Here is a 245506-nt window from a genome sequence, read left to right as displayed (position 1 = left end):
ATAATTTTTATTACAGTGGAGTGATTTTTAAAGACGGTCTCCTCCTAAAGGTACAGAAAATTCTGCTCCTTGATGTTGAGTCTTTTTCACATTTTGGTTCTAAAAGCAGAAAAAAGCGTCAGCATTTAATTTGTGTGTGTCTGATTAAACTAGAGGATGCTTAAACTGCCCTAATGCAATCCCTTTTTGATGATTTTTGGATTATAAAGTTTCTGCAGACATTCAAATCAAGCGCTCCTCATCAAAAACCAGAAACCTTTCCTATATTTTCAGACCTAATCTGAGTGCAGACTGTTGTGTTAAGGCTTTGTTTATTTCACTGTGTGTTTTGTTCATTTGTTGATTACCTTTTTCAAGCGCGTAAGGGACGAATGAGGGAGGGGAATGGGCTGGGGCGGGTGGGGCCTGGGTCAAAGGGACATTCTGTGTAGATAGAAACAACATTCAGCATTTTGTTTTTGTTTTATTTTCTTCTGAGATTTCTCGGTCTGTCACTGTTCTCTGGGTTTGAAATGACTGCAAATATACAGTATTATAATGAACTGCAATGTCTTGTGGTGTTTTACAAAAACTGATATAGATTAAATGACTTCTGCTGTGTACTATGTAATTAAGAAAATAAGCTCATATAATTACTAATTGAACTACAGGGGAAAAATTTATTAAGCAAGCAGGATCTGACTAACTGGATGCTGCAAGTCCTCCCTCATGGAGAACAAAATGACTTCCTGGATGACGAGAGGAAAAGATAAGGGATTCATATATTGCAATTTGTCATTTAAATATTTGATAATATTATTTCTAAATGATAGCATATTTGATGCAACTCTCTGTAACTTTCAGCCACTATGAAGCACTCGATCTGTGACTTCCAGGTTTAGTGCTCCTGAAAGTATCTTGTAGCACTGCACAGTTTAGAATTAAATGGTCTACTTTGGCAGGGCTGGCCCGAGGTATAAGTGTGCTGTGCTACTGGTTAGTTAGACTCCACAAGAATAATTAATGATTTGATTTTTTTTGTTTGTCTTTTTTTTTTTTTTTTTACATGCATGTATATGACTATATAAATATAGTAACAAACTAGAAAAGCACTCGACAGTGCAAAAAACAATCCACTGGACTTTGTTTCCAATTTTGAAAACGCTTCCCATCCAGGAAGATTTTTCAATTTAAAATGTCAGGAATAGCATTGTGTTCGAGGTGTTATACAGTAGCCCTTCAAAACCTTGATGGACCTGGATGACTGAGAATCTTCACCAGATTTTTAGGAGAGTTTGTGTGTTTGTCTGTCTCTCTGTGTACAGGATAACTTGAAAAGTTAAGGACGGATTTTAATGACTTTTTTTTATTTTAGGTGATCCTCATGCCAAAGACAATCCATAAACTTTTGGTGATGATCCAGATCATAATCTGGATACAGGAATTATTTTAAAGATTCTCTGACATTGTGAGATATTTGGCGGAACAAACAGTTCCCTATGAAACCAGATGGTGGCAGCAGGGAGTATTGACAGCCTCAGCATTGGACTAAAAAAGTCTGGAGGGATTTTAGTGAAGAGAAAAAATTCAAGAAAAGGGAATGTTGTTGGTTTGTTAACAAGATCAATTGACAATGTATGAACGCATTTTATAGACATTTTCTACCAGAGGTGCACCTCATGCCAAAAAATGAATTAAAATATAGTAATGATCCAGATTATGTGCGAGGTTTAGCTACAAGTGCCAAGTTACACTTTGGGGCAAAATTTGCTGTTTGGCGGAGGTCTGCACTCTCCGAGTGGTTTTGTAGCTACTATTGAAATGGGTAACTTTGGTTATCAAGGTGCATTGAAAGCAAGGGGGATGGGGTTTCATGGGGCTACTGTATAAACCATGCCCAACTAAACTAAAAATAAACTGCATAGTATTTGACTTGAAAATGAAAATTAAAACTGAATAATTATTACAAATAGAAGACGGTAAGCGGCACAGCCAGAGCTACAATGATTGCATAGGAGGTTTGTGAATGATCTGATCATCAGACTGCTAATTGCAGCAATAGATATTATTGGCAGCAACAGAAGGCACCAAATCAAATTTTGCTGATGGCCTCATGGCAGCTTGGGCTGGCCCTGTGTTTTGGAATCTGATAGCAGACCACTTTGGAGCAGCAGATTTAGACGTCATGGAATTAGTTGAAAAGGCAAGGCCACATTTTTGCCTCTACATTAAATCCTACATCAAAGAACCAAAAATATGCTTGATCAGGTTAGAGTTTTTCAGAAGAACAGCCTGTATGGAATATAGATACCACATACTATCAACTCATCATTTAATATAAATAAAAGAAAATGTAATGCATCTCAATTTAAGCTAATACATGGGTCAAATGTTTTACAGTGTTGCTTTAAGAAAGGTTTGGTTTTGGTTATTTATTAAGGAAGGGATTGGAGACTAGTTTTCTCATCAATGAGGTCAACTTGAATGCCAACCAAAAACATTTCATCGGAGCAGATGGTAGTGAAGTTGCTGCTTGGCCTTTGATTGTAAGAAGAGACCGTGGCTCAATTTGAGTTCATCAGAGTGCATCTGTTGGCATCTGTTTCTAATTCTTGCTTGTTTCTCTTTTGTGGATTCAGCAGTAGGTGGGTAAGTTAGGAAGTCTTAAATCCTGGTCCAATTTTGCTCTTCCAGGTGTCATTGTGCGGCAGAAAAGCATATGGATGATGCTACTTGAAAAAGAACAACAAAAAAATGCTGGTAACAAAATGTTGCGAGAGGCTGAAGCTCTCCATTATAAAAAAAAACAAAATATATGAAAATCCGGACATTTCAAGTGTCACAAAAAGTACACGTGAGGAAATAATGTATTTTTTGACTTCCAGAAGGTGGGCTGTGCTCCTATGTGACATCATGCAAAGGATTGTGGGATTCCTTACAGCTCCTTAGCGCTAGCAACGGCCCTCACAAGCTGCCCGTTCTAAAATAAATCCTGATAGGAAGCATACAGGTTCATCCAACCTTCTTCCATATTGCTAGCACATTTGGACAGCACTCATCATGATGAACGCTGAAGAACTAAAGCTATAACTAATCACACATTTCAGATCCATCTTTCGCTATCCAATCCGCACCGTACCATTAGTTCGTTTGCGCAACCAGACATACATCTGCATCATCCTTCATTGTGCTGTATATAAAAAAAAAATAAAATGATAGGTGAACTAAAAAAAATTATGTTTAAAAGCTCAAATATTTATTTTCTGGGGAAATAAATGTTATATTTTCTGTTATATCATCTCAGATCTGTCCCAGAATTGGGATCCTGCCGTACCTACAGCGGACTTATATTTGATATAAATGTAGTAATTTTAAGTTTCATGTTAGTCTTGCATTGCACTTTTATGGTACTATATGTAGTGCATACTCTAAAGAAAGCTCAACTAAATTCAGAAAAACACTTTGTAATCAAAGTTGGCCGGACTGCTCTGAGCATATCCTATGATGACGCCAGTCAAGCAATTATGGGAGAATGTGAAAAGATCTAGTTTTCTCAGAAAAGACACTAAATTATTTTTATAAAATGTAGTTTAGCATTCTTTGATAATTAAAGGATAAGTATACATACTTTATTTACCGTAATTGCATTTTTTTATGGAGACCTGGATGAATATATGCTTGCAGGTATGAAATGAGCTAATCGTATAGTTAATGCTTCCTGTACAGATCAGCCTCCCTTGATTATTTCTTTATAACAGCTGTTTAAACTACTTACTTCCTTCCTGCCTCCTAGTGGCAGCAGCCATTCGTTGCAGCTTGGTAGTGGGAAACAAGATGATCCCTTTGGAAAACTGCCTGTACTTCTGTTAGAATTTGCATATAGACATTTTTTAACCACTCCAAAGGAAATACCAATGGCTAAAAAAAAAATACTAACTCTAGGACATCACCCTACCATCAGATGTTTTTTCTTTTTAACAAACTAAATATGTTTCTGATCCATCCACTCATTCCTCACCAAAAAGCTTCCATCTGGAGATGCCCTTCAATGAACACATGATGTTGCTTTATTGTTTAACACAGTCTGTAACCAAACACATCATCGCTGTCTCCTTCTAACCTGTTATTTTTCCAGGACGTAACTCTATCTGTCAGGGAGGTTAAGGCATTTATACTGTGATATTCCAGATCTCCACCTACTGATGATGGGTATTATAGTAAAGTATTTGGAGGACGCTCTCATACACTGAGAAGCCTGACAGTAAGCGCACACACACGTGGTCTATGTTCCATTTAGACTGTATATTTACTCTGCATTAGGAGCTTAATGAGGTGAGGCCTTTCCCTCTTTCCCTTACTTTCTCTTTAATGGATCTCTACCTCTTTCTCTCTCTCCATATTTGTCTTTCATTCACTCTCTCATGTCCCGCTCCTCTCTCTCCTCCTCTGTTTTCCTTTCCCCTCTTTTACAATCATCCCCACTGTCACTCTTTTGACCTTTGCTTTTCATTTTTCCATCCAGAGTTTTCATCTTCTGTCTCTTTCTGTCTCTCCATCTCTCTCCGTTTACCAAATAGCTGATGTCACTTTTTCCATTTCCCACTAATGGAAGCAGAAACACTGAGCGATGGACGACAGAGAGGAACAGCCACAGATGAAGAAGGATAGATATGAAGAGAAGGAGGCAACAAGGAAGGATGAAAAGGTGACGGTGCGGGAAAGGAGATTGAGGAATCCAATGGTCAACACATGATTAGGTACAACAAAAGGGAATAAGAAGACAGGAAGAGAAATATAATTTTAAAGTAATGTTTTACATGGAGTGAGTGTGCAGGAAGCATACTAGTGCATCTATGCTTTAACCTTTACCTATGGGGAGGAGAAAGAGATCCCAAATACAAGCGACTGACATAAGCTTCTTCCGGAGAGTGGCTTGACTTATACTCATACCTTTACTTCTCAACTTTGAAAAGAGTGAGCTGAGGTGGCAAAGAGCATCTTATCAGGAGAATCCTCAGGTGCTTTCCTTTTGAGGTTTGTTAGGTAAGCCCCAATGGGAAGAAGACCCAGAACTAGAGGAACTACATAAAATTTCTGTCCCAGGAACGCTTTGGTTCCTCTCCCACATGGAGTCTGGGGACATCATTGGAGAGAAGGATGTGAGGAGTTCCTCTTGGATGTGTGAGAAAGTAGTCGAAGAGGGATGTACTATTCCATGAGCAAGGATGCATTTTTGTTTGCAGGGATGTTCAAGTATAACTGAACTTAAGAGAGGAGAGACTGGCTGCTTTGACAGGAGATTGGGGAAAAAAAAGATTTACCCCGAGGAATTATGGGGCTTCTGATATCATGGTTTAAATAGCAAAGGAGAGTTAGCAACTGTTGCTAGGAACACCTGCCGGAGGAAAGGAATGAGAGAAGCAGGTTGACCAATACATCTCCCATGGGATGAAGGGATAAAAAGATGGAGGGATGAAGAGATGGAGGGGTCAAAAGGTTTGAGGAGCATGTAAAGACGAGGACGCAATTTGTAAGTTAAAAACAAGCAGCAGGATCCAGATTAAATAAGATTCTGATCCAAGGGGTGATACTACCTGGCTCCCGCTAGAGGGAGCTGTAGCAGGGACTGAGGGTTTTGAGGCTGTTGGTGGAATGACGCCACTGTTGGATGAGGGAAACCATGCTGAGGAGGAATCGTGAGGGACATCTATGGTTACTGGTGTTTGGCAGGCAGGGCCAGGCTGAAGAACAGCATAGAAGCATTGCTCATGGCAAGACAGGAGCCCTAATCACCAGAGCAATAGAGGCCCAGATCTACAGTACCAAACCAGGCAAGGTTCCAGGTGAAGGCTCTACAAAGAGACTTCAGAAACAATCCACCATATCACAGCAGGATGGAACATACTGACAGGAAAGGAATACATGGAACGTCATAATCCACGTGGCTGGTGTATTGTGCAGAATACGAACTGGAGACTCACAGTTCAAGATGGGAGCCACCTCCCAAGGCTGTGGAGAACGATAGAGTTCAGACCCTGTGGGACTTTCAGATACAAACAGACTAAATGATGTGGCCAACCAGCCGGATATTGAGATCACTGATGAGCAGCAGAGGAAAGCCATGGTGATTTATGTGGTCATCCAAGATGATGGAAATATCAGGGTTAAAAAAAATGAGAAATTAGAAATATCGCAAGGGGTCGGGGAATAACTAGAGAGAGCCTGGAAGGTGAAGGCAATGGTTGAGCCCTTGGTCATTTGAGCACTGGGGGCAGTAACCCCCAAACTGGGAAAATGGCTCCAACAGATACCTGGAGAAACATCAGTGATCTCATGACAGAAATGCACAGTTCTAGGGACAATTGTGATACTGAGAGGAACCCTCACGCTCCCAGCCCTCTGGTAGAGAACCTAAGCAGGAGATAAAGAAACAATGTTGAAAATACATGCAGCCAACCAGAAATGCTGTTATTCGATTGCTAACTACCTTTCCTTATAATAATAATGTCACTCTTGCGATTACATCTTTCATACTTGTACAACACAAAAAAATACAGCTTCTCTGTTTATTAAGAAACAGAGAGGAGACATGTTGTGACCTAAGTTAATGTGAGCATAATTTCATTAATATTTTGTGTATAAGTTTATGGACTTTAACATTAGTCTGTGATATGTTATGTAGTGGCCAACAGAGAACAACGTTTACATGTGGAATATATCATAGAGTCTTTTATAAAGGTGGGAAGCCTGCTGTTCAGATTCACCGCATCATCCACATCCACCCAATCCAACTATGTCTTTCAAATTTCCAACAGCAAACACCAGAAAGGATAAGATGCCTTTCTAAACTTTCTGCGAAATTATATGTAAATGCCAAATTTTGAGTAGTCAGTGATTCAAGATATCTGAAATACAAACTCCATCTAGAAAAAAAAAATATTGAAGATATCTCTAATTCTTCTTGGGATATCTTAAAAGGAATTTTGACAAGTCAGAAATACAATTCTAAATATCTATAACAGGGATTTGCATATCCGTTATTTGCTTTCAAGATATCTGCAATTAATTCCAACAATCAAATCCTGCTTTAAGATAACTTAAAATACATTAAAGATATCTTGAATAACAAGGTAATTTGAGATATCCTTAATTTGATTTATGACTATTAAGAACAAAAAGCAAAATATCTCAAATTTATTTTACGACTAGTCATAATTCAGTTGTTGATATCTGAAATATGCCTTTAAGATAGGCAGTAATGTTTTGCAGATATCTTAAACTGGAGATCCCAATCAAATGAATGGATACATTTAATGTCATATAGACTAGTCAAAATTTAATTAGAGATATCTAAAATTATAATTTTGACTAGTCTAAATATATAAATGCAGATATCTTAAATAACTAGCATTTCTAATCAAAAACGGATTCAAGATGTCATGAATGTAAGTCTGGTAAAGCTGATTTTATGATAAATCGGCCTGCCATACTAGTAGTAGACGTAGTGGACTTTTGAGGACTCATTACAGACTAAACGGGTAAGTAGAGTATAAATAGAGTAATAGATAATTGGGGGAGTGGTTTGTGTGTGGCAATGATTTATTTTTTATGAATGAATGAATTAAAGTGTGATTTAAAACAAAATGGATGCATGTAAGAAGAAAAAGAGACATATTCAGACTGAACAGCCAAGCTGTAATGGACACACACACACACCCACACTCATTCCTCCATCATTAGTCTTCATTAGAGTCTTTATGAGGAAAATTAGGAAGGGAGTTTCTTCCCAAACTGAACCCTGGGGTCCAACCTGCCAGCCACAGTGTGTGTAATTGTAGTTAATCTCTACATGAGCCTCCAAGAGGAATAGATTTTGGAAACGTGCGTCTGTTGGACAGAAGCTAAAGATTAACTCTGTCCTTCACCAAATTTGTGAGTGTTTCATATAGGGAGGCTGTATGACAGGCAACTATGAAAAATATGAACAAAAGGAAACCAGAAGACGATTTTAAAATGCTCGATATAAACGACAACAATCAAAACAAAAGAATAAATAGGTTTGAAACTGCATAGGTTTAATATATTCCACATTAACACATTATTGTATTTGTTACAGCTTGAGTTTTGAATGTGGTTCACTAAACGAAAAAGACAATTTTTTTTCATAATAAGCAATTTACAGTATATATATATAGGGAGAGATTATACTTATGCTTATAAATCTAAAAGAACTGATATTTATACTGAGCCATGAGCATGACAAAGAAAATCAATAAATTAATCATTTCTTAACAGGTTCATAAAGAAAATGTATTACGTTTTTAAAGCTAATCCTAGTCTTTGGATCATAGATGTAAGATTTAGTCATTTCTTAATGTTAGGTACAAGGCCATACTAAAACAAATTAGCAGTCACATTTAAACAGGTTTCTGCTTCTATCCAGACCAAATATTGATCCATAATTAACAGAATAATCATGACTATTTTTCATTAACATTTGTGAAGAAAAAGTCATCTCAATGGTAACATGTTTAACAATTTTATAAGGTAAAGTGAACTTTCAAGTTTTATAAACATAGATTACATTTTAAGTAATAAATACATATCATATATTAAGTGTTCTTTATGAATAATGTAAACATTTATGTTCCTGGATGGAGTCTTCCCATATTAAACATGCTAAAAATCTATCCTAAGGTTAAAAGAGAAAAAAAAGGAAAGGAAAGGAAAAAAGGAATGACTGCTACTAATCCTGAAAAATGGTAATAAAACCATCAGCCCAACTAAAATGAAGCTAGATAAATCACTAATTTTATACCAACTGTTTTTATTCCCACAGCATGAGTGTGTGTGTGTGTGTGTGTGTGTGTGTGTGTGTGTGTGTGTGTGTGTGTGTGTGTATCTGCCTACTGGAGTGGTTTAAATAAATAAACACCACCCTACTGCTCTTTTCTCTACGTCTCTCAGCACTCATTTGCTCCGTCCCCCTCTCTTTCAATTTCTCCCACACATATTCACAATCGTATTCATTCAGACTAAAATTTGCACGCGTGTATCCCTTCATCTCTCCCTTTCACACACACAATATACACTTGTCAGTGGACGACATCAGTCGTTTATTCTTGCTGGAGCGAGGGATTTGTTTTTGTTCTTCCTGTCATTCGCCCATTTGACTTGATGGATGGAGGGTGGTGACGCAAAACACCTGCCACTTACACACACACACACTTAAAAGTTCCCAAATGTTCTTTGTAGGATGTTCACAAATACTGTATATCAAAATATACTTTGATTAATGATGCACAAAGGCACAAAGATACAAATTATGAAGCAAATCTAAATCAAGTTAACTTCTAACCTAAGTTGTCCTCTCCTGTGTATCTAAACCATCAGCACTCAGACTGATACATACAGTCATGGTTGACTTTTAGTCTGACCTGAAATGTAAACAACAGTTTGTCTCTATCGAGTAAAAATGGACAGCAAAAGCAGGGAGTAGAAGAGAGGGGGGGGGTTCATCCATTACTGCAAAAATCTTTACATTTAAACGGAGGAAATGAAAGAACAGAGGACCTAAACATCCACTAACAGCTCAGCCTGGTTCAGGCTGGAGAGAATCCTTCTGGAGATGCAAAGAGAACAGCGGAGAGCAAATTCTACTTATTATCACTATGAAATTAGTAAAGTTTCTATGGAGTCGGTAGCGAATTATTTCTTGAAGAAACTAAGTAGTGTAGAAAATATATATTTCCAGGTTCTGTTTCCTAACCTATTGTCTCCAAGATGCAAGTGTGGGAGCTTTAAAAGGTTCCTAAAGAGCCACTATACACAGATAAATCCAACACATTGGCTGTAAATACTGTATCTCACTTGGGCTTGATTCTGGAGAAAAATAACTGAGGTCATGCTTAATCGTCTGAAGTCCTCTCTTTAAAATAAAAGTAAGTCTACAATTGTCTTTTAATTCAAGGCCTCCGATTCAAGAAGAATAACAGAGATGTTTGATGTCCAGTGGGAATTTTCCACACTCAGTGAGGATCAGAAGTGTCCTTTCAACTGCTAGTGTTCAGTTAGTCCACCGGGTCACATGAAGTTCATAGCCAACTCAGCCATCCGGCAGAAAACATTATAGCACTTCATGCTTCCCTCTAGTGATGAGTTTTATTCAGATGCTGATTTCATTTTTCAACAGAACCTGGTGCCTGCTGACAGGAGGACAACAGATCCGACAATCCAGATCAACCACAACCTGTTTTCACAGCAACCTGGTCTCACTTTTACCACAGAAGAACCACAGGCTTATTGCTTTTTTTTTTATTACTGCTGAAAGTCATGCAGAAGGAAGTCCATCTAAACAGAAATGAATAATCAGAAGAATATTTATGTTTAAACTGTTCTGTATATTTTATACTATCTGATATTCTACACTTCAGAGACACTGAATTTTTGGTTTTTATTACCTTTATGACATAAGTATTAAAATTACAGCAACCACAGTCCAGACATATTTTACTGATGAGGAATTGATCAGTATAACATGTGAGTTATAATATGAAGTCATTATCAATGTCAAAGTACTCCATCCATCCATCCATCCATCCATCCATCCAATCATCCATCCATCCATCCATCCATCCATCCATCCATCCATCCATCCATCCATCCATCCAATCATCCATCCATCCATCCATCCATCCATCTAATCATCCATCCATCCATCCATCCATCCATCCAATCATCCAACCATCCATCTTTTCATCAATCCATCCATCCATCCATCCATCCATCCATCCATCCATCCATCCATCCATCCATCCATCCATCTAATCATCCATCCATCCATCCATCCATCCATCCATCCATCCATCCATCCATCCATCCATCCAATCATCCATCAATCCATCCATCCATCCATCCATCCATCTAATCATCCATCCATCCATCCATCCATCCATCCATCCATCCATCCATCCATCCAATCATCCAACCATCCATCTTTTCATCAATCCATCCATCCATCCATCCATCCATCCATCCATGCATTCATCTAATCATCCATCCATCCATCCATCCATCCATCCATCCATCCATCCATCCATCCATCCATCTTTTTTGTGGTTTCATATTTTTTATCTTGAACTCAGTACAATTTTCTTCTCCGTACATTAATTTGGAGGTTTTATATTTCCACCTTTTTGTTGTTTTAAAATTTCCCATGAAACTCAATTAATATCTTGTACAATTGATCAAACAAAACAGAATAATCTAAAGCCAAATGAAAACTAGACTGATAATTTCAGATGTAAAATGTTTTGAAAGGATTGTGACACATAAACAGACATTGCTGTAACCATGGACAAAAGAACACAAATGTGTTGAGCAAAAACATTGGAACAACTATTTCTGTCAGCTGCGATCCTGGGGGTGGAAGTGTGTGTGGCCCATATGGCACCATGGGAATAAAAACAGAAAGCCACACACACACGCTCCAACTTTGGACAAAACTGGACACAAATTGATACCAAATTAGAAACATGTCTTTCTCCAAACGGACTCAGGAGCTTGGCAGGCAGAGCGAACACTTTGACCAGAGGGAGACACAGAGAGAGACAGAACGTGAGAACAGAGGACGAGGAATTAAAATAACTATAAGAATGGAATGAGGGCGATTGAGGTGAAAATTGATCCGGAGGGAGCTGGTCTGTATTTGCGTGTTGTTTTAGCTGGATGGCCTTGGACAGCCTAACAGAGATAGCAGCTGGTCATCTCAGAGCTTAGATTTGGTGTGAGTTTTGGTTGGAGCGCAGCAATGTGAAAAACAGATGGAGAGCGAAGGAGGTCGGGACGACAGCACAGACATTCTTCTGTCGTCCATCCACTTCTTTAGAAGAGAAAAAAACGACTTCAGCCTAACCGAGGATTCAGATTGGCAATCTCTTTTCATTTATTCACTTCTCTTTTATCTGCATGCATGCTTTCACATGAGTTAAAAAAAAGAAAAAGTAAATTGCAGCTTTGGCTGAGTTGTATTCGTTCAACAATCGTGCCAAGAAAAGAAAAAAACACTTTGAGTTAAGTTAAAAGAGAGAAGATTTGTCAGAAAGTTAAAGCCGATTGACTTTGGACAAAAACTTTCAGCTAAAAGCAATTTATCGCATTATTTTGGGATAATCTCATCAATTAGTTATACTTGGACACAAGTCAAATGACCTAATTCAGCTTCAACAATCTGCTTAAAATGGACTGCTACCAAACATGGACATACAGTTAGGATGTTGTTTTTCCAATCAGAGTAAATCACCTCACAGTTTAAATAGCATGTAAGACTTTTTGTAAATATATTACAAGAAAAAAAGTCAATTCAGTGAAAAAGTAGCAAAGGTGGGCGCCATGTGAAACTGTTTGAGGTGATTTTATTTCAACTCTGGCACTGGATGAAACAAAAAGGTGCAAGAGGCTCCTGAAAGAAAAAAATATTTCTGTACAATATATTCTTAGGCATTCTGGTATATTAAGTGGAGCTTTGAATGAAAAAATATCCTCTGCCTTTAACAAGTATCCTCTTTTGTGTATAGAGGCAAAGGTGTTTTGATTTTTAGCAAAGAGATTAGCTTCTTACAGGTGCAGGTTAGACTTTGCCCAAATACAGCCCTGGCATAGTCATGGAGGTGTCAGGATGGGTAAAGGTTTGTAGAGGACCCAAATGCAGAAACAGAGGCAGAGATTGTTTCTTGCAGATTTTAATGATAAGCTTAGTGGTGACAGAAGCATAGGTCCAGAAATGACTCACGAGGGAACACAGGAACCAGAACAGGGGGGTAATACAGAACTTCAGGAGGAGACCTGGGGAGCAGGAACCTTTGGGGCCACCGTCCCAGTAATAGGAACTCACAAAGAGGCAACTCTGCTTGAGACTCACCAAGAGGTGGAGCAGCTTGAAACCCACAATGTGGTGGCACTGAGGACTTACCAAGAGACGATGCTGAGGACTCACCAAGAGACACAGCAGGTGCCCACTGAGGTGCCTTGGAGATGAGAAACTCCAACACAGGGTTCTTGGAGATGGAATGCCGATGGAGGGGGCTTGGAAACAAGGAGTGCCCACAGAGGGCCCTTGGAAATGGGCAGTGCCCACAAAGGGGCCTTGAAGAAGAATGTCCACAGAGCTCTGAGGCAGGGAACGGTCCAACATGGAGTACTGGTGTCATAGGATAGAAAACAGCTTGCTCAGAGATCTCTTGTTGGCACAGAACAGGCTCACAAAGCTCTTCACCAAATGAGTCTGACTCTGGAGAGGGAGCACAAAGAGGATCTGACTCAGAAATGGGACAACTAAGAGGGATTGGCCCACTAAAGAGCTCTGGCTTGAGAACCTGGTATGTGAGATGAAATAGCTGGAACTGACTAAGGTAGAGGATCAATGGGTTCTGGAGCCTAGGGCTTTCTGGAAGCTTACTGTATGGAGGTGGCAGGAAAGGAAATAGATCCTACTTTCTCCTTAAAAAAATCCAAAAAATTATGATGCCTCTGGTTTCAGGGGCTTTTATAAGACTGTTTGGGATTGACTGGAGCAAATAAAATGTTTAACAGTCCTGAGATGCGGTGATAATTGGTACCGTATTTTCAAGACCATAAGGCGCACCGGACTAAAAGGCGCACTCTCAGTTATGTGTGCCATTTCTGTATTTAACACACACATAAGGCGCACCGGACTATAGGGCGCGTTTTTTATATACAGGTACATGTCCTCTCAGGTGGATTTTCTCACTTAAAAACATATTAAAACTACTTTATTCCCACTGATCACAGCAAATAAAGCTGCAAGGTGTATTTATTACAAAGTATTATTAAAACCTGGGAACCTGCCGTGAGAGACACATTGCTGATGACACAGGGCTGTGATTACTCCTCTGATAGTTTATTGACGCATAAATTAACTTAAAAAATAGGCAGGATAATAATCTGGATGAACTGACTGCAATGATTAAATTTTCAGGTGGACTTTCTCACTTAAAAAGATTTAAATTATTTAGATGAAAAAACACCTGCTGAGGTGAGTCCGGATGCGCTGCGGCCCAGAGGCGGCTGTTGAATTAAGTTTTCAGGTAGAAAAATAGAGCTGGAGCAAAACTGAGTATGATTGTGCTTTATTTATGTATTTATTACAAAGTATTAATCAAACCCCTCAAAGTCCTCATCCTCTGTTTCTGAATTAAACAGCTGCGCTAATCCGACATGCCAGTTTCCCCTTCTTCTTCGTTTATTGACGCATAAATTAACTTAAAACATAGGCAGGATAATAATCTGGATGAACTGACTGCAATGATTAAATTTTCCGGTGGGCTTTCTCACTTAAAAAGATTTAGATTATTTAGATGAAAAAACACCTGCTGATGTGAGCCCGGATGCGCTGCGGCCCAGAGGCTGCTGTTGAATTAAGTTTTTTAGGTAGAAAAATAGAGCGGGAGCAAAACTGAGTATGATTGTGCTTTATTCAAGTATTTATTACAGAGTATTAATCAAACCCATCAAAGTCATCATCCTCTGTTTCTGAATTAAACAGCTGCGCTAAATCCGACATGCCGGTTTCCCCTTCTTCTTCGCTGTCAGAGTCACTTTCCGTGCCGGTCGGCTCCTTGGAAATGATGCCGGCTTTTGCAAAAGCTCGAACAACAGTCCCAGCAGATACGTTAGTCCAAGCATCTACAATCCATCTGCAAACGGTGGCGTAACTTGCCCGCCGCTGCCTTCCACATTTAGTGAAACTGTGGTCTCCGTCTGTCATCCATCGCTCCCACGCCGCTCGCAGCCTTACTTTGAACGGGCGCTTCACACCGATGTCGAGCGGTTGAAGTTCCTTTGTCAGACCTCCCGGAATAACAGCAAGCACAGCGTTCATTTCTTTGACCTTTTTTTTCACATCGGCTGTGAGATGGGCACGCATGGAATCACAAATTAACAGAGATGGAGATGCGTGGAAAAAACCACCTGGTCTCCTTACATACACCTCCCTCAGCCAAGCTTTCATCATCCCCTCGTCCATCCAGCCTTTTTCATTCGCCTTAAACCCATCAAAGTCATCATCCTCTGTTATCCTCAGCATTCCTCTGAATAAAACAGCTGCGCTAAATCAGACATGCCAGTTTCCCCTTCTGCGCTGTCAGAGTCACTTTCCGTGCAGCGCAGCTCCTCAGAAATAATGCCGGCTTTTGCAAAAGCTTGAACAACAGAGCCAGCAGACACGGTCCATCTACAATCCATCCGCAAACGGTGGCGTAACTTGCCCGGCGCTGCCTTCCATTTATCATGAAACTGTGGTCTCAGTCTGTCATCCATCGCTCCCACGCCGCTCGCAGCCTTACTTTGAACGGGCGCGTCACACCGATGTCGAGCGGTGGAAGTTCCTTTGTCAGACCCCCGGGATAACGGCGAGCACAGCGTTCATTTGATTCATCTTTTTTTCACATCGGCTGTGAAATGGGCACGCAGCGATGGTGATGCGTGGAAAAAAGCACCTGGTCTCCTCACATACACCTGCCTTTCATCATCTCCTCATTCATCCAGCCTTTTCATTTGCGTTAATATCATCAGAGCGCTGTGTCTCACTGTCAGCTCCCAGATCAGCTTCTCTGATTGGTTGATGCGGCGCGTCCAGCAGCAAAACTTCAATTTTTCCATCTGAGCAGCAGCAGCGCGTTGGCGGTGCGTCAGATGCTTAAACGCTCCCGACGTGCTGCACCAAAATGCGCTGCAGGACCTTTTACTGCACCTATATGCGCGTCAACCATTGACTTTGCATGTAAACTCGCTGCTTCTGTTGCACCTGCTGGGTCCGGTTCACACCGATGTCGAGCGGTTGAACAGCGAGCACAGGGTTAATTTGTTTCCCCATGTTTTTCACATCAGCTGTGAGACGGGCACGCATGGAGTTACATATTAACAGCGATGGTGAGGGGTGGAAAAAAAACACCTGGTCTCCTTACATTCAGCCTCTCTTTCATCATCTCCTCAATGAGGTGGTCTCAAAAGTCGCAGTTACAACACACATAGGGCGCACCGCACCATAGGGCGCACCGCACATTTTGAGGGGAAAAAAAGACGTTTAAGTGCGCCTTATAGTCGTGAAAATACGGTAGTCATGCAGGTCATGGACTCATGACACAGACTGTGAGAACAGGAGAATCTGACCTGACTTGGCGGAGGAGCAATGGTAACCTCAGGTTAATTCATCAGGGAGAAAGTAGTGGTGTCAGGCTGACCCATCGGGGAAGAAGTGTCAGTGTCTGACTGACTCGTAAAGGAGGAAATTGTGGCTTCAGGCTGACCCGTCAGGGAGGCTGTGCCGTTCTTCTCGCAGCGGCTGTGCTTGCACTCAGAGGATACAGACGGCAACATAGAATGAGCAGCAATGGAAACAGCTGGGACCGAGGTGAGACAAGATGAGCAGAAGGATAGGTTGGTTGTGGTCTGGCTGATGGAGATTTATTGAAGAGTTGTGCGGTGGCGACTTGACAGTTCCACTCCAATTCTTCAAATAGCCCAGCCAGCTGACCTGCACATTCCTTGTACACCTGCCCAGGTATGTTATCATATTTTCTTGGGTTGACTCTCCTCAGAGTTTTTCTCACTTCAGCTTTGTTAAGGTTGAGTGCCTCATCTCCCTGGTGTGGAATGACTTTTATTGCTGGAGCGCTGTTTAGTGCCTCAAACCTTTCAAAGAAGTTGTTTAGTTCATTTAGGAAGTCAGCATTAGCTGCATCTACCGGGGGGGTGATTGCCCGTATGCCTTGCCGCATCCACCTGGTATTGCTGGCATCATGGAAGACATCCTGGATGTTCTGACTGTGGTTCTGCTTTGCTGTTCTGATGGCACGGGTTAAGTTGGCAGGCGTTGTCCTCAGTGCCTCTCTATCACCAGACTTGAAAGCTATTTCCTGTGCTTTTAGAATTTCAGAACCCATCCAGTCATCCAGGGTCACTGGGTGTTTGGGTGGTGATGTTCTTTGTGATGCTTATGTCCTCAATGCTATGCAATCTATAGTTTTTTGTTGTGTTGTTCCTGCAGCTTTGGACATGTTCCAGTCAGAGCTTTCAAAACAGTCCTTGAGTTTCTCCATGGCCACCTCAGTCCACACTCTGACCTACTTCTCCATTGGTTTTCCACTAATTAGCTGGGGCCTGTATGCAGGAATTAGCATGACAGAAAGGCGATCTGATGACCCTAGGTGGGGACAGGAGCTGCTCTGAATGCATCTTTAATGTTAGAGTATGCTAAATCCAAAGTGTTTTAATCCCGAGTTACAAAGTCCACAGGGAGAACAGTCTTCAAGTTAGCCTGGTTAAAACCCCCAGCAATGATGAAAGAAGAAAAGATTTTTATGCTGATTTTTTTGGCAGCATTTTGGAGAATGCTTCTGGCCTTTCTACATTTATGCAACTGATTGACAACAGTTACATTGTTTGAGAACAGACATAACTCAGAATTATTAAGAAAATAATATCACTTGTCTGTGCCCGATCCTTTCCGGAAATGGGATCCTACGGGACATCTGGGAGCTTACTTTTTCCCCTTTAGAATTATTCAAAATATAGTGTTTCGAATTTTATTTTTTCCTTTCGTTTTAAATATACGTTATATGCCTAATCTAAAAAAAAAAGAAACGACTAAAATGCAGATACAAATGCAGTAATCATATTATGCCGGCAAGCTTGTCAGACAAGCAGTTTGACAAAGAGAATGTAAAATGCATCCAACTGGCTCAGAAAATTAATTTAATATTTTTTTGAATATGCAGTTATGCAGTCTTTGGTGAGTGAAGGATAGAAGTAAGTACCGTGATTACATTATTCATGGCGACTTGAAAGAACATGTTCTTGCAAATGCGCGAATGAACTAATTGAACGAAACATTCTTCTGGTACAGATCGGGTAGTGACACGACCAAGCAGAGCACAGCAAAAGGAAATACTTCAATTTGATTGGTCATCATGATTGGAGTACTGCAATTTCGGCAAAGCAGATGTACTCCTCCAATCCTAAACAGCGCCACCTGACAGATAAGAATCCGCCTCCTTATGCTACGTTCAGACGGCACGCGCTAGAGACAGCAGAAGCAGCTAGTTTACATGCAAAGCTATTGGTTGACGTGCATCAAGGTGCAGCAAAAGGTCCCACAGTGCTTTTTGAGTAGCAGGAGCAGTGCATCTGAGAAGCTGAAGCAGAGCCTCTCATGAGCTTCTTAGCAGCTAACTCGCGTGACGTGCTGCAAAAGCAGCAGATGCTGGAGTTGGACAAATTTAACTTTTGCTGCATGACACCCCACATCAGCCAATCAGAGAAGCTAATCTGAGAGCTGGTAAGGAGACAGACACAGTGCTGAGGCAGAGCGCTATGATCACTCCTCTGAAACGGTTTACTAACTCCTAAATTAACTTAAAATGTCAAAACCTGATGGAAAAATAAGTTCGCTATTATTATTCTGGTGCCTGCAGTTTGGATTAAATAAGTGAAAAACACCTTCCAGCCAATGTGAACAGTAGTGGAAAACAGTGAAGAGGCGACCGGGCCAGAGGCTACCATTAAAGGGGATTTTCAAGGACAGCACCACTGGCGTACTGGTGGCGAAAAAATATTTGAAGGCTGGATCGTAATCTTGATAAAGTGACTGCAAGGATTAAGTTTTTAAGTGGACTTTCTCACTAAAAAAGATATTAAAAACTACTTTTTACCCACTGATCACAGGATATAGCAAAGTTGCTGTGCCATTGAGCACAGCAGCAGCAGAAGCATCAGACGCATTTGAACATACTTTACTCAGAAGCGTCAAAGATACTCTTGATGCGCGTCGGACCTTAATGTGTACAAGCATCAAAATCGAAGCAGCAGAAGCTTATTTGTTGCTTCCAGCTCTTGCGGTCTGAACGTAGCATTATTGGTATACAGTATGAAACATGAAATAAAAAGAGTTTAAAATGAAAAACGGTGTTAAAAAACATAGGTTACTAAATGCATTAAGTAGCTTTGCAAAAAAAACGTGTCAGAATATAATACTCGACAATGAAATAAATAAATAATATATAATTGATAAATCGTTGAATGAATAGAAAATCTTGAAATATAATAAAATAAAAACAAAACATATTTTGCCATATATATTTTAATGGGGATATTTATTTATTTAATGGAATATTTATTGACACTTTTAGCACTATTTATTTATTTGATTAATTTTGAATGAAATATCTCTCCGTACTTATTAAGCCATAATGGTCTATTGTCTCAAAAAGTCAGAGAAAAACGGAACTATAATGATAAACGATGACAGATATTATTGATTTATAAATCATATTAAAGCTATTATTGTTAAGCAAATATATTAGAAGATGCACAGACAAAAATTTACAAAAAAGAGTAGTGGCAGCCTAGTGGTTAGGGCATAGGGCTTTAAATCCTGAGGTTGTGAGTTCAATCTCCCACAGACTGCCACTCTGGCTCCCTGAGCAAGACCCTTAACCCCATGCTATATATAAAATCAGCTAATATATATATTCTAGAAATGGTGTAGAACCCTCTAAAATTGTTCATCAGTTTTATTAATGTGAAGAACAGCAAACCCTATTTTTTATGATCACATCCTGAATATACTGCATATTACTTTATTGTTTTTAGATTTCCATTAATCTTTTAAATGTAGTTAATTTTAATTCTTCTGAGCAATATGAAAGGGAAATGGGAACAGCCCACAAAACCATTACAGGTACCCCTCAAATGTTTGCGAATATAGAATTTCCGTGAAAACTTCACACATAATCATTTCATTAATGTTGTTTTAGCTGAAGGGGAACAGACAACCCAGTTTTACTAAAATAGTCAGGACCAATTACATCATAAACAAATTATATCATAATGCAAAAACACCAACAAAAAACCCCAACTGCGTTCACATTTAATAAACCAACCTTTTAACAAGAGACAATGAACTGTTAAATCTTTTAGAAAATGGGAGAGAATAGATATGAAGTGAGTTGTGATATACAGTCCTCAGGTCTGTTGTGTGATCATTTCACAGCCTAAATGTCCAAAGGTCAGCTGTTAATAATGGCAGCCCTTGAGGAGTGGCCGTATGCAAATTTGTGTGTGCAAGGGGTAGACAACGAGTGTGAAGGCTTGCATGTCACACCTTTCTGCTCTAAATGCCATGTAGTCTGCCGTTAGTGTCACTGTTGTTCCGTCCCCACAAGGCTGGAACATCAGGGAGCGTTTGGAGATTCGATTAGACACCGGGCAGTTTCACGAGCAGCAGTCCATGCATCAAGAGGCCCATGCTGTGTTCAACATTCCTCTGCTCTGCTTTCCAGCGAAATGTAACTGGCCAAAACAAAACCAACTGTTACAAAATTTCATCCTATCATTGTTACACACTAACCTCACCTAAACGGGAATGTTTTAACCCAATAACTTCCAACAACTGTTGTGAAACATTTTGAAGAAGTAAAATCTGAGATTGTAGAAACTTTTTCCCTTTATGTGTCTTTGCGCAGATTTTAAACTTTAACACAAAAAAATTAAGAGGAATACAAATTATTGTAATATCAATGTCAGAGTAAATCTATATTTGATTTTAGTGCTTTTAAAATCACATCTGACATCGACACCAGTCAAGATGACAAAGCAGATGCATAAATATATATATATATATATATATATATATATATATATATATATATATATATATATATATATATATATATATATATATATATATATATATATATGTGTGTGTGTGTATAAAAATCAAATAACCTGGGCCCAATACAAACCCCTGTGGAACTCCATAATTTGAAACTATTATCTCAGAAGGTGAGTGATTTTTTTTTTTAAACAGCACAACTATTAGTACAGAATTCAAAGAAAATTTAAAAAGCAACAACTGTTCTGTAAATTACAAAGCAGATTAAATAAGAGACAACTAGACTTTGCCCCAGTTTTTCTAAAAACATTTTGACACCTGCCCAAGAGTCACTTTTCTCATAGAGCCATGAAACTGAGTCCAGTGTCCTCCAATTTAAGCTTATTTGCACAGGCATGGTGTGCCTGAAAATGTTATATTATCAGATGTCATATTGCTAAGCTATAATAGGGGCAACAATGGTGTTGGATGAAGGAGTTGGCCCTTCAATCGGGGGGTTGTTTAGCTTTCAGTGCCGTTGTGTCCTTAGGCAAGACAACTCACCTGTATTGCCCGCTGATGGTGGTCAGAGGGCCCAGTGGCACCAGTGTACGGCAGCCTCGCTTCTATCAGTGAGCCCCAGGGCAGCTGTGGCTATAATGTAGCTTGCCATCATCAGTGTGTGCGTGAATGACTAAATGTAGTGTAAAGTGCTTTAGTCAAGTCCTCTGACTTGAAAAAGCACTAAAGTACAGGCCATTTCCTATTTACCATAATATTTGAGAAATTTAACATAGTTCTAAAATTAGTCAAATCTCAAAGCTATACCACAGATCCCACCAATACATTATTTCTTACATTTTTTTTATTAAATGTATAAGTCTATATAAAGTCTGCTGTGATCAATATTTATAATGTTTCTCAAATAATTTAAAAATATCAACAAAAATAACCAAATCAATAAAAAAAATGCATGACCTTGATTCATACCGAGGCTTTAAATCTGGCTCAGAATGTCCATGAGGCAAAGTATGAACATGAAGAAATTCCGTTTTTAACTGGGCGACGTGAACTTTGAGCTAGTTCTTGTGAAGCGTGAACAGTGACCACATTAAAACACAAACAACTCCCTACTGAGTGGTGGCATTGTTGTGCTGTGACCAAGTGGATGCCGACACGCAACTAACCAGTTTAACACGGGACCTAGATGCTTTTTAATTGAGAAAAAAATATAAATACTTGAATCAGCTTTGTTACCAATGCTGGTTTCGTTCCGTTCCTTGGCACAACCTTTGTTATATTGAACAATGCTGAAGAGAGTGATAATATTCTCCTGCTTCAGTGGAAAATTTCCCTTTGTTGATTGCTTAATTGATGTACAATTTACTCTTTACTTTATTCTTTTAGATGTGCAAGGTGCAACTAATCAGTTTAACATGGGATTTAGATGCCTCTTTATTGAGAAAAATATAAATATGAGTAAAAATCAAAAAGGAAGAGGTGTTGGGCTCTAATTCTGTACATTAGTTCCCCTCCAACATATTGTTGCATCACCAGAAGCCTGTCTCTAAAGCCAGGCTGGGAATCACAATGCATAAACACCATAGCATTATAGTTTAATGAGGACAGCTGCTTTGCTTCAGCTATTTAGAAAGACGCCATGAGAACAGCTATGTTGCACTTACTGATAATATTCCTGGTGAAAATATAAGCACACAACAGAGTATGTCACACAGTAATCGCAAATTGCCACACTTACAGACACATAAAAGGAGAAGAAATGAAGCGGCTGAACATTTATTTATCTTTGTTGAAACTACAGATACCAAATAAATAGATATTTGACCCAATTTTAGAGCAACATGAGGTCGTCTCGCCCCAATGTTTTGTTTCCCGTTAAAGGGCAACAACTGCAGCATAAATACAGAACGAATGAGTAAATGCGAACTGTGCTGCAGCTCCGCTCCACCTGATGTATTTTTGGCTGTGGTTGTGTCCCAGTTGTGTAAAACTTTGTGGTGTTGGGAAGCAGGTGAAGGGTGTCTGGTGACAGAATGCCTGGTGTGTAGCCTATTTTCCGGGTTTTGACCTTCCTGGAGTACACAGCGGTGATGGGAACGAAGATGAATTGGAGTGCTGAAGCTGTCCACTCTGAGGAAGGAAAAAGGGCTACAGTATTGGATCGATGTTGTGTGTCTTATTTCCTCTTTAAACGTGCTGTTTTTACACAACTCTCAAGTTTAACTTTGTCACCTTTCTTATTGGTTTTTCTATACAGGTGATAATGGGGGTCAGCCTCAGGTTTGTACAAAAACAGATTTTCTGTGGCTCGACCTGCAAAACATTGAAAAACTCCAAACTGCTGCCAAACAAATAAAAGAAAGTAAATCAGAGTAAGCACTATGAGACCAAAACTCAAAAAGTAAATGATGAAACCTTGAATCATGTTTGTCCTAATGGCTATTGGGGTCAGCTTGAGTTTGAAAGGTGAGACAACCTGAGATGTATCTCATCTTTCTCCTTTGCTTCATGTCATTCCTCTTCATTTCCATTCCCTCCATCACTTCCATGCTCCTTTGCTTGAATTAGCTTTGTTACCAATGCTTGTTTCTTTCTGTTCCTTGGCACGACCTTTATTTTATAGAGAACAATGCTTAAGAGAGGGATATTTCCTGCTTCAGCTTTTAAGTGTTAATGTGAACATGGAAAAATGGTCTGCAGTAAGAGCTGAGCTGGAGTCGAGACATGTCCATTTAAAAATAAAGTAGCAAAAGTGCAGAAATCAGAGTCTATTTGAACATGCATAAATTTTACTTTAATTACTTTTGGTAAAGTAAAGTTAGTTGATTGAATATAACTCAAAAACAAAGGAGAGATTTAGAAAAAAAGACCTGGAAAAATTACATAATTTGGAGCTTTCAAGCGTCTCCAGATTTTCAGCACAGAGCACCTAAGAAAACTTCTAACTATGCAGATAGATCCGTGTGTAAAAGGTGGCAAGCGAGCAACAGCTCCTTCTGAGGACAGTTCCCAAAAGTAAACATCTAAAGATCCTGTGATTTAACTCAAAAATATCACTGTTATCAAGAGATTGTGGGAAAAAAGAGGCTGTATGTGGCTGTGTTTTCTACTTCCTCATGTAAGTGTGGTGTTGTCAGCTTGAAGGTTGTCCTGAATAAGCACTAGAAGGAGCAGCAAGCATGCATTTAATCAATCACACATCAAAGTTTTTTGAAAAGAAAAAAAAACTGTTCTTGGCCATATATGGAGAGGGCTGGTTCAGGGCCCCCCTCTCCAGGAAAATTGACCTGGTTGTCCCTCACTCCTGTTTTCGGTCATTATTATATACAACAGTAGATTATTTTTTTTTTTTTACAATAGAGAGTCTAAAATATCTAATTTCCCTTTGGTATTAATGCTTATTTTTCAATTGAACTACAATTTATAGATTCTGTGGTATTTTTTTAGATGTGCAAGGTGCAATTTTTTGCATCACTGGAAAGTAAAGTATAGTATAGTGGAGGATCTTTGCGAATTTTTGAAAAGGCCCTCCCTCTCCACTTAAAAAAATAAATAAATTCACACGAACAATCCTGTACCCGCTCCTGAGAGGGAACGCCTATTGGACGTGTGCGAGAGTGTGTACAAGCCCATTTCTCCTCCTGCACCCTCTGTTTAAAAGTTGCTGTTTGCATCACTTATACAAGCTTACTTTCCAAAAGAGTATTTGCAATTTTTCCTCAGTGTCAGACTCAGCAAAAACATATCACCAGAATGATTGACAATCAGGAGGACCACTTTTTTTGATGATCCACAAGGAAAAAGAAAATCAACCACTATACCGTTAAATAGCCCAATGCCATCCTTATTAGGGCTATAGCGTAAAGCTGCGACCCAGCTGTCCATAACAAAGCCACTATTCCAACTCTCACTCATTCCTCTGTATACACGACTCCCATTTTCTCCCTCGGTCCCTGAACGCCACTAGAGTCCTCTGAATGGCAGAATTTTCTTAGATAATTTTTTCATGCGGGTTCCCCCTGAATGTATTACTTTGATCATCTGTATCAATGTTTTTTTTTTTACAAAAAGTATTAGAAAATGTTAATATCATCTTACCAACACTTTAGAACGTAAATTGTTAAGGTAAAATTTTAAATTGGTCCATTGAACAAATCAGTTATGTTATCTACTGTTAGTGCAGATAAGAAATATATTTAGTATTACACTGCAAAAACTCAAGAAATAAAAATTAAATTAACTGTACTTGCCCTTAATTTGAGGTAAATAAAATCTGCTAAAGTAAATACATTTATTTTTACACTGAACATGAGATAACTTGAGGTTATTTGAGGTTATTTCTTCTTCTAAATAATAATCTTATTTAATCATCTAATTATCTCACCCACGTACCTAAATCATGGAAAAATAAACAAGTATCATGAGATAGATCCAATTAATTATATTTCATATTAGCCGTGTAAAATTTCAGTACAGGGGTTATAACAGGAGCCAGGACCAGTTCTACAGGGGCAATGGCCCCTGTTACCCCTGTCTAGAACTGCCCCTGCTTTTTTCAACTCAAAGTAGCTCCCTCCACCCTGGTATTCTGTTCAAGTCAACAACAAAACCTTTTTATCTTTTATTTGTCAACAAGTGAAAACTGAATTAATGATAATGTAAATGTATTTCAGCATTTTAACCCATAGACTTGGAGAGCAGTGGGCTGCCATTGTGTGGCGCTCGGGAAGCAGTCTGGGGTTAAGGGTTTTGCTCAGGAAGACTGTGGGGATCAAACTGGGTACTTGCAGTCCTCTTAGAACACAAATACATTGCTCTAACCCACTAAGCCAACACTCCCCCAATTAGAGACAAATCCGTTTCGTCAGTCTACACTGCAAAAAAGATCTTGAAATAAGCAAAAAAAAAAATCTTAAATTAAGTGTATTTACCCTTAATTTGGTATACAAGATGATCTGCCAATAAAATTTGTATTTTTACTCATAAAATAAGATAATTAGATAATATGCAATTGAAATAAGACAATGCAATTGTTTTTTTCTTATTTTAAATGTAAATTGTCTTGTTCCATTGGCAAAGTGTCTCACTTACCTCCTCAATTCAAGACAAAATGCACTTATTTCAAGAAAAAAAGTACTTAAGATTTACATTTTATGCAGTGTAATTATTGAAGTACACTATTACTTCTATTTTTAAACATCTTCAAAGTAAAAAAAAAATGGAAATACCATTTGCTCTATAATTAATAGACACTTGCATTAACATGACTATATTAACATGATATGTTTTTTGTGCTCTTCTAAACACATACATTGTCAGATATGTGGTGCAGAACTTTCCACTCCTTGGAAATATCTTAAATATTACAGCAGGTTTGAGTGGATCAACTATAAAACATATCAAGGAATAATAGATGTAGACAAGCTTTACTTGTCTCAGAACAAACATCCACTGTGCTTGTAGTAGATGTGTATGTAGTATATAATTAAGTAATCATGGGATACCTGCCCGATGTAAGAGAACATTTTGAAGGACATACTGTACGGTACCCACACACAAACACAAACACAAACACACACCCAGCCTGGACAGAGGATGCTAGATGAAGATGGAAATGAAATAATCAATATTTCCATTTAAATGTTTTCTTTGCTCTAGGTCGGATCAGACTAAAAAAAACCATACCAGCTTCAACAGCTCTAACAATGTTTACAGGGCTGCAGCAAGGATACATTTGGCCAAAAAATGGCAGTTGGCTTATAAATGTTATAAATGTCTTTACTTCTGCTACAAGTAAATTTCTTAATGGTGAAACAATAAGGATTTTTTTTCCTCTTATATTTTAAGCATTACAGAGATAAATAGTCTGAATGCAAGAAAATTAATGATCAACTAATAATCTTTGCAATCTGAGCAGTTCTTCTTGAGGTGCATTTTGCATAGTGGCATTTCGAGAATAAAACATGTGCTATGTAATGTATTTTGAAGCCCAAATCTGCAGTGCATCCTGATTCCCTGAAACAGCCTGACATTGAAACATCAACCCCTCTTTCAACCAAAAACTACTGTCAAAATCTGAGACAAAACTTCAACAAATCACAAATATTTTCATGAAAGTATCTATATTTCTTCCTCATAATGTTAAAGCATAAAACTAAAATGCGTCAATGTTTCCCAGATCTTTTCCACTTTGGGATCCAAACCCCCAAAGACACGGAGCATATGAAGATAGTGAGAAATCTCCATTGGTGATATAAATGTGTGCGTTCACGTGTCTGCTCTCTTTACATTCCATTTTCCACCGTCCACAGTGTCCAAATAAACCGTCAACCCTGAAATGGCTGATAAAGTGTGTATTCATGTGTGTGAGTCACAATATTTGCACTGTGTTATTGCAGCTCTGAGGCCACAGCATCTTCTATAAACATCCAGCTGTGAATTATTTAATAAATAAACACATTCAGGACCACACAAACACACATTTCAGATAACATGCTATTCCATCTAAAAGGTGGATTTATAACAATACACATTGAAGTGAAGTGATAACAGGAGATATCTCAATACAACCACAAAACGCATGCATATACACACGCACACTGAGACACACAAAATAAAAAAGTGGATTTCAGTGTTGAAAGGGGCTGGGAAAGCTGATGAACTGGATTAACTTTAGAAACACACCCTCCTACACTTGCACACCATTTCATTTTGTCTCTGGTTAAGTGGATTTGGCTCCTGGTCAAGTGTAAAGCAAGACAGAAGAAATCATTACAACAGATGAATGGATGACACCTATAGGTCAAATCAGGTACTGCATGAGTCAATAAGCTCATAAATCTTGGTGCGTCACCATAGGCAACCCCTCATCCTTCATGACAGTCACACCAGATCATAGAAGGGAGCATAACTGGAAAATCCTTCTTATGTCCTAAATGTAAGGATTTCATATCGGAACATGCTTTTTAGGCTGCAGCTCAATTTGAGATGCAAGCTAAACTGCTTGCATGGGAAATAATTTTTAAACTAACAAGAGTATGCCTTTCAAAGCACAACTACATCATATTACAGAACATTTAAATTAGTTATCACATTATATGTTTTTGCTATATTGTTTTTGTCATTGAATTTTTTGGGAACATAGTATATGTGATCTTCCATTGCTAATAATTGAGACATTTAGACATGTCTTTATTTATTTCGTTCGTTCATGTCATGATACAAAAACAAAATCTGTGATTTTTCCATGTCAGATTCACCACCGGTAAGTGAAAATGGGGATGAGCATGTAGGATGGCTTTACGTAAACATATCACCAGAATGATCAACATATTCTCATTATCAGTTCGCATGAAATCGTACGAAAAGTTATGTTTTCCTCGAAAAAACAGATCAGTGCGCATGCGCAGCCAGACAGACGAAAAAAGCAGATCCGCGGACGGACGGAAAACTGGGACGGACAGTGCAATAATTACTTCTTCAGGTCTCTTTGCTTGCTGTTTTGTATCTTAGGGTTAATTGTATGTTAAATTCTATGTTATTTAATGGTGCGTAAGAAGCGCATGCGAAAGGATATCTTGTCTCGAGGCAAGACGTAAAAATACGACGAAAAAAACGTCAAAAACGTACGAAATTACTGTGCATAACTTTTCGTACGATTTCATACGAACTGATAATGAGAATACACTGGAATGATTGACAATTAGGAGGATTACTTATTTTGATGATCCACACAGAAAAAGAACATCCTCCAATATATGTATTGGAGGATGTAAAGTATAGTTTTGTTTTAGAATGGCCTAGTCAAAGCCCAGACTCAAATTTGATTGAACAGTTCTGTTATGAACGTCAACAGGTCGCATAAACTCAACTCGACAATGTGGCTTAAGTAACAGTTTTGCAAATAGACTGTGAAAAATTACTAGGTACAAAAAACTGTTGCCTCCAGAGTCAATTAGTGAAATGGGTTTGAGTATTTTCCCCATATAAAAATAGAGAGGTTTTAGCTAAAGGTGAAATGTTATATGAATGCTAAAATCAAGCGCCTTTGCTACAGATTGGTTGGTTTTTTTTAAAAGAATTTTTTCCCCTTAATTACAAAATCAATCAATAGAAACAGGCTTTTTCTCTGCAACTGGAATTAAAAAGAGACAAAACAAAAGAATGAGAGACCATTAAGATAACACATATTTTCTAAAATGTTAACATTACAGTTTATATGTATCTTTTAATTATAACATTTGTCTGCTGATCTACTGAAAATATTTTATTTACTTTGATATTTTAACCTATATTATTATTTCAAAGGTGCAATCATTAACTTTCTCAGTAGGAACTTGACTCCCTCTAGTGGCTAAAAGTGGAAACTAGAACTCAACATGAAAAGACAACACAGTCAATCAATTTTAAAACAAAGTTATTATCCTAAACGTTATTAAATGTCTTTAACCACAGGAAAATAGGCAACAAACAGTTTATTTCACCCAATGATGTGTTTGCACACTTTCAATAAGCTCAAGGTCAAATACATGAACACAAGGATCTGACTTCAGAGTACAAATGTCGTAAAAATACAAATACATTAGGAAAATAAAATTCAAAAGTTGTACAAACTTCCACTGAGGTCAAGCCCACACAATTAGCAGCTGTTGTCCAGCAGAGGCCTAACAAACGCTGCATTTAAAGGAAACGCTTCCGGTACCAAAAGTTTCAGTTTCCAGGAATTAGCTGATAAGAGGAGAGAGAGAATATGAACCTAACGCCGCCTCACTTTGACAGGAAAACTGTGCAGCAAAATAGGAAAACAATTTACAAGGTTACCGTACATAAAGTTTGCTTTTTAGACCTCATAGTTTACAGAAAAATCATAGATTCAAGGTATTTAAGAATTGTTTGAGAGCGCCCTTTCTTTCAGATATTCAGTTTAAAGTCAGAATATATTAGAAATGTATCATTTGTTATATAGTACTATTAAGTACTATTACACCGCATTTGACTTTTACTCATCTTTCCCTCAGGATTATTCCAGCAAGGCCAAGATGCAGAGATCTAGTCATCTGCTTGTCACCACAAGGTCACATTAATTTGGAGCCTTTAACAGCATAATCAAATTCACATTTCTATGCTTTTATATGTTGATAAAGATACATTTTCTATATTATTTTAGTCAAAAGTTTGAATTAATTTATTAAAAAAAACAAATATGAACAGTGCCAAACGACCCGATGACGTCCAAGAAGACTGAACCCATCAGAAAGTCTTAAAACAACAGTAACAATCAGGCCTAAATGACTTTAAAATGCTGTAACAGCCAGTTGTCTCTTAGCCATTTTCACTGAGCCGCAGATCGTCTAAAACAGGCAGGTTTAGGAAGGTGAGCTGATCCAAGTCCAGAGGGAAATCCAGGGGCTCACAGTTCAGTCTTCTGCCCAGAAAGAGGCACCTGCTGCTGGATCTCCTCGTCTGACGTCATCCCTTCGTCCGTCTTCTCCACCGGAGCTTTGCTCTTTTTCTTCTTCTTCACTTTCTTCTCCTTCTTTTTCTTTTTAGCTTCCTTCTCTCCATCTGAGCTTCCGTCGGCCTTCTCTCCTCCTCCTTTCTTGCCTCCCTTCTTCTTTTTCTTCTTCTTCTTGTCCTCTGCAATAGCAGCCTGGTCTCCTTTCTTCCTTGGACTCCAGTCCTCACTCAGGCAGGCTGGATGAACACAAGGAAGTAGGTGGAGGTGCAAAAAGGGAGAAAATTAGAAACAAACGTGTTTAGTATGGGAGGACGGAAGAGGGAAATGAAAGCAAGTCATTTGAAAATTATTTTTTAAATGGGCTTAACCCTTTCTGGGGCATACAATGAAAGACTAACTAAATTTCAAGCAACGAGTACACTGCAAAAAAAACCCTGGAATCTAAGTAAGTCAGTTTTTCTTAAAATAAGTTCATTTTTTCTTGAACTGAGCAGGTAAAATACTTTGCAAATGGAATAAGAAAATTTACATTTAAAATAAAGAAAAGAAATGCAGTCCCCTATTTGAAGTGCATAATATTACATAATCTGATTTCAAGGATAAAAATGCTCCTTCAACTGGGAGATTTTCTTATACCTACTCAAATTAAGGGTAAATACACTTATTTTAAGACATTTTCACAAATAGATAATTTTTGTAGTGCTTTATTGGAATCCAGGACAAGGCCTTATTACCTTTGTAACGTTAAACAAATATGCATATTTTGATGGCATAAATAAATGACAATGTAACAACAAGAAAAGCCAACTTGCCCGTATAAATTAAGAAAAACAACAAAAATGCTTCTATAAGAAATTTATGAAACACACTGAGAGTGAAAGAAATGGCACTCCATTTGTAAGAGGTATGCAAGTGATCAAAAATGGTAACTTGCCCTATAAAGGGTTAATTTTGAAGATTCTTAACACAATTTTTAGACAAACATCTCATCATACTGATTCATGTAATCTAACAGAAACCAAACCAACCCGCAACAATTTTTTTCCACCTTCTTCACTGCAAAAATGATCGAAAAATTAGTCAAACTTAGAAGGTAAATAAGATAATCTGCCAAAGGAATGAGCATTTTTACCCTTAAAATAAGATAATTACATATTATGCAGTGAAATAAGAGGCTGCAGCAGTGTTTTTCTTAGTTTAAAAGCAAATTGTCTTATTGCATTGGAAAACTCTCACTTACCTGCTCAATTCAAGAAAAAAAAAAAATAGCTTCTTTTACTTATTTAGATATCAATTTTTTGCAGTTTGCAGAGCTTTGCTTCAAGCATACAGCTGATAAAGATACTAAATGGAGCAGCTTTTTCTTTTTCTTATTCTCTACTCCAGCCATACCTTCTTTCTTAGCTTTCTTTCCATCTCTCTTCCATGTTGGAGGGAGCGTCCATATCTCCCCTTAATATGCAAACTATCAGTGACCCAGTGAGGCGCTGCTCTGATATCCATATATTCCACCATATATTAGCTGTGGCAGGGAGGCTGCATCACCGCAGCAATGCTGTTTTATTGATCATCGGCCGGTTTCGGGTCGACAGACCAGCCATTTGACTTCAAAGGCTGCTCTCTGTCTGCTTGCAGGGCGGTGGCGCATATGTTCACCTGCCTACAGGCGCTAAGGGGGAGTCCATGACAGAGCCTGAAAGGTCGCAGGGTTCAGCTTTCACAGCGCTTTTTTCACATATGTGTTAGATAAGATATTTCCAATACAGTATCTGCAGCCGTTGAAATTGAATTCAGCATATCTGACTTATTCCGGTGTCAATTTGAAAACTTTCAGCGTAACTAGCGATTGTGCTGAAAGTCGCTGAGGGAGGGAGCACAGATGTCAGTCAGTGAACTGATGCTAGGGCTGCAACTGAGCATCATCTCGCTAATCGATACATTATTTTTTTCAATCAATAGTCTGATAAAAAAAACTTCCCTTAAAAAAGATTTTCTACAGAATTTAAACAAGGTGAAGCAACTTGAGGAGTTTGGATAGAGCATATTCATTATTAAAATGCTTTTTTAGCGCCACACATCCTGTTCTCCTTGAAGGGGTGATCTTCCTCCTTCTGTTGAAGGCTCCTGCACCCTGAGTGCGTAAAGGAGCGCCATCGCAGATCCTTCCAGGCCCAAAGATCTTAACAACCCCACTGTTTCCAAGTGTTCTTATACATCAGTGGTTTTATTTAGAAAGTTTTGCTCAATTTCTTTCAGTTCTTACCTGCTATGTCAGTATTTTCTACATCAATGCTGCTGTCTGTAGTGTTTTTTTTTCTCCATTTCCTGTTAAATCGGCGGCTCTTTTTCTCTGCACCTCTAAAATAATTTTACTTAATCTGAGACTCAAAATTGTTTAGATTATTATTCTAAATCGATGCTGTTATCTGCAGTTTGTTCTGTAAATTGGCTTTTCACTGCCTCTTGAATATGTTTTATCCAATTATGATTTGTTTTTCCTTAATAACAACAAAGGGCTTTTTCTCTTTTGCTCTACAGTAAATTTTCAACTTCTTCCTCTTGCTAATGTATATGCTGCTATGTTCTTCTGTACTTTGACACTGACAAATCTGAATTCCCCCTCTGTTAAACAATAAAGGCTAAATCCCAATTCCAATATATACTATACATCATTTTCCAAATTTAATTTTATCTCCTTTGAAATCGAAAATAAAAAGACCCTTCATGTAAGCAATGAAGCCAAAAACAACAAGCTGTTCCTGTAGCAGCAGATACAACAGTGTGGTTATCTGGGTCATCGCTGCATAAGACCAGGAAAATTACTGCTGAGTCTTTGGGTGATTCTCAGAAAGGTTAACAGAGAAAAGTCTCCGTTTTACTGCAGGAGATTATTTCTCTGGAATGAATGAACCTGTTTTTGTTGCCTTGGTCAGAGAACATAAATCAAACATTTGCTCCAGAGAACCACGGCCTTTGGGGTCCTTAAATTCAGCCCAAGCTTCATTTTGTGTTATTGATGTTTTTCTATCTTGACTTTTATGTAATGAGCTTTACATGTTTTGCCAAAAAACAAAAAAGAAAAAAACAAAAAGAAATCATGAAACAAACCTTAGCAGGTTAGTTGCAACAGCTCATATCCAGCGTCATTCTATGCCATATTTTATGGCACTCTTCCTTTGAGGTGTGAGTTTGTTTACCTTTGTCCCCTCCTTTGAGAACATGTTTCTCGCACAGGTAAGTGGTCAGGTCTTCCTCCTGGTTTCCTTTGTACCAATCTTCAATCACTTCCTCGTACTGCTCCACCATCACATCACACTGAAAAACACACAAAGGAAATCCAGCAGCGGTCAGACGTCTACATGCACTCAATCTGGAGATAAAAGTCGTTCATTTTTTTGCTTTTGATTGTTTATTTAAAACATAACTTTGCAGGTGCATTCATTTAGACATGATCTGGGTGCATTTCCTAAATAAGGGTTAGCAGCCATCCAGAGAAAGTCCTGGGTAAATTTCTGCATACTCTGGCTTTTTCATTTCAGAAGAGTAAAACTCTGACAGAAAATTCCTCAGTTAAACAACCCTGTTCAGTAGCAGGAGGATTTCCTGCGTTTTAGCAGAGATCTGAAGAAGTGTTAAGGCCAATTTATGCTTCTGACGCATAGCCTCTGCAACCGTCACATCTGTCTCTGTGCGCCTGAAAAAAAATCCTGACTAAGCGTCGGACGGTCGCAAACCTGTGCAGACCTCAAGCAGAAGTGCACAAACAAAAAGCAGTGATTGGTCCTTGGTATCCCTTTCCAGCAGTCTGTGTGGTCGTCCTTCTCGATTCGGTGCCGGTGCGAGCCATTTTTAAAACCAGAGGAACAACTACAACGGACAACTACGACGAAAGGTGGAAGTGCAACCACTTGTACGATGCCTCAGACAAGTTATATAAAGATGCCAAGGTCTCTGCCAAAACGAAGTTGTCACGAGTTCTCCAATAGGCTCCCCCTTGTGCTTTGGCGGGAAATTGCTGTGAGTCCCTAGAAATTCCAGACCAACGTTGCAGAAGCATACCAGGAAAACTAGTTCGCGGCCAGAATCAAGCAACATTTGAGTTGTGCGGTTGCAGAAGTCTAATCTGCCCTTTAGAAATAGTGTGTCCTTTTCTGAAGGTTCTGCTAAGTTTGGAGCTCAAATACTGAGAGGACATCCCCATGAGGAATGGGTGAGTAGAGCGCAGTTTTGATTCATCTATTCAGAAGGAATATAGCCTGTTAAAATCTATTTAACAGAAAGTTATTTTCATGATTTTCTCTAATTTCAGGGTAAAAAAAGACTCATACATGCATTCAATGGAAAAAAAAATGCGAACTTTTTTTGTGTCTTTTAGCTTGACTATTTGAACCATTTTTAACAAAAACTAAAAGCATACCTGTTTTTTGAGGTCGGCAACTTCTGCAGACGTCTCGTTCCACAGCTCGTAGGGAATATCCATCACCACCTTCACCCCTTTATTCACCAGGCCATGAAGAGTGGAGAAAGTCTCTGACATTCCCTGCACACAAACATCACAGCAACATCAGCTTTATAATGATCATGATGGGATCTGACCAAAGCATCCAAAAGAAAGAAGGAAAACAAAATGCTGCTTTGGGGTCATTTTTAGCCAAACAAACAATATACCTGAACAAAGCTAAGTGCTTAGATTTTCCGTCATACAGGATTACTTGAAAATCAGAAGTCTGAAAAGATCTTCCTTCCTCAGGTGAAACATCTCAGAGAAACTAACATTTTTCTGATGCCAATGGAAATATAAACTGTGGTTGCATAGCAAAGGATGCAAAGACAGACAGAGAGACAGACCTTGGCGAAGCGGTTGCTGCCGGTCCTTTCTTTGTGCAGGTTGTACTCCAGCAGACGCTGACACACATTTTCTACAACCTCGATGAATCGGAGATCTCTGGATTAAAAGAAAAGAAAAAACACTGAGATGGGTTGTCCTTCTACGGCGTTCCTACCTTCACTAAACCATATCCAGTTAGTTAAACTGAGAGCATAGAGATCGCCATGGAGGACCTCATCCTTCTTTTCATAATACACTAAACCTCCCTCACGGGTTTGCCATCAACCTGAGCTGCTAAAATATTCCAATCCATTTCAATCATTCTTTGAAAAATACTGGAATTATGCAAGATTTAAGATGTTAGTATACATTTGGGTTCAAATTAAACATTGTTTACCTCTTGTGGCGCATCATGTGTTTTAGTCTGTTAATGGATCAAACCATTTTTCCATTTAAAGTTTTATTTTTGTGTGTTTTTCTTTCCCTGCATTAACATTTTCTGCAGAGTTCATGCAGACACTGATTATTTAAGGGCCAATATTACAGACTTCTTCTTCTCTGCCTCTTTTCTGGTATTTTTATAATAAAAATGATAAAATGACAATAAATGTTACAAAAGCCTCAATTTAAATAAAGAAGTTAAACCTTTATTAAATAAATAAAGTAAAAATCAACACCAGGGGGACAAAGGCGTTAGCAAAATCTTGCATGGTTGCTGAAGGCTAATGAATCAGTCAAAAAAAATAATCATTAAATAAAAATCACAGATATCGACTGACGTCTCGGCCTATTTCTAGTCCCAATGTGACCTGAAATCCCCCTGTTAACCCTTTTATTTCTTTTCCTTTTTTTCTTAATTGCTCGTATTCTGCTTTTATTTTTCTTCTGTTTTATTGTCTTAATTCATATAAAGCACCTTGAATTGTGCATGTACTTAACTGTGCTATACAAATAAACTAACCTCGCCTCCATGGACTGCAATCTGAGGTCCTCTCCTTTATCAAGGTTTCCTATGACGCCACCTGAATACCATCAGCTGTCATTAAGGAATAAACGCTAATGTAAAGGAACAACTTAATAAACTAGGATAAGCTTTTTGATGAGGCTCAGTTTAATATTAAAGCACCTTTTTAAGGATACTAACCTTAAAGCAGATATTAATTATACTTTTCGCTTAATCCATGTTTCTGTGTCAAAAACAATTGCTTCAATAATTCTGATGCAATAGTTTCATCTCATTAGCTGTGAGCAGAAAATCCAAATATTTAGCAGAAATAAAGGTAAAAAAGGTGTTTAAATAGCTAAATAATGTTTCACTGAGTGAATTGAGTTAGAGAAACCAATGAACTTTTAAAGAATTTATTCAATGAAATGAAAATAAATATGTGATGCTTGCCATTTTTTATTAACTTCATTGAACAAATATATATAAAAAAATCTTAGAGTACAGATGCAGATAAAGATTGTTTCTGAAGGGAAACTAAAGTACAAAACGCTGTGGATTAACTCTAACTTAAAGCTTCAGATAAAGTACTTCCTGTGCCTTTAAAAACACACAGAGGAGTGTTATCGCTCTGACAGCAGCGCAGCTCGTTTCTATATCAGGTTCTTCCACAGGAACTGAACCTGACCAAGTTCCCCTCCCCTGGTGCCTCAGCTGAATGACAGAAACATCTAGAAAGAAGGTCTCATTTCTGCTTTTTAACTTGAGCCGCTTCATGGAGGACAGAGAGCTGGAAGAAACTCACGACTTGACGTATTTAACAGGCGGCGCCCCTTTCCCATCTATGAAGTTGTAGTTGCTTTCAATCACTGCTTTGGTCTTTCCCGTCTCTTCGAAAGCCGACTTCATCTCGATGCTGACAAACTTACAGACTGGAGGAGAAGAGAAAACAAAAAAACAAAAAAAAAACAATAGATCATATATCTGTCTACAGCACAAACTGCAGCTTAGCTATTATCTATAGACAGTGGAAGTTAGCATGTTTCATCTAATCCTTATATCTTTATCAACAAATAAAAAGATTCAAATTTGTGTTTCATTTCTTTGACAAATGTATTTCTATTAAAATAATGTATCGAATGAATCAAGTGCTTATAAAGTAAAACAAGGTGAATATTTAAAGCAGGAAATCAGTAAATATAATAAATAATTTCAAAGATTGTTCTTTTCAATTGCACATCTATTTTATTGAAATTATCAAAACTGAATAAAAACAGAAATCCATCCCAGTGAAAAAAACAAGAAAAAAAGAATCAGAATATTTATTTTTTTTATCATCAGATTATCTTTAAAAATCTTCAGATAAAATCTTACATTACAATCTAAACAATTTATAGAAAGAAAATATGATTTTTTTATTTTTAGACTTTCAATTTTATGCAAGACACATACGATTTGGTCAGAAAAAAATTGACTGGTAAGGACCTCAGAACAAATACTGAATGTTTTTTATACAAATGTAGCATTTTTTCCAAAACAAATGATAAAAGCTTTGTTCCTTTCTCCAACAATGAGTTTATTAAATCTTTCATTTCCATGACATATTTGCCAATAACAAAATTACCTTAAAGTATCTATAAGAGCATCCATTACTCTGGGGTTCTGTTATGGTGCCTTTAGTTCAGTCTATTTTACAGTCATTGTTTTGTTTATCTTTGGAATCTGCTGATAAGCGAAAATGCAAACGCCTTTACATTTTTTTTTAAAAATATAGGACGAAGTGACGAAAAAAAACAGCACAGGGACATGGAGTTTGATTATGCTGCTTTTTTGCTGCCCTTAAAAAGTAAACCTCAGTCTGTTACCGATGATGAACAGCAGCAGGCCAAAGGATCCAGCTTAAAAAGATGGAAGCAACTCATTTTACCTTCACATCTGTTGGGAAGATGGACCCACTCATCATCCCCGTCAGTTTTAGCTGCTCCAACCGAAGAAATTAGGAACAAAACCGAGCAGTACACAACCAGCATTATGGCGTCTGGTGTCTTCGACTTTATATCTTTACATAAAGTTCGTTTTAAATCAATCATCAAAATGAGACAAAGAAATCCATTACAGCTCAGTTTTTACATCCATCGGCGGATCACGATTACAGGTGTCTGCAAACACTTCCGGTGAGGGCGTCACTTAAAGGACGCTGTCACGATTTGGACCAATCAGGGACGAAGAAGTGGCAGAAGCTTAACCAATGGGAGACAAAGAATACTCACGGAAAATGTGTATCACAGGAGGTATTACTCCGCGATATTTTCTTCACATAAAATTAATGACAATTTAAAAGCGGAAAGAATTAAAAAATGCTCTTAACAAACCAAAATATAATGTACACCTAAATGCAAATAATACAAAAGAGTTGAACTGAATAAAAGTGAGATAGATTTTTTTATAGAAATTTGAAGTTGCAAGAATATTATTTGAAACTTAAGTTCTTTTTACAGTGTAATTTAATGTGTTACACACGACTATTCTGTAGCTAAAAGTTTTGATGTGTATTATTATTTAATAGAATATTTATAATTGGAAACTGCCAACTTGTCTCATACAATGTGTATAGAAATATATAAATATTAAATACTATCATTTCATGACAATGAAAATAACGCACGTGCCACTTTAATATAAATGCATGTTTTACTATCTAGCTCCATATGTTGACAATAAATGTTATTATTAAACACGAATTACTTTAAATGCCTTTGATAAACACTATGCTGACAGAGTGATACATCTAGTTTATATTCTGTCATATTATATGTCTTGCGACTTATAGATTTCTCCAGCAGGGGGAGCTGTTTACAAGTCTAAAGCGTTTCAGATGGTATTTATTAATCATGTCTGATAAAAACAGTCTTGCTTGTGCAATGTTTTAACTTTATTAATAATAATATTTAGTAAAAATAATAATGTGATTCTGTTTATTGTCATTGGTGCAAATAGTCTACATTTTCAGACCATCTGATTGATTTTAAGCCTAAATTCTTTCAGACTTTAACAGACAGAGAAACTTTAGTACAGTAGAAGAAAATAAAGTCTGATTAACTGAAGTATTACTAATGAATACTAAACAGATGTAATGACCCGGAGTATCTTGCTAAACCACAAAGGTGCCCTCTTACACCTTAATTAAAAAGGTTGGAAAGGAAATAAAAGTGACATTTAGTGATGAGACTTCAGCATCCCAAAGCGAGGTTGTAGAATGTAAATGGGCAGCTAGATGAGGGATTTATCTGTTGTAATGAAAGCACTTTTCCGGTCTGCTGTAGAGAAGGAGGAGCTGACCTATAAGAAGAAGCTTTCAGCTTATTGGCCTGTCTGTGTTCCAGTCCTCCCTATGGTTAGTGATGAGATATGAGGGCTGAGCTCATGGTTGAGACGCCGCTTCCTAGAAGTCTGCTGAGTTCCTGTAGGCAACTTTTTTTCCTCAGATAGCACAGGATGGCCTTTAACTGCTTCACCGATGGTCTTCAGATCTAATAGCTTGTCTTTAAAAGCCAGCCTTCTATAAAGACCCTGCTGAACTGTTCCTGAAATGTGGAAACATGGAATTAACTTAATATTCTCTGTTTTTATTAAAAAGAAAACAGAAATTACAAGCTAATTTCATTAATCATTCTTGGTTTGAGCTCCCTTTCACGTTTCCCTTTCAACTTTTTCCTTTATCTTCTGAAATCTAGAATCATCTTCCTTATTTTGTTCACATTCAGGATCAGATGATCGTTTCCACATCATGCAACAAAGCAGTCCACCTGCTCTCTGTGATCAGCTTCCTTTCCATCTCGGATGCACCAAACGACTGGAGGTCAGAGGTGTACAGAGTTAAAAGGAATGATGAGAGTACCGTGCCCTGTGGTGCTCCTGTGCTGCTGACCTCCCGGTTAGACGCTTGACCCTTCAGACTCATAAACTGGGAAAAAAAAGCAGTGTATATTTGTGTATGTATTTATTCAGCTGGAATATGATGTGCTCCTGTGTGCTTGAATGTATTTGTTTGAACCAGGGTGTGAGTGAAAGAGATTTTCACAGCATGATAAGAGCGTTTCTCAGCGGTTCAATAATAGTGCAGTTTCTCTGAGAGGTGCTTCAGTGTACTGCTGCCTGCCAAAAGGACAGTCAGCTCCTCGCTGCACAGAGCACACTCGCTCGCGCACACACTCGTACAGATCAGTGCGTGTCTCATAGCAGGACTTGACTATTGAGTTGGTGGAGGGGAGGTTGATGTGAGGAGAGAAAGAAAGATGAAAGCTGGTTTTTATACAGCCATGCAGCCCACACAACAGGCAAACCGGGGCTTTGTTGGAGAAACTCTCATCTCACTGCTCCTTTTCAGCTGTTCCTTGGAAAAAAAATATAATAACGCAGATTACATGGCAGCTTGTTGAAAAGCTTTGTCGCTCTCCTCTTAAAAAGAGGCCGCCTTTATCACTGTGAACCAATAAATGCTTAGATGCAGGAAGACAAACACTGAATATGAACCACAAACGCGATCCTAAAGGGACATTAGAGGCTTTGTATGTGAACAAAGCATTTTTTTTTTTCAAACATACTGAAAATCTGTCCGATGTGAGCTCATCTGCTTGAAATGCTGCAGGTTTTTAGATGTTTCTAAGAATATTTGTATAAAGTTCTGTTTTCCCATTCAGTATTCTGTTTAATCATACCTAAAGACTTTTTTCTTTCATACTTTTTGGTCCCTCACATCATAGTAGAGGAATCTGCCCCTCTGAAGCCGGGAATATCTGCTGTCACCAGGCAGCACACATTTCAGAATCATGTATGGTCAGGTATGTGTGAAGAAATATGTTATTTCTTTACAGATTAGAAGGATAAGCAGCACCCACTGAGTTGAAAGTATAATCTCCTTAATATGGGTCTGATGTCCTCCCTGCATCACCAATGATCAGAAGTCTAAACGTTAATACAGCACCTCCGTTTCTCTTTATTGAAGTCCCCCTCTTGCACATATACTGTACTGCTGTGTTTTTAGATCCTAACCTGTGCATGGCCCAGTTAAGACCAAGCTACCTGCACCACCATCTTCGGTCATAAAGATGAGTTCATGTTCAACCAAATGCTAACAAGGAGGGGGAAAAAATGCCTCAGTTTCGCCGATTGAAACGATCCATTCCACTATTTTGCGCCAGTGTTTCCCTGTTTTGCATTTTTATTAAAACTTACAGTAATACTTGCACCTTTAACTGTTTACGGTTTTACTGTTCACTGTGCAATTTCAGATTGCTATTCATAATTTTGTCCAGTTTGTGTTTATCTCTTAATAAACAGGTAAGTTTGTTGTTACCAAGCATTGTGTTTTATTCAATCTCACCTAATTTAGCTGGCTAGATGTTATCAAGAGTACTAAAACCCTTTTCAACATGAGTCTTACAACTAAGGCTAAATACTTTAACTTAAACTTAAATACATGCTCGGATAGGCTGGTATCGGCCAGTATCGGTATCGGATCGGAAGTCCAAAAACAATATTGGTATCGGATCTGAAGTGCAAAAACCTGGATCGGGACATCTCTAATCCAGAGCGTAAATTAAAACCATTATCGTTACGTACAATGTGTTAGCGACGATGGAGACCAAAAAGAGGTACTTAAGCATATTCCAGAAAAGAAAAAGCAGTAGAGCTGCTGGACGAATGGAAAAACTTCCCAAAATAAACATGTTCTTTCAAAGAAAGACGGCGTGGGGGATGGGGTGTTTTACTTCATATTGGGCCCACCCAGATAATGTTGCTTACGGGCCTATTGTTGCGTCATTATGCCATTGTCTATGAGAAATGCCTGTTGAGATTTGAGCCTCTGTCTATTGATGCGAGAAAGTAGAGCCCTGATTGGATAACCAGCAAAAATACATCACTTTCAGTGAGGCTAAACCCTTTTAGGGGGTCTGTGGAGCAGGGCCGGGTCGTGAAGCTAGCTGCTCCATTCCGATTGGCAGACACAAGGATTTTTTCACAACCTCATGAATCAAGAAGGAACCTTGACCATGCAGTCAGAACAGTCGTCTTGTGCTGAACTCTTGCCGTTGTTTCTGGAGTTTATCATTTCAGAGCTCTTCACAAAAGCTTCATTGTTTAACTGTTGTAATGTATTTTATCTGCTTCAACATTTGTAAATGCACAACATGACGCTTGGATTTAATTAACACCCTGATTCAGAGAGCAGCAGCAGCCGTCACTATACACTGAAAGAAAAAAAACAAGTAAAAATGATGTTGCTAACAAAAATAAAGGTTGGAACTGTAACTTATATACAGTTGTATGTTTACATTATCACTGCTTCTTACCTTTGTCATGGCTGCACATTAAAAAATAAAAATGTCTTGAGAGCTGTAGGCTACTGAATTACATTTCTTTTTGTATACACTCTGTGTGTATAAAATGATAATAAACTCTGTCTGAGTCTAAGTCACTGTACTGCTTTATCTCCAAACTCACATTATGGAGCCATGGTTTCAAAATGCAAACTAAAAGCATTTTGGTAACAGAAAAGTAAATCTAAAAGCATATTGGAATTATTTCTGGCTAAAGTTAATTTTATTTATGCAGATTGAATCTTTATCTTTTCTATTTTGATTGCCAAAAATCAGACTGCGTTGCTTAATTTAAATTAAGCAACGCTTTAAATTAGCTTTTTTTTTTTTATAATATTAGTTTTATCAGGTCATACAGAAATAAAAACTTGAAGGATATCAATGTACAAAACAAGTCCCATGAATTGAGGTTAATTTTATTTAATTAGCCTCTAATTTTTTTGTTTTTTACTGATTTAAATTTCACAAGAAAGTAATCTATCTAGAGTTAAATATAGCGTTTCAAATAGGTATATGTAGCCACAGTTTAAACTGAAATCAAAACCGCATTATGTTCAAAAATGTATCTAGATGATAAGAGCTGCTTTGACCTTTATGGTTTAAAACTTTGCTTTTCTTAAAGTAATAAAGAAGAAAATGAAACCCCATAAATAATCTAATACAAGAGAAAGTTTTCTAAGGATGCCTTTATTAAAGAGTCAACAACGTGCGCTAGCCGTCCAGTTCTAGAAAAATAACACAGTCATACATTCATCCATGTGGAAATCCATAAAAACAAAGAGAAACAAGGACAGTTTTTTTTTTTTATTCTTAAAGCTAAAAATCCCTTTAGGAGGTGAGAGGGGAACCTGAATGATGCCGTGTAAAGTGTTTAATGCGTATACTGTGTGTGTGGATCTGTGTGATGAATAGACATGCCAAAGTATTTTTTTTTTGTAAAAAAATTACATATATAAAAAAAAGGATAAATGCAAATCCAAATCATAACGTTCAAGCCTTTGTAAAATGGCTCCTGAAAAATTGAGCAAAGGGGTAAAGTATCTCTGAAGTAAAGAATTGATATTCAGGAGGATCCCTGTTAGAGTTATTTGAGATTCTTGCTGAAAAAAATAATTTAAAGAAATAACAGATAGAAAATGTTAAAATGCATGTTCAAAATGCTGAACTGAAAACTAACAACAAAAACAAAAATGTTGGAAAGAGAATAGATAAGCAAAGTAAATGAATGGATGAATGAATGGAATAACTAAATGTTTTAATGTTTCTAATCAAAACAACTTACAGAAAAAGCTGTTCTTTATTTTTTTTTGTTTCCAAATTAATTTCCTTTGACTCATAATATGGAATGACGTGCTCTGAGATGTAGACCACTCCCCTTTCTTTCTGCTCTCCAAGCTGTGATATCTTTTACAACACACCTAAGATGAGTGGTTCTGCATGAAAGGACTTTGTAATATATAATGTGGAGTTTCTAGTCAAGTTTTGATTGCAGGATATTTATTTGAGAGGGTCTAAAGTAAATAATGGGTGAAACCTCTCTGGTTCTTTTCCTAAGTCACAAACTGAGCCTTGACCTTCTACTGGCTTTTACCATTTCATAGCTGCATGTTTTATCAATGCAGAACGATTAACTTAGCTAGGGCATGACCAACAAATCATGATTTATGCATTATTCAAAACCTTGCAAACCTGCTATAAGAGCACAAAATCTCAGGTGAAAAAACTTTACATACACTAAAATAATGGAATGTTGATGACATAGGTGTAAAATTAGCTAACTCACATCTTGTTAATCTAAAAATTGTGACCGACTGCATCCGAAAAGTCACAATTAAGCATTGTCTGTCTGTGTTCTAGCTGACATACAATTATAAATAACAGTCTTAAGGATAAAAGAACAGAGAAATACGTCTCTTCCCTGACTTTCTTCTCAATCATCAAGGAAAAAAATCTAACAACTAATTTGACTGATCAGAAATTAGTGTCTGTAGTTACTGCAAAGCTGAAAGCTTCACCAGGACTTCCCAGAACCTTTGCACTTGCATCTTTTTTCCCTTTAAAAAAAATTTATTGTTGCGATACATTCTCCATCTGATCATGGTGTCACTGTAACCCTGTTGATGCAGACTGAATCCTTGCCTGGGACTGAATTGGAAGAACGTTGAGTAATTAGCCTGTGATCGTCATTGTGATGTTACAATATTAAGATTTTACAGAAAGTTACGTTGTACTTAATTTGAAAAGTCTTGTTTGGCAATAGCAACAGGAATAGAATCCGATTCTACATGTCTGGTTTTGCAAATTTTATTTTACAGTTTTATTCACTTATGCTCGATTTTGCTAATCTGATTCTCTTAAATGAATTCTACTATTATGTCTTTTGTATGGTTTGCGACATGTATGTATTCAAATTATCGATCTCTTAACAGTTTATGCTTTGCTTTGCAGCACAGTTTGATAGATCTTCTTAATATAGCAGTAAATGGTGAAATAAGCTCATTCAGACTTCGAAAAGACATCCTGCGATGAGTCTAAGCAACGTCTTCATTTTGTTGAAATGTAAAAAAAAATAAAAAGCCATAATTTTCAGATTGTTTAAACAAGAAGAATCTGAAATTTTCAACAACTATTTCTTGACAAAATCAAGACTATAACAGACCGATCAGAATTAGCCAAAAACAAAACAAAAAAAAAACTTCTAAATGAAGTCTGCTGTTTGGGGGCGACATCTTACTTTATTGTTTTTTCCACTCATTATTTTCCAGGGAAAATTGGTGAGGATTTTGTTTAAAAAAAAAAAAAGTCCAAAAATAGCTTTCCGAATTAATAATGGATCTAACAAACCTGGCTTCTTTCAGAGACCGACAATCCTGTCTTTACTATTAACAAAAACTTTACAAGCAATCTCCTCTCTAGTGGAAGCAGAGTAAGGGTCTTTGTCTTTAAAGCAGTTCCTGTATTAATGTCTGGTAGTGCTACAGGGTATTCCTCCATGAAAAGCTCTTCTTTGGAAAACATACACTGATGAGAGGAGTTACTGTAATATCAACTGTTAATGAAAGCAATAAAATAAGTGGTGCTGAAGTTACAGCCAAACCACATCCCAGTGTACAGGTTGTTGTCCATACCGGAGCATAAATCTAGTGTGGGATTCCTGTTCCAGAGATCACCGAGTTATTAAAGCCCTATGAAGCCCTATGCAGCTGCCATGATTTACAGTTCAATCTGCAGCTGATCAGCAAGAGGAGCCAAGTATGATTCTAAATAATTCCTCAGTTGAACTATCTTTTTTTATTTGCTACGTCCAAATTTTATCTGAGTGTTTAGACCCTGAGTATTTAACCGTGGTGCTTTTCATGCACATTTCTTCAATAGTTCCCGACCTCCTCTGTTTTATTCCCCTGAAGCATCACAGCTACTCTAAACATCTCAGCTAAAATAAATTTAACTGGAATCCTAAAAGATGTCACAAAACAATGCAGGGTGCAGACAAACGTATCCTAGATGTGCACAGATAGAATCTAAATCACTATGAGTTAGGACTTCTACAGAATCTAATCATGGACTCTGAGTGGATCGATGAGCCTGTGGCACCCTGTAAAGACCCATGTGGGATCACAAAGACATTGGGTTTACTGATTTCTCATGGGGATTGATTAACCCCAGCACATACTCACATTACATTTACCATATATTTAAAACAAAGACTTCAGGAACAGTTTTTTTTTACTTTTTAGCTGAGGGATATCTTAAAAATTGCTCCTTACATAAATTTCTCCAACGTCCTATAAGAATTATTGGTTCCCATCACAGTGATTGATTAAGGCTGATTGAAAAATGAACCTGATGCAGCACAGTCCTGATCAGAGGGCAGCAAAATTAAGAGAATCCACATGTTTTTGTTTATTTTTCCATATATTTGACCAGTCCTGTATCAAATGCTCCACATCATAGATATGCTGCAATTGATGCTGTAAAGCTCTTCAATGCTTCACACAGGAGCCCAATATCCTGCTATCACAATAATAACTTTAAACGCTGCAATAACGGATATAAAATATGTAAAAACTTCTCAAAATTAGCATATTTACCTTTAATTTGAGAGGGTTAATAAGATAATCTGCTGATCGAAAGAATGTGCTCTTAGAATGTGATAATTAGATTTTATCCACTTGAAATAAGATAGCGGCAGTATTTTATCTTATTTTAAACACAATTTTCTTAATCTGTTGTCTTATTATTCTGCCCAATTCAAGGAAAAATAGACTTATATAAAAAAAATAGACTAATTTTGCTCTTGGAATATGATAATTAGATTTTATCCACTTGAAATAAGATAGCTGCATTATTTTATCCTATTTTAAACACATTTATCTTAATCTGTTGTCTTATTCTGTCCAATTCAAGGAAAAATAGACTTAAAAAAAAAAAGAAAAAAAAAAAGAAAGTTATTTTCATTTTCTTACGTGTAGATGTAATTTCACTGTGATATTCTTAAAAAACTGGAAGCCTATTGTGTCATAAAACCCCTTTAAAGACCATCAATCCTTTACGTGAAGTAAAGCTCTGCAGCACTCTTAATGAGCAGATTTGCTATTCAAAAACAAAGATATTTGTTCTCTCTCTCCAGGACAAAAGACAGGAATTATGTGGGGGGGTTTTTATCAGAGGGCCCTGGCTTGAAAGTTCTTAAACTTTGTCCACAAACTATCAACTCCTTGTATGGTGGATCACAACTATTGTTTGACAAATCAGAAATGTAAAGTTTTGCATTACTGTGCAAATAAAAGCTGCAGTAGGACTTCCCAGGAATACTGCACTCGAGTTTATGAATAAACGTCATCTTCATTATTTGTGTTTGCAACTTAATATATTTCATTGTCATCTTAGCAGTGGCCTGCCACTGTGCCGTGCCTGGGAAGCATTTTGAGGGCTAGTAGGGACCAAAAGGGGCAATATGGGCAACTTAAACCCCCAAGGGAAACAGTCCTCCCTGCTCTAAACACAAGGCCACAACTCAGCCAGAAGTATGCAATGTTTGAGCCTGAATGACTTCTGTTCTTGCCTGCTTGAGTAAACAAACACATTTCTCTGTTCCTGTGAGGTGAATTAAACATCTTCTGATGCATGTCGTTTTTTTCCATTGTTAATTGCAGGTAGTGCTTTTGATTCCTTTTCACTTTTGTTTTGGTTCATCGGGCAAGAGCCACAAAAAAAAAGGGAAAAAAAAGAAAATGATGGTATGCCTATAAACTTTGTTTCAAATACTTTAAATGTTGCTGAATTTTGGTTCATCATCCATTTAAAAACTCCTGTTGATTAAAAATATGGTAGTCTACTATTTACATTACTTATCTAGGTAAATAAAAGCGAACCAACTAGCTAGATAATGTTAATCCATGAACAAGCATTTTATTTTATTACTACTTCAATAAACTGATAAATTTCTATAAACAGTAGCATGTTACTGTCTTTTTTAATTATTGCCATGCTTAACATAGAGGGATACATTGAATAATCCTCCTAGCATAAATGCTTCTGTTTTTAAAATAGTTTTAAACACTGAGGACACAAATCTGGTGGAGAAAAGTGACACCGTGCAAAAACAAAACTTCTTTTATGAGTCATATATTTAACAAGTAGTTTGCAAAATACAGACAACCCTGTTTAGGTTTTAAAACAGATCTTTAATCTCCCCAAACTTAGTTTTTTGGGATCCACCTGTATTTATTGACCAATTGGCTGTGACTTGATTCAAAAATATATGTGGGGAGTCATCAATAGCAAAAGTTGGTGTTACAGAGGAGACATTTTTCTTTTTTTTTAATGTTGCTGGGATTTAAAAACCCAAATGACTTGATGACGAATGACTTATGTTTAAAACTAAGGACTCAAATGTTCAGCTGCTGCCTAAAAGCAGCAGGATGCGCTTTGGTTTCTGTTATCGCACAGTGGAGCTCTGCGCTTCTGACCGTGACATTATGGGATGCTGAGCGGATAATGGGGTCTCCATGGTTGCAAATGTGACATTCTTGGACATTGATTCATTGACATGTTAAAGCTTTTTGACGCCAGGACCGCCGCCAGCAAGGTCACAAGGTCCGCCAGAGGGAAAGAAGTAAATGCAAGGACAAAGAAGACAAAAATAATGGATGCAAAACCTGAATGAAAAAAGAGATGATGTCACTCTGTTGTAGAGGGAGGACTCCTGAGGATGAAACAAAGGGCACAATATTTGACCAGGAGCTATTCATCACACTTGTTGTATGTGTGTGTGTGTGCGTGTGTGCATGTTGTAGGTTAATGTGTTTTTATCTGATCAAACATGCATAATTTCTCTACTTCATTGCCGACAGCAGTATATTATCCAGAGTAAAAGTTAACAGCCTCTGCTCATGCCAACCATTTGAAGTCGAGGCCTTAATGACTTCAAGATAAGAAGAAAGATGATGAAATTCTGATAAAATTTGCCTTTGAAACAGAATTCCCAGACAGACTTAAAGGCTAACTTCCTGTTCCCATTCATGTCCATCCAATCCATTTAGTTAGTGATTCCTTTCTGTTTCCTCTTTTTTTTAATTAAATTTTACTCATTTTTAAAACAAAACCATCCAAGGTGTTTTCTAAATATCTTTTATCTCCTTTCCTCTTCACTTAAAATACATTTGCCGTTTACCAAGTTAAAGTGTACTTATTAAGGAAGAGCTGAACGAGAAGCCCGGGTACTGCTGGCAGCTTAAACAGAAGCAAAGACAGAAACCGGAAAAGTCCTTATAATTATTATTATTATCAGCAGTCTCTTATTATTATATTCTTAATTATTATTACTAGTATAAGTGGTGTTAAGATAAAATAAAGTTCCTTGGCCCTTGTTGATGCAGAGAGAGAGGTTGCATACTACAACAGTCGAGCACTGCTTCCATGCTGCCCTTCATCCCAGAGATCCAGTTGGACTTAAATCCATCAGTCCAGAGGTAAAGGGGGGATCAGTATTGCACTTACAGTAAAAGTATTCTTCTGAATATTCCTTTGCAGGTGAATTGAAGGTTCCAGCCGCATTCAAAAACATTTATATCCAAATTTATTCCATTAGGGATTCCATGTTTGGTTCCTGGGAAAGAGGCTTTTGAGTTGAAGAAAAAAAAAAAGCAGTTTCCTCTCCAGAATGTTGCAGGAGCTCTTTGTAAAACCAGCATTTGTTTGAAATTTCCAGAGTAATGAAGGACTTGTTGTAGCTTTGATAAATAAAATCCTTTGTTTTCATTGGAAAATGTCAATGGGAACAGTTTGTCCTGACTCAGTAAAAACATTTTTCAGTTTTTAATTTACCCCAAATTAAATCTGCATTTGTCATCTTATAATTAAAAGAGCCACCTGTACTGACAAAATACATCAACCTACAGTATATGGTGTAATCAAGCTTTTTATCCTTCTTAGACAAAGGTCATGAGACAGTTATATATACTCCATCAATGCCACGTTGACTTGAGTTATTGAAATATTGGGTCATAAAAAGTTCCTAAGTCCCATTGATTTTTAATTTTTCAAACAGACCAGTGCTCTGTCCTGTCATTTGGACCGTGACCTGGATCCATGTTTGTATAATAAGTAATTATTATACGTAATAATTAGTACAATTTAGCTGTTCTTGTTAGTGTTTCATCACTCCTTTCTCTTTCTCATTGTAGTTTCAGTTTAAATAGATAACAGGAGGTATTTTAGGCTTCTCTAACTCTAGCTTAAATGAGATGTGACAGTTTTATTTTGTAGTAGATAGCTACCTCAGCAGAATGAGCGAGTTAGGCTTTGTCTGGATGACCATCAATCACCTATTTGTCCAGGAACCACAAAGCGTTGCTAAAACAGAAATGCATTTGGATCTCTACTGAATAAACAATTGAAAATAAGATTTTCTATCATGGATTATTAAAAAATATAGTAAACTATATCCTGTAAAATAGTTATAACATAATATCTGAAAAGACATTATATCCTTATCAAAATGTAGAACTATAAAATAATATTTATTTGTATTGAAATATTACCTAATTTCCTAGACAATATTATTCTGCTAATCTGTTAACTACTTTCATATTTAGTTTGTGATGATTTAGTAGAAGATTTTATATTGGAGTCATTAATGTACTTACACTGTCAAAGTGTCCTCTGCTGCATTGACGGTGGAAGTACATGCACAGAGCTTTCCAGACTTTCCAGCTTTTGACTCAAAAAATGGTACCAGAGCCGACCCATGACCCAAACTACTGGTTAAGTTTAATTCATCCATTTTTGATTTTGCTAGAGGACAAAAACTTAATATTGAATTTATGGTAGGTTAAATAGCTCCCATTTACTGATGTTGAATTGACATCCACCAATGTAAAATAGCTACCAATCGATTTCTTAGCAGCTGGCAAACAAAGAGGCAATTTCATTTCTCAACAAGCAAATAAGGTAGGTAGAGAGATGGATACTTACTTAGATGACAATCTGAATCATTTGGTTAGTATTAGATAAGTTCAGCTAGTGGTTTGTTAGGAATAATTTTAATTCAGTAGCTCCAAACGAATCTCTTCAAATAAAAAAAGTATTTTAAACTGTATTCTACCAAAGTAAGGGACAATTTGAAGTTTAAATCTTGCAATAAAGATTTTGTTAGTTAGTGACGAGAGGTATGACTTTAGTTTATAAGCTCAATTTATGAAACCCTCAAAGCTAATCAAAAACCTGCTATTTATTGACCAATTTTAATTGCAATGGCTTAGTAAATCACAAATCAATATTACATCACTAATCTACATATATAGTTGAAAATATGCTAACCTAAATTAGATACTATAATTTTGCAACTTTAGCTGGCTATTCTATGTTGGATTTTTACTAACTTTGGTCACAGATCCATTGGTCTGAAGCAGGTCATTCTCAAACATCTAGTTGATCAGAGCCCTTAGATAGTTAAATCAACAACATTGGACAAAAGCATTTCCCATGTCACCTGAAAAATCCCTACTTTGCATCAAACTGAATCCATAAACATCTGCTATATTGGATCCTTCTTTCAATCACAGCTGGGAAGGTTAAAGCTCACATAAATCCAGAATTAATCATGCAGAGATCCAAAAACTCCATAGGGTCCATGCTCCTCTCTCTCTGTATCGTGCCATCTTTGTATGTATTCAGCAAATAGCCAAACAAAAAAACAGTTTCAGCAATTTCCTATAGCTGCGTGGTGACAGAGTCCTCTATGACATCACAGCTGTCCTCTAAGACATCGTTGCACGGCCCTACCCACCCTCCCATCATCATCATCCCCCCTCCACCTCCTCGATCAATGCCACCTTCTCCTGCTCCTTCTATGCCTTCCACCTGGAAAACGTCCTCACTGGAGTCCAGGAGTCTTGAGCTGGACTCAGAAATGTTGGAAGCACAGTGCAGGGATTGGCAAGGGCATGGGGGCGGTAGGGGCAGCGTTAGAAGGGAGTCCCGCCCATTGGTTCTGAGCGGTGAGTATGATGTAGTGTCCGCTGAGCGACCCACCTCATTCAGGTGAGAATCGCTTCTTGTAACATCGCTGAGTCCAAAGTCGGAGTGAGTGTGGCTCCCGAGGGGACGGAGAAGACCATCAGAAATTGTGTATGAAGGCGGAGACTGGAGAGGGAGTGGTGTTGGTGGAGCTTTGCGTTTGGAACGGGAAAACAAGTATGAGAGGCGCTTAAAAGAGTCTGTCTTTGCACTCGGACCTGAGAGGCGCTGCAGGTGGCTTCTTGTGCGAGCAAGTGATGACGTTAACGTTGAGGAAAAGGACGAAGACGGCGAGGGGAGAGCATTGGTGGAGGTCTGTGGCATCATAGCTGTCTTTAGCCCATTGCTCTTTGGTTTCCCATCTTCTTCCTCCTCTTCTCCCCATCCCACTTTGTCCTCTAGACTCCCCTCCTCTTCTTTGTCTATCTGTGTCAACCCTGAAATGGAGCGCACCAGCGCAGACACACCAAGCGTCGGTGCTGGCCTCCCGTCGTCCTCCACTGGGTTGGAGAAGGTGACACTCTTAGTCTTCTGGAGTCCAACTCCTGCTGCGGTACAGTCACCTGGCTCACTATCATCCTCTGATACCATCGCACCATCGTCTCTTGTCGTCTCACTGGAGGAAGAGTAATGCCGCCGGGGAGGACGTCGGTTGCCGAGGAGATCCAACACTTCATAGCGGAAACTGGAGATATCCTGCTTCAATTCCTGCAAAGAGAGTGCAAAATTTGTTAGATCACAAAAGTTGATGATACATTGTTTAAAATGTTAAACACTATTTTTTTTTTTATGAGCCAATTTAAAGCTTGTAATGAAAGAAAAAACAGGGAAGAAGAAGGTCAGGAGGCTAAGTGTTAGGAGCTGATCATAGCCTAAAGGAGGGATTAATAAACCACATGTACATCAGCACAGGATGAAGAGGAGAAAAAGTGCTTCAGCAATAAAAAGAGAAAAAACTCAATCTCCTAGAGTACAAAGCTATGTTTAGGTATTATAAATATCATTGCACAAAAACAGACAACGTTGTGATAATATATTAAAGAACAATGAAAATAAATATATCTATAAATATATGAATCACTAATTTGAAACAAACCTTTAAAGTATTGGTTTGATATATGTTGATGTGAGAATTTTCTATTGCAATGACTCGATTCTTCTCTAGATTTGCTGTTGATGAATGAGTTTGTGCCATGTGATGATGGCCTTGTGTTTTAATCTACAAAGCGTTTTTACACAGAGCAGATCAGGGCTGAATGTTTTGCTGCAAAGAGCCTGGTTCCTGTGTCTGCAAAACAAGCCCATATCATAACGCTCCACCACTGCCTTTGGTAGGCAATATTTTTGCTGCTTCGCTTGCTTCCTCAAAACATCAGAAGGATTTCAGTCCAGTTGTGTTCTGTCTTTTAAAAATTTTCAGGCTTTGTGCTTTCTTCTGGTTTTAAATTACAGAGATGACTTTAACCAGCCTTTTTTTTATTTTGGGTCTTCGTGCTGTCATTACTGTATAATTTGTGTCACATAGGAAACTGAGGATTTCAGTTTAGACATTCATATAGAAAAGACGATCTAGTTTCAGTTTAACTTAGAGTCTTCGAAGGTTTAGTTTATATTTACAGAAATGCAACAAACATTTCATACATGCTCTTTAGGAATATAACAGCCCACAAAACCCATTTCAGTACATATTTGGGTTTTCAAAGTACTAAACGTGCTGAGTATGCCCTGATCTAGACATTGGATTGTTGTTGTTTTTTTTGTTGGGGGGGCTCAGCAATAATTAGGATATGTAAAAAAAATACTTATTTTCAATTTAGTGTGATGTAAAACTTAAAAAAAGCTGAAAGCATAGACCTACATTGAAGGTATAGAACTACATTAAAGACATGCAGAACCCTGTACCCACTCCCGAGAGGGAACTACTACTAAATGCATGCGAGAGCGTGCACGAGCGCATTTCTCCTCGTGCACGCTCAATTCAAAAGTTGATGTTTGCATCACTCAAACAAGCTTACTATCCAAAAGAAGATTTGCAATTTTTCCACTATGTCAGACTCAGCACTGTTAAGTGAAAATTGGGACGAGCAGGTAGGATGGCCTTAGTAAACATATCACCAGAATGATTGACAATTAGGAGGACCACGACCACTTATTTTGATCATCCACCCAGGAAAAAAATAACATTCTTCACTATAGCTTTAAGTGGAAATTAGGTTTGGGCTTCTTCAAATAACAAAACAGGAATCTAAGGAGGCATAGCACATGCCTGAATAGATAGAATTAAAATATTAAGCAATAAAAACTTGAGAATGGTCAATATTGATGTATAGAATATATAGATAACATTGTGCCCATATTTTGCAATTAAATGTTCAATTTTGGATTTTTTTTTACATTTTAACAAACAGTGTCCAAGCTTATCCTAAATGTATAAACAGGAAGCTATAAAAAAGCTTTGGTTTGGTTCACTTTTCTTTCTGCACTGCACCGACATAGGTAACCTTAATGTTCCTAAATAGTAGCGCTCATTCATAGCTAGGAGTTATCTATGTTTTATTTTGGCATCATGTTCTAAAGTTGTACAACAGAATGATGTATTTAGCACTTTATTCTGCACACTCTGATTAGATATAAAAGAATGCTGTGATTATTCGATACACTTGCTCATCAAACCAAGAAGGCTTTACATGAGGATACCCCTAATACTCTCAATGTTTAATTTATGTCTCGCTATTTTCTTTAGAAAAACTGATACTTATAGTCGTTAAAACACTACACATGTAAAATATCAGGTAGCAGCTACTTCATAGTTCAAGAGTTACGGATTAACATTGTCTTACATTGTTTAATTTCTCTGAGAACATCTTATTTACACAGTAAGACACACAAACTCTATAGTCTCAGTCTGTTTTGGACCAACAGACCTGTGTGTGCTTGAACATGTAGGTAACACACTCCAGGAGAGAAAAGAAACTCAGTTCAATGTACACGTGATGTTGCATTTGTGCTGAAAAGCCCAAAGCAACTTTCTACTTCAAAACAGCTCAGGGCTGGCTTCCAACTGCATCATGGGAAATCTACTGAGGAGGTAGAAATGCTCCAAAAAGAGTCTCAACAGAAGATTTTTGACAGGAAAAATCTTTAAAAAAACATGGACATCTAGCTTTTACAGAAAGTCCTATCGTAAATTTTCAAATAAAAGGAGGCCTTGTCATTTATGTTATTTCAATAAAACGTCCACTGTTTATTGATTAATTTTCTCCGCAGCAGCATTTAATGCTAACATTCGTTTCCTCAGACTCACCTTAAAGTTTTCCTCTGTCAGCCCCTCATCTGTTTTGGCGCTCCGTATCATGGCCGCCACATATCTCTTCACCAGGTTTCGAATCACTTCCTGTTGACAAAAGTTTGATAGATTACTACAATAAACTGTGCTTTTAGTTTTATGCATATACAATACAATGGTACCAAACACACATCCACACCTTAAATTTACTTCTATCTTCCTAATTTGACTCACATTGTTCTCTAACAAAGCACTGTGACTTCTAGAGACATTTTGGTTGTGATATAAATTGATGGATGGATGAATGGTTGGATGGATGGATGGATGGATGGATGGATGGATGGATGGATGGATGGATGGATGGATGGATGGATGGACATTTTCTAACTTTTGGGACAATGTCGTCTGATAAAGAGTACATTTATATACATGCTTAAGCTAGAATGATTTGGCATTTAAATATGACTTCCTCACAACTTTAAAGATGATGAAAATGAATAAATGATTGTTTGAAGTTAACAGTCTATCACTGTCTCAGTTATATGCAAAAAGACATTCAACAGCTCATCTATTTAAGGTTCTTGATATTTAAAATGTCATCAACACTAAATACCAGAACACTTCTTTAACTGCTCTTGTCTCATTAACTAATCAGCCAGAGATGTGGGTCAGTCTCATTGATTTACCAACCATAGAATAAAAACAAAAACTCACAAGCATTTGGTGCTGAGTGGGTGGTAATTCAAAACCTGATACACACACTAACACACAGGCAACGGCCCACAGTCAACACTTGTGAGTGCCAAAACAGGACGGTCTGGCATGCTGTCACTCAGCACCTCTGCCAAAAGCATACCACACACTCTGCTAATGTGCAGCACACATTCCCACAACAAGCCTTTTAAAAGCATGGGTGGATATCAAAGGAACAATCAGCAGTGCCAAATACAAAGTACTGGCTCCTCATTACAGACACTCCTGCTTCGGAAGATTTGTTGCACAGTTACTTGACAAAAAATGCCTAAAACTGAACATAGAAATGACAGATTCAGCTGCCAGAAATAACACACAGTGTTCTCTTATCAACACAAGAGCTCAACTCTGCAAAATCTGCTCCCTCTGAGCTGATTAAACATTGAAGCTAATCAATTATCTCATGCTGGTGCAACTTTTAATATTCCTAAAAATTTGAAGAAAAAGCTGTGGCAAAATTTTGGAATTTTACAGAATAATGTCGTTTGTGTGAATTAACAAAATATTTTAAGAATAAATATAAACTGCATGAGTTTAAGTAGATGGATGGATGATTATATTCCAGGTATTTAGTTGGGGAAGCAACAGAGAAAGAACATCCATTGGAGCCCTCTAGCGGTATGGTTAAGAAATTATCCAGTTGTTATCAACTCTACTTTGTCCTGTGCCCAGATCATCGTGTTCATAATGATCATGTTATTGCAAGAATGTTTTCCTTGGATTTCTGTCCTATCCTGCATTACAATAAAGGTTTACTCTATATGATAAATTTTTTCACTAAGTGGGAAAAAATACAAAATACATGACTTCTTTAAAAGGGCTTGAACATAAAGGGAATGAAAAAAAAAAAACAATCCAAATGGTTAAACCCCCAACATCTACCAATCTGTGTGCAGGAAGTGAAAAAAAACACATAAATAAAAACCCAATTGTATTTGGAGCTTATTAAACAATATACTTTTTGAATGGAATTCAGCTGCACTAAACAACTTTTGATTCGAGCACAAAATTAACGCTTTTTTAAGATATAGGATGGGTTATATCCGCAAAAGTCGATTTTAACTCCCTCATTCTGTATTCATGAGCACATTTGAACAGAAACACTAGTGCACACGTACAGCGAAGTGAGAAGCAAGATGAGGTCATAAGAACCAGACTTTTTTGTTAGAGTTCTGTTAGAGTGCTGCTACTTTGCAAACAATTTTTGCTAACATTTGTTAAATGTTTAATGATTTAATCTGTTTGAAATAAATAACTAGAGTAAAAAAAATGAGTAATATTCCATTAAAAGGGACAATCTTAATGATTTGGTGCATAAAGTATACCTGAAGCTAAAGACATGATATTAAATTAAACAGTGTCACGTTTTTCTTCCATCAACCCACTTCTTACCAGCTGACTGGTTTACAATGCTTTCATTTTAAGTGCAATCCCAACATGTGGTCACCTGAAGAGTAATTAATTTAGTGTCAGTCTTCTCTTTCTCCCCAAACAAAAGGCAATTACCTCAGTTGGAGAAGCCTAATCCTGTTAAGTAATTGTGTTTACTTTCACTTAGACCGTAAAACAGAGATTATGGTCCTTCAAAATGTGTTTATCGCTAAAAAAACAGTAAAAAAAATAGTTTCTGCACCACTGAGGCAAAGAAAGTAAAGTGAAGGAAGCTGTGGTGAAGACAAATGAAAATGATCCCCTTTGTTTCATTTCTAAAGCTCCTGAAAACAGACCTGACTACAGTGTCAGAGTGAATCAAAATGCTGCTAAAGTCTGATAATGTCTGCATGACTCTGATTTTTTTTTTGCTTTCAAGGTGTCAGTATTAATAGACACTTTAATGCTTGAGGATACAAATCGTCTTGTTAAAGCTATAGTTCTGTGTCTGTCTGGTTTAGTCGTAGCAAGTTAGACTCTAGGCTTCAGTAGAAAAGCAAAACAAGCCACAAGGCAGCATCTGACTTACTATTAAAAATTAGTACTCAGTGGCGGGCTTTGAGGGCCTTCAAGGCCTGCTGGCCTAAACGCAATCAGACTAACCTACATTAAAAAAACCTAAACTTTAATTTTCTTCTTTACAGCTGTTTTCATTTATTCCAAACAATCCATTCTCTTAATTTTGTAGCGCTCGTCTTGGCTGGGCTGCTTCTATTAGATTTATGTGGTTGCTACATGTTTTGTCCAATCCGATTTTAGCCTCTGTGCGTTGCTATGTCAATGAAATCTACCAGGGCCTTCAGATTCAGCAGTGCAGGCTGATCTCACCTTAACAATATTCGTGAGGAACGTTTTCTTCCACTCATACCTTTACATTTTCTGTCTTCTGATTGGTCAGTTGGAGCTAATAGGTTACAGCCAAGTTAAGCGATTCACATTTGTTAAAGGTTTTTCTGGGCAGAATGGCTGATACTAAATGGAGATAGTAAGACTTTCTGCACAAAGACAGAAAGATGGATTTTGTTTATAAAAAAATCAGCATTTCTGGTGAGTGACATATTTTATTTCCATGCTTTTTGTGTATATTATCTCGTAATTAGATGCATATTGAATCTGAACGGCTACTGATGATATAAATGTTGCAGAGTTTCACAGGATAAGAAATAGATTAAATTGAGAGGTTGGTCCGTATGCACCGCCTGCCACTACATTGTGATTAAGAATTATTCCAGGAAATGTATTTTGATACTTACTGAATTATGGTTAAATCTTCCTAAAAGCTAAAAATATCTTTCATGTATCTTACGCTATACAGCTACAGTATATTTATAAAAAAACATTTTTTAGGACAAATTGTTTTGAAAGCTAGTGTGTATATTGTTCAAAAGTAAATAGCTTTAAAGCCTGAACCTGCTGACTGTTTTTAATTAATAAATTATATTTTTTTAATTTAATTAATTTTGAGATTTGCTTATGCTGAGCTGGCATAAGCAAATCTCAAAATTAGTAGTTTTAAACACCAGAGACTGGCGGTCCACGAACAAGAGCCTCTGTTGCAAATTGTTCCAAAGACACTGTAAGGTGCTCGCTGCTCTTTAAAGGGTTATGGGTAAAATGAAGGTAAAATGAAGAAAAAAATGATATATGATGATATATATATATATATATATATACAAAATCATAAAAAAAATCCAGTGGGAATTACCTAATACGTCATAACATTGTCGATTGAGTGGCTGATTTGATAACATCAGTTACAATTGGAAGGGGTGCTATGACAGAGGTAGTCAAGGCAGTTTTAATGTGCTGAAGAAGGTTTCATCATATATCTATTAATCTGCTGATGGATGGATGGATGGATAAATGCATGGATGAATAGATGGATGGATGAAAAGACGGATGGATGGATGGGGTAGTTTAATATTCTTGCATTAACCTTTTAAGTGTTGCTTTATTGATAAAGATTTCTATCAATGGATTAATAAAACTGATTCTGTTTGTCTAATAAACACTCAATAGTTAATGCATTCATATTTTTTCTTTATTAATAAAATAATTAAACAGGCATCTTCCACATTTGTACGCCAATACAAACAAAGTACCGTGCACCGTGGTATGTGAGATTGCAATGATGACAAATTAATTCTGGAATTAAATGACTGAAGCATATGTGAATATTTACACTTTATAAAATTAGACGTGAAAGAGGCTGTACACTGAGGAGCATATTATTAGTTTCCAAACTGAAGTGCAGGTACTGACCTGGTAATGCTGGTTTTGTATCAGACTGTCAGCATGACGCTCCTGTGAAGAAATGAGAGGAATATGTTAAAACAGAAATAACACACTGCATCTACATTTATCATCACATCTGCTCCTTCTCTCATAGTTTTCTTTTTTCTCATTTATTACTCCCCACCTCTCTTTCACTGTTCTCTCCATCTCCTCTGTTCCCATTATTCATCTCAGGAAGGCTGATATTTCACACAGAGGTCACTACAAAATGAAATGCATTCACACGCCTCTCCTAGTGCACCAAACTAACACAAAGTGAAGGGGTGACGGATTGCTGTTGGTTAAAAGGGAACACACTTCTGCAGCCAAGAGCGACCACATTATAAGGGTGCTGAGTAATGGACTTTTAGTTAATCATTTCTCACCATTAAACATTGATAAAATCATTTTGTAGAACAAATGGACACCATCTGCTATAGATTGACTGCAGCAAAAGGTCTCATCTGGGATCTGAATATATTTGTTTTATTACATCTTTCCTACCAATTGAAATGATGGATCTAAATCAATGAGGAGTAGAGGAAAGACAGTAGGGCACAACACTGGGTCTATACATTATAAACACAATACAGAAATAGATGAAAAACATAAAAAGGAAAATCAGAATATCAGAAACATCAAAATCTAATATCATCAATAATACATTCAATACATTTTAATGTATGTTTGGTGTCCAGTTAAACAGCTAAGTCCATCCCAGGTTATAACATCTAGCCAGACTGCTGTCCCCCGACCAACCGGGATGTGTTTTCAAATTCAACTCACACACCACCATGACCCAAGTCATACATGGACAAGAAACTCCAGCAAGACGAGTGTCACCATCCAAAGTGGAACCAATATACCTCAAGAAGAGACTGATTAAGACCAAGATATAACCCCTTTCTCTAAAATGGACACTTTTAGGGTTAACTATAACCTGCAACTTCCTTGTTATCTGTTATTTATGCCTGGGTCTCTTCATTTACTTCACCCTCCAGTAGGGCTGGGTATTTTCGCCAAAATCCTGAATCGATTCGATTTTGATTCATACGGTTCTAAATCGATTAATTTCGATTCGATCTGTTTTTATAATAATGGAAGTGGTTCAACGGTGTTTCAAAATACTCATGTATTTAGTTTTTTCCTGTCACATTAAACACAAAGTGCAAACTTGTAATCAGACAGTTTAAACATGAGATGTGAACAAAACTGTCTCAAAAGTGCAAAGTGAAAAAGTGAAGCCTCACTCAAGCAAGCAGACGTGACACAGCAGACATGCATGAGCTGCATTATCTCCACTGCGCAAACCATATTTGCAGAGTTGTCTGCATCAACTACAGGGTGTTTTCTGGTCAGCCCCCATTTGTAAATGTCTTCAGTCAACCTATTGGTTATATTTGCAGCTGTCTGGCTTGAAGTCATCTTGAATGCATCTTTCCTGCTCATTTGAATGTGAACGTCATGTGCTTCAATATAAAATGAATCAATCTCATTCCCTAGACATCGATTTTGCAAAAATGTAAAGGAATTGATTAAATCGATTTTTTTACCCAGCCCTACCCTCCAGTACAAAAATATGATTGTGAGGCAGAGCAAAGGAAGTATCCCCTCATTGTCCCAATGTGAGGAAACGTTTTACTCTTGGGTTTAAGCCATCCTATAGAAAAATGATTACAAAAATTCAGGGTCTTTAGATGCACTAGAAAATAAGCAAAAAAAGATATTCATGTTAAAGTGCTTAAAGATATACAAGCATAATTTAGAAATTGCCAACATGGTGCTTTGATTGTCTATGTGATATAATATGTTCAATTACATCTGTGGTTAATTACTGGATGTCAAAATATATGTTTATAAAACCAATTGTTTGGTTAGTTAGTTTACTCTGGAACTGTTTTGTGAGTCAGAAGCTGAAAGGTTTGGAAATCTTTGCGTTAGAGAGTGCGCTGGGGTAAGGGACCCAGAAGAAAATGCCCCGTCTCCTAAAACGAAGCCGCATTCCCCCAGTTAATGGATAGTAAAATACACTGGGGTCAGTTAAATTTCAATTCCCTTTAGGAATAACTGTGTGCATCAGCCTGATTGTCTGCTCTTTGTGTTTCTTTTGACCTGTAATCGGTTGGCGACCTGTCCAAGGTGTTCCCTTTCTCAAGACTGGTAACAATAGGCCTCCTGCCTCCATGTGACCCAGCAGGAATAAGCGAGTATAGATAACAAATGGATGGGAAAAAAATGGCTCAGGGAGACATAAATAGATCAGTTTCTATGTTTGTAAAATCCAAATATAGTATATTAGAACATCATTCTTCTCCTTCCATGGATCAGTAAGACAAATACTATGGATAGCAAAAGGAAATATGGACAGAAAAGGAAATTATTTAGCCTTCGAGATGTCATTATATGATAGAAGCACATATGATTGCTGCCAGTCAAATTAGGATTACATTGTACTGAAAAAGGTCTGCAGAAAGAGAATGATGTAAACAAATGTGGTGAAGGGCTGTAGTTCTCCATTATAAAACCCCAAAACTTCTAAAGGTTTGTACTTTTGCACGTGTCACAGAGAGAAAACCTGAAGGAATAATGTGTTTTTGTCGAAATCCGCGAGATAGGCTCATCCTATGCATTCCGTCACGCAAAGGATTGAGAAAGCCATTTAGCAGCAAATAGGGATATTGAAGGGCTAGCATGTCATCAATGACACACTTCTACTTTGGCTCAAGAGAAACCCATTCATTGTATTCAGATTCAGCAAAGGTGTGGCTAACAAACCAAGCACAGATTCTAACTGTAATATGTAATGTATCTAAATGTAATATGTTGTAAATATGTATGAACTTCCTTTGGTTTGGCTGCTACCTTGGCCAGGTCTCTCTTGAAAAAGAGATTCTGAATCTCAATGGGACTTCCTGGTTAAATAAAGGTAAAAAAAACAAAAATAAAACAAAAAAACAAATAGTAAAATATGGTGATAAAATTGTGTTGTTTTGCTACTAGACGTTATGTATAGCAAAATATCTTCTTTTTCAACTGAAATCCCCCCTTTTATTATTGAATATAGAACACTAGTTTCCTCTAGAAAGACTGGTTGTATAACTTTTTCAAAGAGGAGAAAAAATAAAAAATCAGATAAGCTACAGTACAAATAACACAAATCTAAACTGAGGTATAAAAAACTGTACTTCTCTATCATTAATAGAAGTTACCCGACTTTAACTTTATGATGTTGTTGTTGTTTTTGTCATAAATATTAATTCTAATTTCTTGATATTCAGTGTTTCACACTCATCTGTCTGCCTTTCTTCTTGCTGTCTGATGTCAAAATACTGACACATTTCTGTCTGTATCCGTTCTCCCCATATCTGCCTCTAAATAATGCCTTTCCTTACAGATTAATCTTAGCTTTCTCTTGCTGTTCTGTTGCAAACTCTCTGATCATGCACATAAACAAAAAACCCTCTCCTGCGATCAGATCTCTGCAGAGCTGTGTGCCTCTGTGAACCTACGTGGGCTGGTTGGCTTATATAACTAAGCTGACTTCAGTTGAGGTGAACACGCCAGCTGCAGTCAATGCGTGTGTGTGACGGCGTGAAAAAGCCTTATCAGTTTGCGCTGATGGCTCTCGATGTCTGTCCAAATGACTGGACTGTTACATGTGTTTATCAGTACATGTTTATCCGCTGATGTTCCTTCTGGACTCCCAGACACACAGCTGATGCCTGCTGTGTACAGGGTGAGATAGTATTTCTGTAAATGTCTGTGTCTAAGCTAACTAGAGCTATGGTTTTCCACTATCTCACCGTCAGCAGAGATCAATAGTCAAGCTAATTGCAAAGTAGAGCAAACAATTATTTTAAGAGAAGCTAAACACTGTATTGTTGTCTGTATTCAATTAAGACTAAAGATATAGCCTCTTATGTTACGATTTTTATATAATAATTTTATTTCCACTCTTAATGGGTCCTGTTGCATCTGAATGTCATGGTGAATGATGACACTCGGGGCAGTCCGACCTAACCAGCCATTTCTGTCCTGAGGCTGCACAGTTGTTTAATGACGGCAACTTTTAATACATTTCCTGTCAACCAGTAAACTCAATCCGTCTCTCTCTTTGTTTGGCAATTTATTATTTCCTCGTTTTCAATGTAGCAGCCATCGAGGCTGTTCTGCAAACCACAATTTCTTTCTCACTTTTTTTATTCATTGCCAGTGTAAATCATAATAATCTCTTTCCAATCAGATAAATCATCACAGTCAGAGTAATTAAAATGAAAAAAGAGCCACAACAGCAGCTTAGTCTGGAAAATAAGAGCCTAATTAATGAAGCCACTGCACACAGGCAGAAATATTGCTTTTATAGCTTAATAGAGCTAACAAAAGAGGAAGTGTCCCTTTTCAATTGGTTTAAATTGGATGTTCTTTGATTTAAATTTTTGGATATTCTTTTTTTTCGCACTCTATTTTAAATAAAATCAAGAACTCAGCTCTCATCTGTGAAGTTTTCCATGTATTTTTTTCTTCAGGTTCAAATAATTTAGCATAGAGCTGTAAGTTTATCATCATCTAGCAATTTGTGTTGCTTTCTAATATTTTCTTCACCTCAACTTTTCTCATTAAATAACTGTCACCGCTGATACAGCGCGCTGAATATAGAATGATTTATGATTTGGAGTTGTTTGTTAGGAGATGTGACCTCCTTGGATTAGACTCACTTTTTCATAATAGCCTCAGCAGTAGCTCATAATTCATGCATTAAGGGTTTATGAGCTCTGCTGCTGAATAACAAGACACAGCTCTAATAGAAAATTATTTTCTTTTTTTTACTTTTTCTATTTAGTAAAATATCTTAATCTTTACATGTTTCCTTTATTGAGATAACAATACTGTAGATGAAGGAGTGCAAAGGCTTTAAAGCACTTTACCTTCTTACTGTCTTGTGAATATTCATGGTGCATTGTATCTATGCTGCTCATAAAGTAGCTGGATGGTGAAACCAAACTAACAGAGTATTTCAACACTTAAAAATTGTATTATATTATGAAATTAATATGTTAATATTCTTTAAACTTTACTTTTATGCTTTATTATTTGCTATGGCACATCGTTGTGCCTGCAATTAACCCTCCCCCTCCACTATATATTAGGTGTATAGGCACATTATAGAAACGGAAAGCTGTCAATTAAACACAATCAAAGACAAATATTCAAAATGGCTCTTCCCAGTCAAATGCCAGCCCATATCCCTGCAACTCCCAGCACCCTCTTCAACTTACACCTCCTTTTCCTGGGCGTGCATATTTCTTTAATCTGACTCCATCCTTTCACTGAATTACAAGGTCTGACTAAGAGAAGACGCTTCTCTTTAGATCTTAATGTCCACAAATCATGACAGAAAGAATATTTCAATACAAACATTAATGTTTAAAAAGGAATTGTAGGGGACCAGCCAAGGACCCTTCAAGGCAAGTGGGGAAATTTTGAATGGCTACTACTGTATCAGTTACTATTACAAGGAGTTGATCCAGCATTCCTAATGCAAAGGCTTCCTGATCATATGAAAACATTATGAAAACAGAATAACTATGATTGCAATTCAGAACTTCTCCATATACAAACCTTAGTTGACTTTTAGATGTGCTTTAGGTTTTTTTCTCCTGTCAGAAAAGCTAATGGTTTACAAACTTCAGCTTTCTCTTTTTTACCCGACTGCATCGCATTTCCCCAGATTCCTCTGCATTGCTATAAGCATAATGATCTGTTTACTCTATATACGATGTAACAAAAAAAATTATTCTGAAAGAAACAAAAAAAAATAGATATAAAAAAAAAATGGATTCCTCAATTAAACCAGCCAAAGAAAAGTAATCCACAGTAACTTAAGGGAGCTAAGAAAAAGATTCTAATCTAAACATGGACAACAGCGGAGTTTAAAATAATCCACTAATCCTCCCCTCAGACCTCGAGGATGTGATGGTAATTTGTAATTCGCTGTTACTCACTGTGAACTCTCGCAGGTTCTCGCATTTGTGTGAGAGTTCCCCGGGCGGCTGGCCTCTCCTGCACAGCTTGTTGTGGAGCCACATTAGCAGGTACCAGAAGGACTTAGGGCTGGGAATGATGTTGAAGGGAGGAGGCAGCGTGCCGCCCTCGTCAAAGTAACTCATCCACAGCTTGGTGCGGGCAAACTTCCACTCAATGTCGGCGTGGTCCTGGAGGAGAGGAAGAAAGCTCTTAGATCTGGGAGAGCTCAAATTATTTTCTGTTTCTTTTCAGGATACAGAGAACCAGACATGGAATGAATGATTAAGGATTTAGAAAGATCCTATGGAGTAAAACTGTTTTCCTTAGTTTATAATACTTGTATTAAGAAATGATACCGAAAAAGACTTTAAACAGTACAATTTGTTGGACACTGTTAAAATCGAAATTTACAGATATCTTTCAGAGGTTCTGAAAATGTTGAAATGTAAAAGATTTTTCCTCTATTAACAGAAAATCAGCTTATAAAATATGGGGCACCACAGGAACTTCAGGTTAAGGCCTTTCTCAATTGTTGACAGGAGGCGCACAAACATGAAATAAGACATTTTCCTATTTAGAAAAGCTACAAATATTCGCTGTAAATAGAATTTTTTGTTTTATTTCTAACTCACAGCGATGAGTTGGTAGGAGTTGTTCATCATGGCGATGAGCATGTTTAACAGAACCACCAGTGAGATGACGTTGTATGTCCCGAACATCGTCGCCCCGACGAATTCTGTGAACTCATGGCGAGCTTTCACGTTGGTGACGTACAGGTTGAGCAGACCAAATATGGACCAGAAGAGGGACTGGAGAGTCTCAAACAACCTGGAGGTACACACAATTATTGTACAACTGTGAATGTGTTTATCTTTACATAAAAAGGAGTAATTTTCAACTTTAAACATTTATACGTATTGATAAGAGAGGAAATAAAGCTTGAAAAATGTTGTTTTTACATATTACATTCTCCTGTCCAAATAGTTAAAACATTAACTTCCCTACTTACTCATTTTTACAATATTCTAAAAACACTGCAGAGATCACAAACATTGTGCATATTACTTTTTTGTTTTTTAAACAGCCCAAGTTTTCTTCACCGTACACAATACTATTCAGAATGACAATAAGACTGTTCCGCTGGTGCAGCCCTCAGTCTGTTTCATAGGATCATGTTCTGCTAGACATACTAGGAAAAATTCTTCTGCTGGATTTTTTTCAACAGATGATAAAACAAGAAGCAAATCATTTCCCGACACCAAAAGTTTACAGCCACATTGGGGACAGCACCCCCTGCACATAAAGCGGCTGCTTTACTTGCTGAAAAGTACAGCACTGCAAAGTGCACTCTAAAACACATAATTCAGTTTAATAAAATATTTCAAGTAAGTCAAACTAAATTCTTATCAACTGGTTGTTTATACTCACTTAAAGAAGCATTGTGAACTATTGCATAAAAAAATGCATAATAACTCTACATATTTGGAAAAAAGTAAAGTATTTTTGGGTGGTGGAGTTTTGTGCTAATCATTGTAACCTTATTGGGTGACTTTTTAGCAATCGGTTGGCCAGACAACACTATGTGTGAGGTTGCTGCTATAAATAATGGGATTTATTGAAGTGAATATCTGCAATCATCTTTTTGTTTAGTTGTAAAATAAAAAAGATAATGGTATATATTTTATATTGAATGACATAAGAGCATAATATTTCAGCTTGAGATACCTGAAGGATATTTCGGGATACAAACAGGAAGCTTCCCAATAAAATGATGGTTTACTTATTTTTCAACTGTACCAAACTTGGTTATATTAATTTCATTAAAATAAGCTCATACAACAAAGTCTTGAGCACGCTACAGAGGTTTATCTTGAGTAAACAAAACATAAAACTTAAAAAAAATTGAAGGCGATGGATTTCCAAGATTCTTGCAGTTAACAGATTTAAGAGTGTGGGGCCACACAGGTTATTTTTTAATAACCAGTGACACGCTGAAAATGAGAAGGAGGAAAAGGTTCGTGATGTGCAAAAGGGGAAACATAAAAAAAAAAATTAGGAACATTTTTATAACACTTCATGAAGTACGGAAAGTCAACGTCACTTAACTGTGAAATATACAGTTATATGAATAAATAAAAGACTTTAAAAAAGTTTTTCTTAAACTTTTATGGAGCCTTCCTGATGACAGATCAGGTCCAAGTATTGAAGTATACATATATGTATTGTTTTTATTAAATGACAAATGGCCTGTACTAATAAAGCCTTTTTCTAGTCAGAAGACTTGACCAGAGCTCATTTACTGTCTTAAAGCTGTACAAAACGAAACTTCATTTTGTATACACTATACGTATAAAAAATGACAATAGAAGTTCTCTTAGTCTCTCTAAGGCAAAGTGCTTTACACTTCATTCATTCATTCAGTCATTCACCCACACATTCACACTGATGATGGCAGCTACGTTGTGGCCAAAGCTGCTCCGTGGCTCAATGACAGAACCCTAACACTCATTAACCTTAACCTCAACACCCTGGTCCACCCAGAACTAAAACCAAACACGGGGAAGCAACATTTAGTTCCTATGCGCCATTCATCTGGAAGAAACTTCCAGAACACTGAAAAGTTGCTGATAGCCTGAGTTCTTTTAAGCAAAAACCAATTTGTTTAGAGCTAGCTTTGACTTTCAACTGTTAACTGAGGTATTATTAGTTTAAGTTTGTGCTCTAATTGTTTTATTTTGTTTTACTACCTGCCATACCATACCATACCAGCTTTATTTATAAAGCACTTTAAAACAACCACAGTTGATACAAAGTGCTGTACAGTTTAAGAACACAACATAATAAAAATAATTTAAAAACAGTTTAAAAGCAAAAAAACATACAATTTAAAACTAGATCCCACTGGTGTTGAAAGCCAAGTAAAATAGATGGGTTTTAAGACGAGCTTTAAAAATGGGCAAAGAAGGGGCCTCTCTGACCTGCAAAGGTAAGTTATTCCATAATTTGGGGCCCATAACAGAGAAAGCCCTGTCCCCTCTGAGCTTCCTTTTTGTTCTCGGTTCCTCCAAGAGCAGCTGATTTGCTGACCTGAGAGACCGATGGGGTACGTAGGGATGAAGAAGCTCGGAGAGGTAAGCTGGGGCAAGATTATGCACTGATTTAAAAACAAACATAAGAATTTTAAAATGAATCCTAAAATATACAGGCAGCCAGTGAAGTGAGGCCAGGACGGGGTCACATGCTCTCTCTTTCGAGTACCTGTCAAAAGTCGTGCAGCAGCATTTTGTACTAGCTGCAGACGTGAGAGCAGCGACTGACTGACACCCAGATAAAGTGCATTACAGTAGTCCAATCGAGTTGAAACAAAAGCGTGGATCAGTGTTTCAAAATGCTGCCTGGAAAGAAAAGATTTCACTGACGCCAATCGCCTTAAATGATAAAAGCTGGACTTAACCACGGCTCTAATTTGGCTGTCCAATTTAAAATCACTGTCCACCTTAAAACCAAGATCAGTAATAACAGGTTTAAAATATACCTGCAAAGGTCCCAGGTCAACAGAGGAGCACTCACAAGAGCCACTGGGTCCAAACACCATCACGTCTGTTTTGTTTTCATTAAAGTTTAAAAAGTTCAAGGCCAACCAAGCTTTAATATCTCCTAGACATGCCAGGAGATGTTTGATTGAATGTGCATCCTGCTGCTCCTAGTTTATATCTTTATCTGAAGTTTATATCTTTACTTCCTTTTAGTCTGCTTTTAGTTCTCTTCCATTTTATGGTTTTATTGTTTTTCAGGTAAAGCACTTTAAATTGTCTTTGTACTGAATTGTGTTATATAAATAAACGTGCCTTGCCTTGAAGTGCTGCTCTGAAATGCGGAGTCAGAAAATGTCTGACTGTAAATAATTAGAATAAGTTCTGCTGCAGATCATGTAATTCTTTCACTTGGTTTCTTTCAATTCTTTCACTTTGTTTGAAAGATTTTTCCTTATTTAGTTGTTACTACTTTTAATACACTGAGCTGGTCCACCTTGTATGCATCAACGTTTTTCTTTATTTTATCAATCCTTTTTCATGTCCCTGTATCTATTATCCACCTTTAACCAGTGTTTGTTGTCACCCAAGGAACATTGAACTTCAGTTTAAAAGGCTTGAACTTTTTGTTTTTGTTTTCAAAATGTCATGATCTGGCCTGTTTGCTCTCCCTTAATTAGTCATTCCTTTCACCTGTCGTTTTTCCCTCCCTGCCTCAATTATAATTTATTCCTCTCACCTGTTTCCTCTGGTTTATATTCAGTTCAGCCTGAGCATTCAGTGCCAGATCATTACTTGTCTTTCTGTTAGTCTGTCTGCAGTTTTATTTTATGGTTCATGTCCTGGATCCTAGCTGCCAGTGGAAAGAGGTTTTAGTGTTTGTCTCGTCTCCTGATCGTCCACTGTTCCTCCCCCGCGGAGTCCTCTGGGTTTTGGCTCTATATGTGGGGAGGTTCAGTTTTTATCCAGTAAGCCTGGCTACAGGGAGGAGACCAGTTTAAAGTCCTGCTTCAAGTTCCGATTCTACGTCCTGTCTCGGCTACCTTCTTCCACTGAGCCTGTCTGCACCTGATCCTGTCTGCTCCTGTGCATGACCACCTGGTCATGCTTCTGGTCCCAGTCAGACTCTGAACCCTCCTGGAAGCCTGTGGATACCTGGAAGTCTGATCCTGCCACCTGTTTCTGTTCCTGCCAAATCTGGATCCTGTCTGAGATTGGGCGGTGCCCCGCCCCCCCGCCTGGAGTGTCCGCGAGCCACAGCACCGCTTTTGTTTTTTTTTATTTAATAAACGTTTGAACTTTCCTACTGACTGTCTCTCCTGAAATACTGGGTCCATCTGTCCTCGGTTCTTGACACAAAATTGATAATGAAAGAATCTGAACATTCTTGACAATCTTGAATCTTGTTGTAAATATTTAATGTGTAATACTTCCTTCCCCGTTAAACCAATGCCTTAAGGGGACCACGCTTAGAGAAAGATGGACGACTCAAGAGGACATTTTGGATGTGCTTTTATTAAATTTTTACAAAGTAGAACATTTTCTAATCTTAACTTTGTGTGGCAGTTCAATATTTCACTCCTGGCTTCAGGTCTGTTCATTTTTCCTCCTGCCACTGCCTGCAATGTGAAATCTCCCTTTCCATCTTTCAGGATCATTTTATCTCCCCTCCTCGCTTCTCTCTGTCCTCTGTTTGCCTTCCCGTGTCTATTTTTTGCAACCGTCACCGTTACAGCAGTGGTTGTTAAATTTTTGATGAAGCAACAATTGGCAGCGCTCGACACTACATCAAGAGAGCGACACAGACGGGCGGTCTGAAGGCTTCTATATTTATACTACATAAAAAATTCAGGGATGCAGTGTTTATTTTCTTTTTATTCAGGTGTGTGGTAGGACTGTTGTGTTAGAGGAACGTTTGATCAATCGGTGAACAGACTGTTTTTCCTTGTGAAACATTATTTGAGCGATGGTGCAACAGTGTGTGAGGAGGTAAAATTTGTCTCAGCGAGTGGTAGCATAAGTCAGAGTGGGGAGAGAATCAGTGCTGTGCAAGTGAGGAAAGAAACGAGGGGAGAAGGAGAATTAAGTCAACGCCGAATGAAGCAGCAGAGCGTGATATTGTGCCGGTTATGAAACGAGGATGATGGGAAGACACAACACGAAGGAGAAAAGAATGAACAATAAAGAAGAACAACGGATAAAACTCTTTTCTACTTTTTTCTGTTATTTATTTTAAATACCCTGTTTCAACCCCTTGGTTACCTTTAATGGACACCCTAATATTTATAGTGCCTGCTTCTTTATTGGCCCCCTGTTACAGACTTATACATACCTTTAATAAACTCTGTGTTTATTGCAGCAGCATAATCTCACACTGAAAATTTTACTAGAATCAAGCCCTTATTCAGTATGATGAACAATAACGTTGAGAAATAATAATAAACAGAGAGAAGAATGCTTTAGTGTTCCTCTCCTGTATTATCCAGATCAGAAGTGGGCATTTCCAGTACTAAAGTGTCTGGTTTTCTAAATCTTTTATGGCTGTGTTCGATTTCTGTGGCTATGTCCTCCGAAAGACCCAGCCTACCTGGACTGAGTCCTTCGAGGGCCGTGATAATAAGGAGGCCGGAATAGTTTGGCTATAGATTCAAACAGGTCCAGCGTCCTCGGGCTCTCAATGCCCCTCACTCAGGCTGTGTCTGAATGTCTGTCCTAACCCCTAAATCCCTCAATCACTATATAGAGCAGGGACTATATAGTGGACTTTATAGTGAATTCAGTTAACTGACCCCTTCGGACCGATGATCACTAATTTTCGCTCCCTGTTGGTTATGTAACTCCATTACAGTGCCTGCAACATCTTTTCTGTTTATCGTTGCTCACACTTCCTGATAGTCGGTCACTGTCACAACAAATGCTATGATACTTTGCGAGAGGAGCAAAGCAATCTGGGATATATCTGCTCGTCTAGTGGCCATGGATGAGCACTACTTTTCAAGAAAAATTGTGGGAAATTTCGAGTCCACTACTCTTTCATCCACTAGACATTCGGACACTCATTCAAGATGGCGTAAACCACTATATAGTGCCCTATATAGTGATTAAAATAGTTTAACTACCAACTCAGTATACAGCCAGAGTCCTCCTAATTATCTAAATACTTGATTCAGGTGTGTTGGACCAAGGAAGACTCTAAAAGTTGCAGGATACTGGAATTGACCACTCCTGCTCTAGATCATTCAGTTTCCTGGATCATCTCTGATTATCTCTTCAGCTCAGTTCATCCCACAGGATTTCTATATAATTAAACTCTGTGAGCTATGGAATGCAAAAGCGCTTAAAATTAAATAAATGAATAAATTGTGACTGAAATACAACATAAATTAATATTGCATAGACATTGCAACACTGAAATTTTAAAATAACTAAATCGAAATAAAATTCCCAACTCATAATAATGAGACAAATTACATTAAAAATAAAAAAAACAACATTTGATTTACATTTTTTTTCTAAAAACCACAGTTATTTCTGGCAATTATTTTACTCCAGCAGTTTAAATTTAACCTTCCATCTCTCCGGGATCTGTACACCTCCAGGACACTGAGGCATGCAGGGAAGATTGTGGCTGATCCCTCGCACCCAAGCCGCAAACTATTTTAGATACTTCCCGCTGGCAGGAGGCTGCGGTCCATCAGGACCAAAAGCTCGCGCCACAAGAACAGTTTCTTGCCTTCCGCTGCCAGCCTTATCAACAAGGCCCAGAGACCCCCTTGACACTGACACTGCCTCTCTCCCTCCCCTGTTCAGTTCCTACAAGCTACACCAACCTTCGGCGTTAGATTCTGTATACAGTAGTAGCCATTCAAAATTTCCCCACTTTCCTTGATGAGCCATTGGCTGGTCCCCTACAATTCCTTTTTAAACATCAGTCTTTGCACTAAAATATTCTTTCCGTCATGATTTGTTGACATTAAGATCTTCAGAGAGGCATCATCTTTTGGTTAAACCCTGTAATTCTGTGAAAGAGTGGAGTCAGAGTAAAAAAATGCACGCCAGGAGAAGGCCACTACTGTATACTACGCTACTGTATATGTCTATTTTGTCTGCACCATCAACACCACGTCAAATTCCTTGTAAGTGCAAAACTTGGCAATAAACTTGATCTGATTGGCCGATTTAGCACCAGCTACTCTTCCTCCCAGGTACCTGGATACCTGCTGCGTGTAGCAGCAACGTGCTAGGTAGAATTAAACGAGCAGATGTGCATCAAGAATGGATTCATTTCATAGGACACTGTTTTGAGTCTCTATGAACATATTTTTGAAACTAATGGGTAATAAGCTATCTTTGCTGATTTTGCAAAAATATTTACATTTTATTACCCTGTAATTACTTGGGTATTTATTAGTTTACTGAAAGAATCAATGATCCAATTTTGGATATCTGGTTTACTGGATTTTTATTTAAAATCCTCAGGTATTTCAAAGAACTGAATTTCTTTATGTGTATACGTGATTTATTTGCGTTGCATTCAATTCCTGATAATTAATTGTTAATGATGACAATGTTTATCTAAATGTTCATCTTAGTGTTAATTTTCACTCTCTTAAAGGATGTGGCTGATTTGAACTAAGAAAGCAGGGTCTCAAAGTCTATTTTAGGCAGGTTGCTGGATGTGGGAGAGAGGAAAGGAGGGGCTATCACTCTGTAGGCTGCTGCTTTGAGAGAAAACTGGAGGAGAAAAAACTAACTTGTTTTGCTGTTTAGCCAAGTCGTTCCTCTTTTCTGCACTACATCGCTTTGAGTAACAGTGTTCCTTCCAAGCAAACAAAAAAAACAGTTAGCAGCAGCTAAAGGTTGTTATGGAGATTAGGTGACCCCAAGATTGCCCACTTTGTTGCTCTTCCCGAACAGTAAGCTTAGGATGTTTATTTGACCTCCTTTACCTCCATGCTCTCTGTGTGTGTCGGCAAGATAAACAAGGGTTTTCACCCAGCGTAGCGACCACTGGCTAACATAAATCAGCTCCTGTAACACTTCAGGGAAAAAAATCTGAAGGATTAATATTTAAAAGGTTCTAAACATCGTGATCAGCTTTAACAAAACATGCGATTTTTTTAGCCCCCTTTAAAACGTGCACTAAAATTTATAGGTAGACCCTAATGTAACATGACCCTGCTGCAAATATACAATCAGAGTGTATGAGAGGTTTTAATGAGTCTTTACCAAGGGGTGGCAATGATCATGGACAGCAATATAAATGCTTTAGGTCGGTAAAAACGCCCCCTATCTGCTAATGTAATGGTAGATCCTCGTCTTGTCTCTGTACAATGAGAAATTATTTTTTGCGATAGTAAATCTGACTACTGAGGCATAAATGGTAAATGGAAAATTTAAGCATTTTAACACAACTTAATTCCAACTGTTTACTTCCGTAAACCAATTCCAAAATACTTTGACACAACCTTCCACAACCTTTGGACTGATAGTCCAATCCAGTGCTGCAAATAGTAAACACAGGTCACCACATTAAATAAGTATTTGGATAACTGCTTTAAAGTAAAGCTTTTCTCTTTTTTTTGTCTTTTTTAAGTAGAGAAAAGGGTTTAATAAAAAATGCAAAGTCTCAGAATTTTTCTATATTAAAGAAACCTATATAGCCCCATCTTTTCTGTTTCTCCTCTCTCTCTCTTCTCCCTCCCAGCTGTCTCTTCTTTTTCTCTTCTCCTCTGATTCCTCTCATCTCTCACTCCACTAGGCCGAGTCATAAACTGCTCCAGCTGATCCTCAGCAGCTACTCAGTCATTTCACCGTATACCTCTGCTGTTTGTGGGAAGTGAACCGAGAAGGAGACGCAGAGTGTGCGCTTGCATTTCGTTTTTCTGTGTCAGCAAACAAAGTACATTTGTGTGTTTACGCTCAGCAAGCCGTCAATTTGCAGTTAATTTACTCCAGCGTACGGACCTCATCTTTTGCATGAACATATGCGGTTTTATCTGGTTTTACAAAATGAAACCTCTTTTAGACAGCTTCAGTTTGTTGGCTGTTATCTTTTTTGAAAGTCAAGGTGAACAAATGACGTACCACAGCAATAGGGCATAGCAATAGTGGGAAGGAGAGTGAAAATACTAAATGTTTAAACCTGTTTTACAAATAAAAGTCTTATAACTGTGGTGGTTATTTCATTTCAGACATCTTTACTGTGTTATGCTTGCATGAACGGAAGTCCAATAAGATAATAATTTGGATATTTAGTCCACACATGCAATAAATACTCTGTGTGGATAAGCTACTTCTTATGGGCATGTTTGACATGTTACATGCACAACGGGGCCTCAATATATCACACGCATGTGATTGTTCCTGTCCACTTTTCTCCCTTTGAAGACATTGCCCACCAGTCAAAGCACCCCGCCTGTGATTGGTTACTTTTAAGGAGATGCCGCATCTTGATTTGTGACACGTTGTCAAGATAACCAGCGTAAATTGTGGCTGTTTCTAAATATGTGTACCTGTGTGTTCTTATATGCTTGTGAAACCTATAATAGACCGAGTCTAGTATATCTTTAGTGTGGGGACTATAAATCTGATATGATTTTTTTTTTTTTTTATTGTTATTTTTGTACAATTTGCTTAACTATGTATTTTTGTTGTTAAATATAAGAGATTTTGCAGATAGATTTTTTTACACATACATTGTTTAGATTTACTTATATCTTTCTACCCCTTTTATAGAATAGAATAAAACAGAATAGAATAGAATAGAACAGAATACAATAGAAAATCCCTTTATTATCCCACAATCAGGAAAATCTGGTGTTTACAGCAGCAAAAAGATTATAGAAAAGATTACAATAACAGTGAACAAAGACTGTATCTAAAATAATATGCAAGAAAGCATAACAAGCTTTTTCTGAGGATAATATAAGCAAATGATATAGAGTGACATGAAAACTAAAGTTTTGTTTACTATGTTTGCACAGTAAAATAACTTGTTTCCATTGATTAGTGTTGTGTCAATGTGCTCATGAGGTCAGCAGCAGGCAATTGACTTCTTTTGGTTGAAGAAGTAAAATAAACATGTGTTCTATCCTTTAAAGGCTTCAAGTAACATATGTCTGAATTTCATATCCACAACCATCAACGTTAAGCCATTTATTAAGTGTATTTCTTATAAAAATGTTCGCTATGGCTTTGAAATACAAAATCCTGCTAATGTTTTAGGGTAGAAAGAGGCTTCCACTCCTGCAGGTAAGCTGCAGGATACTTCGGCACAAATCAGTATTGCCAATTGGTAAGCTCTAGAGAAGCCTCCCTACATAAATTTGCCTTCAGAAGGATTTTATAAATTAATACAGCGCAAAATGTGTTTTATTTAACATTATAGATCTTAAGCAGGCAAAAAGATCATGGCAACTTTAAAGGTCCTGCAGATCTGCAAAACTCTGGTGGGATAATTGTTGACAGGACAACTATTAGTCGTGCATTCCACAAATTGGACATTTCTGCAAGAAGAAAGTACTTGTTTATATAATCATTTCATTTTGCCTAAAGCAATGTAGCAGGATGCAGATAAATGTGTTAATGACAAATACAGGTTGTGTATCCGTCTTTCCATCCCCCCAAAAATGTATCATATGGGTAAATGTCAGGACATAAGAATTAAAGTTTAAGTCAAGTTCTTTGGAAAGAGGCTTTGTAAATTTTATCACAATTTCTTGCTTCGGACAATGCCGCCATAAAGCTGACATCACTGGCTTCATCTACACATTTTACAACCAGATTGAGAAACTAAAGTGGAAAGAAATGCAATTTCTCACCAATATTTAAATGCCACCATAGGGCAAAGAAACAATGCTTACAGCCAAGGACTGCTATAAGTATTATTTTGTTTGATAAAGAAAAGTGTACACATCATAGAGAAGGAAAGCACTGTGAAAAAGTAAATACATGGGGAGGTGCAGAGCGTAAGAACAGGAGTTTTAGCAGCAACAGTGTGCAGGTGAAGAAACAAGACAGACACATGTGTATAAATGCTGCTAGTGTGAAACGATCTAACACATTAGTGGTGATAAGTGTGTGAAGTACAGATGAGTGAGAGAAGAGGGAAGGAGGGGAGACACCTGAGCAGAAACAGGAAACGATCCTGTGAAAATAACTTTGAGATCATGATAAGTGTGTGTGAATTAGAGAGTGAACGAACAGGGTGGAAAATTTCCAATCACACACACGGACAGAGAAAATAATCCTTGCATTGTAAACTCATGAATAATGATTCAGACTGCACTACCCGTGGGGCTGCAATCACTCCGTTTGCATAATGCGTCATCTCAGCTGTCTCCTCAGCTCTCTGCATGCTCATTTAGCTTCAGCGTGACGCTGATTTCTTTCCCACAGCTTTGAATGCAGTAGCAGCCAATCAGAGCTGATGTACCAGGGATAAATCATTAGAGGAGCCTCAAGATCATTTTTATTTAATGGTGTTAAATCTCTGTCAGGAATTGAATGTAAATCTCAAAGAGTTTTCAAAGAAATAAATGAAAAACATTGTTGACATCTATCTAATCTTAAGCACAATTTACCTTCTAAATAGGAGGTAGGTTAAAACATTCTGATTGTGAAGATGGACTGTATATAGAAACAAAAAAATAAAACTTTGTAAAACTCACTTTTTGATTGATTAGGGTGAGATGCCTCAACTTTCAAGAAGAAATTTTCTGATGATACTTTAAAACACTACTTCTCAGTGTCTGATTGCTGTCAATCATGTACTGCAAATGCACAAACAATGCTTATCAAAGATCCTTCCTGCCGGGAACTGCTAGATTTTATAACCAAAGCTGCTACCATTCATTCGATTTTTCTTCTGATAAATAGTCTGCTTTTTATAATTAAATACACATGCAGATATATTTAGTCACTATACTCTGTCATACATTCCTTTAATCTGAGTATGTCATTCTAATAACTTTTTCTAATGTAAATTTGTTATGATTCTCATTTGTATTTTCCTCCGTGCATGTTTCGATTTCCCTTTTAATTTGCTCCTACTACATCCAAATCTCAAATATGGACAATACATGTTCTTTCTAATCTATTCTAAGGAAACATATCTATAGAGTGCAGGGAATGTAGCCTTGCCTCAGTGTTTTATCAGTTCTGATCATTAGCGTTTACAAGTGAAGTATCATTCAGGTATGTTATACTGTAAATACAAGGGATAGATTAATTTCATTGAAAATGTTGGTATGTGAACTATGTGAACAGTAGCAAATTAAGTCACCCTCACCTTTCAACTCTCCCTCATTATAATTGATTTAAAAATTTTGTTTGTTTAGTATACTTTAAGGCAGGCAGTTGTACACAGGCCTTTTTCTTGATTGTGGCTTTTGCAGCAAACCTATATAGATTTGGACCAATTTCTCTGGCGTTTTCCCATACAGAGAATGTGCGGATTCCTGCAAAACTACAGATGAAAAGTAGAGATTGCAGAGGAGGTCATAAGAAGTGGAAGTAAAGATCTGGGCTTTGTTGCTGTGGAAACATAGGCTATGTTCCCACAGCAATTTTTTTGCCCATATGCGACCTGTATCTGATCTTTTCATGACAATCTCAACAACACAGATCCATTTTTTTCCCAATGCGAACCAGGCCACTTGGCTATGTGGTCCTGAATCCGATACCAATCATATATTTTCAAAAACAACCTATGTCTGAACGGCCAGGTGTCATTCATCCGACCTGTATGTCATTAAAACTAAAAAATGGTCACTATTCTATTCGCAGAAGCAGAAAGAAATGAAAGATTGCAAAACGTGCTCCAGCACTACCATCCATGTTTACTTCCGTAAACACAGATCACGCTCGCTTGTGACTTCATTGCATCCTCTACTGCGCATGCGGGACACTTTAGTTATATGGATGCAGTTTACACAGGAGATCACATACAGGTCACATATATTTAGAAATGTGAACAACACAAAAGAATTGTATTTCACAAAAGAAAACGGAATTAAGCATTAAGCACTGCAGTGCGGACATAGCCATAGATGTCCTGACCCACTGCACCAAGGATTGAACTAAATTCTGTGTGAATAATCCACCAATCCTTCCAGGGTGACCCTTGAGCTTAAAGCCTACCTAAACCAGAGGAAGATAGTTTTTAAATTAACTGAAAGAGACGTGTAGAAAATAGGACCACACAAGCTCTAGTAAAGAATAAAGCCGGATTCATGCCTGACATGTCTTTTTTGACTTTAGCTTCCATGCGCCTCAGAATAGGAGTGAAGATGGAACACCTGGAGGGAGGCAGTGAGAGGACGAAGGAAGGAGTGGGATATGTGTGTTTTTCTGAGTGGGGTGGGGCGCGATTTGTTACATGCCTCTGCTATTGATGATCATGTCATTTACACATGTACAAATGATGTTATGCACAAAAATTGCACTGCTTCAGCACCCTCCTGATATAGCAGCTCCCCTATGCTCCGGCTACACTGCATACCCCCTTTTTGCACCACTGGTCCAAGGCTGCTGAGAACTGGTGTAGATAAGTTCAGTGAGGTCCCCTGACACATGTACAACCTAAGCCTGAGTAAAGGGAACATCCCTGTCCTTTGGAAGACCTGCTGTGTGATTCCAGTTGTTAAAACAATGCATGTAAAGGAACCAATCCTCTATAGACCAGTTGTCTTGATCTCCCACCCAACAAAAGGCAGTGGAGTGGCTCAGTCTCATAGAACCTGTAGCCTCCCTACAGGCCTTACATCGGAGTAGAGATTAAACTGTCATCTACTTGCTGCTGTTGTGTCTTACCCACTTGAAGTCTAACTTGTCCATTGCTTTAACACCATCTTGCCAGCACTCCTGCGCGGAAGTTGCAGGGCACAGAAGTGAACCAAAAACAAGTACCACCACGATACATGCGATTACACAGATGTAAGTGAGTGGTTGCTGTCTAGAGCACTGATGGTACTGTTTTGTCACAACTGTCAATCCTGACACCAGGGGCTTCACCTACAACAGGGATGGCTGCACCATGAAAAAGTTCTCAGACAGCTAAGCCATTGTGGACTGTGTGTCTAAAAAGAAGGAGTTGGAGTCTCCGTCAGTCATCATGGACTATGTGAATTTGTGTGAGGGTAATAACCTGTGCTTGAACACCCTTGGGGCGAAGGGGATGTGATCAATTGACACTAATGGTAACAATAAACTGGACTGGTCCCATAACACTAATTCCCAAGAAATGCGCAGGCTTTTCCTCAGAACTATTTTACGACTGTGTTAGCCTCTGCTGTCTTTAATGCTGTTGTCTGCTGGGTCCCAGGCAGCACAGGATGAGAAATAAGGAATAAGAACAGGCTGGTAAGGAGGGCCAGCCCTGTCCCGGGCTTTCAACTGGACTCTGTGGAGATCGTGTGTGAGGCCAGAATTCATCCATCCATCATGGAGGACAACTCTGACCCACTGCACCAGGCAGTAGAGAAGCCGAGGAGCTCCTCCAGTGGCCAATTAAGACACCCTCGGATATGGAACTAACCACAGGTCCTTCATCGTCACTCCTGTCAGAATGTTCAATTCTATTATATAATAAGTCATGCAATGGACTCTATATTCAACAAATTCCTGCAATGATTGTGACTTTAGAACAAATACGTAGATAACTTTAATCATTGACTTACCAGTGCAAGTCAATAAACAATAGTATTAAATATTTCTTTATTTGATCTCTAATTCAATTTAGTTTATTTATACATTTCAATCTTCTATCAGAAAGCTTATTTATTATATATTCCTGGAATATCTGCACATTTGTGTGTTACAAACAGCTGTTGCTACAGGTCAATTTCTCCTTTGTATGATTGATAAAACGTATCTTTTCTTTTTGTAGTTCAGAAAACTACCATCAGAGAGTTGACAATTTAAAGTTGACAATTTAATCTGTATTCTGCATAAAAACGTCCATCAGCAGCCAGGGCATGGAAGGCATTTCACACTAATCATGTCACAAACAGCACTACTCTTTGAGAATTGGATGCTTTTCATACTGGCTCTAATTACATTTAGACTAAAAGCATCCCTGATGCCTCATTTAAATGTGGGCAAGAAGCCTCATTGACTAGAAATGCTATTTATTAAGGAAGTATGAGGGGCAAATGTTCCTGTGTATACACTTAATAAATGGGGGTGTAAACAGGTTGGAACATAGTTTAGACATGCAAAACTGGCAGAGGGGTCTTCCAGTCTGTGTTGCGTGAAGAGGAAAGTAATGTTTTATGAACCTATATAAAAACCTAATCAAGTTGGAGCAATGTTTTAAATGGATATAGTTCACTAAAAGCAATCAATAGCAGGGTTTCCTAACTCTAGTCCTCAGGGCCCACTCTGGTTTTAGGTGTTTCCCTGCTGCTACACACCTGACCTGAATAAAAAGGTGATTAACCGGCTGTTGCAGCATTTGATGGCTTGTTAAAAAAGGCAATGCAATCATTTGAATCAGGTTTGCTTAAGTAGAGACACATCTAAAAGATGAAATCCAGTGGACCCCAAGTTAACTTGGGAGCAAGATGAATTGTCACAAGATCTGTTGATACAAAAACTCACGAAAAAGAAGCAAATAGATGCATTTGGCCTCGATACAGAAATGTTTCGGACCAATGAAAGCCAGTGATGTGAATTGTGTCAACAGCTCAACCAAAGGCAGAAAGCAAAACAAGCAAAACAAACACGGGTGCGCCAGTTTTAGCTGGAATGTACTCTATCTCTTTTTGGAAAACAAGAAAAAGGAGGTGTTTTTAGCCTTGGTGGATGAGAAAGATGTTTGCACATTCTTCCTGACCGGATTTTGTAAGAGTTTGATTTATCAGTTAACTCTGCTAATTGTTAAGCAAATCAAGCTTCTACTGCTGTTGCTGGTGAAGATTCTAAGTCATCCGGGTCATTGTCATTCCAAAAAAGTTAAAAACCATCCACTGAGCTTTGTTTCCAAATTTGAGGATGTTTTTCATGCTGTGTATGATTGGCTAAAAACTGGACATGCGAGGCAGGTACCCAATCAATTGAAGAATTGCACTGAATGCCCCTCCCTTTTGCGAATCCTTGCAGGAGCCTTCACAGATCTGTGTAGTTCAAATTGAATTCCACATGGTATGAATCTGGATTTTGTACTGAGGACCAGGATAAGGAAACCTTGATCTAGACGTTTTAATCAGTCTTTAAGAACAGCTATTTTTCCCTTTTAGGTTATCAGTTCAATCCAAACAAATCACTTTATAAAGAATCTAGGGATATTAGATTCAGTTCTGTTTCCAGGTTTAGCAGAACAACTACAACATTTATCTTAAGCACTTATAATGACTCCATTTTTTTTTATGAACTTCTTGCATTATTAATAAGGCAGGTACTGGACGGAGGGCGTGATCTGTTGTTCCACTATCCATTCACCTTCAAGGTATTTTACTGCATGTTTTACTGTAATGCAATCGATTAGATCAATACTGCTATAATCCAAAACAAACCTCTTTCCTCATCTGAATTCAGCAGCGGTACTCTGCATCTCTGCTTTTTGACTGAGTTTCATACCTACAATGACTATAATTTAAAATCAACCTCTCGGTCTGCTAAACTTGAAGTGGTTTGTACCTGCAAATCCGTGCAGGTACTAATATAACCTGTCTCAGACATGTCACCTTTACAACAAAAACTAATATTTCTACTCTATTTTCCATTATCTCCAATACAACCATGCTTACAATACATGAAAGTCAAACTGAATGCATTGGCATACTAACAAAGACAGTGTGCTCTGCTTAAACATAAATTCAGCCAGAGTCTACAGTACATTAATCTTTGAATCATTGCAGCCTGATAATTATATCTCCACTAGAAAATAAAACAGTGTTTTTTGAAACCAAAGCCTGGATTATTATGCCACCAGGAGCAAACTTTTTGTATTCTTATAAACTTGGAATAAAGACGCATAAGATAATGTTAAAGGTACATTACTCAATTTGTATTATATATTATTCACTTCTCTTTCCTATACATGTCCTTACAATTGCACCACATGTTAAATGAGCTTTCCTCTATTTACTACCGTTATCTCTACAGGCTTCACTAGTCAGTTTGCATGATAATGAGAACGCTGGTTTCTCTGGGCATGCCTCTGAGTGTGACAGGCTGCACCCTCTTGTTCACCTTGCTAATTTCCTCAGTCTCCTCCACGGCAAGAAAAAGAAGGTGACGGTATGTGAAGATGGATTACAAAAGTCAATGACCCTAATAGACTTTTCTCTATTGTTATTAAGGGTCAAGTTTAAGTCTTCTTAGGGACAGGAACTTTCAGCACAGAGGGAGCTCTTATCTGCTGTGGGAATAGCGCTGTTTTGCTAAAGGTAATATGATCCACTCAAAATAACTTTAATATTTATATCTTTTAGATTACGGTTAACGTTACACCCATAAATCAAATCCTTTTTATCTTGTCCCATATGTGTACACAGCATGGGTGTAATTTCAGCATGTCGTCAGAGAGGGTTAAATGTCTGCAAGAACTCTGGAACTTGCTCTATGTTCTATTAAAGATTTTTTTGGTTCTTTTTTTTATTTTAAAATCAAATACAAAAAAAAACAGGGGCTGCACGGTGGCACAGCTTGTAGCAGTATTGCCTTGCAGCAAGAATGTCCTTAGTTTGATCCTCTGATTTGATCCAGAATGCTACTGCCTGCAACCTTACTTAACTAGGAAAGTGGAGCGCATCACTCCAGTGCTCAAACTTCAAGCCTTTTGTATTCTTCAACCACTGGCGGTTGTGCCAAGGTTTTGTCAAAGATTTAATGAAAAAGCAAGTTTCCTTTAGAGTTGGTTGAATGGTGCTTGTACATTTTCAATTTTACGCTTTCAATTCCCAAAATGCTCTCTCACTATCTGCCTGAAAATATTTCCCTAAAGTTAATAACATCTAACGATCATATAGTTACTTGGTACCTGAGTTGCCTTGATGAGTCACATTACTTTGATTTAGGAGCTACTCTAAGTTGAAGTAAGTTTTTGGTTACCATACTCCTCTCTCTAAACCACATAACTCTTGAAAAGCTTCATGGTTCAGCATCAAAAAGACATTCAGCATCACAAAAAACATAATTTTTTTAACCCGTACATGAAGATAGGTTAAAAACAACTAGCAGATAGTAAAAGAAAAACAACGACAGAAAATCTTCTTTTAAGTCACACATTCAAACCACTACGCTCTGAAGAGCTTATGATGGCAGCCATTCTATTGTTACTGGCATGTTTCATAAATGATTAGCAGCATTGTCAAAATGTGGGAGAATCTGAAGCACTTTTGATGCAGCCCGTGATACGGTTGAATTAGGAGTCCTGTCACATTTACAAAACACTAATTAACAACATTTTAAAAGAATTTGAGCAGCTCTAATGTTTGCTGTCAAACTAAATGATTGTCTCCTTTTTTTCAGATAGAGTGGATGATGCAATCACACGCTACTAATGTGTTCTTTCATAGTATGTTTTTTAGGGTTGTACTCACGTGGAGAATGCGTTGTTTTGCCTTTCGCAGCGGATGCCCTTACAGTTGTTTGGTTCTTCTGATGCCTTTGTCTCATAGTAGAAGTACAGCTGGTTGAGTCCGTTGGCAAATGCCAATAGAACCTGCGTGTACATATACACAAAAAGAGAGGTGTTTATATTAAAAGTTTTTGGTCTTATTCAGAACATCTCAAACGACACGAAATGTCAGTGCTGAGAGATTGTTTCCCTTTATTTTTGCACTGTGTGATGGCACCAAAACTAACCTTGCATCCCTCCAGGCACCTTTTAAACAGAGCTTTGATCTCAAGAATAAAAGCAACAGAAGTTGTGCTGTGTAAAGCTGCAGTGACGTAGTCTGTGAGCCTCGGGCTCGCTATGATTGTTTTTGGAGACCACAGGGAGACAAAGCAATCCACATGTGAACTGTGTTGTAGGTCAGGAGCTCCCTTGAGAAGGAATTAATAAGGCCTAACTATCATGACGCAGGCTTGCAACATCCTCCAGCTGAAAACTCAAGGGCTCGGGATGCACAACCCATGCTTGCTTCCATACTTCTCGAAAGAGAGTACCTGAGCAGCTGTTTTTGCATTTCATTGCTTTATAATTCATAACAGATTTTTATAAATATCAATAGGATAAAATGTCCTAAAAAAGGTTTTAGAGAAATGGAAGTCTATTAGGGCCGATTAAGTGGGTGTAAGGGTGACAACTGAGAAATGAATGGAAATAGGAAAGTTAGCAATGATTAGCAGGAAGTAATAAAAAAAAAAACCTAATGAGTTTTATCTTCCATTTACAGAGCCTTGATGATGCCTCACCAGACAGTAAATGAAGAGAAACTTGAGGATGTCCAGCAGCATCCTCCCCAGAGAGATCTGCAGAGGCCCGAGGTGGGAGTTGGCTGTGAAAAGGGAGATGAGTCTGAGCGAGCTGAAGATGTTGGCGATGGCAAACAGAGCCTCGGCGATCAGCGTCGGGTGCCACATCTCCCACTCCTCCCTTGGACGAGAAGAGTTATACTGGAAGGAGGGATGGAAGGAAAGGAGGAGATGAAAAGAGTGGGAGAAAAAAAAAATATAAAAAACAATCAAGTAAATCTAGATATTATTTTCTAAAGACATCTTTTCTTAATATTTAAAGACCAGAAACAAGTTTGATTATGTTGCAGCAGAATCCTCTTAAACCGGTCTCCCTGCATGCTTTCACATCTTCCCAATCCTTTCTCCATGTTTTTATTCATTATATCCATTAACCATATTTTCCTGTATTCAGTCTTTTTGCAGCTTCTTTTGCTGAATTTGTTTTTCTTTCCTTGTTCGTTCCACTCCTGTGATCTTCCCTTTTTGTCCTGCTGGGTTTTCTCTCGTCTTGTTTCCTCCTAATTCAAAACTCAGCCATTAGTCCTCCACAGGACTGAGGATTTGTTACCTTTTCCTCTATCAACATTAACCATTCTTTCAAGCACACAAGGCTTCACAAATGAAAGCACAAATGTTACCACAGATGCACATTTATTAATTTATGTTCCCTTGTACCTTCTCTCACATGCATCAAGTCAGTGTCTATCATACGCACGCATTGATGGAGCAAAATCTCTCAACCACTCCAGGGAATTTTCAGAGATGATGAATATTTTAAGAAAGAATTAAAAATACAGCAGTAGAATACAGTATCTGGCGGCTGTTTCTTTATGTTCTGGTATGTCAGGGCAGGTGTGTGCGTATTTGTCTGTGTGTTTTAAATCTATCCGAATGCATGTAATTATAATGCATGTGAGACTGTGGGACCTGTGTAGGTGGGCCACCCGCCACCATCAGTGACTCACAGATGTTCCACATGGCCCAGCCGTCTGGTGTTTGTGTCAATGTGTGTGTGTGTTTTATTACATCATTTTACTTTAATTAAAGAAATAGTTCAGCCTTTTTAAGTGGGGCTGACAGGAATAATTATGAAGAGTCAGCTCCTTACCTGCAGTAGACAGCAGTAAGGGTGATCTGAGTTTGGAAATTCAGAAAGAAATCTTATGAAAGAGTCAGAGGAGAGTGTGCTGCTGCAGATGGTTTTTCTCAGTACAGCTACTCTGGACTTTTCATAAGAGATCTGTGATGGACAACAACAACATGGCTTCACGTTGTTTACAGCATTCTAACTTTAAATTATCTAAACTTACGTGTGGTTCAAGCACAGATGCAACCCCATCCTCAAAAAATCAAAGAAATATTCAAAATAACTCAGTGACCTCTAAGACACACTGAAGGCCTTCAAATACTAAATTCCAATTTTTGTGTGAAATCTGACTGTTTTGGTGACCTGTTAGTGATCTCCTGTGTGAACTGCATTTAAACAAGTTAAGTTTCTTGCATGCTCAGTAGAGGATGCAATGACGTTGCTCTGTGTTTCCGGAAGTAAACATGAATGGTAGTGTTAGGACACATCTTACGATTTTTCATTTCTTTTCCATCTGGAACAATCGCATTAACAATCTTTTTAAGAATATTAAAGTGAGGAGGATTTGTCCCCTTGGAAGTAAAGGCTGTAGCGCCCCGGGGGCCTCCTCATCGGTTCTTTTCCTGGGAGCAAGTTATTTACTACTCTTAACTCAAACTGGGTAAAACCATATAAAAAAGGATTATAAAAACAGGAGTAAAAAAGTAACAGAGTTTATCCCAGATCAGGTCGTTACAGGACAGAGAAAAATGCTTAGAGCTTGCACAGCTGTGGTCTCAAAAATCACGTCCGCAAGTGCCCGGCAAAGTTTGAGCCCCGAACAACGTCATCTCCTGCTTCTTATACCTTCTGAGTCTGTGTTGCATCATGTGGATGCTTAGCTGTCCGTATCAGAAACTGACACGCCATCCATGTCTTGAACTCCATGCAGGTTGCCTCTCTGTCTCAGGGTTACAGATACAGCAGCTCTCCTATCAGACCGGCTCCAAGATGTGCCCATATCCTGTGTATCCAGTGACATCCACAATGTGAAGGAAGGCCTTCTGCTCTGTCTAATCTGACTAACAAAATAACAATGCACATGATGTATAAATAATAAAACCTAACAAGAAGAACAAAGATAAAGACTCCTGTCTGAGTTATCGTTGGCCATGGTTGTTGTTTTCCTTTCCGATTCTGCATAGTAAGGTGCTGATTTTGGATCTAAATCGAGTATTAATGATGTACAGGTTGGATGAATGCTTCCTGGCCGTTCACACACAGGTCACATTTTAAAAGATTGGATATGTATGGGATTTAGGACCACATAACCAACTGCTCTGGGTCATGTTTGAAAAAATCAGATCAGAGTTGTTTAGACTTTAAGTTAAAGATCAGACACAGGTAGCATATTGCAAGAAACAAAAATTGATTCATTTCAGGCCGCAGTGTGAGCGTAGCCTCAGACAATGAGGAGTTACAAATATTTAACGCTTTGGCGTGAATACGATGTATTAATTTCCGGGGGAAAAAACACACAATTCATCAGCAGGTCATTACCATCCCTATAGTGAAGCATGATAGTGGCAGCATCATGCTAAGTAAATATATTTCCACCACCTGGAGTGGAGAGGAAAACTCCCATTTAACAGGAAGAAACCTCAAGCAGAACCAGGCTCAGTGTAAGCGGCCATCTTGAATTTTCGCTTTAGCTTCATTTATTTTTATATTTTAGCCCTGCCCTCTTTGTGCGGTTAAAAAGAAGAGTTAAATAACAGACTTAACATAGGTTTACACAAGTCTTAATGACTGCATAAAAACAACTCTGCGTTAAAAAATCAATGTAACAAAAATAATAGTTCTTTAAAATTAAACTGAACAAATAAAAGAACAAAAAATTTAATAACCTTCATTAAAAAGTGTTCTATTGTTCTAGAAAAAGAAATAAGAAGTCACAGGCCTAATTCAGACTTTTAATCAAAAAAAGTTTAGCAGCCTTTACTTTTCCTCTTCATCCACTTTTTTTTTATAGTATTCTCGTGTTGCTCTGTAGCGGATCTTTTGTAGTAATATTTTATGCATAACAAATAAGCAGTCCTGTCTTCTCATTTCATGTTATTTTGGAGTTTTCCATTAACATAAGCTATCAATCACCGGAGAAACAGATAAGCACAGCTTTGGTTCTGAGCAAACAAACCAATTGAAAACATTTGTGTTTGCCAGCTACTGGTTGTTCTATCACTGTTTACACAGTATTGTCACAATGGCTCAGTTTTATTGCACTGCAAGATTGAGACATTAATGACCTTGGGATTTTTATCTCTACCACCATGCAGCAGGATCAAACGTCTTTACCTTAACGTATGCCACTATCTTCAGTGATATGGTAGCCAGGTAGAGGGAGTTCATGGCAAAGTCCATCAGGTTCCACCAGTCATGTATGTACTCTGTGAATCCCCCATCCCACATTTCCTTGATCTCTGCCCAGATGAAGCCTAAAACACACAAGCAGACACACATGCAAACATTGCTGGTTGTTCAGAAAGGTAGATTAATGTGTTTTTCTCTTGGAGGACACAGGCCATTAAGCAGAGAGCTAGCATTTTTGTTCTGTGTGACTGGCTTTAGATTAAGTTAAGCTTTATTCTAAATTATTTAGAAGACCTTTCCTCCAGGGATAAACAGGATTTTAAGGTTGTGATACGACAAGTGCCCTTGGTTAGCTTGGTTTAACCCTAAAGTCTGATATCAATCCCTCTGGCGAGTTTGTGTACATCCGCTGGGCTCTTTGACACGTTGGACCGGTGGGTTTTCCCTGACCCAGTTTTGGTTTGACATGAACATCTAAATGTTTCAGCAGTTATATCTGACCAGAAGCTTCTCACTGGTCTTGCAAGGAAACCCATATTGTGCTGCTAAATATTCATGAGAACTGTAAAATGTTCATCAGATAATATAATCATTTTAAAACACAAGAAATTTGGCCTTTAATAAGTAGTCAAAAAGGGCAAAATGTTTTAATGGGTTAGATTAATCTGCTGGTGTACAAAATGAGCATACACATTTACATGTAATGAGAAACCAAGTGCAATACATCACCAAGAACATGTGTATTTTAGGAACCTGCTGTATAACAGCTCATTCAGGCTCTATCATTTAGAATCATTAAAATGTCATTATTATTTTTGACTTATTCCCAGTTCACACAAAAAGAGTCTAATGTCTCAGATTGGGAGCTTCTGCATATTGAAATCAGACGCTATAAAAATTGGGCACTGGATGCTCTGGATGCTGAATATTTGGCACTCTGGATGCTAAATGCTTTGGTTATTGAGCTGCTCTGTTCTTTTCATTGGGAGAAGGGCTTGGCTTTATTGGTTTTGATGAGTTGAAAAAAGTAGTTTTAACATTTTCAAGCAAGAAAGTACACCTCAAAACAGGATCTGTGCAGTAAATTCTACAGGATTATGATCCTATATTAATATTCTGTTCTTGTTCAAGCAGCAGACCCTCAGTATTCTGGCTGGTGACAGTGCTGGGAGCCCATAATGAAATATGCTTTTTTATCATGCCTGTGTGAATTCTTAGTCATCCGGCTTATGGCAACCAGATCAGGCTAAATTGGAAGGCAACCAGACTTTAGCTCAGTTTTTTAAAGGTGTTTTTAACCCTATCCAGGAAGGTGTTGAGATATCTTCAAAGAAGGTCAGATACCATAGCCTTCCATCTAAAATTCTTCAGAAAACAGTTGCTCAACAAGAGTGTTAGCTGTTACATCATAATTTTTTTTTTTAAAGAGTTTCAGTCATATTTTAAAGCTCATCGTAGCACTGAAACAGCTCTGGTGAAAGTCACTAATGATATTCTCATTGCCTCAGATAATGGACTTGTGTCTGTACTGTCCTATTAGATTCAGTGCTGTATTTGATACAGTTTATCATAATTTTCCTTTAGAAATACTTGAATATTTTGTAGTATTTAATGAACATCACTTAGCTGGTTTAAATCTCATTTATCTGACAGATTTCAGTTTGTTCACATTAATAATAAATTTCCTCATGCTCTGTGGTTACACATGGAGTACCACAGGGATCAGTGCTAAGGCCAAATCTCTTGACTATATATAAATATATATATGCTCCCAATCAGTAGAGTTATTAGACAGCATAGGATTAATTTAAATTCAATTCAATTCAGTTTATTTCTATTGCGCCAATTCACAACACAAGTCATCTCAAGGCACTTTACAGTTCAACCAGATCATACAGTCAAATTGATTCAAAGTTTTCTATCCAAGGAAAACCAGTTGATTGCATCGACTCATTGACTCAAATAATTTCTACCGTTATGCTGATGATACTAAGCTTTATTTTTCCATGAATCCCGATGACACTAAACTTTTGCATAGACTACATGCATGTCTTGACAACATGTGTTTAGGTCCTTGATCTATTTCCATTCTCTTCTCAGTTCTTCTTCGAATTGTTCCCATTTAGTGGATCATTTTCCTTTTGTTACTCTGGCTAAGCCCCTACTTTTGTAATTATTGTCTGTTTTATTATTAAAGTTCTACAATATTCCTCCAAGTGTTTGTCTGCAGACTGCTCCAACCCTTGGCTCACATAACCTGACACTATCAGTTTCAGTTCAATGTTTTCTCTGTATATTCGAAACAATAACTTAATACATCAGCAAAAAATCTTTTTCTTTACACCTTGTGAAGAAAGAGAAGCCTTTTTTTTATTTATAAAGTCCTTTTTCTTAGGTCCATCTTATGAGAAATTATGTTTACAGCAAGAATTTTTTTTATTATTTTGTAAGGTCATCTATCAAAAATAATTTTTGGATTAGACATCAGCCTTTTATTCTTATCATTAATTTTGGATGTATTAAGAAAACATCTCCTTTAGCCTAAAACAGTTTCTTAAAGCAGGATCAAGCGTATGAAATGACGCAGGAGAAAAGATGGTTTCAGATTTTTTTGAATAATTACAATCAGGATTTGGAAATGATTGGCATCAGCTCTATGAGAGAAAGAAGATGAAGATGTAATCATTCATTTTTCACACCTACCCACTTGCACCCACTCACCACCTCCCCCACATACTTGCAGGCGTCCTACCACACACATCCGGGAGCACTTAAACTGCCAGATATATCTGGATGATTAGCAACCAAGTGCAAAAAACTAGCCGAAGATTTTTTTTGATTCATTTGTTTTATTGAGAGGAGACTGTTTGGCTGCTTGTTAGGGTGTGAATCAATCAAATATTGATGCAAATCCATCTGTAAGATCTATTCTTATTACAGCGTCTTTGGGACATTTATTCGAGAGAACGAATAACATCGGCAGATTAATTTACGGTGGACTAAATTCCTTTTTCTTTTTCTTATTGTGTTACTACAAAATGAGGTTATATTTATACAATGATAAGAAGAAAGGTGGTGTTCACTAAGAAGCTTCATAAGACCTTAAAATTTTTTTTTTTTTTTGTGGAAGATAAAAAGTCATCTGATTTTCAACCAAACCAAAAGATTGCATTATACCCATTTATTACTAAAATAAAGCGCGGCTTACCAGCTGACCAATGCACCATGGCTGCTTTGAAGACCTTCAGCACTAATAACTCACATTTTCTGTAGTATAGATACAGTAAACTCTGAGTAATTGTGTTTATGCACTTCCAAGGTATATCTACAACAATAAGGTTGCTAATAGAGCTCCTAGGTTTGGTACTAAATGGTTTTTAAACATATAAACTTTTAGGTAAATTTGAACTAAATGTCAAAGGATTGTAAAGTTTTTCTAATGAGTCCTGGAGAGGACTATTGAATGTCAACACAAGACAGAACTAAAGTTTCAGACTTTATATTAGAAAGCAGTCACAAAACAAAATCTAGTCCTGGTTTATCACCTGAGCAAAAGATTGAAATAAACAACAATGATTTTAGAACTTCTCCAGGTTCTTGAAGGTCTTTCAAATCTTTTAGTCTTTGTAATCTGTCTGTTTAACAGTTGATTTTAGTTAAGTCATTGAACTGGACAATACTGGTACCTTAAAAAAAATTATGGAAACTACACAAGTTTAAGGCAATAACAATTATGATGATAAAATCAAATGTTTAAGGAAAAGGACAAAAACATTTCATTTAGTGTACACATCTCGTTTATGCATAGTTTCTAGAAATCTTTCTTTGGCTCTTTAGTGTTAGAAAGTGCATGCTTTACTAGAGTCTCACAGAATTTGTTGAAAACTTGACTTTCTAAAGCCCCCGTTATAATTAATCTAAACAAATATTTTGAGAGTCAGAATCAGTTATTACATTTTTTCAATGCTAACCTGATTTCAACCGTTTACAGTGAAGTATTTCATATAGAGGAAATTTTTTTATTTTTGCCGCAATCTCATCTTTTTTTTTAGATGACATGTGTTGTGAAACATCAAACTGAATTGAATTTTTTTTGGGTGGGGCGGGCGGGGTTCTGTTTGAGGAAATGTTGCCTGTTTCAAATTGAAAAAATTAAAAATTAAGAAATTAAAAAATGACATGCTTTCCATGGTATCCCACTCTCAATGCCTCATGTCTGAATGACCCTTCAGTTAGGCTGAAGTACTTTATCATATTATAAAGGGGGTTCTGTGAAAGAAAAAGCATTGGGTTCTGAGCTGACATGAGTGAAAAAGCAGCCATAGCCCCAAAATCTCTAAAACGCCTTCAAGTCCACTTTGAAAGATCAGATAGAATTCTGAGGGTCGAGAAAAGACATAAAAGAATAATGAGGGAGAACTTAGGACTTTAACTTTTTATAGCTCAGTAAAATATTCAGAACTTACCAAGCACCCATGGAAGAATCATCCACTCCACAATGGTGGGTGGAGGTCCCTGCATGTGCAGGTTGGTGCGGGCGATATGCTGCGAAGCCAGGAGGAGGAGGAAGAGGAAGGTAAGATAGGATGCTGTGTGGCAGATGAACTTGATGAAGGGCTTCTTAATGAAGCGTCCAACTGCGCTCTTTGGGGCCAACAGGTAGATCTAAGGAGGAAGGGATAGAGTATAAGTTTGTTTTTACAATGTAGAACAAAAATGAGGAGCATGGCAAACAAGAGGGCCCTGCACAAGATAGCGAAGGGAGTTTAGAAGGTCATGTGACAAATCCAGAGCCACAGGAGAAACAGGGCTTAAAATGTATGTAGTTGGGGATTCCTCACAGCCTTATTAGGAACTATTTACACCTACTGCTAGAGTAATGCAAAGAAGCTTTCTACCACAGGCCAAAACATACAGTAGACAATTTATATCTATGGTTGAAGATTAAGAGTAACTGTTCACATTTAGAGAGAATTTTCTTTAACTTTGAAAAACAACAAATACATAAAACCATTAGAGAAAAAAAAACTTTAACACTGTTTCTACAGCTTATTCTTGTACAATTTACAGTTGTTTGGGACTAAAAACAACATGTCTTTGAGTAAGACTAATAAAAATAAGGTAATGTTGTATCTTTTTTGTTGCAGCTGTTTACTTCTAGGCTGAGTTAGAGATGATAAACAACGATATTAAAGAACGAACAAACAAAAAACATGTTTATTCAGCCAGGGTAAACATATGCTTTGGAAAAACTTGGTTTATTTATACTGTGTATTCAACCAACCCCAATTAAATGTCCCAAACTCAGCAAAAACCCTTTTATAAACCCCAAAAGAAATCATGATAAGAAACATTATATAAGGAAATATGTTCATGTTATCTTTTTCCACATTTTTGAAGTAACAGCTCCAAAAAAACAGGATAGTTAAAGTTGGTTAATTGGTGCTGAAATGACCTTTTGTGCCATTCAGAAATTAAATAACTTTGGTTTAGCAAATTTTGCACTTTAATGTTTTTTTGTAGATAAAGCATATATTAAGTGAAAATAATTTAATTGCTTGGATAAACTGTTGTCTAATTGAGGCTCAAAAACATGGAAGTCACTTGCAGTCATGAAAAAGGCTTTAAATGGAAATTAGTGTTAGAGAAACAAAAGCAATCAGCAGCTTGTAAAAGGTGAGGATGTTTACATGGATTATCAGAACACTGATGTGCAGTCACCTGGAGGCAGATTACTGCAATTTAAGCATTTTGCCTTCATTATTTACTTTTATAAATAATACAGCCAGGGAAAAATTTACTCCACTGAAACCAAATGGCATCATCTTTGTAATATCTGATTTATTTCTGAGTAATATAGACAATGTGAAGGGGGAAAAAAAACACCTCAACAGATTTTAATATTTAGTCTAATCTTGTTTACTGACACAAAAAACTAAAAGAGTATTAAAATAGATGGGAAAACAAATAAAAACTGTGACCCACTGACTACAGAACATTGAAATGTAAGAGATTTAGATCCATATAAGGTGCAGCTTTTTCTGACTTCAAGGCCACAGCAGGATAGACTTCTCAAGATAAAAACAGAACTATCGGTCATTAATTCCCTATAAATCTTACCAGTGAGAAAACTGGAAAGAGCAGTCCAATGATGAAGCAGGTCACCAGCTTGACGGCCCAGTGTCGCCTCCTCCAGCCCGGGAAGCCGTCATACCAAAGAGTGGCCAGCAGCTGCTGACAGTTTGGCTGCGCTACAAACTGAAAACAGATAGGGAAGAGATTAGAAAAGGGAGGGAAAGATAAAGCTGAAACTACAGTGACATTTACTGAATTCAAGGTGTATAAATACATTCTATTTATGACACTTTTATGTACATGTTTTTTAGTATTGAACCTAAACATGTTTCTGGCTAAATCTAATTTAAGATGGATTCCACTCACATTACCAGCAGTTAAACCTTTCCACTTTGACCTTTTTTAAGAGTTATTTATTATGGATGTAATATTAGAGAAACACTGTGTAACTTTTAGACACTAGGGGTTCTAGACCTGCATCTCACAGGTTTAGTTTTAATGCCCCTAAAAGCAACTTGCAGTGCTGCATTGTTGCAAAAAGAAACAGTCTATCTCTGTGTTTTGGAATCTAATAGATTGCTTAAAAGCAGCAGATTGAGAAGTTATTGAGTTTTTAGTGAAGACAAGGCTACATTTACCTCTCTAGATAAAATCCTATATCAGAGATCCTAAAAATATGTCTGATCATGATAAAAAAAACAGTTGGCTTGTTAGTTGTCCTGTTTATTTTATTATTTATTATTTATTTATTTTTTTGTGTCCTGTTTTGCCAATATATCTGGTGCGCATATTTCCAGAGGTAAATGATAACCCAACCACTTTACTTTCACAAGCAGACCATTATGACTATTCTGTTGGATACTTGTATATGAAATTTTATTAACAATTATTTAGGGAGTAAAATTGTAAACAACAGAAGAAAAAAGGGAGGCTAGAAAGAAAGAATTTGTTTAAGGGGAGCTCAGACTGCTGTGCTCTGGGTCATATTACTCATTCAGTGACAGATTTTACCCTCTCAAGTAACATAGGTATGTTTTTGAGAACAGCAGTCAGTGTGGAGCATCATTATGCACCAAGAGGTGTATATTCACCTGAAAAAAACTTTTAGCACATCTTAAATGAAGCTGATACTTGGGTCAAAATTTGGGCGGTGCTGCTTTAAGTCAGCCATATGTTTTTATTTTGTTTTTTTTTTAAGGAAAATATCTTTCAACACTGTTTATAAGCAACATGCTGTCTAGAACACAGTTGTTTTTATATATAGGTTTCCTTCCAATTGTTTAACTTAAATTTGAACAAACTTTAGAAAAACAATAATGTGAAGATGGCACCTTTACATCCAGACTATACAAAGTAATTGTAAATGTTCTGTCATGTCAAATAGTATTGCTGATGTCAAAGGCAGTCCGGATATGTAAAGAGAGAAGCTCATTATGGGGATACTGTATCCTGAAAGAAGGAAACAGGACGAAAAGATGATTCCCCCCCCCCCCCCCCCCCCCCCCCCCCCATGCACATTTTTGCAGAAATAAATTCACAACAAAACAGCATTGCGCCATTGACATAACAAACATAACTTTATGATACTGTTGGCAAGAAAACCCTAAATTTGGGAAATTATTGTTTTCAGGTGAGCATTTCAGTCAGGTGGATGGGCTCTCTGCCATTTTGCTCTGAAGCTGCATTATCCTCAGGGCCGTGAAGGGCTAAACGTCCCAGTATATTTCATCTAAAGATACTTTATACCACTATACGTTATTAAAGTGTTTTTGTTTTTTAAATAATGACTTTTTGCATGTTACTCCTTTAAGGAAATGTTTGCAAGTTTACAACTTATTTGGCAAACGTGTTTCCATCTTATGTTTAGCCCATTTTGTAATAGGAGGAAATGATTACAATTTTTTTATTTTCCATTAAGTTTTTCTAACTCTATATTTAAAATTTCGCACACAGAAAACAACAATGGTAGCACTTATTGTTATGGTTGCAAAACTGGACATAGTCGCTAATATGGACACTGGAGAATAGCATCCATGAGAGAGGATATGGAGTGCTATCACCTCAGAGCTTAAACATTTCCAAAAAATCTACCTGAAGAAATATATTTGTATGAATATTTGAATTCTGGTAGGACATCTGATTAATTCACATGCTATGGATACAAAACACTTTACTCCAACAAAGACTTAGCCACACCTGAAACACTGAACTAAGATTGTTTGAATTTACAATAAGTCTTTCTATATGACTTTGACTCGTCCTCCTTTCAAACTACTGTGAATGTTTGTAAAAAATCTGCTGCAATAAAAGAAAATGATTTGCAGGGTTCTTTCATCAAGTAAGTAGCTCCGAGTTTCTGCAAGTTCTTATGAAAAACCTTCTTCACAAATTCGCAGAAAGCCTGTTGTTATGGTCGCTTTCATTTACATCTCATTAGAAATAATCCTTTTGAAGTGTTGGCATTAAATCAGAGCCCTTTTCCCCTGTCAGCTGCCCTTCATGTAACTAAAAACTAGACAAGTTCTTGTAATTTCAATCACCCTCTATGTGTCTCTGCCAGGCTTCCATTTCACTCCTTTATTTCCATGTTAGACTTTTCCATCTTTTTCTCCTAAATACTTCCCTGTTTGTTATATTCTTGGCTGTCCCATGTCTGCTTTTGGTGATTAGTTTGGTCTGGGTAAAAATCCAAAGTCATAAATTAGCTTCACACTCTGAAAGAGCTGCAGAGACAGAAGGTTATCTATCACTTTAAGCTGTGTGTGTGTGTGGATAAGATAATGCTAAAAGTGTGTTTTTCCTCTCAAACAAACATTCTATTAAATAAATGGACTGAATAAACATCAAACTCAGTACTGCACATCCCACCTTCACACAAGGACACACAACTGTTATCAAGCAAACATTTAGCTAAAAGCTTAAGGAGGCAGACTGCCAAAAGATGATCGAGTCAGTGCCTGCAGCTGTCAATCATACCTGATCCTCAGCTACGTTTTGACAGAGGAACATTTGGCGATGGCTGTACATTTCCACACGTCCTTGTTTTCTTATGAACGTTTCCTATGAAATCGGGCCTGTTTCATAAACAGTTGATCCTGACACATTTTTTTCTGGAACATCCTTATCTGGTTCGTGTTAGATGCTGAATCTTTACGGAGACGTCTTAAGCAGCATTTTGTTTTTTGTTGTGCAGAGAGAAAGAGATGTTTGATTATAGACTGGATTATAGACTGGAGACAGATATGTTTTTAGTTGTTTTTAGAAAGCCTAGCAAAGGCTTAAGTATTTTGCCTAAGTAAACTCTCAAGTCTCTAATAATGAGAGAACTCATCATGATTGTATTAGCTGCAGTCTATGCCAAACAAACAAAGAATTTATTTAAATGATTAGCTTGAATCATTGCAGCTTTTATTTTCTAAGTGTCTGAGTAAAAAGCATCACAAACTTCTAATGACCCAGTCAGTGCTGCGGTAAAGCCTTGAGGAAATACTGTATATTATGAAACTCTCCATGGTGAATTTAAGAAGTCGTTCTAAATAAGAATTTACTGAAAGACTAGCTAGATTACTGGTTATTAGAAAGGCTTGATGTTAGTTATTGCTTATGTAGTTTAGAGGGCTATTACTTGTAACGTGGGGTCTGGTGGATAATTTGTTTCTTTTACAAACAAATTAATTGTTTTAAAAGTAGATTGAGGATTTATTGAAGTTATATTTGTCTATAGTAAAATATCTAATCTGAAACATTGTAAACAATTGAGATTATAAAAAACAAGAAATAATTTAGAAGATGCGTCATAGGGTTTTTTTTTTTTGTCCTTTGAATACAATAAAAGATTCATGATTATAGAAAATTGTTCTAAGAGTTTTTTATTGCTTCCAAATAAATTTGAATATTTATTGAACTAAACAAGACATAAGAGTTTGTTATTCTTCCTGGCCATTAAAGTTCATTTTTATTTTTTTTCTAACACTGTGTTTATCTGCATTAACCATTTGAATTTAACCTTCCTGCACTTGAATTTCTCCACTGTCTGAGATAAAGGATGTTTCAATTCTACATTTCTATTCCAATAAACAGCCTTAAAGTTGTTTCTCGCCTTGATCCAAATACTGTGGGACATCTTATTACAGTGATAAATGCAGGTCCTACACTACCATCTTCTTCTGGTTCAGCCCTGCCAAATGTAGTGACTGCTGATGGTGCTTTAAGTGTACCATCAGGGGACATTTCTGTGATCTCTACTCAAAGGAGCAACGCTAGTTCAGACACCTGCAGGTACTTTCTGAATGCACAAGTACTGTATCTCACAACTCCTCAAGCTTGAAGAAATTGACAGAAGATTTAGACCCTGCATGTAAGAAAGGTTGTCAAAAGTAGATATCAATGGATTTCTTATGGCCGATGTCCATATGCTGCCCATCATTTGGACATTTTAGCCAATAATGTTTTTTCTTCTTCTATGCACATTGTAAGAAATAGAAAATGGCGATCAAAACTACAAAAGTTTCATTTAAAATAACAAAGAAAGATCTTTTAAACAATCAAAATAAGACATTAACAATGGACAGCAAATGGAGGTAGTGATAATGCATCCGCCTCACGATGTCGCAAGGCACAGCTGCTAAATGGGCTAAAAAAAACGGTAAAAGTCTCAGTCAATACACATACAAGAAAAATTGCTACTATTGGCCCAAAACTTCTCCCGGATGATGTATAGGTCGACCGATAAAAAATATGCTCTAAGATTAATCAGATGTGTAAAACAGGGAAATGAAAACAAGACAGCTGGTCTTTGAGCACAACACTTTATTAGCAAAAAGCACAACAAACATGATATCTTTATTCCTCTATTGTGCTTGAGTTTCTGCTCTTGCTGAAATAGTTTTACATTTTCTCAGACTTAAAAACACCTACAATATAAAGACCAGTACAGGATATGACCTTAGCACTCAGCGCTTGGTTTTTTTAACCTTTGCTGGGTAATGTGCTCTTTGAGAATGTGTGTGCCAGTGAGAAAATTGGATAATGCATGTATTTAATTATATAGATGACATGATAGAAGCGGAGAAAGAGGATAAACGGGAGGAAGCAGGAGATGGTGTTAGAAGTCAAACCAAGGAGCCTGCTGCAGTTTCCCCACCTCCTTCTAATCGGCTTCTTTGTGATTCCTTTCTCTAATCCTCCTCTTTGTCCTCTTTGACTCTCATCTTGTTTTTGCCTTTTGTCCTTCATATCTCACTTTGCTTTCCTCTATTCTTTCTTTCTTTCTTGACCTATTTTTGGTCTGAATTCAATTTTTTCTCTTTTCTTTTTGATTTTCTTTGTACTTCTCTCTCTTCTTTCATTTTCATCCTCATCTCCTATTTCTCATTCATTCATGTCTTTTTTATATATATATTAAAGATATTGCTCTGTTTTCCCTTCTGGCATCATGGATTTTCTCTCCATTCCTCTTCTTCCCGTCTTCCCTTTCTCCTGTCTGTTTTCCTTATTTTCTCCTCCTCCTGCCTCTCTTGCTCGGCTGCCGCTTCTTTTCTTGTTCCTATGGCAGCAGTATGCTAATAAGGGAGTTGATCTCTCGGCTCCACTTAGCTACAGCAGTCTGCACCTCTCACTCTCTCTTTCCTTTTTCTGTATCAGGAGAGATGTCATAGAATTTCAGCTGGAAAACATCTGAGTCATAGTTTATCAAAACAAGTCCAGGTACACGAAACTACTTCATTGATAAAAGCAATCAGGGAGCCGCAACAAATCTCAAAGGAGTAAATTAACCCAACTGAAGGGAAACAAGTCAACCTCACAGAGGGGTAGAGCTCTGTTTTGGTGCAATGCGAGGCAGTAGAAACCACCAGTCCACCTTAAACCCAACCTACAGATCAGCTGAACTTGCATAACATACCGGAGGGCAGTGGGTGGGGTGTTTATCACAATGGTCAGTAAATATCAGCCAGGAGCTGCAGGATGATCCAAATGAGCAAAAGTCCAGGCAGTTAGATATCAAGTGGTCCTGGGTGAATCAGTGAGTGGGGGGCAATAAAGCTGTTTTCCTATCTGAATCCACTCGAGACTAAAGTTGTTATGGGGGCATCAATATTCAGGTATTCATAACCACAGCACTCTGCTTGCCATGGGTTTTCCTCTACATTCTGCTCATTCATTAAATTCTTTCTGCAGGAAGTTTTCCATGGAAGGTGCTTAAACTTCAGTGTTGAAGCGCAGCCACATAAAATGCACAATAAGAGGGGAGGATATCTAGAACACGGATGGGCAATTTCAGTCCTCATGGGCAATTGCTCTGCAACTTTTATATTTGTTCTTATTCCAACACACATGAATTAAATGGATATATTCCACAGTATGCATTCATTTTTTTTTTAAAGTCCTGCTTATTATCTAATAATGTGTTTGAGGTGTTGGAGCAGGAACACATATAAATGCCCTAAAGGACTGGAGTTGTCCACCCATAGAAGATGAAGGGATAAAGCATATGAATTTGCCTTTAGGCCAATGTTCACAGGTTTGCAGTGACAATTCTGACAGCAGCCAGTGGGTTTCTCATCTCTTATGGTCATCGCAGGGTGAAGAGGAAAGAAATGGTTTCATTCAATACAGACTTGCAACTGCTTTGTCTTGTGTCATTCAAATATTCAAATCAGCAACAGCATGAAAAGTAAATATATAAAGTAGATATGCATTTATACAAAAAAATTGTGATGGAAAAAATAGTTTACATCACAATATTTGGTTCTGTTAGGGATGCACTGTGTCATCCGAAAATGACCTAAAAGTGCATCTTTGGTTTTTGGCCGATATTAAACAGAAACACAATGTTTGAAACTTGTGATCATGCAACAATCAGCATGGGGGGAAAAGGATAGCAAGGAAATAGCACAGCCATCACGCAGAAATGCGTGCGAAGTAAAGCACTGAAGCAAGAGTGCACATCGCTCTCACTGCGTGCTCTGGTCTGTGTCACAAAATGCCATAGAAATCCAAACATCCCCATTAGCACTCTGAATATGAGAAGAACAGGAAACAGAAGAGGAAACCAAACATGCCCACTAAGTCTGTGGCAGACATGTTTGAAAAAGCAAGAAAGTTTCCCAGTGATTGTCCTAAGATAAAAGGCATTAAAAAAAATCTTTCAATGATAAATATATATTTTGGTACTTTTTGTTGTATCATTTATAATTTATTGAAATACCTTCAGTTTCAAAAAATAATATAAGCTTTTTAATAGGATAGCTACACATTGTTGCTAATGTGATTACATTTTGACTCACTTGAACACTGTGTGGATAAGAGAAAAATCAACAAGAAGGTTGAACGTGTTTAAATATGTCCAAAACACTTACGTTTTTACTGAAGACACATTTTTTTAGAGTATAATTTTAAGTGTTAGGGAGGACAGTCTTTTGGAAGATAATTACTTAGTCTACCACAGTTTTTAGATGGGTCTGATGTGTTTTGAGTGTGCGTTCCTGTTGTTCTATTTAAGAAAACTTTTGGTATAGTTTCTTATGTGGACCAAAGCCTGTTACTAATGTGGTAGAGGTTCATTTAATGTTAGTGAGTCAGTTTAGAGGTATGGATTTTCTTTAGGTGACGTTTAAGGTAAATTTCAGGGTTAATCATAAATACAGTAACTGAAATGAATGTAAGTCAATTTAAATTTTTTATATGGGTAGAAAAAAAAATGTGTGTCTGTGTGGGGGTGGGGGGGTCTATTTGAAAATAATCACTTAGTCTACCACAGTCTTTACATTGTTCTAATGTGATTTTTGTGCGTGTGTGTTTTTCTAAGAAATAATGAACAAATAAAAAAAACAACTAAGGCTTTTAGTTTTAGTGCACCACCCTGGCTACCACATTGAAAACTTTCTTTATAGGGTCCTTAATATCTGATTTTACTATCTTTACTTTTTGTACTGAAAGTCCTATAATTCACATTGTACCTCATCAATGTCCCACTTTAGGATTACATTTGAAAGGTCACAGTGTGCAGACATGGAGGCATTTTCAATAAGTCTTATCAGAGAGAAAAATGAAAGTTAAAGCATCTTTATCCAGGCTGCAGTTCTGAAAAGTTTTCAAAGATTAACTCAGCAATAGATACATTGTCATGGCTAAAGGGTGAATAAAGAGATGGTGGGAAAAGGTGCCAAATGGTTGTAATCACAACCAAGTTGAAAAGAAACTTTAATAACACATTCATCAGCTCAATTTATCACACCAATAAGAAACCATAGAGGTAAAAAAAAATATGAGCTGTTAATTCAGAAATTTCACAGATCTGGTCAAACTTTTTATCAGTTTGTTGATATGAAGACAGAGCTAGGCTAAAAGACAATGCTTTCTATTAGGTTTGATTTATATCCTACCCCATATCTATGGTGGGGAGTTTGTAAGTACGGACTAAAATGATCAGACTGAGTATAGAAAAAAATCTCCCTTAACAGGAGGTTAGATAGATTGAGATACTTTGCTATAATAGAAAGAGCTTAGACCAGAGTCGCTAGTAAGAGAAGTATCAGTTGGTTTGGGTGTCCTTAGAGACACCCTCTGGGAAGATGTTCCTAACAGGGTGTTTCAGACTCATTGGAGTCTCCTTTGGAGAGCTGGAGGGAAATCTGGGATCAATGTTATCTAATGATCTCTGTCAACTGTTCTGCTATAACAAACTCTAATAAGCAGAAGTGTATAGATTTCCAGTTTATCCTTTAAAATATTAAAAGATTGCTGTAAAGCATTACCTTTTCGAAAAAGAAACCTGCAGCTACATATCATTATATGGTGGCATTTACATTTAATTGATACATCTTCAGTTTTGACATCTGGGTAAGAGTCTGATGTCTCATATAGTTCCAATGAACACATTATACCAAAAGGTTCATAACATGGAAGATCTGATGTGTTTAACAGATCACTTAAAAAACAAAACAAAGGTCCAATAAGGTTTCACTTTTCCACTCAAAAATCTTAAGGTTATGGAGCTTTTTGGTCAGGAGTTTCCAAAATATATTCAGCGGCTTATTTTGTGTGGTCCCCTGATTACAATTTACAGGGTTGGTGCGTCAGCATATGCGGTTGATTTAGATGGAGATTGTGTTATGTTTAAATAGAAGCAAGTTTTACTCGCAAACTGAAATGTTCCTGAAAGGAGCACTACGCTAAAATGCAATTTGTTTAACAAAAATCATGGATAAAGTAATATTTAGCTTGATTCACATATGTCTGAATAATCCTTAAGAATTCTGCTTTCTGAGCAGCAGCTCCTTTTTGTCCTGTTAAAATGAGCCGCCATCACAGTCTTGCATTTAACCTGTTCCCTCTCCAGGAAGCACCTACCTTAACCACACTGCGCCTGCACTGTAAACAAACAGGCATTCTTTCTGATGGGGTCTGATGTGAGACAGCGTGATGTTTCGAGTTTAAAGTTGAGATGAGGTGGCTGTTAGAAGCTAAACTGCACAGGGACACCAAACTGTGTTTTTGGCCACGAGAGTCTTTGAATTTGTTGTCATAATTTCATCAATATATGTCTATTTATGTATGCCTTGTTGACTTTGAAAGGCTTAAAGCATGATATGCTTTTAAAATAGATTTTGTACAATACAAATAAGCTTGAATACTTTTTTCTGCATTCTCTATAACTTCATAGTTAATATTCACCCATAAATGTCTGGAACATTTACACAAAAGCAAATCTGGCTGGATTTGTGTTATTTGATCATTAGTCTTTCCTTTTATAAGGCAAACCAAAACAGCCATAAAATCCCATCTTTTAGAAATTTGTGGGCTCATTTTCTCAAAATGTATGAAAATGTCAGAAATAGTCCTGTCTCTAATATTAAAAATTAATTTGACTATTATACAAAAATTTATATTTTCTTGAATGTCTAAGGTTTGTTTTGCTGGGATGATGGCCTCCATGGCAATTTCTTTTTCACCCAAAATAATAATCCATCTTATATTTAGTTTAATGATGAGTGGAATGAAAAGATTCACAAAGTGTTCGGTATGTAATAAGAAAATTTATTTTTGTGGCTTAGGAGATATTTTAAGTATGGCCCACATGAAACTTGGTTTGGATATCACTGCCTTAGGTGAATTGTACAGCTTAAGATAAACTACATATGCTTTACTCTCTCAAGAGTTACTTTTTGCTACATGTCACTTTACTACTGAAAACTAGTAAAGCATCCCTTAACCATGATGATAAATTTCCAGTCCATTTTAAATGGATTACCCGGTTCTGTCCTTTCTGATTCCTCTTTCCCTCCCTCTCCCAGCAGGCCAGGAGAGTGGTGCGAAAATGGTACAGGATAAAGTCCTAAACTTAATCTCAGAATGCCTGCAGCACAGAAAACCACATTCTTTCATGCTAATCCAATATCAGTTTTATAACACACACACAGCTTTTACTGCTGGTGGTGATGCACCAGCTGGAGATGGAGAAAGACACTGTCTGAAAAGGGCTTAAAAGCATGTGAACAACAAAAGAAAATCATAAGTGCCCAGTGACAAAAATAAAATGTACCAAACTTTACTTACTTTTTGAACATGTCCTCATGACCAAAATAATAGAAATGATACTTTAGGAGAATACAAGGTTTTTTGTTTATTCAAATCAATACAAATGTTGGAAAAAAGTGCTAAATAAGTATAATTTTGATAGCTGTTAGCTGTTTTTTCTATGCTAACTATTCTGCAAATTAATTATTCTGCAGACATTTGTTACAAAACTGCAAGAGCTAATATGATTTAACTTACTTACCATTACTTTTTGTAAATATAGTCTTTTTTATTCTCTTACAACTTAAAAAAATAACAAAAACCTGAAAGAGCAGCTAATTACTTCTAATCTAAATTATATTCTGATTTTAGCTGAACTTTAAATCACATCAAAGATTAATTTATATAGCACAATGAAGGTAGCCTATAAGGCAAAAGTATCATCAGGATAAAATAAACTTTGAAGAGACTGTGCATATTCGTGAATGTAAATGTTTATATTATATTCTTCTTAAGATGTTACACTACTTCAGTCACTCCAAATTTGTTGAAATAGGTACCGGTGTACTTTTCTTTGTTAGGCTCAGAACAGGTAGACCCAGTAATGTTGGCAGACAAAAAGTTTAGGTGTAACAGTTTATTAAGAGTAGAAACGGACCGGGCGGCATCAGCGTCCACAGTGGGAACCTCTACAGTAGAAGACAACAGGTTAGTGACCTTGTTTAGCTGAAAGTGTTTGCACACAAAGGTGTAGGTCACTAACCTGGTCTTAATGTCCAGTTCTGGTCTAGGAGGTAGATCCCAGCTGGCAAGCTGCCAACACGGTGTGGCTGTTGCTGCTCAGAGTCCCAGATGCAGTGGTATCAAAGGTTGGAGGACAGGCAGGCAGTCAGAACCGTGAAGACGGATGTGAGCAGGATGAGTTCGAGATGTGGTCAGAGCCAGGAGATCAGCGAGCCGGTGAAATGCCGAAGGACAATCAAGGACGGAGTCGGGTCACAGTTCCAGGTCCAATTCATAGAGCAGCTGACTCACTAGAAAAGGGCAGGCAGGCTCAGTAGTAAGGAAACGAATCCAGTCGGTACAAAACAGGCAGAGATCAGGCAGGTAGTCAAGTCAGGCGGAAGCCGAAAGACAGGTCAGGCAATCAGAATCAAAAGGGAAAAAGCAGGGAAAGAAGTCAAGAGGCAGTCATGTCAGGATCAGGAAGTCAGAACTAAGAATGCTGGAATACTGTAAGTCTCAAAAATGGCTCGAAATAATCTGGCACTGATGACTGGTCTGAAGGCTGATTATATAGCGACCAATGCAGGTGGCCCAGATGAGTGAGTAATGAGAACTGGGCCGAGTTAAGCAGGTGTGTATATATATATATATATATATATATATATATATATGTGTATATATATATATATATATATATATATATATATATATATATATATATATATATATATATATATATATATATATATATATATACACTATATTGCCAAAAGTATTTGCTCACCCATCCAAATTATTGGAATCAGGTGTTCCAATCACTTCCATGGCCACAGGTGTATAAATTCAAGCACCTAGGCATGCAGACTGTTTTTACAAACATTTGTGAAAGAATGGGTCGCTCTCAGGAGCTCAGTGAATTCCAGCGTGGAACTGTGATAGGATGCCACCTGTGCAACAAATCCAGTCGTGAAATTTCCTCGCTCCTAAATATTCCACAGTCAACTGTCAGCTGTATTATAAGAAAATGGAAGTGTTTGGGAACGACAGCAACTCAGCCACGAAGTGGTAGGCCACGTAAACTGACGGAGCGGGGTCAGCGGATGCTGACGCGCATAGTGCGAAGAGGTCGCCAACTTTCTGCAGAGTCAATCACTACAGACCTCCAAACTTCATGTGGCCTTCAGATTAGCTCAAGAACAGTGCGCAGAGAGCTTCATGGAATGGGTTTCCATGGTCGAGCAGCTGCATCCAAGCCATACATCACCAAGTGCAATGCAAAGCGTCGGATGCGGTGGTGTAAAGCACGCCGCCACTGGACTCTAGAGCAGTGGAGACGCGTTCTCTGGAGTGACGAATCGCGCTTCTCCATCTGGCAATCTGATGGACGGGTCTGGGTTTGGCGGTTGCCAGGAGAACGGTACTTGTCTGACTGCATTGTGCCAAGTGTAAAGTTTGGTGGAGGGGGGATTATGGTGTGAGGTTGTTTTTCAGGAGCTGGGCTTGGCCCCTTAGTTCCAGTGAAAGGAACTCTGAATGCTTCAGCATCCCAAGACATTTTGGACAATTCCATGCTCCCAACTTTGTGGGAACAGTTTGGAGCTGGCCCCTTCCTCTTCCAACATGACTGTGCACCAGTGCACAAAGCAAGGTCCATAAAGACATGGATGACAGAGTCTGGTGTGGATGAACTTGACTGGCCTGCACAGAGTCCTGACCTCAACCCGATAGAACACCTTTGGGATGAATTAGAGCGGAGACTGAGAGCCAGGCCTTCTCGTCCAACATCAGTGTGCAACCTCACAAATGCGCTTCTGGAAGAATGGTCAAAAATTCCCATAAACACACTCCTAAACCTTGTGGACAGCCTTCCCAGAAGAGTTGAAGCTGTTCTAGCTGCAAAGGGTGGACCGACGTCATATTGAACCCTATGGATTAGGAACGGGATGTCACTTAAGCTCATATGTGAGTCAAGGCAGGTGAGCAAATACTTTTGGCAATATAGTGTATATATATATATATATATATATATATATATATATATATATATATATATATATATATATATATATATATATATATATATATATATATATATATATATATATATATATATATATATATCCCCTAGCCACCACTGGTTGCTCACTATTAGCCATATGTTATGATCCTGGCACTAATGCCTGCTCTGATCACTCATTTTACACACCTGCTTAACTCCCCCCAGTTGGAAGCAGTTAAATACATTTTATTTAATATTACAAGAGTGATGTAAGCGTGATATAAAACACTTTGAAACGCCTTTAGGAGAGAAGCAATTTAAATGTCATAAGTTATGAAGTAGTTTACAAAAGGATATTGAACTACCTATGGAGCATATATATTATTTGAAAGTATGTTTGGCACCCCTTAATTTGAATTCCAATGTCTATTTATCATTTAAGTAATCAGCTGCAGCACTGGTAACACTCTTTAGAGCTTCCAAGCACTTCTTTGTTCAGAAAAAAGAACAAATAAAACACCACTGCAGACACCTAAAATAATAAACCCACACAGGGCCACATGCACCCATTTCCACACAAAGTAACAATAGCCAGAACAAAATATACCATAAAATCAGCCCAGCTGGCAGCCAACCATTTGAATAAATACAATCAATGGACACACTCAGGGAAAGACAAAAACACTTTTGATGCAAAAAATATTCTCATTAAAACATCCTTCCTATTGTATCTCTACTCCTAAACACTGCTGCAGCAAAGGCAAAGAAAAGAAAATTTCCTATTCTAATCATTAATGACTGCAAACAGTTATCTGGCAGATACTCCAGGGAGGGGGCATACACTGGGAAATTAGCCAAGTGGAAAAGTTGGTCTTGTAAAAGGCCCTAAATTCCCATTTATTGAACTGCTCACAGCTGGCCCCATGGAGCTCTGATGACTCACGATAACCCGCTGAAGTGAAGCAGCAGCTCCAAGCAGAGCAAGATGAATGGAGGTTTTACATAATTTGCATTTCCGCTGCTGCAGCAACTCGTTCAGGAAGCTTCTGCAAGTTACATGGCACAGGCAAGCGTTACACAAGGACTGCAGCTGCACTTACGCCCACAAAAGGAAAAAGTCTTTACCTGAGTCAAGTGCTTAAACACCAGCACAAGATTGTTCATCATGGGCACAGTTAAATGTAGCTACCGACAGACAAAGGAACAGAAAGGCCAGAGAAAAAAATGAAAGACGACTCACAAAAAGTTAAGAGCAAAATGTTCCAAAGCAACCACTTAAACACAGAATACCTCCAGGTAATACAACTGCATAAAATATGACTCCTTGATTGTATTTCATCTTCACTAAGCACTTGTAGGTTGAAAACAGTCATCTTCCAGTCAGTTTAACACAAAATCGACTCATTTCTGCAGACAACTGTCTCTTCTTATGACATGAACACACACTCTTTCATTTTGAATGAAGCAACATGGATATGCAAACTGCAGGGAATAGACCCATTTTCTTAATATAACAAGAAAAAAAACACTGCTGTCATCAAAACAGAGAATAAAGGAATGTAAGCACAGTTTCTGGGACTTATGCCAATGCAGTCTGATATGACTCGATCATGGTCTCTCAGTCCATCAAAGATAACACTACTATACAGTACATGCCTAAAGAAAAGCTCTGAATAATAAGGCTCTCACTGACCCTTTGCATGGCTCTTACTTCCAATCAACTCCATTTATTGTTGAGGTCTGAGCATGGGTGTTTTTTAAATATTCAAACTGTTGCCAGCTTTACAAGTTTGCCAAGCGTAGCACATTAGGCAAAGTGACAGCCAGGTAAATAGCTGTAAATGGCTTTAAAATTAAAGGACTTCACATCTGCTCCAACAGAAATCGTGCAACTTTTAGCTAAAGATTGCTCAAGAGAAATAAACAAGTTTAAAATAAGCTAATATCTGATGTTTTTGACAGAGTAACAATGTCAGTAAAAGGGCTTTTCAATGATACCATCTTTATAGAGGTAACAAAGATAAGAAAGAAATTGTATAAATAATTGAATGCAACATTTTTAGCAGCTTCCTTAAATCAAAACAATACCAACATTTGGCTAAATAAGAAGAGTAAAATGTCATATTTTTTATTGCCAACTAGTGTTTTACCGATATAAAGAATTTGCTTTGGTGATAAGGTGCTACACACGGACAAACAAAAACCCAGTTCACATGAGTAACTTTGTAAATATTTCATCTGGTAAAGTGCTTTTACCTTTTAATTGCCATGCTTTAAACGAAGAGGCAGAAAGTCAATAATTAAAAGTTATAACATTAAACTTTATAATTTTGTTTCTTGAATGGTAAATATTTTCTAATAGACCATCCAGCACCTTGTGATCCCTTCCTCCATCATCTGCTGGGGTAAGAGCATCTTAGCAAATTACTTAAAAAATTTCAAAAAGCTAATAAAGAAGTCTGGCACTGTTTAAGGGACTTCTCTAGGACCGCTCGAGATAATTCCACAAAAATGAATTCTTCATAAAGAGAAGACCTTCAGCAGTGAGCATCCTCTTCAGATCGTCTTTAGTCAAATACTTCTCCAGATCTGGTGCGAGACAGCCTGCAAGAGAAGATCCATCCTGCCTAAAGCTACCAACACCAACAACAACTGGTTAAAAACAATGGGAGTTATTGCACAATTCATTTCCCTTTGTGATTAGTCATTCATTTTTGAATAGAATAGAATTCAGACTCCACTACTTAAAGCACAAACCATTAAGACTTAACCTGTAGGCCAGTGTCCCACTAACCATCTCATATCTTTGCAGATCAAACACATCCTGGAAACTAACCTTTTAGATCAATGGTCTGCAACCTTTCATATCCAAAGAGCCATTTTGCAGAGTCCGGTTAGGTATAAGTAATATAAAGCCGCGAAATATTACATGAATTTTTAACAGAACAAAACATATGGTTTTTGTTTAATAAAAAAAAGCATCTTGCAAGAGAGGAAGCGGAGCTAACTCTTCAGTCTCTCCTCCTGTGGAAACCAACTCTTCAACTAATTCAATTAATGGGACAATTTCTGCTGTGATCTACCAAATATACTTGGGAGAGCTGTATAATCTAATTACTCTATGGAATGATGTAATCTGCCATCAATTCAATTCAATTCAGTTTACTTCTATAGCGCCAATTCACAACACATGTCATCTCAAGGCACTTTACAGTTCACCAGTTCATCCAGTCAAATTCTCTCTCTCTCTCTTTCTCTCTCTCTCTCTCTCTCTCTATATATATATATATATATATATATATATATACAGTGGGGCAAAAAAGTATTTAGTCAGCCACCAATAGTGCAAGTTCTCCCACTTAAAAACATGAGAGAGGACGGTAATTTTCATCATAGATATACCTCAACTATGAGAGACAAAATAAGAAAAAAAAAATCCAAAAAATCTCATTGTCTGATTTTTAAAGAATTTATTTGCAAAATATGGTGGAAAATAAGTATTTGGTCAGTTACAAACAAGCAAGATTCCTGGCTCTCACAAACCTGTAACTTCTTCTGTAAGAGGCTCCTCTGTCCTCCACTCGTTACCTTCTTTAATGGCACCTGTTTGAACCCATTATCAGTATAAAAGACACCTGTCCACAACCTCAAACAGTCACACTCTAAACTCCACCATGGCCAAAACTACAGAGGTGTCAAAGGACACCCGAAACAAAATTATAGATCTGCACCAGGCTGGGAAGTCTGAATCTGCAATAGGTAAACAGCTTGGTGTGAAGAAATCAACTGTGGGATCAATTATTAGAAAATGGAAAACATACAAGACCACTGATAATCGTCCTCGATCTGGGGCTCCACGCAAGATCTCACCCCGTTGGGTCAAAATGATCACAAGAACGGTGAGTAAAAATCTCAGAACCACACGGGGGGACCTAGTGAATGACCTGCAGAGAGCTGGGACCAAAGTAACAAAGGCTACCATCAGTAACACACTACGCCGCCAGGGACTCAAATCCTGCAGTGCCAGACGTGTCCCCCTGCTTAAGCCAGTACATGTCAAGGCCCGTCTCAAGTTTGCTAGAGAGCATTTGGATGATCCAGACGATGACTGGGAGAATATCATATGGTCAGATGAAACCAAAATAGAACATTTTGGTAAAAACTCTACCCGTCGTGTTTGGAGGAGAGAGAATGCTGAGTTGCATTCAAAGAACACCATACCTACAGTGAAGCATGGGGGTGGAAACATCATGCTTTGGGGCTGTTTTTCTGCTAAGGGACCAGGACGACTGATCCGTGTGAAGGAAAGAATGAATCGGGCCATGTATCGTCAAATTTTGAGTGAAAACCTCCTTCCATCAGCAAGGGCATTGAAGATGAAACGTGGCTGGGTCTTTCAGCATGACAATGATCCCAAACACACCGCCCGGGTAACGAAGGAGTGGCTTCATAAGAAGCATTTCAAGGTCCTGGAGTGGCCTAGCCAGTCTCCAGATCTCCACCCCATAGAAAATCTTTGGAGGGAGTTGAAAGTCTGTGTTGCCCAGCGATAGCCCCAGAACATCACTGCTCTAGAGGAGATCTGCATGGAGGAATGGGCCAAAATACCAGCAACAGTGTGTGAAAACCTTGTGAAGACTTACAGAAAATGTTTGATCTCTGTCATTGCCAACAAAGGGTATATAACAAAGTATTGAGATGAACTTTTGTAACTGACCAAATACTTATTTTCCACCATATTTTGCAAATAAATTCTTTAAAAATCAGACAATGTGATTTTCTGGATTTTTTTTTCTCATTTTGTCTCTCATAGTTGAGGTATATCTATGATGAAAATTACCGGCCTCTCTCATCTTTTTAAGTGGGAGAACTTGCACTATTGGTGGCTGACTAAATACTTTTTTGCCCCACTGTATATATACACTCACCGGCCACTTTATTAGGTACACCTGTCCAACTGCTCGTTAACACTTAATTTCTAAGCAGCCAATCACATGGCGGCAACTCAGTGCATTTAGGCATGTAGACATGGTCAAGACAATCTCCTGCAGTTCAAAGCGAGCATCAGTATGGGGAAGAAAGGTGATTTGAGTGACTTTGAACGTGTCATGATTGTTGGTGCCAGAAGGGCTGGTCTGAGTATTTCAGAAACTGCTGATCTACTGGGATTTTCACGCACAACCATCTCTAGGGTTTACAGAGAATGGTCCGAAAAAGAAAAAACATCCAGTGAGCGGCAGTTCTGTGGGCGGAAATGCCTTGTTGATGCCAGAGGTCAGAGGAGAATGGCCAGACTGGTTCGAGCTGATAGAAGGGCAACAGTGACTCAAATAACCACCCGTTACAACCAAGGTGGGCGGAAGAGCATCTCTGAACGCACAGTACGTCGAACTTTGAGGCAGATGGGCTACAGCAGCAGAAGACCACACCGGGTGCCACTCCTTTCAGCTAAGAACAGGAAACTGAGGCTACAATTTGCACAAGCTCATCGAAATTGGACAATAGAAGATTGGAAAAACGTTGCCTGGTCTGATGAGTCTCGATTTCTGCTGCGACATTCGGATGGTAGGGTCAGAATTTGGCATCTACAACATGAAAGCATGGATCCATCCTGCCTTGTATCAACGGTTCAGGCTGGTGGTGGTGGTGTCATGGTGTGGGGAATATTTTCTTGGCACTCTTTGGGCCCCTTGGTACCAATTGAGCATCATTGCAACGCCACAGCCTACCTGAGTATTGTTGCTGACCGCGTCCATCCCTTTATGACCACAATGTACCCAACTTCTGATGGCTACTTTCAGCAGGATAATGCGCCATGTCATAAAGCTGGAATCATCTCAGACTGGTTTCTTGAACATGACAATGAGTTCACTGTACTCAAATGGCCTCCACAGTCACCAGATCTCAATCCAATAGAGCATCTTTTGGATGTGGTGGAACGGGAGATTCGCATCATGGATGTGCAGCCGACAAATCTGCGGCAACTGTGTGATGCCATCATGTCAATATGGACCAAACTCCCTGAGGAATGCTTCCAGCACCTTGTTGAATCTATGCCACCAAGAATTGAGGCAGTACTGAAGGCAAATGGGGGTCCAACCCGTTACTAGCATGGGGTACCTAATAAAGTGGCCGGTGAGTGTATATATATATACATACATACATACACACGTTCATATATACACTTATATGTCTATATATATCTATATATATATATATATATATATATATATATATATATATATATATATATATATATATATATATATATATATATATATATATATATATATATATATATGCTAATATTAGACAGTATTTGTCCACTAGCTCTACACTAGAGACTAAACTCTATGCCTGTTCCACTTCAAGAAAAACACCCAAAGCTGGTAAAAACAGATAGCTGGCTCCTGTGAACTGTAATTCTGGAGAAAAATATCCAATTATGTAGAGATCTGGACCTTAGCTGGACCACTCTAAAAGATGAATACGGTTTTTTCAAAACCATTCTATCTCTTCCTGTAGTGTACAATAGCAAATCTTCAAGGGGAATGAATAGATTTGTCTTGTTTCCCTTGTATGTTTTTAGCACCTCATGAACAACACAGATTTTGTTGATAATCTCTCTCCTATTGTATTATCCTCTTTCCATAACTTTTATTCATGTGTTTGGTGCCAGTTCTTTTTCATACACCCACTCCCCCTACTCAACAGAGTTCATTTCACCCAGCAATAGAGCACACTTGCTTGAAGTTTAAATGATTGAAACCTGGCTATGCTGTAAAAAGCCTTTCAGAAATCTATAAAAGAATCAACCTCTCTACTGTGAATGCAATAATCAACAGAAAAATAGAGTAACATTTTGAGAAAATGAAAAAGTAAGACACTCTAACCCAAGGATGTTTTTGAGTGCCTCTCTTGTATTTAAAGTTATATAATTTGCAGAGATTCATATCCATTCTTGCACATGAAGCACATGCAATGTTGATTCCAAATGTTTGGTGACGATGTTTAAATCAAAGTTGGATTTCTGGTTGGAAAACTCTCTGTGCCAGCTTAAAATATCAATATTTTGCTGTAGTGTTAAAGTTTAGAAATAGAAAGCAAGAGCACACGCTATGAGGTTATATGCAGATAAAAGGAGAGAGGAGAAAGCGTGTTGCGTAACTGTATTCAGAAACTGAAGTATAAGGTTAGAAAAAAATCATGCAGCAGCTGTCTGTGTCCCACTTTCTCCTTCTTGGCTGTTGATCAGATTAGTGACACTTCGTGTGGATTTGTGTACACATGTTATCGCAGGGCACATTGACGTCTGAAGAAAAACAATCTGCTTCACATTCATGCATCCCTGTAAAAACAGATTTTATAGATGAGCCAGATGAAACATATAAAGCGTCCAAGCACCGTGGGTTTGGTCACAGTCGCTGGATTACTTTTGTGAGAGTCAGACTGGCTCAGAACAGTTTTACTGATCTAAATTCCTCACTTCAAAGAGCTTTCTGAAGGTTAAAATCTATATTTAGGGGCGAGTGTTGGATTTTTATATGTAATGTTTGAGGAGAACACAGAAGTTCCCCCACACAATATTCAAAAAGAGTTTGTAAACCTCAAAAACGTGATGGATTAACTAAATCAATATATCAATTTGATACAATAGATCACAAATTCAGGTCAATGTACAGTATCATTCAGGTGATGGAGCACATTGCTGAAGCACAAAAAAAGAAAACAGCTTGTGCAGCAATCCCTATTATGCACTGCATTGACTTCCATTTGTTTCGGACAATTGGCTTTGGCTCATTAGGACCATCTGGGGTCCAAACAGTACTGCTGGTCCAAATAAAGCCTGTGTTTTTACTAAAATAGAACCCTAAGAGATAACAACATGCAATGTATTTATTATTAAGACTGGTCTTAAGGTATAATTTAGCAAGACTGCAGGTTACACAGCCCTAAGGACAGAAAAAGACTTTTAAATGATTCAAGCCTCCACACAGACAGAGAAATCACACGTTGGCTGGGGGAAAAAAACAGTGGACCAACATTCATGTTTCGCGTGTAAGGTTAAATAAGAGTTAACTACAAGTGAAAGCTAAGGAAAGGGGCAGAAAATAAACACTTCTGTTTTTGTTTTTTTTGACAGACTTAAATGTTTGACTTAATCAGGATTATTAATAATTTAATATAGGCTGGGTAAAAACAAAAAGCAGCTTTCAAATATTGTATTTTTTAGGACAAACATCCACGAGGTAACCGCCCTCCTAGACCTAAAAAATGTCAACTAGTTTTTGCTGTATCACAACCATCATAAAAAAAAAAAATCTGCAATATATATATTTTTAAATCAACTTTTTTTGATGAAAAAAATGGATTTAATGATCTGAAAATGTTGGCAAGACACAAAAACAGTCTGTAAGGGGGAGATGTTACAATATGTTGTTGTGTTTTCATTCAGTTCTGCTTTAGTTACTTAAAAATCAGTGTTAAAACACTAAAAAATGTAAAACGCATTAAAACTCTCATTTAAAACATGGTTCAAACTTTAATGACTTTTATTTCTAGTTTTAGTGTCCCCCCTCTATCTTATGTCTTTTGCTACTAAAAAAAACTCCATCTATTCCCAGTCTGTGATTAATTTCTTCCCCCAACATCTCTTTTTGATTGCTGTCATTTGTCAAACTGTCAAACTTACTTCAGCTTTTTTCCTGCCCTTGTTTTTCCCAGATTTCTTTTTCACCTTCTTGCCTTCCATCAAGGCAATGCTGACATTTTATATCTTCATATTATTCTATGATTCTGTCAGGTGTTTCTCTAACATCACAAAACAACATACACAATCAGAAAAAACATTGTCCATATAGCTATGTTGGACAAATAACTATAATTTTTTCTTTTCAAAAGGAAAAATAAAAAATAATATACTCACAGGTTTCTTCACGTCTCATTCTTTTCCTGCAGGATTCAGGGTAAGGCATATTTTAAAGACACCTTTCCTAAATTCTGCTTAATTTTTAGACAGTTTTTAAACTTTTTGAATTAAATAATTTGTTATCAACGATTTTCAAGCTATCTAAAGTCTATCATGCTACCCAGAACGCTTAATTACAAGTTGACCCTTCTGTCAAACCTCCCAATTAAGGTCTAATTTACAATGTTTAATTTTAAAGTTTATAACGCCATCAACAAAAACATGAAAAATTAGGGCTTGTTCACAATGGTTGCAAAGAGAAAGCATCTATTGTTTTAAAAGAAGAAAAAAAAACACTAGCATATTATCTGGGATCAATAACTTTTGGGCACATGGAATAATGAGGAAACATTTCCACTATAAATATATGCCAAAATATGCTATTTCCCTGTAGATATAGCGGTGATTGTTGATTAGGGTATCTTTTTCAAGAGTCAACCAGTGGAGATTTCTCATTGAGTACTAGGAAGGCTTAACCTGTTCTGTATATTTGGTAAAATAATTTGACAAATATTTATTGTTAAACTCTATAAATAAAGTCAAACTGCGTTAAATGAGTGCTAAATTGCACTTTATTTCATAAGCATGTTGCACATCGATCAGCTGTTGAGCTACTCTTGCCTTTGCTGCTGGAGCAGCAGGACAATGAAGCACCGAGCAAAGGAAGAAGTGCCCAGATTTGATAACTCCATCCATTACATACAGTTGGGAAGGGACGGGTCATGATGCTGGCTTACAGATGAGGTTTTCCTCATGACACTCATACGAGGGAGGAAAAAGTGGTCATTCAGTGTGAATAGTAGTCTTGTATTGATCTCTCACCGTGGTTTCTGGAGTTTATTATGTTTATTAGAGCGCTTTTACAACAGCTATTATCTCCCGTTGTAGGATTGTGCTTTATGTGTTTCAGCATGTGTTAATGCAAAACATTATGTGAGCCTCCCCTGTTTCAGAGAGCAGAAGCCGCCATAGGAGTCAACTTAGGTTGGATATCTAAGAATTTAACAGAACTGGGATTTAAAGACAAAAATCTTTTCTTTGAACAAACCGTACAATCCACACAGACAAAACGCACCTACATAGAAATAAGAAAAACAGTCCACCAGCATAAACACACTGACAACTATTCTCACTTCTTCATTCCTCTCTTCAACCCTCCCCTGTTCTTCTCCTTTTCACACCTTGCATCCCATTAATCAGAGACGGTCCAGAAGGCATTACAGAAGTGTTGCCAAGGGTATCAACCTCTTTCCTACACCTTTTTGCTAGCCAGCTGGGCCTACTTCATTACTTCCTGTGAGTCAAACAGCCAATTGCAGATTTAATTCGACGTTACTGTAAACCGCTCTCAGCATGATAGGTAAGCCACGCCATATTTAAAGTGTTTAGCTATTGGGTAGAAACCGTAGAGTCGAAGGCCGAACTTTACTTTCTTGCTAAGCAGCTCTTCACCCTTCAAAGCTGAACTTGGACCTTGGCTTTCGTCTTATTTATTTATGTTTATTTCATAGCTGAATCGATCACTGTGAAAATTCCTACTAGGAGGGGATGCAAAGGATGGAAAGGAAGAGAATAGAGGGAATTAAAGCACGGCTAAAGAAAATAGAAATGACTTTTTGAGACCAGGGGACAAGGGTAAATAGGAGGATAAGCAAAGAATGAGGAAATAATTTAGAGAGAAAAGGTAGTCTGGCATGCTCAGCTCTGTGTAGGAGGGTTTGTGTGTATTGAGCAGTATTTATTGATTGCAGAGATAAATGGATAGTTTATTGAAGATGTAATTTGCATCGATCACACAGGAGAATGCTGATAGGGCCTGTACTGCAGCATAACTACACCCAGATCAATAGACCGCCAGACAGACACAGAAGTATCTGAATAGAGAGGACATTTTATCTTAACTTGGAAAAAAAACTTTTAAGGTCTTTTTTTATTTACCAGCTTTGCAGATCCAAAGACAATCATTTTCAAGTCTTACCATAGATGTTAATTTGGAGTTATGTCTGGACTTTGACTAGGCCATTAAAATGATTGTGTATGCTTTAAATCATTCTATCTTTTTTTCTGGCTGCATGCTTTGGGTTGTTATCTTGATTAAAGGATAAACACTGTTTCAGTTTCAATTCTTTGCAGCTTTCCCATCAGCACTAAAAAAAAGAATCTGCACAGCATAATTACACCATCACTACATTTAACTTAGAGAGTAGTGGAAACAATATGACCCTGCCAGTGTCGACCATGCTGGTGTCTCAAAAGACTGAGATAACCAGTGGTTTTAAACAGCAACATGTAGGAACAACTGCTAACTAACATAACCGAGAAACAAAGCGCTGACTCTAATGACAATAACCAGACCACTAACCCTCACTGGGAAACTCTTCGAGCAAAGCCAAAGAAAAAACAATCCAACCCAGACCTAGAAAGAGGCCTGACCGGGTGAACGTCACATCTAGATGATAAAACCTAACTGAGACTTCAGAGAATCATGTCTTCTACTCAAAAGTATCAACAGGTGCAAAAAGCTGTTTCTTCCCAACACAAAAAATAAGGAAGGACCGACTGAGATTACTGAGAGTATGCATTAATACATACAGTACATGCATACAGATTTACTGTTCGTGAGCAAGGTACTTAAATTTTTCTGGGACAGTTTTTTTTTTTTTAGAAATATTTCTTCTAAATAGAAACTTAAAATCAATATTTTGCCATGAGATCCACAAAGCAGAACCACAACTGGAAGATCCAGGATCTCTTCCGTGATGCCAGCAACACCAGGAGGATGTAGCAAAGCATATGGGAGATTACTGACTACAACACACCCTCCCCCCTGGTAGATGCAGCAAACACTGACTTCTTAACTAAACAACTTCCACACCAGGGGGAGGAGGGACTCAACCTTGACATAGCTGAAGTGAGGATGTCAAGTGGGGGTTTGACTCGACCCAAGTGAAGACTGAAGCTGAAGTGGTTTTAAAGATTGAATTAACCAAAAGTTCAACAGAAGCAAAAATCAAAAACAGAAATGCACAAAATCCACAAAAACTGAGAACCAGGAATACCCACAAGAAGGGGGCAAAAACAGAACAGCAGGAGATTATATGGGAGAGAGAATTAAAGAACAGGCAAATTAGGAGACTGGGAGCAGGTTTGAACAGAGGCAAGAAAGGAGCTAGGGAAAAGGAGACTGACACAGGAAGGCAAACAAGAAATAACTAAGAACTCAAATACAATCAAAAACAACTAGAACACAAAAATGGAAAAAAAAACAATGAAAACTTGAACAGAACTAAAACCATGACAGAGGAGAATCAACCCAAGAAAGGCTCCTGATAACATACCTGGGCAGGTGTACAAGAAGTGTCCAGATCAGCTGGCTGGGGTCCTCACAGGCATCTTTAACACCTCACTGGACCAATCCATAGTGCCAGCATGCTTTAAGTCTGACACCATTATTACGGTCCCAAAGAAGCCTCAGGTCAACTCACTCAATGATTACCGGCCTGTTGCACTGACTCCAATCATGATGAAGTGCTTCAAAAGGCTAGTTAAAGAAAACATCATTCAACCAGTTCCAGTTTGCCTACCAAGGCAACCGCTCCACCTAGGATGCCTCCTCTCTACACGTGAGCCTGGCACCCCTGGTGGAGAAGAACACCCTTGTGCGGATGCTGTTCCTGGACTTTAGTTCAGCTTTCAACACCATCATCCCACAGCATCTGATGGGCAAACTGGAAAATCTGGGACTCTGCAATTGGCTGCTAGACTTTCTCACTAACAGACCTCAGTCAGTCCGGGTTGGACAGAACACCTCTGATGTCATCACCCTAAGCACAGGCTCCTGTCAGGGCTGCGTCCTGAGCACTCTGCCGTTCACTCTGATGACACATGACTGCATCCCCAGGTTCACCACCAAACACATGGCGAAGTTTGCAGACAACGTCACCACGGTGGTGGGTCTTATCAATGATGACAACGACATGGACTACAGAGAGGAGGTGGAGCAGCTGGTGGACTGGTGCAAAGATAACAGCCTGATCCTGAACGTGGAGAAGACGAAGAACCATCTTGGACTTCAGGAAGAACCGTCCTAACCACGCTCCACTGCTCATCAACAACTCGGCTGTAGAGGTGGTCAACAGAACCAAATTCCTGGGGGTGCACATCACAGACAACCTCACCTGGACTGTAAACACCACCTCACTGGTCAAAAGGGCCCAGAAGCGCATGTACTTGCTATGGAGGATGAGGAGAGCCCACCTGCCCCCACCCATCCTCACAACCTTCTACAGAGTGGCCAGAGTGCTCTGGCCAGCTGTCTCACTGTGTGGTGTGGAGGCTGCAGTGCCTCAGACTGGAAGAAGGTGAGGAGAGTAGTTAGAACAGAGAGGATCTTCTGGGTTCATCTTCCCTCCATAAAATACATTTCATCCCAGCGCTGCGTCTCCCGAGGCCATAACATCATAAATGAACCCTTACACCCCCACCATGGACTGTTCTACCTGCTGCCCTCTGAGAAGAGACTTTAAAGCATCCGATGCAGGTCCATTAGATACTGAAACAGCTTCTTCCCCACTGCCATCAGACAGCTGAACATTGAAAAAAAAACTCAAAATCATGTACCAGACTCTACATCAAATTGACAACACCAAACCAAAATACTGCAAAATTGCACCATATATATTAATGCTCTGAACTTCCATATTAATGCAATAAATTTTTTGCAACATGTTTTTTCTACCACACTGTTTACATTTGATCACTGCTGCACTTAATGAAATGGAAATGTCATGAGAGCTGTAAAAAACCTATTTTATTTTGTATAAACTCTGTGAATACAAAATGATAATAAAAATAGTCTAAGTCTAACTCTATTTTATATAAAAAAAATTATCCTTCAGTAAACTTTAACTCATTGCTATTTTTAGTTTTGTGCTATTTGAATAACTTGTGTAAGTTACCCTTTTCTTTACTGGTAGGGTATATACAATTTCAAGCACAACTGTAACAGAATTGTTGTCAGCATTAGTGTCTTTTAGCTCAAGCCTTTTCTGCACACCCAGAACTAGAACCCAACATGTTGAAGCAGCATTTAGTTCCCATGATCCGCTTATATGGAACAAACTTCCGGAAGTAAAATTGCTAAAAGCCTAAGTTCTTTTAAGTCAAAGTAAAAATACAAAACACAAGATTTGTTCAGACATGCCTTTGACTGTTAAAGTTAAACTGTTAACTGAGGTGTCATTAGTTTAAGGTTCTAACCAAACTGTTTTATTTGTTTTACTACCTGCTTTTATTATATTTTCATCATTACTTGCTTTCATTTGGCTTTTGTTTCCCTTCTATTTTATTGTTTAATTCATGTAAAGCAGTTTGAATTGTCTGTGTACTGAATTATGTTATATAAATAACTTGCCTTGACTTAAAAAACTCTAAGAGTACTCAGCATTCAACCAATAAACTAGTATCATTCAAACAGAGATAATTTAATTCTACGATTGACCTCAGGAAACAGAGCTGATCTGCTGCTTTCATGCAGCTTCGCCTGCACTTCCATAAAACTTCATCTTAAAGTAATTCAGCATGAGAACTTAAGTAGAAGTTTAATGCAAAGCTGTTCCAACATGATTGATGGCTCCACATTAGAATTCGTGCTGACCATATGCCACACCAGCCTCTCCAGAAGCCCTTGTGTATTGGCTGTGTGTGACTGGGCAGACGTTAGTTGTGAGTCTGTGTCCTTTGTCTCCCTAATTTGTGTTTGTATGCATGTGGATGAGTTGCAGCAGTCTCAAGAGATGGTTGACAAACACCGTCGGTACACTTACATAAGCCTTTCACATGGAACAGCCTTATTCAACCTCGCCACTATCCCATTCTTCATGTTTCAACTTTCAGTCCTTCTACTCATTTCACCTTTACATAAATACTCTCTTTCATCCCCATTTATACCCCTCACTGCTTCTCTTTTGCAGTGCATGGACTCTTTCATTTTGCTCTTCTATATAACTGTCCCTGTTTATACTCCGCTTTTAGCTCAGGGTGATGATGCTACGTCCGTGTGTGTGTGCTTAAATTGTTGGTGTGCAGTCTGTATGGCAGAGGTCAACGTGTTGTATATTAAGTGCTGCAGCAATGTCATATTAACAATGACAGGCTTTCATATAGATGTAGTGACTCTTTGTGCTGATGGTGTGAAACTGAAATATGCACAACCGTTGCTGCTTTTACTGGTTTCACTTATAAATGCGTAAGAATAGCTTATTATATTAATCTTTTGTTCCTAATAGCTGTTTTTATCAGGTGCGGAGATAAATTAACTGGATGGAAGATATTCAGCTGCAAGTACTTCATCCATGTAACTTTGCAGCCAAGGGACACGTGTAGCTCTTGCACAGTCTGGACTACTTATTCCTATACTTTTTACCATGGCCAGATATTCTCACACCCATTACACTTTTTCACAAGTTTTTTTTAGATTTTCTATCCACATTTTACCAGTAAATAATTTAAAGATTTCTAAGAATTTCCCTATATTATCAAATGAAATGAAATAGAATATTAACTATGCTGACCCGTCCTTCTGCCTTGTGGATGCTAGATATCCGCTTCTAAGCCAAGCTGGTGTTGTGCTCTGGTTTGATTAGAGTTTTGAGTCTGTAAAAATGTGTGGTTCCTGTTGATCCTCCTGCCATCTGGGAAATGATCATGATATTCATGGAGAGTTAGATCTGGATAATATTTGGTGTTCTGATTTAGATCCATTTTTGTTATCCCTTTCACTACATGTTCCATCCTTCTGGAAAAGAGAGTGACATTCACCAGACTGTTGAATTTTATGTTAAATTTAAATCCTTAGATACCATTCAGCCCATAAATTGATAGTTTGAGGACAGTTCGCTGTTTGCTTTTACCCCTAATTCATACTGTTCCATGTCCACTGCATCATCTGTACCAAACTGTGATGTGCAGCGATCCACACTGGATGCTGATAGCCAGTCCAACTGTTGGAAAAGAGATTTGGATCTAAAAGATGCTTTACCTGTTTAAAGAAAGGTCATAAACAATGATCTGGTATTTAGAAATGTAATAATTTTTTTTCTCCATCAGCCATCAAAAATAGACTCAATACAGATTTCTGATAAACAATGGAGGAGAGCATTTTGTTATAAATTCCAAACATTCTGAAAAATAATTGTTAGACAAAAAAAAATGTTTTACTTATATATCATAACTATGTTAAAAACTGTTAAAATGTATAATGATACAAAATATTATAACACTATCAATAATACTACAGAACACCATTCTTGAGCTGTCCCTGTTTTTAAATTTCAGTTACTCCTTGATATTTTTCTTAGACAGTATTGGGTTATTTTTTCAATAACCCAATACTAGCTGTACGTAAAGATGGACTTAAAACACTCTCGTGCCAGAGCAAGCTCTGAACTGGTGGCATGATTCTCTAACATGCTTCTTTTTTTCTGTAAATGTTATATATATCCTGCCCAATATTGTAAGACCTAAAAATCTCTTTACATCAAATGATACAATCTTGCCTTGAAGGTCTTCATAAGTGTTTTAGCTGTATATTTTAGCAATACTTCTATAAAACCCCTCACACCCCCACCATGGGCTGTTCTCCCTGCTGCCCTCTGGGAAGAGGCTTTGCAGCAGCTGTTGCAGGACCAGCAGGTTCTGCAACAGCTTTTTCCCCGCTGCCATAAATCAGTTGAACTGTTAAACTCTAAACTGGATAATTTTAATTAATAACTGGATTATTTTGCACTACCAAGGTTGCTGAACTTTTATTATCCTTTTACATAAGACACAACTCATTTTCTACAGCTTTTTGCAACATATTTATTTTGCACTACACTGAACATGCACATATTAATGCACTTTTGCACAAAAGTTTTTAAATTTGTTTATTTTTCTTAGATTGTTTACATTCTGATCACTGCTGCAATTTATATTGGTAAAGGATATTTCCTTTTGTATACACTAAGCATACAACATGACAAAAAGGTTTGTCTAAGTCTAAAACAAGCTTACATTTAAAAGCAACTCTAGTAATTTCTAAAAGAAAATGGCTCAAATAAAGCCTGATCTTTTTTGTATAGCAACCAGTCTGTTAAATTGATAAGGGAATTGAGCAGGTCTGTCCTGAAATGATTTAAGCGCATAAACAATATGTGTCGCCATAAGGAAAATAATGGAAGAAGCTCTTAAAGATCTATAAAGTGTGGACAAATCTACAAAGCATGTCAACTGTTATCACAAAATTAAAGCCATAGTTTGCAAAACAGAAAAAGCTAAATCCTTATGCCATAAACTTGGTTGTTTCTCTAGAATAATATTCAACTAACTAGATATTGTTCCATCTTACATATAAACTCTGACCTCTTGAATTTTAAGTTTTATATAAGATTATAAAAAAATTTGCAATATGGAGCACTGTTCAATCCACTATCTTAAAAAATGGAAGAAAAGATGTCACGACTGAAAAAATATTTGGCAGTAAAAACTTTGCTCAAAAAAGGAACAATTTCAAGTCCTTGGTGCAGTTTGCAGTTATAAATGAAGGGGAACCAAAAAACATGTAGAAAAAGGTTTGTTTCTGTTAAATGAGACCAAAACATAACATTTCAGCATGTAGGCCAACTGCTGGGACCAAAGGAAAGCTAAAATTGTAGCCATCAGTAGCAAAATTGTGCTTTGTCAATAATAAGGAAATATATCATGAGCAATGCACTGATTTAGATAAAACAAATATCCAATGGATAGTTCAGACCTAAATTTCCCATCTCTATTTGTAAAAAAAAGAAAAAAAAAACTTTTTTTTTTCAGTTCAGAGGGAGGTGTCGAGGCTCTAAATGTATATTAACTTTGTTAAGGAACTGTCGTATTTTAACCTTTTCTACAAAGAAAAAAATAATAAAATTAGAAAGCAACAGAGAACAGAGAATACGAAAGTTGATCATGCAGTATAAAAGCTTGATCTCCCATCTCATTTCCCCTAACAGCTGCTCCTCTGCGACTTTTGTTTCAGTAACTTCACAGATTCTAACTTTCTCTCTCAATGTGCAATAACACATGCCAACTACTGTGTAACCTGTGTATTTTTTTTACTTATTTATATGGTCAGTACATCTCTGCAGTGCAGGTGCAATAATCCAAGTCAATTACTGTGTAGTCTAGATTTTTATATCTAAAGGAAACATATTCCAGGACATTACAACTTTTTAATGCTATTTTGTACTATATACACACTTTTCATATTGTCTGTTGTATTTTTATCTTTATCTTTAATGACATCTTGCTTTAACTCTCCCCTTTGTACTCAATATAAGCTACTGGAACCAGAATTTCCCTGAAGGAGTAAACCCAAGGGATAAATTAAATTGAGTCAAAGTCTGTTCATCACCTCTTCTTCCTGTTTCTTCTTCCATCTTATACTTCAACAATTTTTGTACACATATGTCTCTATTTCCTTTAATTGTTAAAAAAAAAGATAAAAAGTATTTTTGAATTCTTTCCCTCACATCATTCATACAGATTATTGCTTGTTAAGGAGGCTTCTGGCTGCAGAATAAACTCAGCTGCTGCATAATGAGTACAAACATACAGCAGATGTTAATCCTTTTTTTTTTTAGAGTACTGGTTCTCGGTACTGTATGAACTAGCACTTCCCAACTTGATACTGTACCTCAAGTGACCTGGACTTGAATTCAGACCCCTTGTAAAAACATTACACACTTTTTTTGTGGAGTCTGACACTAAAGAATGAAATACAGTGTTCCTGCAAAATGCATTTTTCTACAAACAAATTTCCATATATCAGCTCTTCCACTCTCAAACATTTCATGCTAGTTTCATCAGCTGCTCCTGTTTGCACTCTCCATCCTCTCACCCCTTCCTTTATTAACCACTGACAGCACTCTTTCCCCCCACGGCCTCTTCAACTCTTCTCACAGCAGTGTCTTCCACCTTTCCTCTTTACAGCCTTTATCCCAGAATATGTTTTATTTACAGCTTTCAATTGAGGATACAACCAAATGTTTTTAAAAATAAGACTTTCAGGTGTCTGAGAGGTTCTTGGACAAAGACCCACTCAGCCAGATCTACTGCTAATTATACCTCGCAGCAAGGAGCGTTAGATGGAAGCCCACTGCAGAAGAGGCAAACAGCAGGAAGGCTGACTGTTCATCGGCTCCCTTCGACTTTCTGTGAACCGTACGTCACAGAAGCAAGGCTGTGATTAAATTAGCACGTTACCCGACAGTAAAACCTTTTCACTGTAGATTGCATTTAATCTGCTATGGAGTTTCAAGAGAAAACTCTATTAGTTCATATACAAGTTAAAAATCCACATTTTGTTAACTAAAAAAAGGAGACAGATTTTATTATTTCCTCTAAATGTAAATTTATAGATTTCAATGACTATATTTCTTATTTTTATAGATTTAGTTGGTTGAATTTGATCATCTCATTCATCCATCACATTATTCAGGGTATATTAAATAAGCTTTACTTTAAAAACATAGAACACTAGTTGGACTAATAACATCCACCAAATACAGATGGCTTAAATCACACTTGATCCTCTCCTTGGGCTGCCACCTTATCGTGGTGGAGAGGTTTGAGTGTCCCAATGATCCTGGGAGCTATGCTGTCTGGGGCTTTATGCCCCTGGTAGGGTCACCCAAGGCAGACAGGTCCTAGGTGAGGAACCAAACAAAGCGCAGCCCAAAGACCCTTATGATGAGTACAATAATTGGATCCAGCGTTCCCTCGCCCGGACGCGGGTCACCGGGGCCCCACTCTGGAGCCAGGCCTGGAGGGGGGGCACGATGGCGAGCGCCTGGTGGCCGGGCTTTTACCCATGGGGCCCGGCCGGGCTCAGCCCGAAGAGGAAACATGGGTCCCCCCTTACATGGGCCCACCACCCGTGAGAGGGGCCATAGGGGTCGGGTGCAATGTGTGTTGGGTGGCGGCCGGGGGAGGGGACCCTGGCGGTCCGATCCTCGGCTGCAGAAGCTGGCTCTTGGGACGTGGAATGTCACCTCGCTGGTGGGGAAGGAGCCGGAGCTAGTGTGTGAGGCTGAGAGGTTCCGGCTAGAAATAGTCGGTCTCACCTCAACGCATGGTTCTGGTTCTGGAACCAGTCTCCTTGAGAGGGGCTGGACATACTTCCACTCTGGAGTTGCCCACGGTGAGAGGCGCCGGGCAGGAGTGGGCATACTTGTTGCCCCCCATCTCGGCGCCTGTACGTTGGGGTTTACCCCGGTGAACGAGAGGGTAGCCTCCCTCCGCCTACGGGTGGGGGGACGGGTTCTGACTGTTGTCTGTGCTTACGGGCCGAACAACAGTTCAGATTACCCACCCTTCTTGGAGTCCCTAGAGGGGGTACTGGAGGGTGCCCCTCCTGGGGACTCCCTTGTTCTGCTGGGAGACTTCAACGCTCACGTGGGCAATGACAGTGAGACCTGGAGGGGCGCGGTTGGGAGGAATGGCCGCCCTGATCTGAACTCGAGTGGTGTTCTGTTGTTGGACTTCTGTGCTCGTCATGGATTGTCCATAACGAACACCATGTTCAAGCATAAGGGTGTCCATATGTGCATATGGCACCAGGACACCCTAGGCCGCAGTTCGATGATCGACTTTGTCATCGTTTCATCGGACTTGCGGCCGTATGTCTTGGACACTCGGGTGAAGAGAGGTGCTGAGCTTTCCACTGACCACTACCTGGTGGTGAGTTGGCTCCGGTGGTGGGGGAGGATGCCGGTCAGACCTGGCAGGCCCAAACGTGTTGTGAGGGTCTGCTGGGAACGTCTGGCGGAGTCCCCTGTTAGGCGGAGCTTTAACTCCCATCTCCGGCAGAACTTCAAACACATCCCGGGGGAGGTGGGGGACATTGAGTCCGAGTGGACCATGTTCCGTTCCTCCATTGTCGAGGCGGCTTATCTGAGCTGCGGCCGCAAGGTTGTCGGTGCCTGTCGTGGCGGCAACCCTCGAACCCGTTGGTGGACACCTCCGGTGAGGGATGCTGTCAGGTTGAAGAAGGAGGCCTATCGGGCCTTTTTGGCCTGTGGGACTCCGGAATCAGCTGATGGGTACCGGCGGGCGAAGCGGCATGCGGCTCGGATGGTTGCTGAGGCAAAAACTCGGGTGTGGGAGGAGTTTGGAGAGGCCATGGAGAAAGACTTCCGCACGGCTCCGAAGCGATTCTGGTCTGCCATCCGGCGTCTCAGGAGGGGGAAGCGGTGCAGCACCAACACTGTTTATAGTGGGGATGGTGTGCTGCTGACCTCGACTCGGGACGTTGTGGGTCGGTGGGCGGAATACTTCGAAGACCTCCTCAATCCCACCAACATGTCTTCCATTGAGGAAGCTGGGCCTGGGGACTCTGGGCTGGGCTCTCCAATCTCTGTGGGCGAGGTCGCCGAGGTGGTTAAAAAGCTCCTCGGTGGCAGGGCCCCGGGGGTGGATGAGATCCGCCCGGAGTTCCTCAAGGTCCTGGATGTTGTGGGGTTGTGTTGGCTGACACGACTCTTCAACATTGCATGGACATCGGGGGCAGTCCCCCTGGATTGGCAGACTGGGGTGGTGGTCCCCCTATTCAAAAAAGGGGACCGGAGGGTGTGCTCCAATTACAGGGGAGTCACACTCTTAAGCCTCCCCGGCAAGGTCTATTCGGGGGTGCTGGAGAGGAGGGTCCGTCGGATAGTCGAACCTCGGATTCAGGAAGAGCAGTGTGGTTTCCGTCCTGGTCGTGGAACGCTGGACCAGCTCTACAACCTCAGCAGGGTCCTGGAGGGTGCATGGGAGTTCGCCCAACCAGTCTACATGTGCTTTGTGGACTTGGAGAAGGCGTTCGACCGTGTCCCTCGGGGGGCCCTGTGGGGGGTTCTCCGGGAGAACGGGGTGCCGGGCCCTTTGATACGGGCTGTCAGGTCCCTGTATGACCGGTGTCAGAGTCTGGTCCGCATTGCCGGCAGTAAGTCGGGCTCGTTTCCAGTGAGAGTTGGACTCCGCCAGGGCTGCCCTTTGTCACCGATTCTGTTCATTACCTTCATGGACAGAATTTCTAGGCGCAGCCAAGGTGTTGAGGGGATCCGTTTTGGTGGCCTTAGGATTGCGTCTCTGCTTTTTGCAGATGATGTGGTCCTGTTGGCTTCATCAAGTCGTGATCTGCAGCTCTCGCTGGATCGGTTCGCAGCCGAGTGTGAAGCGGCCGGGATGGGGATCAGTGCCTCCAAATCCGAGGCCATGGTCTTGAGCCGGAAAAGGGTAGAGTGCCTTCTCCGGGTCAGGGGGGGTGTCCTGCCCCAAGTGGAGGAGTTTAAGTATCTTGGGATCTTGTTCACGAATGAGGGAAGAAGGGAGCGGGAGATCGACAGGCGGATTGGTGCAGCGTCTGCCGTGAAGCGGGCACTGTACCGGTCCGTCGTGGTGAAGAGAGAGCTGAGTCAAAAAGCGAAGCTCTCGATTTACCGGTCGATCTACGTTCCTACCCTCATCTATGGTCATGAACTCTGGGTCATGACCGAAAGAACGAGATCGCGGATACAAGCGGCCGAAATGGGTTTCCTCCGTAGGGTGGCTGGGCTCTCCCTTAGAGATAGGGTGAGAAGCTCGGTCATCCGGGAGGGACTCGGAGTAGAGCCGCTGCTCCTCCACGTCGAGAGGAGCCAGTTGAGGTGGCTTGGGCATCTGTTTAGGATGCCTCCTGGACGCCTCCCTGGTGAGGTGTTCCGGGCACGTCCCACCGGGGGGAGGCCCCGGGGAAGACCCAGGACACGCTGGAGAGACTATGTTTCTCGGCTGGCCTGGGAACGCCTTGGGGTTCCTCCTGAAGAGCTGGAAGAAGTGGCTGGGGAGAGGGAAGTCTGGGCCTCCCTTCTTAAGCTGCTGCCCCCGCGACCCGACCCCGGATAAGCGGAGGAAGATGGATGGATGGATGGATGTTCTAAGAGGGTGCTGACTAGGGATGGGCAGTTCATCGCTTGTTGTCAAACAAAAGAGTAGAAAGAGTTGCAGCTAGCACACAGATCCATGCATTCTTGGCAAGATAGTTCAGCCCTAATGCTGACTAATGAAAGAAGCCACTGATCCCAATACGACTACTCAGGGGAGTGGCGGCCTAGTGGTTAGGGCATTGCGCTTGGATGCCAAAAGGTTCTGAGTTCAAGCCCACGGACCTCCACTCTGGCTCCCTGAGCAAGACCATTAACCCCATTCGGTTTAATTCTATTCTGACACAATGGAGGTGGAGCTTTGACAGGCCCCAAATGCAGACAAAAGCTTGGGGTGGTTACTTGAATGTTTTAATTACAAAAGTTTAACAGAAGCAAGAATCCAAAAATGCTCAAAGCCAAGAATACTCAAAACAGAAAGGGACAAAGTAATGACGGCAAACCAGCAAAGAGTGACTGAACAGGAGGAGATTATATGGGAGAGAGAAACAAAGATCAGGCTAATTAGCAGATCGGGAGCAGGTGTGAACGGAGGCATGAAGGGAGTTAGGGAAAAGGAGACTGACACATGAGGGCAAACAGGAAATATCTAAGAATTCAAATACAATCAAAAATACCTAGAACACAAGAATCGAAATAAGACCAAGGAAAACTCAAAATAAAACTTGAACAGAACCAAAACCATGACACTATCTTCATTCTGGACTGAAATTTGCTCATGCCTGCACAGACAAGACAGATTCTTCTAGAGAGGACTTTCATGGTCAGACAACACAAGTATAGAGCTGTCTAAAAATGACAAGAGATATGTTTAGAGCACCTGTCAAACCTAAAAATGATAATTGCCTAGCATAGTGGTAATAGTGTCATGCTAAGGGCTGTATTACAGCCATTTGTACTGCAGTTTTGCACAACCTGAATGGAAAAGTATAGTGAGAGCTACATCCAAATCTATTTATTTTATCTCTATCAGCAGAATAAAAAAATTAAAGTGGTTGTTTAAACAGGATGACAACCCAAAGCCCAAAATCTTTATTGGTAACCTACATCTTTATTCAATAAACATATTCTTTAAAATATCTATGTTCAGTTTCCGGTTTTCCTCGACAGAGCTCTATCACCTTCAGTGCTCCTGAGAAAGAAAGCCCTACATTTGATGCTTTCTCTCCAAGTCCATTCGACTATCATCCTATCATGTCATTTCTCTTCTCCTCCCCTCATCCTGTCCTTTCACTTTGGCTTTCATCTGTATGGCAGGATCCTTCTGCTGCAGAGAGCTGGAAGCAGCAGGAAACCAACATGAAGATGGAAGTGCAGAAACAGAGATCGCCTTGGGTTTTGTTTTTAGCTCTGTTTTTTTCACTAACTCCATCCCATCATATCGCCATCTCATCCTTACTCATGTGTTAACCTAATCCATCTACTTCCCCATTTTACTCTCTTTCTGTCCCATTAAATCTGCCTCCATGTTTGTTGGCTTTGTATCCGCTCACACTTGTTCCAGCTCATTATTTCACTCAGTAACATTGTTCCCTCTTCTTAAGCTTCATTGTCATTCCCCTCTTCCTTCCTTCCTTCCTTCCTTCCTTCCTTCCTTCCTTCCTTCCTTCCTTCCTTCCTTCCTTCCTTCCTTCCTTCCTTCCTTCCTTCCTTCCTTCCTTCCTTCCTTCCTTCCTTCCTTCCTTCCTTCCTTCCTTCCTTCCACATTTTTATTATGCTGAACAAAACAATGAGGGAGCAGTGGCTCCTAAAAATCTCCAATGAAAAAAAAAAGAAAGAAAAAGAAAAGAACTGTGAATCTTAGCTTTAAAGACAGTGAAAGGTCCTAATAGGCTGGAATCACCGCTTCTTACATTCCTATTTTTAACATAAAGGGACAATTAAGGAATTAAAACATCAAAACCCTCCATCAGTGCTGCAGACCTCTCAATACACCATTTATCTTTTTTACATATTTTGAAGAACAACTGGAAACTCTGAAACATCAATTTAATCTTGTGCTAGTCAGCAAATAGTGTTGCATGAAACAATGCACACATTGAAGTTATGTTACATGTAAACATAGTGTGCATTCAGCAAGCTTCTGTTGCATTTCACAGTGATGCCTTTTTTATGTGTACCTACATGTAGCAACGAACCCTTAACAGACTCTTTGAGAAATGCTAACGACAGGAACAAATAGGTTACTAAAAGTTACAAACAGATAATATAACCAATTTAAAAAGGGCTGTGAACGGTTCCAATGTTAGTGCAAAAACACTAATTTGATGAACCACAATTAAAGCAGCACTAAATAATTGCCAGGTCCACATCAGTTTCCATCCTTGTTTGTGTTTAAGGAGTAAATGCCTGATGAATTCTCCCTTGTTAGAATCCTGTCCTAATCTGATTCATATTTTCCCTTTATTCCTCTTCTGACTGAAGGGTTCTTTACCGTGTTTGATGGCTTTAAAATGTCATAAACCTATGGAAAAAAAAAAAGAAAACTCTTCTGTTATCACCTGGGAGTTGGGCAGTAAGGCTTGTGGTTACTATATTGAGCTGCCTTAAAGCTATTTGTGAAACCGCGAGAATGAAAACCAAGCTGTAAGGCTGCTATCAGGATACCAGGGCATAGAAAGTGAATAATCTGGTTTCCTGACTGGAGCCAGTCAGGGGAGATAAGATAATTCTCAATCGTCTCATCAACAGTTGGTTTACCATCATAGGAACTTATTGGAGGATGTATTAAGGTAAAAATGTTACCGATACTAAGTTCTGCTTTAATTTTCCACTACTGGCTGTTAGTGGATTAGCATAACAGTGTCAAAGTAGTCTAATTTTATTAAACCATTGTCCCACAAGACTAATAAATATTTTAAAATTGTACTTTGCACTACATTTTTAGAAGTTGAATTGCTTTATATCTTTTTTTCTATAATTTAATGTCTTTTTACAAGATTACGACTAAAACGTTATGCCTAAATCATGTAATATAGACAGCCTACTCATCTCATCTCTCATGGTTTCTTTATTTTTTCCTAGAGAATAAATCAAGAAGGGCTTAGCTGTTACTGGTTAACTGCTCACTTCATAGCCATTAGTTTAATATAACAATATAGTCACTGAATTGACATTTAAATAACATGTTGCTGTTCTGTGGAAGTAAATCAAATGATAAATGTAACATTGTCATGTATTGAACCTATTCAAAAGAAAATTCCATAACAGGCCAAAAAAAAACATCCATAGCCATCAGTGTCACCAATGCTAAGCTTTGAATCTACAAGCAGGCCAATTACACAAAACCATTACCCCTAACTCTGCCTACAACAAAAGACTAACATTAGTATCAAAAAAGCAACTTGCCGAGGCACTAGACATAGCAACACAGCTCTATTTCAGCTAAACAATAGTGTTCCAGCAGTGCTCCACTGCTCTTCAAACACAGCCTTGCTGATGAGTCCCTACCTCCTTTTGGTGATATTTGATGGCAAGTTTCAGCTTGGCCAAGTCGTGGCACTGCCTGGGGTCCAGCTCCTCGCTCTGGTCGTTATCTCTGTGATTCAGGATGGTTTCCAGTTCTCTTGAACTTCTGGCCTGATCCAGAAGGTCCTTGGCAAAACGCTTACATTGCTGAGACAGCTCCTCATATTCCTGACGAAACTCATTCTCTACCTGAAATATGAGACATATATTAAAACAACCGCAATCTGATTGACATATATCAATTTTGTTTTGAAACGGATTGCCATCTGCGAGTTTAGTTGTGCTCATGTAAAAAACCTGACTGGACCGAAAGACTTTGGAGCTTGTAGTGTTGATAATATGCACTGAAAGAAAACACTGTCCTATCATGCTATATCTATTAACACTGGTGCTTTTTGTCCAGTGACATAACTACATTATCTAATTAGTCCCTAAAAACATTAGTTCACATTATTTTATAACAGTTGAATATTAAGGATCGGTAAATGTAGGACACAGATGATTTTGGAAAATGTCAAGAAACTAAAGCCAAATAAATCAACTCTTGGTGGGCTGCATGGCCTATTTCAAGTTCAGTTTTCCTAAATGTTTGGATATCACAATGCTGTGATTTTCTAGACCCAAATACAGTTCCATTGAGGGCTAAACGATTTTGCCAAAAATCTTATTGCAATTATTTCCAGCTGTTATTGAAATGGCAATTTATTTTGAGTTACCTTTGCACAAATCACAAACATGTAATTTTTTTAACTCTGGGTTTTCAGTCCTTTTAATTTCTTTGGAAGCTGGCTTACCTTGAGTTTATTGTTGCTTGACTTCATTGTAACGTTTGTTTGAAAAAGAGATTATTTCTACTTGCATGCATAGATCTGCATGCTAGCTGGAATTTTCTCCTTAAATTTTCAAGTAAGCAAACCTAATTTAGGCATTTTACCGCCAGCTGAAGGACTGATGTAAGAAAATAAATTAGTCACTTCATCTTGTTAAATGTAATGTGACCAAAGGTGAGTGCCTATGCTGTTTTGAAAATTTGAAAATTTTAAAAAATGTAAAAATTGCGATTATATTGCACATGACAGTATTTGCCCAGCCCTAGTTTTAACCCCTCTTGGTTACTGAAAATGCATATGGATGGATGGATATTACGAAACAGTAGGTAGATGCAATAAAATTTTTCAATCCATTATGAACTTCATCCTTACCTTGCTCAATTCTTTTAGTTCCCAGCCCAGTCTAAAGGCAGTGAGGATTGGATCTTCACTGGACAACGCAATGAGAGAGGGTGATGCCAGAGCCTTGTAGATGTTGAGCCGAGACCGTGAATGGCGAAGGCTGTCGACCTACAGGGGAGAAAAAAATGCTAAACTGATTAAACGGTGGTCACTGTGTAATCCACATAAAATTTTATTTGTGAAGTTTTTCTTTATAGGTTTTTTTAATGGTTTAATTGAAACCATTAAAAAAACAGACTTTTTCGGACTTTGAGGCCTCTAAACATTCAGGAACCTGACTCCAACAGGGCCCCGTACTTGGACAGCAAAAAACACTGTAATGATATTCCAAATAAGATATTCACACCAGATTGAACCCCTATTTATATATGCACCGATAATGCCAATAGTCATTTTCAAACAAATTTGGCCCCTCTTCACACAGTACTAAGATTGCGCTGGAACATTAAAAAATCAGCCAGAAATTGGATTTTTTGTTAGTTAGTCCTCTGGTTTGTATAAACAAAATGCATTGAGCTTTAAAGTATCATTGAGCATATATTTTACCAACTGATTTGAGTACACAAAAACCTTAGGTGTGAGATTTCCTCATTACTCTACCATAATAGGGGCGATCTAGGAAATGTGCTACATATATGAGCAAGGTAAAGAACCTATAGCTCGTTGATGAAGAGTACCGTATTTTCACGACTATAAGGCGCACTTAAACGTCTTTTATTCCCCTCAAAATGTGCGGTGCGCCCTTTGGTGCGGTGCGCCCTATGTGTGTTGTAACTGCGACTTTTGAGACCACCTCATTGAGGAGATGATGAAAGAGTGGCTGAATGTAAGGAGACCAGGTGTTTTTTTTCCACTCATCACCATCGCTGCGTGCCCATCTCACAGCCGATGTGAAAAAAAAGGTGAATCAAATGAACGCTGTGCTCGCCGTTATCCCGGGGGTCTGACAAAGGAACTTCAACCGCTCGACATCGGTGTGAAGCGGCCGTTCAAAGTAAGGCTGCGAGCGGCGTGGGAGCGATGGATGACAGACGGAGACCACAGTTTCAGGATAAGTGGAAGGCAGCGCCGGGCAAGTTACGCCACCGTTTGCGGATGGATTGTAGATGCTTGGACTAACGTGTCTGCTGGCTCTGTTCTTCAAGCTTTCGCAAAAGCCGGCATTATTTCTGAGGAGCCGCGCTGCACGGAAAGTGACTCTGACAGCGAAGAAGGGGAAATTGGCATGTCTGATTTAGCGCAGCTGTTTAATTCAGAAACAGAGGATGATGACTTTGATGGGTTTGATTAATACTTTGTAGTAAATACATGAATAAAGCACAAACATACTCAGTTTTGCTCCCGCTCTATTTTTCTACCTGAAAACTTAATTCAACAGCAGCTTCTGGGCAGGGTTCACTGCGGCGGCTGGCAGGTGTTTTTCATCTAAATAATCTAAATCTTGCAGCTATATTTGCTGTGATCAGTGGGAATAAAGTAGTTTTAATATGTTTTTAAGTGAGAAAGTCCACCTGAAAACTTAATAATTGCAGTCAGTTCATCCAGATTATCTATTTCTGTCGGAGGCGCTCAGACCCCCACATACCAGCGGTGCACCGACAGTAGAAATCCCTTCATCAGCAGCCTCTAGGCTGGGCAGCCTCCGGGTTCACGCGGTGGCTGGCAGGTGTTTTTCATCTAAATAATTTAAACTACAGGCACCAGGATACCGATAATAAAAGCGAACATATTCCGTCGGCAGGTTTCGGGATTTTAAGTTAATTTAGGAGTGATCACAGCGCGGTGTCATCTGCGATGTGTCTGTCTCACGGCCAGCTCCCAGGTTTGATTAATACTTTGTAATAAATACATGAAAAAGCACAGTCATACTCAGTTTTGCCCCCGCTGTATTTTTAAATACGCAGTAGAGGTATTTAAAGGTAGTAGAGGACATGTACCTGTATATAAAAAACGCGCCCTATAGTCCGGTGCGCCTTATGTGTGTGTTAAATACAGAAATGGCACACATAACTGAGACTGCGCCTTTTAGTACGGTGCGCCTTATGGTCGTGAAAATACGGTAGTCCTCAGACTCTGATGTAGCTCCATCAAATAAAGGACTCCTACTTTTAGAAGCCACGGTTGCCACATGCAAAAGTTCCTTGAAGCTTTTAGGTATCCACCTGTTATTTTCATTTGGTCCAAACAATTCTCTGGCAGCAGCCAAAAGTATCTCTCCAGATATGAATGAGCATATCCATGAAAATAAAAATATGGGACATCAGGCTCTAGCATATACAGTGAGCTCTGGGCTCCCAGTGTGACAGATTTTATTGCTATATAAAGCACACACACCTTTAAATCGCACATAGGTTGGTTATATGAAGGACGTTGTGAGCTCTACAGGCTGCAGTTCAAATGCAACATAGACTGTACCTGTCAAAGAGCAGCCTTGCAATGTATGTGAGGAAAAGGAGAGAAACACGAGCAGGAGGATTCAAAAACAAGGTAAGATAAGCTCTGAATAGTAAACATACAAAAACAGCAACACAGATTTCAGAGACATTTACTAAAATCAAAGGATGGCTAATGCACTCTGTTCTAAATTCCCATCAACTACAAGCTGCTACTAATATGCTGATCAGTCATGATCCTGTTGTACTTTATAAAGTAAGTCTAAAAGGGTTAGATGTTGGAGGTACAGGGGATTGTGAGAAGATATCGAAGTGTAGACGTGATGGAAGCTGCAAGGAAAAAATCATAAAAAAAATTTCTACTTTTAGGATTAGGCATACTTGCGTTGTGGTGTGGAACAACATAGCGCAGACAACTCTTCAATAATGGGCATAAATCAAACATATCTACGAGAAGCTCACTGCGACACACTGCTGCAGGAGTAAAACCAGCCCTTTATTTCTGCTGAATAGAAGTTTTTCTTCCTACGGTTTCTACATACATGCTCAATTAAAAGCATTACTATAAATTCAACAGAATAATCCAAGCGACTATCAACTGTTAGTAAATAACTGAATTCTGCAATTCACTTACTCAATCTAATGGGTTTCAATGGACAGCTTTCTGAAAAAGACAGTACATTATATGTCCACTGTTTAAAACAATGTTGCATGAAAAATATTTACGCTTTAAATTATTTGAGATCTTCATTTTTTTATAAAGCAGAAGCTGTGCCTGGTAATCAGATCATTGTAATCAGAAAAATTGACAAACCTCTGAGCTGGATACACACTCTACACAGTCACATCTTATCTGGTGCGGCCGTGGGATGGTGACCTGCACAGAATATGTAGAAGAAAACATCAATCCAAAATAACAATGATTTCATAACATAGGTGGGTACCAATTTGCTATAAAATGCATTCATTTTTATGTAATTAAGTAGCTTCTATGTAACAGAATAACTACCTTGCGCTGGACAAGTAGTTTGATGATCTCATAGTTGTTGGTGTGAGCAGCAAGCATGATGGGAGTTATATCAGGGGTGAACTCTGAGAACTGACTGTCCATCATCAGGGAGGGAACCTGAGGTCAAAACAAAACAATTTGGTTAAAAGCTCATCTAAAAACTAACAAGCACCTGTTTTTAAAGCATATAGGGATGGATCGGTTTTTCACCTTCTTACAAGCACGAGGCAATCTGAAGGCTGTTTGGTTTTAATGAATCATATGTAATTTTATGCTTATAACACTTTTCTCTAACAAAAAATCTGAAATTTGTCTATGTTTATCTTTTTTTTTCAAGAGTTAGACTATATGTGACTTGTATGTGAAGTAGAGGATGCAATGACATCACAAGTAGCGAGCGGGCTCTGTGTTTATGGAAGTAAACATGGATTGCAGTGCATCTTTCATTATTTACCAACCTCAGACAGTGCATTAACAACACAATCTTTTCAAGAAGGCTGAAAAAAAAGACTGCTCTCCGCATTATCAGCATTGTTGTTTTTTTCTTCCTGCTTCTGTGTAACAAGATGCAGAATAGTGACCTTTGAAGAGAATGATGTTCAGGTCCAATTAATGCGACCTGGCCGTTCAGACAAAGGCTTCGAAAAGATCAGATACGTATTGGATTCAGGACCACATAGCTAAATAGCATGGGTTGGATGGGGAAAAAATTGATTTGTGTCGTTTAGATTATCATAAAAAGATCCAATTTTTATTTTTTTTTAAGCAGAAACGGCAGGTCTTTTAAAATATATATATATATATTAGTGCTGTCAATTGATTAAATTTTTTTAATCGCGATTAATCGCATCAATGCCTAAGTTAACTCGCGATTAATCGCATTTTAATCGCACATTTTTTTCCTGATTGAAAATCATTTAAATACTCTCGATGACATAAAAAAAATACATACAGGCTAGGTTTGTGCCAATGTTCTTTTTTTAAAATGAAAACAGGTCACAGACACTGATTTATGCCATAGAAACATATGGCAAGAAGATGGGGAGGCATGTAGCAAAAAATAACAAATATGTAAGCAAAAAAAAGGCCCTGAAAACAGGCTGATGTAAAAGACAGTCTTTAAAGTTAATACAGTCTTTTGAACAAAGACAAGCATTTTACCCTACTGCTATAAAATGCAGTAGAGTTAACATTAGATGTTAATTAACCAAGATAATAATGAACAATTTTCAATCAATACATCAAAATCAATAGACCGACATCACTAGATGGAGGTAGTCTATGCTCTAGAAAGTTACTTTTCAGACTCTTAACAAAAATGAGAACACACACACAAGCACCCACCCACACCCACACACACACACACACACACACACACACACACACACACACACACACGATACTGACCTGTGGCGTACACAGACAGCAAGAGTGCCGTAGCAGATTCCATTTCACCTCAGTAATCTGTTTTCTCAGCGTATTTCAGGTTGCTACTAGTTACCAGACACTCAACTTGTTTGTTGGTGGTGGGGCTTAAAGAACAGGCACTAGCGTCACCCAGTGTATGAGCGTCTTTTTCCCTTGAGGAGCTCCGCTCTCGAAGCCTATGAGAAATGCATAGACTGGGGGAAAATAGCCCCGCCTTCTCGCAGGCTGCAGCGGGATGTACTTGGAAAATTGTACCATAAAACCACATAGCGTTAATCTCACGTTAAAAAAATTATCGCCGTTAAAATGGCCTCGCGTTAACGCGTTAATAACGCAATAATTTTGACAGCACTAATATATATATATATATATATATATATATATATATATATCCTTCACTATACTTTTATGATGACAGAAGTCATGAATTGGGGCTATACATACACTATATTGCCAAAAGTATTTGCTCACCTGCCTTGACTCACATATGAGCTTAAGTGACATCCCGTTCCTAATCCATAGGGTTCAATATGACGTCGGTCCACCCTTTGCAGCTAGAACAGCTTCAACTCTTCTGGGAAGGCTGTCCACAAGGTTTAGGAGTGTGTTTATGGGAATTTTTGACCATTCTTCCAGAAGCGCATTTGTGAGGTCGCACACTGATGTTGGACGAGAAGGCCTGGCTCTCAGTCTCCGCTCTAATTCATCCCAAAGGTGTTCTATCGGGTTGAGGTCAGGACTCTGTGCAGGCCAGTCAAGTTCATCCACACCAGACTCTGTCATCCATGTCTTTATGGACCTTGCTTTGTGCACTGGTGCACAGTCATGTTGGAAGAGGAAGGGGCCAGCTCCAAACTGTTCCCACAAAGTTGGGAGCATGGAATTGTCCAAAATGTCTTGGTATGCTGAAGCATTCAGAGTTCCTTTCACTGGAACTAAGGGGCCAAGCCCAGCTCCTGAAAAACAACCCCACACCATAATCCCCCCTCGACCAAACTTTACACTTGGCACAATGCAGTCAGACAAGTACCGTTCTCCTGGCAACCGCCAAACCCAGACCCGTCCATCAGATTGCCAGATGGAGAAGCGCGATTCGTCACTCCAGAGAACGCGTCTCCACTGCTCTAGAGTCCAGTGGCGGCGTGCTTTACACCACCGCATCCGACGCTTTGCATTGCACTTGGTGATGTATGGCTTGGATGCAGCTGCTCGACCATGGAAACCCATTCCATGAAGCTCTCTGCGCACTGTTCTTGAGCTAATCTGAAGGCCACATGAAGTTTGGAGGTCTGTAGTGATTGACTCTGCAGAAAGTTGGCGACCTCTTCGCACTATGCGCGTCAGCATCCGCTGACCCCGCTCCGTCAGTTTACGTGGCCTACCACTTCGTGGCTGAGTTGCTGTCGTTCCCAAACACTTCCATTTTCTTATAATACAGCTGACAGTTGACTGTGGAATATTTAGGAGCGAGGAAATTTCACGACTGGATTTGTTGCACAGGTGGCATCCTATCACAGTTCCACGCTGGAATTCACTGAGCTCCTGAGAGCGACCCATTCTTTCACAAATGTTTGTAAAAACAGTCTGCATGCCTAGGTGCTTGAATTTATACACCTGTGGCCATGGAAGTGATTGGAACACCTGATTCCAATAATTTGGATGGGTGAGCAAATACTTTTGGCAATATAGTGTATAAACTCAAATTAATTAAATTAAATTAGAAGCATTTCAAGTTAACTACATTTTTCTTTTTCTTATCCTGAATCTCTTTACTGGTACCAGACCTTTGTAGAGCAAGATGGTATGCTGAGAAAGTCATGAATCCATTTGATTCAGCTGTGTCAGAGGAGTGAATGCCTTGGCATAGGTAGTGCAAACAGAGCTGCAAATAACCCTAGCTTGGCTCTTTCTAAAACTACAAAGTCCATCTGATGCATTTATGTAAACCATATAAGGAACACACTAAGGATGAGTTCACATCATGACAGAGTTCACATTTTTAGAGTGTCTGAACTTTCTGCTGGCTGCCTTGCAGCATGGATAACAATGCTAAAGACTAGTCGTACATGGAAACCACATGGAAAGAATCCTGGAAGAATGTTTCACAGATAAGAATCAGATCTTGCATTTAGAATATATCATGGATTGTAAACATTGCAAGAGTATTATTATCACAGGATTAGGGCCAACATGAAAGAGCAGCTAACAAGATATATGAAGGGAGAGAAACACTGATTAGTTTTGTTTTCCTCCCCTTTTACCAGCATTAGCACCATTAAACCCCCTTTAAGCATGCGGATGCTATATATCATCTTGACTACATCTTTTTATTTACATTTTCATCTATTTTATGGAACTGTTTAACTTTGTGGCCCTTATTTATTAACATGTCACCACATTATTCAGTGAAGATGAAGCTTTGTTATGAAAGAGAACAGAATAAACAAGTACAGCAATAACAGGGTGTCAGGGATATAAACTAAAGTAACTTATAACTGCAAAGGAGCCATTGAAATAATCTGTTTATTAACACTGCTTTGTGTAATGGCGTTATATTGAAATTTATATTTATATTATTTGCCTTTTTGAGCCAAAACACACAAACAAAAACGTATAATCATAAGTCATTAGCAAACAGCCTCATCTTTGCGTTAGAAACAAGCTTGTTTTGAACTATTTAGTCACATTAGAGACTGTTTAGAGGACGAGATGTTTTGTTTCCAGGTTTTAGGTTATACAGGTGTCTATATTTTCTTAACATATCTTGTGGTCCTTTGCCAGATTATAAAACAGGCCCAATGTTTTCCTCAATGAATGCTGGTAGAGACATTCCCCCCAACAGCTGTTATTGAAGCAAGAAATTGTTCAACAAAGTATTCACACAATATGGTTACTTTGAAATGTGCTCAATACTCTTGTGGTTTTTATAAAATAAAATAAAAAATCTTGCCTTACAGTTTGCCCTCAGTGTTATGTTAAAACCACCTTTTAATTTTATCTTGTCTTGCTGCAACAAAAAAGTGACATTTGTGCAAGTAAATATAAAAAATACAGTGATAAAGTTGTTTGCATATAGAAAACCATATAAGAACTTTTATCTGTTTGTCTTTTATGCATCCTGAGAGTGTCAGATACTTTGAAAGTTCTTCTTGAAGAAGAAGAGAGACAGAGGTGAAAAAGAGAAGAGGACTGAACATGAGTGAAGTGTTTCATCTCAGAGGGAGGATGACGAAGAGGCCTTTTTTCATCTTTTTTCGTCTTCTATAGAGCTTCATCACACCTACTGTTTTCCCCAATTCTTCTTCTCCTTTACTCTTCCTTTTTCTCTCCCTTCCTCCTCCCACACGTTCTACCGTCCCTCTCTCTTTTCCCTGCTGTTTTCCTCAGCATCTTTCTCCTCTTCTAACCCACTGTCACCTCCTTTTTCCATCTGCCGAATCTCATCGTACCTCTCCCTGCCCTCCATCTCTTGATCTTCAGTCTCTGTCCCGCCCACTCTCTCCTGCCAAAACCTTTTACTCATCTGTTTATTCTCTGTCCTACACTCTCCTACCCTCCTCTTCCTGCAGTGAGGAGTGTGAAAGCAGCTGCTACGAAAAGGGCTCTGATTAGAGACAGTGAAAAAATGTCGAGGTAAATTAATGCACAGCGGAAAAAATAAAATTTACTCATTAAAACAGGTAAATAAATGTTGAATGTGTATATTATTAGAATCCGCTAAGAAAACCGATTTATCCATCATTAGACAGTTGATAACTGACACAGATCAGAATGCTGTATATGACTTGTCCTGATCGATTTACAGTCCTACTTGTTACTCCAGTATAAATCCTGTTGAAAAACACTTTTGTAGAAATTAGAGCATCAACTTAAGCTTTTTACTCAAGTAAAAATGTAAAAGTAAAATTTTTAAAACTACTTAAAGTATAAAGGTAAAAGTAATGCCGGGAAATTTTTTAGGACAGGTGTTTTAAACTTTATACTGGCTATCGAACTACTCTACATTTTTCTACAATTCTGGATGATCACTTCCTTATACTTAATTTTCTTAGTAGTAGTTTCAGTGTCAAATTTAACTGTGCATCATCATGAAAAACTCTTTATTTTGGTATGCGACCAACAACAAGATGGTGTAGCACCAACCACAAAGAAACCACAAAGAAATGAATTGTCTGGATGAAAAATAATTTACAAAAAAATTTTTAATACCAACAATCCATAGTGAAAATAAGCTTAAATGAAACAAAACTAATGAATCTACGTTTGAAATGCAAGGAGTAGAAAGTAGTAAAAAAGAATCACTCCAGTAAAGTTTAGATAGTCAAAATTTCTTCTAAAGTAAGGTAATGAAGTATTCATACTTACTTAACACCTCTGGCCCTGGTACATTACAGAAATGCCTACTGTTAAACAATCTACCAGAAAAAATATCACCAAATAAGTTCTACCAGAAGAGTATTTCAGTTTCTAATCATTCACTGAAGCGGGTTGTTATTTCATTTTAAAATGTAGATTAAGATTTGAATAAAGTAATGACATAAGAGCTTGCTCTGGAGTTATATACGTTAAATATTTGCTTAATTTGAAATAAAACTACTTTTTTACTTACTTTAAGTTTAAAATGTGCCATTAAATCCCTGTGATAGCCCCTTGGAGATATGTTTAGGAAGAACTGACTATTTTGTACAAGTTCACAATGTTAACATTTACTGAAAACTTTTTGGAGTGCTGGTGATGTAGCTTCACCAAGCTGAGCAAAGTCAGCCTTATTTAAATGCAATAGAGCAGAGAGAAAAGCTGATAAACTGCAGCTGGAGCTCAAAAAATCAATTAAAAGCAAATCTACCGAGAGGCTGTGCAGCAAATTCTGTTTCTGCTGACCCAGTTGAATAATATTTTGGTTTATGAAGCACGGTTTTAAGCAAATAAAAGTAAGGTGCCGCTGTCAGCAGATAGAGACCAAACCTACCAACAAAATCAATCCAGTGGCAAACTTACACTGGAACTTCATATATATATATATATATATATATATATATATATATATATATATATATATATATATATATTTGTCTGTGTGTGTGTGTGTGTGTCTGTGCATATTTTTAAAATATTCAGACTTTGATGTGAAAGTCAATTTCTCATCGTCATACTTGTCATTCTTCCAGTCCACATCTCCCTTCTTGACCCCATTTCAGTTTCCCTTGCTCCATTTTCATATTTTTATCCATCACTTATAATTTGTTTATTTTTTTTTCTCTGTCATGATGGCAGCCCCGGTAGCTTATCTGATTACTGACTTCATACACCTGCCATTCCCTCCCTGCTCTCTAATTATCATTTATCTTATTCACCTGCTCCCTCTGCTATATATACGGTTTAGCCCAGCTATCGGGGTCAGATCATTATTTTGTGGATTCTTTGTTCATTCGTGTGTTCGTACTTTACTCAGGTATTCTTTGTTCATTTGTTATATGTATTTGTGTCAGTTGTTCATGTTTGTTTTCGAGTTTTATGTAAGTTCCTGGTTCATGTCCTGACTCTTGGAGGCCAGTGGACTGAGAGGGTTTGGTGTTTGTCTCCTGACCGTGTCCCGGCTCTTCTCTGCTGAGCCCTCAGGGTTTTGTTTGGCTTGCGGGGGGAGCGCGGGTTCTGGTCCTTCTCCGTGGAACCCTCAGGGTTTTGGCTCGGAATGCTGGGGAGGTCAGTTTTAATTCCTATAAGCCTTGCTCCAAGGTGGAAATCAGTTTAAAGTTCTGCACTGATTTCGGTACCATGCCTTATCTCTGTTCCTCAACCACTGAGCCTGACTGTCTACATCTCCTTTGCTGAGGTAAAAACAGAAATATTTAAATATTAAAAAGTAAAAATCTGCATGTTATTCATAAAATACATCCTATTGATTCTACGACACCTTGACCTGTTTCTATGTATGAAATTGATAAAAAAAAATACAGTTGGGAAAAAGAAGGTAAAATATCCTTACATTTTTCTGTTTTAAGAAGAGGTTTCCATTCATGGATGTTCCGATACCAGTCCATAAACCCCATTAATGAAAAACTCTCATTAACTCTCACTTCTCTTCTAAAGAGAAAATTCCTTTTTGTTTGTTTTCCTTCCTGCTCTGATGTCTTTTCTTCATCTCGCCTCTTTTCACCTCTTCATTATTACTCCTCTTGCTCTCTAATCTCTCGCTCCTTGATTTCCTGTCTCAGAATGTCTCCCCATCGATTCCCTAAGCAGCTACACTTCAGTTAAACGGAGTATTACGGCGTCTTAGCCATTTTTTTTTTCATAAATATGCAGAAAGAAAAATGCAGCAGGCAGACAAACATTCTCTCTGTCTACAAATCCTATTTCACAGTTTGTCTGTTAAAGAGTGGCTTAAATTTTCCTCGTCTCAGCAAAATGCAGCATGGGGCATTACAATAAATGAATGTACAGCTCATTATCTCCTTCACACACACAGATGTGTTAAAACAGAAAAACAAATGAAGCACATCCACAATGGATAATGTGCAGAATTGTGCCTGGATGTATGGAAGTAAATATGTGCCATCAGAATTTGAATAAAAAATACCTCTGAAATTTGAATGTTGTATATTAGTGCTTACTTTTTCAGTATTAAAATAAATTCAGAATATATTTTTAACCTAAAAAAAATTCAATGTCATTATTTGTACATTTAAAAAAAATTCAGTGTAATTTTTTTTACATGGTTGCAATTTTCAGTTATTAAAAAAATTCACATTCCTATTTCAAAGTGATAAAATTTTCAATATACATATTTTTCACAGTTTAAATTTTCAGTGTTAAAAAATTCAGCATATAAAAAATTCAACTTTTCAAAATTCAAATGCAATATTTTCGTTGTCCTCCAATTCAACTTGCTCAAATTCACTGTCTCAAATTCAGCGTCTAAAAATTCGCTGTAAAAATGGCCAAGGTTACTTCAGGTCACAGACATTAGCAATGGATGTCCGATTCCAACATCCACCTAATCACGTGACACAACCGTCATATTGAAGAAGTACCAGTATCACCCAGGCTGGCGACCATGGAGGCGAACTCAAACCCAGCGGTGAGTTTAATGCTTTCATATTTCTGTAGTATATTTTATTTTGCGCATGAAGTTTGATACATTATCTTAAAGCCTGATTTAAAACACTGGTTTGGGCCGTTGTTAATCTTACACCGTGTAGTGCCGGCATATTACTTCTCGCTACCTCCGAGCACCCCCCTCCCAATTTCCCCCGTTTTATTTCAAAAAGAAATACCACTTTTCCAGGCAGTCTTAGTAAAGTCGTAATTTTTCAGGAGATGCTACCGCTAATGTAGTAAGCTAATATGGCTGCCTTGTGTGCTTCAAAGAGGGGCTGTGAACAGTTCCGACCCCACTCTGATCAGCTACTGTATTGTTAGGTGACTTCATTTATGAATTAATTAAGAAAGTTATTGTCATTACAACATCATTCAAAATACCAGTTACCTACCAAATTGTAGATTTATTTGTGCTTGATATAGTTTCTACAATTTTAATGGGAGAAGAGCACAGTAGGCAACGACTGCCTGTCTCAGTCTCACCTAAGACAACATACAAACAACCCAGAAAGTCACCACCCATCAGTTCTCTTTAAAGATTCTAGACTTGGCGCAAGGGGTATTTCTTTTTTAAATAAAACGGGGGAAATTGGGGGGGGGGGGGGTGCTCGGAGGTAGCGAGAAGTAATATGCCGGCACTACACGGTGTAAGATTAACAACGGCCCAAACCAGTGTTTTAAATCAGGCTTTAAGATAATGTATCAAACTTCATGCGCAAAATAAAATATACTACAGAAATATGAAAGCATTAAACTCACCGCTGGGTTTGAGTTCGCCTCCATGGTCGCCAGCCTGGGTGATACTGGTACTTCTTCAATATGACGGTTGTGTCACGTGATTAGGTGGATGTTGGAATCGGACATCCATTGCTAATATCTGTGATCTGAAGTAACCTTGGCCATTTTTACAGCGAATTTTTAGACGCTGAATTTGAGACAGTGAATTTGAGCAAGTTGAATTGGAGGACAACGAAAATATTGCATTTGAATTTTGAAAAGTTGAATTTTTTATATGCTGAATTTTTTAACACTGAAAATTTAAACTGTGAAAAATATGTATATTGAAAATTTTATCACTTTGAAATAGGAATGTGATTTTTTTTAATAACTGAAAATTGCTACCATGTAAAAAAAATTACACTGATTTTTTTTTTAATGTACAAATAATGACATTGAATTTTTTTTAGGTTAAAAATATATTCTGAATTTATTTTAATACTGAAAAAGTAAGCACTAATATACAACATTCAAATTTCAGAGGTATTTTTTATTCAAATTCTGATGGCACATATTTACTTCCATATGGATGGAACAGATTAAAACAACCGTAAAAAGCTCATCCCTGATGGGGCCGAAACCCACCTGCTTCTCCCCGCTGGGCCTCCTGTGTGATAACAGCAGCTCCACGGCGCCCACTACCTCCTTCCTGATGGCGTACAGCAAGGCGTCACCTGTGTGGATGCCATGGTCCAGCAGGAGCTCCATGATCTCCAGATTCTCGTTCTCGATGGCGATGAGGAGAGCGCTGCGACCCAGCGGATCCAGACAGTTAACGTCCATGTTGTAGTAGACTTCTGCCTCGCGAAGAGCATGTTTGACTCCTGCATAGTCACCTAATTAAAGAGAGAGAATAATAAAAGCCTGAGGACTAGATGGTCCTTTCATAGTTAAGGTTAAGTTATAAGTGACCAATTCTTGGAAAGTGCTTGTGTGAGTTAAGTTAAATGTTACCTTGAAACTAACTGTTCACTTCAGGTGTAGTTTTATAATGAGTAATTTCTGGTTATCATCCCATATTGTAAATATGACAGATTAAAACAAGCTTTCTGCTGAGCTCCTGTTTTCCCAAAAGAGGCAAACACTGAGGTGTAGCATCATGATGAAGGACATCTAGACGAGATGCTGACACCTGTGAACTGCTGCTGGCAGCAGACTGCCTGTCCAGCTGCTTAGCCATCAGCACCATTTCATGGGTGACTGGATGTCTGGGGTGCAGGTGTGGAGGGAACAAACTGACTGGTGTGGTTTCAGATAAACAGATGGCTATAGGAGGTTCTTTCTCTTTTACTTTTCTTTTACTCTGTTCTTCTTACCTTTCTCTACAGCGGTGAGGTAGGCCCGCTCCTCAGCAGACAGCTCCACTTCAGCCCGGACAATCTGAAGCGGGATTCGGTCTCGATACGGCGAATAAATCGCCTAAAGAATTGAGGAAAAAATATAGTTTTTTTAACTTGATAAACAAGATGGCAATAAGGTGTCATGCAGATGTGGAAAAACATGAGATAAAATACATAAAAAAAGAAAGGCTGGTGTTAAACCCTCCTTAAAGATTGATTTTTAGTTGTCCAAACTTTAACCTGATTTAAAGTGGGTTTTTGACGGACAGCCACAAAGGGTCATTACCTTAACAATGTATTATAGACAGCTGTCAAAGGATATCAGCTCAAATGAACTCTGCACAGTTGCATATTGAATTGAAAGGCGGCCCAACAAGGTATTGACTAAAGGGAGATGAAAACAAAATAGATTTGTCAAATCTTTATTATAATTGCAATACAAAAAAAAAAACTTTTCTTGGTCTATCACATTATTGTGATTTAACAATGCCCCAACATCTGTTTTTTGTCTGAAGAACATTTTATTGTGAATTGCACAAATCTTTAATTCAGCAGCACTAGATGCTCCAAAGACATCCATATGCTCTTATAGCTGCAGGGGGTGAACCTTACCTCCCAGGAGAAATACGCCACTGGGGCAAAAGCAGCTGCACATGTGTGCAGTCATGTAATTTTAGTCATTCGGAAAATAATGTTGGAAACCTATACTAACATAAGCATCACATGTAAGCACAAAAATAATTTGAAGGAAGGCTTTTAGTTTGAATTATTTAACATTTTCAGGGCCTGTCAGCATTTTCAAGACAGTTCATTCAATTTGCAAGCAGTTACCCTGCAGCGTATCACTGTTTAAGTATTTAACTCACCTTTTTGTAGTATAGCTGTGTCATTGGATTCATCTGGGCTGTAAGGAAAAAGAGAAGAAAGAAAAATTAAAGTTAATGCAGAAAATCTGTTTCGATGTGGGAAAGGGGCAGTAGCCACTAACTTCTACATTTCTACACATCATTCATGCAAGTTTCTCAATGAATTTGGTTTAATCTAAGAGGGTATGCACATGTGGTGAAACAAGCAGAAGTGATCCAAGTGACATACAGCTGAAGAGGCACCAGCAGAAACCTGGATGCAAAAAAAACATTGAAACAAAGCAGTTGCGAATTAAAACGAGACTTTACCTGATCCAGTACAGGATAAAATAGTGATACATGGTAATATCTGTATGTATGACTTTCTCAAAACCTCACAAGTAAAAAAATTTGCTCTCTATATTTAGTCAAATCATTTCACAGCACACTGAGAACAGATAAATCTCCCCCCACACTGCGATTGCCCCTGGTTACTACATGTAATCCTTATAAACCACAGCCTAAAAGAGGGTGTTTAGCCCCTCATGTTTGCACATTTGTGTGTTTTTGTCTTTGTTTGTTTGAGCCTTTACACACATTAACTTACTGTGCCATAATTACCCCTTATTTGTTTATTTGGTGAAGCAGCGTTCAAGGCAGACGATGCACTTTTACATTCTCCAGCACAGCGCGGCATTCATTTTACATCAGTAGGAGGCAGTCATACTGAATGCTGATGAAGGAAGGAAAACAATGAAGCAATCTGCATGTGTGTGTTGGAGTAAGAGAGAGCTAATTAAAGTTTGCTGTTGTTCTGAATACTAGGCAAGGACAAAGAACGGCTATTATCAAAATAAAAGATAAGCACTGTCTGAGCATGTTTAACATCTGAATGTCATTAGTTACAGTCATCACACAAACTGCAGTCTGCACAGGTTTTTCTTTTCCAGCTGCTCTCTCGTCTGCACCAAAAGCAGAGGACAACTGTTGAAGGATATTAAAGGTGCAGCAATTTGTTTATAAGTTATCAGCCTGGTTCTTAGCCTGTTATATGAGCAGCAATGGCATCTCGGTGCTGTGACACATTTTTATTGCTTCTTACTCCTGCTCATTTTAAAAGCCATTTTCTAGTAGTTATAATCTTTCTTGTGCAGCAAAATGTTTTCCCCATTTCAGACTGCATGGAATTCAGTCCCAACAATACAAACCGGTTACTGATAACTGCAGTCAGCATATAACCAGACTAAAGGTATTTAAATATCCTAAACAACAGGATGTAATAGATGTTCTCTTCAGATGGTGTTCTTTAATATTACTCTTGAATGTCTTGTGGCCGATAGCTTTATCAAGGACTAAGGCTTTCATCTACGACTCGCATTCCCTCTACCTAATCAATGTGCCCATTTTTAGGACATTATCTGTCAGTTGTACAATTATTACAAAACAATATTTTAGAGGAAGCATATTTTTGCTGATTGATTTAGAAAGGTGTTCACAGTGCTGGATATAGTTAAACATGAGGAATTCATATACGGTTTAAAAAAAATGTATGCAGTGTGCTGTTTGATCCAAAATTTGGGATTGTTTTTGATATAATTTATCTTTCCTGAAACCAGATTAGAACAATTTCAGATATGTAGACAGTTTTATATTTATACAGTTTTTACAATTTTGAATTCTGTTGATCATTTCTGCAATACGAAGGACAGTTTATAGGTAAATGCATATTAATTTTACCTAAAATTTGATAGGTTATACTTTCAACTGATTACTCACTGCTCGTTTGCACTGGTAAAAAGATGTTTATTTAAATGGTAAATGGCATGTACTTATATAGCGCCAAGTCAGGAGACTTGACCAAAGCGCTTTACACTACATTCATTCACCCATTCACGCACACACTCACACACTGATGGTGGTAAGCTACATTGTAGCCACAGCTGCCCTGGGGCTCACTGACAGAAGTGGGGCTGCCGTACACTGGCGCCACCGGGCCCTCTGACCACCATCAGTAAACAATGCAGGTGAAGTGTCTTGCCCAAGGACACAACGACACTGAAAGTCGGAGTCGGGGCTTGAACCATCAATCCTTCAATTTCAGGGCAAACTCCTACATCCAACACCACTGTCACCCCACAAGGAAATATATGTTTCTTTTTTTATATGTCTATTTAAATTACATGTTAACATGTCAAGGGTGGATGGATGGATGGATGGATGGATGGATGGATGGATGGATGGATGGATGGATGGATGGATGGATGGATGGATGGATGGATGGATGGATGATGGAACATGTCTTAATTAATAGTAAAGTGGAACTGCAGTAATATGTCTTGTTTGTGTTCATAAACCTGTCAATTAAAGCTAATTGGATTCAAAGGAACTGATCTTCTTTGCCATTGTAGGCATTCCTTGACAGTGGATTATGTTGATGGTCACAGTCTGTTGCAGACTGGAGTTTTTCAGGGAGTATCAACATTAAAGACCATGATGTTAATTTTCAGTTCCAGGTTTCGATATGGTTCACACAGGCAGTTTCACAGGTCCGCATTAGTAGACAGGTTGGGGGGGAGGTAAACGACTCATTCCTCCATCATTTGCTCCTTGATTTCTTTTAAGCCTTTTTTACATGTGGGAGTTTTGCTAGTTTGCTTGGTAGGCACATAAGCTCTGCTGTCAGTCACACCAAGCTAATATTATATGAGGTGTATTTTACCCTATGTCTCCAGCTATGGTTAGGTGGGACATTTTAAGAAATATAAAAGAGGTTCAGGGACCAATTTGCAATTCTCTCAGAAACATTCAGTGTATATTATCACCTTCAGGTTAATATGTTTCACCAAATTATTTCTACAACTTTATTTTGTTTTCAATATGGTTTTTGAGCAACTTCTTTCAACATGTGGATCCATTACTTTAGAAAAAGGTACTCCATGTTTATCAGACCATCCATCCATCCATCCATCTCCTTAATGGTGTCAGGCGGTTTATAGAACACTCGGTCTGGGCCTTGCTCTGAATGGGCTTTAACTGAGCTGAACAGTCCAAACTAAATTTCTTGTAAAATCAATTAGGTAATTTATTGAGTTATCTACAATGCAGACAGTTGCAGTGGGTGCGTACAGTGGCTTTCCAGGTGGTGACCAGACTGCAGGCTCATCATGAAAAGAATCTTACAGAAGAAGACAGAAATGTTAATGTCGCAGATCTGAGTTAACGACTCAGGCCAACACCGAAAATTGAATCTGTTATAGCAGATATGATACAGATCTTCATTTCAACCCGACTGTAATTGCTTTATGTACGAAGCAGCAAGGCTGACTGAGCACAGAGAGTTATTCTTCTGAGGCTCTGGTAATTTAACATAAGATTGTAATAAACCAGTCTAATTCTTTCCTTGGCTGGGTAAATGAACAGCAAATGACCAAAATTAGCTGCTGATTTTTGTAAGGAAATATCTAAAAAAAAACAAAAAAAAAACTGATGATGATAGGAATGATATTGATATTAAATAATATATTCTCATATACTGATTAATAATAATTCATATTTCATCTTTACATTCCAAAGACAATATTATAAACCCAGCATGTGTAAAGATATGACATGCAAGAGTAAAACACCATTTTCTTGGTGGATGCAATACAAGTAATCTGATTACAATTTGTGTACGGCCAAAAACTAAGAATATCTAAAGGATAATAAATTAAATTCAAATTTCTTTCTTCCACCTCTGTTTCAAGATCAGTCTGTGGAAGCAGCAGCTTTATCAGAAATAAATAACCCTGGGTCCATCTCCCAGTAGAACAGATCTTTACTAAGGAATCAAGAAGACATCACTAGATCCAGACTCATTTGACATTGAAAATTTGTCCCTTTTTAATCACACACTGGAAATAAAATTAAATCTAAATAACTATTTTTTCTGAAAATGAGTGCATTTTTTTCCTGAATTGAAGAGGTAAGCGAGACACTTTGCAAATGGAACAAGACAATTTACATTTAAAATAATAAAATATTCATTCCATCGCCAGATCATCTTAACCTATCTAAGAAATGTTTACTTATTTCTTTCTTCTTCTTTCTTTCTTACTTCTTTCTTCTTATTTTTTTGCACTGCAGGCCAAACAGAGCTGAATATAACACATAAATAAAAAGAAAAGTTTATCTTTGAAAAGCTTTGGCATGATTAGGTCATTACTTTTTGAAAACCCACCAGCTTGTCTTAATTTAATTAATTGCGCTAAGAAAATTAGGTTAAAATTTTAAATAGAGATGTCAAAGGCTCTCGTAATTTTGGCAAAACAGATAATCAGGTTTATGATACAAAATTTTTTTCACACAAGTCAGGGGTAGTTTAGAGAGCTTTTTTCTTTTTAAAAATAAACTCTTGCTTTGAAAACTATTTTTTATCAACAAAGGTTTTCTATGTGATCTAGTGTGAACAATCTAAGAAAGAAAAACTACCAAAACAGTAGAAGTCCATCAAAGTTCTGATTCCTTTTCACAGTATTGTTTTCAAGATTGAATTCAGCCACCCTGCAGTGAGAGCTCATTTTAGATGCTTACATCCCCAATCTCATTCTTTATTTGAGTCAAAACCTGCCACTTAAGACAGTGAGTGTGGGTTTTGTTATGTAGCCGGCTGATAAATAAAAAGTGTTTCCTTTCAATAACCCAGACCAAATCAGTTTCTGCCTAACTGCTAATGCTGCCCCAAATTCCATGTCAGTGTCTTGCATGGTTCTGACTCTATCTGTAAAAGCAAAGCATGAATTCCTCAACACGTGGAAGTAAATGATTCCAAACCAAAGGTTGACGTGTATGCATCCAAATTGGAGGTGTTAAGGATCATCCACCTCAACAAAAACATTGTAAGAACAAACCACTGACGTTAGTCACCATTACATTGCCCCGAGCATGTGCTTTGTCTGCATAAAAGAAGATGATTCCCCCGAACATGCAAAACCCTTTTAGAGACTTCAAGGCAATGACAGAAAAAAATACATGTGGTGTTCTTCTACATGTTTTCTTTTTTTGCCTCTAATGGCATTTATTTGGGGGATTTTGTCAAGTAACACTCACAGTCAATACAATTAGATAAAGGGAGAAGACATATGTCAAAATCCGAAGGGCAGCAACTCATGCAATGATCGTTGTGTTGAGGACTCAAGGGCTGGTAATACTCCCGCAGCAGTGTTTCACAGTGAGCTTGTCGCAGGTATGACGCAGATAGTTTTTATTTATGCCCAATTTTGAAGTGTGATCTCCGTTATGTTATTCCACACGACAACGCAAGAGGGACAATCACAAACTAGCTGTGGGTCTAGATATGGTCGAGACAGTGAGGAAGTGGAAAAACACAAAGGGCAAGTTTGTGCGACAACGGAGGGGGCTGATATCCAGGTCGAAAAAGGGTCCCAGCGTTCTCACGCAACTCGGTCTTCTGGCTGGTCCATCTTCAGGAGTCGTTTTTCCACAATGGCGGTCATACAAACAACACAAGCTAGTAAGGTTCCAAACAGGAAATATGCATAGTGTAGAGCGGATCTAGATTTGACCAACGTCTGCCGCACTGTTTGCCGGCACCTAAAATTTTGGAAAGGTGCACCAGAGTGTCTGCGGAAGGGGTGGGGGCATATCTGCGTTCACTGCGACACACACACAGACGACCTGGTTTCTAAGAATAAACCAGCCATAAGGCCTTCATACGTGGGTCACAAGGCCTAACCCCTCCGCCCCCGTCGTACCCTGTCCTTCTCGACTTTCAGCATCATAGACATACAGAATATCTCAGCGAGTACAACAAGCACACCTTAGTTTAAACAGATTTTTCGCAGAAAGAAATACTTCAAGAACCAAATGGAAAAACATCTAAATTTCCAAATTAAACATAACTGGATTCAGCAAAAACAAAGGTCGAGGTTTAGTTTGTTCTGCCATCCACTGCTACCATCTGTCAGCTCGTGGCTGTTCTTCCTAAACATGAACAGACAAACTTATTAGGAAGCTGCAACCTTTGTCATTGTTTTATGATGTGTTCAGGGTACTGTGCAGTGTCACTTATCAGCCATGTGTTTAGGACAAAACAATTAATTGTCTGATCATCTCTTTCGTCTTTCGTACATTGCTCATCAATAACTAGTCACGGAGTACATGACATAACAACTGAGCTGTCGACGGATCCCGCCACATCAGGTGTGGATCTCTGCATTTTCTCCTTCAGTTAACATGGGCCCCAGAGCTGTTTTTCTAACTAGGCCAATCCTTGCCCAGCCTTCTGATGTAAGGCCACAGTCATGCATTGACAGGTATGCAGTTGTCCCATAATCTTTGATGTAGTATCCTGAGTAAGTTAATATGAAGTACTACCCCTACGCCACAAGATTGATTGTATTCCCATGTCACCTATAGGAAAGCTAAAATATGTCTAGAGAGGCAGGAAACTGTTGTTGTATGGTTCTGTGAGAGTGTGTAATAAAGACACCTAAAAGGACATGCTTTGGATGGACATGTGGATTTATTATTATTAGCCACGTTATCACATTCCCATTTTCCAATAATGTGTTAAAAGAGCCAGATGCTATCTTTGATAAGTTTTGGATCTTGTTTTAAAAAACTGAACAAAACTTTCAACCTGATTTGTCTGCTGCTTTCCCTGGTCTTCCTGCCTTATAATCTGAAATGTCCCCTAACGAACCCAGCAGCATATTAGGCTCTTAAAGTTGCCAATTAGATTACTTTAAACACTGCAAAAAAATTGAAATCTAAATAGGTAATATTTTTCTTAAAATAAGTTGAGAAGGTAAGTGCCAATGGAACAAGACAATGTACATTAAAAATGAGAAAACACATATTATCCTATTTCAAGTGCATATTATCTACTTATCTTATTTTAAGAGTAATTCGTCTTATTTAACAGCTCTATTAAGGAGAAATACACTTAATATAAGACATTTTACTTATATCTAGATTGTTTCTGCAGTGAAAAGGAAACAGTTGCACTTTTATTTGGTTCCATCTAAGAAGGGTTATTGTTATAATTTTTCATTCACTTCACAATATTACTTTGTTCCCCGCTAAAGCCCTTTGTTCAAAAGAACTTTTCAAGTTTTATTTATTTCTATTTTTCTGGTCTTTGCACAGTTGTCAAACAGTTTTATATAAATGTCCTAATAATTAAGTTTAATTAGACTCTTTTGCAGTAAAACATTTGATTGAAGCTAAGAAAAAAAACATTTTAGTGCTGTCTAATTGTTCTCATCAGACCCCCAATAATGTCATTCTACAGGCTCACAAGCGCACTGCAGCTCGAGACACTTGTAGCTTTTCATCCTGTCAAGTTCAAGCACAGTTTGCCTGTTTGAAGAAGAGTGACAAATCACAGCCAAGGAAATGCACACCCACCCTAACACACACACACAAGCACATGCCCAGAATCCCAATTTGGACGAAGGGGAACTTCCTTGAATGACCAGCTGTCAGGTTATCTGTGCAGACGGATAGCGCACCGACTCTAGTGCTTGCAAATCAAAGATCTATTCATCAGAGGATCAAGTTTGTAGAAAGAAGAAAGAGAATGTCTCCGCTGTCAGCTCCCCCTTTATCAGTAGCTGACACACAAATTATTGCCTCCAGATACCACCGTTGTCAAGTGCACTAAAAATGACTGACTTGCTCACTGTTAAAGGCAGCTTTCTTTGTGCCTTGGAGTATAAGTGTTAGCAGTGGTTACTCACAGTGTCAGTCGCTCCAAATGTATAAAAAATGCAAATTTTTCATCATGCTTTATGCTCAAAATGCATCTTTTTTACAACAATGGGATTGTTCAGATTATATATATATATATATACACTATATTGCCAAAAGTATTTGCTCACCTGCCTTGACTCACATATGAGCTTAAGTGACATCCCGTTCCTAATCCATAGGGTTCAATATGACGTCGGTCCACCCTTTGCAGCTAGAACAGCTTCAACTCTTCTGGGAAGGCTGTCCACAAGGTTTAGGAGTGTGTTTATGGGAATTTTTGACCATTCTTCCAGAAGCGCATTTGTGAGGTCGCACACTGATGTTGGACGAGAAGGCCTGGCTCTCAGTCTCCGCTCTAATTCATCCCAAAGGTGTTCTATCGGGTTGAGGTCAGGACTCTGTGCAGGCCAGTCAAGTTCATCCACACCAGACTCTGTCATCCATGTCTTTATGGACCTTGCTTTGTGCACTGGTGCACAGTCATGTTGGAAGAGGAAGGGGCCAGCTCCAAACTGTTCCCACAAAGTTGGGAGCATGGAATTGTCCAAAATGTCTTGGTATGCTGAAGCATTCAGAGTTCCTTTCACTGGAACTAAGGGGCCAAGCCCAGCTCCTGAAAAACAACCCCACACCATAATCCCCCCTCGACCAAACTTTACACTTGGCACAATGCAGTCAGACAAGTACCGTTCTCCTGGCAACCGCCAAACCCAGACCCGTCCATCAGATTGCCAGATGGAGAAGCGCGATTCGTCACTCCAGAGAACGCGTCTCCACTGCTCTAGAGTCCAGTGGCGGCGTGCTTTACACCACCGCATCCGACGCTTTGCATTGCACTTGGTGATGTATGGCTTGGATGCAGCTGCTCGACCATGGAAACCCATTCCATGAAGCTCTCTGCGCACTGTTCTTGAGCTAATCTGAAGGCCACATGAAGTTTGGAGGTCTGTAGTGATTGACTCTGCAGAAAGTTGGCGACCTCTTCGCACTATGCGCGTCAGCATCCGCTGACCCCGCTCCGTCAGTTTACGTGGCCTACCTCTTCGTGGCTGAGTTGCTGTCGTTCCCAAACACTTCCATTTTCTTATAATACAGCTGACAGTTGACTGTGGAATATTTAGGAGCGAGGAAATTTCACGACTGGATTTGTTGCACAGGTGGCATCCTATCACAGTTCCACGCTGGAATTCACTGAGCTCCTGAGAGCGACCCATTCTTTCACAAATGTTTGTAAAAACAGTCTGCATGCCTAGGTGCTTGAATTTATACACCTGTGGCCATGGAAGTGATTGGAACACCTGATTCCAATAATTTGGATGGGTGAGCAAATACTTTTGGCAATATAGTGTATATATCACACAGGAAAGAAGCTGAACTCGCTTAACACAAAAACCTTGCGTTTTGTTCTTTGACCTCACATTTCTGCATTTAGTTTATTTGTAACTATTTACCTCAGAGCCAGGATGACATTTGGCTGCAACAAAATGAAGTGAAGTAGATAAAATGCAGTGAAATGGTATAAACAGAGCTGGATTGCTCAGAGAGCCACTTGACCCTACATGTGTTCTCTGTTATTGTTGCAGCCGACTGAGCTCTCCTGAAAAAAAGCTGCTTCAATATATCTGTTAAGCTTCTGGTCTGTTGTGACCTTAGGGATATTTTCAAGTACCTAATGATTGATATGAATGTTTTCTCATCGACTCATTGTCCATCTTGTCTGCCAAGATTTAAAATGTTGTGCAATTTCAGCCTTAGGCCTCATTGAACATAAATATTCAGCTTTATGTTGCTTTTCATAACATTTCATTCTACACAATGAAGGCAATTACCTATAGTTTGTTAAGGCTTAGAATATACCCTGTCAGAAATACGAATACACATTTGTGTGATTCGCATTAGAAATATTTAGTAGCTGGAGAAGAAGACATCAGCAGGATTATAAGATATGTCTGTTTTATTCAGAATTTTTTACTGCAAGCAGCAATAGCTAACATGATGAGATTGTTGTGATCCATAAACAGCTCCTGATCTAAGAGCATCTCCTCATGTGAGATTCACCCTTTAAAACGAAATTACTTTCATCAGAGCTTAAAGCTGCAGTCTGTGACTTATACATATAAGCTTTCTTAAATCTTACTTTAATCCTTGATTACGGGAGTAAAAGTGATAAAGAGTGAACAAGTTCAGGAAACGGATATCAAATCCCAAGAGCAGAAGTAAAAATCCATGCACGGTCTTTGTTAATGGTACGTAGAAGCATCAAACTCCCAGATTTATTAGTTGCTCAGGAGCAATGAACAGAATATTTGTAATTCACCAGAAGAGGTAAAGCTATTTTCACCTGCTTGTCCTTTGGGAGGTTTTTAATATAACATAAAGTTAAGCACAATATTCTACACCCACAGCAGATTCATGTGTAAAGTAATCTTTTAATGTTACAATCATGTTTCTTTCTGCAAAGAATCACAGTTTTTTTTCTAATTATTACTCAGAAGATTGTAAAAATTCTCAACATGCTTCATCAATTTATTTTGTATTGAAAATTAAGTAAAACAAAAATCAATACTGCTTTAACATGGCATTGTATTACCTTTGAAAACCCTTATTTATTTATTATATGAAATAAACGTGTCATACAAAATATACTAGTAGTATGAACAATTCTGAGCTAATAGGTACAGTTCTTGAAAATGTGAAAAAAGTAAAATATTGGCATAAAACAATGCCTCACAGTCAAGAAAATCATCATACAGAGCAACTAGAACCTGATAACGGATGTATTTCATTTCAGAGGGTTCTAAATAAGGGTTAAGGATATCCAGGTTCTAAATTGAGGTCACTAAAGTGGCCAATAAAGTCCTTACAAACTATCCTAGAATCACTGTTTGGGATGTTGTCAGCTGTAAAATGCTTTCTAACAACGCCGACATGCAGGTTTGTTTTGTTCACATGTCCAAAGGTGTGAATGGCTGTAAAACTGCCTGCAGAGACGGATAAAGACTGAAGCCAGGCGTTACAAACATAACACCCAAAGCCTCCTGCTCAGTTTAGTTTTGATTTTCCATGTCGAGCATAGATGATTGAACCCCTTCTATGATAGTGTTAGAGTCCAAATGCACCAGAATATTTTAAAAGGAAAATATTAAGCAGACACTCCAGTACTTTTATTCAGAGACTGAATCAGAACAAGTGAACAGCATGAAAAAACTAAGGCACTGCTTATGACCAGCAATACATATGGGACCTAATTTCTAACAGGCCATAGCTTTAAAATGTTGATACTGATTTAATAACAATGAGAATCCTATCAACTTTCATTTAAAGGTTTCTGAATGCATAAAGAGAAAGATTTTTATTTACTTTGGTAGAGATAGATGGACGGACGGACAGACATATGTTTAATCCAATGCTAGAAGTTAAATCTTCTCATGCTTCTCGTGTCTGAGCTTGGTTTGGTCACAAATATAATCGAATAATAACCAATTATCCATTAATACTTTCAAGATGAGCCAATCAAACCTGATCCCCTTTGCATTCCTTTGCTGAAATAGTGGTTGTGATGTTTTCAACAGAAAGAGAGGCCCCACATTACATTCATCGTAAGGCCCCATTTAACTTTGGGTTGGCCCTGCTTAGGATCCCAGTCCTTGAACCATTGTGCTTCATGCTTCAACCCTTTTTCTACTGTCATACACTTCATTTAAATGAAGGGTTGATTAGCAATTTTCTGAAGTACTTGATGGCCCACTAAGTACCAAATGAGATCATTTAAAGGATATCTGAAAGATGAAGCAATGAAGGTCCCCAGAAAAAGGAATGGGAATGACTTTCCTTAATGATTGTTTAAAAATTACAATTAATTGAACTAAAATTAATTTTGTCAGCTGAGGAAATAGGAAAGTTGAAAGGAGAAGCATCTTCACTTCTATAAAATCTCAATAAAAACCACTGGGGATTATCCTCATACCATCTGGCTGTGTCACAAAGAATAATTCTAAGCTTTTTAGCATCCAACCCTTCAAATGAGAAGAATCAACATTTGCAGATAAATATGGCGAGAGATCATTGATAGTGCAGAACTTTTTTTTTTTTCCAAAGACACAGAAAACATCATCACAAACTGCTAAACATACCATAGTATTTTAACCTAATGTTTAAAAGAAACTAAAAATGTCAACGGCTTTTTCTGCACTAAAACTATCCAAAACATATGCCCATTAATTCAGCAATAGCTAACAGTAATTAGATCTAAACCCAATTGAAAACTGATCACAGAAAATGAGCCAATGCTCTACAGAATGTGCAATTATCTATGTTTTCTTAAATCTTAAAGGTTTATCTTTTTCGGGGTGGATCATCTAAATAAGTGGTCCTCCTAATTGTCATTAATTCTGGTGATTTGTGCACATAAGGCTGTCCTACGTACTTATTCCCATTTTCACTTATAGTCTGACATAGTGGAAAATTTGCAAATCTTCTTTTGGAAAGTAAGCTTGTATGAACATTGCAAACAGCAATTTTTAAACAGATGCACAAGGAGGAAAGGTCTTGTGCATGGTCCTTTTGTTTAATATGTTTAATGGACGTTCCCTCCCGGAAGTGGGTAAAGGGTTGTGCATGTGCACATTTGTTTTTCATTTTTAAGTAGAGGGGGCGGGTCTTTTTAAAAACTCGTAAAAATCTTCCACTGTACCGTTAAGTAATGCTAAGGGGAAAAAATGGCTGTACAAAGTATTAACAGCATTGTGTCCTTCACTGTAGTATACTTCAAAAGTATTATTTTTCAAATATATGCAAATTAATTGGTTTTATTTCTCAGAACATTTAATTGTTAGAATATACTGGTGCTGAATTTATTGAAATCCCTCTTAGACATATTTACCCAGGGTCCTGATAAGGAGGGGGGTGCGGAAAAATAAGAGCAGCAGTGATTTTTTTCTTGCTTCACTGCAGAAAAACGCTCCCGTTCTGCAGAGGGCTCCTTACACCCGAGGAAGATATCAAGATCTGATTCTGCCTGCAGGTTATGTTGTTGATGGTTTGGTAATGCCTAAATTATGTGGATGCAATTCAGGTAAATGGATGTCATTAATTCTGCAGCATGGGACGAGGGATGGCTTGAATGCAAATGAGTTTAGAATCTGCAAAGTGGGGCAGATTTTATGCTGACTACTTTAAAAAGCTCCACAGGCCGTCTTACAGCATTGCAGATAAAGTCTTGCCTTATCTTATTCCATCATTCCCTTTTTCCTCAATGCTTTTCTATTTCTTTATATACCAAAGTTCTTATACCAGCCTGGACAGCTGCTCTCTCATTACTTTCCTCGACTCGATTTCATATCCATATGGTTTCTGCTTCCTGCCATCCATCCTTGGCTCTCCTAGCAACTCTTATGGTTTTTACCCTACAGCCTGAGCACTAGTCACTCTTTGCTGATCTACAGTAATTAAACCTTTTCTTTTACTGTACAACTTGACCCACCTACAGTACGCTTACTCTTTTCACCCCACGCAAAAGTACCACAGAACATTTCCTCTTCTTATCTTTCTTACTCAGATACCCCTTTAAAGCCAGGACATTTCCAAGTTTCACTTTCCACTTAGTTCAGATTTTCTGCTCTAATTTCTGAATGTCATTTCTGTTTCTGGTAGATAAAAAGGCTCCATCCTGACCTCAATTTTCCTTAAAAGTCACGTCTACTATTTCTTCTCTTGTAGCTTCTGATCATGTCTTGTAGTAAAACTAGATGTCCTTGGTTTAAATCCCATTCTGTACCATTAAGCACTTCTTTGATCTAAACCACAAAGTAGATAATTTTGTTTTACAGCACTCTTTCCAGGAGTTAACTGAAGCCTGTTGGCTGTTGGACAAACTTTGTCCTCCTTTAATGAGGATTTGGACACCTTTTGGATTAATTATCCAAAACATAAGAACACTAACTCAAGTAGGAGCTCCTCTTGGAATAAATGGTGGTAATTCCTTCTTTTAATCTAAATATGCATCATATTCAATTACAGTGCCAAAAATCATATGTCCACCTGAACTTTTTTAACCTGCATGGGAGACACTTCTTTGATCAAGTTATCTAACAAACCAAAACTATTTGATTTAGAATATTATTTCTGTTTTCATATTCTTGTGGAAAAGTTTTAAAAGTGAAAAAATTGAGAAATGGAAGCAGAGTTTGCTCCATTTAAGAGGTTTAATCTCCTGAAACGGAAATATCAGGACACATATGTACACGTTTTACATAATATCTACATTTCAGAAACTGGCTATTTTAATTTACTAAAAAAAAATGCTTCCAACACCTCTGGTATGCATCCTTTTCCTTAAAATCTGTGTTTTTACACTTTAACAACCTCTTGGGGCAGAGATTCAATAATTTCACGTTTCTCAACGCTTTTAGTTTAAGTAGGTCATGCAAAGACCTCCCCATCTTCTGCACATCTAACTATGATGTAACATGGTGATATGCAAACCACACTGACTTCACTGCAAGTTGGGAGTCTGCAGAGGGGAGTTTACTCTGACGGCTGCAGGAGACATAGCTACAGTATCAACCTCTCCTGACATTGACAGCTTGGCTCAACCATCTTTGAACCCTAGTCTATCGTCACTGTTTACAATGATGAATATGGCTTTTAAAGATTATTTATGAGAGATCAAATTTCAAGGAAGTGACATTCACTATCACTGTCATTATTATTTTAGAAACCTATGATGAGGACCTTCTTAATTATGAGTGAAAGTTCATCGTGAGGTGGAGCTAGCGATGAAAACCAAAACTTTAAGCAGCAGCATGTTTGCAAAGGATTTATAATCAAATTCTATACAATGCTTATTTAGCTTGGTATAGATACCAAATATAAGCTTTAGCATATATTTGCTTTTTGTTAATTATATATTTCTTCATTATGGAAACATTAAAAGAATTATACAATCGGCAAGCTTCAAATATTGTTAAATTGTGTTACATTTGAGTTATGTTGCATTTATTTGCAGACTTCTTTAACAATCATCTATGGTTCTTTTTTATTTATTTTTTTTATTTTATTTTTTTATCATCTATGATTCTACTGATAAAAGCAAGCTCCATGAAGGGTAAGTTTACTCCTATTATTTTACAATTTTTTATCCCCATGGTATTGAGTATCCAATAGCTTCCTGGGTATTGATATTAGATTCAATATTTTTAAAGCATTACATCACTAAAATCTTTAATGACTATTTTTTTGTTCTCTCTATCGAAAATACTGAATTATTGGTCTTTTAACTTAATAGCAAGTTTTTTGAGGAAATTGAGTGTAGAGGAGGAGAAAATATAACCTGGTCTACACTAATGCAGAATTAAGAACCATAGCAATGCAGGAAAAGACTGAATATTGCAATTAAAGTAAGTAAAGAACAAATACACTTACATTATATTAAAATTTAACACAGAATAAACCCGACACTCTAAAATGAAACAGAAAAAAATAAGATAAAAAAAAAGAAACTCCATGTGACTCTTACATTTAATAAATAAATGCAGGAGGTCAGTGCCAAGTTGAGCCCAATGCTGCATCTATAGAGGGTGCAACAGTCAGGTGTCATTAGATGGTCAGAGCTCAAACCAGGAGCCCTGGAGGTGGGAAAGACTGATATCCGCAGACAACAACATGCTGACACTTGTTTCTCCTCTGAGGTGTTGATGGTAGTTAGCTCTGCCAAGAGGGACAGCGACTTACAGCTCCTTACTCAGAAGAGCTCAGTGATGCTCAGCAGCGTGTCACACAGCCACGAAATAAGAGCCACAACAGAGGACCATTCAGTGGGAACGTTTGCTCTAAATCCAGAGAAAATCCCACCGATGCTGAAAAAAAGGATCACCAGCAGATTTACTCTGAGGTAGAAATAAAGAACGAGACAATGTTTTTAATTCCCTCTGAGATATTGCAGCTGAGGATTTCAGCTCCAGCTCAGACATCTAAAGCTACAAGCAGAAAAACTTGTAACCGACTCTTGATGTAAATCCCCAAGAAAACATACTGGTTATATTTATAGCACAAAGACCAAGCTGACACTTCATGCTCTCTTACCATCATACCTGCAAGTATAGACAAACTAATAGTGGGCCAATAGATCCTGGTAGGTCGTTACTTTGGTTACAGTTATTTTTTTTTTTCTTATGGTCCATTCTGTGCTTTCTTTTTCTTCTCTTTGTCAGTATGAGTCTTTTCCTTTCATTTAGAACTTTCTTTCTGACTTAGATCAGCTCTCTCCTTTAATTAGTCTCCCTCCCCAGTTTCCCTAGCTCTGTTCTAACCAAGCTGCTCCAGCCTAGCCAGCCAAACTGACTCACAGTATGTTGATTCAATACACTGCTTGTCAGTCTGGACAGCTTTAAACTTACCGCACTAATCATAGCATAATGTAGCTGTCCTGTGATCATAGTCAGGATCATGGCTGCAATGTTTTAATATTGCATTTCATCATTACCCTGAGTTAGCTGGATATATATCATAAAAAAAATCAAAAACTGGCTGTTCTAAGGGCTTCTTTTAATAAAAGATATTTTGTGTCACATTCATGGTTATCTGATTGGTTCTAACCAGTTTCTTCTGATTCTGGTGGTCTGCTGACTCATCCCTCCTATGAAATAGGGCTCTATCCAATGTTTTCCAGATTCAAATTTAATGGAGTAAGTCATTTAAGCAGCTGCTGCACATAATCCACTGATTTGACTCACACAAGTACAGTGTTGTTCTCAGCTATTCTCGCTGTATTTCAACATCTTGTTCGTTATAATTCATTGCTGGATCCCTCCATTACTCTGTTTCCCTGCTTGTGCTTCTTATTTAGCTCTTCTTGAGGAATTTCTGGCAGTTCTTCAGTTTTACTATTAGAGTTTCACCATGGTGCTTCATAATCCCTGTTAACATTTCAGTCCAGATCCAAAACTATGAATTCTGCTTAAGGTCTTTAAAGGATTAACAATGCACATTAATACTCTTAGTTTAATCAGTATAAACTCAACCAAACAAGTTCTTGTACACCATTATCTGCAATGACTACTTGAAAAAATTCAAATGATTTCAGAACAAGCATTCCTGTGATAAGTGATTAAAGAACTAGCTGTCGCTGGACTTGTATATGTTTTAAGGAGACCCATCTCTAACTAAGATACTGTTTCAGTATCCTTAAAAAAATATATCAAGTAAAGTAAACACGTAGTACTTCAAATTAATTATTTAATTGAAGCATCAGACAATTCCTGAACTACTTGGAAGCTTTAACATTCAGTTTTTGCAGCAGAAGAATCCAACATGTGGAACAAACTTTGGGCAATACTCAATTACTTTGTGAAAAAAAATCTGAATTAAAAGCGTTTTTGTTTTTGTTTTTTTTGCCTTAGAATATTCATTTTTCAGTGGGATTAAAAGTTCTCAAATAAAAAGTTAATTAGTTTAAGGGGTTTTTATCCATTTATACTTAAAATGCCAGTAAAGTTGTTCACACCTGAGATGTAAAACAAAAACTGTTTTCATATGAATCCACAGTAGCAAAAGGGAGATTGACATAAAATTACCTAAATACTGAAAGCCAAAAGAAGTGCATGAGCTAAAGAACCTGCAGGTAGAGGCAAAAAAACAGAAGCTGCTGTAAAGTAGCTGCATCGGTTGGCAGTAAGTCCCAGAGGAGATTTAACGATACTTACAGCAGCTGGTAAAGATTTGATAGACTTGGCCCTGAGTGCGTTAACCACCAATTGGCTGGACGACTTCCCGCCCAGCTAATTTCTGCTGCTCTGTACAAAACAAACCAAGGTCCAAGTTGACACTAGGGAAAAATACATTCAAAACAGCGCCCTTTACCTAAGTTGAAGAAAGTATTTTGTTGCAGTTTAACTTTAATCAAATCCCTTGATTTTCATGTCAAAATCTGATATAGATTCCATTTGAGGGGCCACATTAAAAAGTCTAAAAACATTTAAAGTTACTCTCTGGACTTTTTTTTTTACTGTACTTTAGATCATTACCAAGGAGCACACTCTTTAAATCCTATCATCCATCTCTATTTTAATGGAATCTGTTTCATGGAAATCAGTTAAAGGTATAAAAGCCAAACAGAGGCAGAAAGCAGAGAATTCTGGCTACTCTATAATGAGACAAAGTGCATTGAGCAGAACTCGAAAAGCTGCTGCTCTTTATTTCATGTAGGTGGTTCTCTCCCTCTCATCACTCATCCTTTTACATTTTTTCCTACTTCTCCAAAATGTTCCAGCCTTTCAGCTCTATCCTTCAAACTCCATCTTTTCTGACTTTGCCCTCGTCTTTCTCTCTATGTTACTGCTATTTATTTACTAATGTAGCCCTCAGGTGGGAGAAGCTCATTCAACCTAAACTAGCATTTGGCAAATAGGCATTTTTAGTTTTTTATTAAAACTAAGCACTTTTTATCAGTTATTAAAGTAAATATCAGGTGCTTCTGTATCTCAAAACATTAAAGCAAAGGACAGCACCACAAACCATTTATCTGGTATATAAAACCAGTAACATAAGGAATATATCTAACATTACTAAATACAATAGTAAGTTTTTTTTTTTTTTGGTAGGGTTACAATCCCTTTTATTACAGATTTAGCAAATTTGTATAAAAGACAACGGCTAGAATAAGATGTAAGAAAAATACTTAATAACGGTGTGGGAGAAATCGATTTGTCGATATATATTGCGAATATCAGTATGTTATAATATTGATTTAAAAAGAAACTCACCAAAACAATGGGGAAGGAATGCACTACCAATGAACCAGTGCTCTGGTAGATGACGCCGTGAGGCCCTTTTGTTGTGCTGCCTGGAGCCATTTCTGTAGTACAGGCATTACTCATGGTGACTAACTCAAACCACAAATAACTGATCGATCAATATCTGATGAACATATAATGTGCAGAAATTGCCTTATTGTTTATGTTCAATTTTGATATTAGCTGTATACTGTAGAACTTTGCAATATATTTTGATATTGCAATATCTTGATAATATTATCATATATATATCATGACTCAAGTATCATGATCCGTATCGTAGCGCAACACCCTTGCCAATACTCACCCCTAATGTCTAATGCATTCTTTAAAATTCAGGAGATATGGGAATAATGTTTCAACATTATCAAAGTGTACATTCCACTTTTCTACATGTAACAAAATTTAACATCCATATGAATATAGAACTAAAAACATCATTTAGCATTTTTTTTAGTCAGTTCTAACCCAAAGAAATCCATAAACAGAACCCCAAATTCCCACACCTTTGTTTCCAACTCACAACTAGCTTCATATTCCAGCACAATATTATCCAAAAGAAACAACAAATGTTTTTTTACAGCAAACAGACACATCTGTACATCTTGAGTTAAATTTCTTTACCTGTATAATTATGCAATGCACTGGAGCTTTAAATTCTTATGCAGCCATGATACAAAAAATGTAAGACAATTATAGTTTCCTTATTTTGCTATGTCTTGTTCCCCTCTCTGTTTGAATCATGTTTTATGCAAAAGGCTTCATTAATCTCAGCACTTTTACTTTCACTCCATCACTCAATGTCCTCTGTCATAGGTTTTCCTCCAGCTTCCTCAAATCAAATTTATTTTAATCATTTTTAACATTCGCCTTTCAGGCTAAAAAAATGACACAATCAAAATGGGAAATACAGATGAAATAATTTAAATTACTTTTACAAAAAGTCGTTGCTTATTTCTTTATATTCTGCATCTACCCAGCCCAGCCTTCATCTAGGGAGGGCGACCATTTGTCCAGTTCAATAAGGCTGCTTGCATCTTTTCCAGAACACAAGCATGCTGGCTTGAACAGACTGCGACACCGTGTTCGAAGTTGACCCTCAACCCCAGAATGGTCCCCTGGTGCAGCACAGGGGCAGCCCATTCCTTCCTAAGCCATAGAAAACATTTCATTTGAATTAACAAAGTAGTAAAGACAAATAAAGATGATAAAGTGATCTTGATCATCAGTTTGTAAGTTTTATAAAGGACTTCTAAGACTTAAATGCATCAAATTTGTCCTTAAACTGGAAAAAAATCGAAATCTAGATAAGTCATTTTTTCTTAAAATAAGTGCATTTGTTCTTGGATTAAGAAGGTAAAACAGACAATTTGTTAATGGATCAAGACAATTTACACTTAAAATAAGAAAACACAATTGCATTGTCTCATTTCAAGTGCATATTATCTATCTTATTTTTTAAGAGTATAAATACTCATTCCATTGGCATACTATCTCATTTACCGTCTCAAATTATGGGTAAATTCACTTAATTTAGGATATTTTTACTTATTTTTAGATCTTTTTCCAGTGTAGATCTCTGAAAGGATATAATTATGATGGAATAATGAAATATAATCTAAATTTAGGCTATTATAGGAAATATACAGAGTTGAATCTTTGCAGAAACACACACTGATTCTGCTCCAACACATTTAGTTTTATTGGCGCTGAACAGATTTAATATAAAGTAATCAGAGGAAATGACAGGAAGAGCTTGTAAATGAGTGAGCTCCAAATTGCAATTTGGAGCCATATTTACCTAATTTGGATTTCCTCCTTGTTTTTTTTGTTTGTTTGAGATTTAAAGGTGCTTCTTTAAACACCAACACGCTGTGGAAAACCTGTGACAAATCCAATTCTTTTTGCCATACTTAATACTGTATCTAAACTGGTGAACTAAAATCTAGTTCACCATGGACAGCTCATCAATCACTTGAGATGCCCAAACCCACCATCAACCAAGTAATAAGATTGCTATTAATCCAACATGCCCAGAAAACAATAACACCTTATACTCATTTAACATCATTACATTGGCTACCATATTGTTTTTAGTCTCTGTCCACAAACTGTGAATTCTAACTTTGCAGATCAGATTCTATTCATATATTTAAATCATCTCTATACAACAACATAAAAAAAAAAATATCTTGGCATTTAGCCAAGTTTGAGACGTTGGTTTTATTCATTTCTATTGTTTTATGGTTTTAACTGTTCTGTTGATTTGACAGTATATATAATTTTTTGAAGCTGCATGTGTTTTTAACTTCTTGTGATTTATTTTTTAGGCTTACATAACTTTAAATCAACAGTTTTTTGTGTTGCTTTTTGTGTCACTACAAAACACATTTATTTTTCCAGACTTGTCAGAGCAGATCAGTGCATTCAATTGCATCATACCACCACTACCAGCATTAAATATAGCTTCTGCAATGGTTAGGTGGAAAAGCTATTTCAGAGAATACGTGAAATGATTGCACAGGTGCATCAAAGAAGACAAGTTATTTCTTCACCAAGCAACAATTTCAGTAGCTAAACCATCAAAGAGCTTGAGGTGAAGCGATCTTAAGACATCAGAAATGGCAGATTGGGGGAGTATGCTGCAGTTTGCTGCTAATAACTCATTCTGTTTGTTCCTTTGGATTCAACACATTAAAGGAATAAAAACAATAGTGATGCGTGTTTTACTGCCAATTTGATAAAGAAAGACTTTTGGCTCTAACGTCTATGAAGGCTTCATTTTTTATTTCTGTTAGAAAAAGCAAATCTACTAATTGGTCCAATGAGGACACTTGTCCTTTATAATCATTAAAATCCTTTAAAAATAGCATCATTCCATAAAACCTTTAATTTCATCAGTTTGACAATGATATAAAAAAATATATATATATACTTCTTATAAGCTATTCTAAGAAATAAAATGAAAAAGTCAGATTAATCTAGATTACCTACAGAATAAAATTGGGCAATTTCACATGTTTAAGGCTATTTAAACACCAAAATGGTCATTATATTCTGTAGTTTCTAGAGAAATTAAATGTATGTTTAAAAGTGAGAATGACAGAATTTTGAATTGATGTGTTGATTAATTAACATTGAAAATATAACTAATAGCTTTAAAGAAAAAATAAAACAAAAGAAAAGCAAAGTTGTCATAATTTCCTACAATTTAAATAAATTTGCAAATCTTCTATAAACCGATTAAAATAACATGTAATATTTAGAATTTTATCAGAATTATGAATCAGTTAGATTTGTGCATTTTGTTTATTGAAAGGAATTGTACAGTAGTTGCCTTTTCAATTTATTTTTTTTTTTTTGCATATCAACTTTGTTAGCATTGACAAATAGCGGAAATGAACAAATATAGAACAGCAGATTTGGTAAAGACAAGGATTCTGGTGACTTAGATTTAAACTAATAAAGTTACATGCATGTTTATAGAAGATACACAAAAGACAGAACAGTGGCTTGAAGGGATTATTTATTATTAATATTTTGTTTCTGCTCAGGTAGTAGATCCTATTTGAATGCACTAACTAGTGACCATTTAAATGCAGGAAACCTTCAGTGTTTTTGTATATTTGAATAATAAAATATTAGCTGCAAGTCTTGTTTAAAATACGAGTCAACTTTTGAGAGCAGATGGCAGTTTCTGTCGCAGCAGCGCATTCAGCCAGCTAACAGTAGAGAGAGTTCTAAGGTCCTTGGTGACAAACAAATCAAAAATAGGTTTAGGAGGAAATATTTCATCCTGAAACTTTTTAAATTCATGTTAAAAGATTCCTCAGCAGCCCTGAATATCTTACAGCTGATTGACTGCCATAAACCTCAACATGTCTCGTTCATGTCCTTAATGTCAAGTTGATTCAACTTTGGTATGGTTATTTTTTTCCAGAATAAAAAACTTAGACATGCCAGTATAATAAACATGGTCAGCATAATCAGTGCAGGCTAACTCAGCCATTGGATTTTTCATTTGCTTGAGCTTTTAGATTAAACTCCCTGCTAAATCTTAGAAAGATGGTCTGATATGAATGAATTAGGAAATTAATTAGTAAATCTGTGTGTCAGTTAATGGGCTGCGTATGGATGTTATTAGGTTAGATTTTATTGAAAGCTCACATAGTTTAATGGTCAGCATATTACCACTTGGCCTCCTCCAAGTTTTCATTATGAATCCATCAAAGTCCAACTTTACATTTTCTGAGTTATTGCCTTTACCAGCCATTTTGACTGACCGTCAGATGCTTCAGCAACTGCCTGATTACATTATCTTCTCCTGTTCCTGTTTTTTTGTAGGGAGAATTTGTTTTTTTAGCCTCCAGTTGCCCTCTGTTCAGCCACAAATCCTGGTGTTTTAATTAACCAGGACCGAGGGTTCAGACCTGAAAATGAACTATCCAGAGAATATGATCGAAACACTTCATTGAGACTGACCTATTAGTATTTGGATTGATACTTGGTAACGGCAAGAACTAAAAGATTGTTACTGGGACTTAGGTTAAAAACATCTGGTATCGGAGCATGTCTGTGGTTCAAATGTGGATCAAATGTTAATAAGAATCCAGCCAAAATAAAATAAGCCACAACCACAGCTACACTGCAAAACAAAACAAAAAAAAACTATAATTATGTATAATGTTTTCAAAATCAGTGTATTTGAGCATTTCGCTGACTAAAATTAGATAATTTCACACTCCTGATCAAACATTTAGAAAATAGTAAAAAATTCACATTTTGCCCTTCTGAGACTAAAGAATTTATTTAAGTAATCCTTTCAAATGGAAAGCAAGGAAAAATTAGTTATGAGGGAAATAAAAGGAAAAGTGTAGACAATTTATAGCAAACAACAATTAAAATGAAATAGGCTGTTTTTCAGCAGAGCAAAAGTTTAAGACATTTTTTTAAAAGAGAAATCCTAGAAGCCATTATGGCAGAAACAATATTTTCCAAAAAGAACCCACTAATGAGTAGCTGCAGCATTTCTGTTAATCACCCTAAAATGCATTCTGGTGATGCTTGATGCCAGTGTTTCCAGGAAGCTAGAGGGAATGTAGTTAAATTGCTTCACAGAGGACCCCCCCTCCCCTGTCTGGAGCTGGTGTCCTGTTTTATAAGCTAATGTTGCCATTCAGCCCTAACTGTTCTTAAGTAGATTTACATCAAGCAAACAGTCCACAAAAGGGAGGCTATTTCTCTAAAAGAAGTCCTTTGTCAGGCAGGTAATATGAACTGTGGTGTTGACCTGTTAAAAGTCATAATCTACTGTATCCACAGACCACGGTTTTAAGTCATAACAGATGCTCCCTGCATCATCTCCACCTAAGCAGGTGCTATTTGCCACACCTGCACAACCCGAGGCTCCATTATTTTATTGAAGAAAAACTGTGAGATGTGAAAAACCCATCTCAGGTTGGATCAGGCTTTTGGCTATGAATATTTCGTAAGGTGTACACCCTGGTGCATCACATTCTTTATGCTTGGCGCGGTGTAGGGGGGTCGTGGGGTATCCTCCCCTGGAAAATGTTGATATTTAGACTCTCTAAATCGCTATTTCCTGCAGTTAGAGATGCAAAGCAGCTGACTGTTTGTCTTTTTTACAACTCTACTTTTATCCTGAATATGGTAAGTACAGGTGCTGGTCATAAAATTAGAATATCATGAAAAAGTAGATTGATTTCAGTAATTCCATTTAAAAAGTGAAACTTGTATATTATATTCATACATTACATACAAACTCATATATTTCAGATGTTTATTTTGTTTAATTTTGATGATTACAAATGACAACAAATGAAAATCTCAAATTCATCATATCAGAAAATTAGAATATTGTGAAAAGGTTCAAAATTGATGGCCCCTGGTGCCACACTCTAATCAGCTAATTAACTCAAACCACCTGCAAAAGCCTTTAAATGGTCTTTCAGTCTAGTTCTATAGGCTACACAATCATGGGGAAGACTGCTGACTTGACAGTTGTCCAAAAGACGACCATCGACACCTTGCACAAGGAGGGCAAGACACAAAAGGTCATCGCTAAAGAGGCTGGCTGTTCACAGAGCTCAGTGTCCAAGCACATTAATAGAGAGGCGAAGGGAAGGAAAAGATGTGGTCGAAAAAAGTGTACAAGCAAGAGAGATAACCGCACCCTGGAGAGGATTGTGAAACAAAACCCATTCAAAAATGTGGGGGAGATTCACAAAGAGTGGACTGCAGCTGGAGTGAGTGCTTCAAGAACCACCACACACAGACGTATGAAAGACATGGGTTTCTGCTGTCGCATTCCTTGTGTCAAGCCACTCTTGAACCACAGACAGCGTCAGAAGCGTCTTGCCTGGGCTAAAGAGAAACAGGACTGGACTGCTGGTGAGTGGTCCAAAGTCATGTTCTCTGATGAAAGTAAATTTTGCATTTCCTTTGGAAATCAAGGTCCCAGAGTCTGGAGGAAAAGAAGAGAGGCACTTCATCCACGTTGCTTGAAGTCCAGTGTAAAGTTTCCACAGTCAGTGATGGTTTGGGGTGCCATGTCATCTGCTGGTGTTGGTCCATTGTGTTTTCTGAGGTCCAGGGTCAACGCAGCCACATACCAGGAAGTTTTAGAGCACTTCATGCTTCCTGCAGCTGACCAACTTTTTGGAGATGCAGATTTCATTTTCCAACAGGACTTGGCACCTGCACACAGTGCCAAAGCTACCAGTACCTGGTTGAAGGACCATGGTGTCCCTGTTCTTAATTGGCCAGCAAACTCTCCTGACCTTAACCCCATAGAAAATCTATGGGGTATTGTGAAGAAGAAGATGCAATACACCAGACCCAACAATTCAGAAGAGCTAAAAGCCACTATTAGAGCAACCTGGGCTATCATAACACCTGAGCAGTGCCACAGACTGATCGACTCCATGCCACGCCGCATTGCTGCAGTAATACAGGCCAAAGGAGGCCCAACTAAATACTGAGTGTTGTACATGCTCATACTTTTCATGTTCATACTTTTCAGTTGGCCAACATTTCTATAAATCCTTTGTTTTTATTGGTCTTCAGTAATATTCAAATTTTCTGATATGATGAATTTGAGATTTTCATTTGTTGTCATTTGTAATCATCAAAATTAAACAAAATAAACATCTGAAATATATGAGTTTGTATGTAATGTATGAATATAATATACAAGTTTCACTTTTTAAATGGAATTACTGAAATCAATCTACTTTTTCATGATATTCTAATTTTATGACCAGCACCTGTATGTGTGCTTGACTAGATGTGGAAATTTAATAAGGAATGAGATCATTTTTAGGTAGAATATAATGTTTCACGGTTAATTAAAACAATCAGAAGATATAATTGATTGATTGATTGACTTTATTGATCTCACAGTGGAGAAATGTACTCATTACATCAGCTCAAATACTCAAAGAAGGAGAATGTTCCAAAGGAAGAAAAAGGTGCATTGGATATATACAGTATATACAGTGCATCCACATATGACAGCTTTTTTTTTCTTTTTAGCTTTCATGCTAGGATCATTATACAGGGTTATTGCACAGGGTGTTTACAAGGGTATTTATATAGATGGATATTTATAATTATATGTATATATATATATATATATATATATATATATATATATATATATATATATATATATATATATATATATATATATATATATATATATATATATATATATATATATATATATATAGTTATTGCACTGGGTGTCAAATACAGAGAAACTGGTTATTGTACAGGACAGGGTATCAGTTAGTAATTGCACATTGTACATTGCACAAGTTATTGCCGTTGTACATGTAGTGTTGCATTGTAGAGTCTGGTAGCAGCAGGGATGAATGACCTGCAGTAGCTCCTTTCACTAAAGGAGCTGCTCAGTTTTTCTACATTCTAATCACTGGGTGGAATGTGTTGTCCATCTTGGATGTAAGCTTGGACAGCACCCTCCTCTCAGCCACTTCCTCCACGGAGTCCATAGTGCAGCCTATGACAGAAGAGGCTTTTCTCACTAGTTTGTTCACTGTCTTTCTGTCGTGCTCTGTACTGCAGCAGCGTGGGCTGATGACACCAGGGAGTCATAGAAGGTTTTAAGCAGGGGCCTGCTCACTCCAAAGGACCTCAGCTTCCTTAGGCTGCTTATACAGGGCGTCAGTGTTACGAGTCCAGTCCAGTTTGTTATTATTATTTAAGCTACATTCATGCCGCAATCTGAGCAGCAAAAAAGCTTCTGCTCCTTCTTTTTTGATGCTTGTCCTCATTAAGATCAGCCACGCCTTAAGAGCATCCTTAACGCTTCTGAAACGCATCCAGTAAAGCGTGTGTTCAATGGCAGAGAGTGGCTTTTCTATAATTGCTGTGATAAGTGGTTAAAACCTTTTAATATATCTTATGCGGAAAGTCCACCTCAAAACATTGTCTGTGCAGTCAGTTCATCAAGATTACGATCCTGCCTTAAAATATTATTTCTCTATCAGAGGAGCGGAGACCCTCACATGCCGGCGATACACTGTCACTGGGAATCTCCGCCAGCAGCGTTTGGCTCTTGGGGGTTTTCCCATATTGTCCATGGCAGTTGTAAGTAGATGTTAGCGTTTTTCAGGTATATGGTAAAAAATTTCAAGCACCAGAATAATAAAAGCGAACATATTTTTCTGTGAGGTTTCAACATATTACGTTAATTTAGGAATTAATAAACAGTTCAGAGTGGAGTGATCATAGCGCTCTGCATCAGCAGTGCTGTTTCTGTCTCCCTGAAAGCTCCCAGTTCAGCTTCTCTGATTGGTTGATGTTGTGCGTTGAGCAGCAAAACTCCAGCATCTGCTGCTTGTGAAATTTTAAACCATTGAGCGTAGTTTCCAGGGGAAAACGGGGCATAAAATTCTTTAAAAAAAAATTTGTAATGGGTATACAACGTATGACCCTACGCATTGATAGTTAAAAGCCTGGGTTGGATCTCTTTCACATACTATTACCATCAAAAGCCTCAGACCTATTCAATATGGTTTACATAAATTGATCATATGGACTTTGTAATTTAAGAAATAGAGAAACTAGGGTTAGTTTCAGCTTCACTAGCATTTGCTATGCGAAGGCATCCCAGCCTCAGTCCTCTGACAAGCTGAATCGAATGGATTCATGACTTCCTCTGCATACCCTCCTGTTCTACAGAGGTCTGGTACTAGTAAAGGGGTCAAGGATAAGGAAGAAAAAAAAAATAGTAAAACCTTTTATGGTTCTGATTTAATTCAATTCAATTTGGTTTATTTATATACCCCCAGTTCACAACACGTCATCTCAAGGGACTTCACAGAGACAATTCAATCAGATCATTATTGCTTTTCCGTTGAAGGAAAACCAGCTGATTGTAGAAACTCAACGACTTTGCAGGATAGTTTCTTCCGGATGAGGGTGAGACAGTAGATATTTGCTTGTGTTTTGTTGATGATATTTTAAGTGCAAACATCTAATTAAATTTGCAGATCATTTTACTTACTGGTACCTACTAGAAAGACAGGAGAACACACTTATTTCAATAAAGGTGTTCTTTTTTTAGATTAATGTTTTGCAGTGTTACAAAAAAATATCAGCTTTAAAGCTCAACATTAGTTTGAAAGCATGAGTTGAATTACAAATTTTACCTTTTATTTAAAATACAGGCCTCCAGGAACTACAGAAGAACAACGGCAGGCATTCCAGCCAATAAAACAATGAAATGTTGGCAGATGATGCAACCCTTTGTTGTGTAACACACTAAATATAGAGCTAAAAGGTATTCAGCATTTGGGAGGAAGAGACCGCCAACTGAGCTGAAAATATCCAAAGCGGACTTTTACCTAAAATCCTGGAGGAGTCTCTGTTCTGGTCTACCTCCTCCCTTATCCTCATATCCCCCTTCTCTTCCCCCTCATCCGTCTCTCAAATACTTCCTGCTCCCGTTTGGTTTCACTAATTTCAGCCTCCTTCACTTCTCCTTCAGTCCTTTCTCTCCTAAACTTGCTTCTGCAGTTTGTGAAATCCCCTCCTCTTTTCACTCCCTTGTGGCTTTCTATAATCTCTTTCTTTCCCTTGAGTCTTCTAGAGGAGCACATTCTCTCCTCCAGGTTTATCCATCTGATTATCCTGCCTTCAACACTCCGGCATTTCGTCTGCACTTCCTCATCTATGTCTCACATGTTTAGTTCCTCCCCATCCATCTTTTCCTTTCATCCTTCACCTCTGCCTCTTCATTTGTTTACATGAAACATCCATCTATTATCTGGTCCATCATTCCTTTCATTCATCATCACTGACAATTACTTCACCCTTAAGCCCTGATCAGAGATCCATCACTGCTTCCATCTCTTTTCTTTACATACATACGTCTTTCCTAAAATCTTTAATCTATTCCTCCTTTCTTTCCTGTCCCTCATTCATTCCTCTCCTCTTAGCCTACAGCAGTGTTCAATGTAATCAGCATTCCTGTCTGCTCCCTTCTCCTGCCTTAAATGTACATGTCACGGTACTCGACCTAAATGCAGCTTGCAGCCATGTCAGCGTTTTAATAAACACCTCAGACTCAACATGTTAACAGCAATGATTAACATTTCATCTCACAGAAGGGAAGCCAGAGTAATGGCTGTTAATCAAGAACCCCCCCCCCCCTCCCTTAGTCCTGCATCTCAGAGGGAAATGCTAGAGGAAAACACAGAAATAAAACTTTAACTTTACTTAATAATGATCACCCTGATGTTACAAAAATACAATGACATCTGAAGTTCAACTTTTTTTTCCTTTATATAGTTTCCGTTGGTGAAAACATTTAATAAGTCTTTAAATAAATCTTTAAAAAAATTGCTACAGTATATGGATCTTTTCATCTGCCTGTCCAGCTTTCTGTCAATGACTGAGGTCAGACAACAGTTTTATCCCCGATGCCCAGAGCTTCACCTCCCTGTTACATTGCACAGCTTATAAAGTGAGGTTTCAAAGTCTTATCAAGCCAGCTGTCAGATAAAATCTCTCCAGTGAATCATGAATCTATCCAGAGGCCTCCTCCCACTAGAACACACTCAAAACACATCTCCAAGAGGGCCTCCTGAAGGCATTTTGATAAAATGGCCAAATCACCTTAAATGGCTCGTTTCAATGTCATAAACCAGAGAGCAGAGGGGTGGCTGAACCAGCCCCTGGGGTGAAGTAAATCCACACTTTATGACCATAAGTGAGTTGAAACATATGTTAGTAGATTAAAAGCTTTGCCTTTTGGTTCAGATCTCCGTCGTAACGACAAATCTAAAAAGAATTCACCTCCCTTCACATACCGATCCATTCCACCTGTTACTCTCTAGCTTCTTCACCTCATATCATTAATGAGACATAGATGAATAATAATCCACCTTTTTACCGTTTTATGCCTGTGTGCGCCAACAATCTTACCACAATAATGTTTTGTCCTGAGCAAAATAAAAACTGACAAACAAAACAAAGAAATTTAATAATCTAAGTATTCAAAAATAAATCAATTGATGCTGCATCTTGTACTATTGATGTTCAGCATTCTTGTTTTTAATGCATTTACTGCATGTATTCAATTATTCATCATAAATAAATTGAAGTGACATTAAATGATTAATATTTTCAAGGATATTATATAAATACTTTTGATTACAATGACTGGAACAAATATACAGTATCTTATATACTTTATGATTGTCCTTCTCTTCCACTCACCGCCTTGTGTTCCTTTTTCCCTTTAATTTATTCACACGTAATTATAGAGTGAGCTATAATTAAATTTGCTGCGCAACATCAGTCTCGTTAATTGTCCTGATCTGCATGTGTGTGAAGGTTTATGTGGATTGGGAGGTGAAGAGCAGGCTGAGGTAGTGGCAGGTGTGTTGCTGAGGTAGCGTGTTTGTGTTTGATGTGTGTTATTCTCTCTTTTAATCAGTGAATCAGTGAATCCCGATCTGCATCATTGGACTTCAAATTAAAGGTGTGTGACAATTACACACCATGGCGATACACGTAGAAATACATTGGGAGGTTTTTTTGTGTGTTTTCCAAAATGGTGATAAATTGTGCTATTATCCCAACTATGCCCAATGCCAGGTGTGTGTTGTTCCTGTACCTAAGGATGTTACAGACGGCACTAAGGATCACCGCAGTAGTTTTAAAATTTCTTTACGTTCACAAGGGTTGTGTTGTGAACAAAAAAAATTACACAACAGAAGAGTAAACCCATACTCCTGCATGCACTAACTCACACACGCATCTCTCGAGGTGCTTCGTCATGACAGACTGAAGCAAAGGGATCGCCATGGAAACAATGCCGGCACTCGACCAGTCAGAAAGCAGCTTGGGCTTTGTTGCTGCAGTAATTTAGAGGTTAAAAACAGAAGCTTTGAGTGTTTGAGATGTCCCATCGTTATCCGATTCAAGGTCAGGCCCTTTTTCGCTATCTACCTTAAAAATGTGTGAGCATGGACTCAAGTTCTCAATAATAAAAGACTCCAACTGAAAAATACAGTCTATAAAAGATCCTTGTGTGGAAGCTATTATGTAATCTTTGCCCAGAAGCATAAAGCGAAACCAGCAGCAACAAAAAAGTCAGAGATTTTCACAACAGACATATAAAAGAAAAATAAGGTTTAGTGAAAAAAAAACAAACATCCTATTATTAAATCCACAAATATTTTGTAAAGCGTGGCTTGATTTTTTTACTTTTTCTTTCTTAATTCAGAAATTTCATACAGACTTATAAATAACACCATGAAACTTTGGTATTTGTCTAATGAAGACAAGCATCATAAGCATATTGGCTTTCTTAAGCCTTACATTTTCTCAAAAATCCATTACATTCAAGCATTGAAACGGTAATTGGATTAGACCAACCAACATGTACAATCCTAATTTCTGGTCAGAACAAGCTCTCAAAGACACAATTTGTTGTTTTTTTTTTGTAAATGATCTATTTTTTTTTGTAAATAGATCATGTACAACATAGGAAATGTGTCTAAGTAATACAATTCCAGTAGCAAGAGTAATTCGCAATGAATTTTTGAGTACAGATCTTGAACCATCTCATCTGGTACATATCAACGATGTGATTGTTTGAAACAAAATGACAAATAAAATCAGAGTGACAAAATCATCGTTTCTTCATGTTTAATCCCACTTAGCAGTATTCTCCTCAAAGGATTAATTCCACTGACTTCAGTTTTAGTTCAGCGTAAAACAGAGGTGCTCAAGTCCAGTCCTCAACAGCTACCATCCTGTAACTCATAGATACACCTTTTCTCTAGCGCACATGAATCTAAAGGCTCAATCAGATCATTTAGCTTAGCATTAGTCATGGTAACGAGCCTCTCATTGTTAAAAATGGGGTGCATCAAAAAGTTGCAGGATTAAAACTCATGAGGACTGGACTTGAGCTCCACTACTCTAGATTACACTGTCTAAATATTGACCTCCTTTTGTCACCTGAAAAACTGCAGAGCCACACAAAACACTTCAAGTCCTTATACAAGGGTTTCATAACATGTCTTTTTGCCATAAAACATAATATAATCATTGTAAGAGGGGGGCATTAAACAGGATAGACAGAAGTTGCAGACTGTTGTAAAAGTCAGACAGAATGTAGAGAGTTCAAATGCAGTTCAAATGTTCCAAAGCAGATGTATTTGTTTGGCTCAATTGTGTAAAAAGAAAAAAAAAAAAGGTTGAGGTGTTAAATGCTATCAATGCTCTCCAAGCTGTTCGATATTCTTGTTTATTTGTCTCTGAAAAGTGCCTTGAGATGACATTTGTTGTGAATTAGCACTATATAGATAAATGGAATTGAATTGAACTGAACATTCTTTTGATAAGCTTACCTTGATCTAAAGCCATTCTGTCAAAATATAGGACCATTTAAAAGCTATTTATTGGTTCCTCCCATTACTCTCGCTCTGTTCCATGCTTGTCTTTTTTCCAGCTGTGTCATCAGTAATTCCTTCACAAAGCTCATTCAATAAAAACCAACAAGACTTCACATATTTTTTATACGTTACACTGAGGCAATGACATTTTATGTCATTAAGTGGGATTTAACTAATTTTTACTCTTAACACCCACCTCATTTTGGGTAATCCTCGCCTATTTTGCATTCCCAAATGGAAAAGCAAGTAACTTAGGAACTGTAAGCCCAAATTACATGTGCAATACATTATATGAACGCTAACACCCTCTAGTTTCCGAATATATAAATTAAGATTGGGTGACTAGAACACAGACCAACCTGCATCAGTTCAATCATGACTCAAAGTTGGCGGTTTTTATTTTTGGAAATTATAGGTCTTTTTTGAACAGCAGTAATAAAGACATTCTTGAGAAAATGCAGGTTTTATTGTATTATATTTGTTCTACATCGTGTCAACCACAAATGCAGAACATTTCAGACCTATAGCTATAACAGTTCCAGAGCTGTGGGGTATGGAACTTTTGCTGTCAGCTTGGAGCTGGGTGCAATGGCTCCACCTGCTGGTAAAAATTTTACCAGTGGAATTTTATGCATTCTGAATTATTACCCCCACTTAAGATCCAGTGGGTCACCAGCGACCCGGTGGGTTCTAAGAGGTTAAAAGCAACATCATAAGAGCACTTTCATAAAAAAGATCTAGAACTAAGTAAAAATTTCTTAAATTAAGTTTATTTACCCTTAATTTCAGTTGGTAAATAACATGATCTGCCAATTAATTTGTATGTTTACTCTTAAAATAAGATAATTAGAAAATATGCACTTGAAATAAGAGACTAAAATTATTTTTCTTATTTTAAATGTAAATTGTCTTGTTCCATTGGCATAGGGGTCTCACTTACCTCCTTAATTTAAGACATAATGCACTTATTTTAAGAATAAATTACTTATTAAGATTGAAATTTTTTGCAGTGAGTAGCAAAGGAACCATGTAATTTAAAAAAGAAAGAGGCAGTCCCAAGCACCAGTTTTTCCCAATTTCTTCTAAAATCAAAATAATAAAAGTTAACAGTTATTGTATACAATACTTATAATAAAAATAAATTTTAGATCAGTTTTAAAATGAGACAATCTCATGTCGGTGAGTCACACCAAGATTGTTCAGGAAACTCAGATCATCAGTTCACATTATCCCTGACAGCTGCTCAGATGCTTGGAGGTCACTATGACATGTGTGTCTGGTCCCTTTTGATCAGAGGACCTCTAAGGCCACTGCAAGATGAAAATAATGCCAAGAAATTATTTCACAGTAGAGGCAGAGCCAAAATCTCTCTCCACTGTAAATGCCTTTTCCTAAAGCAACCAGGAAATTTAATTACTCTATAATGAAACAATCCTAACCTAAGGTTGTTCATTTTATCTTAAAGCTTGTCACTTTACTATCGCTTTGGCAAGGGCTGTCTAACATTATTTGCTGGCTGTTATATTCTTATTAGGAGGAATGTATGTTTTGGCTGCCAATAGATTATTAAGCCTGTTGGATGGGGTCTCGCTGAGGTAGATGCTCAAAACTGAACACAGATGACAACACACAAGGTGCTAAAGGTCTCTGAAAGAGTGGGAAAAATCATACAGGAAGGACAGAAGGTAACACCAGGTTAATCTATTTCATTCATTTAAGCTTTTAAATGTTATGATAGTTCAGTTAAAGTTTCTTTTTGAGTTCAGTGACGCTTTGATTTATGTCATTCTGTTTTCTAGATCATTGGTTTCATTTCCATTTTGTGTCACTCTAGTTGTTTTCTCGTTGTATTTGAGTTCTTATGTATTTCTTGTTTACCCTCTGTTGCCCCCTTGTGTCATTCTCCTTTCCCCTAGCTCCCTTCTAGATCATTCTGTCCACATCTGCTCCCAATCAGTTGATTACTCCAGTATTTGTTCTGTTTGGCATATATACTCCTCCTCTGCAGTTACTTGTTGCTTGATTCTCTTCATTATCTCCCTAACCTACGCTACATTTGTTTTAGTTGCTGTGTTCCTTAATTATAGTTATTTCTGGATTTATGCTTCTGTTGGCACCTCTCCTTAGTAAATCTGCAAGAAACCACCTCAGCATCCGTCTCTGCATTTAGGTCATCTGCAAACCTCAACACAACCAAATATTTACCCGTTAAATGAGGAAATGTTTGTGGCTTTTTGCAAATATAGTATTATAAAGACATGGTCAAATTTTTAATTGCATGAATATCTGTAAAATCTTTCTTTGGTAAATTAACTGTCTATTTGTTAGTGTAGATCAGCAGTCTGATTCAATGCAACAGACATATGACAAATATCAAGCTGTATCTGATATTTTCCTAGACTATATTCAACATTCTAATAAACAGCTAAACATACAGTATTGACACACATAAGTTGCTGTGCATTTCGTTATTAATTAATATTTCTTTCTGGTGCATTTTAATTAACCAAAAGGTTGTATAGCTTGGGATCTTTCATCATGCAATGTGTAACCAGTTAGTGTTTGAGTGGCATAACTTGATCAAAATCAACAAATGTATTCGTCCAACAAATATCATGAGGCATTACCTAAGGCAAATGCTGATAAACATTTGATGAGAAAACCTTTTTCTCCAAAAAAAAGAGAGTTGATGACAACATATCAAGGCACATGACATCAACCAGACTCAGCTCTTTAAATGAGCACCTGGTGGTCAGGTTCCTCCTAGCAAGGTTCCTCCTTCAAACATTATGTCAGGTTCCTCCTAGCAAGACCCAACCCAACTTCTCTGATTTTCGGATAGATTGCATCATTTTCACTGCATGAAAAGTGGGATTTTCGTCAATATGCGGCACTGTAAATTGTCGTGGAACTTCAGGTTAGCGGCAGTTTACGGCAATTTGCAGGCTTCGCCGAAAACTCCCGTAAATTGTCAGAAATTGACGTGGACTTTCTTAGGCAGTGTTCCCCCCATGCCTCCCCCCCATGGAATTCTAGGGGAGGCTTTAACATGTAAATGAACATGCTCTGAGCTATACAAATGCAAATCAGGGTTGCAGGGGGAGTTTTACCCAAGTGACATTTTTCTAAAAGGTAAGAAAATCTCTGATACAAAGAGATTAGGCTCATTATAGCCTCTTACATTTTAGCTGGAATTGATTTATTTAATTAAAGTATAGAGACCAAAACAGATCTTTAGCTGACAGAGCAATACATTTAGAGCAGTAATTATTTTTAAAAAAAATTGCATTTAAGAGAAAAAATAAAATGTTGTCTGTCAATATGCTCAATTCACAATTACTTAAGTGGAAAAGTTTCAAGAAATGAGTCTGAGATGATTCACTTTATAACATGGCGCATTATCCTGTTGGAAGTAGCCATCAGAAGATTGGTACACTGTGGTCATAAGGTCCGGCCAGGTCAAGATCCGCAATTGCAATCGCACCAAACAGGAAAAAGAACATCGACAAATTCCGGTTCATCAAATTAAAATATAGCAGCAACAGATCGGTGACTAGAAATTATAGCACAATTCTTATATATAAAAAAAAAAACTAACACCGTTTATTTAAATGATTGGATCCAAACTATTGGTTATTCACCAACGAGGAAGCAGATTTCTCATCTCCATCAAAATATTTATTTTATACCGAGAGACTTAAACTTTAATCAAATCCATTCAAAAGAAACTTCTTATTACAGGAATGAAAAGAGATGCTGAGTTTGGGAGTAGAGAACAAGTTCATTCAAAAAAAGCAGTTTTGAATTATCCTTATCCCGTTACAAAAATCTACAAAAGTATATATATATATATTTGGGCAGAAACTGAACATATGCTGGATGATGGTGGGATTTTTTTAATATGTCATATTAAATTAAGCGCTCACAGGGTTCATACAGGAATGAGTGACTCTAATTTAATGCTATTTTAATGCTATTAGAAATGATTGTAATGCCATCAACAAGAACCATGAACACAAGTTATTAGTGTACATGAAATATGAAGGAGCTGTAAGCACAGTTCCATGACTCCTGTATGTATGTAAACACACACACACACACACACATATATACGTATATATATATCCTCTAGCTTTTTCTCCGCCTGGAGCTTCCTTTCCGAACATACAGCTTTATGATCAGTTCCACGCAAATTAATAGCGATATAATATATCTGACGAAATTGTTTTTATAAGCATTTTTTATTAAAGAATTATAAATACTTCGATAAACATATTTAAATAATTTTTGTGCCAATTAAGGCCTTGATTAAAAAAAAATAAATAAATGAATGAATTGTAATTATTTTTAATGATCCGCGGAAACCCTGGTTCATCTCGCGCATGCTCTCTACAATCTCCAAGGAACTCAGAGCGGAGCGGTCTGGAGCCACAGTGGAGGATGTATGCTTTGCTTTGTGCAGGCGGTCTGGAGCTGAGTATGTGGGATTTCGGGGTAAAACTCCTCTTGGACACGATGGCGACACTGCAGTCGAAAAAGACGAACTCAAAGAAGAGATGCTAGCGGTAAATATATGTTCGATTACTGCCTGCTAAGCTAAAAGCAGCCTAGCCTTAGCTACGGCTAATAGCAGCCTAGCCTAAAGCTACGGCTAATAGCAGCCTAGCCTAAAGCTACGGCTAATAGTAGCCTTGCAAGAACAAGCTTTATTAAAGTGTATTTTTTGTGATTCACAGGAAGCAGTACGCCGTCTTCACAACTCGGAGACATATTGCAGGCGCTATGAACCGGAGCAAGGGTAAGATTTAAAGAATATGCTTTCATTCTGCGGTAAAATGAAATAGATACGGATGGATACCGATCATAGCTGTACATTTTGATTTCACAGACTAATCTCGCCTCACAATGAGGCGGTGACCTATTTGCTCGGAGTCATATCAGCAAGTCCAGATTTGCACGATGTTGATAAAGACGACATTGTGTGTAAGTGACTTGTTTTAATGTTTTCTCCTTCCTTGTTACTGTGACTTGCGTTTGATTTTTTATTCATACCACTCTCATTTAATTGTTTTCCAGCTGCCTGTAAGACGTATTTTGAGACGGTACGCAGGAGCTTCAGATATACGCAGCCTGAGAACACGTTGCGTGCGGAGGCTGCCAAGCAATCTGCTCGGAGTCGGGCTAGAAGAAAGAGGGTAAGACTTTATTTGGTGACTATTTTTCAGGTGCATTGATAGATGTGTTGTGTCCATACGCAGTGCATCCCATCTGATTCATTGTTTTTTTTTTTTTTTTTTACAGCTGCTGGAATCGAGGCAGAGTGTGCTAGCTGATGAGGACGTGGAACTCTGGAATGGCCGCCGCCATTTCGTAGGCCGGATCACTCTGAACTCTGTGTTAAGCTGCGGCCCCGGTTAGAAGCGATGCCGAAGTACAGGGCCACGCACAGTAGGCGTCTGCACATCGGACCTGCCTCGGAGGGAATGCTGCCAGTTACCTCCAACCCCGAGGAAGCAAACGGACCGTTCACGGACTTGTAATTTTTAGATACGCATGTGTTTGGATACGCGTTGTATATAGTTGTGTGTGTTTTAATAAAGCTCTTTCTTTGCATAAACAGCTTCCTGGCAAATGTTCATTTCCTGTATAAATTCATTCATGTCCTTGATGGTAGCCTAATAATTGTGTAGTAGTGTAGGATAACATAAATACACACCATATGAATGAATAAATATATGAATGAATAAATATATATTCATAAATATATATATATATATATATATATATATATATATATATATATATATATATATATATATATGTAAATTTATATGTAAATATATATATATGCCAACCAATCACGAGCGACTTTACTTGTTTAAAAAGAAGTGGTTCCGTCCAATACTCAGTAAGAAAATTAAAGCCTGGCGTGGCCACGTGTGGTTTTGCTGCCAATCACGAGCGATTTCACTTTTTTGAGAATAGTGGTTTCAGCCAATACTGAGTAGGTTATTCAAGCCAGACCTGGTCAGCCACGCGGGTTTGCTGCATTCATATGCTAATTAGAGCCATTAGTACAGCTGATCGCTCTCCACATACGTCAGAGTCCGTTTCCGACAATTTGTGGCACGACAAACGCGGACAAGCGCGGGTTGCAAATTGTCGGAAACTGACGAAAATCAGGGAGATCTGCGGGAGTTTACGGGGACGAAAATCTCACTTTTCATGCAGTGTTTATTGGGGGACTCAATTCAAGTCAGCAAAACATGGGTCCATTCCTCCCGCTGCCCTAGTGCGGTGTGATCTGGTGTAATGGACCCCAAACTCTGAACCTGAGTGGTTTTTCATTTTTGGACTTTTGTGCAAGTAATAGATTGTCCATAACAAATCATATTTAAGCATAAGGATGTCAATTAGTAAACTATGGCATTCGGAAACCCAATGCCAGGGAGGGGGGGGGTCAATGATCGACTTTGTAGTCCTGTCTTTTGAAATTTGGCCTCCAGACTTTGACGCTCTGGTGAAGAGAGGGGCAGAGTCGTCCACCAATCACCACCTGCTTGTGAGCTGAATATGCTGGAAGAGGAAGCTGGACAGACCCGGCAGGCCCAATTGAGTGATGACAGCAGAGCTGGAGGTAACTTGGGAGAGGGAATTCTGGCAGTCTCCTCTGAGAATGTGTTACCCAGGACCCCAGATAAGCAGAATATGATGACTAAGAGTACAAGTATGAGAACAAAAAAGAGAATCTGATGTAGAACACCTACTGCCCTTTCCTATCTATGTGACCTTGAAACATTATGTCACTGTATTATTTATACCTTTTCTGAAGTTCATTTAACCAGTCTGTATCTCTACACAACATGGCTAAATTTGAATACTGCTATTAATACGTATTAACCTCCAATGTAATAAGGGATATGTGCTAAAAGTGCTTTTTAATTCCTTACAGTCAGACACATGTAGACAAACGAGAAAGCTGATAAAAACAGGACACGGGCTCATTAGTCTCTCCTTTACACAACCTGTGTGTGCTGGAGTGTGCGTATTTGTGTGTCTGTTAGATTAATTAGTCAGGAAGGCAGCAGGCAGACGTAAGTCGAGTTCCTTTGATCTGACACTGTTAAGCACTTCCTAGTGACACGAAAACACACACACACCTTCTCAGCGGAGAGGACAATGATCATCCACATGGTGACATCTGGTCTGGACCCCTGCACCTATGTACAGCATATAAAAATTTCAGGTTCTCTTTTTTAATAAAAGACGGGAAAAGGTTTGCAATTATGAACCAAGTAGCTACAAGCCAAAAGATCCGCTCAGACGTAATAAACCTGTGATGTGAGAATTGATTAAAATATTTACAGTACACCAGGTCACCTTGAAGGACACTCTGTTCCAAGTAGCTTAAGTGAAATAAATGAGGAAGGACAAGAGGACAAAGCCCATGAAAAGGGACTAAACAAAAATAACAGAGAAAGAGGCAGATAAAAAGGCAGTAAATTGATGGTAAAAAATGGAAGATGCTTGCCACAAGGACATGGTGCACTTCCTAACATCTTTTTTTGGGTGCTTTGCAGTTCTTTTGTCTTGAAAAAATATACTGGACTTTTTCTCAGATAAACATTAATCATTTAGTTACATTTAAATTCTACACAGTATCAATAAGGGAAGCCTCCTGTTGAAATTGTCCGCAAAAGGAAGGGACATTCAACTCTTCGAGTTGATTGGGTCCCTGCCTGTTTTTAGCCAATCGCAGGAGCAGTACCAGGTGTGACGTATCACATTCTTGATTTGTTTCTCAGAGTAACTAATAAATCAAACTCTTAACAAATCCAGTCCAAAGTGACAAAAAGAAAAAGAGGGTGTTCCAGCTAAAACTGGCCCAGCCATGTTATGCTTCAACCTTCTAATAACAAAAACAGAAAATGCTTCAAAATATGCGATATTTACACATTTAATTTTAGAAAGAAACTCCCGAAGAAAACAAACAAACAAAAAAAAATCCCGATTAGGCTAAATATTTTTCCAGACAGACAAAGCATAGTCAAGTACAAAATTTGAACGCAATCAAATGTATCTAAGCCTTGAACATGAGCCCATTTGTTATACTTTAGTAGCTTGGTTTCATTAAATTCTTTTACTCTGTTTTCTAATCAGCTGAGATCCCCAAACAGTATTTTCATGGGCAAAAAATATGCAATCCGATCTCTTTTTCCATACTGGGAGCAAAAATAGACAAGGGTCAAAAATAGAATTGTTTTTTGTTAAATATGTATTAGAACAAGTCCTTGATTGTTCAATTGTTAAATCATTCCTAAGTAGCCAGTAGTTCCCAATAATTGTGTTTTACTTCATATATAACCAGCATACACTACAGCATGCACATGTTCTAGTCCAGTCGAGTGGCTACTAAATGTTCTTCCAAAAAGGTTGTTTTTCAAACTTTGAACTGTAGCTTAAGTAACTTTTAATGAAGTACGTTTTGAAATTAAACTCTGGCTCTCTTCCTCTTTTTCCCTCCCCTTTTTTTTCTTATGAGACCTAAAGTAATGTGGCCTACTCTCTCCATTAAGTAGCTATTAGGCCTTTGAAAGTCATTACAGACCCAGCTGGCAGGCAAACGACACAAAACATCAAATCCTTCTTGTAAAAAAAAAACTAGTAAGAAAGGAGAATAGAAAATAAATTAATAGATTCACTGCGTAAAAATTAGCCACATAAACAAAATCAGCTGTTCATTTAATTAGTATAAAGCGTTCTCATAATAACATTAAATGTCCAATCATAATTGTCTAATCAAAAGATGAACATGCCAAGACATTTATTTTCATTTATTTTCTTATGACTTGTTAAAACTACACGGTGATAAATTGAACATGCCAGAAGTGAACATCTACAATGAAAACCAGAAAATGAGACAGTCTCCTATTATATGAGATTTTGAAAGATGATTTTTTTCACTATACAGGGTTTAAGCTAATATAAAGTCGTGGGAGGACAGTAAGAAACTCAGCGGAGGAAATGAGAAACACTTTTCTAACGAGAACTGCTCCCGCCTGAGAAGATTTATCAACATCTTTCCTTTAGTGAAACGGACAGGAAAAAAAAAAGTAAATATTCATGAGTCAGGTAAAACTGCCAGATAACTGTCTGTCACCACAGGAACAGACAATGAGTCACAAAGTCATTTAACTTCCCTCACTGAATTTATTTTCTTCCACTGCCCAGAAACAGTCAAGTATGAAACTCGTGTTTAGAGACAAAGATTTAGTACAAGTTTAATACATTTCAAAACATAATAAATTTCAATGATGTAAAACAAAAGGAAGAGATTTTGAGGATTAAGAAACGACGAGAGGATATGAGAAATAGATCAGAAATGAGAGCCTAATATAAGATTTTCTCTCCAACTCATGGCCACCCCAAGGAGCTATTATTATGGTTAAAAAGTGCTGTTAGAATCGAGGACATAAGTCACAACATGCTTATGAAAAGAACAATAAAGACATGGCAAGAAATCAGCAGTTGGATGAGTTTTCGGCCTAACCGGCAAGTTTGAAAACAGTCTTTAGTGTAGAAGTTACTGAAGAAAGAACCAGCTGTAACATTCATAGTTCACATTTTAAAAAATCAACTAAGTTCAAAAACCTATAAATTAACTATTTCAAGTTCATTTGGTAAATTAAGCCACAATCCTACACAATATACCTAATATTTCATCCTGTTAGGAATCCAGTTTGTGTGGGTTGTTTCTTCTCTCTCCACCACCAGGTGTTGCCCTGTCCTCGTTGAGCCTCCCTGCACACCTGCGGCTCCTTGGATCATCACTGGAGGAGTATTTGAGCAGTGGGCTGTGATTACCTACACGCCAGAGTGTTTGCCAGTTTTAGGTACTCTAGCCAAGCTGAGATTAGCAGAGTCCAACCTAAGCTTTGTTTCTCTGAGTCTTATTTAGTTTTTTGTCTTTGCTCTTCGGCAGGAAGCCTTCCTGAGTAACTGGATACCGGAACCTTCTCCCCCTGGAAGGATTGACTGAGTACACACTGAGCAAGAGAAAACCTCCACATGATCCATTCAAGTCCTCATCGGAAATCCAAGTGACAGTCCGCTCCTTTACTCCTCTGGGTCCAACACTTGTCTACTGTATCTGTCCACCCTCTAAAGAGTTCCCTCTTCTCTGGATTAACCCCCACAAGCTGGATTCAAGGATTGACAAGAGTGCCTTCAAAGAGAGTCCCTCTCCAGTCATATTCAAGCCTCAGTTAAATTTCCTACAGTCCCTGAACTGATCACTGTGATCTCCCCTTCAGACTTTCCAGTTCCGGTTCACCAGTCCACTGAGTTCCAGATCCAACTTCTGTTTTTTCATCTACATTTAAACCTGTTAAACTTTTTCCCTTGGTCTCTGAGTGATTCCCTGCATGTGGGTCAGATCACTTAAACCAGTCATGACGAATCCTTCAAATGTGTGATCATGATATATAGAAGGAAATGGAAAATACTAAATGCAGTCAAGGTATACTGTATGTGCAGTGAAGCCTTTACTGAGCCCAATGACACAGAACTTCAGAAAAATACAGGAATCATCAGGTTCTGCTGAAAAGATATGTACCAAAAATTATGTCCTACATCCCTCATTTAGTAGCAGATATTTCCCAAGATACATTAGCTTGGATGCTTTTACTCAATGTGCCGCTTTAAATTTTAAGATTGCTGATGTATGGTGGGCATAGTTTGCTCAAAAGCGTGAGTTTTTTTTTTTTTTCTGTCTTGAGTCCTCCTTTGTTAGTTCATAAACCTCTGCCAAGTGCTCTGATAAACTGGCATCAGAAATACCAGCAGATGAGTCTGAATCAATCAGAGTGGTACTAGCAGTAGACATGCTGGTCTGTCATGCTGTTTGCCATAATAAGTGATGTTATCCATTGAAAAGTGTCATTTGAAAGCGAACGTGAGCTGTATGTGTCGCTCGTTATTCTCAGAGAGAACTTCATTCACCTTCAGTACTTCAGAACTGGTCTGTTCAGTTCAGCGTTCAACGACTAAACTTGGGGCTGAGCCACTGCCTGACTCAGCCCCAAATTTACTCGTCTTGAAAAGGACAATAGCAATGTGTTTAAAATCAAGTCAGACTTGTCACAGAAGCTATCCGGTGTTCGCTGGCTGGTATTCACGGCGATGTTTTTCTTTTAACAAGAAGCAAGAGGAAGACTTGAAGTTTGACACCAAAGATTCACAGTTTTCTAATGTCAAAGTTTAAATCCCCTTCTGTCATGGAAGATGCTGGATTTACACATATTGACAGCCCTTTTTACAGTTTCCCAAAGTTTTAGTAAAGATAGATAGACTGGTGCTTTGATAATGCAATGCTAACCATGCTTATTACTTATATACAAGTCTAAATAGAGTATAAAAAGATCATTTTGATCACCTTTGTAACAAAGTGAGTGAAAACCCTGATCTTAACATAATTGTCTATGACACATACAGCATGATCATCACCTCTAATGGAAAAGATTAATGGCCGCTCAAACTTTTGGCTCAAAAGAGAAAATTCCAGAAACTTTAGCAAAGCACAATGTTGTTACTGAAATGCAAGAAACTGACCTTAAAACACTAATAAGAGGATTTTTTTATTAATACTAAATAAATACAGTATATCCATGAGGGATAAACTTACCCTTGGATCTCTATTTCATCAACATAGATTTTTGAAAATGTCATGTGCATATACAAAGCAGTGTTATTAAAAATTACAAATGGGCTGTAAAAGATGATATATCTGGTGTAAAATTGTATCTACAACATTATACTGGTGACACAAGACCTGCAGCCTCACGTCTTGTCTGAAAAGCTAAAACCTCTTTTGGGATAGAATTTTTGAGCTAAAATCCCTTTTTGTTTATGACAAACTTCTCTATCTTTAATCATTGGAGAAAAAAAAGCATGTCTTTTGATAGACTGCTAGTAAAGTGATGGAAAATCATTTTAAAACTGGTTCTGATTTGAAAAATTGTCAACTTAATTGCCTCCAAATATTTATTTCTGTCATTCTGGAGCATTTTGGTTTACAGTCAGTGGATTATTTCTATCAACAAATACCACAAAATACTAATGAATACATATTGTTTATGAAGTTTTTGGCCGTCTTCCGACATGAAAACTAATTTTCTAATTCTGCATTAAAATATCTTTAATATGCACTAGAAATAATAACAGAAGAGAGATCTACAGTGCTACGTGCCCTGAGGGTCATCAGTCGATCCTGCCTTTCCCAGACGGCTGAAGCTGTCATGGCAACCAGCGTGGCTGTCCTGACAACAAGTGTGGTGTGTGTCATGCAGCTCACTGCCGTCTGGGGACAATCTGTCTGGGCATGACACTTTCAACACGCAAACATGAGGACAATTACACACCCATTTACACACACACTTTCAGAAATTTCCACACACGCTTCTTCAGTTAATAATGCAGAAAAATCAAATACAGAGTAACAAAAACAAACACTTTTCTTGAGTTGAATTAATTAACATTTGAAAGGACACACACGTTTCCATGTGGCAAAAATAATACACAAGCAGCACTGGCAAATGTCACCTCCCTTGTGTGAGTCTCTCTTTGATCTATTGCATTAGATACACACATGTCGCGGCAGCGATGCATGGCTGTTCTGCAGTTCTTAAGGGTATTGCCTCGTAGATATAACAACACAAAGTCATTAATATCAAAACACAGAGGCGAATTCTCTGTACCCTCACAGGGGCAGTCCAGCTTTCTGTCTGTGCAGGTCACATGATCTAATCAGAGTAAATGTGTGGCAGCAGTGCTCTCAGAGGGCTATCTATCAGTCACACACACCCACCAAAGACAACACGGTACCCTCTTTTGGGACTGAAATGCACGCAGATTCCTTTGCATCATCTGTGTTTACCTATCTACAGTTTCAAGTGTCTAAATATGCATACAGTAGTAATACCAATGGAAATGTTATCATTTTCAGTAAAAAAAATTAGGATTGTTTTTTTTTTTTTTTTGACAACTCATCTGTGATATGGATCCAATATCTGTTCTGCAGCTCTGAAATGCATCTATTGTTTTCCCACTGGGTAGGCAGAACATCTTTTATCTCGGGTACAAATTTCAGTTTCTCATTGTCTGGCATTAAGCCTCATGGGAAAGTGACGCAGATACAAACTGTCAAACCTGTGGCATAAATATACACAAATAGAATAAAATTTAAAGTGTAGAAACAAAATTGAACCATAATCTTTTGGTTATGACAGTTATTGGAAGTTCTATTTTTGTACCTTTTCAATTAATGCTTCGACGATTCACAGTGCCTTGAAAAAGTACTCATGACAGTAGTATGTTTTCACATTTTTTCTGTCAATAACATAGTGATAGTATTATGAAGCTGGAGGAAAGAAAGAAGCTCGTCAGAGGTCACAGGAAGATGTAAGATGTCAACGGAAGGACTACTCTGTTCAAAAAAAAAAAAAACATGTCAGACGCTGCAAAAGATTTAGAATAACAAGATAATATATAATATAAAAATAACAAATTTTTAAACAAACATTTTTTAGGTTTTTTGCAGAGTTTTTTTGTGTTTGTCCATCTGCCTGTGTACAGGATAACTTGAAAAGTTATGGATGGATTTTAATAAATTTTTTTATCAGACGTGTCCCTCATACCAAAGAACAATCTATTAAATTATTGTTATGATCCAGATTATAATCTGGATACAGGGATTTTTAATAAAAGATTCTTTCACAATGTAAAATAGGGATATCTGGCAGAAAGAGCACTTCCCCAAAAAAAACAGATGGTGGCAGCAGGTAGTATTGAAAGCCTCAGCATCGGACTCAAAAAGATGGAATATTTTACTGAGGAAAAAACACAAGAAAAGGCGATGATGTTGGTTTGTTAGCAGGATCAATTGAAAGCTTATCAATGAATGTTATGGAATATTTTCTTGCAATTAAACTGAAATTATTACCAGAACTGATTTATAGCAAATTTCAAATTACAGCTTTCATAAACTGATAACAGAACAGGCTACAGTAATGGATCACAGGAAGAAACTTTTTGCCAGTTTGATTCACCATGAACGCTCATCCCTGGCCCAACTAAAAGACATATCATGGGTAGAAAATTATTTTACTATTTTTAATACTTGCACTCCACCTTACAGCTCTTAGGTTAATATGTGATCTTTCGTTGTCTGGAACACTGTTGAGGTAAATCTAATTTCTTGACATTCAAAAATAGCTGAGGAAGACTTCCCAATCACTGTCAATCAAACAAAAGACCTTGTAGAAAATGTCCAATTCGCACAACCTATGGTGCACATACACTCACCGGCCACTTTATTAGGTACACCTGTCCAACTGCTTGTTAACACCTAATTTCTAAGCAGCCAATCACATGGCGGCAACTCAGTGCATTTAGGCATGTAGACATGGTCAAGACAATCTCCTGCAGTTCAAACCGAGCATCAGTATGGGGAAGAAAGGTGATTTGAGTGACTTTGAACGTGGCATGATTGTTGGTGCCAGAAGGGCTGGTCTGAGTATTTCAGAAACTGCTGATCTACTGGGATTTTCACACACAACCATCTCTAGGGTTTACAGAGAATGGTCAGAAAAAGAAAAAAACATCCAGTGAGCGGCAGTTCTGTGGGCGGAAATGCCTTGTTGATGCCAGAGGTCAGAGGAGAATGGCCAGACTGGTTCGAGCTGATAGAAGGGCAACAGTGACTCAAATAACCACCCGTTACAACCAAGGTGGGCAGAAGAGCATCTCTGAACGCACAGTACACAGTACGTCGAACTGGTGGCAGATGGGCTACAGCAGCAGAAGACCACACCGGGTGCTACTCCTTTCAGCTTAGAACAGGAAACTGAGGCTACAATTTGCACAAGCTCATCGAAATTGGACAATAGAAGATTGGAAAAACGTTGCCTGGTCTGATGAGTCTCGATTTCTGCTGCGACATTCGGATGGTAGGGTCAGAATTTGGCGTCTACAACATGAAAGCATGGATCCATCCTGCCTTGTATCAACGGTTCAGGCTGGTGGTGGTGGTGTCATGGTGTGGGGAATATTTTCTTGGCACTCTTTGGGCCCCTTGGTACCAATTGAGCATCATTGCAACGCCACAGCCTACCTGAGTATTGTTGCTGACCATGTCCATCCCTTTATGACCACAATGTTCCCAACTTCTGATGGCTACTTTCAGCAGGATAATGCGCCATGTCATAGGCTGGAATCATCTCAGACTGGTTTCTTGAACATGACAATGAGTTCACTGTACTCAAATGGCCTCCACAGTCACCAGATCTCAATCATATAGACCATCTTTGGGATGTGGTGGAACGGGAGATTCGCATCATGGATGTGCAGCCGACAAAACTGCGGCAACTGTGTGATGCAATCATGTCAATATGGACCAAACTCCCTGAGGAATGCTTCCAGCACCTTGTTGAATCTATGCCACGAAGAATTGAGGCAGTTCTGAAGGCAAAAGGGGGTCAAACCCGTTACTAGCATGGGGTACCTAATAAAGTGGCCGGTGAGTGTACACACCATGAAGGGTAAATAATTTGATTTGTAAAGAACTGACAACGCACAGAATAAACCCCATGGGGCATTAATGGAAGCATCACCAGTTCATTAGTATATTTAGGCCTCTCCCTCAGAATATAGGATATCACAGGTTTATCAGTGTTTAATGTAGTTTGGATATCATAATTCCACTAGCTGCCCTGTATATATTAAATAGATATTGTTGGGTGATATAACCATGATAGATGCCCTCATATGCCCATGGTTTCACATTCTAAAAACTAGAAATGATAAACTTTATGGTCATTTTAAGATCATATAACACTCAACTCACAATGAAACATGTAGGACACAGGCAGAAATGAACTTATAAAGAAAATAAACATTCATAAAGGAAAGCCTGAAGGAACAACTAGAAAATACTTATCCCCAAATAAGGTTTAAAAAAAGACAAAAAATATTGACCCCCATAAGCTTTAAACATCATAGCACAGTGACACACCGACTCCCTCACTGATGGTGGCCAAAGCTGCCTTGGGGCAATGCAGGTGTAGTGTGTTGCCCAAGGACACAACAACATTGAACACCATCGCTGGGGTTTGAACCGATGCAGGGCAAACTCTTACATTCCAACTTTCAACCACCTGGCAACGTGCAAACTCTTGATGTGGCCTACCTCAAGCCCTGATAATATATTCTAATGGAAAACAGGCTGCACAGTGGGGCAGTTCATACCACTGCTGCCTTGCAGCAAAAAGGTCCTAGGCCCTCGGCCATTCTGCATGGAGTTTAATTTCTCAAAGTGCATGCATGGGTTCTCTCCCTGTACTCTGGCTTCCTCCCGTGGTCCAAAAACATGACTGAAAGGTTAATTGGCAATGTACGTTTTTAAATTTGTGTGAGCATACTTGTGTATTTCTGTGTGGCCCTGCGACAGACTGGCAAACTGTCAAGGTTGTACCTGGCTTTTTGCCCACCAGGACCATGACGGTTGAAATGGGCAAGGATGGATGGATGGATGGATGGATGGATGGATGGATGGATGGATGGATGGATGGATGGATGGATGGATGGAATGTCTTCATTGTCGCTGTTTAACATGGAACAGTTTCTCGGTGTTACCAGAGTGTCAGATGCTTTGGAAACTGCCTGATATAACTCTCATACTTGATTAATAAGGCCATCATACATTGTCTCTGCTGCACATTCTAGACATAGCAGTTCTTTGCTTATCAAAATTTGTATAACACTTGTAACATGCAGATCACATGCAATCAAAACTGGACCATTACATTAGGGTTTCTAAATGGTGCTCGACTGTTTTCAATAATAAGAGAAAAGATGAATGTCATTTAACCACTATGCTAACAATATTTGGGCCTCTAATTTAGCCATTTTTTTGTGTCAGTAGAACTAGTAGATTAATAACTGTGTTGACGTGACTTCTTTATAAAACCTTGAACTAGTCAGTGGGAATCGGGTAAAGGTTAGTGACAATGATTTTAAATGCAGCAAATGATAATTCTTGTGTGCTGCTTCATCCAAAAGTACTTTACTTGATTAAAGTAATTCACCCTTGATTGTGTGTCTGAGGATGTGTGTGTTAAGATCATAAATTAATTGTCCTTCAGCAACTAAACATCTACATCATTGTTGGCTTTAAAACCTCCTTGAGACCACAAATATGCCTTCTTTGTCCTTTATAGCCCAGATAAGTCTTAATGTCCTTGGTGAAACATAAATATGGTGATATCATTATATAAAAGTGATCAGTAGCATACAGAATTTAGCTGTGACGTGATTGTATTTTACCTAGACAACCCACCCCCACCCCCGGCAAGTTAGAAATGTAAAAAAAGAAAAATGCACTAATCCTTTATCATGGCTTACAAACATTCTGACAGTTTTCCATCATTCAGGATAAAAATAAAAATAAAAATATCAAATTCATTGTTTAAATCAAGCATACACAAATTTATGGCATCATTTCAAATTGTACTTAAATTCCTCATTTTTTATTAAAGCAATACTTTCATTCAAAAGATTTTTTCAGGTCAATATACAGCACTTAGTGCATAATGATGCAACCTGTGGTGCATGTACTCTTTGCTAAACCTCTGTAATGTCACTAAATAAGCCATGTGACCCAGAACAAATCTTTACAGCAGTCTGAGCTTACATAAAAGATGACAGCCAACAAAGCTAATAAGCAACAAGAAAAAAAATCAAGCTGAATTAATAGCGCTGTAATTAATTATTTTGCAAAAAAATTTATCTTTCGGTTATTTTTTCGATTAAATCAATTAATAATCAGATAGCCAAAGACTCCTTAAAGAAGGATTTTTGCTAAGAAACAAAACAAAAAAACAAAACAAAAAGAAAGACTTTTCCACTTTAGGGGTTCTGGATACGGCAGACTGGTACACGAAAACAATTTATATCTTAAATGTTTACATTTTTTTTGCAATTGTGGTATAATTGCAGCTAAAAGCGGGTTTCTCTGTCAGCTAGAGGCATGTTTTACTAAATTAGTTGACGATAAATTCAATAATTGATTAATCACGATTAATCCGATTAATTTTTCAGCCCCGATTTATTATTTAATAAACATGATTATCTCCTAACTACCCTTAAAATTATTTTGGTGAAATTTTTTTTTTAGAAGCCTGGATTCCCAATTTGAGAACAATTACTCTTGTGTAAATGCAATTAATTAATGTTAAAACGACAATAAAATAAAACAAAAAATCATTATTTGGCATACATCAAATTGATGTTAAAAGGTTGATGTCAAGTGGATTGATATTTTTTGACTAAATTATGATAACAATTTGAAATCAGTGTTTGATGTTACATTGATGTTTAATTGACATATTTTGCCCATTGGGTAGGCTATATATGCCCGGCTATATAAATGTCTGGTTTCAGCACAGCAGTCCTTTCCTTTGCTTGAGGATGCTACAATTTGAGGTATTCTAAATCAGTGAGGATCTAAGATAAGATAAGATTACTTTATTGTCCTACGATTAGAAATTTGTCTAGGGCACAGTAGTACAGTTACAGCTGTATACATAAATTGACAGATCATAGGACAAAAGACCAATACGACAAGAATAATCAACAAATTAAAAAAGAAGAAAAAAAGAAAAATGCGATATGCATAAGATGTGACATGCTAAAAGGGCGAAACAAGAACCTGTATCCTCCAATAGACATGACGGTCAATGCAATACATTCCATAGCAACCCATATTCTTTGACCTTGATATTCTACCATCACAACAGACAACCACAATCTGATAAGACAATTTTTGCAAGCTCAAATCAATCAGAGAATGGTCCTGCTTCATTACAAGTAAAGGAGAGTTCACTGCACCCTTCAAAAGCAAAAGTCTGCATATCTGCAGAGATAATTGATATGCTGGCTAGTGTTTCTGTAAGTAGTGCAGTTAATGATTGTTATTTAATACAACCTTTGGTATAAACATGTCAGCAAAATTAAATAAAATAATGCTCAGTGAGATAGCAGCAATGGTTATAAGCCATTTAATAGTAATCAGCATTCAACCATGTATTTCTCTTTCAATAAAAATGCAAAGAACATCAAAAAGCATGTAATTAGGTGCAACACATCAGATTTAGAAAGCAGCCTGTTGTTTACTCACACCAGACTTTTATTAAAGACATCCTTTCAGTTTGCTGAGTGGAGCTGAAAACTTAGTGATGATAACATTTTAAAAGCTCATTAAGCTAAACGACTGATTGGTGGCTTTATAATTACAGCTCCCCTTAATTTAAATATTTTTAATCAACTCATTTTCAATTGCTGTGGAAAAACATTTTATATGCAGACAAGAAAGCTCCCGGTTTTACTGCTATTTTAGTATTTATATATAAATTCTCAGTGATAACAATAAACCAAATAGAGCCTGTTATAAAATTGGAATTCACAAGTTCATTTCTATTCATGGAGACCTGAACTAAAAGCAAAACGTTGATCAATTGCTCACTCAAGTAACTTGGAGGAGTCTTTTATGGAATTTTTAATTCTTTCACAATTAGATTACAGCTCTATTAAAATGTAATACCCCATAATAAGTACCTGTCCACTACATATAGCCCTAAGGAGTGCAATAATGACTGTCTGCAACCAGATAGCTTATAACCAGACCTTTCTTGTCACAAAAAATTACTTCTAGTATTCTTTATGCAGGAACATATTAAATAAACCGAGAGATGGTTAAAGAATCACAACAAGAAAAAAAAGAGCAATCTCATCTTTAGTGAAGTGGTTAAATGAGACTTTTCAACAGCTGAAGAATCTCCTTTTTAAAAAGCCTGACTGTCTAGCGTCCTTGAATAACAACCTGTGCCGCCGCCTGCTTATTCACCGTGAACCGAGCCGCATGGGAGCATCAGCTCGATACTCACAACACAATGAGGCACATCAGAGTATCTGAAGAGCTCGCACATCAGGAATTTGACACAGATTCAGCTGTAAATACCACTTTCAGCTAGAAAAAGATATACCTGGCTTTCGCACTGAAAGCATAGAGGAAGGGACATGGATACAAAAGTTTAAACACTAGTAGTTTCATTCTTTTTTTTAACACCTTATACACTTTGTGTCTTACATAATATATAACTAGGTCTTCAAAAGTAATTTAAAACAAACCATCAAGGGCTTGAAAAAAAAATAAATCAGACAATTTTCATTTATTAAAAAAAGACTGTGAAAAAGAGCCCTGCGATAGACTGGCGACCTGTCCGGGCTGTACTCCACCATTCACCCATAGCCAGCTGGAGATACAGTAGGCACCACCACCCCTCGTGACCCCGCTTGGGATAAAGCGTGATGGAAAATGGATGGATGGATGGATGGATGTGCCACAAAGCATGATGCAGCTAGCCTTAGTTTACATATTAATGGACAGAACAATCTGAAAATACTGTGCAAACATATGGAAAGAGTAACAAACAAAGAATTCCTTTGAGAATGGTTGCTACACATAAAGCCTGGTTCTGCTTGAGGTTTTTTTGCTGTTAAAAGTAGGGTTGTCACGATACTAAACTTTTCAACTCGATACCGATACTAAGGAAAATATTCGATACTCGATACCATTTTCGATACCATAAGAATAAAATTTCAACAGAAATATTTTGATTAATAATTAAAATACAATAAATAAATAAATACAATAAACAATAAGAACAACATTTTGAGGTTGTTTGCTGTGCACAGTATTTAGCAAGCTTGATAAAAAATTTACAAAATTAAAATTAAGTTTTCCTTACTTGGCTATGATTTGCACACATAACAATGACACTTGCCAAACCGGTTAAGAAACAAAAATAATTCTCAGCAGGTGCAACTGTTACAAAAAAAGTCTGAAACTGAAAAGTGCCCAGAATTATTCAATCACAGTGTTCAGAAAGTGCATTTTCCTCTATTCTACACTTTAGATGAATGACTGTTTAGGTGCGACTGGTACTCGATACTTTTGAAAATGAGTATTGTATCCGGATACAACATTTCAGTATCAATTCTTTTTTGAGTATCGATACTTTTGACAACCCTAGTTAAAAGGGAGTTGTTCCTCTCCACTTTCACTACATAACCGCATCCTTAGTGTGAGGGATTGCCTTCCAGTCAATGAGTCAATGCAATCAACTGGATTTCCTTAGATAGAAAACTTTGAATCAGTTTGACTGTATGATCTGGTTGAATTATAGAGTGCCTAGAGATGACATGTGTTGTGAATTGGCGTTATATAAACTGAATGGAATTGAACTACACTGTTCAAACCTTCCAGCACTCCATTTTTAGAAAAAGCATATAGGGTAGCATGAAAACTAGATATACTGGATTTCTATTTTAAGATCTTATCACTTCAAAGAAGTTTTTCATTGTAGATCAAGGTTTTTTGATGAAACATCAGTAAATTCTTCTGTCAGCTAAACAAATCAAAGCTAACGTGGAACGAAGCTCGGGTTTTATCTGCCAGGATCCCTGCAGCGCTTATGTTTCCTCTGAAGCTACAGGGAAACCCTCTGAGAACTGGAAAAAAATATATATAAATAATTATTCCAGCTCAATCTCTGTCTGGCCAACAGCGCCTGTTGCTAAACACTTAGATCTTTAATTCCTTTCTGCGTGAGTTGTTTTATTAGATTGTTGCTTTGGCAGGAAGTACAACAGCAGGGTGAAAGTGAGGTTGTTAGCTGTCAGAGACCATAATGGAAGAGGGTAAGCTGTTAAAGCATAAAGTTGAACAACAGAAGTCACCTGATCTGTAGCAACACTCAAACCTGAAAAGCTGCTGCTGTGCAAGAATTTGCCTCTTGTCAATACTCGCGAAAGGTCCTTGCAAATGTTGATAAATAAAATAAAGATATAGGTGCATATGCAATAAAAATTACCCATCTATTTAATCAGAGTAATTGCAGTCAATTGATATGAACATATTTGTATCAGTTGTTAGAAAGGTGAGGATTGAGTAATTTCATTTGAAATTAAAATTTTGAGCTCATTAAAAAATGTAATATCAGGAATCACTGCTCCAAAAACATTTTGAAAAACAAACGTCTCTACCATTAATTTAGAATTTTCTCCTTAATTCTTAAAATAATTGTAATCTCAGAGTAATGTATATCTGAGCAAGAAGAAAAAATACAGTTTTTCATTTATTAGAAGAAAAAAAAACTCTCCAAAAAATCCTGAATCTATAGGTTATTGTCCATGTTGTAAATTATAATAGTGATTATTTACATGTTTTTCAAAGCCACAACCAGGATTAAATGCTGTCAATGCTCTGTTTTTGTTGTTTGCTTTAATTGTTTTTATCTGTGAAGACATGAAGAACATGAAGAAGGCAAGATTGTCTCAAAAAGCAACATATCATGCCCTGATATACAGAAAATCAAACAACAGAAGCTGCAGCAAGTGATTACTACTGGTCTGAACGGGGTTAAAGGTCGATTTCTAGACTCTGGATTCAAAACATTACAGCAGAAGCAATTATCTACAAATAAGGAGAAATGAAAGTGACAAATCTACCCAGCATTGGTAAGAATTGTTATTATTCCTAATCTTTTGGGAAAAGGAATCTGTTTGACCCTTCTAGCTGCATATGTTTCATCAATAATTTAATATACAATATGAGGCAGGACTCAATGAGAAAGTTAACTGCAAAAAGATTATATAAAGATGCTGCTCTGCAGACATATTTTGCTCAAGTCTACTGTTGAAATATTAATGCTGAGAATTACAATAGTGATAATGAAAAGATTGTTATTGCAATGACTGCTGAAATTTTTATATATTGCACACTTTGAAGGGAAGTAATTTTTTTTTCAGTTCAAAAAATCATTACTGAGGAAATTATTTCCTAAAACAAAAAACCTAATTAAACAGTTCGCAAGAGATTTCCTCTTGAAATTGCCACGGAGTGACACGAAACTCTACTTCCTGACTGACTATTGTTTTTGTTCATTTGTCGTCCAAAATTCAACCACTATGTCGACTTACCTGTTGTTTTTTTTACCTATGTCCTTGACTGGACTCCATTGGTATTAAAACTTCAACTGTGCTTTGAAAATATGATAATGAGGGGGGAAAAAATTTAAATATGGAAAAAGAAAAGGTTATTTCAGAGAATAACTACATGATTGTTTTCATTTTGCTTTATTAAGTGAAACCCAAAACCATGTAAATATATCACAAAAAATAACTCAAAGATAAAACTTTCCCTTTATTTGGTTAAAGGTTTAAGAGAAATAGCTCAATGTTATGCATTTATTTATTACAGTTGTTGAGAAATGCGCTTTATTTATAAGGGGACTTCTGCAATCAGGATAAGTATTATCAGAACAGTCGGTTTAATGGCCATTTCTATCAGGGTTAGGATCCTGTGACTCAGCACGTAAAAAGAACAAGGTGACATTAACAAAATATATCCAGTTACTTTGGCTCAGGCCATTAAACCACAGAGTAATTGTCAATGTGGGGAAGGATGAGAAAGATGCTAATAAATCAAGGTCGATTCTAGTAATAGCCCTAAAGTCCCTGCTCAATATCATTACATTGCAAGAAAAACATCCTCTGGGGAATAGAATATAAATGTTAAAGAAATGGTTTGTCAAATTGACCAGCTCAGCAGATAAGGATAGAGGAAAGGCAGAGGAAAATCAGTAGATTTCAATCTTTGCTGTGCTTCAGTTTCACTATTTCTAGATCTTATTTTTTGGTGAGAACAAATTTTTTTCGTTCAGATTTTTACTGCAAGACTCTATATGCACTCACCCAAACCCCACTATACGGATTTAAATGGCTTCAAAGATAAAACCTCACCAGAAACATGAGGACTAGATTTGATCTACCGTTTATTATTCTTAGAATCACTTAATAACTGCAAACGTTTTCCCTAAAACTCCTTTATGAAAACTGCAGCTGAACTTAGCAAGAAGTTGTAAAAAAACAATGCCTGGGAGACTTGGAAAAAAAATGGAAAGAAATACATATGTCTGCATATCTGTTTCTGAGTCCAAAATCTGATCTAAACGAGACAACATGAGGCGCTGAGGGGAGATTAAAAGTAGGAAGCTCAATCTACCCCTGAGCAGCTCTTCCAGTGTAGCTGGAGGGTAAATACTTTGCAGAAAGAGACGGCAGCCATGAGGGGAAGCAGTGCCCCCTCTTATACTCTTCTAACAAAATTTTTTAACTGATTTTTGTGTCTGACCAATCCAACACTTCCTCTCTCCCTGCACATGCCCCCTTACAGCTGTATTTTTCCATTTTCATTTCCAGCCTGTCTAATTTTTGATAAGGGTCGTCTTCCCTGTACCATTATTTCACTTTCATTTTCTCTCGCTTTGGTCTCTTTTCTCAAATAACCCTAGGGAAGATTTTTTTCTTTCTCTTTGCTTGAAATTTCAATGTAGATTTCACATATTCCTTTTAGACTTTTTTATTGTATGTTTTTCTGCTATAAAACTAGTTATAGGGAGAACACTTAAACTGAAATGTTTGTTTAGAGAGACACAGGTATGAAACTGAAAAGATCAGATGTTATCTAAAGATATAACCCTATATCTCAATCACATTTATATATACCATTGGTGTTAAAATACTCATGAGTCTTGAGGAACACCATCCATTCTTCTAAGTCACAGCTGAGAAGCAAAGAGAACAATTTCCGGGACACTCACAGGTATCGTAACAGCGATCATAAAGACTTCCTAGTCTTAGAGGAATTTAATCTGTGCATGAGTTATTTGTCTCATGGTTTTCCTCAGCTGGGATGTGCCTAACACATCTTTATGGCAGAGCCTAATGAGATCTAGCAAAGACAGCCATATCTCATAAACATAGAGTAGAAAAGCAGTTGAAGAGCGCTTCCTCCACTAAGCAGCAAATTTTGCCCCAAGTTGTGACTTACACCTATATCTGGAACACATGATCTGGATATTTACCAAGTTTAAATGAAATGTTTCTTGGCATGAGTCGCACATCTGATAAAAAAAATGTCCATAAAATCTGTTTATGTTTTCAATTCATCCTGCTAAAAAACAAAGTTCACTTTTCTTGTGTTTTTGTCTTCATTAAAATACCTCCAGACTTTTTGAGTGCAACGCTGAGGCTGTCAATATTCACCGCTGCCACCCCCTGGTTTAGTGGGGAACTGCTTGTCCTGCCAAATATCCCACAATGTTAGAGAATCTTTTTAAAAATTCTTGTATCAAGATTATGATCTAGATCATCACCAAAATTGAATGGGATCGTATATTAAAAAATCTGCCTTCAGGTTTCTAGCTTGCAATCTGTGATTTAAAACAACAATTTAGAAAATTTTATTTTTTATTTACTTTTTAATTTACATTTTATTAGATGACCTAAGCATTTCATCTCAAACCAACCAATAAGAATTCCGGCTCTTACAGGCCTGCAAGTTCTTTAAGAAGCCATTTTTTTTCTCCACTTATTAACTCTATTTGCTGCCGCCATTTTAACTGTTCATCTTCACAGAAGACACCTGATCAATCGCTCAGTCAAGCAAACCCCAACCTCTTTATAATGGCAAAACTTAGAGTATTGTGTAAGGACATCATAAATGAAATAGAAGACCTGCACAAGGCTAGGACAGACAACAGGACAATAGCCACTCAGCTTGTTAAGAAGGTAAAGGGGCTTTCAGACAGGAAGCAGTGCGCTGCTTTCTATTTAATGCCAGCGGGACAGCCCTTGCGCTGCAGTTTGCTCAGCAAAGCCCTTTAAAAAATAGTGGATTTCAGGGCGCAGCTATGAGTGCGTTCTTATATTGATTATGTTCTATCCCATAAGCTCCTGTTGGCTAAGAATATTTAAGAAGTTCAAGATGACCGTTAGTCTTCCTCAGTCAGGGTATCCATGAAAGATCTCACCTTGTGCGGCATAAAGAATTATGAGAAGGGTCACAGGTCAGCTCAAAACTAAATTTCAATGACTTAAATAGAGCTGGAACCACGGTCTAAAAAAGACCATAAGCATCAAACGACGCCACTAAGGATTAAGATCCTGCAGGGCAAACAAGCCAACACATGCCCAGGCCATCTGAGCTTTATCAGTGACCATCATTCCAGAGGAGGAACAGAATAAGATCTGATGAAGCAAAAATAGAGGTTTTTGGTCTAAACTCTTCTCAGTATGTTTGGAGGAAGACGACTACAACCCCAAGAACACCATTCTGAATGTGAAGCAAGGAGGTCTGCAAAGGGGATAGGGCCACTGCACAGCATTGAGGGAAGGATGAATGGGGATGTGTGCCAGGAGATCTTAGCCAACGAACTCTGTCTCTCAGTCAGCACTAAAGATTGGTCATGGCTGGGTCTTTCAGTATGACAAGGACTTAAATCACACAGCTGGATCACATAGAAATGGCTCCAAAAGAAGCATCTTAAGCTTTTGTAGTAGCCTAGTCTCTAGAACTGAATCTAATTAAAAATATTTCAAGGGAGCTTGAAGTCTTTATTGCCCAGCGATAGCACCAAAAATTGAAAGATCTGAGAATATGTTTAGCAATAAAATAAAAAAAGAATTACTTAAAAATCTTAAAATAGATTTTTCAGGATTTTTGTCTTACAATTAGGCAATCAGTTGATTTGTTCCCATGATAAGTAGTAAGGACTTCTACACGTTCTGCAAATGGGAAAACCTACAAAATTGGCAGTGTTAAGTTCAAATCAAATCAAAGAAATTTTTCATTCAGGAAGGACTTTTCACCTTTGAAGAACCCTGACTTAGTTGAAAATATGGAACAAAAATATTAACGCTCAAACTGTTCGACAGAATAAAAGTATTTTATTGTCAGTGTTCTCAGACATACTGTCAAATGTTTTTTTTTCTGTCTCTCATTTTCTTTCAGGCAGTTTTTCCAGTTCTTCTGCGCCTGATGACACATCATAATAAAAAGATGGTTTTATTCTACTGTTCCACCGTGCTTCAATGACAAACACAGAGAACATAATCATGACTCATTCCTGATAACATTTCAAGAGAACATCAGCGCTGTCAGAGAAAAACGAAGATAGGTACGCATCTCTCCTCCTGGCATAAAAAAATAAAAAATTAATTCATCCCATTATCTGGACGAGTAATTGCTGTGTTTTGTAATGGGCCTGTTCTCATTGTTTGCCGAATTGTGGAGGACTGCTGTTCCTGCACATTAAAGCTAAAATAAATTGCAAATCATTTCAACAAAGAGGCGCTGATTGTGCTACTGCTGTAGCTGCTTTGTCAGCTGAGGGATGATGGTTGTGTATTTAAACATGTTGGCTGGAGTCAGATGAGGTCTCTGCAGTTACGTAGCTCTCGTGGGAGGATGTGGCAACAATATTTGCAACAGCAACCATTAGCAGCGCGTGAGGACAGTAGCCTAATACAATAGTCGGAAATGTTTTCCTCAGTTCCAGCTCAACCTATTTACGAAGGATCAGATAAACCTCCACCACTCTCCTCATCCTGATCTGCAGCTAAAGAAAATCAGTGATTACTTCCAGGCTTGAATGTGGTGCCTCTTGTGTACAATATTTCTTTTGTCTGCCCAAAATGGATTTCATCAGCATCAGTGCACTTCATTTAAGATGAATCCCTTGATATTTTATTATTTTTCTGTGTGCTAATTATTGCACCACATTTTCAGCAGCCATTATTGCTTCACAAAAACATCAATATTTCTAGCTCCATGCACGTTAATGTTTGTTTTTGTTGGTTTAGATCAGGATAAAGTGATAGTATGTATAGTGTCTAATATTTAAGATAATTAATTGCCTGTCTCTGAGAAAAACTGTTGCGTAAACAGCTTATCTAAAGTGAGGTGGAGATGTAGATGGTAAATAGTGAATAAGGATTGTATTGCTAGTTGTATAGCATACAGGTGATCCAATGAGCTGAACCTGCAGGAACAGCACTGCTGATTTCTTCCATTAATGTTCCTTCTAAGAGGGTAAATTATTTACATCTGTATGCTCAAATGCATTATAAACACTTTAAGAGGGACAAGAACAAATATGATTAACTTTTTTTATTTTAATCACCCTCAATTAATTGCCTAATAAGCACGTGCAAGCCAAGGATTTCCTACTCTACATAATAAGAACATGCATTAGCATTAGGATCCCTTTTATTAAAACCAAGTATTTAATGCTTAGTGTTGATGAGTATCATGTTTGTGGATGACTCAATAACTAGACAATAATAGTATTTATTAATAGTTGCGTCATCATACTGTGTATTCTGTAAAATGTATTTGTTTGAAAACAAAGTACCTTCAGAGTTCATTGAAAAAAACTAAACTTCCATAGAATTAGATTATTTACTTTATATACCTTTACTATATTTGAAGTATAGTGTTAATTTTTGTACAATTATCCCGCATACTTATCCTATGATTGCTATTCTTATAACCGTTTTTTTTTTTTTTTTTTTTTTTTTTTTTTACAGTAGTCCTGCACAGTTATATATCATGTTTGAGAAAAAGCAAATATCCGGTCAAAAAGCTTTTCAATTTCTGCCCTGGCTGACTGAATCACAGAAAGCAAGTATATAATTAAAGCCTTCCTTAATTTGATTTGTTTATAATCAATTCTTTTAAGCAAAACTAATGGAAAACAGCTTGTTGACAAAAATCCACAACAGACGCTGCAGTTTAAAGTGACATATCAGGTTTTCTATTATGTCTAGAAATCAAAAGCAGCGGTAGAAACACAGCAAGAAAACACTCAGATATGCATCCATCAATAAGCACAAGTTTCTAATCCAACTCACACAGTGTGATAAAGATGCACCAAACCAAGCTTGGTTTTACATGTGAATTTACTCTAAAATTAGAAATCCTTGCGGACACGTGCCACAGAGACATGAGGAGAATGTATATGCTCATGCAGTGAGAGAGCTCTTAAAAAGATGAAGCTGCCAATAATCTCACTTGTCAGTCAATTCCCTGTTCAGGTTCACTGGTGATGAAGTGCAAAACAAGAAATCTCCAAGGTGACCCGCTTCATGAGTTGCATCCTCGATAAGTCTTCATCAGTGGTTGTGTTGTTTAGAGCAAACGAGACATTTCCAAGATTCACTTAATTATCCGTTTAGATAATTATGTTGGAATCTTAACTATTGTTCGAGTTATATACAGTCATGGAAAATAAATATCATCTACACTGTAAAACAACTGAATAATTTAATGAGGGGGAGAAAAAAAATCTGAAATGGCCAAGTAGGACTTTTTCCCAGTGAGCAGTAAATTATTTATTCATTCATGCTAATACTTTATTTACCTATTAAGATATTTAATTATAAAATCAGTAAACAAAGTCAAATATGAATCTAGTATTTGCTATTTGTCATTCAATGGCTCCTGAAACTTATATTTTACAAATCCGACAAATTGGTGTTGTTGTTTAGCCAACCTTACCATCCAAAACACATGCACAATTAGTAGTAGTAGTTATCATACATATGTAGTTATCATACATTGTTCAAAATATGGTAAATTAAATTAAAATGCATAATGTATTTTAGCAGCAAATTAATTATATCAAGCTTGTCTGTTGCCTGAAGCTACAAAGTACCTCAGTGCAAAAGTACCTCACAATACATTCAGTCAACACATTCACAATCCCATTCATACTGATGGTGGTATGCTACACTGGAGCCACAGTTGCCCTGAGGCTCACTGATGGAAGCAAGGCTGCTGTACACTGACACCACCGGACCCTCGGACCACCAACAGTAGACAATGTGGGTGAAGTGTCTTTCCGAAGGTCAACAACTTAGACAGACACTTGTCGCTGGTCCTAACCTGGTGTTTAGTTCAGTGACTCCATCTTATGCATTTCAAAATCCACTCAAACAGAACAGAAGGATCTATATAGAAGAGAGGTTTACAAGCAATGTTTGAGACTTCTCAAGTGGTGTTTCTAACTTTTCAGGACCGTTACCAATTTGTCTAAATTGAACTTGAAAGTTTCAAATTTCAAACACAACAGAATAAATATTGTGGCTCTTGTTTAGTTAATTCCTTGCTTAAATATTCAAAAACAACAACTCGTGTCTTTGCCTTCTTCTCTGTTTCCATTCACCTCTAAACCCAAATAAAAGATTCTTCATACTGTAAATTGAAGTCACAGTGGCTAGAAATTCTCAGTCTTTGCTGTAGCTCTATAGTTCTGCACAGGGATGCATGGTAGCAGAGTTTGAAACACTGCTGCCTTGCAGCACGAAGGTCGTGGGTTTTATTTCTGGCCTTGGGTCTTTCTGCACGGAGTTTCCACATTCTTCCCTTTCATGTTGGGGTTCTTTCCAAGGAGTTTCCTCCCAAGGTCCAAAAACAAGCTTAAGGTTTTAGGCCACATTTATGCCAAACTTACAAGAATTAAGATGGATGGATGGATGGATGGATGGATGGATGGATGGATGGATGGATGGATGGATGGATGGATGGATGGATGGATGGATGGATGGATGGATGGATGGATGGATGGATGGATGGATGGATGGATGGATGGATGGATGGATGGATGGATGGATGGACTGGGGGGCGGGTGGACAGATGGACGAAAAGCTATACAGCAAACCCTAACTTGGCTTTATCATTTCTCTTATTAAAGAATAAGAAAGTTCTAACTTCTCATGCATGAAACCCAGGCTGAAATCAGTAGCAATGGTAGAAGACAGTGGTTAATTACAGAGACCTGTATCTCAGGTTTTAGCAGTACAAACCTACCCATAAAAACTATAAAAACATCCATAAAAAAACAATTGTTCATTATTTCCATTTGCGAATGCTCCGTTTATTGTCAGATTGCACCGAAACTGCAGCCGTCTAATTTTCTCCAAAGCATCCCATAGAGCAGTTATTTTTCCTAGAGTAATGAATGCAGCTGGAGGTTAGAGACTGCAGTAGGATTTAGAGCCTTCAACAGGAAAACAGTGGGATTTGATTTTACAGAAAGAACCTCGTGCACATTAAATCACCAGTGAAGCGGACTGCCAGGTAATTTTCTACTATTTTTTTTTTACATTAAAAGCAGTGCCTGTTTCTGCTTAGAGAAACTGAGACTACATGACTCTCATATCATGTTTAAATATTACATAAATGAGAATAAATCAACCTTTTATAAATATATCACTTTCTTTGAATGCTGACTGGTACATTTTGATTAAGCCATTTAAACTCTTTTTAAAGCTGTATTCACATGTATCTGGTCATGTACATAGATGGATGTATTGGGCTGACTATATGTCAAGATAATTTAACTTATTGATACTCATCAAGTCTAGTATTTTGAATATGCATGCTGTTTATGATGCATGGATTACATGTGCATTAAGATGAGGGGCCTTGAAGTTACAGCGTGCTGCTTTATGAGGACAGAGAAAAGTGATTTTCACCAAACCTTTATGAGCATTTTTAGTTACCTAACTACCTTGGTGGCCAAATAATCTGAAGCTGAACTATTGAAAAGACAACACCAACTTCCCTGGAATTAGGCATTCTGTATGCTGAAGTAAGTGATACTTTCAGTGCAGATACAACATCTCTATAATGTAGCATGAAATTACGCAATCGTTGACATTGCTAATGTTGCATTCCATCTCTGTTAATTCTGCAGCATTGAGGAAAATATGAAGCACTTGAAGTAAATTTCCAGCCTCTCTGAGGTGGAATTCTCAAGAGAAACCGTTTTGACAAGCTGGAAAAGATCCATGAAATGATATAGCTGATGCTGGTTATTTTTGCCCTCTACTTACACTTTGAGGTCACTTTTAGGTATCAGTGGTTAAACACAGTTTATAACTCAACATTTCTCATGAAAGAGTTGTAATCTCTGACATCTTAATTGAACTCAGTCAGCCCAAAAGAGGAGCAGTTAAAACAGTGATTACTTTATGATATTCAATTCAATCATACTTTAGACTTTGTGACAAAACTTTGTGTTTCATAGCAATTTCTCTCATGGACTTTATAAAGTCTTTAACCACTAAGAAAACAAGCTAATTTCAAGTGGTTGTAGGGACAGGGGTCCTTGTATTATAGGAGACTTAAGGGAGAGCAAAAATGTGGATGTGAACTTTGTTAATGGCACCCATCAGCAATAAGGCAATGGGGGCTCAGGAGGTAGGGGTTCTTTCTGTAATCGGGTTGCCAGTTTGAGCCTCGGCTCCCTCTGTTTCAATCATTAAGCAAAACACTTCACCCATCTTATCTGGTGTTGTTGGTCAGAGGAAGCGGTAGCATTGGCTGTATGGCAGAATCCCTTCTGTGTGATTTAGATAAGATTTTCACATTTGTGTTTTTTTTTTCTTTTTTTTTTTAAGATGGCATCATGAGTCAATATAGGTGTAGTTTTTTTTTACATAAGAGGTAGATTTCAAGTTCTGAAATATACTTCTTTATACAATAGTCTTAAATCCAAATAAAAAAGACAAAAACTGTGCTTTTCTGTTTAACATTTATATATAGTCTGTCGATTTTTTGTTTAAGAAATACCGTTGACAGCTCCTCTTTACTCAACAGCAACAGAGATGATCTGTGGATTTACGAAGCTTCCCAAAGCAGACGTCCTGCATCCAATAACTCTGCACTTAAGGGATTGAATCAGCGACTATGACGTCAGTCCTTTATGTTCAAAGACATGTCTATTGCAGTGCCTCAGAGGAAACTCACACTTTAACAGGAACTCATCTGAGCAGAGATAACAGAAAGAAAATCCTACTGTTGAAAAAATATGCAACCGTTTCAAAGTAATTGTTTTCATTTTACAGGTTAACCATTTAAAAAAGGTGCCTTTCAAATGGTAAAATTTTTTTTCCCTCTTTTACTTTTTCATTTGCAAAAACAATCTGTGTGCATTTGTAAAATGACTTTCTGGACTAAAGCAGAGAAAGAAAACACGTATGAGACTTTCATGCACTTGCATAGACAGAGAGGGGCTGTCTGTATTTCTTTTTCTAACAATCATGTGTCAAATGTCACATCAACTGATGACTTATGACAAAAACAAAATCTAAGCGTAGTCTTTAGTAATTAAATCTATATTATTTTAGGGTGTATTCAGGCCTTATTATTATTATTCTGACTTCATTCCTCCCCTAAGGCAAGAACTTTCATACAGCTGTAATTATAACTAGAGTATGTAAACTCTAGTTATGACTGAGATCAATTTTTTATGGCGGTCAGAGTCTTTGTGCCCTTCTTACTATTTTTCCCGCCTGTAAAAAGCATGGGCTTTCATGTTGATTTGTCAGTCGCTATCTTGTATTTACATTACTGACTTAATTTAGCAAAAGTTCCCTTTAGTTGTTGCCTTAATATTAAATGATCATGTAAAGTGCCTCATTAATAGCATCAGGTAAGCCAGTGGCTTGCATATCTATTTGAGAGAAGTGAATTTACAGTCGTGTCCTGTTAACTGTTACTTCAACTGACTGACTTGCACTATAACAATATGGGGCTTTAATTTATTCAAAACATATTCTATAATGTTTACATCTACTAACCACATGGACAAGTTAACAAAAATGATTTTTCACTTGCTCTTTAAGGTGTCTGTAAATGCAAAGTCTTCCATCAGTATCACAAGTAGACCAAGCAGTATAGAGATCATTTGTTAAAATGAAGAAACATCGGGCAGATGAGAAGAGGACAGTCAGACAATGAGACCATGAAACGGAGGAGATGAAATGGATGATCAGAGGAGCTAAGAGGGGTACAAAAATGTATTTTTTAGTTGTTAAACATTTTATTTAGATAGCAAAATATATAAAAGTACAGTGAGAAAAGAGGTCAAACAGTGAACAAATTTGGAAGATTGTCTTGGACAGACAAAAGAATAAACACCACAGCCTGGTGCTCTACTTTAGCTATGTGACAAGTAGGGTTGTCACGATACTAAACTTTTCAACTCGATACTGATACTAAGGAAAATATTCGATACTCGATACCAATTTCGATACCACAAGGATAAAATTTCAACAGAAATATTTTGATTAATAATTAAAATACAATAAATAAATACAATAAACAATAAGAACAACATTTTGAGGTTGTTTGCTGTGCACAGTATTTAGCAAGCTTGATAAAAAACTTACAAAATTAAAATGAAGTGTTCCTTACTTGGCTATGCTTTGCACACATAACAATGACACTAACCAAACCGATTAAGAAACAAAAATAATTCTCAGCAGCGGCACCTGTTACAAAAAAAGTCTGAAACTGAAAAGTGCAGAGAATTATTCAATCACACAGTGTTCAGAAAGTGCATTTTCCTCTATTCTGCACTTTAGATGAATGACTGTTTAGGTGCGACTGGTACTCGATACTTTTGAAAATGAGTATTGTATTCGGATACAACATTTCAGTATCGATACTTTTTTGAGTATCGATACTTTTGACAACCCTAGTGACAAGGAACAAGGAGCAAAAGGAAGACATTAAAAAGAAATGTAAAAGCATAATAATCTAGCAAAGAGATAATGCAAGACAACTGCTAAAACTATGTATAATGAGAAAGAGTGAGACTTCAGAAAAATACACAACATTGAGAAATAATGTAAGGGGGACACTATATAAAAATATTAGTTTGTGATTTAGGAAAACGGTAAAAGGGAAAGATGGAGTGCAATAAAAAGTCTGCAGTGGGATGAGTTGCACCACCTGTGTTTCATTCTGCTGCACAAAACAATCACACTCCAAGCACCTCCATCTATCAGGAGAATGACAAAGGGAGTGGAGGAGGTAGATGGGGAGGGAAGGGATGACTGATAAAGAGAAATACTGAACTTTTACTCCTTTTGTTCAGGCCGAAACCATATCACTTTCATGACTGCATGTTTCCATGCAGTGCAGAACCATCTACATTATTGAGTCTGTCTCGCCTTCCTCTTTCCAGTGTCCATAGATTTTACTTTTTTGTTTTCCCCCCCATCAGGCCAGTTTTCTGGCCAAACAAGCATTGGTAGCATTGGCAGTGTGAGCTGGTATCAAATCCTGCTGGATAATAAAACTGGCCTCAGAATAAAGCTTGTTAACAAAAGGAAATATTAATCACTTTAAAATGTCTTGGTAGCAACAGAAAGATAAATCAAAAATTGCAGCGGACCAACACAACTAGATTAACCTGGCATAAGCCAGATGGATCTGTGTAGTTCAATTTGAATTCTATACAGTATCCATCTGGAAGGGCTCTCATGGAAAGTGTTCGCGAAGGGAAGGTTATTCAGTACAATTCCTTGACTGTCTAGTGGTCTGGATTCGGAAATCTCACTCTTGCTGCCCGTGTTCGATTCCCGGTCCGGGAAGCTACCTTTTAGGAAAGTGGTTGCCTTGTGTTAGAGCAGTGCACTTGTGCTCTGAGAAGGTTTCAAGTAACTGGTTCCATCTCACAGCCTGCACTGTGGGTCCCTGAGCAAGACCCTTAACCGCAGATTTCTCCCCAGGTGCAGCACAGTGGTAGCCCACTGCTCCCCAAGGGAATGGGTTAAGATGCAGAAGTGAATTTCTCCATTATGTGATCAATGATGTTCAATTATTATTACTATTACTAGAATTCTTCAAGCTGATTGGTTAAATCCCCAAGTTTCATATGCCTCCCATGTCGGCCTTTTAGCCAATCAGAGCAGCAGTAGCATCTTTCACGTATTACATTCTTGGTTTGTTTCACATCTAGCAGGGTTAACAGATAAATCAAACTTACCAAATCAAGTCAGGAAGAACATGCAAACATCTTTCCCAGTGTCAAATAAAATGTACCTCCTTTTTGGCTATTTTTAAAAAAAGAAACGGGGAATTCCATCTAAAACCAGCGCAGCCATGTTTATTATGCTACAGCCTTCTGCTTTTTGTTGACATCAGACACGTCACTGCATTACATTGGATGAGAACATATGTGTATTCGCGGCTAATGCATCCATGTCTCTGGCAAGATTATTTTTCAGGAGTTTATGAATTCCCAAATCTCGCGTCAACTCATTTTGCTTGAAAGGTAACAAGTAGATGACACAGCACCGCAAATCATCACTGACTGGCTTTCATTTTACTTTAAACAACAAGAACTCTGTCCCTCATCACCATTTTTCAGAAAGAAACTTTGAGTGTCCCTGAGAATAGCAGCCATCTGAAAAGAGGACTATCCGTCGAGCAACAGTCCAGTTCTCTCTCTTTAGCTCAGATGCAACACTTCTGACATTGTGTACAGTTCAGCAGGGACTCAAAGAAAGCTTTAGTTGGAATTGTTCTATAATTCCTTAGTTTAAAAGACTCTTGATTTCCTGACCCCTTTTCTTTTATGATTAACAAAAATATTTCTCTTTTGTCATGAAATTACATCTCTTTAATGTGTACCTGTATGTGTCAGGATCTTCAGGCTGGGGGGCCTTGTTCATAACTAAGCTTACAGAATTTTTGACCCGCGCCACTTATCCCACAAGTGGAAACTGGATGTTAGTGAAAATTGAACTTGTCTAGATAGAACATTTACTCTTCAGCTAAGAGAAAACCAAGGAGGACTCTAAGCAGAGGTTTCTAACAGACTTTCGGTCAGCCTAGCAGCGGGTCAAAGGCAGGACAACTTAACACCCATTTGGACAAATTAAGGAGAATTACAAAATTGAAGCTCAAATGGTGAGATTTTCTGTATAAAATGACCAGAGAGTAGAAACAGTGATTGAAGCAATACATTTCTGTGAGCACAAAAATAACCTGAAATAACTCCCAATTTGACAATCTTTAAAGTACTCCATTGTCTGGATTTTTTTTTTTAAAGCATGCTGTGTTCCTTTAAATTCAAAACAAGCATAGTAAGATTTAGGTTCCCTCTTCCAGAGATGGCCATTGTGGAGTCACCATGTCATCCCCATACCATGTATTTATTCTACTCAACCAATGAAGCAGGTGAGTCTAACTGGCACAATGAAGTAAATTGTGCAGATTGGACTCACTGGTTCACCAGAACAAATACATGGTAAGGAGGCGACTTGGTGACTCCACAATGGCCATCTCTACCCTCTTGTGCTTGTACCAAGAGTGCAGAGAGGGGATTGGTGTTTGGTCCACAGTAGAAGTAAGTCAAACTCAGAATTTAAAAGTTTTATCACAGTTTTTAATGACATTTCAAACAGGCTGGACGAGAGGGTCATTTGTCTGAGTACAAACCAAGATGGCGCAATAACTCTGGAGGAGCTGTAAAGATGAACAGCTCAGGCATGGGCAGACTTGGAAAAAAATAAAAACAAGGCTGAGAACGTTTGCACACAATCAGGGGCAAACAATACATTATACATTATAGGTGAAGTAAAATTGTTCTAAAACTATTGCCTTAAAAGTTATCGGGTCACCACTTCGTTTTATGCAAGAAGACACAAAGGTGCTGCCTGACTAGAATCCAGATCATCAAACAAATCTCTAACCAGAACTATATACTTTTCTAGCCTGAAAGGTTGGGAAATGAAATACAGAGTGTGATAAACAGGAAGGTTTATTCCATCTGGTATGAGACTGTAAGTCAAATTAACCACAATGCCTCACCTCACAACCTCAGGGTCCTTCTCCTCTAAACAGGAAAGGGCTAAGTATTGGTTCCAAATTTTCTCTCTCTTTTGTGAAAACTATACAACTTTCAACCAGTATTACCTTATACAGTATTTAGCCTGCATACACCACCTCATAATGTTTATTTTTGTATCCTACTTAGTTACTGTTGAATTTATTACAATGCTGCTGATATTTCTCACACACCTTTCCCTGGGATCATTACAAAAAAGAGACGTCATCCAGATCCAGATCAGTTTGATGATGCAGAGCTGAATAATAAGTTAAGAGTTTAATGCTCTAATTGTACCTGAAGGTTCCTGCTGACTCCCTATTGCTGCTGTCCACCTCCTCCCTGACAGAAGATGTTATACAATTTTTAGAATTTTGGATTGAATATAAAAAAGAAAAATAGTTTCAAATTAGAGGGGATGTTTTATCGAGCCTCGTTCGATTTTCGATGTGTTTTGGAGTTTTAACCGAGACAAAATAATGATTCTAGTTTTCTACTCTGAATTTTGTAATTTACTCCATTCATGTATTAAGTTCTTGTACACAAATTTCATCATCAGGTAAAGATGTTGGGGAAATTGATGAAAATGCACGATTCTAAGTAAAACGTTGCAGTATCTGAATTTCCAGCTTGATGTTTTGACTGAAAAAATAAACCAAAAAAGATTTTTTTTTTTTTTAAAGAAACCATGACCCAATCACAGTTGTTCCTGTTGTCTATAAATCTGTCCCATGAGGTGTACGCAGTTGGGAGTCTTTCTATTTGTACCAAGAAAACATGAGAAGATTATCATCATATATAAAAGATGAGATACGTTTCTCAACAGGAGAGCAGTCGGTTACACAGCATTGCATCATGGTTGGACCAATTTAACCACAGATCTCTCCTTTAAATCCACATCTCAAGTAAGGAAGAATGGCTTAAGCATTTTAGCTGTGGCTTTTACACTTTTCTGAGGAAACACACAAAACCCAGACAAAGCAAAATAACCAGAAGGAAGATCTGAAGTTATTCATCAGGGCATCTTATATGTTGGTTGTTTACGGGCCATGTGCAGGCTGCCCACAAATTCACTGGGCTCCAGGTGCTCCTATTTCACATTCCTACATTTCAGATTCTCAGTGAAGTCACAGCCATCTGCTGTTAATGTTCAGCAGTGCAGCAGCACAGATTAAGTCAAGCTGCAGGCAGCTGCAGAAGCATCCCTCACAGGACTGACGTCTCCCGTCCAAACCGGTGAAAATAGGCCTGAATGCTGAAAACTAGTCTGAAGCCTTTATGCTTCCCAGCTGACAGTTTTAAATCTATCATCCTGAGACAAGACTCAAATATGATCCATTTACCCCTGCAGTCAAACATCGCTCTTAGTGTGGAATTCTTGCTTCTCGCTGCACATCACGGCACTAAGCCAAAGCTTTCATACAAATCCCTTATTTAAACAAACATTGATGTCAGTGCTTTCTCTCAAAGAGCTTCTTTATCCCACTTTGTGTTTCTTTCATATTTTATGCATTTTTTTAACTTCTTATGTCTTTCCATGCCTTCTGTTCTAACCCTTGCAAAAACTAATAATGTTTACTCCAACTGTATGGCACAAAAAAGCATGGCATGATGACCATCCTACAGCAATTCCTGCACACTGCTGATCAGCTGGCTAGAAAGAAGGTTCTGACAGTTTTATACAAGCAATGCAAATAAAGGTAATTTAAAAATTTGTTGGTGGTCATAAGAAACCCCCACAAAAGTTATAATGGTTAGAGTGACGCCAATATCTAAATTTCAAGAGAGCAAGTTATTTGAATATCTTGGACTTACACTAAAGTCTGATCAAACTTATACAGTTCTAACTCAATATTTCTTTTTTTCAATTGTCAATACTCTCTGGATTTAACCCATCCCCTTAGGGATGCAGTGGGCTGCCCGTGTGTGGCACCCAAGAAGCAGTGTGGTTCTTAAGGGTCTTGCTCAGGGACTATGAGTGGCAGTCTGTGGGAGGAATTCCAAGCTGAGGCTCTGATCGAAGCTGAGGTCCTGATTCCAAGCACAATGCTCTAACCAATAGGCCAATAGGCAACAGCATGAAAAACCCTTCATGCTATTGCCAAAGCAGGCAATAGCATGAAGGGTCTTTCCTAAGGACCCAAATTGGCAGCTTATTCCCCCCAGCTGGAATAAAAACCCAGGTTTCCTGTTTGCAGGATGGGTGACTTACCATTGGAGCTAACCATCCACACAAACTATTTTCACTATCCTACAAATACAATTTCAATAATCAAATTCAAAAAAAGTAAAAACACACATTTTATAAGTTTCAAAACAAGTGACACACTTAGGACTATTTCAAAATTTCTAGCAACGAAAGGTTACAAGCCATTCCTTTAGGTTGGGTAAAACATGGCAGCAGCTGATGTGAGAAAAACGTCTCTAGTAGGCGCCATCATTCTCCGACTACTTCCTGTCTTATTCTTTGTCTTTTTAAAAGGCAGCAAAGCCCAGTTGCTGATCATGTAACTCACATGATGCGAAAAAGGTTTTTGGAATTTTGATATGACCAAAAAAACACCTCAATGAAGCATAAAAACATTTTATAATAAAATGTGTTGGTTTTTTTTTTTTTTTTTTTTTTTTTTTATTTTGTGATTTTTTTTTTCATTTTAACAATCTGTGGAATTTGGTGGTTAATGGAAAAGCAAATAGTTACAGCAAAATCCTCCAATATTGAACTCGAGACAAGTAAGATTTCATGGTCATAAAAATGCTGAAATCCTAGAGCGAAACATCTAGACTAGGGGTAGGCAGTCGATCCTTAAGCGGCACTCTCCTGCAGCTTTTGCATGCATTCTTTCTTCAACACAACTAAAACAAATAAACTGCTAATAGCCAGACCTCTGCTTAACCTACAATACTAACGAGACAATTTGGCCTTTTGTTTCAGGTTAGTTGGAGCAGGAATGATTGTAAAAGCTACAGAACAATGGCACTGGAGGACCTACTTTGCCTAGCCCTGATCTGGGGAAGTTTTAAAACAAGTTTTAGGATTTGGGATTGTAAAAAAACGTTCAAAAACTGGAAACATTTATATTCCAAACTGAATATCTTGAAAAAATCTTGTTAGATTTAAACCGTCAAAACATAAAGCTGCTTTATGCCTTTACACTTGGACGATATTGCACCAAGCTTGCCAGAGATTTAAATAAGTTCCAGTTTCAAAACTTATACCATTTTGTTGTCCAACTGCTTTAAAAGTATGTTCATAAGATGCGAGAAACTGTACTGGTGTTTCCCCTTTGTATAGTGCATTAAGCCAAAATGCAGGCCCTTCTTTTTTTTCCAAAAGTTGAGTATTGGAGAATATGCTCAATTGTCCCCCATTGTTTTAATAGTTATGGCATCATCACTTAATAAAAAACTAATAAAAACAATTTGACTCCATGTTATTGAACAATTACAACGTTATAGCAGTATAAGTAATGGCATAAGCATTTCATCTTAATAGCCATGTGTTGGATATATTTGCTGAATTGTAGTTTGCTACGCAGAAAAAATCTGCTGTATAAGCAAAAACATGTTTACATCTCAATCATAGTGGGCTGTGTATAGCAGGGGTGCTCCAGTCCAGTCCTTAAGAGCTACCATCCTGTAACTTTTAGATGCAATTCTTTCCTAACACACCTGAATCGAAAGACTCAAACCCCTCATTTAGCCCAGCAGAGGTGTGGTAAGGAGCCACTCATTTGATTCAGGTGTGTTCAAAATGGGGCGCATCAAAAAGTTGCTGGATAGTAGCTCTTGACTGGACTTTAGCACCCCTGATGTAGACTGACCAATAAAACAATTCTACCATTTAACAACTATAGATAGATAGATAGATAGATAGATAGATAGATAGATAGATAGATAGATAGATAGATAGATAGATAGATAGATAGATAGATAGATAGATAGATAGATAGATAGATAGATAGATTTCTCTTATAGATTTGCCTCTTTGTAGGTGGCTGATCCTGCAGTCAGGTTCTCCATACATTTAAAGATGATTGTTCCCTCATGGAGATGGACAGACAGAGGAAACATTGTTGCGCTCCAACAATAGGGGGCATAAACACTTTAAAGCTTATCCATTTCTTCCTCCTTCACGTTAGACTCACAAATAAACACTTATACTGTATGACGGACCAAAGAATCGCGCCATCCTCTCTTTTTCCAAACGCACAATGCCTTATGCGCACCGAAAACGCACCAAGGCGCAAAGCACAGTGCGCAAAGCACAGGGCGCAAAGAGACCCACACAAACTCTGCGGCCCTCACACACTAACTGACGCGCGCGCGCGCCCTTCATTTACACCCCCTCTTTTTTCTCCTCAGCATTAGTCAATACATTCAGGATACATAAACCACCCACCAGTCATCCAAAGCGTCTCCTATGCAGCCCCCCCCTCTCTCTCTCTCTTGCTCGCTCTCTGATCCCCCACTGCAACACCGCGCGCAATCAGCGGCGATAGATCCACAGCAGCACTAGCATCACTTAAAAAAAAAACTAATCAGATCGAATACAGAAGATCTGTTAAGAAAATAAATATGTACCATACTTGAGAGATTCATCTGCAAATACAGAAGACAACCTGAATAAAATGATAATGAACAAACAAAAAAACATATCTGCATAACAGCAGATCTGCTAAATAGAATATGTTAGTTAAACCTTTCCCAGACTAAAAAGTAAAATTAACTATAATAAACCTTTTTTATGTAAAAGCACACTACCTCAAAGATAAAACCCCACATTATGGCCGTCGTAGAAATGTGGCACCATGACAGCAGCTGCCGTTAATTGAATCAATCAGGCCGAGGATGCTTACAGGTGTTAATTCTCTCCGAGTGCGGGAGTAACGGTTTTAGACGGAGCTGTTAGTTGTCCTTACCTGATTTGGAGACTCCCTTTTCTCCCTCTGGAAAAAGCAGAAAATTCACCGCGGAGCTCCTCCAAAATTAATGATTACTCCCCTCTCCGCTCGCGCGCCTCACGCGCGGCGCTTCTGCTCTGAATGTGTTTCTCTGCGCGTTTCTTTTTTTTTTCTTTTTTTGCGTTCCCCCTTCTCTCTCTTTTTTCTCTGTCTCTCGCGGGATTTCCACCTCCGTCTTCTTTCTCTCCTCCTCCTTCTTTTCTAACTCCTCAGAATCAGCTCTTCCTTCTGGAGCCTGTCGAATGGATGCGGAGCGGCTCGATGCGCGTCTGCTCGCGGTGCGGATGCTGCGTCTTCTGCGCGCGATCCATTGGGACCTTAGCGGCGTGGGAATTAAACATGAGAATCCACGTTCTGTTTGAATCACAGACACCACAGCTACAGGTGATGGAACAGCAAATATTAGTAAAATAAATAAATAAAACCCAGGGCGCGAGTTGTGCAGAGTGTGATGCCTCTTCACTGGAATAAAACCACGCACAGTCGCTCTCTTACAGCTGACAGAAAGGATGAGACAAACAAAATCACTTGCAACATTTAAGCTTCCAAGAAATTCAGACTAAAATGTTTCCCTTTAACTTGTTCCCATCTCCTGTTTGTTGCATAATCCCGAATGCATTCTGTAGCAGAATACATTGGGTAAATAGAGGTTGCTCACATTAGGCATAAAATATAGAGCAAAAGAGGATGGATAAGGCACAGGCTACAGGAAAACACCATATTATGTTTTGCAATCTCGTTTTAGACACTTATATTTACTCAGCTTATAAAAATATATATTTTTTTACCTTATATTTTTATATGGGGCTAAATATGTTAATTCATTGGCATCATTGCACTAGCCGGAACAGATTTGTTCTGTCATTATTATATCTTAATGTTTTATTTAAGCATGCATAAATTGGAGGAAGCTTGTTATGCTGATCCAGACAGAATAGCTTTATTTTCTTAACCTTTCAATTAGTAAGCATTTTCTAGTTTGCAGTGTCAGTATTTAGAAAGTGTGATCTAAGTTTGCAAGTCCATAGGAATTCATTAAATTTATACTTTTAGGCCAAACTTGAAGTTGGATACTTCCATTGATAGTTGATTTGGATTTAGAGACCCCCTTACCTTTCTGTCTGGTGCTTATGGTGCATTACATTTATATACTGAAATCTAGATTTTGGAATTACAAGTTAGAAATTCATGAAACAGGATGGTACCCAACATCTGCATTCAAGACGAACACAAAAGTAGTTCAACTTTCCTACTTTGACTGTTTAAAGCAGTTATTGGATGCAGCATTGAATTCTCTATACTGTGTTCTTTAAGCCCTTCAGTCAACTAAAGGCAAATGTGTGATGAAATAATGCCTTTAGGATTTTTTCATGAACCTTTTTTTTTAACCTGCAGTTACAGGATCCAAAGGCTTTTGTTAGGTTTTTGTACTTTGCTACAAATGAACCCAAACACAAATGTGTGCGCCATACATTGAATCAGTGCTTTCATATTGCTCAGAATGCAACAGTAACAATACTAAGATATTCATAGCAAATATTCATGGCTCTTTTGTAATGGCTCATAAACATCAGCAACATTAATTAAAAAGAACTGAGAAAAACCTCTGTGCAAGTTATATGAATATGAATAATTGGCAGATTTTATTGTATTTTGCATATCCCAGTAAATCCTTTTCATCTTGAAATCTGCAACTTTCCCTTAATCTGTCTCTGAGCATTCCTGAAAACACAATAACATGAAGATGTCGACTAATATGGTGCCAGAAAAACATTTTCAAATCACCTCTGCATGACTTTAAAACCTCAGCGAGATTTCCAATTGGGATTTCTAGAACCTCTGCAGTCTGATGAATTTCAGACTGTAACTCTGAGTCTTGGTACTGTGAGGAGCTGAGATTATTTGCTTTTTTTTTAACTAGCACAGAACACACCATTTAAACACCTGGTTCTGTCGAACTTATTGCATTACAATACGAAATGCCAAGTATATAGGATACTTACTCTCCATTTAAAAAAACAAAAATCTAAATTGGAAACAATCCACTGGACTTGGTTTCCAAGTTTGAAGACGTTTCACTTCCCATCCAGGAAGCTTTTTCATTTCAAAATGTCAGGAATAGCGTTAATAGAATAGTTCAAGGTTTTATACAGTAGCCCAACAAAGCCTTGTTTTTGTTTTGAAAACATGCAAACTGGAACAGACGAAGGGGTCCACCCATTTGGAATGGGGCTTGTTTGGCTTCTTTTTGTTAGACTGCTTTTAAAAACTTCCTGGATGGGAAGTGAAACGTCTTCAAACTTGGAAACCAAGTCCAGTGGATGTTAAAAATTTTTTTTTTTTTTTTTTTGGAATGACTGAGAACCTTCACCAGCATATTACACTCACTTTTTTGTTTTTGTTTAAAAAGCTCTCTATGTCAGAGGGCTTTTCCGGTGGCATCTTTTTTTCAACCAACCTGTCTACTAAATTTTAACCTGAAATAAATGTAAATAAGTAGCTGTTGGTTAACATTAAATGAGAGCTACTGTGTGTTGTCTCTCCTCCAATCACGTAACTACTGTGTACATAGTAAATAGCCACCACCAATCATGTTATATCTTAAAGTGACAGACCTGGAGCTATGGGCATAGGATCCAATGATGTTACATCAGTAGGCGGGACTCAGGAGCAGCAATAGTGAGAAAAAATCACTGATTGAAAACTCTCTGAACACACACAGCCAGGCATGTCCTAAGGTTACTGGTGCTTAAAGTAAATGAGCCGAACACAAATGTACAAATTATTGGTGGAGACTGGTGGGGACAGGTTTACACCAGTCCTTCAGAAAATTATGACTGTGTTTCTATGACTTAGACATTAGCTAAAAAAGAGAGGTTGGTGCTGTGTCCGGATCAGCTGCTAAAAGAGCCATCCATCCATTTTCCATCTTGCTTATCTTAAGCGGGGTCGCAAGGGGTGCTGGTGCCCATCTCCAGCCGTCTACACCCTGGACAGGTCGCAGATCCATCGCAGGGCAACACAGAGACAAAAAACTATTCACACACACACCTAAGGAGAATTTAGAGAAGCCAATTAACTTAACAGTCATGTTTTTGCCAGCGTACCTGGAGAGAACCCACACATCCTCAGGGAGAACATCGTAACTCCATGCAGAAAGACCACGGGCCGGGAATCGAACCCAGAACCTTCTTGCTGCAAAGCAGCATTGCTACTCACTGTGTAATGGTTTCTGCACTGTTTCTGGCCTGATCACTCAGTCCATACACCTGCTCTGCTCCACCCATCTGCAATCATCTCTGACCGGAGTCACCTATTTCCAGCACTTTAAAAACCCCAACAGATCAGTCCTCTGTGCCTGATTATCTCGAGCCATCCCGCGACAAATAGTCCTGCAACTAAAAGAGAACTAACCGCCAATCTGTTTCTGACCCGATCTGCCTCCCGACTCCGAGCCTGCCTGACCCCTGTTTGATTCTGCCAGCCTGATTACCCTCTCTGCTCTGCCTCTGCTTCCCCGGATCTCTGAGTCGTTCTGATCGGCCTGCCTGCTCCCCTCTCTCTGGATCTCTGACTTGGAAAAGCTCAGCTAAACTGCTTGCCAATCCGTCCTGGATCTAACTGTTAAACCTCCCTCAATCTGCCCGCCGGTCTACCTGCAGCCTGTTTGCCCACACAGATTCAGCCCCGCTTTCAGATTAACCCTTTCAATAAACCAATCAAAACGTCACTAACCTGTCTTGGTTTATTTGGATCCAGTCTCTGTCTCTTTACACACTGACACTGAGCAGCTCCTAAAAGAGCCAGTTTGTCTCAACTCTGAGCTATTATCATTGAACTCTGCCTCCCATCAGCCATCCCTTATTGAAAAAAGGGGGAGTTGTCGTACACACTGCAAAAAATATAAATCTCAATAAGTTATTTTTTCTTAAAATAAGTGTGTTTTTCCTTGATTTGAGGAGATAAGTAAGACACTTTGCCAATGGAACAAGACAATTTCCTTTTAAAATAAGAAAAAAATATTTTATCGTCTTATTTCAAGTAAATATTATCTAACTATCTTATTTTAAGAGTGAAAATACTCATTCCATTGGCAAATCATCTTATTTACCTGCTCAAATTAAGGCTAAATATACTTAATTTAAGCCATTTTTTACTTATTTCTGGATTGTTTTTGCAGTGCAGTGCCAGCACAGCGCAGTTAAGGGAGGTGCTTCCTTTAGGAAAGACTGTTACTTATTTATTCTCCATCTACTTTTTTCACAGGGCAGGGAGGGACTACTGCTACTAGCTTAAAGCTAATTTTCCTTCATATCGGCCCTTTAGGTCAGTTGTTCAGAGGCTATGGGCAAGTTACTGGCCTACATGGAATCCTGGTCTTAACATGTTGACACTTGTAACTGGCTTATTACATTTTTAGACTCATTCGTTGCGGTGTCTGATCTCACAAATTTGATCTTGGAAGAAATTTTAAGTCCCTATGTAAGCAGCCCTAAACCTTGTGGAAGGGCTTTACAGTAAAACTGGGGATGGACCAGCATCATGTTAGAACTGAATTCAAAATAGAAAATCACTTGTGTTTATTTTATTTATTTGTTTTGTGAATCCACACAATCAGTTTACAATATTTGTATTTATTGCTTTATTTGCATTTCTGTCTTCTAATTTTGGACAGCCTATAGAAACTAACACCCCCTGAGAGGAGTATAAAGTAATCCAGATCACAGATGGCATCATACAGAAGGTAATCCATTCAAAGGTAATGGTCATTATGAGCTCCCTTGGCTCCTGCTAACCTGAGACATCCTGTTCTGTTTGCCACATCACAAAATCAAATGACTTTAATCCCTGACATGTAATCTGTTACCATGCACCATCCCTGTCAACAGGGTGGATTTGTTACCATGGATTGCTTTTTGATTTGTTCTTCATTGTCCCTTTCAGTTTCATTAGCAAATCTAAAATCTGATTCATAACAAGCTGGAAAGAAGGGTGTATACATTGTCTTCATCCTAGTTAAAACATACAAAATATTTATGAAATCGTACAGTTATTGTTAAAAGTAAATAAAAATGTTTTGGAAAAAAATAGGATGCCCAGGTTTTTAAGCAGTCCAGATTACAGTGAGAGTAACAGTTGTCTTTCAGTATGGGTGAAAGTTCATATCTGAAAATGTTTGCTGGTATGCCATAATCTTTATGTCAATCAAAGATGAATTTAAATGTTTTTCCTCCTCCAAAAAAACCATTAAACGTTAACCATAAAAAGTGAGATGTTTTAATGATCAGATGAAGCTAAGCTTAACAGTTAGGCCATAATTCAAAGACATAAGTTTAGCATAAATGATGGATGGATGGATGGATGGATGGATGGATGGATGGATGGATGGATGGATGGATGGATGGATGGATGGATGGATGGATGGATGGATGGATGGATGGATGGACTGCCAAAATTTAAATCAAAGTCATTTTTTCTTAAATTAAATGCATTCTTTCTTGATTTTAGCGGGTAAGTTAGGCACTTTGCCAGTGGAATGAGGCAATTTACATTTAAATTAAGAAAAAAAACTGCAGTCTCTTATTACAAGTGTGTAATATCTTGTCTAATTTTAAGGTTAAACATACTCATTCAATTGGCAGATCATCTTATTTACCAAATCAAATTAAAGGTGAATACACTTTTTTTTTAAACTAATTTTAAGATAATTTTTGTGGTGTGGATGGATTGATTATTTGACAAATTTGATAAAGAATAATACAATCTGGATAGTTATAAACAATATCATTTTTTCACCACAAAACCTTAAAAAGTCTGCTGGGGATCTGCTGAAAATAATAATGCTTCCAAGCGAAGATTCGGGGCACTTTTGAAGGGCTTTGGCTGCGGGCTGATACTGCAAGAGGCTGTTAGATTATTGTTTTATCGGTCAATGTCAATTCAACACCAGTTCAATTCAGATAATTTTTGAGTACAAATCCACAAAAACCTTCAAGGCAGTCTTACTGCAAATTTGAGTAAACATTTCTTAAAATAAGTGTATTTACACTTATTTTGAATATGTTAATAAGAAGATCTGTCTATGGAATGAACATTTTTACTCTGCAAACAAGATAGATATGTATGCTCTTGGAATAAGACACTGCAGTTGTTTCTTTTTCTTATTTTTAATGTAAAATGTCTTATTCCACTGGCAAGTTGTCCCACTTAACTGGTTAATTCAAGAAAAAAATGCATTTATTTGAAGAAACATTTATTTACACTGGAAAAAAATCGAAATCTAGTTAAGTAATTTTTTCTTGAAATTAGTGCATTTGTTCTTGGATTAAGGAGGTAAAACAGACATCTTGCCAATGGAAGAGGACAATTTATATTTAAAACAAGAAAACACAATTCCATTGTCTCATTCCAAGTGCAATTTATCTAATCATCTTATTAATTTAATCTTATCTTATTAATTATCTTCATTTATTATTATTTTTTTTACTTATTTTGTCAGTAATAAAAGAGTAGAATGTTTAGTTTAAATTTAGAAATTTTCAGTAACAGCAATCCAGTCATATATAGAGTTTTAAATTCTATTACATGAATCCGTACATAATGGTTAAAAAGTATGCATTGCTAAATACATGGGAACAGATATAGTTCATCGTAACAGAGACACCTGCTGCTTCAGCTGTAGCTTCTGCTATGGTCTGTAAACACAGCGTGTATCTTTGTTGCATTTTGCTCTGCCCGTTCTGTGGGAGTCTGTATCCATGGGACACCTAATTCAATTACCAGAAGATCATGAAGAGAGGACTGAAACAGAGGAAAAGGAGGTAGAGCTGGACATGTAGAAAAGAACATTACAGAAAGGCGTGTGTTGAATGGAAGGAGAGATGTGGTTACAAGGTGGAATGAATGACGTTATATAGAGAGTAGGAGGAAATGGAAAGAGAGGGATGAAAGGTGGGGGAAGAAAAGCTGGAGAGAGGGAGTGTTGTTCATCTGGACAAGTGTGTGACATTTTCCAGAACAGTGCCTTGTTTTAGTAAATGTGTGGTTACAGTATGTGTGTGTATGAGGAATAGATTATTTTAGGTTTATCCAGGATCTACACATTCACACACTTTCTCGACTTCCTATATATAGTGAGGACCATGTGTTTACTATTATTGTCTTCCGCTGATTGTTAGTCATTTTCAACCCTTCCTATATCCTAACCCTTAGACTTAGACTTATACCAACTTTATCTCAGTACGTACAGCTTTCCAACAGTGAATGATCAGCTTAGCAGTGAAATTAACATTTCCATAACCCTGACAGCAACCCTACATACTAGTGCACACCTGACCCTAACCATAACTTAAACTCATTTCACACCTCCAGCAAAAACTTCTACTTCTGTTTAGCAAAAAAAGGAAGTGAGAACTAGCAAAATATCCTAATTTCGATATAAATGGTCCCCAGTTTGATGGTCAAAGTAAAAAAAAATGGTTCTCACTCTGATGGAAAAACAGGAGCTCACACACACACACACACTCAGGCACACAATGAAAGTATTGAGATATACTTCCATATAAGCAGAAGCAAAGATGACAACCTGCATTTTAACAATGAATGAGGTAATAACAGTATGCATTCCAACTCCACATACACTTATCTTTATCTATACCAGCTGTATTATTCCTGTACAGAATATTAAAAGTTTGTGTCATTGAATGCTGATACTAGCAGAGAGCTCTAATTTAATGCAAAATACGAAGCCACTGGTTAAATGTTAAAATGCTCTGACTAAAATTGAAAAAGGGGTTGTAATTTGTTCCACATTACAGTAAAATCTGAAGTGCTTCAAAATGCTCAGTCTGTCACCTTACATTTTAATGTTGTCATACTGAAAAAAAAAACAAAAAACAAACAGAAAAAACACTTCTTGAATTTCAAGTTTGTTGCATTCAAATTGTTTATTTCTATATTTCTCCTTAAAGATCTTAACATTTTGCTCTGAATGGGACATATCTAAAAACTAAGGCATCCTAAACAGATGACAACACACGTTCAACTGACTCCCTTTGATGCAACACAAATATATTCTGAGCTCAGCCCAACACCAGGACAGAAAAGGTCCCATTGTTTCATTCAATCTCATATTCCATCCTGTCAGTAAGTAAGTCATAAACTTATACTACAGATTGATCCATAACTGACCGGTCACCTTAAATTAGGAAGACGGGAGTGATGGCCATGTGGTCCAGAGAGTAGAGTGTTCTGGGGAGATCCTCAGCCCCAAAGTGCTCCTCAGGTGTTGCAAGCTGCTCAGTGCTCCATAAGAGAAGCTCTTAACCCCTAGAACCCTACGGACCCACCGGGGGGTCCAGCTGCTACATGACCTCGTAATTTTAACAAACCCCCAGTATTGATGTAAAAAACACATTTGGCAGAGTTTGATGACATTTATGGATAAATGTGCCAAAATGGCCTCTCCGCCTAAGAAATTTCTTACTAATACCATTCTAAATTAAATATGATTCATCTGATTGAGTCAAAATTTGGTATATTTTTACACAACATTTAGATTTAAAAGTCTGTACTACTTTTTTGTGCTATAAATAATATTTTGGTAGTGTTTTGCAATGTTTATTTCAAAGAAAATTTTGGCGAGGTTCAAAAAATGCAAAATATTTTGTATTTTGTCCCTAATATTTCAGGCAGGGTCAAAGCTACAATGGTGCTGACACCAGAAAACCATTCTATGACATCTTACCTTTACAGACGTACCAAAAGTTTCTTCTTAAATCTAATAGCTGTGAGGCTATAAATGATTTACTTTTGTGTGTTTTTGGAGGCAGAAATTTATATATATCCCCTTAGGGTGTAAGAGGTTAACCCTTTATAGGGCACTCAGTGAAAGACTTTAAATATCTAGATTTCAAGCAAAGAGTGCACGGCAAATAACTGAAATCTAAGTAAGTCAATTTTTCTTAAAATAGGCGCATTTTTTCTTGAATTGAGCTGGTAAGTAAGACACTTTGCCAATGGAACAAGAAATTTTACTTTTAAAATAAGGATGAAAATGCAGTCTACTATTTCAAGTGCATAATATCAAATAATCTGAATTTAAGGGTAAAAATGCTCCTTATTTACCTACTCAAATTAAGGGTAAATACACTTATTTTAAGACATTTTCACTAATTTTAAGATCAGTTTTGTAGGGTGTTATTAAAAACCAGGACAAGACCTTATTACCTTTGTAACATGAAAAAAAAAAATGGATATTTTGATGAAAAAAATTAATGTCAATGTAATAACAAGAAACGCCAACCTGCACAAATATATTAAGAAAAATAACGAAAGTTCTTCTATAAGAAATTCATGAAAACACTCTGAGAGTGAAAGAAACACATTATTTTTTTAGGTACAACATAACCTTAGAGGCTTACTAATCTTTTAACTTTACTTTTAACTTTTCAATTAGCTTTTTACCTTTTTTTTCTTGACTTGTTAACTGTTCTTTTCAACTTAATTTCCAGGAGGTAATATATCATTAAAGGGCTCATCTAATTGATCAAATGCCAAAATAAGATGTACAGCCATGTAGCAGCATCTTTGCTGAAAGGCTGGATTTAGATCTTGTGCTTCTAGACCTCACTGAGGGACAGGGGACTCTATTTGTAAGGCATATGAAAGTGATCAAAAATGGTAACTTGCGCTATAAAGGGCTACTGGAAAATTATACATTTAATTGGAATGTACAGCTTCTAAATACGATTTAAGATGTGATGAGTAAGAATCAGCGTAAGTATGCAACACTGAAAATGAGAACAGGTTTAGTAGATGTGTGAAAAACCCTAAACTTTAAAATGATAACCACTTTATTTTATTTTGGTCAACAATCCTTACCCCTAATGTGATACGGTGGATTTGAAGTTTATCCTCAGTTGTCACTTTTTTGACCTGACCTGTTTAGAATTTCAACATTATAACATGATAACACTCTCAGTTGTGATGCCGCAATGTATTTGAATTTGCAAATCACTTTTTTTTTTTTTTTTTTTTTCCGGGGGGGGGGCGGTTCTGGTTGGGTGGCCGGCGCGGGATGGGTGGGCCCCGGTCCCGGGGGGGGCTCTTGCTGGGGGTGGTCCGGTCCGTGTGCGGGGTGGGGGGCCGGGCTTGAAGCAGGAAAGAGATGGGTTGGTGTGGCGGTGTCGCCGCTCCCCTCCCCTCACATCCGGATTTTAGGTTCACTTATGGGGTCATCCGATAGTCCCGGGACCAACCACCGGTGTCGCCGGGTTTTTGGTCCTGGTATTATTGGATGTGAGTGTTATGTGTGTCCGCGTTGTTATTTTCTTTATTTATTATTATTATTATTATTTTATTCAATTGTTTTTTTTTTTGTTTTTTTTTCTGTGGTACGAGTGGGGGCACTAGGGAGGGAAGGCATGATTGAGATGGTGTGTTTTTTTTTGTTTTTTTTTCTCCCAGGTTGGGGTCTCAACCGCACCCTCTCCCAAATACATCTCAAGTCTCCGCTAAGTGCGGAGCCCATTCCCCCCGTCCTGCTCTCCCTCCGGTGGCTGGCCTCGGGGCTCACCAGTGCCCTGGTGGAGCTCGGGGTCTGGGGGTGGATGCCCGGGGGGCTGTGCTGGCTCATTCCTGGCAGCCTCTCCGCTGGCCCCGGCCGGGCGGGGCTTTGCTGGGGCTCCTGTCTGGGGATCGGGTGCCCTTGGGGCCTCGGATCCCTGGGGCCTGGGACTGGATCTGCTTCGGGGTGGGGCTGGCTGTTGTTCGGGGATTTTCGGTGTCGGTGCCGGTGCCTTCGCTACGATGCCGGTTCCTGGGCGGTGTTTTTTTCCTATGCCGGTTCTGTGGTATCGGTGCGGGGGGGGGGGAGCTGCACGGCATTTGGGCTCCTTTTTTTTTGTTTTGTTTTTTTTTTTTGTTTTTTTTTTTGGGGGGGGTTTGGCATGTCTGCTTTCTCGGGGGGCGGGCGGGCATGCTAGGTGGGGGTCCTGCTGGCGGCGTGCCGCTGGTGTGTGGGGTCCGGGCGGCTCCGGCGGGGGTGGTGTTGGGGGGCGGGTGGGGGCTTGGAGTGGCTCTGGCCGGCGCATGTCGGGGGGTCGGGGGGCGGCGGAACTGCTCTGGCCGCGTGTCAGGGCTTGGTGGGGGGGCCGCGTGGTTCGCTCTGCTCTGGCTTTGTGCTGCCCTGCTGGGGGGGGGGGGGGGGGGGGGGGGGATGGGGTTGGTTGCGCCGGCTGCGGTCTGCTCTTCTTGCGGTTTTGCGCCGGGCGGCTTTTCTGCTCTCGGGCTGATTCTGTGCACGGTGTGTTTCGTTGCGCGCTGTTGGCATCGGTCTTGGTGGGGTGGGGCTGCGCTTTTGGCCGGGGGGGGCGTTTTGGGGGGGTCCCGCGGCGCTTATGGCCGGTTCGCGGTGGATGCGCGTGGGCCCCGGCCGCAGGCGGGGCCACCTGAGTGTTTTTCCTGGGTGGTGCGGTCGCGGTGGGTGTTGCGGCCGGTCGCCGGGGCTTGGTGCCGGGGGGCGGGGCGTGTTTCGGTGCTCTGTGGGGCTGGGGCGTTTCGGTCGGTGCCGTGGGGGGATGGTGTTCGGTGCCCGAACTACTTTGGGGGCCCGCGGACTCGTTCCCGCGGCTCCCCGGGGCGCCGGCATGGCGGTGGCTGGGGGGCTTCTTCGTGGCTGTCTCTCCTCCTCCCTTGGTGGGGGTCTGATTTCCGGGGCTGGCCCCGCCTTGGTGCCTTCGCTTCTGGGGTCCCTTTGGGCGCCTGGGGCTTTGGGACTCCCAGGGCTGGACTCAGTGCTCTGGGGGGTGTGCCTCTCCGGCTCTCCACAACCACTATTGAGCATTTTTTTTTTCTATGGTTAAAACTTTACATGCACAAGTTCACCCTCACAAACACCTACAGGTGCTAGGCTTCAGGTACTTAGAGATTCACTTCCAAACAGAAACCCCACATTCATACCTTCAGGTAACACAGAGTACATGTCAGACTTAATAATATTACTTTAGTGATAGTTTCAAGGTGTTTGCTTTATTGTATATCTCGTACCATGTCTTTTGGTTGTGCTGTTCTTTTTTTTCATCTCATTGCCGGTGTTGAAGCAGACTGAAAATGTTTTGTCCTTCCTATCTCCTCTTTCTTTCATCTTTTGTTCTTTTTTTTTCTTTTTCTTTTTCCTTCTTCTTCTTCTGTTTTTCTGCTCTACTTACATTGCAGTGTCCATATGAACTGTAAAACTCCCTGCATAATTATAATAAAGCAATTTATATACATGAAACAAGTGGAGCAGTATGGCAATTGCCATACCGCTACACTTGTGAAAGTAAAATCTGTTGGGCTCCTTTTGGCATCAAGACAATTATTCTTATTGCCACCTTGCCAGACAGGACACTGTAAAAAAAAAAAAAAAAAAAAAAAAAAAAAAAAAAAAAAAAAATGAATTTGCAAATCACTGACATATCCATCTTAGGCCGGTATATGTGCTAAACATTGTCTTAATCTGTTGGATGCTAAAAGGATGCTAGACCTTAGTTTGCTTTTACCTTTTTTTTTCAGTGGTGTGTCAACAGTTCCCTTAAATATTTCTTCTTCGGTTTATTGTAGACAAATGTAATAAAAATAAAAGATGAGACATGTATAAAAATATTACACAAACAACTAATGAACATCTGAATCTATCTAAACCACAGTCAAGTGCTGTAGGTCACATTAAAGTGCTGATGGACAAGTTTTTTGGAGTTAAAATTAATTAATTTGGAGTTAATAATGTGGTGTCATACTATGTGTATTACTCATACTAATTATAATATTGTCCCTTTAAACTTCAAATGTGATGGAAATAAATTGAATATTTTCAGAAATGTTGCTGTTATTCAATCTTTGTTTTTTTAAGATGTTGACAATAGCACCACCCACTGGCTTCAGCTGGGTACTCCACAGTCATGTTACTGCTTAAAAAATGAACTTGAATATATAAATTGATGCACAGAGAATGTAAACACAACAGGGAATAAATCTGCTTCTCAGATCTGTTGAAATCTGCCTTTTTTTTAAGAATCCTCCAGACATCTAAGATTAAACTTGCCCTTTATGCTTCATAAAGCAAAAATAATTAGGCATTGTGTAAAACATGGCAGATTAATATTGTAAATTAAGCTCAAGTTTTAAAAGGCCTATTTTTTACCCCACATTTTTAAGCGACATACTAATAAGGCAGAGAAAAACTAAATTGTTTCCTGTCAAGCTTCACAACAGAGTGGCGACATGGTGGAGATGCACTAATCGATTGGATGGTGACAAGATTTAGCTGATTTCATGGGCGGCAGCTGAGTGATGGCTCTTTTATATCGGATTTGGTGTCAGTCACATGCACACACAAGTGGTGCAGGATGATTCACAGCATCACAGAGAAATCTTAAAGAAGATAAATACCTACAGGTGCTGGTCATAAAATTAGAATATCATGAAAAAGTAGATTGATTTCAGTAATTCCATTTAAAAAGTGAAACTTTTATATTATATTCATACATTACATACAAACTCATATATTTCAGATGTTTATTTTGTTTAATTTTGATGATTACAAATGACAACAAATGAAAATCTCAAATTCATCATATCAGAAAATTAGAATATTACTGAAGACCAATAAAAACAAAGGATTTATAGAAATGTTGGCCAACTGAAAAGTATGAACATGAAAAGTATGAGCATGTACAGCACTCAGTATTTAGTTGGGCCTCCTTTGGCCTGTATTACTGCAGCAATGCGGCGTGGCATGGAGTCGATCAGTCTGTGGCACTGCTCAGGTGTTATGATAGCCCAGGTTGCTCTAATAGTGGCTTTTAGCTCTTCTGAATTGTTGGGTCTGGTGTATTGCATCTTCTTCTTCACAATACCCCATAGATTTTCTATGGGGTTAAGGTCAGGAGAGTTTGCTGGCCAATTAAGAACAGGGATACCGTGGTCCTTCAACCAGGTACTGGTAGCTTTGGCACTGTGTGCAGGTGCCAAGTCCTGTTGGAAAATGAAATCTGCATCTCCAAAAAGTTGGTCAGCTGCAGGAAGCATGAAGTGCTCTAAAACTTCCTGGTATGTGGCTGCGTTGACCCTGGACCTCAGAAAACACAATGGACCAACACCAGCAGATGACATGGCACCCCACACCATCACTGACTGTGGAAACTTTACACTGGACTTCAAGCAACGTGGATGAAGTGCCTCTCTTCTTTTCCTCCAGACTCTGGGACCTTGATTTCCAAAGGAAATGCAAAATTTACTTTCATCAGAGAACATGACTTTGGACCACTCACCAGCAGTCCAGTCCTGTTTCTCTTTAGACGCTTCTGACGCTGTCTGTGGTTCAAGAGTGGCTTGACACAAGGAATGCGACAGCAGAAACCCATGTCTTTCATACGTCTGTGTGTGGTGGTTCTTGAAGCACTCACTCCAGCTGCAGTCCACTCTTTGTGAATCTCCCCCACATTTTTGAATGGGTTTTGTTTCACAATCCTCTCCAGGGTGCGGTTATCTCTCTTGCTTGTACACTTTTTTCGACCACATCTTTTCCTTCCCTTCGCCTCTCTATTAATGTGCTTGGACACTGAGCTCTGTGAACAGCCAGCCTCTTTAGCGATGACCTTTTGTGTCTTGCCCTCCTTGTGCAAGGTGTCGATGGTCGTCTTTTGGACAACTGTCAAGTCAGCAGTCTTCCCCATGATTGTGTAGCCTATAGAACTAGACTGAAAGACCATTTAAAGGCTTTTGCAGGTGGTTTGAGTTAATTAGCTGATTAGAGTGTGGCACCAGGGGCCATCAATTTTGAACCTTTTCACAATATTCTAATTTTCTGATATGATGAATTTGAGATTTTCATTTGTTGTCATTTGTAATCATCAAAATTAAACAAAATAAACATCTGAAATATATGAGTTTGTATGTAATGTATGAATATAATATACAAGTTTCACTTTTTAAATGGAATTACTGAAATCAATCTACTTTTTCATGATATTCTAATTTTATGACCAGCACCTGTACTTTTTCAGTTTTTTTTTAATAGTCAAGTAGTACATTTTTTTGTTACAATATATTTATTTTTACTAATGCATAACATTATACCTCACAGGTTGATAATCTTATGATGGAAATTTCCTGGAAAACTGTATCAACTTCTCCTGCCAGTGGAAGATGTAGACAGCCAAGCAGAATGAAATAAAAACCCCAAAATATGTGTTTGATTAATTGGTGCGATGCATCTGCTCATTGCTTGGAGAAGGTCTGCAAACAGCAGCATCAAACCAGCAGCCTGCGATAGTGTTCAAAACCTGCAAAAACCAGAGATTAAGATCCCAGATGTAGGAAAATTCTTGAAACAAATGTTAGTTTGTTTGATGCTGACAGAAAAGACAGCAAAAGGATCAGAAATAATTTTCCAATCCTGCATTCATCAAAACTACAGTGTCTTGTAAAAAGGAAAAAAAAAAGTTAAAGACGCAAGCACTGATTAAGGTACATTGCTGGGAATGTTTTTAGACAAAACTTTTTGCTTTTTGTTTTTGCTTTTTTCTTACTTTATAAACTTGTCAATCTGAGGCTTCTCCAATCAAGGCGCTGATAAAAGCCTCTAAACTTCTCCTCCACTTTATACAAACCTTCCCTTGCAACCCAGTTAAGATGGATTTTAAAAAGATGCAATATATCTAACAACGATTATGACTTGTCCATCTGAATAAAATGTTTGATTGTGCAGCTTTCAACAAATCTAAAAAAGAAGTTTACAAAGGTAAAAATGGTAAAACTCATTGTTTTAGAGGTGAAATCACAGGCATTCATATTTTCTAAAGGTAAAACTTTTGCCTGCAAGCATACAGTTAAGCTCAGAATAATTATGATCATTTATCTGAGAAAGAAGCATTAGATTAGGGTAATGGTATAGCACTTTCAACATCAAGGAAGGGTATGAATATTTTGTATTCATCAGTGATGCTTTAGCTATTTGTTTTAAAGGGTATAATAGCTATTAGAATATATCTAATTTCCAAAAGAACTAAATGAGATAATAAGTAATAAAAAAATAACAGATTTTAAAAATAACAGATTTTAAATCTAAGTCTATCAGAGTTGTGAATACTGAGCTTGTAACTGATCTTTATCCATTATATTATTGAATAGTAAACTGGTTGATCTCAGCTCTCTCTGCTGGTTAATTTTTGTATTACAACATCAGAACAACTGAGATTATGATGCACAATAATTCTTTAGAAGCTGTTTTAATGTTAAAATATTTTCCCAATCTCTGGTGAGTGTAAATTTTGTCACTTGATAAACGGTAAATAAACTATATTTTTGTGTGGTTTGGTTGTTAAACCACCCAATTAAATAATTTACCTTGAGAAATGACTGATTTTAAAAAACAACTACTATTTTTTTTTAATATAACATATAAAGGTTTTAAAGTTTTTTTTCATATCATAATAGCTTTTTACTTCTAGAATATTTTTAAATAAACAAAAAAGTATTTTTTAGATCTATGTATTTTAACACTCATTAGTTATAGAGCTCTTTTTTCTTAGCTTTTAAACACACTTTAGCAATTAAGAAAAATAAAAATGTGGTTCTTTAAAAACATCAAAAATTTCCCTGAAAGAGATATTTTTTAAAAGGTTTATTTATCTTTTGATAACATTGTCAACTAATATTTGCAGCTCTCAATGAATTTGAACTAGATTGTGGTAAAAAATGAGGTCAGAAATCAGAAAAAAGTAAGTACCAAGAACAGTTTTACTTATACAAGGAATTTCTTTTGATAACAAAGTGCTATATAAAGAAAAACACACACATAGTCGACATAAATAGCTTTAGAAACATACAATTTGAAATAAACTGTTACAAGTTGTATGGGATTGTTTTAAGACTGCAGAAGAATAGTGTACATTTTTTGACAGAAAAAACAATTCAATCCAATTCAGTTTATTTCTATAGCACCAATTCACAACCCCTGTCAGCTCAAGGCCCTTCACAGAGATAATTCAACCAGACCATATCTAAAGAAAACCATCTGATTGCAGCCACCATGGCAGATATGAAAAATAGACAGAAACAGCCACATGAAATAAGATTTAATAATATACACAGATGGTGTCTATTATTGGGTGTAGAGTCCATTTGGGACACAGAAGCTATTTTTCATTAGAAGTTGAACAGCTATCTTCATTACTATGTAATTCATGTCATAAAATGTTTGATGTGCATCATTTAACAGTAGCCTGTATTATCACCAACTTCATTAAAACTCATCACATTCTAAAACATTAGAGCGCCGGGGACTTCGCTCATTCCTTCTTATCTCCTCTGTGCTGTCTGCATGAAAAGCTTGAAAACATTCATCTCCTTATGCTGCTTTCTCCGCTTTCATTTTTCTCCCATTGACAGCTAATGAATACATGTCAGCCGTGACATTCTGAATAAACTGAAGGATTCACCTCACTCGCCGCTTTCCTGCGTTGCAATAAACAGCTAATTAGGCCTGCAGGCGCAGGTTATATTCACAGTAAAGAAGGTTTCAGTGATCAGTCAGAGGTATGCTTTAGCTGGGAAAGAGAAAGATGGAGGAAACACTTCACTGTGAAAAGATTCAATTAAGGAGTGAATAATAAGAACAGTTTGAATTATCATTGAAGCTGTGAAGGAAAACAGAATTAGAAGCTAAATGTGGTTTGAAACGAAAAGATATAGAACTGATAAAGGGGACATTATTTATCCGTAAAACTGTGGTATTCTTCCGACAAAAAATGTTTTATTAGAAAAAGGAAAGAAAGTACATCTAATATTGTCATTGTAGTGGAAAACTTAAGGTTTAGACACAACTTTTTCTAGGGCTACGCTCTCATGAGTTACTAAAATGATATGAAAAGAGGAACTACTTTACAGGACCATCTCTTTGACATGAATGATAAAAAGGACAACGTGTCACTTGTTATTTTTCAGTAAATGCCACTTCTAATATTATAGCATATTGTTAATTGGTGGTTAGGTCAAAATAGAGACTAGATGATCACTCTGTTAAAGTGATGCCATAACAGTCTGGGTCCCAATGTTGAACAATATTCTCCACTAAAATCGCAGATACTGGTCACATGAACATTATAACTTATCTTAATATTTCATTTATTTGCATAGATTGCTGCATTCCTGCTGCATTAATCTGTGCAGAATTTACTCAGTATTTTTCCTGCTCAAATATTCCGTTGTTATTTCGGATAATCAAAATAGGTTTAAATGTGCAGAGAATGTCGCACCATCATTTGTCGTTTTACCGATGCTCCCCACTGTGACCACAATGCGCACATAAATTTCATCATGAGAAACTGCACCTGGCTTTAAAATGCATTTAATAATGTTATCTTTAGGAATTGATTAGTTATTTGGTAAATATTTACATTTTCATAACCATTTTCATATCCTCTAACCATAAACTTTAGGTACAGTAGTTTGGTCAGTAGAATATTCATAAAGGCACATACTAAAAATCCACGGCATGCACAGCTCACCAAACTCCACGCCCAAACTGCTTTTCTCCTCTTATGAAGATCTGCAGCATGTGTGACTTTCTATTCATCCTTTTCTCCAGCTTCATCCTTTCTAGTCTAATTTCAGATCTCTACCTGTTCTGTAATTTATCCCTCTGATCCTCTAAGTCATTTCATACTCAGGCAGCTCTGTTGAGAAAAAGTCACCCTATGAATGACTTTACTTCCCAAAGCTTAAACAATATTAGTTTTTTCAAAAGGGTTTTTAAAAATCCATCCAGATCATTTGAACAAGAAATTATACAAAAAAAAAAATCGAATCCTGACTTTTAGGTTAAATTAGGAAGCTGTGCCATATTATTTGCCCCATAATTTTATATGATCAGTAAACATTCATCCTCAGCAACATTGAAGGCTTTACTGATGTGGGAGTCTTTCAAAGTCAAGAGTTGCTTTGTACTTCAGTAATTTCAAAAGAAAAAAAATTGAACGCTTTATTTAACGTCCAGCATTGAATCTCACACTGATTAGTTATGGATTATTCAATTTAATATCAAAACAAAATGATTAACCTTCAAGATCTTGCATTGCATCTCATTAAAGAGTTTCTATGTGGCTATAGCGTTATTTTCTACAAACAGTACAATGCAACAATAGATTTGATTGTGTAAAAACATCCCTGTTTTTAGACATTAGCCAAATGTTTGCACTAGAAATTTGCTGGAAAGCAGAGTATCTTTGGAGATGAAAAGGTCGCAAACCCAGGTTTGGTCAGGAGTTTTATGATTGATATTATCTCCACAAACAAGACAAGATTACCTTCTTCTCCTGCTGTATATATATATTATATAATATGAATTTGATATATTTTGCTGATGTAATAAAAAATTCTGCTAAAACTATTCAAAGGCTTTCTCTTCTACGGTACTCACAAAGTACACATGTTAAATTAAAAGTAAAAACTTTTTATTTTAGACTTTTAGACACATTCAGCTTTATTTATTAAAATGACATTAGTCTCACTTTTAAAATGAAAGTACAGTAGTAAAGCTTAGAACTTTTAAACTTA

The 245506-nt window shown here is 37.9% G+C and overlaps 2 protein-coding genes across 2 annotated transcripts; both read right to left on the bottom strand.

Moving 5' to 3' along the window:
• Positions 1-29124: 29124 nt before the first annotated feature.
• On the bottom strand, positions 29125-38075 carry cnpy3 (canopy FGF signaling regulator 3). Its single transcript, XM_038299043.1, has 6 exons — positions 37824-38075; positions 36702-36828; positions 34974-35070; positions 34543-34665; positions 33323-33440; positions 29125-30361 (listed from the first exon to the last, which is right to left on the bottom strand). The coding sequence occupies exons 1-6, from the start codon at positions 37984-37986 to the stop codon at positions 30078-30080; spliced, it is 912 nt and encodes a 303-aa protein (XP_038154971.1). The 5' UTR covers positions 37987-38075; the 3' UTR covers positions 29125-30077.
• Positions 38076-50975: 12900 nt separating this feature from the next.
• On the bottom strand, positions 50976-226430 carry trpc5a (transient receptor potential cation channel, subfamily C, member 5a). The gene is made up of 18 exons (XM_038299019.1): positions 225866-226430; positions 150822-150859; positions 149932-150034; positions 149201-149451; positions 139310-139426; positions 139115-139177; positions 135878-136015; positions 134658-134864; positions 95066-95203; positions 93412-93610; positions 88931-89070; positions 85468-85668; positions 84648-84769; positions 66199-66394; positions 65545-65754; positions 59531-59572; positions 55103-55192; positions 50976-52506 (listed from the first exon to the last, which is right to left on the bottom strand). Exons 2-18 carry the CDS (start codon positions 150852-150854, stop codon positions 51493-51495), a joined length of 3264 nt encoding a protein of 1087 aa, XP_038154947.1. The 5' UTR covers positions 150855-150859; positions 225866-226430; the 3' UTR covers positions 50976-51492.
• Positions 226431-245506: the final 19076 nt, after the last annotated feature.

Source organism: Cyprinodon tularosa, unplaced genomic scaffold, assembly GCF_016077235.1.
Source record: "Cyprinodon tularosa strain WSP-4 unplaced genomic scaffold, ASM1607723v1 ctg419, whole genome shotgun sequence".
Classification (NCBI taxonomy): Eukaryota; Metazoa; Chordata; class Actinopteri; order Cyprinodontiformes; family Cyprinodontidae; genus Cyprinodon; species Cyprinodon tularosa.
This window is presented reverse-complemented; position numbering and strand designations above follow the sequence as displayed.

Bases quoted from the DNA above. Each gene is read 5' to 3' on its own strand.
- cnpy3 (XM_038299043.1), bottom strand. From the start codon at position 37,986: ATGATTGATTTAAAACGAACTTTATGTAAAGATATAAAGTCGAAGACA. The intron at 35,071-36,701 runs GTGAGTTTCTTC...CTTTTAATCCAG, and splicing joins CCTGTTAAATACGTCAAGTC to AGATCTCCGATTCATCGAGG. The intron at 33,441-34,542 runs GTATGCTTTTAG...TGTGTTTTTCAG, and splicing joins TTGCCGACCTCAAAAAACAG to TGTGATGTGATGGTGGAGCA.
- trpc5a (XM_038299019.1), bottom strand. From the start codon at position 150,854: ATGAATCCAATGACACAGCTATACTACAAAAAG. The intron at 139,178-139,309 runs GTAGTTATTCTG...TATTCTGTGCAG, and splicing joins AACTACTTGTCCAGCGCAAG to GTCACCATCCCACGGCCGCA. The intron at 134,865-135,877 runs GTAAGGATGAAG...CTCATATTTCAG, and splicing joins AACTAAAAGAATTGAGCAAG to GTAGAGAATGAGTTTCGTCA.